At 53.2% G+C, this 253,230-nt stretch overlaps 7 protein-coding genes and 1 pseudogene across 21 annotated transcripts; 4 read left to right on the forward strand and 4 right to left on the reverse strand.

Annotated features, from left to right (window-relative positions):
- Nucleotides 1–1,073: 1,073 nt before the first annotated feature.
- EHMT1 (euchromatic histone lysine methyltransferase 1) lies at nucleotides 1,074–147,674 on the reverse strand (the record flags this gene model as incomplete). 5 transcript variants are annotated; one of them, XM_082842891.1, is made up of 27 exons in its annotated part: nucleotides 1,074–2,534; nucleotides 2,661–2,836; nucleotides 13,501–13,579; nucleotides 14,002–14,088; nucleotides 15,203–15,318; nucleotides 16,259–16,336; nucleotides 16,686–16,830; nucleotides 16,944–17,111; nucleotides 17,891–18,045; nucleotides 23,832–23,936; nucleotides 25,502–25,603; nucleotides 31,256–31,378; nucleotides 36,186–36,292; nucleotides 37,400–37,482; nucleotides 38,603–38,776; nucleotides 40,274–40,500; nucleotides 41,275–41,418; nucleotides 47,295–47,440; nucleotides 49,397–49,528; nucleotides 52,419–52,539; nucleotides 53,704–53,781; nucleotides 61,434–61,622; nucleotides 61,798–61,931; nucleotides 65,250–65,430; nucleotides 72,503–73,059; nucleotides 77,022–77,088; nucleotides 147,612–147,674. In XM_082842891.1, 27 exons carry the CDS (start codon nucleotides 147,672–147,674, stop codon nucleotides 2,360–2,362), a joined length of 3,912 nt encoding a protein of 1,303 aa, XP_082699017.1. In that variant the 3' UTR covers nucleotides 1,074–2,359. The 5 variants fall into 5 exon arrangements, with proteins under 5 accessions (XP_082699017.1, XP_082699015.1, XP_082699016.1 ...); XM_082842889.1 differs by having other exon boundaries at nucleotides 61,798–61,934; XM_082842890.1 differs by having other exon boundaries at nucleotides 61,798–61,934; nucleotides 77,022–77,085; nucleotides 147,612–147,648.
- A 2,926-nt stretch (nucleotides 147,675–150,600) lies between these two features.
- ARRDC1 (arrestin domain containing 1) lies at nucleotides 150,601–164,069 on the reverse strand. Of its 4 annotated transcripts, none has more exons than XM_082842933.1 (8): nucleotides 164,039–164,069; nucleotides 152,837–152,947; nucleotides 152,353–152,403; nucleotides 152,097–152,251; nucleotides 151,743–151,925; nucleotides 151,471–151,647; nucleotides 150,981–151,398; nucleotides 150,601–150,907 (listed from the first exon to the last, which is right to left on the reverse strand). In XM_082842933.1, exons 1-8 carry the CDS (start codon nucleotides 164,043–164,045, stop codon nucleotides 150,843–150,845), a joined length of 1,167 nt encoding a protein of 388 aa, XP_082699059.1. In that variant the 5' UTR covers nucleotides 164,046–164,069; the 3' UTR covers nucleotides 150,601–150,842. The 4 variants fall into 4 exon arrangements, with proteins under 4 accessions (XP_082699059.1, XP_082699058.1, XP_082699057.1 ...); XM_082842932.1 differs by lacking the exon at nucleotides 164,039–164,069 and adding an exon at nucleotides 157,567–157,710 and having other exon boundaries at nucleotides 150,981–151,386; XM_082842931.1 differs by lacking the exon at nucleotides 164,039–164,069 and adding an exon at nucleotides 157,567–157,710.
- Nucleotides 164,070–166,562: 2,493 nt separating this feature from the next.
- ZMYND19 (zinc finger MYND-type containing 19) lies at nucleotides 166,563–174,912 on the forward strand. The gene is made up of 6 exons (XM_082842948.1): nucleotides 166,563–166,692; nucleotides 168,045–168,104; nucleotides 168,802–168,908; nucleotides 169,510–169,650; nucleotides 174,098–174,278; nucleotides 174,459–174,912. Exons 1-6 carry the CDS (start codon nucleotides 166,642–166,644, stop codon nucleotides 174,600–174,602), a joined length of 684 nt encoding a protein of 227 aa, XP_082699074.1. The 5' UTR covers nucleotides 166,563–166,641; the 3' UTR covers nucleotides 174,603–174,912.
- Nucleotides 174,913–179,044: 4,132 nt separating this feature from the next.
- DPH7 (diphthamide biosynthesis 7) lies at nucleotides 179,045–193,141 on the forward strand. 4 transcript variants are annotated; one of them, XM_082842937.1, is made up of 8 exons: nucleotides 179,045–179,150; nucleotides 179,694–179,781; nucleotides 181,441–181,535; nucleotides 181,889–182,088; nucleotides 186,542–186,611; nucleotides 186,716–186,781; nucleotides 187,014–187,186; nucleotides 192,518–193,141. In XM_082842937.1, exons 1-8 carry the CDS (start codon nucleotides 179,143–179,145, stop codon nucleotides 192,967–192,969), a joined length of 1,152 nt encoding a protein of 383 aa, XP_082699063.1. In that variant the 5' UTR covers nucleotides 179,045–179,142; the 3' UTR covers nucleotides 192,970–193,141. The 4 variants fall into 4 exon arrangements, with proteins under 4 accessions (XP_082699063.1, XP_082699065.1, XP_082699064.1 ...); XM_082842939.1 differs by having other exon boundaries at nucleotides 181,916–182,088; XM_082842938.1 differs by having other exon boundaries at nucleotides 181,444–181,535.
- A 1,202-nt stretch (nucleotides 193,142–194,343) lies between these two features.
- MRPL41 (mitochondrial ribosomal protein L41) lies at nucleotides 194,344–194,985 on the reverse strand. The gene has a single exon (XM_082842952.1). The coding sequence runs from the start codon at nucleotides 194,879–194,881 to the stop codon at nucleotides 194,474–194,476; it is 408 nt and encodes a 135-aa protein (XP_082699078.1). The 5' UTR covers nucleotides 194,882–194,985; the 3' UTR covers nucleotides 194,344–194,473.
- Nucleotides 194,880–231,298, forward strand: PNPLA7 (patatin like domain 7, lysophospholipase; the record flags this gene model as incomplete). Its single annotated transcript, XM_082843712.1, is given in 32 exon segments — nucleotides 194,880–195,174; nucleotides 199,458–199,537; nucleotides 200,934–201,025; nucleotides 201,205–201,313; nucleotides 201,315–201,367; nucleotides 202,810–202,870; nucleotides 202,874–203,098; nucleotides 203,739–203,754; nucleotides 206,965–207,045; nucleotides 210,569–210,718; nucleotides 216,315–216,378; nucleotides 216,497–216,644; nucleotides 217,825–217,921; nucleotides 217,924–217,962; nucleotides 217,965–217,990; nucleotides 218,717–218,822; nucleotides 218,825–218,834; nucleotides 225,810–225,876; nucleotides 225,879–225,962; nucleotides 227,877–227,999; nucleotides 228,115–228,184; nucleotides 228,782–228,829; nucleotides 228,832–228,897; nucleotides 229,409–229,557; nucleotides 229,931–230,029; nucleotides 230,032–230,097; nucleotides 230,177–230,257; nucleotides 230,261–230,287; nucleotides 230,696–230,780; nucleotides 230,988–231,079; nucleotides 231,199–231,270; nucleotides 231,272–231,298. Coding segments are annotated over 32 exon segments (2,808 nt in total).
- On the reverse strand, nucleotides 203,157–203,906 carry LOC309964180 (NADH dehydrogenase [ubiquinone] flavoprotein 2, mitochondrial-like; annotated as a pseudogene). Its single transcript has one exon. The product of its transcript is annotated as an NADH dehydrogenase [ubiquinone] flavoprotein 2, mitochondrial-like (transcript).
- Nucleotides 231,299–232,356: 1,058 nt separating the features above from the next.
- NSMF (NMDA receptor synaptonuclear signaling and neuronal migration factor) lies at nucleotides 232,357–241,172 on the forward strand. 4 transcript variants are annotated; one of them, XM_082842917.1, is made up of 15 exons: nucleotides 232,357–232,606; nucleotides 232,997–233,058; nucleotides 233,690–234,190; nucleotides 235,382–235,457; nucleotides 236,604–236,696; nucleotides 237,576–237,628; nucleotides 238,007–238,096; nucleotides 238,630–238,754; nucleotides 238,877–238,960; nucleotides 239,052–239,085; nucleotides 239,172–239,242; nucleotides 239,385–239,464; nucleotides 239,606–239,708; nucleotides 239,909–239,984; nucleotides 240,070–241,172. In XM_082842917.1, the coding sequence occupies exons 1-15, from the start codon at nucleotides 232,536–232,538 to the stop codon at nucleotides 240,165–240,167; spliced, it is 1,617 nt and encodes a 538-aa protein (XP_082699043.1). In that variant the 5' UTR covers nucleotides 232,357–232,535; the 3' UTR covers nucleotides 240,168–241,172. The 4 variants fall into 4 exon arrangements, with proteins under 4 accessions (XP_082699043.1, XP_082699045.1, XP_082699044.1 ...); XM_082842919.1 differs by having other exon boundaries at nucleotides 240,534–241,172; XM_082842918.1 differs by having other exon boundaries at nucleotides 236,628–236,696.
- The last annotated feature ends 12,058 nt before the right edge of the window (nucleotides 241,173–253,230 follow it).

Genomic DNA, 253,230 nt, shown 5'->3' on the forward strand with positions numbered 1-253,230 from the left:
GGTAATTGCACAAGTAGAAAAAGATGACGCTCAGAATTCTTTCCGGCCCCGTGGAAATGGATGCAGCTGTCAGGAAGAGTGGGTGGGAGTGGCCCACTGTCCAAAGTTGGCAGGGCGGGGGACACCCCCAGGCAGGCGGGAGGCGGTGACAGGTTTGCCTTTGAGGAGTAAGTACAGCCGGGTGAGACCCGCACGCTCCAGCCACGTGTGCTCCGCCACCGTGGGAGTCCCCTGGCCTGCCTCCCACCCACCGGCCAGCCCTTCAGAGCCTCATACCTGCAGTCAGCGTCCCATGGAGCAGAGACCCAGGCCCATCCCCCAGGCCTGCCAGCAGGATTGGTGGGGGAGCACCACACAGCCCCCAGGACAGGCTGACAAAGGAAGCAGCCCAGCACCCACTGCTGAGACGGCACCTCGTGGGGGCCCTCACCCCACAGACCTCCCCAGCACCCTAAAGGTTTGCAACTAGACTGTCTTGATTCAACAGACAGTTGTTTGGACACCAGCACTGGCCCAGCACATAACAGGTGGACCGCCAACACACAAGGACCTTCGTCCGCTGCAGTCCCCTGGGCTTGGAGCCCGAGGGCTGGGCTGGGGGAAGGCACACAGGGCTGGCGGGTCTCAGGGCCTGAAAACCAGCTGCAGGTGGGCCCTCCCCGCCAGCACAGCCCCTCCTGTGGTCCTGTTGCCCTCAGAAGAGAAAGGCAGTGAGCCCTGAGGACCCAGCCCAAGTCCTCCGGGCAGAAAGGGCTCTTCGGGCGGACCAGTCACAGCTCAGGCTCCTGGCTCCGTACATCGGGCCTTATCCACGTCCACAGGGAAGGCACCCTGTTTGCGCTGTTTGCAAAATGCAGGTTCTGGATAAATGTCTGAAAATGTCTAACTGAATGACGTCTGTGTATAAAAAATAGAGCATTCAAGCTGCTTCTTGTGTTCGGAGGCTCCCGACGAGTTTTGGGACTGGAGGTTCCGGCAGGAGGAGAGGGCCCAGCCTTACCACGTCCAGACACAGATCTGATTCCAGACCTCCGTCAGCCTCCAGAGAGCTTGGCACACACAGACGTGCCCCCCACGCACACGCACAGGCACACGCACGCACAGGCTGCCTGGGGAGGGGCGGGCCGCGTCCTCTCCGCAGGGATGAGTGGGGGTGTCAGGTCCACCTTCTCAGACTCGGCACAGGGCTGGGCCTGCCCACTGGTCCCCGGGGCCGTGTGGGACCCCACGAGCACCGCACCCCAAGGGAAACACGGGTATTTTGCAGAAACCAGTTGAAACATGATACCATGATGAAACCTCATTTAAAGTACTTCTTTTTTTTTTTTTTTATTGATTTCATTGAAAACAGAACAAGAAATGGTCTGAGCCAAAAGACTGCTCTTAGAACTTGTCAAAAACATTTCAACAGAAAAAATAAACATGACTGCATTATGAATGTTTTAGAAGAGTCGCACAAAAAAACCCACTGTTACTGCACTAATTACAGTATTTAAAAAAGTATATGCCAAAAAAAAGTATATGACCTGGCAGGCCATCACACAAAAGGTGATGGCAAATTTATTCACACTACAAGACTAACATATTAAAAAAAGTTTTCTCCTGCATTTTATTCTAAAATCACTTTGTTCTCTTTATACAGTTGATAGTTTATTTTCACATGGTGAGTAGAAACCACACCAGAATCAGCACCGTTGTCTGTGTTTTCTGTTTTTTATTTTTTGTTTGTCCTAATGTCCAATAATGGTAGAAAATAAATCAGTTTATTCATCATCAGAGCGTGTGGCTTAGAAATCAACAGAAGGTACCGGCCTCACGGCACTCGCAGGACAGGTGTGGGTCCTCCGTGGGCCGTGGCCCTCCTGCACCCCCAGACCGCTTCCTCGAAAAGAAACACGTTAGAGGTCTGGTATATAGGACTAGATATAGGATTTCTTTAAAAAGCAAACGCACGTTTTCTCCAAGGTCAGTGGCAGCTCGGCCCTGACCTCTCAGGAGCGGTGGGGACAGGGTCTGCGCGGCCCCAGGAGCCGGCACCAGCCCCTCGGGCTGCGGGTGGGTGACGGTGGCTTTGGCGGGGCCACACGGAGGGGTCTGGGTCAACAGGACACTGCCCACAAGCCCAGCGGTGGGACAGGAACGACGGAGAGCAGAGGGGAAACGAGAAACGTGGAAACGACAAAATCACCATCAGAAACTCACGGGCGACACCAGTGCAGAGTCCCAGAGCGCCCACCGCGCAGCCCAGCCCCGCCAGCACCAAGCTGGGACCTCAGACGTCGTCGTGTGCGCTTCTCCTTTTCTCCCCGAACCGCAGCGTGAACGGCATCCGCTTGGGCGCCCAGGCCGTGGCTCTCTCTCATAGCGGGTCGGCGGGGGAGGAGCTGGTGTCGGGCAGCCCGTCCTCCTGGGCGGCCTGGGCGCCGGCCTGCCGCTGGGCCAGGGCGGCGCTGGAGTGCCGGCACTTGGGGGAGCCACAGCGGCAGCTGAACAGCTTGCCTTTGATGTCCCAGAAGCGCTCCCCGTAGTCAAACCTGGAGGGAGAACAGAGCTGGGCGGGGGTCCGGGCCCACCAGCACCTCCCGGGAGCCGGGCCCACCGAGCCCCGCCCGAGCCGTCCAGTCTGGGGCAGGTAGCGCGTGCGCCTGGCGGGCACCTACCCCAGCTGCTCCCCGGCCTCGATCAGGCGGGTGCTGAAGAAGGCGATCCTGGGGAAGCGCAGGTCCTGGTGGGACATGAAGACGCGCACGGGCACCAGGTTGGGCTCGCAGTGGTGGTTGATGAAGCGGCTGACGTTGCCATAGAAACGCGCATCGATGCAGTACAGCTCTCCATCCTGGGGGAGACACGCACTGAGCGTCCCAGGAGGGCAGGCGTGGGCACCGCCACTGCCACGCAGCGGACGCCACCCTCTCCTCCCCCTCCCTCCTGGGGCTTCAACTCCGGGGGTGAAAACGAGCACAAACATGGATAATCTATGTGGCTGGCACCGTCCCATCCGACGCTCTGATGCTGTCAGCACCAGGACAGAGGAGGACAGCATTATGGGAACCACGTGGGGTGGCTAAGGGGCCACATGGTCCTGTAAGGACCACTGGGCAGCACAACTCCCCAGGGACCTGGTGGTGGAGAAGCAGGGATACAACTTAGCAGGAGTGGGAGATGCAGGGGGCACTGGGCAGGAGGACAGAAGGGAAAGGGGAACAGAGGGACGGGGGGCAGAGGGGCAGAGGGACGGGGGGCAGAGGGGCAGAGGGACACGGGGACGGGGGGCAGAGGGACGGGGGGCGGAGAGACAGAGGGACGGAGGGCAGAGGGACAGGGGAGCAGAGGAGCAGAGGGACAGGAGACAGAGGGACGGGAGGCAGAGTGACAGAGGGGCAGAGGGGCAGAGGAGTAGAGGGACAGAGGAGTAGAGGGGTAGAGGGACAGAGGAGCAGAGGTGTAGAGGGACAGAGGGGCAGAGGGACAGGGGGGCAGAGAGGCAGGGGGCAAAGGGGCAGAGGGGCAGCGGGGCAGAGTTGCTTGGGAGCTGAGGGGCTGAGGGGCAGTGGGACAGCGGGAGGGAAGCTGCCAGGTCGCTCAGGAGGGGACTCAGAAAACCACAGACCCTTCAGGACAGAGAGGAGCCCCGGGACCGGGGTCCCAACCATGCCTCTGGCATTGCTGCCGCGGTAACAACACAGGGCAGAAGGGGCTGAGCTGACCGTGAGAAAGGGGCCTGGTCTAACCATCCGAGCCGTGGGAAAGAGTTTTCTCTGGAAGGATCCAGAGCACAAGATCGACCCAAAGTCAGAGGGGCCACACGGCGAGGACACCCACCCAGAACCGAACCCCTGAGCGAGCAGCAAGCAGACCCCCCGGAGCACCACCATGCCGTCGGCCACTGCGGTCTGACCCTCACGCCAGCGGCCAGGGGGCCAGGGGCCAGGGAAGAGCCTCAACTATACTGATTTTCTCCCCCTTTCTGTGTCTTTATCCATAAAGACAAGAGTAAGAAATCCTTGGAGGAAGTGAAACATGTTTTCACTTTTTCTCTTTTCTTTTTTCCTAAGCTGAACAAGAGACTAAAGGAGCAGCAGAAAGGGGTGGGTGAGAAGCAGGTGCCCGTGTGACGAAGGAAGGAGGCCCGGGGCTGGACCCCAAGCAGCGAAGGGCCCTGCGGACACCGCCTCTACCACCCAGGGGCGCGAGGCGGCCCAGACACCCCCTCCCCCTGGGTCCCTAAGGGGAGCCCCTGTAAAGGTCCTGCATGGAGACCCCGGCCAGAGCCTGCAGGACCCACAGGTGGCCCCCCAGGGACACCAAGGCTTCCTGGGGGACAAGAGGGGGTTCTGCCCACTGGTCCCTGGCCCTGGGCCCCCGCCATGCTGCCCACACTTCCCAGGAGTTATGTCCTGAGCCCTTGGTCACCGGCCTGCACCAAGCGGGGGCCACCCATCCTGAAGACCTGACCATTCCCCTCTATGAGGACCCTGTGTCCCTCCTGCGACAAGCAGCCTTTCTCGGTCTTTAAGATGTGTCCTTTCAGATGTATGTGCTGCCTTTTTAAAGCTTCTCTGATCCAGAAACCACCCACACCTGGTTCTGAGGCAAAAATACTGTGGGGAGGGAGCCCCACGCCCACACGAGCCACCCACATCGTGACTCTGAGAGGCTGAGGGCGTGAGGGCACCCGGGTTAACCAGGGGACTCGAGAAGAGGCTTGAAGCGGGAGGAGATGGGGACAGAGCAGGTGTTTGGAAGGTTTCAGAACAGCAAGGAGAGGGACAGACTCAGCAGCATGAGGACAGGTGATCAGACCCAGGAAATACCTGGAAGGCAGAACCGGAAAGTTTCCTGACGCCTCAAATGGTGGGTTGGGGAGCGAGGCCCGGGCAGATGGCCCAGTGGGTATGGGCACTCTGACATGCCAACACTCGGGGACACGAAGGCCTGAGCTGGAACGGCCGGGGGATGTGCTGCATCCGTGGCTTTTTACGTGCCCAGAACGAAAGACCCATGGGGCAAGACTGAAGAGGGCTACCTGCTCGGGCCCAGGAGGAGTGGACCAGAGCAAGCAGGAGACCCACACAGCTGGGGGCCGGGGCTGAGGGCCCAGCGTCAGCGGCACTCGGGTTGCCAGGACCCTCCCAGGGGCACAGCCCGGTGTGCGGGGCTGAAGAGACGGAAAGGCCAGGGGTCAAAGGCAGTGGTCGCAGCAATGGGAGGAGAGAGGGTGGCCATTGGAGAGATGTCCCTATGGGGGCCAGGGGCCGGCAGGGGTCCAGGAGCTGCTCAGGGGAGGAGCTGAGAAACAAGCAGAGCAATGAGACAGGGTAACTCCACGTCTTAGAATCTGATAATTAAGAAACGGGCTTGGAATCTGCAGTGTTTTCACAGAAGCACCAGCCAGAGCAGTCTGGAGACAGAAAGCTCCTCCCAGACAGGTAAGCGGGGAACGTGGAGAGGCCTGTGTGGGGCCCCCTTGGGGCCCCCAGGAACGCCCCCTCCGCCCCTCCGCGGACAGCGTCCGCACATGCCCCATCTGTCAAAGGATGTTGGTGAGAATCAGAGCGCCGACCTGTGGTCAGGCAAGCTGCCTGGTCTGCGGAGACTTGAGACAGCCTGACAGAACATTTCAGAAAAAGCAACAAAGAAAACGCCTCGTGAAGGAGCGGACGCTCCGGGAAGGCTCCTCCACGGGGGTCGAGCTCAGCGGCTGGCGTTCCTAGCTGTGCTGCACAGCGGGCATGAGGCCGGGGGGCTAGGGCCCTGCGAACCTTCCTTGCTGCAGGTGGGACCCTGAGGGCTGCACCCCAGGGCGAGGGTCACTGCAGGGGAGGCTGGGCTAGACTCAGAGAGGCTGGCGGCTGCAGCTCAGCCCCGAACCACCCTCGTTCCCACAAATGGACCGAGTGATTCCAGATGAGGGCTCTGAAGCCTCAATGCATTTCTTCAGGCAGGTTTGCAAATACAGAGTTTGGAACCCAAACAAAAACTCATCAGGAACAAGGGGCAATGGGCAAACAGAATGAAAATAAGCAGGAAACCCCCAGACACTAGACACAGACCCACAGGCACAGATGCTAGCGGTGCCAGATGGTCGGGGGCAGGCTCTGGGGACACACGCAGGCCAGCCTATGGGCCAGTGCAGGCCGACCACCGGCAGCACAACGCCCCGTGCTGAAGCAGGCGTGAGATTACGAACCAGTAATGATGGCCCAACAATGGCCCATAAAATCAGATTATCCACCATGTTACTACAGTAAGTACAAGAGAGATTGTAGGGGCATTTCAGCAGATGCAGAGAAACACTGAACACAGCCTAACGTCAATCCAGGTCACTCTTGGTGGACTAGGGACAGAGCTCTGAGCACCAGCGCCCGTGGGAGCCTGGGTTCTGGAAGCTTCTCTCCACCAAGGCAGGCACAGCGGCCCGGCCGGGAGGGGACTGTGTGCTGATGACACGATCGTGTCCACTGAGAAGAGAACTCACAAATAAATGCTACATCTAGTCAGTGAGTTTAACAGGTCACAGAGTTAAAAGTTAGTTGGGGGCTTCTCTGGTGGTGCAGTGGTTGAGAGTCCGCCTGCCGATGCAGGGGACACAGGATCGTGCCCCGGTCCGGGAAGATCCCACATGCTGCGGAGTGGCTGGGCCCGTGAGCCATGGCCGCTGAGCCTGCGTGTCCAGAGCCTGTGCTCCGCAATGGGAGAGGCCACAACAGTGAGAGGCCCGCGTACAGCAAAAAAAAAAAAAAAAAAGTTAGTTGGAAAAAAGTAACTATTTCTATGTATCAAGCAACTAAATCAGGGGAAAAAATGCCATTTACAAGAGCACTGAAATGGTCCAACACCAGGACCCTGCTCCCCACCACAAAGGAGCAGCCAGCACTGGACCTGCCCTCCTGCCAGGACTCTCCAGATGCTTGGGACACGTGTGCCAGGGACATGGCCGAGCCTCCCATGAAGCTGCCAGTCACCACCACGCGGCCCCAGGGGATGAGGACACATCCACCCAAAGCCTGACATGAATGCTCTCAAAAGCTGCGCTAACCGCCAACACCTGGAAACAGCCCAAGTGCGTCTGCGGTGGATGGAGGAGCAGCCTGAGGGGTATCCACACGACGGAGCAGTGATGACCCAACCAACACAAACACGTGACACCGCAGACGAGCCCCCAGAGGTTCCCTCCACCAGGGAGAGGGCCAGACCCAGAGGCCATGTGCCGTGGGAATCCACCCGTACGACATTCTGGAAAAGGCAAACGGCAGGGACAGAGGGGCCGGGTGTCCCCGAGAGCTGGTCTGCAAATCTCGGTGCAGTGGTGCTCACCCCAGCCTCGCTCGCTCACAGAACCCCACCCCCTGGGCAACCTGTGACTCGCTTCTCACGAAAGCCACTCCCGCGATCACATCACACCGTGCATGGTTCTCCTGCTGGCCTTCAAGAAGGGGGCTGTGTGCTTGGGGCCCCTGGGAGCAGACAGAGCCCCGGCTGGACCTCAGTCCTGCAGCCAAGAACTTGCATTCTGACAACCAGCATGTGAGCCCGAGGACTCCGAGGTCCAAGGTCCAGAAAAGACGCAGCCGGACCACGCCTGGACGGCCTGGGTGACCCTGAGCAGAGGACCCTGAGATCACTGATGGGGCAGGAACAAGGAGACGCCTGTCAAAACCAACAGAGCTGGACACATAAATGGGTGAATTTCCTGGATATAAATTAGGCCTCAGTAAACAAATCAGCACCAGAACACTTCTACGAGGGCATCTACAAAAAGCTCACAGCTCACATCACACTTAGTGTTCAAAGAATGAATGCTTTTCCCTTGACAGAGACAGGCAAGGATGTCCCCTCCCACTGCTGAGACCCCAGCCAGGCTGTCAGCACAGACTTAGAAGGGCAAGGAAGAAGTAGAGCTGTCTTTACTCACACATGACACAGTTATGCATACAGAAAATCCTAGAGAATCGTCAAAAAAGCTACTGGAATTAACAAGTGGATTTAGCAAGGTCGATATACAAAAAACCAAGTATTTCCATATCCTAGCAACAATTAGACAACGAAGTAAACAGCAACACTGTTTACGAAAGCATAAGAGCATGGAATACTTGGGAATAAACTTAAGGGAACATGTGTAAGATCTACACCCTGAGAGCCCGCAAGCTCTGCGGACACCTGGACGCAACACCAGGGACCAGGAGACCTAACGCTGTGCAGATGCCGACGCCCTAAACTCAGCAACAAACGGGAGGCAACCCCAGCAGGGCTCCGGCCGCGGCTTCCTGTACTGATGCCCTGATTCCAGAATCTACAGGGAAATGCAAAGGACACAGAAAAGGTGAAACGGCTTTTGGAGGAAACAGGGTCTGAGCACAACGCGGCCTGGTTTCAGGGTTTAGTCTCACAGCCGTACCGGCGCACCTTGGTTTGCTGAACTTTGCAGACACCGCATCCAGTGCGTCTGCGGGCTCCATTCTTCCAACAGTATCTGCTTACTTCCTGTCTCCGTCACATTCTGGTAATTCTCGTAGTATTTTAAACGTTTTCAGTACTACTGTATTTGTTACGGTATCTGTGGTCAGTGACCTTTGATGTTACTACTATGACCCGCTGAAGGCTCAGATGATGGTTAGCATTTTTTAGCAATAAAGCATCTTTTGATTAAGGTATATACATTATTTTTATAAGATAATGCTATTGTACACTTAATAGCCTATAGTATAAACATGACTTTTAGATGCACTGGGACCAAAAAAAAAAAAAAAAGTGTGTACTGTAATACACTCTACTGTAATATTCACTATGTTGCTGGTCTGGAACTGAACCCGCAGCATCTCCGAGGTGTGCCTGTGATCAGGACAGAGTGATGTAGGTTACGGATTGGCAATTAAATCAAAGGAAAAGAACATAGTCCAGACAGACCTACTTTCAATAGTGCAAGTAGAGACTTTACATTCACATGGACAAAAGGGAACCTCAACCCCTATCTTACACCAAAAACAAAAATCAATGCAAAACGTGAGACCTGAAACCGTGAGACTTCTAGAAGAAAACAGAGGTGGGAAGCCCTTTGATATTGGTCTTGAATGATTTTTTGGATTTGACACCAAAAGCAAAGACAACAAAAGCAAAAGTAAACAAGTGGACTACACTGAACTAAAAAGCTTCTGCACAGCAAAGGAAACCATCAACAAAATGAAAAAGCAGGTACCAGGTGTTCCCTGGTGGTCCACGGGTTAGGACTCAGCGCTTTCACTGCCATAGGCCCAGGTTCACTCCCTGGTCGGGGAACTAAGATCCTGTAAGCCGAGACGTGCGGCAAAAAAGAAAGAAAAAGGCAGCTACCGAATGGGAGAAAATATTTGCAAACCATGTGTCTGATAAGGGGTTATTATCCAAAATATATAAAGAACTCACACAACTCAGTAGCAAAAAAAAAAAAAGCCAATTTAAAAAATGGGCAGAGGAACTGAATAATCATCTTTCCAAAGAAGACACACAGATGGCCAACAGGTACATGAAAAGATGCTCCACATCACTAATCATCAGAGAAATGCACATCAAAACCACAATGATTAATCACCTCACACCTGTCAGAATGACGTCATCAAAAAGACAAGAAGCACTGGCGAGGGTGTGGAGAAAAGGGAGCCCTCGGTGCACTGCGGGGGGGGGAGGTAAATCAGTGCGGCCACTGTGGACAACAGTGTGGATGGAGCTTCCTCAAGAAGGTGAAAACAGAACTACCGTGTGATCCAGCGATCCCACTCCAGGACATTTACGAAGGAAACAAAACCACAACCTTGAAGAGATATCTGCTCCCCCATGTCCACTGCAGCATTATTCACAGCAGCCAAGATATGGAAATAACCAAGTGTCCATTAATGGATAAGAAAATGCGGCACACACATACAGTGGAATACTATTCAGCCTTAAAAAAAAAGGAAATCCTGCCATTTGGGACAATATGGATGAACTTCAAGGGCATCATCTGAGATAAGCCAGCAAATGACAAAGACGGCATGGTGTCACTTTATGTGGCCTCTTACTTTTTTTTTTTAAGGCAAACTTTCATGGAAACCGAGTAGAATAGGGGTTGCCAGGGGGTGAGGAGTGGGGGAAACAGGGAGACAGTAAATTTATAAAATGAAAAAGATCTGAGGATCAAATGTATAACATGGTGACTACAGTTGATGACACTGTTTTGTACAGCCGAAATTTGCTAAGAGAATAGAACTTAAGTGATCTCACCAAAAAAAATATGTTAAGCGAAAAAAACAAACCATATACAAAAGTTCTTGAAACAGATCATAGATCTAAATGTAATTTTGCTAAAATACAAAAATTCTAGAGAAAGGAGAAAATCTTCACAACCTTGCAGCAAAGATTTCTTAGGACACATAAAGCACTAAACCATTAAAAACGTTTTCTGTTCTGTGAAGAGGAAGGAAAGGCAGGAGGGAAATACTCACAACACACGTTGGACAAAGGGTACCATTCAGGGCTTGTGAAGAGCTCTTACGACAAGCGGCCCGACGGAACAACCCACAATAAATTTTTAAAACTTCTCCACGAACGAAGATGTAAGGAAGCCACTAAGCTGTGAAAAGACACTGCCATATAATGAAGATGTGGTGCATACAGTGGAATATTACTCAGCCATAAAAAGGAACGAAATAGTGTCATTTGCAGAGATGTGGGTGGACCTAAAGACTCACACAGAGTGAAGTAAGTCAGAAAAACATACCATATAATACTGCTTATATGTGGAATCTAGAAAAATGGTACAGATGAACTTATTTGCAAAGCAGAAATAGAGACACAGATGTAGAGAACAAACATATGGACCCCAAGGGGGGGAAGGGAGGGTGGGATGAATTGGGAGATTGGGATTGACATATATACACTACTGTGTATAAGATAGATAACTAATGAGAACCTACTGTATAGCACAGGGAGCTCTACTCAGTGCTCTGTGGTGACCTAAATGGGAAGGAAATCCAAAAAAAAGGGGATATATGTATATGTATAGCTGATTCACTTTGCTGTACAGCAGAAACACAACATGGTAAAGCAACTATACTCCAATAAAAATTATTTAAAAAAAAAGATGCTGCCATCACGGGGCATCAAAATTAGTGTCTGAGCTGCCCTTTCCTGCTGGCGAGTGTGGGGGGAACAAGCCCTCCGGAAACTGTTTGCCGTTTCTTCTAAAGTCAGTAAGTGAACACTCACCAGACGGCAGTAATTCCACCCCCAAGAATTTACCGAGAGAAACAAAGACTCACATCCACAGAAGTCAAGTCTGAAAATCCACCGCAGGTGCACTCCTGGCCATGAAACCCAGAACCAGCGGGTCTACCCGCAGGCCAGCACACAGCCCCGCACGGCTATCTGGGTCACCACTCCCAAGGGGAAGGAGCAGATGGCCCAGCGAACCATCACAGGTCAACGCTATGACCCTAACCGGATTCACAGGTCAGTGCTCTGAGCCTAACTGGTTCACAGGTCAATGGTGTGACCCTAACTGGATTCACAGGTTCAAAGCTCTGCCCCTATCCTGGTTTACAGGTCAGTGCTCTGACCCTAACTGGTTCACAGGTCAATGCTCTGACCCTAACGGGTTCACAGGTCAATGCTCTGACCCTATCCTGGTTCACAGGTCAGTGCTCTGACCCTAAATGGATTCACAGGTTCAAAGCTCTGACTCTATCCTGGTTTACAGATCAGTGCTCTGACCCTAACAGGTTCACAGGTCAATGCTCTGACCCTAATCTGGTTCACGGGTCAATGCTCTGACCCTAACTGGGTTCACAGGTTCAATGCTCTGACCCTATCCTGGTTCACCTGTCAATGCTCTGACCCTAACCTGGTTCACAGGTCATTGCTATGATCCTAACCTGGTTCACGGGTCAATACTATGATCCCTAATGAGGTTTACAGGTTCAATGCCATGATCTAATCTGGCTCACAGGTTCAATGCTATGCAATCAGATCCCTACAGGAGTTTTGTGGAACTTGTCAAGCTGATTTTAAAACTTATATGGAAACTTTGAGAGACCAAGAAGAGCAGACACTCCCAAGAACCCCAAGGTAAGGGGAGGTAAACTAGGATAACTAATACAGTACAGGCTGCCCAAGGCAGTCGGCAGACAGAGGCCAATCCAAGGTCTCGCAGACACCTGATTTATGACAAAATCTGCACTGCTGAGGGGTGGGGAAAGGACAATCTTTTCAACAAATGGTGCTCAGTCACACAGATGTCAGTACAGGGAAAAAAATAAAGCTTGACCCCCTTCAGCAAAAAAGCAAAATATACCTTCTGGGAAACAATATAAATGTGTATCTTTGTGAGCTGGGTTTTGGAAAAACTTGTCTTGGACATTATAGAAACCCACCTGTATACATAAAAAGACTGCAAAGTTGGAGGATAATAAAAATAAGAACTTCTGTTCATTAAAAGACATCGTCAGGAAGTAAACAAGCCACAGAGGGAAGATATCTGCAAGTCAAACGTCAGGAAAGAGCACTGATCCAGAACATGGAAAGAACTGCTGCAAACCAGTAAGAGGCAAACTGCTCAGCAGACACAGGTGGGCAGGAAACCCGGCCCGGCTGCAGTGCCCCCCTCACACACACACACACGCACACACGCGCGTGCGCGTGCGCGCACGCGCGCACAGGCCGGGCAGATGGCCGCGGTGCCATGGGGAAGGCCTGGCCCCACGGCCCTGGGCTAGAGCCGCGCCCCAGGCTGCAACCTCCAGGAACACAGGCTGCTCTTCCAGACACTTGTCTCACAAATGCTGACCCCTTAGGGTGTGGCTGCAGGGGCAGCGCGGGGTCAGGCGATGAGCAGGGCGCTCTGAAGACACAGCCAAGAGTGGCAGGCACGGGAAGGGGAGCACCTGGCTTCACCCGACCTACAGGTGGCTGTTCAGGGGTCTCGCAGCTGCTGCGGGGAACAGAGTACTTGTTTCCCCGCCTCCACCTGAACTCCCTCCCACTGGCAGCGACGGCGAGTTCTTAGAAGGTCTGAAGTCAGCAATTTTTGAATTAAGGAGCAACCCAGGGAGCCAGGACAAGGCAGGACGGGGCAGCCTGCGATGGCTCAGAAACTGCCCTGGGAGCCGGGCCCAGAGCGGATGAAGCCAGGGTCCAGCTCTTCTACCCGCACCTGGGAGGGCACCGGGGTCACAGAGAGACGCACCCACCCTGTTCACAAGTGTGACCCGCACTCCACTCGAAGGCTCGACCCCCGTGCACATGGCCCCCGAGCCTCTTGGCGGCCCTCACCCTTGCTGAGAAGGAAGGTGGGGCTCAGAGGCTGGAGGGACATGTCCGAGGTCCCACACTCTCACGCGAGGCTCGCTGGGCAAGCTCAGGACCTCTGGGATCAGGGACCCAGCGCCAGTCTGGCGGGCGAGCCTCCTTACCAGCCCGGGCCCCGCCAGCAGGCCCCTCCACGCGGCACAGTCCCATCAGCTCTACGCCCAACCCCTCAGGACGCATTACCTTGTTGTCAAGGTCAAAGAGGTAAGAATCTTCCTCACGCACGTCAGCTTCCGAGTCAGAGATGAGCTCCCCGACATACCTGCGGAGGCGGAGGCAGACGAAAACGTGACAGGCGCATGTCCCCCCAGGACCCAGACGCAGGGCACAGGGGCCCTGACAGAGCCCACATGACTGAGAATTCTGCCTGTGACTGAACAGGGACTTCATCCGGGTCCCAGAAAATGATGACACAGAAACCCTCTATCTGACCAGGGGTCCAAAATGATCATCCCCTACACGTCATGAAGTGCTGATGCATCTTCTGAAATAAGTTACGAGCTGGTGAGAAAGTGCAGGCAGAAACGCAGAGGTGGGCGGGGGCTGCCCGCAGCGTGAGCACACAGCCAGGACCAGGCAGCCCCTCCCCGGTGAGCGTGGGGCCCCCCACTGGCCAGTGTGCACTCCTAGTCGCACCCTCCCCCGTGACAGCAGCAGCCCTGGGCTGACCGGGCCCTCACTTACTCGCAAACAAAGGTGCCCAGTGGGATGTCCTGCAGGGACCGCACACCCCAGCCCATGTTCTGCGTCCGATAGAGCTGCAGCCTCGTCCTGGAAAACAGGATCAGCCACTCACGGCCACGTTCCACCACACTCAGCTCACACTCATGTTACCACACAAGTGACAGGAGTAAAAAACACAGAAAATACAACTTTCATGTCTGGAGATGCGTTAGAACTTCGCATGCAATGCAGCAGTGACACCTAGAGTTACCCCACCCCAACCGCGCCCCTGCACCAAGGCGCCACTCACAGCGTCCTTCACACCCTCAGGAGGCAGGGGAACCTCAGACACCAGCCTGAGGTCAGCGCGTGGAACACGGCCCCCGGCCCTCCCTGAGCCTCAGTGCCCTCATCGCCAACGTGTGACGAGGACCAAAGGGGTTATTAGCAGGCCCGCTGGTCCCAGGCTGCAATGCAGGCGAGCTCGGGCAGCGTGCCAACCACAGGGCTGAGCTGGCCCCTGGGGGCAGCTGCGGGGCCCCTCCCAGGCCCCGAGAGCTAGGGCATCCCGCCAGCCATCTGTGTGTCCAGTGGCGTGTCTGTCCTCACACCCAAGGCCTTTCTGCCACACGCCAGGACACAGAAGTATGGGCTGGTCACAAGTGCTGTAAGGTTACACTGATATTAATAGACCCCAAAATACCGTATAAACTTACATAGGATACAAATCCTCCCTCATAACCTTTGATTTTCCAACTCTCGAGCATGTTCACGGAGGGAAGTTTCATGACCAGAACCCCAGGATCTGGCTCTGGGTGGTCAGTGAACAAAGTGCCCGAGTACCAAGTGGCAACATGTTTTACATGAGACTCAGTACGTGGGTATGAGGGAAGCACATGAGTGTTCACACCAGATCAGGACCTCGTGAGCTTGGACCACACAGCTCTTGGCAAGCCTGCCTCTTGCCTTCGGGCCGTCTGACCTGAACCCAAGTCTGAGCGGGTAGGAAACATGGAAGGCTTCCGCTCTTTACGTCAACCTCTATAACATCAGCAGAGGCCAAGGGCTCCGAGAAAGCCACCTCCACGTGCAAACACACACACGCTAAACACACGCTGCTCCCGTTTGTGGACACACACGTGAAACTAGAGAGCTGCCCAAGGGACTTGACTGCTTTCAAACTTTACCACGGAGACCCTGGCGCCAGCCCGCGGCACCTCACCTGAGGCCGTTTTGCACGACGCGGTTCCGGCAGGTCCTCCAGCAGGAGCAGGCGTGGTTGCACTCGAAGAGCAGGGGCGGCTCCGCCATGTTGAACTCGGGCAGGAGCCGGCCATCCTGCGGACAGACGCGTAGCGAGGGCTAAGTAACTGCCACCAACATGCCTCCTCAAATCAAAACACCGCCCCAGAAAGCATGGTTTCTGGCCAAACTCCACACCTGGGAGGACAGGGTAAGGCCACACGCTCACGCTTTGTCCAAGGCCACGCAAAGTCTCTGGCCAGGAATCTACATGGCTTTTGGAAACCTCTGGGACAGCTCTCCCTGGTCCCTGACTGTGGCCAGCCTCTCTGCCCCAGTCGACCTCCCCCAATCCCCGTCATCCTCTCTCAGCCTCCCTGAGGCCATCAGCTCGTGGGCCCCTGGACTCCTGCTCTGCAGCCTCCAGCCTGGACCCCCTGCCAGCACCACCTGCCACTCTGCAAACCCCCAGCTCCCGAGGGACCTGTCACCGCTTTTCTGTCCGACACCCGAGACGCAGCAGAGACGCTGGGCTGAGCCCAGGCTGTGCAGCCACGTCCGAGGCCCTGCCAGCTCCAGTGGCTGCTCTGAACAGTTAAGAGCTTGCCCCTCTCAGCACGGCCAGGCTTCGCAGGAAACACCAGGAGACCTGAGCCCCGCCAGTCCTGCCCACGACACCTGAGCCTCTTGTTTGGACGACACTCTTGACGCCCCCTTTGCTGTAATGTTGACTCTGTGCCAGTGGCCTCCATGCCGGGCCTGTGTGCCCTCTCCATTCCAGGACACCCTGAACTCCCCAAACCAAAGCCAGGGAGGGCTCTCGTCTCAGAAACCGGCCTCGGGAGCCCTTCTCTCCTCGGCTCCCTCCAGGCCAGGCTCAGGGATGGCCACCTCTGCCGCCCAGTCAGTTCCCTCTGGCCACCCCCAGGGCCCACAGAGAATGCTGGCTCCATCCCCAGTACCCGGCCTCGGTCCCGCCCCTATCCCCTGGTGGCCTCTGTCGCTCCTCCCCAGCCAGGCCCCCACGCAGGCTCACCTTGTCGTACCAGCAGCGCATGCTCAGCTGGCCGCACATGCAGTTGCTGGAGGAGCAGTCGTCGATGCACACGCAGTACTGGAGGGAGGGGCGTGTCAGATGGAGCCCCGCCCCGCCCCCCAGTGCTGTTCACAACTCCAGTGACAATCCTCAAAATTCTGACTCTTGAGGACACGGGGGGCGTGCAGCCCCTCAGGAAGGAGGGTGTGGAGAGAACGCTCAGGCACGAGGCCTCGGGGGCTCGCAGGAGGGGCTGGGGAGGGACCCAAAGGAGGAAAGGAGGCTCAGACACTGGGTGGGCACAGCCCCAGGAGGGGAAAGACCGGGGCAGAGCCACTGCGGCCCTGAGGGCACCCCTCCCCGCTGCCCAGGCTGCTCTGGGGGCCGCAGAGGCAACATCCCACAGCAGGGCCCCCCCACCGCTGACCTGCAGGTGGGTAATGTTCCTGTCGATGTTCATGGGGGACGTCACACAGTTCTGAGACACGTACTTATAGTTGCTGGGGCACGGCTCGCTGTCCACACCGTTGACACACGGTATGGGGATTCGCTCATAGCCCCGAGCGATGTCTCTGCCGCAGGAAGGGGCCGTCAGCTTTCCCGGTGAGCCCTGGCCCAGCCCAGAGAGGCTTCCGCTCCGACCCTCAACCCCGCCCGGAGGCAGGCCCTGCCTCGTGCTCCTCACCTGCTCACCGTCTTCTCCACCAGGGCGGGCCTGTCAGGGGCTGCATCGCGCAGCGCCTGGCTCATCTGCAGGGCGCTCCACACCTGCGAGTTGAGACTGGCGCACTGCAGGGGCGTCTCCCCCTCCTTATTCTTCAGTGTGACGTCGGAGTCCCGGGACAGGAAGAGGCTGGAGGGAAACGCAAGTCCACAGAACATTCAGATCTTAAGTCAAAAGATACAAGGATGAGCTTCGCACGATGACAACGATCAGTAAAAATAAGGAGGAAACGGCATCCGCTTTCAGATGAACCAGCTCACCGGCCGGTGCTTCTGCTCACCACGGACAGACATCATTACTCTTCTCCCCCGTTTACTGTCAAAAGTCCTCCTTTTCCTTGAAGGGAAGAGCATGTAAATAACTAGGGATGGTATTTGATTTTTCTTGGCTTTTCCGTTCAAAGGCACCCTCAGGATGAAAAGGGCAGCAATGCCTAGCCGGCCACGTACTCAGTTAACGCCCAGTAGGCAATCCGAGGCCTGACCCAGTCAGGGCCAGATGGTGCGCCAGAGCCCTGTGTCCCCAAGGTCCCTATCTGAGAGGCCGAGGGCCCCACCACAGGGGCATCCCCTAGTCCCAGGCCCCCATGAGATGAGAAGTGGGGGCCACTCCTCCCTGAGCTACCGCCAGGAGCAGAGCAAAGGCTCTGGACCTGACGGCAACGGGCAAAAGTGATGCAGGAGGGGCTTCCGGTGGTGGTGGTGGGCTCCCAGCTGGCCCTCCAGCCCTCCCGTGGGTGCCGCTCCTCTGGCCCCGAGCAGAGGTGTTAGGACGGGGCTCCGCTCCACGTGTGACCTGCGTATTTGGGGATTTTCACCACGATCCTCCCGAAGCCACGCTGACTGCAGGCGTGAACAGAAGAGCCTCGTCCGCCGCAGAAAGTCCCCAGAGCACCCGGAGCCACTCACACGACACAGGCGTAGCGGTCCTCCCTGGCGGCGATGTGCAGGGGCGAGTCTCCATGGATGTTCACGGCGTGGAGGTCGCACCTGGCGGCCAGCAGGATCTCAGCGATGTCCACACAGCCCGAGAAGGCCGCCCAGTGCAGGCAGATGTTCTCCTCCTGCACGGAAGACACAAGCACGTGAGGCCGAGGGGGCGGCGCGGTCCACCCGACAGAGGCTTCCTTTCCATTTTGTCTTGTTTTCGTTATAAAAGTACATTATCGGGCTTCCCTGGTGGTGCAGTGGTTGAGAGTCCACCTGCCGATGCCGGGGACACGGGTTTGTGCCCCGGTCCGGAAAGATCCCACATGCCGTGGAGCGGCTGGGCCCATGAGCCATGGCCGCTGAGCCTGTGCGTCCGGAGCCTGTGCTCCGCAGCAGGAGAGGCCACAGCAGTGGGAGGCCCGCATACAAAAAAAAAAAAAAAAGTACATTATCACAGTACAGAATATGTTAAAAATAGGAGAAAACATCAACCTCAATTAGACCACCCTAAACACGACACGTTAAGTAATATAACATCTAGGGATAGTTTATTTTTTAAATTATATTGACTCTGGAACACAGTTATGATTGCAGGATAGAGTAATACTTGTACAAGATTTGAAAAAGAGCCTCGGGAACCGTCGGCCTTGCAGGCCGGGCAGCAGCGCCTGCGGGCCTGTCGCCGGGCTCTTTGAGAGTGTTGGGGGGAGTAAAAAAAAAGATTTGAAAAAGACAAATTTGATTAATTAAAAATTTTATTTCATGAAAAACTAAAAACTTTAAATGACGCAAAGAAAACTTCGAAAAATATTTGTGCCATATGTAAAATATATGATTTACCAGGTATAGATTATATACGTGATAACAAAACTTTCACATTAAGTTTATTAGAAGACTACAATTTTTCTTCTTAGTAAGACTACAATTTTGAACAAATAAATGTGGAAAGAGAAGGAAAATAAAAAAAAACTTACATAAGATAACAGTGAAGAATAACCCTAAAAACAAGAAAACGTCTAAACAAGAACCACCGTACATTCGACCTGCCACACTGGGGACACAGTGCGAGGAGAGCCACGCCCGCCCACGCGGCCGGCTGGACAGCCCAGGAGACCAGCCGCCCAAGGAGCAGCACCCAACCCCCCCCACCCCCGCTCCCTTGCTCGCCAGCCCCCCCCCCCCCCGTCTCCCTTCCTCCCTCAGGGACGTAACCAGTGACGCTGTAGCAGTTCTCTTTCTCTGAGTTAGCCTCAGAGATGGGGCCGCTGCTGCCTGTTCTTTCTGCTCTGCGGGCAGGGAGTGTGCTTGGCTCACACAGCCAACCCCTTGGGAACCACCGGGACCAAAGCGCAGCCTGGGCCCCGGGGCGCCGCCCACACCACCAAGGGGCGCAGCACGTCCGGGCGACCGGGGCACCCCCTGCACTGCCCAGCGCCCCATCCCAACACCCGCGTACATCCCACGCCTCCAGCTTAACCAACTTCAGGAAAGACAGAAGCGAAGCAGGAGCTGAGTGGTCTGTGTCTGTCACCCTCGACATCATCAGTCTGTTTCCAACGGAGAAAACTAAGGGCTGGCCCTGCCGTCAGCCCCGGGGTGTCCTGAAAAGCTGGGGCTTGTCTGGCCTCCCCTCCTGGGCATTACTCTCAGAAGCTCTCTACCCTCTGGCTTCCACCTTCTGCACATCTGCAAGCTCCTAGGTGAAACTGCAGTCTCCTGAGGGGCCTCTTTTCTCTTTCCTTCATCAGAACGATTTGTGACTTTATCACCAGAATTAGGTTCTGAGAACTTCCCAGGCCCCTAAGCCCTCCTGCCGGGGGGACTGTGCCATCTCCCAGCCTCTCTGAGGTCCACCAGCTACGTTACGACAGGCCTACACATCTGATGGGGCTTCCAGCAAAGACGGGGCAAGAGGGACCACACTGGGTTTACCCCCCTCCACACCTGAAAGAACCAGAGTAAGACAGAACAGTCAAAACGTGTGCAATAACAGTTTTCAAGAACTGGACACCAGGCAGTGAAAGGCTGCCCCCCCGAGAGGAGCAAGGGAAGAACTGGACACCAGGCAGTGAAAGGCTGAGCCCCCGAGAGAAGCAAAAGGGGGCCTGTGGCCACCTGCTCACTGTTCCTCTCGGGCTCCAGGCCAGGGCAGCCAGGGCTGCAGAGCAGGCTGTGGGGCTGGGAAAGAGGCCTCTGGAGGGCTGTACGCTCCAAACCTGGACCTCCAGGAGGACACACCCCTGAGGCCAGGTGTAGAGGGCTCAGCACTGGCCCCACACAGGAGGGATGAGCAGCCTCGGGCCGAGACCTGCTCAGACCACCTAACAAACCTAGAAAGTGAAACCCAAAATGACCAGACCATTCCTAGGTCACTTTGCTGCACCCAGAGTAAGGCTCACAACAGTTCCAGGAACACAGAAATTCCCAGCAAGGTAAATTCGCAACGTCTCGTGTCCAGCGCAAGGTTACCAGGAGTGCAAAGACGCAGGAAACGTGACCCACAATGGGGAGCAAAACCAACGAATCAAACCCAGAACTGACACAGACCAGCAAACGAGGGCATCAAAGCAGCTGGAATAACTGTGTGTTCAGGAGAGACACATTTCAGAAAATACCAAGAAGACCCAAGCAGAATGTTCAGAACTGAAAACCATGACGACTGACGTGAAAGCACGCTGGATGGAATTAACAGCATAACAGACGCTGTGGAGGAAAAGGCTAGTGAGCTTGAACACAGAGCAATAAAACCAGCTGAGCAGAAATCCAGAGTGTAAAAATAATTTCAGAAAATGAAAAGCGCTTCAGTGAGCCGTGGAACAACTTCAAGCCCCCTGGCACACGCGGACCTGGGGCCTCGAGAAGTGGAGTAGGGGCAGAAGCAGCACTGGAAAAAATGACTAGGAAATTTCCAGCTTGATAAAACCCCACACCCACAGACCCAAGGGGCTCCACGAAGCCTAAGCGCACTTGTGCACACACATAGCACCAGCCCCCTCATAATCAAACTGCTGAACTCCAGCGATAAAGAGACAATCTTAAAAGCACCTGAAAGAAAAAAGACGTGGTACATACAGAGAAATGAAGACAAGGATGCCACCAAGACTTTCTCACTAGAAATGCATCGAGTGAGAACTCAGGAAAGCAGAATGTTTCAGGTACTGAAATTAAAAACTCTCAAGTTACAATTCTATATCCAGCAAAATACCTTTCAAAAGTGAAGGAAAAGGGCTTCCTTGGTGGCGAAGTGGTTGGGAATCCACCTGCCAATGCAGGGGACACAGGTTTGAGCCCTGGTCCAGGAAGAACCCACACGCCATGGAGCAACTAAGCCCGTGCGCCACAACTACTGAGCCTGCGCTCTAGAGTCCGTGAGCCACAACTACTGAGCTCACATGACACAGCTACTGAAGCCCATGCGCCTAGAGCCTGTGCTCCGCAACAAGACAAGCACCATAATGAGAAGCCCGCGCACCACAACAAAGAGTAGCCCCCCCCTTTTCCACAACTAGAGGAAGCCCGCGCGCAGCAACAAAGACCCAATGCAGCCAAAAATAATTAAAAAAAAAAAAGTGAAGGAAAGTAAGGACTTCGCAGGCATTAAAAAGCTGAAAGAATCCATCACAAGCCGCCCAGCACAGCAGGAAATGCTAACGGACATGAGACGCACAGAAGCAAACAGCAGTGGATGGACGGACCTGAGGAAGAGGTGACCACGGGAGCTGACACGCCAGGATTATTATAGCCTTTTCCAAAGGTCACCGTTGTTTAAATAAACAACACTACTGTGGTGTTTATTTAGTAAAATGCACGAGAGGAACAGCATAAAGCTGGGGAGGGAGAAATGGAAGCTAATACTGGAAGGTTCTCCTTACAGGTCCTGAAGCTGCATTCAACAAGAGAGCACGACCCCAGCACTAAGACAGACCCCAGGTCAAGACCCAGAGGACTGAGTCCGGCCACAGGGCAAAGCCAATCTAGGGAGAAAGGCTGCTTCCTAAACACACTGCTGGAGTAGCTAGAGGTCCACACACCAGAAGAAAGAGCCTGGTCCCTACCTCACACCACGTATGGACATTAACACCTAAACCTAAGGGACTGCGATCGAAACACAGACAGTCTCTAGGGTCATGGGTTTGGCAGTGAATTCACATGATTCATACAAAAAGTAACTGATAAACTGGACTTCACCAAAATTAGAAACATGTGCTCCTCCAAAGACAATGGCTAGGATTTATGAGACACATGATCTGGTAGAAGACTTGTATCCAGAATACACAAAAACTCTCCAAACTAGAGAATAAGAAGCCAAACAATCCAGTAATAAACGAGCAAAAGACCTGAACAGACCCTTCACCAAAGAAGATAAGGCCGACTACATTAAGTGCTGGGCACACCGGAAAGGAACCAGACCCTCCTGCCCTGGAAACGGCTGCACCCACAGGAGTGGCAGCGCCTGAGCAGGAAGGCCACAGCCCCACCAGGGAGCCCGGCCATGATCCACAGGCGCAGGACAAGCAAGCGGACGGCCTCTCGCAGCAACAGAAAGGGAGGGGGGCCCACGCTCGGATGGGACTATGAGAAGCGAGGCCGCGACAGGAAGCAGGTGGGCTGGTCACGTCTGGTTAAGGGGGGCTGGTTAGGAGGCACAGGAGGAAACCGAGGGGTAAGTGACATCCACTGTCCTGGTTGTGTGATGGTGGCTGGGGTTAGAATTTATCTAATTGTACACTTTAATAGCACAGTCTGCCAGCCATACTTCAATGAAGCTATTGAAATAAAACAATGACGCTGTTTCATCATATAAATAACAAACACACGACTCAATCAGTTCTTCCAATCCCTCAGAACAACCAGAGCCTACACTGCTGGATGCTGCGAGGCCGTGCGCTGCCCATGTGCCCAGACGGTCCAGTCCCGCCCAAGCACCCAGGGCCGAGGCTGCTCCAAACCACGACCCCATCCCTCGAGGAACAAGGCAGAGCGTGACTGCCGTGTGCTGTAGCTTCCCCGGACCTTGTCGCCTCCCTCCGCACCACCCTCACCTGAAGCCCCCAGGGCTTCCCGGCCCTCAGCTGCTCTCGTCCCAGGGCCCAGCTCTGTGGAGTCGGCAAAGACGTCCCCAACCAGCTGTGCCTGGCCCTCGGCTGGGAGCTGCTGCTCCTGTTTCCTGGGTGTGGGAGGGTCCTCACGCGGAGCAGCCAGGAGGACCGACCAGCCACTGCTCCCATCCTTTCTTCAAACAGTCCACTAAGGGCTCCGAACTGAGGGGTGGGCATGCCTTCCTGCCTTATTCCAGTATCAGTTTAACGAGCGTGTGGCTAGACTTCCTACTTATGGCTTGGGTAACGCTGTAAAGGTGGACACAGCTCCACAGGCCACACCCTGTCTGTGTCCCAGGAGCCCTGTCCCTCCGCCTGGGAAGCAGCACAGGGGCTCGTGCCAGAGCAGCCCCCCAACTCTGCCAGCCCTACCACCGCCCCGGTTCTGTGGGTCCCTGAAGCCCGCCCGAGAAATTCCCCTTTGAGTTCATCAGATGCGCCTGGTGCTGCCTGTGACCAAACAGCTCCACTGATACACAGCAGGGGGCTGTACCCAGAGGGACTGGCGAGTCCCCCGACCTTGGCCCAGGAGTGGGGTGAGCCCTGGGGCCTCGGACGTCACCAAAGACATGGGAGCCAGTGTCTCTAAAGACCTCTAAAAATGCAGCTCTGCCCGAGGGGCAGGTCTCAGGGAACTGTGCCCCTCGGTTCACATCCAGCAGCTGGCTGACACACAAGATAACCACTGGAAACCACACTGGGTCAACACATGGCTGGCGACTCAAGGGGAAGAGGTCAGAGCCACAGGCAGGTGCTAGGACGCTGCCACCCAACACACCCGTCCCCAGTCCTCCAGGGTCCGCCTCCCGGGGGAGACTCACGTTGTCCCGGATGTTGATGTCAGACCCCTTGGACAGCAGCAATTTCACAAGGTCCACGTGCTTATACTCAGTGGCCCAAATCATGGGCGTCCAGCCGCCATCATCCTAATTTCAAAAGAAAGAAACAAACATCCATCACAGCTCCTCGAGACACAAGACGTGAGGCACCTCATCACACGGGACCTGCAAGGAGGCCCCAGGGGGCGGGAGCCAGCCTGAGTCCCCATTTTGTTGGAGGAAACTGAGGCTCAGAGCGCTGCCTGGGGATCCCAGCGAGCAGGCAGGGCCCACCGGGCGACTCGACACACCTGTGCACACATGACAGGGTCACCTAAGAAAAAGGCCTGAAGGCCACGGAGCAGACCCAGCTGCAGAGTCCGTGCCCGGCTGGCGGGAAGCACTGACCGGGACGCACCTGCCCACCCTTCTGGTCCCAGGACAGACTCCATGCACGAAGCAGGAGCAACAGCCAAGAACTACAGACAGGCAGACGGATGGACATCAGGCCCAGAGATGAATGGAGGCCGTGAAAAGTCCCAGCCTCTTCTTTAAGGGCCGGAGCAGAAGCTCACCAGGGCTGAACCCCCTGCAGGCTGGACCATGGCTGCGATGAGCTGGCTGCGTGCCGCTCTACCCCAGAGGCGACTCTTAGGAAACGAGTATTAGGTGCCAGTTCCTACTCTGCAAACACTCTAGCACAACATTCTCCACTTTCCAGTCGCCACATTTTCCTGGTGGATGCACACGGCCTCCATGACTAAAGAGAGATGGTCCCTGCAGGCCTACCATGGGCACTGGGGACACGGCAGGGGCAACACGGCCCAGCCTGGGGGAAGAAACTCACAAAACCCGACCGAGTGGGAGATAAAAAACCAAAACAGGGGAAGGGGGCCCGTGGACCCCACTAGAACAGAGGTTGGAAAAACCACACTGCAGGGAGCTGCATTTCTGGTCCGTCTGGGAGGGTCCCACAGCCAGGGTGGTGGGCACGTGAGCTGGGTTACCAGCAATGGCTGGGCCAGAAGATGGGGGGGGGGGGGGCTGTGATGGGAGATGGTCATCCCAGAGCTTCAAGTCATGGGCGGGCGGGGTCCTAGGGAGCGGAAGGGGGTCTCGGAGGACAGGAGGGGCCCCTGGTGAGTTAGAAGGCCCCACCCTCATTGGCTATCCCCAGCCACTCACTCGCTCAGCAGACACGCACAGGACCTGCTCTGTAACCAGGCACCGCAGGTTACACAAATACCGCGCCGGGGTCCTGACAGCAGGTGGACAAGAAGCAAACACACAGGGAAGGAGGTGGAATGTCCAACAGTGGCCAGTGCTGGGAGGGACGACGAGCTGCCACGGAGGTGGCACGGCACACAGGAGGCCAGAGACTCTGCTCAAGTAGCAGCATCTGAACACAGGCCACATGGAGACCAGGGCAGCCCAGGCGGACACCTCAGGACAAGCCTGCAGCTGGGCAGCGGCACAGAGCTTGGTGAGCGGCCAGTGGGCAGGCCAGGAGGGAGGTGGACGGGGGCGGAGGATGAGGCCAGGCCTTCCAGGACCTGGCAGGGGTTGGGGGGTGGGGTGCCTCGGAGGGTGGAAGGGGCCAGGATCACCACGAAGGAGGACCACACCTCTGGCCAGCCCGTCAGGTGCCGTCACGAGTGGAGGAGGTGGTTTACCTGACAGTTGACGTCCATCTGCCCATTGGACAGCAGGTACTGAACCACATCATAGTGACCTTTCTTGGCAGCCAGGTGCAAACAGGTGGAGCCCTCTGCGTCCTGCAACACAAATGCATTTAGGTCCCGAGAAATCACAGCGTGATGGGGCAAGCTCGCCGTGCAGCCTGACACTTGTCACGGCGGCTGACCACCTCCAGGTTGCGTCCGCTGGCCGCCGGGCACACCTCCTAGATGGTTTTTAGCTCCATCTTCTCAAGGACACTAAGGGTGCCACGTTAACTGAACCATCTCAACAAAAAGGCTCCTTCCAGATCGCCAGCCTGAATGCAACGGCTATTACGCTGACACCGCTCTTGATACTTTTGCTACATGTGTGTGTATCCACAAATGACGGTTTTATGTTTTTAAATTGTCTATAAATAACATATCATATACCTGTCTGCAATTCATATTTAGTTCAACATTATGGTTTGGAGATTTCACTTTGTAGAGAACACATAGCACTAGTTCACTTATGTCAACTGATGTAAAACTAGCCCAGTTTGTGCATTTGGTCGAGGAAGACTCGTTTTTCACCAATATTCACCAAACATTGCAATACATTTCCCGGATTCCTCGTGCAAGAGTTGCCCACGGGGTCCCCCAACACCGAGACCCCCCCCAACAATGACACGCGTGTGCTGCTCCCCCAGGTGGGCTCAGCTGTGGGCTTCACGGGATTCTACGGCCAGGGAATGGGGTGTCTTGGGGGCTTGAAAGGCAGGCGCCTTCCCGGCATATCCCGGTCACACATCTCTCCAGGGAACTGCCTGGTCACCTTCCTCACCCATTGCTTCCGGTTACTTTCTTTCATCTGTAGGAGGCCCTGATGCCCTCTGGCTGCAAAACCCTCTCCCGGTTGTAGCTGCCCGTCATGTACCTTGTGACATCTTTTGTTGACCAGAAATTCTGAATTCTAATGCATTTGACTTTATCAATCATTTTTGTACTTTTGTCTTGTTGAAGAAATCTTTCCCGACGCTGGAATCACAAAGCTAATCTTCCCTCTTAACCTCCAAAAGTTCTGTAATTTTGCCTTTTGTGTTTGATTCTTCTGTTTGCCACGTGCCTGACGTGTGCCCTGACCCTGCTCACTCAAGCCTGGTCCGCGTGTTAGCGTGTGTTCTCCAGGGAAGCAGAGCTGGTTCTCGCCTGCTCACTGGCTCAGACAAACGTCTGCCCTTGGCTGGAGGGCTTCATCCTCTGACACTGGATGTAATTACGACACGGTTTTAGGGTTAGATGACCACCTTCCTATTTGTCCTACCTGTTTCTAGTCCTCTTTTCCTGCTTTTTAGTTACACAAGTATTTTTTAACATTCCGTTTTACTTCTTCTACTAGCTTTTTAAAAAGTTTTCCTGAAAGCTGTACTTCTTTGAAATTATTGCCTTACTGTTCTGTAGGGATCACAAGCTTCAACTTTCCCATCCACTTAGGTCAGTACTTATTCCCTCCCAGGAAAGAACTAAAACCCGAGGACCCTGCTCACATCCACCACTGGCTCCCCCTGTGCTCCCGCTGTCCTGTCTCACTTCCAAGTTTGTGTAAACTCCATCTTACAATATTCTTCTTGCTTTAAGCAGCCTTTGTCTTTTAAGAAACTTAAAGAAAACAAATATTTACCATTTCTAGTATTTTCATTCCCCAAGAACGGGATTTTCCTCCCACAAGCTTTCGTGTAAACCTGCTAGTAAGTCCTATCAGCTTTTGGGTACCTGAAAATGTTTTATTTCACAAGTGCTTTCTGAAGGACGCTTTTACTGGCTGTAGCATTCTGGGCTGACAATTTTTTTGAGGTTTTTTTCTTCCCTTTTAGCACAATAAGGATATCACTCCATTGTCTCCTGGCCTCCGTCGTTTCAAATGCAAAGTTGGCAAATTTTCGCAATGTTCGGTTACACGTATTGTGTGTTTTTTCTGGGGCTGTGTTAAGGTTTTCGACAGTTTAACATGATGTATTTAGGTGTGGCAGCCTTAGTATTTATCCAGCTTGGGGTCTGCTGAGTTTCTTGAATCTGTAGGTTATTTTTCACCAAATTTGGGAAATTTATGACCATTTTTCCTTCAATAAATTTTTTTCCACTGGGTTTTCTCTCCTTTCTGGGACTCCAATTACACATCAGACAGCTCAATCTTGTCCTACAGTCTGCTTTTCAGACAGAATGGTTTCTCTGATTGGTCTTGGATTTCAAGGACCCTTTCTTCTACAGCACCCAGAGTGCTGCTAACAAGCTCATCGGTGAACTGTCTACTCCAGACCTCCTCCAATCACTTGTCCTGCAGGCTCCAGCTGCTTCTGTAAAGCCCTGAACACTGACCTCTTGCCTCTTCAGTGGTGCTTTGCTTGGGCGCTGGCTCCTGTGACGAGGCTGGGAAATCGTCCCCTGGCCGAGAACTGGGCAGAACTCACCCACCCATCCTAACGGAGAGGATTAATAACAGTTATCTATAGATAGTCATAGAAAAACTAAAGGTTTCCAGATCTCAAAAACCACCAAAAGCAAAGGACTAAATACCAGCTTGAAAAAATATTCACAACAAATGTAAATAACTACATACAAAAAAAGTTAACTTTGAGAGAAGCAAATTAAAATAGTAAAAAAAAAAATAATAATCATTTTTGCATATCAAATTGTTAATTTTTTTTTTTAACTGTAATGATCGGCACTTGTAAGAGTACAGGGAAACGAGTGCTCAGACACTCCCGGATGCAATTCAGAGAGAGGGATCAAAAGCCTTAGAAATGATTATATACTTTGATCTAGCAATTCCACACACACACCCAGAAATCTGTCTTAAAGAAATCAAACATGCAAAGATTTAGCTATGAAATGTCTGTTGAAGCATTCTGTACAATAAAAACCGAAAATAACATAAATATTAAACAGTCAGCAAATCTAAAAAAATGACACAAATTGTATCATGAAATACAACACAGCCACTTGAAATAATGTTACAGAATATTTAATGACATAGAAAAACGAGTGAGAAGTTAATTTGATGGGAACAAGGAGTTGATAAATTAGTATGAACAGACGATCATTTTTTTGTTGGAAAAAATGTGTATTAATTTGAAGGGCTGTGGGATTTAGCATTTTTACTGTTATTGCGTGTGTGTGTATATGACATAAAACTTGCCCTTTTAACCATTTTAGAGTGATTCAGTGGCAACATGAATTGCTTTCACAGAGCTGTACCATCACCACACTCTATTCTCACTCTATTCTCCATCAGCCCAGGCAGAAGCTCGGTCACCACTCAGCAACAGTATCCCCCCCTCACCCCGGGTAACCTCCAATCTACTTTCAGTCTCTAAATCTGCCTGTCCCAGGTTCCGCACATAAGTGGAATCATACAATATTCGTCCTTCTGGCTTCTTTCACTCAGCATAACGTTCTCAAGTTCACCTGTGTTGCAGCCTTTGTCAGAATTTCCTTCCTTTTTGAAGTAAGGCTGAATAGCACTCCATCATATGGATGGACCACATCTGGCTTATCCATCGCCCGTCAATGGACACTGGGTTGCTTCCACCTTTTAGTTACTGTAAGCAATGCTGTGAACAAGGTGTGTACATACCTGTCCGTGTCCGCGCTTCCTGTTTCTTTGGGCACATACCCTGGACTGGAATTGCTGGATCATATAGTAATTCTATGTTTAACTGTTTGAGGAGCCACCAAACTGCTTTCCACAGTTAACTGCATCATGTTACATTTCCACCAGCAATATATGAGAATTCCAATTTCTCCACATCTTTGCTAGCACTTATTTTCTGATTTTTAGATAATAGGTGTCCTAAGGGTCTCACCATGGTTTTGACTGCATTTCCCTAATGACTAATGATGTTGAACATCTTTTCACGTGCTAACTGGCCATTCAAATATCTTCTCTGGAGAAATGTCTACTCACACTCTGCCCATTTTTGAGCTGGGCTAGAGTTTGTTATTGAGTGGTAGGACTTGTCAATATATTCTGGATAGTAAAGCCCTATCAGATACAGAATTTATGAATATCTTCCCCTTCTGTGGGTTGCCTCTTCACTCTCTTGAAGAGTGTCCTTTGATGGACAAAAGTTTATAAATTTTGATGAAGTTTAAGTTACCTAGTTTTTCCTTTTATTGTCTGTGCTTTTGGTGTCATACCCAAGAAATGATTGCCAAATCCAATGTCATACAGATTTTCCTGTTTTCTTCCAAGAGTTTTACGATTTTAGCTCTAAGTTTAGGTCTTTGATCCCCTTTGAGATAATTTCTGAATAAACTGTAACCTCATCCTTCTGCATGTAGAAGTCCAGTTTTCCCAGCACTTGTGAAAAGACGCCCTCTCCTGCCATTGGATGCTCTGGGCCCCCTTAACATTAATCACTTGATCGTATCTGCGAGGGTTTATTTCTGGGCACTCTATTCACTGTTCTATACGTCTGTCTCTAGGCTGGTACCACATGGTTTTGATTACTGCAGCTCTGTCATAAGTTTGTTTTGTTTTGTTTTGTGGTACACGGGCCTCTCACTGTTGTGGCCTCTCCCGTTGTGGAGCACAGGCTCCGGACGCGCAGGCTCAGCGGCCATGGCTCCCCGGCCCAGCCGCTCCGCGGCATGTGGGATCTTCCCAGACCAGGGCACGAACCCACGTCCCCTGCATCGGCAGGCGGACTCTCAACCACTGCGCCACCAGGGAAGCCCCTGTCATAAGTTTTGAAGTCAGGAAGTGTGAGGCCTCCAGCTTTGTTCTTTTGCAGGATTGTTTTGGTTGTTCAGGGTCCCTTAAGGTTCCCTATGAATTTTAGGATGGGTTTTTCTATAAGCTGTAAAAAAAGGCATTGGGATTCTGATAGGGATTGCACTGAATCTGAAGATCGTTCTCGGTAGCAATGACATTTTAACAATACACTCGGCACTCAGTATCCACGGATGCAGAACCCACGGATATGGAGGGCTGACTGTACCATTAAGGGACTCGAGCATCGGCGGGTTGCTGTCTGCAGTGGTCCTGGAATCAATCCCCCGCAGATACTGAGGGGAGGAATGTACTGTCTTCTTCCAATCCATGAACACCAGATAATTTCCATTTATCTGTGTCTTCTTTAATTTCTTTCAGCATTTTTTAGTGTACAATTCTTTCGCTTCCTCCGTTAAGTTTATTCCTAAGTATTTTATTCTTCTCAATGCTATTGTAAGTGGAATTGTTTTATTTCCTTTTCAGATAGTTCATCACAAGTGTATAGAAATACAACTGACATTTCTGTACTGATTTGGTATCTTACAACTTTCCTGAATGTATTTATTAGTACTAACAATATTTTGTGTGGATTCTTTATGATTTTTTTACATATAAGATCATGTCATCTGTGAACAGAGATCATTTTTCTCCCCCCTTTCCAATCTGGATGCCTTCTATTTCTTTCTTGCCTAACTGCTCCAAACTGAAGACAGAAGAGAGAAGATGTGCCTATCCAAAGAAGGAAGCTGAACACCTCTGCACACAAACTCCCTATCAGATGCTTGACTACCGTCAGGCATAGTGGATCCAGTGCTCACTAGTATTTTCCACAAATAAACCGGTAACCAAGTAAGGTGAACTACCGACTTCCAGACAACCCGGTGGATGCTTGGTGGCTACCGATTTCTGAAGACGTTCCAGCAAGGAACCGGCCCTGTTCCTCTTCACGAGGAGCTTCTACATGAAACAGGGGTGTGCTTCTGAGCAGTGAGTACCTTCGGATCCACGAGGGCCCCGGCCTTGATGAGGTACTTCACCGCGTCTAAGTGGTTGTTTTCTGCCGCCTCCATCAGCGGGGTCCTCTGGTCCTCTGAGCAGGTGTCGATGTTGGCGCCCGCCTGGTGAAAAGAGGGACAGCTCAGGTGTGAGAGCTGCCACCGCAGCCACACCCAGCGAGGAAACATTTCCCAGGCTCAGCACTTGGAAACAGAGGGACCTCAGGGGCTACATTAAGTCTTTCTATCGACTAAGCCTGAATCTTCCAAAGCAGAATTCAGAGACATGGTTATTCTGTAACTATCAAAACTTTAGTTCAAGAAGAGCATTTCATTTCTAAGCTAATTGGGTAGAAATGCTTACAGTAACGTTAGTGACAGCACTTTTAGAAATAAGAAAGAAGGTTAGACCCCAGAACAGACAAAGAAGGGGTGCTGAAGGGGACTCAGCAAGGCAGGGCCAGGAGGCAGGCGGTGGCCCAGCCTGCAGGGACCGTGGGGCCCCAGCTCAGGGGCCTCAGAGACCTCTGTCTCCGGCTGTTCTAAACACCTGCCAAAACAAACTGAAGAAAAACTCATTCCCAGGATGCATTTTCCAATGGAGTGTGTACTTGGAAACCAACGAGCCAGGAGGTATGCTTGGGTAAATCGTCTGTGTGAAACTGAAACACCCAACCTTAAAGTGGGTTTTCCACTAACAGCAAAGCAAGTGTTTGGCAGCTGAACGTTTTAAAAGAGCTAATACTTATAAGGCTGAAAATAGTATCGTTTTTACTACTAGCAATTAAAAAACAAAAGTAACCCAGTTTAGTAAATTTAAAAATAGACCTAGAATGGTACACATGGAAAGCCAGGGGAACTGAGGTGGTCAGGGATGGTGAAGGAGACTCGGCTGTTCCCACGGAGCAGAGCTAACGTCAGAGAGCAGGGGCATCCAGGTAGGAGACGAGTGGGGGACACAGGTCAGATGGCCCAACCTGAGCGCGAGGCAGAGCCAGGATTCCACAGCAGCTAACTTTAACAACGAAACTTGGAAAACCACACGAGATAAAGGTGCGGGGTGGGGGTCTGCGTAGCGCTGACGAGGCCAGCGTGGGGTCGGCCATGCTCTGCCAGGTTGCACAGGCCAAGATGTGCCCTCTGCCGGTGAAAGGCCAGGCGCCGCCTGTGACTGGGTGCACACACTTGGCAAGACCCCCCCCACCCCCAAACCACCCTGAACACCCAGGGGTGCGAGAGCCCGGGCCGCAAGCCTGCCCGGGGGACGGCCCGGAAGGGAGGGGCCCACAGGCCAGGCAGCCCCCGACAGGGCCCATATCTGAGAGGCCCAGACGGGCAGATGACCAAGAGCAGAGCCATGGGCCGAACGGTGCAGAGGGTCGGGCTCGGAGGGCCAGGCCCTCCCACCCGACACCCAGGTAGAGTGTGAGGACGGCTGCTCGGTGTGCTTGTCTGAAACCTGCGCCGGCCAGTGACGGCCCCACCCACCAGCACGGAGGCCCCGCACAGGGACATGTGGGCAACCCAGGACCACACCTGGGAAGTCAGCCCAAAGGCTAGTGATCGTCACCAGGAAGAGGCAGGGGTGGCCAGGAGACAACGCGGAGAGATCTGAGACACGGAGGGAGGTGGAAGGAGGGCCTCCACCCAGAGGGAACAGAGGGCCCGGGAGGTGCGGGGCGAGCACAGCCCACGGCACATCCTGGGCTCCCAGGGGGGCAGGGCAGCGGTTGTCGCTCTGTCCCTCCCCTCTGGGCCCATGACTGCTAGAAAACGCACCTTTTCCTATTAGTAGATGCCTCCTGGGCTCACGGCCTGCAGAGCAGGCAGAAGTAAAGCAGGCGAGATGGACCCCAGATGCAAGCAAACACTAACACGGAGGGACAGGATGGCGCCAGAGCCGGCGAGCAGATGGAGACCCAGGTAGGAGAAGCCAAAGCAGTGACCACAAGTGGGGACACACCCAGGCCCGGGCCCGGAGAGCCGCGCGGCAGGTCACTCTGACCACGGGCGTGCCTGGTGCCGGCCAAAGGCTGGGGCTGGCCAAGGGTACCGGAGGGTGTCAGTGGCGGCGACCAGCACAGCTGCCCCTGACCTCGTGCCCCCGCACACCGGACGTGCACCCGAGCGCCCCAGAATGCGTCCTGCTGGGGTTTCGTTTAATGTTGTTATTTACATTAAGTGTCCACCTGTGGCAGGGCCACCGTGCCACAGTTGCCTGGATGGAGCTGTTTCCAGCGAGACCTCGGCATGAAAATTAAACAGACCGGGAAATACCCAAACCACTCCTTACAGGTGCTCCTCCACTGACCCCAAGCGTGAGCGAGGGTGCCTGCTGCCTGGGACCAGGGCCAGAGCCCCTCTGGGGGCACGTGAGGTGGGCACCCACCAAAGCTGCGCCTCACCCTCGGATTCGGGGCAAAGCAAAGGAAATCCGTCCCACGTCGGATGGGTTCTGGGGAGAAAAGGACACAAGAGCACAGTCCCCAAGTCGGGGAGTCTGCAGCCTGGGCCACCAAATTAACCACCAGGCTGACAATCTAATCTGAAGTGATGTCAGGCGGTCACGCCTCCAGGCTCCGGGCAGACAGTACAGAGTCATAAAGATTGCTGATGTGTAAAACGTTGGTTTTTTCCAAAATACATGTTTTATTCTGCAATAGCTTACAACTCACAAGAGGCTGCAAAACAGAACACAGAGCTCCTGTGTTCTTTGCCCCGGACAGTCTTCCACTATCACGGCCAGTGGGGAGAAGCAGGAAACGGGGCAGCAGTTCAGTGAATGACTCTTAGGCTTTTGCTCTTTGAATGAAAGAGGCAGACAAAGAATTCACACTGTGTGAGGTTTACAAGTGGACAGAGCTGAGCCATGGGGTTGAGGACCTCTGTGGGGCTGTGAGCGCGCAGAAGCACACACACCTGATCGCCACAACACAGGCTAGGAGAGCTGCCACGGGGGAGGGACACATGGTGCTTCTGGGGGCAAGCAGATCAGGCCACGCCCCTTTAGAACCACTCATTAACCGAGACGCTTACGTTTCAATGATTTTTCTGTATGTGGCTCACACACGTTTTTACGTTAAGAAAAAAAAAGCTGGGGTGTGGGGGGAATAGATTCTTTCAAAGGAGTGTGAAACTACCTTTTCCAAAGGAAGAGTCATGTCAGAAGACCATCAATTGTTCCCCCTCCCCCTCTGCCCCTCCTCTTCTTCCCTCTCCTCCTCCCCCTCCCCCTCCCCCTCTGCCCCCTCCCCCTCCCCCTCCCCCTCTGCCCCCTCCCCCTCCCCCTCCTCCTCTTCTTCCCCCTCCTTCCTCGTCCTTCCTCCCCCTCCTTCCTCGTCCTTCCTCCCCCTCCTCCTCCTCCCTCTGTCTCAAGACTGAGCAAGTAACAGCCACTTGTTAGAATCACAGAGTGGCCTCTGGAGGCAAGAAAGCAAAGACTACAACTTCCAAGCAAATAAAGAGAAAGGAAATGAGACAAAACAAAAGTCAATCCAAAAGAAGGCAGCAAAGGAGAGGGAAAAAAAAAAGAAATATTTGTTTTAAGAGGTTGAGAATCAAATCTACAATATAAGAAATCAGAAATAAATTTTAAATGTCAAAAGTTACAGTAAGCATAAGTAGATTGAAGATTCCTATTAAAATACCAAGGCTGTCAGACAGAGCTTTTTAGAAGCTGGCTACATGCTACTTAAAGAGATCTGTCCAAACGGAGCCTCTGGCGTGAGCCAAACTTGGGAGGGTTCTGACAAATGGGTCTCGGGTGTTAGAAATCTAAACCAACAGGTAACCCCACTGTACAACACCAATGCAAAAGCAGGCTCCACACTTCATACAATCACATCTTAGTCTGTGCACACAGCACAGGTGAGAAGAGGATGAAGCAGACACTCCAGGCCGACAGTGACACAGAGCAGCTGTGACTAGACAAGAGACCTGGGGGAGGGGGGTGTCCGTCCAGGGCCCCAACAGAGATGCCCACAGGACGGTCCTCTCCAGACACAGAGCCATCCCGAAGCCCACCCGACACGAAAACCTCCAGCTGACGGGCCCCAGCCAAGAGCCCACCACCGGCATTTCAGTCCTTTCCTTTACAAACAAACAGGATCCACCGGGCATTTGAGGGAAACCTGAAATAAGAAAGACCAGAATGAACAGACCAGTATAAAGCTTCCAAACACTGTGGGAAGACCCAGAGGCTACAGAAAAACGTGGCAGCACAGACGAGACCCCGAGAGGAGCCGAGGGTCACGCCGAGAGCGCCGCCCAGAAAAGCGGGACGGAGCCTGAGTCCAGAAGCTGCAGCAGGTAAACGTAGGCGCTTGCGGAGGGACCTGGAGCCCAGACAGAAAATCTCCCAGACCTGAACCTGGGCTGTGGGGAAACTCCAGACCCGTGGGTGAAAGGAAATTTCCTGAAGGCTCCAGAGATAAACATGTGGCTTAAGGGTGGCCTCCGGGAAACAGGGGCCCCAACACGGGCCAGGGGAGGGATGTCCCAGAGAGCAGCAGCACCAAGAGTGGACGATGTGCTTCCCAGATGACACAGGGCCAGTCTGCCTGCTCGGGGTGGATTGGGGGGCGGAGGGGGGGGGGTGTCCAGGACACATTTACATGACCACGGAACGCAAGCTCTCAGTGCAGGGCGGGGGGTAGGAGGAGGCATGTGCGCACGCCTGGGCTAAACCCTCCCACGCCAGAAGTCGGTGACACTAAAAACCCAAACGAACTCAAACAAGTCAAACACCGAATGGCAGTGCGTCATCTCCAGAGGCGGCGTAACTGGCAGGAGAGGCAGCGGAGGGGCTGAGGGCACTGGGCAGAGCCAGGGCGGGTGGGCCTGGGAGCCTCTGGCACTACTGGGCGGCCCGGCTCTCGGGACCCAGGCCAGGCTGTCTTGCTTTGGTGGCCCCAAGAAGACCGCATCTGACCTGAATCAGCATGTGACAGATGTCCACATGGCCGGCCTCCGCCGCAGCATGCAGGGGTGAGCGCTTGCTCTGGTGCTCCATCTTGAAGTTGGGGTCGATCCCGTCAACTGCAAACCAACAGGAGGTGCCGGTTACCGCAGGTGCAGCCCCCAGAGCCCGGGATGGCGCAAGGGCTGGCAAGGCTCCAGGTGGAACCGACAGGCAGGCCTGTGGTCAGATACCCCCAGCACCTGCGCTCCTCCCAGACAGCCTCATCTAACTCTGGGCTCCCCCGTCTCTCCCGTCCCCAGGCCTGGGCCCGAGCGTGAGGGTGGCGGGGCCCCAGGATGGATGCTCCACAGGGAGCAGGACCCCCAGGACAGGCCCAAAGGGAAGGCGGTTGCTGAGCACAGCTCCCAGCCTGGAATGGAGACGGGCTACAAGGCCAACCACGGACCGGCAAGGCGAACTCAGCATCGCACAAGGTCCACGAGGAAAATGATTAAAATCGCCATTTCAGTCAACATAAAATAAAACCTTTTTTTTTTTCAGAGCAAATTGTTAAGCTTCTTTCTTGACTTACTGTCAAGTTAAACGATTCTTAATCAGCCTTTTCAAGCCAGAGAAATCAAGCCTACGCTCTGAGCTCAGAATCAAAGCGCTGTCCCTTGCTCCGCAGGAGACGGAGCTGGGAAGGACCCGACCAGTACATTTTCAGGTGTTAAAAACCCATAAAGGCAGATACACACTGAAAACACAAGTGCCAGGTGGGCTGCACCCTGCACACGAGGGCGCCAACTCCATCCACACGGCACAACAGCCCAGCTGGCTAACTCTGCTTTCATGGAGTCGACATCTCTTCTTAACCTAATAATCACATACTTAATTCCTGTTTAAAAATGGGGAATTCCTGGGACTTCCTTGGTGGTTCAGTGGTTAAGACTCTGCACTCCCAGTGCAAGGGCCCCAGGTTCAATGCCTGGTCAGGGAACTAAATCCCGCATGCCGCAACTAAGAGCCCACATGCAACAAAGATCCCACGTGCCACAAGTAAGACCCGTACAAAAAAAAAAAAACGAGGAATTCCTGGAGAATACTTCCACTGCCGTGACTGAGCATGAACACTGTGAACGGGCTGAACACCAGGGGAGCCCGTGTGCACCAACCAGAGAAACTGGACAGAGCGGGACACGGTGGACAGTCACCGAGAGACGTTGACAGATATGGCCACCTACCCAGCATGAGCAGCACCTTCTGCAGCTCCCCTTGCCGGGCCGAGAAGTACAGCTGCTTCGGGTGGAAGCGGAGCTTCTTGGGTCTGCGGAGAAAGCACAAGACAGCAGTGAGCACAGGCTACACGCACGCGCGCGCACACACACACACACACACACACACACACACACACACACACGCATGCAGGCGCGCGCGCGGCACCTGCAGGCTGGGAAGGCCTGGGTTGGGCCCACCTGCCCAGCCTCAAGGTCAAGGATGCCACACCCACCAGGCATCTCACAGTAAAAATAACCAAAATTAGTGAGCATCTCCTTCACCCACAGCACGAGAATGGTTCCTGAGGTTCTGCATTCTGTGCAGGGCACAGAGCGAGCTGCTTCTTCTCTATAGCATGAGGTCAAGGGACCCCCGAGGTGGTGGAGGCAGCATGTCACACCCAGCTACACCCACCCTCTTCACAGTACAGAGTCTGGACCCGGTGAGTAGGGCAGGGGACTGGACAGTCACCATAAGACCAGGGCTAGAGACCAGGCTGGAGGCGGACAGAGAAAAAGCTGTGGGGACTCAGGAACGTGTCCCAACACTACAACTTCCCGAGAAGCAAGACAGGAAGGTGAAGCTCTGAGGGAGGGAGCCGCGCGGCCTGGCCGGAGTCCTGATCGTGGAACCCCATGACCAGTGGACACCTGTGGGGTCATGGGTCGGTGCACCGGGCCCTCCTGCAGAGCCACCGGGGGGCTGCAGTAATGGGAGCCGCAGGGACAACCGACGGGCCACCTGCTCCGAACTCTCCTTTCAGAGACGAGGAGCCACAGAGTGACACTGGCCCTAACATCCTGAGGTCAGAGCCACGGTCAACGTGTCCAGGGAAACATGTGCCAGAGCCTCCCAGGACTGTCCTCACTATGCCTTCAGAGGATCACTTTGCTCTTAGTGGAACGGACGATAACCTGCAATCGTTTCCCAAAGTAACGGAAGAGAAGGTGCACGGTCCTGATGACCAATGCTAACAGGAGACCTAAGGAAGGCCTCAGCGACCTCCTGGGAATGCCGTGGCCCTGGGGGCGCAGACAGCGGGGACGTGTGGCCCTGGCCAGCACCAGACGCCGCAGGGGGACAAGGACGCGCGCGGAAGTGCCGGCGGCTGACTCATGCAGGAGGACACGGAGGGGAGGAGTCTGCAGGAAGGGAGCGCCAGGCCTTACTTCTCCGAGTCCAGGGCGATGAGCGCGCTCTCCAGGGTTTCCTTCCCAGGTCCCTGGGAGAGGCCGGGCGCTGGCTTCCCCAGCCCGGCCGGCCCCATGGGGTCGAAGGCCTCGGGCACCTGGGGGGCTGTGCTCTGCGGCTTGTCATCCTCTGAGAGCGGGGGTCCAGCAGTGCTTCGGGGAGGAAGAAATAAGTGGAATTCTGAGTTTTAGAGACGTGGAACTCTCCCTTCTTGTGGAAACCAATGAAAACACAAAACATGATTCACTCGGACCCTCCAACTGCACTGCTCTTCTGAGAGTGAAAATGGTCTCAGGTTCACTGACCATCTGTCTGCTCAGCCCCTGGAGGGAAGAGCCCAGACTCAGAATCAAATCCCAGAGAAAAATGGCATTCAGAAGTGAGGGCGGCTTTCCCAGGACTTTTTGCCCAATGTTCAAATATGCTTTAGCGAATGAACTTCAGGTTGAATCTAAAGTCCACTGCCCTCCCAACGCAAGGGACACCTTGGAATTTTGACTCAAAAATCATTAAATTTAGGGCTTCCCTGGTGGCACAGTGGTTGAGAGTCCGCCTGCCGATGCAGGGGACACGGGTTTGTGCCCCAGTCCGGGAAGATCCCACATGCCGCGGAGCGGCTGGGCCCGTGAGCCATGGCCACTGAGCCTGCGCGTCCGGAGCCTGTGCTCCGCAACGGGAGAGGCCACAACAGCGAGAGGCCCACGTACCGCAAAAAAAAAAAAAACATTAAATTTATAGATTAATACGATTAATACAGAATAACATGAAGGAGTCGACACCATTCCAATATTCAGTTTTGAATGTCTACAATTCGAGTCTCTTAAATGACCTTCAGTGAAGTTTTATAGTTTCCTTTTTTATCAGTGTAGTATCGCTTGCTTTTTCCTACGTAGGTTACGGGTTTTGTTGCTGTTTTGAAAGGCTCTCTCTCCATCACCCTGGCTTCTAGCTGGACACACTAGTGGGGACGAGGCTTCCGACACCTTTTCTTACCTGATCCTCTGGCTGACTGACTCCATTTAGCTTTATGAGTTCTTCAGCTATTTCTACTGAATACTTCTGAGAAGAAAATTATGTTTCCAATATCAACCCTTCTCTTTTAAAGACTGTTTCTTCTGTGTTCAGCTAGGGCCTCCAAAACATGACGCAGTAAGAGCAGACTACAGCAGCTGACACTAATGTTTCATACCATACACTACACACAGGTACAGATGTTTAGGGACAGGTACACACAGGTACAGATGGGTAGGGACAGGCACGCACAGGTACAGATGTGTAGGGACAGGCACGCACAGGTACACGTGGGTAGGGACAAGTACACACAGGGACCGATGTTTCAGGTGTATACTAACAGCTACCTATGGGAGTGCTGTGCTTCGACCGAAAATACTGTGATACCACATCAATTAGGATGGCGTGATACTGGTTCAAAATCAGGCAAAGAAATGTACAGAACTACACTGAGTGCAGAAGAGACATGTGCACAGTGGCAGCGAGCAAACGAAAGTCAGCATGCCTCACAGCCTCACGTGTCAGAAATCACAGCGAGTGTGAACCAGCTGGGAGACGTCTGGCAAGTCGGAAGACATCAGCAACAATTAAAGACGGGCATCGTCAGGTGAACTCTGAGGGCTCAGGGGACGCCGTACCTGCCTGTGGTGGTGTCGGCCCTGCCCTCCACTGTGGAGCCCTTCTCCTGCCCAGGGGCCAGCGTCACGGTGGAGGTCGTGTCTGCTTTTGCGATGGTCACCTCTCTGGCCTTGGAGGTCTCCTCCCCACAGTGGGGACAGTAACTGGCGTTATCGACTCGAGAGGCGCAGGCTTTGTGGAAACGGTGAGAGATGCTGCTCTCGGGCTGACATTCCATAAAATTACCCTAAAAGCAGGGAGGCCAGAAATCTTCTTTTAATTGGGGCTAATACGCAGAAGAGCAAGCAAAGCCCAGAACTGAGCTCTGTGTGGGGGCAGTCAGCCAGAGCCCGGGGGGCTCCCAGCCCCTCTCCGGGTGGGAAGAAATGATGCCCTGCGCCCACGGGGCCCCTCCCAAGGCACGTCCACACACGTGCTATTTGAAGGAGAGAAAATCCCCATCCCCGCGCCCCGAGGAGGCCGAGGCTCACTCTCCAGCTGCTCTGACCAGGGGACATGCCGCATATAAGTCCAAAGATGGACCCACGGAAGACACACCCAGGAAGACACTCCCAGAAGCAAAAGCCCGAGGAGGGAGGTGCCACCAACAGCCCTTGGCAAAGAGCGCCTGACACCATGCCCTCCGGGCGACCCGGCCTCAGGCCAGGGCTCTGGGCCGAGGAGCAGTGCTCTCCCTGGGAACCCCTTTTCAGCAGAAGCAGAAAAGCATGATGAGGATGGCGAGGGCACACAGGCGTGACGTCTGGAGAAGCCCCTGGGGGAGAGGCTCTGGGCCCAGGAGCACAAAGGGCCACACGGAGACCAAGTGAGGGCCATGTGAGCCACATGAGCATCTGTGGATGAAGTCACTGATGGAGAAGGTCCCGGAGGCACTGGCGAGCAGGACGCAGTGGAGGGCCAGGCGGCCCTGCCTAGGTAGACACGTGAGCGGCAGGAAGGGAGCCGGGGGCCCAGGTGCCCCCAGAGGCCAAGGGCAGGACAGAGGGGGCCGGGCACTCACGGCGGTGCAGAAGTAGCCGCAGCCGGGACAGCACTGGTGCTTCACCATCCGGCCCCGGTGGTCTTCACACAGCACCAGGAGCGGCGCCTTGCTGGACGGGCGCATCAGCTCATGCTTGACCACGCTGTTCGTGCACCTGCCCAGCTGCAATCAGACGAGACCGAGTCAGCTGCTGCCATGTCACAGGGCGGGGGAGGGGGATGTCAGGAAATCAAAGCAGGAAGGCGGCCGGGTCCTCCACAACGTGATGAAGGGCTGTGCCGCCGGTTCACGGACCAGGGGGTCACGGTGGCCACATGAGGAGAACAGCCTGGGCTAGGGGCCGGGGCATCAAAGGGAACAGGACACATGCCAGGAAGCACGACCAGTAGCGGGGAGCACAGAGAATCCACAGGACCCACCAGCACTCGGGCGGCCCACCTGCGCCCGCTGTCGCCCTGGCGCCTTCCAACAAGGACCCTGGCCTCCTGGCAGCTGGTGCGGGTGACGCACCCCCAGCCCCAGCTTCCTCCTCGCCTGTTCCTCAAGGGAGCCCGTTCTCAGAGACTCCATGGAGCCCAGAGATCGGCGGGGGGGGGGGGGGGGGGGGGGCAGATGGGGCCAATGCCCCCAGGAAAGAGGCCCAGGCGGCTCTGAGGCTGGAACAGGAGGCCACGAGGGAGGGCACAAAATCAAGCTCTCAGCACCAGAAATAGGAGGGAGAAGTGAAATTTCCATGGAAGCGCTGGGAGACGGAGGGAATTTTCTAAAGTAAAGCAAAAAGTCAAAAATGTGGAAAATGGAGAAGAGGTGAGAAGGCTGGAGGCTCTGCAGAGAGGACCCAGAGCGGGGGCCAGGGCTCCCGAGACACGGACAGCCCGGAGCAGACGGCGACGTGACCAGGACGTGAGAGGAAACTGCGCCCGTGAAGCTGTGGCGACAGGAGAGGATCGGCCCAGACCTTCCCCCCAGGAACCTCCCTCAAGGAGCTGCTGAGGCAACGTGGCCCCCGCTGAGAGGGACCGATGTGTCCGAAAGCCCTACAGAGTGAGCAAGCCCATCAGCTGGGGTGGGGTCGGTAGCAGGCACAAAGCAAACAGCGAGCAACGAGGCAATTAGTAACTCTGGGAAAAAGGAAAGGTTGCCCAGGAGAGGAAACCCCTGGCCCAGCCGTGGACGCTTCCACGAAAGCAGCAAAAGAGGCTCCCTCGATCGACGGAGGGAGGGACAGACAGATGCAGACCGCGGTGCGGGGGCGGGGGGCACCCTTCCCACAGTAAGAACCCTCAGACAACACCTCAAAGGAGAGGTCAGGAAAAGAGGGTAGAAAGCAGGTGTTTGAGAACATGGAGAAAATCCCAGGACGAAAAGTAAAAGGGGCCAAGGGTTGCCTGGGGGGAGGGACCCTGAGACCCACCCACGTCGTGGACATTCAGGATCTCCAGCAGCGGGTGGGGGGGCAACAAACAGCCACCAGGACGGCCCCTACCACCACCAGGACCCGCGAGGCCATCAGGAGACACAGGTGGAGGCCTCTGACTGGCTCAAGTACACTCAGCGAGGAGGAAGTTCAACAGAAACCGTCGGACCCCAAAATGGGAAGAGAACGCAAGTGCGGAGCCTCCGTCAGCTGTAAGACGACATCCCACGAGCCCGCGTCGAGTGACTGGTTTCGGAAAGAGAAAAAATAAAGACACTGGGCAGGAACTGATTTTCTAGGAAAACAGAGACACCGGGTACAAGTCCAAGAAGCTCAGAGAAACCTAAAAAGGACAAACACCAAGAGAGAGCAGCACAACCCCACACCTCAGCCTCAGAGGTCAGCGCGGAGGACTACAGCAACAAAGGCCGCGGCCGCTCCTCGGGACCTTCGGACGGCAACACCGACCGACGTCCCGAAGTGCCCAGAATTCTGTACCCATCAAAGTGTCTCTCAAAACTGGAAGCAAAACAAGGACTTTTTCAAACAAACAAAAGAGAATTCATTATGAGCAGACTTGTACTATGGGGGGAAGGGTCCTCAGGCACAGGGACTGTGGTATCAGAGAGAAATCAGATCGGAACAGAGGAAGAACGCTCTGGATGCAGTTTAAATAAAGGGAAACAAGAGATGATTACGGTTACTCAGTCTAAAAGATGACTATGTACAAAAATAATAGCATATATGAAACTGAAACATATGACAAAAGATGGGAGACAGGATTTGGGCCCACACATGTAAGAGTCTTACATGTTAAGTGGTACGATATCAATTCAAGCAAGACCGTGATAAACTAAGGATGTATGTTACAAACTCCAAAGCAACTGCTGAAAACGTGAGGAAAATACATAAAAAATAAAGCCAACAGTGGAATAAATTGGAATCATAAAAAATTTCAACCTGGGACTTCCCCGGTGGTCCAGTGCTTAAGAATCTGCATGCCAATGCAGGGAACACGAGTTTGATCCCTGTATCCCTGTCTGGGGAACTAAGATCCCACATGCCTCGGGGCAACTAAGCCCACGCGCTCTGGAGCCTGTGAGCCCCAACTAGAGAGCGCCGGCCCACGCCGCAACAAAAGATCCCACATGCCACAACAAAGACCCAGCGCAGCGGGGGTGGGGGGGTGGGGGACTCAATCCAAGAGGCAGAAAATGAAGAAAAAGGAAGAACAGATGGCATAATTCTTAGCACTATTAAGATGTCAGACTAACCCAACTACCTTGATAAGTGCAATGGGGATGATCCAAGCAAACCACTGGGAAGACAGAGACTATCGGGCCCTGTGCAGGACACGCTGTCTAAAGAGATCTCCAAACATACAGGCAGCACAGGTCTGGCGGCGGCGGGGCGGGGGGGTGTCCTGTGTCAGCACCAGACATCCCGAATCCCCAAGGACACAGTGGACCCCCCAAGACGACAGGAGTCATGTAAAACCGGCCCGAGCTGAAGAGTTGACACCCCTCCCTCGCACAGAAATCAGGGGAGCGTGTTGGTCGCACGATTGTGTGCATCTGTCACATGTGTCACTCGTGTGATCTGAGTCACTCATGTCACTCATGTGACTCAGAGACACACAAGCAGAAAGGTGACCTCAAGTGTGTGAATTATGCCTCAATAAAGCTGATGGGAAGGAGACACAGAACGAAGGAGCTATTAGCTCTGAGGGGCCGCTGCCAGCTAAGGCCAAGGCAACCTGAGCATCGAAAGAGAAAAATATTTTGGGGAACATAGCAGCAGCTTAAGAATTTCCTGGAATCCCACAGAAAAACAGAGCAACTAGACAGCAAAACCAAAACCCAGAGACGATATTTAAACCAAAACCAAAGGCCACAGGATGCAAATGGGTAAGGGTGGTCCTGCTAGACGCTGGTGCCCGGGCAGGAGGAGGGGAGAGGATGGGGGAAGAGGGACACAGCGAGGCAGTGTCTCGTGGACCCAAGGACGGGGGGAACCAAGATACCAAAAGGTCCTCCCTGGGGCTGAGAAGAGCAGGCAACCTGGGAGAAACCCTGCCCAATCCCAGCAAGTCTGGGGCTGCCTAAGACCTGGGGCCATTGCGGGCCAGCCACCAGGAACCCTCAAACCCAACGCGCCTGGACCCCCTTCTAGTTCGGGGCACGAGGACACCAGGACAAAGCTGAGCTGAAAGTAAGCAGGACAGGGACAAGAGAAATGAAGAAAAGAGAACATCGAGAACAATGGCTCTCAAAATCTCCGGGTTCAGTGCTCTTTTATAGTCCTAAAAATCACCAAAGGTCCCAAAGAGCTTGTGTCCAAATGGGGTACGTCTATTAACATTTGCCGTGTTAGAAATTAAGAGAGAAAATTTTTAAATATTAATTTATTTAAAAATAGCAATAAACCTATCACGTAAAGAACGTATTTTAATTAATAAATTACTTTTAAAAAAGTTAATGAGAAATGTCATTGTTTTATATTGTTCACAAAACTCTTTAATATCTGGTTTAATAAGACAGATGAACCTCGTATCTGCTTCTGCATTCAGAGCAGGCAAAGGTGGACGTTCTTCTCTGACACCACAGCAAAACTCTACAAGGGGTAGTTTCTCAAAAGATTTGCTGCAATGTAAAAATCTCAATCCACTGTCCACAAGTTTAGTACCGTTACACTAAAATCCATCCACGTGTCTTGCACTGTGAATGATTTTGTAACACCATGAAAATCACTCATTCCCTGAGTTATACAGGTCTTGCAAACGTACAAAATGCCACTGTACACCCTGTGAAAGAGTAAGTGAAAAGGCACTTAACTTTTCAGTATTGTTATAAAAATACTTTTGACCATGCATATCCCCTAAAAGAGTCCAATATGAAGAGGGTCCTGCAGGCCAAGGGGTGGAGGGGGGTGAAGCTTCAATAATAATAATAATAACAACAACAACAACAATACAAAGATTAGAACCCGTCAAATCTGTTTAAACACATGAGTTCATAATGATATTTTAAAAGTAAGAACTGGCCAACCTCAGAAGATGACAGAGAACAAATTCATTACCTGAACGACTGGGAAATAAAGAGGAAGGCTCAAGCACCAGTGCGGTCCTTCCTCTGAGATGTTCTGCTGGCTAACAAAAGAGCAGACGAGGTGACAAGGCTCTTCATGAAACCATCCAGCTAATAAATGAGCAGTAGACGACACAACATCACCGTTTTGGAACCTCTGATGAATTAATAAACACAGGCGTGAAGACTCAACAGCTGCCCACAGCAGAAAAGGAGAGGCAACCAGATATCACGAGCCTTTATCTTGGACTAAACTCCCCTCAGCTGAGCCAGGTCCACTTCTGTACAAACTGCAGACAGGGGCGCTGGAGGCCCCGTGAGCACGGGAGCCACTGCTCAGACCACGGGGTCAAATGGCCCGGCTGCTCCACACATAAAGGGAAAGGAAGAGAAAGGACAAGTGGGCAACAGCGTCTAGGGACACCTGTATGGCTGGTGAAACCATTTAGAAAACAGAAGCCGGGTGGTAGCTATTTGTGGACAATCCCATTTCCTGACCCTGGGAAATGGTTACCAGAGGGCCCACCCTAGACAGACTCATTAGGCCGAACATTTGTCTTGTATTGTTTTCTGGATTTATATTTCATTTTACAACAAAAAATGTATATGTAACAGACTGAAAAGAGAAAAGACTGTGAGTTCCTAAGATGAACTTTGGGGATCGGGTGGGAGGGGCACCGGAAGGCATCAAGGCACCAACTCATTACTCGGAAGAGCTGCAAGAGACCACGAAGTCACTAGTTGTGCTGCGAACGCAGGATGAAGCATGTTTCAGGGGCACAAACAGCCCCAGAAGGTGAGGAAGTTCTGTTCCAGAGACACCGGAGAGTCACTGCAGGAGGAACAAGAGAACTGTGGAGCCGCCACTCCGCAACCTCTCACCGGACGATGGACCGAGGGCAGGAACTCGACCTCACAGTGCCCCTGCCAAGGCCGGCCGGAATGCAGTGACAATCTCAGCACCTGGACGAGCTCCGACCTCCAGTCCTAAGATTCGGGAACTAAAGGGAATGACCAGCCACGGGCCAGTGGCGGGGCCGCAGGAGGGTGGGCGGAACCCACCCGGATTCAGCCAGAGCGGAGAACACAGACGTCTGACCACCAGCTAGGCGTCACATGATAATGGGAATTACTGTTACTTCTGTTACAGGAGACAAGTGCTAAACGCTGGCTCAAAGCCAAGCGAGCAGAGCGGGACAGACCCAAGTGCTGGCGGCTCGGACGCCGAGCAGCAGGTTCAGAAGGTCAACTGTAACGCTTTCATCACAGACAGTCCTTCTAAAGAAGGTGACGGGGCCTGTGGAGAGGCTGCGAGCAACCTCAGGTGCAGCTCTGCCTCTCACCCATCCACGTCCGAGTTCACAGCAAAGTAGAAAAGCCTTTGGGAAAGCGTGACCTCAGCGGAGCAGCGCCCGCAGCCGTGTTGGCTCCCAGCCACCGCGCCTGCCCGGCCACGCACACAGCACCATCCTCCTGAGCAGAGCCGGTGCTGCCGGGCGGGGGCCCCCCTCGCACAGGAACGCAAACCTGCTCACCTGGTGGTCCACGCTCTCCGTGGCCATGCACTGGTTGTTGGCCAGGGTGGTGATCTCTCGGCTTTTCGGGGTCTCCATCCGGCAGCTGCAGAGGGGCACCTCCTGAAGGCCGTCCGTCTCGCCTACGTCGGGGCCGTTGGCCAGCCCTGCGGTCACACACAATGCGTGTCAACACCACGGCCCAGAGAGCTTTGCTACACTCGGCCCCGCCCACCCCACCTCCGCAGGGCAAGAAAGTGGGGACACAGTCCCTGCAGACACGCCCGCGGGCAGCCGCCCAGGAGCCGAGGTCCAGGAGCCAGACCGCCTGGGACTTCGCTTCCCACATGCTTCCCAGCCAGGAAGCGCTTGTCTTCGTCACTTGATTTTAGAATTGCAGCCACGAAGCGAACGTTCGGTTCAACCTGAAAGGGTTTGGAGGCAGCTTGTCTCCTGATCATCTAGAGCGCTCCTCACCCGCTACAAGAGCGCAAAGCGCCTGCTTATTAGGCGGAAGGAGGAAAGAATTGGGGAACACAAAGAAGAAAACTAGGATCACGAAGAAAGTGTCCGGCACAGCACATCACCGCCTGACCCAACTTACGGGCAGGGCAAGGCGGGCAGCACCGGGAGGAAGGCCGCCCGCGGCTAGGCCGGCTTGCAGTGGGGACAGAGGCCGGTGGCCAGAAAGACCCCTTGACCCAGCCACGGCTTCCAAAGGAAGGCGCGTTTCATGTTCCGAAGTAGAGGTGTAAGGTAAGCGGGAGTCCCCACAGACATGGCAGGCCGGCTCGCCTGGACTCCCACAAACCAGGACCCGTCCCCACCCTCCACACCCAGCCAGGTCACGTGGCCCTTCTCCAAGGAGCCCCAGGCCCCCTGCCCTCCTGTCCAGCCTCAGGCCCCACAGCTGCCCCCCTAGAGGGTCTGGAACCCTAGCACTAAATGCACACAAAACTGGGGGACCTGACTCGTCCTTCCAAAGTGCTGACACCCCAGGCCCTGCATGACTGGACACATCCACGGGTCCCTCCAACGGTGGCTGTCAATCCAGGGAACACCCTCAGGGAAGCACCTTACATGGCACCCCGCAGCCTCTCCTCCTCCTCCAAGGGGCTCCCGCCAGCGTGGCCCTTACTTTTACCAGAAGCTGCACATACACATTAAAGGCAGAGGCCACCTCCCTCACCCTCCGGGGCTCAGCTCATATAGGGGCAGCAGACGCCCCTGCTGTGCTGCCCTCTCACCTCTGACCCCAGGCAATGTGGTAAAACGAGCACTACTTCCTGCTGGCGTCCAAGTCAGCACCTTCCTGAGACAAAGCTAAGAGCAGCTTTAGAGACAGTGAACACAGACGTCACCTCATCTGGAAGGAAGGCATGAGGTAATGACCGGAGAGGGGTTTCTGCTCTGTGTGCATCAAGAAGAGCGGCTAACTTCTCTGACAGACAAGCCTACAATTTTCTTCTTAAGCTAAAGATGTGATTTCCTAAACTAAACAAGTAAACCCAAAGTCCTCTAGTGTTCAAAACGCTAAAAGCTGGTTATTTGTCCTTTAAAGAATGATTGGTTATACCCCGACAGCAGCAAAATCCATGGGGTGTAAGTAACAGGAATTTTACATTTTCCCCACGTTTCATTTCAAAGAAATTTTTCAAAAGAGCCAAACAGCTATTAACTAATTTCCACCGGTAAAGACTTTCAGACAGCGAGAAGTGTGTGGCCCCAGCCCCAGAGCCAAGGACCCCCCCGAGCTGCAGTGCCAGGGACTTCAAGGCCAGGCTCCAGGTATGCCACCATGGGGCACCACCAGCTCAACACCGACGAGAAGACACATTTCCACCAACATTGCTGGAATCAGGGATCATAAAAAGGCCACGTTGTGCAGAACGACGCCACCTGCATGCAGCCAGGGCACAGGGTCACCTCCCACTGGGAGCCCCATATAAACACGCATGGCTCGCAGGACTCCTGACCTTGGTGGGCAACTGCACCCGACCCCTGGGGCCGCCTCACTAGAGCGCCACAGGGACACAGCACACTGGCCCCGCGTCCTGCCCACTCGGCACCAAACGCACCCTCCCCCACCCCCGCCAGCTGGCCCTGGCCACGCACACGCTCACCTTCTGCGTCAGAGGCCAGCGTGCCCTTGACTCGGAGATCCAGGGAGTCCAGCGAAACCTCCATGTACCCCGTGCCGTCGCTGGGTGCCATCTGCTCTGCGCTTCCCGAAGACGATGCATACGCTTCGGAACCTGCGTTCAAAGGCACACACGTCAAACACGGTGCGCCGGGGCCTCGCGACCCACGGGAGGCGCCATGGGATGCTCGCGAGCCACTCAGACAACAAACACACATAGCATCCGGGCCCCCATCCCGCACTTCTGCTGGTTCCCATTTCCGCACGACCTCCCTGGGGAGAGGGCAGCCGTGTCGAGGAAAGCAAAGGTGTGGGCATGTGGAAACACCTTTCTCTACAAACACACCAGCTAGATAAAAGCTGATCAAATAATCAAGGACACATAAAAACGTTGTGCACATACGTTCTGTGAATATTACTTTAAAAATATAAGAGTAAAATCTGAATGGCAGCTTTGAAAGACCAGCTGCTGTACAGCAGCTAAAGAAGCCCCAGACGTGCAGCGTTGCTGTGGAACCAGCCCAGCCTCAGACACCTGGGCTGCAGGATCCACAAGGAAAGGCTGCAGGGCCGCAGGGAGCGTCCTCCTGCGAGAAGGGGTTTACGAAGCACATCACCCACCGAAGGGCAACACAATCTGAACACTCCAAGGAGAGGAATGTGTGTAAGTGAGGAGCCCGTCAAGGGAGGGGGCGCCTGTCCACAAGTCCCAGGAGGCCCACCCAGGTAACTGCCATTCTAAGGGCATTTCAATGAGGAAGCCTGTGAAAACATGCATTTACACAGGATAATAACACCACCAGCAAAGGGCAAACACCCATAGTTCAGAGCCAAGTTTTAAATACTTGTCATCGACATTTCTTCAACGATGGGAAATGAACAAGCCATAACACAGAGAGGTGTGGTGCCCAAAGACTCTGAATTCAGGCCACAGTCTGAACCTAGATCTGACAGGAAGGAGCCAGCCACCAGCGAGAAATCACCAGCAATCTGAGGAACTGAGCAGCCTTTGTGCGATTTTAAACGCTCTACAGGAGGAAATAAAATTCAAACTCCCGTTTAAATAACTATTTAGCCAGGCATTCTACACATTACACACAAGATGGTGAAGATGAAGCCTCTGCCCGAAACAACTTTCAGTCTTGGATCTACAACGGCTTTTGTCAGCCGACAGCAAAAACCACCCGGGGTATTCTGATCTTGGCTGATGCTTCCTGGTTGAGAGACAAGGAAACGTGAGTGAAGGAGAGGAGGTTCACGGGACACGCCCGTGTGCCTGGTGGGTCAACAAACCCCACCAGCCACCTGACTCCAGTCTGAAACTGACTGCCACACACGGGCCTCCAGCAGCCCTCTGCATTTCAGGGGCAGCTCTGTAAACCTGCTTCACTATCAGGGGAATCTAGAAGAACGCTAAAATAACTGTGCAAGACAGAAAGAAGTCCTGCAGCTTTGCGGTGCTGGTATAGAGAAAAATCAATCAATAAAACAGACTAGAAAGTCTAGAAACAGCCACACGGTGACTGTCAACAAAGTTTCAAAAGGTTAAGTGAAGAAAGAAAAGTCAATGCAACCAATGGTGCTGGAACAGCTGGAAATGCACAGGCAAAAAAGTGAGCTGCCCGACAACACACACACAGTCACACACACAAAGTGGATCAGAGACCCACATGTACGGGCTAACTATAAAACTTCAAGAAAACACGGGACAAAATCTTTGCATCGTGGGTTGGTTAAGTCGAAGATTTCTGAGATCATGAAAAGCATGAATTTTAAAAGAAAACAATCCATAAATTAGACTTCAACAAACATTTTTTAAAACTTTTAGTAGGTGCACATACTTGCAAAACATCTATCTCGCAAAAGACTTGTATCCAGAAGACTGAAAGAAGTCACAACTCAGTGAGAAGATATACGCTCGGATTTTAAAGTAAGCAAAAGGTATAAACGCATTACGAGAAGATAAACCCTAAGATGTGCAACCTCGTTCTTTGGTAGGTAACCGCAATGCGACAGCACCACACACCAACCAGCAGCGCTGGAATCAGAGACTGACCGCGCAAGCGCTGCGGGGGCCGATGCGGGGCTGGACCGCTCCCGTGCTGCTGACGGAACGCAGAGCAGGACGAGCGCTTCGGGAAACAGCTGGCAGCACTAAGAAGTGAGACACACAGCATGACCCAGCCACTCTCCACTCCTAGACGTTTACCCCAGATAAACAGAGCATTTGCTCTAGAAACACGTGTACACAAACTCCGCAGCAGTTTATCTGTAAGGGCCAAAAACTGGAAAGAGACCAAATGTCCAAAAGGTGAGGGATAAACAAACCACAGACAGCTGCGCGTGGAACACCTCCCGCCAACAACACCACGGATGACCTCAGTTACTCTCGGAGAAGCCAGAGAGAAGGATCCACCCGTAAACGTTCTCCACAGCGCTAACCCATCTGCGGAGACGACGTGGAGCAGAGGTGCCCGGGCCGGGGGAGGGCTGGCTGCGGAGGGAAGGTCTCTGTCGCGCAGCGAGGGTGGCAGGGGTCTCCTGTCACATGCACGTGGTGAGGCCCACCAACCGAACACCTCAGCAACACACACTTCAGGCTACGCCAAGTCCTCCACGGCAAAGCTGCAAAGACGGGGCCCCTGGGCCACTAACTTTGACGTCATGCCCTTCCCAGCTGTCCCTTTAACAAGGCTACCTCCAGATCAAGGGAATCTGAGCAAAGGGCTGAGAGCCACTGTGTGGACCAGGACCCGGCCCGCACAGGACACTGACGGCGGGACACAGGGAAGGTGGGGGCGGTCAGCGTACGGCCATACCACGGGGGCCTGCTGGAAGGAGACCCCCTGGCATCACCCGAGGGTCTCCAATAAAGCTGTTTCTGATGCTTTTAGTTTTTTAAACAGTGGAGTCTTCTGTTCAAATGAAGTCCTACACAGAACCCCAGCCCCAAGCCCCCCACGGCCTGCTTCCGCCCGGGGTCCTGTGTGTGGCTCTGTGTTTACCTAGCACGGAGCAGGGCTTCTTTTTACTTCTCCGCCTCCTCTTCCTCGCTGGCTTGATCCAGGGGCTGTCAGGCTTCCCTTTCCTCTTGAGAAACTTCTTCTTGATGCTGGATTCAGAACTCTGAGAACCAAGGGAAAGGAACAGAAAGAGCAAAGCATGGGCGCTCTGAAAGCAAAAGTTCTGTTTTCTTGCCATATCGTGATAATGCAACTAGAAAATTAATTTCACTTTTAGACATTTTTCTAGGTCACATTCTCAAAGACACTCATGCTTTTCCCTAAATATCACTGTAAGCTCAGTTACTTGAGTTTGGCACAAAAAAGAATAAGTGAAAAAGTTCTACCAGTAACTAAATAAGTAAGTTCAGTAAGAGAATCCCCTTTTAATTACATGCACCCATTCATCTCGCTCATGAGAAAAGGAACAAACAAAGCCTCAACGTGCATCAAATCTATGTCCAAATTAGCCATTACATGGAGAACAAGGAAAGAAATGATCATTAATTTACAACATTTCGAGATTCCTGTGAGTACATGTGTCTCAAATCTAGACGCAGAAAGGGCATCTAACTGCCACGAGTTACAGCAGATGCAGAGCATGAACCACTAGCCTTTCTAACGACTCCACCACCAGGATCTCACAACCCCTGTTAACTATGGATAGAAAAAGAAATTTTAAAATGTGTGTTCATGAGATAAAAGGATACACTACGGGTGGCTCACTGGCCTTTCCAACAGTTGCCCTGGAGCCCGAGCCCTCGTGCTGGGCCCCCTGAGATGCCCAGGTGCCCTGTGCTCCCTCCAGCACCTTGTTCCTGCGCCCCCTTCACAGCAGAGCTCCGGGAAGAAAGTCTGCCAAGAGCAGCACCACAGCTCCCTGCGCTTCAGTCTACGACCCCAAAGGAACACGTTTATCGCCAGACACAACAGCCCTCCCAGTGCTCGTCTCCGCCACCCACGTGGCCACTGTCTCCTTCTCGAGGCACAGACTCCCTTCCCAGCCCTGCCCGATGGCCTGGGCGGCCCGCAGGCTCCCCAGGCTCCGCCCTCCCACCACAGCCCCGCCCTCTGACCCTGTCCCCGTGAGGTCGCATCATCGCTCGCAGCCCTCAGCTCTGAGCCACATCCAGCCCGCAGAGGGCCTGAGGTTCCACCTCGGAAGCCTCGATCTTCCCTCGCCCGGTCCACCCGGCGGCCCCTCCCTGGCTCTCTGCTCAGCCGCTTTCTCTGCGGCTCCCACATGGCTCCTCTGCCAGGAGCCCCGCGTCACCCGCGCACAGGTTACCAGATCAGACTCGTCTCCGTCCTCCTCCTCCTCCCCGGTGCCGGCCGACTCCTGCTCCTCTTCAGATTCGCCCTCCATCTGAGCAGCCCCGCCAGGAGCCAAAAAGAAAACAAACCAATGAGAGCCGCTGGTGGCAGGCGATCTGACCCGACACACCTTGGAGGTGCCCCCGCTCCCCAAGAGCCCGGCCCGGAAGGGCTGCCCCCATGCCAGGCTCCAGGCTGACCTGGACCACCGATCCGACGTGACTCGAACGTATGCAGATCAGTGCGCATGAGAGACTGCACTCACCGCAAAAAGGTTTTCAGAGGCCACAGACTAATATAAAACGCAAAACCTACCCCCCCCCGACCCACGAGCCCGCCCAGCCCCAGGGCCTCGACCTGCTGCCAGTGCTGGGCACCTGCGGGCGAGCACGGGAGTGTCTGCCTGCAGGGGCAGAGCACCCAGCACGCTTCTGCGTCTTACTCTCTTCTAATGAAAAGTACGCTGTGGGATCTTTCCGTAACAGAACAGCAGAAGCACCTGGGTTCACCTTCTCTACCTACACAGGAGCCGCACGCCCCCTCCACCCCTCCCCGCGCACCCGGCTGTGGCTCCTCGAGGGGCCACGCAGTGACCGCACCCTCACAATCTCACAGGAAGGGTAAGACCCTCCGGACAAACAGCAGACACGTGCTCCCACCCGTGCAGGACGCTCCGGGTGTGGGGCGCCCACAGGGCACCCCCAGGCCCTCTGAGGGGCCGCACCACCCCCCGAGTGTCTCCCACGTGTGCTCCTCCATTTCTCCCATGCGTATTGTGGGACCACAGCCCCAGCCTGTACTTCCACTGGGTCCTTGCTTTCTTAGTAACTGCGGAAGCTACACACACACACCGTCTGTTAAATATGTTATAAACATTCTCCTATCAAGCTCTATAGGCTCTGCTTCTGCTATTTCTTTTTAAAGTAAAACTTCTGGGCTTCCCTGGTGGCGCAGCGGTTGAGAGTCCGCCTGCCGATGCAGGGGACACGGGTTCGTGCCCCGGTCCGGGAAGATCCTACATGCCGCGGGGCGGCTGGGCCCGTGAGCCATGGCCACTGAGCCTGCGCGTCCAGAGCCTGTGCTCCGCAACGGGAGAGGCCACAACAGTGAGAGGCCCGCGTACCGCAAAAAAAAAAAAAAAAAAAAAACTTCTGGGGTTTTAATCTGGACAAGTCGAACCTCTCAGTCTCTCCCTTCGTGGCTTCTAGGTTTGTGTGCTTAAAACAGAAGGCCTTCATTTGAGATTAGAAAAACGGTTTCCAACCTTTTTCCCACACTTAAATATTTTGTGTTGACACTTTAAATCTTCTGGAATTTGCTTTTTTAAATAACAGCTTTACTGATTTATAATTCACCTACCCTTAAATTCACCCTTTTAAAGTACACAATTCAGTGGTCTTGAGTGTATTCAGAGTTGTGCAGCCATCACCCCCACCTATTCCAGAATGGAGTGTACATTTGTTGTGCACCTTGATCTAAGGGTCGGCCTTCACTTGGCCCCCAATTTTCCCAACAACATTTATTGAAAAGTTCATGATCCCTTGCGAACAAACTGAAAACCCAACCCTTACAACAAACTGTATCTCTGCAGACAGACAGGTGCACCGTGGCCACCCTGCTCCGCGCTCTCATGGCTCTGCCGTGCCTGCACGAATCCCCGCTTGAACCCCCTCCGTATCTGTTCTGCTAACCTCTCCCCCACCCCCCAGCCCGTTCTCACTGTGAACGACTCCCATGTCAGCTGGTCCCACAGAAAATCCTGTGGGAATTTTGATGAGAACAGGTCTGAATTCATGGATAACATGGGGAAAGGGAGATGAAAGAATGGATCTTCTCATTCAGACAAATAATGGGTCATTCCATGAACTTATTCTTTTTTTTAACCTCTTTCAGTAAAGTTTTACTATTTTCTCCTTATAGATAACACACATTTCTTGTTAAATGTATTGCTAAGCACTGTGGTGATATTAAAGACTTACAGCTAATTTTTAGGTGTGATATTGTGGTTTTGTTGTTCAAAGAATCCTTACCTTCTAAGGACCCCCACACTGACATACCGGCCTCAAGACCGTCCAGGTGGAGCAGGGACTCTGGCAAGCACCAGTGGCTGTACATATGCACAGCCTGACGTGTTCCGTTCAGGAGGTTAACAAGTATTGTCGGGTGTTTACTGATATTATTGACAAGCTGTCCTTATATTTTCCGACTGGCAGGACCACACAAGCTCAGCTCACTGGCTACAGCAGCCGCTCAACTGGTTTCCTTGGATTTCCTTAGATGGGTGATTATATTCCCAGCAAACTCCCTTGTCCTTTAAAGTATTAATGTTTCCTTCCGGTTTTCACCTTACAGCATCACAGCAAGAATGACCAATGTGGCATGCTCGTGTGAGGGGAGGAAGTGGCAACCCGCACTTTTCTTTTCTTTCTTTTTTTTTTTTTGGCTGCATCGGGTCTTACTTGCAGCACGTGGGACCCTTCGATGTGGCATGCGAGCTTCTCTCTAGTTGTGGCATGCGGGTTTTCGCTCTCTAGTTGTGGTACGTGGGCTCTGTAGTTGTGGCATGTGGGCGCTCTCGTCGAGTCGTGTGGGCTCAGTAGTTCTGGTGCACGGGCTTAGTTGCCCCGTGGTATGTGGGATCTTAGTTCCCTGACCAGGGATCGAACCCGCATCCCGTGCATTAGAAGGTGGATTCTTTACCACTGGACCACCAGGGAAGTCCCAACCTACACTCTTTTTATCACTGGTATTAGCAATGGTTTAAAACTTTCGCCATTAAATATAACCTTTTTTGTAGGATTCTGATATCTTTATAATAAGCTTTATTTAAATGTTATCTTTAAATTTCATTGGGTAGTTTCTTATTTTAAAAATACTGAGCAGTGAAACTACCCATCAAAGTGGGCAGATTAACAACTTCCAAAACTCCTGTGACTGTAAAGGGAGGAATAAGGAATAACTCCTTATAAGGAATAAGTACTTGAAAACTGCACACACAGCAGCTACAGAAACAGACGTGAGGCGCTTGGGGTGAGAAGGGAGGGGAACACCACAGCTGGCACCTGACTGGACAGACGGTGTAGGACTAAGCCAGGCAGAGGCCACACAGGGCGGGGGACCCGAGCCAGCAGGCCCCGTGAGCGCCCGAGACAACCCGCACCCACCTGCCCCATCCACACCAGTGCAGAGACAAGGACACCGGTCATCGGTGAGGAGTCAGCCCCCTACATGGAGAAGGAGGCACCGTACTGGCCGCATACACACAGGGCCTCACTTGCTACAAATCGACTTTTTAGAAGGACAAATAACTACACAGATAAACAGCTGGGTCCCAAACAGGCACTACACAAGAGAAGGCATCCAAACAGCAAATAAACATACAACAAAGTACCCAGGGCTTCCCTGGTGGCGCAGTGGCTGAGGGTCCGCCTGCCGATGCAGGGGACACGGGTTCGTGCCCCGGTCTGGGAAGATCCCACATGCCGCGGAGCGGCTGGGCCCGTGAGCCATGGCCGCTGAGCCTGCGCGTCCAGGGCCTGTGCTCTGCAACAGGAGAGGCCACAACAGTGAGACGCCCGCGTAGCGCAAAAAAAAAAAAAAAAAGTACCCAAGCTTCTCGGAAACCAGGGAAACGCAAATCAGAACTGCAGTGTGAGAGCGCTCAGCCGCGCCAGGAGGGCAGCCCACCAAGTTTACAAGCCCGTGATGCACACACAGGACGTGCAGCTCCCCTCGCGGATGTGCCAGACATGGGCAACAGCCCCGCTGGAGCCCCGCACACACCCGTCCAGAGGGGTGCGGCCCCACTTGGCTCCCAACGCTCTGGCCTCAGAAACTACCGAGAACAGCCAAAGGCTGTGGGGGCCCGTGAGTCCGTGAACACGCGCCGCTGCAGACACTTACACCTGCGGCGTGGCTCCCTCAAAGGAGAGTGAGAAAGGCAGGTAACATCCCAGGACTATTATAACCCTGGAGGGGCTCAGAGACCCTGGGCCACCTTAAAAACCACCATCACACAACAGTGAAAATGAACTAACAGCATAAATAAATCGCACAAACACAACACAGAGTAAAACGAGCCACACTCAGAAAAAGGAGTGCCTCCTGCGTGATTGCACCGAAGCCCAGAACAAGAGCAGAGGCAACCCTGCCACGGGGACCGGAGCGGGGCACCACCCGCGTGCTCCTGCCCTGGGCACCGCTGACCTGTGCCCCGTCCCCAGGTCCACACGGCAGGGAGCTGGACCCTGTGACATGCCTTCCAGTCTCTCTCCTTTGCTCCGCTACCTCAGCAGGTCCTGTGAAGAGCTTTCCTGGAGGCCGCAGCCTCCCCTGCCCTTGTCCCCTGATACACGGTTGTGTCTGGCTGACTTTAAGGCAGGTTTAGCCTCAGAACCGGCTGGCATATCTCTCATCTTTCTCGTCTCCGGAACAGGTCACATAACAAATCCATGACTCTCTGTTACTATCACCGATCTGTTTAGATCTGCTCCTGCCATCTTACTTTGTTTTCCACATTTTCTTCTTGATTCTGCTTTTATTTATTTCCTGATTCTTTTGTTAGCTTGATACCCATTTAATTTTCTTCCTTTGTATCAGTATCTAGACTAACTCAGTGTTATTCAGTGTCTAGATTCTTTCCAGAAGATGAGGACCTCCATCAAAATAGAGAATCCAGAGATAGACTCACATTCAAATGCCGCGTGGTATGTGACAGAGGTGGCATTTTAAATCAGCAAGGAAGCAAATGTCAGTCAATAAACAGTGCTGGCACACACGGCTCACCATGTGAGGGAGGCCACACAACCCTGACCTCACGTTTTGTTCAAAAAGCTTTACTGAGGTATAATTTATATACCATAATATTCACCCACTTTGACTGTCTCTACGTCACATTTCATCAAAAATTCTCTATGAATCAAATGTTTATATATAAAGAATGAAGCCCATGAAGAGTTAGAAGATAGCTTACATCAATATATTCTAAATCGCCACAGGGAAACGTCTGTGTATTGTAATTAGAACCCCGAACCCAGAAATCATACAGAAACAGACTAGTATCCATGAGCTCTGACATCGCAGCCAAGGCTGGACAGCACACACCTTCGAGCAACAGGTCAGCTCTGCGCTCACATAAGGCTGCCAGACCACATGACCCAGCGGAAACGGGGTCGCTAGACAACAAATCCTGACAGCCAGTTGTGTGCGAAGCTGCTCGGCACATTCAGACCTGCAGCAAAACACTGAGATACAGGGACATGCAGATGAAAACCTGTCCCTCCCAACTCACTGCGGCAGAGACCTGGAGATGCCCACATTCTACCTCTCAACAAAGTGCATACTACGAGCCCCGAGTGTCGCCTCTAACAACAGGAAATGGCTTTACGGGGGGGGGGGGGGGGGGGCGCACACCCACTGAGGGGCCCGGCCAAGAGCAGCTCCTGGAGCCACAGGCAAAGCTCCTTAAGGAGACTGGACGTCCAGAGTCAAGTCCCCACTGCAGGCGGCAGGGAGTACAGGTCTGTAAAAATCACCGTTCAAAATACCACCACAAGAATTAGGAGACTGCTTCCTTCCTACACGAAAGGGAAAAAATAATAAAAGATGGAAGAGAAAAAAAAAAATAAATGATATCTTAAATCATTTTAAAATTTCCTTTAAATCTCTAATGTCAGCATTTTCTACCAATTTATTTTTGAAAAATTATACCTTAATAGCTGGGCCAACATTTAAAATTTTGCCCCAAAACCTGCTAAAAAATAAAACTGGCATAAATGGCTAATATGAATCTGAAATTTAAGCAACACTAAGAAAAAACATGGCCAAACTCCAGAAGCTGAAAGAAAATGCTTTACACACGTCAAAGGCTGTACCCACAGGGCTGATGCAAAGTGCAAAAAGCTAATCAACAAAATCATACACTTCAAACAAGTCACTGTTGCAACAAACTCACTGGAACGTCTCTGCCCATCCTTAGTTTCAGAATTACTCGTAAGGTGTAATGGTCCATCTTAAAGATGCTCCAAAGTTTTCTCAGACAAGTCTGAGGTATGGACAGTAAATCCACGGCTCCACACGTCTGCCTGGCTCTCAGCCACAGTTTCGCCTTCGTGTCTAACTCACCCCTCCCCCAATCAGAAGGGCCCCAACAGCAACAGCCACTCTGCTCAAGTCTGCGCCCGGCACCCCTGGGCCCCCTGAATCACTGAAACCGTACAAGCCCCGTGGTCCCTGTCATGTTGCGGCAAAGACAGAAATGAGGGTCTTTTCTTTTCTGACAAACAAGGAAAATAAAGGAGCCATGGGCAGGCTATGGAAACAACATAAACTGGCCTGAAAGAGTTAATCAATCTTAGCTTTTCTTTTTTTTTTTTTTTTTTTCCCTTGGCTGCACTGGGTCTATCATTGCTGCAGGCGGGCTTTCTCTAGATGTGGCGAGCGGGGGCTACTCTTTGTTGCAGTGCACGGGCTTCTCACTGCAGTGGCTCCTCTTGTTGTGGAGCACGGGCTCTAGGGCATGCGGGCTTCAGTAGCTGGGGTTCGTGGGCTTCAGTAGTTGTGGCTCGCGGGCTCTAGAGCGCAGGCTCAGTAGCTGTGGCGCACGGGCTTAGTTGCTCCGCAGCACATGGGATCTTCCCGGACCAGGGCTCGAACCCATGTCCCCTACACTGGCAGGCGGATTCTTAAGCACTGCGCCACCAGGGAAATCCCAACCCTAGTTTTATTTTAACTGTTACTAATCTGTAGTGTCTGTAACTAGACTTATCCTTCACAAAGCTAACCTCTAACACTCTCTGACATTATGTGAATTACATCCTGCACTCCCCTGTAGGAAATCACCCCTTGTAGCGTTCTGCATTTTAGAAAGAAGGTCGCAGCCGATAACCCAGCCGATAACAAACGGACCCAATTACCAGGCTGCCTGTCACCTGTTTTGAAATAATGTAAGAAGAAGAAAAATTCAAGACCTTCATTACTTTGATCCTTATCACCTATCCGCAGACTGCAAGCTCCACCTCTAAGACCTCTCCTGATTCCCGAGGGGGGGGGGGGGCACAGTTCTTGAGGCACTAGCCTGCTGTGTTCCCTTTTTGCCTGGCAAAGAATAAAGCTATTATTTCTTTTCCTCCAAAACTCTGTCTCCACATTTCTGTTCGGCACCGGTGCACAGAGAGCCAAGACAAGGCATCACCACCCCCAGCCGGTGCCACGCCTTCAGGGCCACCAAACCGCCAACTCCGAGCTCGTCCTGGGTGGACACAGATGAAGTGTCCATAACAAGGACACGCCAGCACACGTACCACCCCACAGGCCTGTCAGCAGCCCTGGGCACTCACTCCACTGGGAGGACAGAGGCCTCACCTGCGAAAGGACCACACCTGTGCCGGGTGCCTGGGACACCGTGCCAAGGCCAAGGGCAAGCCGTACTGGCACTCGGTCAGCCACGGTTAGCAGTTTGGGTTATTAATGGTATTATTCCTGTCACTCCCAAGCCTAAAACTGCTCAGGCCGTTTACTTCCATGAACGCTGCACGGGAAGACAAACACTTCTCTGATGAAAATAAACTACCTAAAAATTCAAGAGAAATAAAATACAAGAATCCCAGCCAGAAGTAAACAGGGGGCTTTATTAAGGCCCAGAAGCGCCCAGCCGCCACCCCTACCCCCGCCAGGACCGAGGTCTGCGGTGTGCGTCCCGCCCACCTTCTGGCTGCGGTCAGGCTCCAGCGCACTGTCCTTGGAGGCCCTGCTGCCCTCGGCAGGGAACGCGGTGGCCGGCTGGGCGCCCTGGTCCTCATCCTCCTCCAGCTCCTCCGAGTCGTCCTCCTCAGAGTCCATGTCTAGGCTCTCCCCGTTCACGTGGAGGGAGCCGTCACCCAGGTCCTTCTCGCCCTGGAACACGCCAGAAGCCCACGTCAGGACCCCACCAACTCCTCGGGGCAAGGCCCACGGGGCGGGGCAGGGGAGGGGGTGGCGACTGTGCCGGAAGACGAGAGCTTGGGGCGGGCGGGGGCCACCCTGGAGCAGAGATGGAGGGCAGCCCCCGCAGCCTGGCCCGCACCCTTACCTTGGAGCCCACCGTGGAATGAGTTATGCTCTTAAACATCTCAATCACCGTCCTCTGTTTTAACACTTTGGTCTTTTTCTTAGGAACCAGGCTATAGGTTCCCATTCTTCGTTTTTTCTTCCGAGATACTGCAGCTGCTAAAACAAAAGGCAAGCAAGCTAAAAAAAAAAAAAAAGTCAAAAGGGGACGAGAGAAGAAAAGAAATGCCATTCAAATGTTTTTAGAGGTAGGTGACAGTTCACAAACTCTCATCACCAAAATCATCAGCACTCAACAGTGTCTGAAGTTGCACAGAGAAAGCTGAAAACCCATCACAGATACAGGATTTGTCCACAAGGAGACACCGAGCTGTACGGAGGGCAAACGTGAGCACCCCCTCCCGAGCAGGCAGCACAACACCAGGAGACCCTCAAGCTGGCAGGAACGGGCCCGGGTGCACCTGGGACAGCCTCTGAGCAGGGCTCTCCGAGGGGCTGAGAAGGAAGGGCCTCCTCCAGACGCCCTCCTGCTCGTGTGTCCAGAGGGTCCACCGCTGACGTGCAGCCACTGAAGAGTGGACTTACACCACTGTCACCTGGACCCTCCATCCTCGCTCAGCACTTCACAGACCACGGGGAAGGATACTGGAAACAAGGGCCCAGCGAGCTATCCCTGCACACAAGGGCCAGGGAGGGAGAGGCCTGGGAGCAAGGTCTCCTGACAAGCGCAGCAGTGGAGGGGGTACCGAGCAGGGGCTTGGGGACTCGTGGCCCCTGACGCCATTCTGGGCAAAGCAGCCCCAGGTTTACTGCTTTGACAGAATGAGGGTCTCTGTGACGTTTTATTTTTGTAAAAAGTTCCAGGGTATAAAAAAAAAAATCTGAAAACCACTGCTTTAAACACGGAGGAACTCCACGAAAGGGCTGAAAGAAATACCTTACGTTTTATTTCTACGAAATGCAGAGAAGGGATACGGGGAGAAAGGATGCATGTCGGCCATGGGCGCCGGGGGTCAGAATGACAGCCCCTCGCAGGTGCATGGCGAAGCCAGGACACTGAGGACAATCGCCACGTGGGCCACACGTGTTTACGTGGAAACGCCGACCGTCCACGCGCTGAACGGAGCACAGGTGAGCTGACGGAGGTGCCCCCCCCCCCCAGGACGAGGCCGTGCAAACTTGCCATCTCGTCTCCGCTCGCGCCGCAGCACGACGGCAAGAGCAGGCCCTCCGGGGCGGGGCTGTCACCACAGTGACAAGAAGAGATGGCCCGAAAGCGTGCACTTCCTGTGACAGCGTAATGCACCGGCCAGGGGAAGTGGGGAGGAGGAAGGTTTGAAGAACGAGGCAGGCAGTTCCAGATCTGCAGCGACGCCGTCACACAGGGCCACATCCCCACGGGCCCCTGCTCCCCTCCCCCCCCACCCCGGGGTGAGGACGCTGCAGGCACAGCAAGAGGGGCCTGCCACCTCCCTGGGGAGGGAGCCGGGCAGCTGCTGCAGGAGCGCCAGGCACCAGGCTGTTCACACTGTCCTGAGCCCACAGGCCCCGTCTCCGCCTCCGGCCCTCAGGTAAGGAAACAGAGGCAGAGAAGGACCCATGTGGGAAACTGCTAAACACACTCAGCATTTCTGTTTAGAAAACTTGGATTGAACAGATAAGGAAATAATAAAGCTAAAATAGGAACAATCTTAATTTTTATTAAGATAAAAGATCCTTGTGGCTTGCAGGATCTTAGTTCCCTGACAAGGGACTGAACCCACACCCATGGAGTCCTAACCACTGGACTGCGAGGGAATTCCCCAATCTTAACTTTTTAACAGAAGTACCGACTCCTGACATTCCTCGCCAAGCCCTACACACATGGGTTTAATTCCACAGAGACATGTAACTCTGTCCAGCTTTAACTCTTTGAAACAAATAATACTGAGTTGAAATAGACCAAAAGTTGGAGGTGGTGGGGAGACAGACTGACCCTGTTTTCTAACCAACCACAGCGCTCCAACAAACAGAACAAGGACTCCCTGGAGACACAGCCAGTCCCAGGACTGGGGAAGGACAAGACGGGCTGGGTCCACCTGGTGTAGCCAGGAAGTCCTCACAAAGTGATGAGGTCACATCGGAGGACTCAGGAGCCAGCCTGAAGGGCAAACCTGGGGCAATTTGAACATGACGGTGACGGACTGGAGCCCAGAGACTCACAAAAGGATCCGTGAGTTGAGACAGAGGCAAGGCTGGAAAGGGGAGGCCCTTCATTCCAGCAGAAGCTCCACTAGGAAGTAAGGACAGGGCAATGGAATTGGAAGCCATCCTGGGACGATCAGTCTGGGAGTGGGTCCCTAGATGCTCAAGCTGCCAGGTGGGACCATGCAACCCTCTAAGCCCCGCCTCCAAAGACACAAAGGACAACAACCCAAGGGCCTGTAGACCCAGCCCTGCTGCAGCAGGACCAACACCCACACCCCACTCCCAGGGGACGCAGCAAGGACACACGCCCCTCGGGGACGGCAGTGACCCGAGCCTGACCCGGGAAGACAGCAGCGACCCCAGGGGGACGCTCCAGATGTCCAGACGCACACTAAGGGACTGCAGGAAGCCAGCCAGAAATGCCTCCTGGGACAACTGACTGGCAAAGGCGAGCGGGGCCTGAGGCCTGGACGACGTGTCACACGGGGGGCCCTTTCAGGCTCTGACACTACAGCGACTGCCCGAGAGGGCGCCACGCACAACAGGGACGCGCCCAGGGCCCCACGTCTGCAACTTCCACGCACGTTCAGAAGTAAACGTTACACACTGGGCGGGAGAAGGATGCGCGACTGTGCACGGGGTGGAATGGAGGGAGGGGGACGGGGGAGGCCACAGGCATCCTCTGCAGAACCTCTGGTCTGAAATTACTGATAAGCAACAAGTGTCCTGAAAGTCCTAAGGAAGACAGGCCCCAACCAGCACATGACCACCCCAGGGCAGCCCCTCGGGGGGCCACCTCCCCCTCGTCTGTGAGTCCTCAGCGATGTGAGCCGGGCCTGGCAGAGAGGCCTGTCTGCACTGGAGGGGTCTGCAGAGGAAGCAGGCTCTACGGGCACGCCTGCCACGGCAGCCTCCCTGGGGGCCGCTCACCAGCGCCCCCCTCCTGCGAAAGGCCCCACAAGGCACCCGATGCTCCTCCACGCCCCCAGGTGAGCGTGAGGAGAGGTGGCTCAGGGTGGGAGGGGGCCGCCCCACGGCCACCCGCACCTGAACCACGGCGCCCCTGCAGTACTGAATCCATGAGCTGGGAGACTCCTCAAATCCAGAGCCCTCCACCCAATCAGACCAAGGCCGCAGACTGTCAGAATGAAAACGATCTTCACCTGGAAGCTGAAAACAAGCGGAGGACGCGACACAGCACCGGGTGAGGGTGGAGCGGGGCCCGCGTCCTCTGCGGTGCAGGCTCGGGACACGCCCGAGAGAGAGGCGGCGGCAGGTTCCCTTTACCTGTCTGTGCCTTCGTGGTGGCCACGTAGCACTGGTTTTGAGGTAGCGACTGGTGAAGGGGCGGGAAGGGGGGTAAAAGCTGCTGTCGTCCAAAATCCGAGGCATTTCTGCTCAACTCCTCTTTCGGCTCCTCAGGGTCACGGGCGTCCCGGCCTTCCCTGGGGTCCTTACTGGCCGCGTGCTTCAAAACAAAGACAACGCGACAATGACGCACAGGCAGGCAGCGATGAAACAGCGTGCCTCTCCCACCAAACCCCTCCCCCGAGAGAGGTGCGCTGAGGAGAGAGGGGAGAGCGCAGAAACCCGCTGCCACCAGAGCGCCTGTGACAGGCGCGGGTCGGCATCACAGGCCAAGAACAGAGTCTGCGTTTCTGCAGGGAAGTAGCAGCGGCTGTGACACATGCGGCACCCAGAACCGGGACCGTCTCCCACCTGGGCCTTTACAGAAAGCCAGCCAGCCTGTGATTTAGGTAATAAACTATGACTACGTTTGCAAATACCCAGATGGGGCACATTCCAGGTGATCACGGCTACACAGTGCACATCCCCCAAGTGGTTTTCACGCCACGACAGATCATGTTACACCTTAAAGATGCTTTTGCTCAGTTTTACCCATTTCCTCAGTGTCTCGGCCCTAGCCTTCTGAGACCACAACAGCCTGTGATGTGGACGTCAACCCCCTGGCACCGACCAACAGCCCTGCCTTTGCTCCGGACACCACTCAGCACCCCACCACCACTTGCTTCCCCAGAGTCACTACAGCCTTGAGACAGTCTGATCTCAAACCCGATTCCACTGAACCACATTTCGTTGTGCACAAAGCAGGTGTGATCCTTCAATGTATGGGGCAGGGAAACTGGACAGCCACCTGCAAAAGGATGGAGGTGGACCTTCACTTTATACCACTGACAGAGATTAACTCTGAACAGATCAAAGACCTAAAACTGTAAGACTCCTAGAAGAAAACGGGGGAAGCTTCATGACATTGGATTTGGCAATGAATCCTTGGATATTACAACAAAAGCACAGGCAACAAAAGATAAATTAGACTTTATTAAAATTAAAAATTTCTTATAGGGACTTCCCTGGTGGTGCAGTGGTTAAGAATCCACCTGCCAATGCAGGGGACACAGGTTCAAGCCCTGGTCCGGGAAGATCCCACATGCCGCAGAGCAACTAAGCCCATGCACCACAACTACTGAGCCTGCGTTCCAGAGCCCGCGAGCTACAACTACTGAAGCCCGCGCGCCTAGAGCCTGTGCCCCCCAACAAGAGAAGCCACCGCAGTGAGAAGCCCGCGCACAGCAACAAAGAGTAGCCCCAGCTCACTGCAACTAGAGAAAGCCCGTGCGCAACAACGAAGACTCAACGCAGCCAAAAATAAAAAAATAAAATAAAAAATTTCTTATAAATCAAAACCACAATGAGACATCACCTCACGCCTGTAAGAATGGCTATCATCAAAAAGACCACAAATAACAAATGTTGGAGAGGGTGTGGAGAAAATAGAACCCTAGTGCACTGCTGGTGGGAATGCAAACTAGTGCAGCCACTATGGAGGTTCCTCAAAAAGTTAAAAATAGAACTACTATATGATCCAGCAATTCCACTCCTGGGTATTTACCCAAAGAATACAAAAACAATAGTTCAAAAAGATAAATGCATCCCTATGTTCACTGTAGCACTATTTATGATAGCCAAGATGTGGAAGCAACCTAAATGCCCGTCAACAGACAAATGGATAAAGAAGATGTGGTGTATTTATACACACACAATGGAGTATTACTCAGCCATAAAAAAGAATGAAACCTTGCTGTTTGTGACAATACGGATGGATCCAGAGGTACTACACTAAATGAAATAAGTCAGAGAAAAAGACGAATACCATGATTTCACTTATATGTGGAATCTAAAAAGCAAAACAAATGAACAAACATAACAAAACAGAAACACTCATAAATACAGAGAATAAATAGCGGGTAGAGAGGTGGGGGAGGACAGACAAAACAGGTGAAGGGGATTAAAAAGTACAAACCAACAGTTATATAGTAAGTAAGTCATGGGGATGTAACACACAGCATGGAGAATACAGTCAACAATACTGTAATAACTTTGAATGGTGACAGGTGGTAACTAGACTATTCCTGGTGATTCTTTTCTAATATATAAAGATATGGAATCACTGTGCTGTAAACCTGAAACTAATATATTGTAAGTCAATTACACGTCCATTAAATTTTTTTTTAATTTCTATGCATCAAAGGACAAAATCAACAGAACGAAATGGCAACCTGTAGAATGGGAGACAATATTTGCAAATTATATATCCGATAAAGGAATCATGCATAGAATATATAAAGAACTCTACAGCTCAACAACAACAAAAAATCCCAATTTAAAAATGGGCAAAGCATCCGAATAGATATTTCTCCAAAGAAGACATACAAATGGCCAAAAAGCACATGAAAAGATGCTTAATTTAACATCAGTGATCATCAGGAAAATGCAACTCAAAACCGCAATGAGACCACCTCACACTCCTGGGATGGCTACTATCAAACAAACAGAAAACAAGTGTTGGTGAAGGTACGGAGACACTGGGGCCTCGGTGCGCTGCTGGGGGGAAGGTAAAATGGCGCAGATGCTGTGGACAACAGCGTGGGGCTTCCTCAAGAAGTAGGTGGAATTATCCTATGATCCTGCAATTCCACTTCTGGGTGCACACTCTGAAGAATCAAAAGCAGGGACTCGAAGATCTCTTTGTACAACTGTGTTCACAGCAGCATCGTTCACGATAGACAAGGGGTGGAGGCAACCCAAGTGCCCACTGATGGATGATGGATAAACTAAATGTACATGTGTGTATACGTACACGCATGCAATGGAATATTATCCGGCCTTAAAAAGGAAGGAAGTTTTGACAGAGGCTACATTGTCTCGAGGACATTGTGCTGAGTGAAACAGGCCAGACACAAAAGGACAAATCCTCACATGAGGGACCAAGCGTAGTCAATCCGAGACAGAAAGTAGATGTCAGGGCCCAGGGCTGGGGGTGGGGAAGGGGAGTGAGTGTTTAATGGGGACAGAGCGTCAGTCTGTGGAGACGAGGAAGTCCTGGCGAGAATGGTGGCGAGGCCGCACAACAATGTGAATGTGCTTAATGCCCCTGAGCTGGATACTCAAAAATGGTTAGAATGGTGAATTCTACGTTATGCATATTTTAATACAGTGTCCACATCTCTGGGAGTCGACATCGGGGAGATGCCAACAGGCCTGCCAGGGGCGGCCCTGGACTCGGCTTCTCCCAGCGGGACCCACGCTCAGCCCTCTGGCTCCTCTGCCAGGCTCCCCGCCTGGGCCCGCACGCAGCTCCTCCTCACACAGCACAGGCCGAGGCCTCCTCCGTGGCCTCCACCGCTAGCGTGCCTTGGCACAGACAGCCCTGGTAAAGGTAACCTGTTAGCTGGGTCGATTCTCCAGTCCTTCTCAAATATGTGGGCTTTGTCTCAAGGTCACTGCTTTGACACGATCGCTCCCTCACTCCTCCCACGAACAACCTCAGAGACCACGCAGCTACCACCTCCACCAGTGCTTGCAAGACAGACGTGACACAGGAGCTTAAAGGATAAATGGATGAAGGCAGAAGCTAAATCTGAGAAGGCAACAGCCACGTGAGGCTCGTTCTCACTCGGGCACAAAATCCATTCTTTGATTCAAGGTATTATTTTTGAAAATCTAAAAAACAAAATTAAAAACTGCTGAACTTGAGTGAAGACCCTAAACTCTGTTAGGGCCCCATCATCTGACAAAGCAAACCCACCGAGGCAGAACGGCTGGCGCCTGACCTCCCGGCGGGGCACCGCAGAGCCCCAGCCAGTCCCCCACGTGGAGAGAGGACCCGCGCCAACACCTACCTGCCACGCGCCCAGGTCACAGGGTGTGACCCAGACGCCCGAGGGCAACCGCGCCTGGCCCCCGCTGGCCTCCCCACCTCAGTGCTCACTCTGCTCAGCGGCTCTCCCTTCCTCACCCCAGCCACTGTCGGGCCTGGCCCAACTGGGGCGAGTCCTCACACCCACCTGGTGCCCCCGCTTCCGGGTGCAGCAAACACCCACCTGCACCCCAGCTGCAGGAGGACCCGCCCCACCCAGACCGAGAGTACCCAGCCAGGCCCGCATCTTCTCTCCAGAACCCAGGGACTACTGGGGGGCCGTGTGGAAGGAGCCAGGGAGAGCGCAGGGACACAGCCACCCAAGGAGAAGCCAGAGGTCCCCGTGTGGCACCTCCAGGAATGAGCACAATTCAGTTAGGGAGACGGGTCTACACTGGCGTGCCAATGCGGGATAAAAGGGTCTCCTTCCAGAAGTTCTCACTTCCTTTGCGTGAACGGTGAGTCTAACCCTGTGTCAGCACCTTCTGATGGCACAGGCATTGGGTCCGAGAGGCAAACTGGCTCTGCCCTGCCTGGGGATGCGAGGCCACCAGGCTGTGAAAACCCCTGCATTTTTAAACTCTTAAAGTACAATGGATTTCTTGCCATAAGCATGTAACACTCTTTCTATCATGGGGATGACTGTTTTCAAAACGCAATTTTCAATAAAACATGCTTTCCTAAGAAAAGCAAACAAGACTAAACTGGGTCTGGGGAGAAGAGAAGCCAGAGGGCAGGAGAAGCCAGGTCTGGACCTGGGCTGGGAGCCAGGAGGGTACCCCATCTCCACGTCTCCAATCCCCTCTTCCGGCAGGGGTCCCAGGAGCAGATGAAGTTTCCAGGGTGTGGAGTGGATGGGCTTGGTCTTCAGGAAATCAGGTTCCAAAGCCTCAAAATCCTTCCCTTTTCTTTCACAAGTGACCAGCCCGAGAGTGCTCAGTAATTTCCAACAAAGTATGTGTTGCAATTGACTGCAAGCTGCTACTAATCACAATAACTCCAACCAGAACAAAGCTAACCCTCAGATAAACCTTATGGTCAGAGATATTTCGTGAAATTAAATTTCAGATTGCTTTTTTTTTTAAACCCCTAGAGGGATATAAAAAAATGTTTGAGAATAAAAATACATTAGAATAAAATTCTAAAGTGGGGATGGAATAAGAGTACGATTTCGAGGAGATAAATAAACAATGTTGTCTGACATGCCTTTTAAACTCGATAATGCTGGGCCAAAACATGGGCCAAAACATGGTAGGTGAATAAATAAATGAACTTCACCCTAAGCCTCAAATCTAACACAAAAATTAATTCACAACAGGCCATATATTTAAAGTTCACATAAAACTAAAAAACTATGAAAATTAGAGAAAATCTTCAGGATCTAGGGCTGGGTAAAGAGTTCTTAGGCATGACAGCAAAAGCACAGCCTTAAAAGAAAAAAACTGTGTAAGCTGGACTACATCAAAATGAAGAACTTCTGCTTTAAGAAAAACCATGGGGTCTTCAGTAGCGAAAGGATGAAGACCAGCTACAGACCAAGTGAAAATATCTGCAAACCAACACTTGGCAATGGTCCATATCCCAAACTCTCAAAGCTCCCAAAATATTTAATTGTAAAGTGGGCAAAAGATATGAAAGACATTTCACCAAAAAGGACATACAGATGGCAAATAAGCACATGAAGAGTTGTTCAACGCCATCAGTCATTAGGGAGGTTCAAACTAAAACCATGACGAGGAATCACAGCTACGACAGAGAAGAGGCAACACCAAACACCCCTCTGGAGGACGCAGGGACATAGAATGTAGTAGCCTGTGCAGTGCAGCGTGGCGGTTACTTATAAAACTAAATATCCAATTACCACATAGCCTTGCAACTGAGCTCCTGGATATTTTACCCAGAGAAGCGAAAACTTTCATCCAAACAAAAATGTGTACGTGAATGTCCAGAGCAGCTTTAATGGAGCACCCCAAGGCTGAGAACCCCCAAATGTCCCTCGATGGGCGAGCGGTTACACACGCAATACTTGTCGACACGCAAAGGAGGGCCCTGCAGACATAGCCTGGGTGGGGGGTCAGGGGTGCGGAGTGAGGGAAGAAAGCCCCCGAACTCTGCCATCCCGCGTTTCAGAACACCTGAAACAACATGCCTCCAGAGATGGGGGACGGGGTCAGGGACGGCCGGGGTGACCACAGAGGGAGGCTCGCAGTGCTGGGTGGGCACGTAAACCCACACTGTGGTACCCTGGGAGAAACCGGCTGGAGGGAACATGGGCTCTCTCTGTACTATCTGTGCAGCCTCCTGTGAACAATTATTAAAAAGTTTAACTTTCGGCACGTACATAAAAATACTACGAAAGGCAGAAGTCAGGCCAGGGCTGGTCAGGCTGGGGGCGTCAGGGGCCCCACGCTGCGTGGGCAGTGGGCCGCGGCCCAGCTTCCAGCACCCCCCCGGCTCCACAGTCACAGCAGGCAGGCGACAGCCAGGCAACAGGGAAGCACAGAAACAAAGATGTGCACGCTCCTGGAGGAAAGTCATTTCAGGGGAAAAATCACCCGAACAAGAGGTGCCAAGGCCAGACAGAACCCCCACGTGAGGAGACAGGAGTTGTAACCAAGACCATGCAAGGGTTATAACTGTCTTTTGAGGGATAAGACAAAGATGTAACTAACAATGGAGGTATTCTTAAAAAACTAATCCAAGACACTGGATATGAAAAATATAACTGTCAAACTGAAAACATCAACATGTGGAATGACCAGCAAGACCGAAGTGCCGGGTCTTGAGGGACAAATGATGGAGCTGGAGAAGGGGGGAGGTCCAGGGAGGGAAGCCGTGCAGAACCTTCTAGAGCTGGAGAAACACACGGGTCAGGCCGCGGGGCCCCTGGGGAAGGGTCCGACCCGCACCAGCAGCACCAGCACAAGCAATGCCAGGCGTCTGACTGCACACCCGGACTTCGTGCAGGAAGCAGGGAGCAAACCACGCCCTGTGTCTGTAGCGCGTCACTCCCAGGCCCCAGCCGCCCTCCTGCCTACTCACTCCCCAGAGAGACAGGCGGGTGCTGAGTCTCCCAAGCCAGTAACTCCCCAACGCGGACGAGGAGCTCCCGGTAAGCCCAGGCACCTACGAGGAGAAGCCCAGAAAGCAGGCTGACGGGTCATACTCAGGAACCCTACAAGGCCCGCAGGCAACCGTGGCTGACGACCCCACCACTTCCCGGCCTCTCCCCTCCACGCACAGAAGTCCACTTGCCATCCGCACATGAAACAAAAGAGGAGACAGACAGGAGAGCGGCCCCACCCCAACAGGGACGCGTTACCAGGCCCGGGATGGACTTCGGCATGGTCTTCCGAGCCCTGTGGACCTTGACGTCAGCGCCCGGGGCCGGGGCCTTCTTGTCCTCTGTGTCCTTGCTGCCTTCCCCGGGCTTGGCTGGCATGGCGGCCGGCGGCTGGGGAAAAGCGCCAGGAGTCCTCCCTTTGCCAGCCCCGCCAGGGAGGGTCTTCGCGGCGTGACCGGGCAGGGAGGAGGCCAGGGCGCCAGCCACCCGCAGCGGTGGCTCAGACAGGGGGGCCTTGCCGAGGAAGTAGCCGTTGCTCCCGACGACGGGAGTCTGAGTGAAGCCGTCGGCTCGGATGTGGTTCTGCTTCCCCACCTCAGTGTCTCTGTCCAAAATCCCATTTTCTGCTATCCGGGCCACCGGACCGGCTCCTTCCTGCGGGCTGACTCTCGTGCTTTCCTGAGTGTGCTTCACAGCGGCCGGGTGGCCGTTGGCATCGCTCTTGTCGCAGGACCCGTTGGTTTCCCCGTCTGCAGCCACGTGGGCCTCCCCTCCCTGCTGCTCTGCCGAGCCTTCATCAGCAGCCATAGGTGACCCTACGGAAGGAGGAGAAGAGTCAGTGGCTGCCCCGCCTGCGACCCCAACACGAGAGCCCCCACTGCCCTGCTTACACAAAACTGTCTGAAGAAAAACCACTTTATTTCATAGACAAACATTTGAGTTCAGACGGATTAAATATAAAGTATGTCACAGACACTGTCTCGACAGTGAGTCAGTTAAGGGGGGAATGACCCCATCCCCAGAAGGGCGGTCTGCGCCCCGCCCCTAGCGAGGTGTGGGTGGGGTGTGGTCCTTGAAACAAACACCCCACTCCTCCAGTGAATTCTTAAAAGACTTCCAACACATTATGCAGGATTTACATATCCTCCAGGAACAAATTCACCACTGGAAAACAAAACTGGGTAGGATTCAGAGACAGGAAACAAGGCCTCGGGAGCAGCTTCCCAAAAACAGACCTAAAGAAAACAGGGTGAGTTTTCAGTCTGTCAGCCAGAAGCCTCGTTACAAACCCCTGGTCTCTGAAGCGCGTCTCCTCAACTTGATAAACAAGAAACACACTTCCCACCAGCAGATCGCCACACGCGGAGCCTCACTACAGACCCCAGCAGAAAGCTCACAGTTACAGCGCTGGGTGCAGAGGGGCTGTGGTCACGTCCAAGACCCCACCACCCATCACCCCTGTACCCCTGTTTACAGCACATCACCTGCCATGACTCCATCACGACTGTACTGGCCCCTGCAAGGAGAGGTCCACGTTCACTACTGTACCCTGAGCACAGAAACACGAGTGCAGTAAGTACTGTCTGAATGAATAAACAGCTATTAATTTTTTTTAAAACCCTTGGCAAAACTGAATAGGTGAAAACCTACTCAACTTGGAGAAGGCCGCATGCCAACCTACAGCAAAGATACACTTATTCAGAAATGTTGCATGAATTCCATGTAGGATCAGAAACATCAGGACATCCATTAACACCACAAAGGTTCACACAAGAGTGGGGTCCCAGATGACCCCACGGGAGAGAGAAACGAGGAGCAAGGCCTGGCGACAAGGGTTGGGCTCTCCTGCACACCTGGTCCGTCAGCAAGTCAAACACTAGTGCAGCAAGGCTGCCAAATCTGAAATCAAGTACAAAAACCAAAGGCATTTTTCTACGCTGGCCTTAACTTCAGAGAAAACATAAGGGAAAAAAAAGACAGTATTCACAAAAAAGCAGGAAAAACTATAAAGGATATAAAACTTTAACCAAGATCATGCAAAGTCTCTGCAGAGAAAAAAAATTTTAATGGAAGTATCTCACGACCTTGAACGTGACGGCAAAAATACAAAGATGCATGTCGCCTCAAACTGACTCTCTAAGTTCAATGATACCCTAATCAAAATTCCAATCAGTGTATTGAGGAACTCCATAACCTTATTCTGAAATGTGCAGGGAAAACAAATTTTCACAAACAGCAAAGTAAATCGTGGAAAAGCACAGCAAAGGAAGGGGAAATGGGCCTCTCCCAACACAAAGGAGGACGGGGATGCGGACAGTCACGGGGCGTCGAGCACAGCCACCCAGGGGCCAGACGCTGACAGGTGCTCAGAAAGGCAAGCTCCTAGGACAAATGCATCTCAACTTGCAAAAGAATAAAGTTGGACCCTTACCTCACACCATATACAAAAATTAACTGAAAACGTTTCCAAGATCTGTAACTATAAGAAGAAAACACAGGCATAAATCTTTATGATCTTCTATGAAGCAATGGTTTCTTAGATGCTATAACAAAACCACAAGCAACCAAAGAAAAACAGGTAAGTTGGACTTTATTTTGTGCTTCAAAGGATACCATCAAGAAGGTGAAAAGACAACCCATAGATTGGAAAAGAGTATTTGCAAATCACACATCTGATAAGGAACTTGTACCTAAAATATATTTTTAAAAACCTCTGACAATGCATTAATAAAAATCAATAACCAATTTTAAAAACGGGCAAAGGATCTGAAATGACATTTCTCCAAAGAAGATACACAAATGGCTAATAAGCACATGAAAAAAATGCTCAGCATCGCCAGCCAGCAAGGAAATACACATCAAAACCACGACGAGATACCACTTTGCACCCACTAGGACAGATGGAACCAAAAAGAAGGTGCCGACGAGTGTTGTCGGGAGCCGCCCTCGCTGCTGGGGGGCATGGACGTGGTGCAGCTGCTGCAGGAATCAGTCTGGAGGTTCCTCGAAAGGAGGGCCCAGGCCTGGGCGCAGGGGCCGTGTGCAGAGGAGACTGGCACCTGGCATCACTCATCCACAACTTCTTTTAGAAAAGGGCCCAGGAGGGCAGACAGAGTGGGAGCCCAAGGAAGAGAACATTTCAAGGAACAGGGAGGAAGACAGCGCCAGAAGGAAAACGCTGAGGCAGGTCTTCAGAGGTCCCACCACTGTGAGCAAAGGGACAGGCAGAACAGTGTGCAGGGCAGCTCCGGGAGGGAAGCGCCCCAGGGCCAGCCGGGGTGCAGCAGAGAGGGGCCGGTGGGCCGGATGAGGCACCCTGAGGTGCAGGGCGAGGGCAGAAAGCAGGGAAGGGCCATGGCCTTCCGTCCAAGCTGGGCTGTCTGGAGAAGATGCCCCAGGGAGAGAGGGGGTGAGGCTGGAAACAGCCCTGGGAAGCCAGGCAGGCAGTTGCCCAACCCCCACCCCACTCAGCTCCCTGAGTCCCAACAGCTCTACTAGAACCTGAAGCATTTTGGTCACATGCTAAGCGACACACTCACAGGTAAGACAGTCCTGCCCTGTGGCCTGGGCTGCTGGGTCCCTTCTCTCAAGCAAGGCTGCCCTGCCATCAGCCCCAAGCTGGGGGCCCATACTCTGCCTTCACCCACTGTCACCCTCGGGTGTGCACGGGGTGGTCACAAAAGCAGAGGACCCCGTGGATGTGAAAAGGTGTCAGAGCAGCATGTGGGCCCACCAGGGAGGGGCAGGCCCGCAGCAGTTCCCATCGTGGGGGCCGCACCACAGCTCGGGGAAGACAAAAAGCGGCTGCCGGCCTAGGGCACAAGGTGGTCCCTGCCACCAGGCCACTCGAGGCCTCGTCTTGGGAGGCTCAGGGCCGCCCGCACCGAGCTCACAGGTCTACACGGAACACTGGGAAACAGGCCTCCGTCTCCCTGCAGTGCCTGGAAAGGCAGGGCCCTCGCCTCCCACTGCTGCACACACGGCAACCTCTCCAGACTGGCCTCTGCCACCCACGGGCCACTGTCTGTGTGTCTTCAGAGGATGCAGGGCCGGATGGGCGTCTGACAGCCCGGGTAAGCTCGCCTGACCTTGGCCCCGAGCCAGCCTCTTCCCCACCCAGCTGAGAGGCGGGTAGACATCGTCCAGGGACCAGGCTGGGGCGGTGGCGCGGGTGTGCAGCCGGGACCAGGCGGCAATCTCTGTCACAAGGGACAGGAGCGCGGTGCGGGCGCGTTTCCTCCCACGTCAGTGGGGACAGCGCCACACCACCAGCCAGCAGGACGACACTGAGACACGCTTCTCGTCCGCATGGCCCTGCTGTTCGCACAGGAGGGCCTGTGCCGACATGGCCAGGCGGACACCAGCATCTGAGGCTCCCAGGCGCCGGCCTCATGGTATCCATCCAGGACGCTGCTCTCCAAAGGGGTCTGGCTGGCACCCCCAGGCAGCTTGGGTGGGACAGTGGGGTTTACCTGTCACCGTCTGTCCCAGAGCCAGCACCTCCCAGCCTGACTCCGGGCCTGTCCCTCCAAAAGCTCCCCTATGTACCAGCCCCTCGCCAGCCTCCCTCTACCTCCTGGCACCTCCGCAGCAGCTTCCATGCCCCAAGACCTGGTGCGGCCGCCCCCCTGCTGGCCTCACGGCGCCCTGAGGACCAGGACGCACAGGGCCTCCACCCTCCTAGAGGACCATGAGCCCCGGGACCCCACAGGAGGAGGCCGTACGGCAGGCCTGGCTGAGGAGGGGTGGCCAGGCAAGGGGCCCCGGGCGCCCTTACCTTCACTCGGCAGCTCGGCTCCCAGGCTGCAGTCCTGCTTGGTCTCCCCCTTCGCTGGAACCGCCTGCTAAAGAGAAATAAATGTCAGCCGGGCTCCGCCAGCAGGACTCCTGTCCATGGGCATCGCATCCAAACCAAAACTAAACCACCAAGGACAGGACGGACAGGGAACCTCGAGCCAGTGGAAAATGCTCTTGACACCATCTCTTCGGGAGGAGGACCAGCAGTCAACCACAGCCCCGGGAAACCTCTACTTCAACTGTATTGGGGGGACAGTCTTTTAATAAAAAGAATGCATGGCTTACGTAACTAAAATTGCAAATGTTTTCTCTATCATAGGAATGCTACAATTTATTTCAAAGTGCATTCTGCTGCTGACAACAATTCATCTAAGTATTTCAAATGTCCAACAACCTACAGAAAATTAGAGAAATGGATAAATCAAGAAAATTCAATGAAAACCTGAATCACTAAATATTTGAGTCTACCATACAGAGACGTGAATTACACGATGCCTCTTGCAATGGTTTTAAGACAAACTTCTTGCCTTCAGGAATGTGAGAGTCTGGTTAGAGAACGAACAGAAACACACAACACACCCTTAAGCGGGGTCTCTGCAGGTGTCCGGTCCACAGGGGGAGCAGCTGACGCAGACCCTCTAGGCATCTCTCTTAGCGACATCCAGAGTCTAGGGGAATAGCTCCCATAACGCTTGCGTAACGTTCTGGAATGTTTTCTTCAAGAGACACCACAACATATGCTCGGAACACTCCTCCTGAGCCTGGCTCCCACTGCTAATTTCACTGGGGTCAGGCGGCTCCCTGGAGCAGTGCCCACCCCCACCCGGACCCCCACCCCCACGGCACCCTCCTTCCTTGGCACCTCCAGAAGTCCCCACCCGCTGACTCCACCACCCCAGGCCTGCGGGCCAAGAAGGGGCACAAGCACGGCAAGCTCCCTCCGGCCACTTCCAGGCTCCACTCTCCTACCTTTCCAGGGCTCCACGTCTGGCCTGACCAGTGGTTTGAAACCCAGTGGTTTTCAAAGTGTAAGCTGAGGATCCCTGGGGCCCCTGAGAACTCCTCAGGGGACCTAAGAGGACTTGTTTTTTGAGGCATGTGTGCATGCACACACACACAGGGGTAGGGTCTCACTGGCACTACCCAGTCCTGGCCACCAGACCACAGCCAATGGCGCCTGGGTGGACATCCACTCCTAGCTGGTCACACAGGGTCCCTTGTTCTAGGAGCTGAGGAGCTCAGTCGTGTACGTGGCCACATGGATGAAGGCCAGCCACCGTTCCTGAGCATCTGTTGTGTGCCAGGCACCTGCCAGCCCAAGGGGAGGCCTCAGTGGACAGCAGGGTCCAGGCCGCAGGGCCAGCTGACAGTGGTTTTTACATCACCAGAGACCTATGAACAATAACGACAAGATGTGACAGAAACCTCTGTGGTCAAAGCCATGTGTGGTCCTTTTCAGAAAAGTCCTCAGAGCCCTGTTCCAGTCGGGGGATAAGAAACAAACACATTAACTTCACCTAGAGTGTGGGGTGCTGTGACGTTATAAAACAGGGGTTGCAAGGCTGCAGCGGTGAGGGGTAGCCAGCTGGGGGCTCTTCTCCAGCCCCTCCCAGTGGCCTTGTGCTCATACCATCTACAGGCCTGGATTAAACAGTCCTGGTCTGTTGGCACTGGCCAACTCCCTGCTGCCCCTTCTGCAGTTAGGAAGCTGGAATTTGGTGCCAGGCACTAAGGGAAACTCTTGAGGCCTCACAGCCTTCCTCCCAGAAGAAGGGGAGTACTTTCTTACGGAGTCAGACCTGACACATCCCTCCTCGTCAAGGAGAAACAAGCCTTCATCGTGGATGGCAAAGCCCAGCCTCTGCTCCCCTCGGCACCCCCTCCCACACCCTGATGCCAGCCTCTGGCCCTTGGACCCCGCCACCCCTCAGCAGGCCAAGCTCCACCTTCTCAGACAGCCTCACCTGGACCTCGCCTTGTGGCCCTGCTGGTCCCACCATCACCAGGCACACCACCAGCCTGTCTGCCCTGCCAGCATGAGCACTCAGGGTCCAAAGGGGGGAACCTGTCCTGTCCCCAACCTGTCGGCAGTGCCGGGCGGGAGGAAGAAGCTGCGAAAGCATGTGGCAGAGAAAAACAGGGTCTTCCTAGGGGACTGGGTGTGGCGCAAGCCTGAGGGGCGCTCTGGGACAGCCCAGACGCACAGTCCACACGTGTTGCGGCCACCCTGCTCCTTGTGGGCACTGCCAGTGCCACATCTGGAAGCCCAAAGGCCCAGAGACTGAGGCTGCGGGTGAGCTCGGCCCACGACCAGGGCAAGAAAGACAGAAATCTCCTGAACCCAGATGCTCTGTGAGTTGAACCTATATGTACCTAGCAAGAGGGAACATGGAGGCTTCCCTGGTGGCGCAGTGGTTGAGAGTCCGCCTGCCGATGCAGGGGACACGGGTTCGTGCCCCGGTCCGGGAAGATCCCACATGCCGCGGAGCAGCTGGGCCCATGAGCCATGGACGCTGAGCCTGTGTGTCCGGAGCCTGTGCTCCGCAACGGGAGAGGCCACAGCAGTGAGAGGCCCACGTACCGCAAAAAAAAAAAAAAAAAAAAATAGAGGGAACATGGTTTTCGTTGCCTTTTCCAAAGGGCCAGCAACCTACAAAATCGACATCAACCAGGAAAGGATTACAGGTGGAACACGTAGCCCAAACCACTAACAAAACCAGAACCAAACAGAACTGCTGGCAGACACTTGAAACCCCTGCCAGCTCTCCCACAGGCAGGGGCTGTGACAATCCCGACAGGAAAAGGTGGATGGGTGACCTCAGTCTCTGCTTTGCAAGAAGAGCCTCAACTAACCCCAGAGTGAGCTTGGGATACGGGGACACAACAGGAGGAGGAAAACTCTCCAGAGAAGACGCGAGCCAATGGCAGTGCGCACAGCAGAAGCTCTGAGCAGTGCGAGGGCCCCTGGGCAGCAGCAGCACAGAATCTCGACTCCCACGTGCCACCGCCACGGAGAGACTGAGACTCCTGGCAGAGAGGACCAACTCCAGGCAAGGCGGGGGCACAAGAGGAGCTTAGAACCTCGTGTTGTGCCTGAAAACGAAGCACTCAAAATGGCAGGGGGCGTCCAAGAACCAGGACAGACCCAAGGGATGCCCACTCCGGAGTTTACGACACTTGGAGCATCAAAATGAATAATGACAGGAACAGGAATTGTAAACCAGTGAATAAATACCAGCATTAAATAAATGAATGGATAACAAACAAATCCAACAGGGAAAGCTGCTTATCCTAGATGCCAACAACTGAAGGCAGAGAGAGGGCTGGGAGCTGAAGCCACCATTACAACTCGTGGAGGAAGTTTTGTGAGAAACGAGATCTTACAGAATCTCAAAGTATCTCGCCGCAACATTGTCCTCAAGTAAGAGGGAATTCCCTCAAGTAAAGGGAAGAGCAGTGACCTTCCGTGGAGAAACCTGTAGCCTCACCCATGGGACGGTCACGGACAAAGCGGCAGGTCTCCTGATGGGATGCACCCTAACCCTAACCCTTCCTGCCACCAGGGTTTCCAGAAAGCAACGTGATGTGCCCTTGGAAAAGGAAGACCGAGGAGCTGGAGTCCCCTCAACTTCCCGTCCAGAGCGGGAAAGCGCTGTGAAGGGACTACTGTGACGACTGCATGCACAGCGACCGGGCACCGTGTTCACGTGTGATTACCGTGACACCTGTATGCACTGCAGACCAGACGGTTGTGTCAACATCGGGTATCTTGATGGTTATTCAGAGAAATGTCCTTGTTTGTAGTAAATAAGAGCCTGGACTTACCTTTGTGCGGGACAGAGGAGACAAGATGCATGTGTGTGGTGTGTGTGCACACATGTGCACGTGTGAAGGACATAACAAGTGGAGTCTGGGTGAAGGGTAGATGGGAGCCACTGTACTAATCTTGCAACTTTTCTGTATGTTTGAAATTATTTCAAATTAAAGTGTTTTAAAAAGGAAAAGTTAGGAAAGTCTTCAGACTGGAAGCACGCTGTGTGGCCACAGGGCAGACAGGGTAGAACTGAAATGACGACAGCGCGTCTTGCAGGGAACAGAGAGGCAGCAGCAAGGACTTCCCAGAGGGGAACTGGTCCACGGCAGAGGCGCAGAAGCACAGGCTTGGGACCTGAGGACCCAGGCCCTATCCGGCTCCTCTGTCCCCCTGCACTTTGCCGAGGTCACCTGGCTTCTGCAGCTGCAAGGCAGGGACCGCTTGTTCCAGGAGCTGCTGTGAGGATGACAGACCTGGTGCCTGACGCGGAGCCAGCAGACCCGCAGCCCAGGATGCGTGAGGACACAGAACACGCGTGCACTGGGGGCTCCACAAACTGCTGCGCCTGCACCCCGTGTCACCGGGGGCCCAGGACCACGGGCAAACGCAAGGGTTCCAGCACTGGCTGTGGGACTCAGGTCCGGAGAGAGCAGGAGAACAGAGACATAAAGACAACTAGTGGCGGGGTGGGGGAAACCCCCAAAGGAGTAGCAGGCTCAGGAGCCAGACGGCACAGCTGTTTCCACCTTCAATGAACTATCAACATTTAAAAAGTAGGAGAGTTTACAAGAAATCTGGGTTTCCAGACTCTGAAACAGTGAAGAGCTGTGGCGACCCTGGCGGGGTGCCTGGACAGGCTCCTGGGGGGTTCCCCACAGAGTTGGCCTCTTGACACCCGGGACCAGCACCAAGTCAGATTCCACTTACTCCTGCATGTAGGTACTGACCCTCAGGGTCTAGACCGGAGAAAATGCCCTCCTGCCCAGGCCTGCTTCACGCATCTTAACTCATCCGCCTGCCCCCTGACCTCACTGGCAGCACCTGACTTGAGGCGTCACCTCCCAGGACCTGTCCTGGCCACATCTCAGTAATGATGCCATGACCTGTCCCCACCGGGTTGGGCCGTGGGGCCAGGATGTCTGATCCCAGGCCCCTGATTTCCCACTGTCCATCCAGGGCCAGGCAAGGCTGTACCTCATCTTTACCCTCAGCCCCACGTGGCCGGGCCTCACTGTCTCTCCCAGCCCATCACAGCTGCATCCCAACTGCCAACCGCCTACACCCTTCAACCCCCTCAAACAGGAGTTCTCTGGGGTCCCCAAGACCCTTCCAGAGATCAAAACTGTTTTCATAACACCAGCAGGATCCCACTCACCCGTTTCGCAGTACTGACATCTGCACAGATGGTGCAAGGGCCATGCTGTCGGCACCTTAGCAGGAATCAAGAGGGTGGCACCAAACGACACGCTTAGTGACTGAATTCATCCTCACTCTGGGGCCACTGCCCCACAGCAAGGACACCGGGCCCGCCAACAACACCTCTGGGCCCCGGGCCCTGACTGGTGACAACGGGTGTCTGGAAACAAGCTGGGCGGGCACAGCCCCCAGGACCCCATGAACACAGCAGGTGTCTGGAGACAAGCCGGGGTGGGCACAGCCCCCAGGACCCTATGAACACAGTGGCAAACCAGCTGCCTCCTGTCACAGCACCAGCCAGCCACACGTTCACCCACAAAATTATGGTTCATGACCTTTCCCCCAAAAAAGTCTGTTTTAAGAATATTATGGGGTTTCCCTGGTGGCACAGTGGTTGAGGGTCCACCTGCCGATGCAGGGGACGCGGGTTCGTGCCCCGGTCTGGGGGGATCCCGCGTGCCGCGGAGCGGCTGGGCCCATGAGCCATGGTCGCTGGGCCTGCGCGTCCGGAGCCTGTGCTCCACGGCGGGAGGGGCCGCAGCAGTGACACGCCCGCGTACCGCAAAAAAAAAAAAAAAAAAAAAGAATATTATGTAACACACTCAAATAATGCCAGACTGGGCCGCTATTTTGCTCTGTGTCTACCCGAGTGCATTCAGGAACCCGCTGACGTGCTCACAACACACCAGGCCCTGGGTGAGCATGAGACCTGGAAACAGCACCGCCATCTCTGCCTCACTTCTGTCTCCTACTTAAAACCCAAGCACCTCCTCGCTCGTTTCTCTGAGTGACTGTTGCTGGTGGCACAGGGTGGAAGAGGACCAGGGGGAGGGGCTGGCATGGGGAAGGAGGGAGGGCAGAGGACAGGCAGCGGTGGGCAAGGAGGGGCACACCCAAGCGGCTGACACCTGTAGGCCAAGGGACAGTGTGCTGGAGTCTGGGATGCTATGAAGTCTCCAAACGAAGGACACATTAGCTTATCAGATGAATATGAAAAACAAATATCAAAGAAAAGGAATACTCTCTCGGTCTGAAACTTCTGTACAAGCCTCTACCTGACAAAACCTGCCCTAGGGCTCTGCTCTAACATTTGCTGTGCCTTATTTAAGACACAGGCCCCGCCAGTGGCCAATTTCTCTTGCATAAAAAGGAAGAGAAAAAAAAAGAAAAATAGGGCTCCCCTGGTGGCGCAGTGGTTGAGAGTCCGCCTGCCGATACAGGGGACACGGGTTCGTGCCCCGGTCCGGGAGGATCCCACATGCCGTGCAGCGGCTAGGCCCGTGAGCCATGGCCACTGAGCCTGCGCATCCGGAGCCTGTGCTCCTCAATGGGAGAGGCCACAACAGTGAGAGGCCCGCATAGCACAAAAAAAAAAAAAAAAAAAAAGGAAGAGCAGCACATATTCGTAAAGCTCACAATAAAGAAATGTTACTGCTTACCTCAACCCTGTCTAGCCTAGCAGGTTATTCTTTCTCCCTGATCGAAGCAAAACAAAACAATGGGTTAAAACGAAGTTTTGAGGTAATTATTCGACTTCAAATCAAGACCTTTCCATTTACAACCATCTACCTAGTTGTATGGGAGTGAAACACATTAATGTGCATGAACAACCAGCCAGCAATTCAAGTTCTTAATTAAGTCAACATGGCCGCAGAGGCACAGAACCCAAAGGCCAGTCTCTCACTCATACACAGACAACAGAATCAACACTGGTGAAGGTCCACCAGTGGCTAACTCGTTTCCCAAAAGCCTGGTCTCTTTCCTGGAAGAACTTCCAATAAAATCATCTAAACTCTCCCCCAGGCCACATCACTGATCAAGGTCACTGGTCAGGGCGGAGGCCTCCCCAACCTGGCTTCTCTAAAGGCACAGCCCCTGACCCAGTGCTGGCAGCTCACCCTGGCGGCCCTGCCCATAGCCCAGAGATCCATGGCCCCCGTGGCCTGAGACCCCAACACCCCACCCTCAGGAAGCCAGGAGGTGAAGGAATGGGCCCCCCCCCCCCCAGACGACCTGCCCCACTTTCCATCCCTCCTTCAGTATGGGCCGAACCTGCTCACCCTGCTCAAGTACCACGGCCACCGCCTAAATCACGAGGGCTTCAACCGCAAGGCTGGGCCCCATCTCCACCCCAAGACCCATGTGTCCCAATAAGGAAGGACCTGCACCTCCTTTACCTCCTCCTTGGAAGACAGACAACCCCAGAGTCAGACCCCACCCGCAAAAGCGCCGGGAATCCGGACCGGCAACCTCATCCGTAAGCATCAGGCCTTCCGTTTTTCAGATGCCACAAACTTGGGCATGACTAAGAATCCACAGTTTGCAGTGGGAACCAGCGGGGACCATGTGTGCTCACCAGGTGTACACAAGGCACACACGCCGTACAACTCTCGTCCACTGCACCACCGAGACACGACAATTCTAGAAAAACAGCTCCTTCCAGGGCTTTTTGTCCTCTTTATCCTCAGCACATCTGCCCGAACTCCAGAACATTTCAGGAGCAGACTTCATATCACACTCCCAAACCCAGACTGAAAAAGGGAATCCTCTCAGAGCCTGGGATTTGCAGAGATTCTGGGGCTTCTTTCAGTCAAAGAGCCCTTTGCATACACACTTCTAAATAAAAAGACATTTACAGGGTGAAAGCAGTGAGGAAAGACTGAAGGGAGGTGCGGGGTCCTGAGGGGTGGGGCTATACCCAAGGACACCCCTCTCTTCACAGAATCAGGAATCTTTACAGTCCTAAACTCAACATTGCATGTGGGTTTTAGTTCCCGGACCAGAGAGCTAACCCAAGCCCCCTGCAGTAGAACCAAGGACTCTTAACCACTGGACTGCCAAGGAAGTCAGACTCAACTCTTCTTAAATATGCAAAAACAAAGCGCTCCTGCCTCGAGTGTCCACATTCCTTAAACAGAAGAGAAACCAGAAGAAAACCCTCAGACTCTGCACCATGTGGCTAAGGTCCATCTGTCCACTGGAGAATAGGCCGGTCCCCCTCCAGCCTTGTCCTCCATTCAGCCCTGCCAGCTGGTCCTAACCCTCCTCGCATCCTCACATTCGGTGACCTGCCGTTTTTGACAGTAAAACTGGAGCTGGGACCCCACGATGCCAGAACTGCTCACAGTAAGAGTCCCTCCACCAGCCTATCCAGACCCTCATTCGACTTCTTCACCGCCTCTGATTAAAATCCCAGTTAGATCCAGCTGAAAGGCACCGGGGCGGGGGTACAAAGTCTGCCCAGGAGGTGGCCAGAATGGCCAGTGAGCGGCAGCGGCAGCACGCCCTTTGGGGAGTGCGACAGCCACATGCTCACTGCGAGCTGGGTCTGACCGCCCCTCCCAGAAGAACAAACTCTACCCTTTGGAGCATCAGTTTTCACATCCTAAAGAGCTGATGTGGCTGGAGAAAAAAGAAAGAAAACTTTCCAGTTTGTGAAGTTTTTTCCTTAAATGCAAATTGGCAGATTTCGATATACACAAACCCTAAGGGAAAAAACACATCCCAAGAGGTGAGGTAGAATCTGACCCCGTGCTGGATGTGTAAGGCCAACACAGGGCAGTGGGTGCAACAAGCTGCCCAAGACATGGATGTCCAGTGACATCTTAAGTTCAGATAAATGACAAGCCGTGTTTTAGCATGTTTATCTGAACTTTAAATGTAACTGGGCATCCTGTATTCTTTTTTTTTTTAATTTTCTTCACCACTTTAATATGCATCAGGCTCTGGTTTTCTTTTCTTTTTTAAAAAAATATTTATTTATTTATTTGGCTGCATCGGATCTTAGCTGCAGCGCATGGGCTCTGGAGCAGCGGACTTAGCCGCCCCACGGCATGTAGGATCTTAGTTCCCCAACCAGGGATCGAACCCGTGTCTCCTGCATTGGAAGGCGGATTCTTAACCACTGAGCCACCAGGGAAGTCCCGCATCTGGTATTCTTACTTGCTGAACTTGGCAGCCCTACACTGAGTCTGTGAGGATCAGCAAAGGACAGAAGGACCCTAGGTTTCTGTAATTCTGAAATGGCAATGCTTACATTTCAAAAGGCAATATTCTCTGCCCTGTGAAATCATACACCTAAAAAGAAAAAGAATTATTAATCAAACAATTTCTTCATAAGAGAACAGAACACAGAAGAAAATAAAATGCAGAGGAAAAAAACCAAAGGAATCATGAAGTCCTGCTCTCACACCATCTCTTATGCCTTGGCATGGGAGGCCTTCCCTAACTTGGCTCCCTTTTACCACTTGGGAGACTGTCTGCCCCACTGGGGTGTTTGGCCTGACCCATCTCTGGGGGAAGAGGTCCCACCTGGACCACAGGGAGGTCGCTTGTTACCCATACCATATGCATTTCAATAAAAACATCTCAAGGTGGTGGAAAAAAAAAAAAAGTCTTGCTAGGGTCTTCAGGTATCCTTATGTAAAAGAAAGAACGCGGGCTTCCCTGGTGGCGCAGTGGCTGGGAGTCCGCCTGCTGATGCAGGGGACACGTGTTCGTGCCCCGGTCCGGGAGGATCCCACGTGCTGCGGAGCAGCTGGGCCCATGAGCCATGGCCACTGGGCCTGCGCGTCCAGAGCCTGTGCTCCACGACGGAAGAGGCCACAACAGTGAGAGGCCTGTGTACAGCAAAAAAAAAAAAAAAAAAAAAAAAAAAGGAAAGAACACACCCACCACCCGTTCTACAAGGGTTAAGTCTGAGCCACTGCAGTGCTGACAGAGAGCGCACCCTGAGAGGCTCTCTGTGCTTTGGAAAAATAGGCCCCTTAGAGAGTAGATATCTCAGAAGAATTTTAATGAACCCAAATTCCTGCCTCTTTCCGTACACAGAAAAAAAGGGCTAAAATCATTAATGGAAATACCCCTTCCCCGTGACTAGCAGTTACCTTCTACCGAGATGTGTGCTTGGCTGCACACACACCCTGGCCCAGACCACACAGATCCTGGCCGCTCCCCCACCTCTTCAGAGCAGCCCCTCAGAGCTACTGAGAAGCTGTCTCCCAGGCTACAGTCCTCGGTAAGATCCGGAAGAAAACTCAGCTCACGGCTCCTACATTGCGTATTTTTCCTGTTTCAGTCAACGCTCCTCAAGTTAACTTCCAATCACACAGCCCTCAGTATGGTTGTGGCCGCTCAGACACCAGAGTCCCGCCACCCCGCAGCTGCCCCGCCAAGAACCCACCCTGCCTCGCCTTGCTCTGGACCCTGCCTGCTCCCCACGCGCGGGACAACAGGGCACCCTTCCACACAGGGCAGCGGCCAGGACCTGTGCCAGCGACACAGACCGGTTTCAGATCCCACACAGCACATCTGTGCAGCAAAGACCCCCCAACTCCATGGAAGATGAGAAGCAGCTGAAGTACACTCAGGCAACCAATTCTGGCTGCATGATATTACAAAGAGTATCTCCCAAGAAAAAGTGTACAGTCGTTTGTTTTTAACAAAAAAGTGGGGGAGGGGGGAAATACCCAGATGCAAAGACCAGAGAAGTCATATTCTAAAGTCATCTTTAGGTGACACTGGCGGGTGGCTGTGTTCATTGTAGTGATGTCACAGGACAGGAGATAGCGACCGCGTTTCTATCACGAGGACGAAGACTCCCATCTACTAAGTCTCACTCAGATTTTCTTAGTGAGTAAAACAAATATCTTGTACCAGTTCTCACAGCAGCACCACTTATTTGGTGTCCCTCCCGCTAAGTGTAGACACAGAACAAGCACGTAAGAACCACCTGCCGCTCCAACAGCGCTATCTGTAGGTGACGTCAAGGTAGCCTGCGTTCCCTCCTCAAGGCCCAGGGCCTCCATCCGCCCCCACTGGACATCACTGGACATGAGAAGAATGAGCACCAAGTGCAATCTGTCATGATGCAGTTAGCCTCAGTTTACAACATTTGCTTCTACATGCTTTTTAAAAAGACAGTTTTTGTTACACACACAGTTGGCCCCCTGTGTCGAGGGTTCCACCCCCGCAGACTCAACCAATTGCAGATCAAGTATATTCGGAAAAAAACTCCAGAAAGTGCGAAAGAACAAAACTTGAATTTGCCAGTTTGCGAGGCGCCCGGCAGTTGTTTACACAACATTTACATCGTACTCAGAACTGTTTACACAGCATTTACACTGTATCCGGTATTACAAGTAATAATCAGAAGGTGATTTAAAGGATACAGAAGATGTGCTTAGATTACATGCAAACAATAGCACTGTTATTTCACATAAGAGACTTGAGCATCCACGATTCTGGTATCTGCAGGGGGTCCTGGAAACATTCCCCGACAGATACCAAGGGACAACGGACAGATACCAATGGACAACGGTACAGCACAGATCATTAAGGTTAGGATTCTATGAGGAATCTCCACGAACTCTCCAGGAAAATTACAAGGAATCCTTTGTACTTAACTGTCAGACCCGTGAGCCTCCTCATTGGCACCTGCACCTGCTCACCTGAGAGGCGAGGGGCCTTCCCACCCAGGTGACAGCCTTGGGCAGACCCAGACTCTCACTCCCTGCGCAAGAGGGTCCCACCGCTCTGCCTCCCAGGTGCCCACCCATCAATTTCTACCACACTGCTGACTTTTTTGTTGTTGTTAAATAAACAACGGATGGTGGGAGAATGATCATAGAAATTCTGACATTACCCCTTAGAAGATTCCTAAAATTCAAAGGTAAGTAAGGGCTAGATATATTTTGGATAATGTGTATTAAAAGGACAAGCCTATAGACAAATTATAGATTTCAATAACTTTCTCAATTTGCATGTTGAAGACAGGGACTTCCCTAGTGGTCCAGTGGTTACGACTCCATGCTCCCAGTGCAGGGGGCCCAGGTTCAATCCCTGGTCAGGGAACTAGATCCTGCATGCCGCAACGAAGATCCCCTGTGCCGCAACTAGACCCGGCGCAGCCAAATAAATAAATATATATATAAAAAAAAAAAGAAAGAAAGAAAAAGACGATGTGGTCACGTCCACAAACCAGTAACAACAACCACGACAACGACCATCACCAGGGAGCTCGGTTTCTACCTCCCTTTGTGCCTGCTGCCCTGCCCGGGAGCTGAGAGTAAGACCCCCACCCGCTCAGCGGGGAGGGGTAAGGCCTCTGAGGGGAGGGAGCACAGGGTCCTGACCTCTCCAGGCTCCCACAGCGGGACCGCTCGAAGACCCAACCACGAGCTACCTTAGAAGTGAGCACCTTCCCACACACTCTCCCTGCACAGAAGTGCTAACCTCAACAATAAGATTATAGTCACAAAAGTACCAGAAAGTTAAAACTGCCTCTAAATACTTCATCTTCAAAATGGTGTGCTGGGGACCCTGGACCACCCCCAGGGCCAGGCCAACCCCGAGGATGGGGCAGGAGAGCCAGCTCCAGAAAAACACAAAAGCTGACACAGCGGCTCGCAGACCTTGCACTCGCTGTGGGGCCAGCTCTGCGGCCGGGCCTCAGGCCTGAAAGCTGCAGGACTGGAGCCCCCGCCTCCAGCCAGAGCTGACTGTTTCCTCGGCCTCCGCAGGCCCAGGCCACTTGGCATCCACGCATGTCACATCACTCCTGCATTTGCACAGAACTCCTGTCTCAAACACAAAGGTTGAGAAGGTTCATCTTTAAGTGCTACACGCACATTTTAAGTTTAAAAGCAGCAAAAGCCATTTCGGAAAGAATTTGAGATGAACTCGACTAGAACCATGTAAAACAGCTCCATGTGCTGGGGAGGCGGGAAAGGATGCAGTCAGTGCCCCCAGGGAACTGCTGCCCTCCCAACTGGCCACCAGCATTTCTATCCTGGCTCCAGAGGGCTGTGCGGCACGTGTGCTGGATTGGGAGAGGGGATGTCAGCTTTCAGGGCTTATCTACCTGAGCTATAGAGACCCAACAACAGTACGATATTAAGAGAAAGGAAGAGAAACCCTCTCGACAATCATCTTCGTGGCAGGCGTGGCTCACTCAGCTCACCCGATGACTACTGAAAGGAAAGCCCCTTCTCCACACTGGCCACCAGGCTTGCCTCGGCCTGCGCCCTGGAGACCACTGCACAGCACCCAGCACGGGGCACACAAAAGGGACCTTCTCTCCCATGAGGAGGGAGGTTTTGGTTCTAGCCATAACAGGAGATGCCAAACCCGACCTGCCATCTGCCCCTCTCTGCCCAAGGCCTGGACCAGCGGTGGCATCCCCTCCCTGAGAACCACAGGGATGCCAACGCCGGGCTGTAAGCAACAAACAGGTTCTCAAAGATGGGACGCATCTGCAGTCCAAGAAACTTCTGAGATGTAGAGCGCTACCCGCCCACCCCCTAATTTTAAACTATTTTCCACATACCAATTTCACTAGCTAATTACCAAAAGGGGTGGGGAGAAAAAGAATGAATCCTTTCAATGTCTCACGGATTTCCTTGTCCCTCTTTTGTCTTTTTGTTTTTCCCCTTGGCAGAAAAAGGAGAGTTAGTTCCTAAATTTGGAAAACACAATTAATTCCAAAGTGGCCCCATACATTACGTCTAAGGGATTTTGAAATATCAGAACAGACTCCCTTTCCATCTGTTACTTAACCATTAACTGGCCTCTCTGCAAAGAAGAAAACCAAAGGCGCTACCTCCTCGCTGTTCCCTTGACCTAGAACTCTCTCAGCTACTATATTTTTCCAAAGATGGCCAGACCAACATGTCTCCCATCCTCCACGCCCTGCTACTGGATGGTGCTCACACTTCCCCCCAAAAGGTGGGCTCTGCATGCCCTGGCCACTCACTGGGCCTGGACCCTGAGATGCAGCTGAAGTGATTTCCCCCCTGATATCTAAAGTCAGGTCACGCAGGAGCCCGGACCACAGGAGAAGCTGAGTGCCAATATGCGTGTGAGTGAAGAGCCTTCAGATGCACCCACTCCCAGTGCTGAGTCTTCCAGCTGAGACCCCAGACTCCTGGGCCAGAAAAGAGCCATCCTCTAAGCTCCACCGGAACCGCTGGCCCCCGAGAGGGACAAGGATCGCTGCTGTCTTGGGCACTGAGTTCCGGGGCACTGTGTCCGGCGGCAGCAGGCAACTCAGGTGGCGCGCTCCTCCTTCCGCTCTCCCAGCCACCGGGAGGCCCCCCACCGGGGTCAGGGCAAGCCCAGCCTGGGCCCAAGAGCCGAGGTCTCCCCACAGGACCCCGATCCATGGGGAAGACTTGGCAAACCAAGAGATGCGCCAGGTGCTGTGGAAGCCCCCCCGCCCCCCAGAGAGCACGGGCCTCGCCACTCAGCACCCCACGCCCCAAGCTTCTACGGACTGAACCCCGCTAACTGGACCTGACTGTGGAGGAAAATGAGAACGAGCCACAAGCTCCCGAGGTGGCCGGCAAGCACTGGGCTGGAGCAGGCATCTGTCCCAAAGGCACAAACCAGGGAGTGGGGTACACAGCACTCACCCTCAGTATCACTTCCCTCGCAGCAGACAGTCACACCACAAACACGCTGACGTCCTAGTTCACACGTCTGTCTCTAATGAATCTGGATAGTCCCGTTGCCACAATGTGGTTTGCTGACAAAATCAGGTTTTTGGACCCTTCCACGGGGAGCACCACACTGCCGCTCCCACTGTACATGACATTGCCCCAGGGCCACGTGGCCAGGTGGCGGGCATGGGTGCCCACAGGCACACAACCCAACAGGATGCGGTGGAGATTCAGGACCCTCCCCCAGGGCTTAAGGCTGGGCAACTCCCAGCTCCTGTACTCCACGGAGCCTGGGCTACATCAAGGTGAAAACCCTGGATGCCGTGAGAAGTCAGAACGCCTGGCTGGCAGAGGGCACAGTCAGCTGCGTGCCTCACTCAGGCCCCACTTGCACCACAAGGACTCAGCACACTGAGCGCCACCCTAAAAACCAGGGTCAGTCAGTCCACTCCAAACTCCAGGTTCTTACTGACTCAGTTTCAACCAAAGTTTCGGCAACATAAAACTATCACAGGGGAAATCACTCAGTATCACGTCATCTATCACACTTAGGTTATCAATATAAAAAGCAAAGTGGGCAGCATGGCTCATCAATACACTGGCCCTAAAAAAATCATTAACAGAATTCCAGAAAGCGGGACATTCTGCAAGACCACTGACATAGTTTCCTCACCAAGCCGATGGTAGAAAGCTACAGCCGAGGAACTTAAACAGAACAACCATGCAAAGTGCAGGCTATGCTGGGCCCTGATTTGAACTAATCAACTGTAAAGTGACATTCTGACATAACTGGAGGGAAATCTTAAAATGGCTGGATGGGGCCTCCCCGGTGGCGCAGTGGCTGAGAGTCCTCCTGCTAATGCAGGGGACACGGGTTCGTGCCCTGGTCCGGGAGGATCCCACATGCCGCGGAGCAGCTGGGCCCGTGAGCCATGGCCGCTGAGCCTGCGCGTCCGGAGCCTGTGGTCCGCAACGGGAGAGGCCACAACAGTGAGAGGCCCGCGCACCGCAAAAAAAAAAAAAAAAAAAAAAAGGCTGGATGATACTGAATGACTGTGGATTTTGTTAGAAATCAAAATGATATGTAGTTATGTCAAAAATGTCTATATTTAAAAAAACAATACACAGAGTGTAGAGGTGGAAATTTCATGACACGTATGATGCGCTTTGAGAGACCAGTCGGCGCACAGGCCCAAGCTGTCTACTTTTGTATGTGATGGAAACAAATTCTTCAGAAAATTCCAGTGGAAAACTAGATCTAAGATACAGAAGATACCTGTATCGAAAGAGAGCAGTGCGCGCCCCACCCCTTCGCGGTGCCAGCGCCAGGCACCAGCGAGCCTGAGCCCTGCCGCCTGCCACGTCATCGCGTGGCCCCGTCCCAGCCCCCCCTTCCTCCACCCGTGGGGTCAGGTCACATAAACCTGCGCTGCCTCGCTGCTTTCCCACCTGAGAACAGTGCAGAACGCCTGAAGCCACTGGTGACACATCAGTGCCCAACAGACACCAGCTAGCCTTACTGTTCAGTACACGTAGTAAGTGTATCACAAAGACATCTGTACCGTCTGCCACATGCCGAACTCCTTCTTGACAGTCACCCCCAAATCCAAACGTCCAAAGGCAAGTCCAGCCTGGAGCCTGGCCCGAGCCGCAGCCAGCCCACGCACACCGTCTCCCCACATGAACAGCCACCACCAGACCTCTGCCACTGACCTCTTCCTCCAACCTCCCTTCAACCTCTGCTGGCCCCATTCCCAAAGGCACGGACAGGCTGAAGGAGGGCAGAGCCGCAGCCTGGCCCTACTCCACCCCGCCAAGCCCACCCAACTCTCAAACTTGAGACTGTTCTGGAGTCTACACATCCCACGACCCCTTTTGAAAGCCACCCTGGCCCTGTCCACACACATCTGTTCCCTCTGAGGCCAGCTCCTCCCCAAGTGCCCACAGCCTCACGTATGGGGCCTGAGAGCATCACTAGCTGTTTCTATTTCTTTCTCTCTTTTTTTTTTTTAATAAATGTATTTATTTACTTATGGCTGCATTGGGTCTTCACTGCTGCGTGCGGGCTTCTCTAGTTGTGGCGAGTGGGGGCTAATCTTCGGCGGCTTCTCATTGCAATGGCTTCTCATTGCAATGGCTTCTCTTGTTGCAGACCATGGGCTCTAGGCACACGGGCTTCAGTAATTGTGGCACATGGGCTCAGTAGTTGTGGCTCGTGGGCTGAGTTGCTCCGCGGCATGTGGGATCTTCCTGGACCAGGCCTCGAACCCGTGTCCCCTGCATTGGCAGGCGGATTCTTAACCACTGCGCCACCAGGGAAGTCCACTAGCTGTTTCTAACACACACGGAGTGGGTACAGTCCAGGTGAATGTACAAGGTCATCTAATTCTTTCCTAGACGCAACAGACACATCTAAAAGAATGTTTTCTCATTTTTTATTGTTGTAAGAACACCTTTCTAAAGTAAAAACATTTTTAAGTTGATTAGAAAAAAATATATAGTGATGAAAGGCTATTAGAAATATCCAAAGGTAACACAGGATAAGTACACTTCATAAATGCCAATAGAGGGCCCTCCCCTGACAATATTTTGGCACCTTGAGCAAGATCGGCCTGGTGTTTTTTACAGTTCTCATTTCATGTCATTTCCAAATTCTCCCAGAGTCCAGCCAGTCAAGCTTCTCATTAGTTCTGCCTATTTTGCACTTCAACAGAATCACCAATTTCCTGTGAAATTTTAGTAAACTGTGCTTCATTTATATTTCAGGGAAAGAAACAATTTTAAGAGCTCCCACATTGAAGAAGTCAGGGCACAAACACCTGGAGTCCGGGAGGCAGAGGGACATGGTCCTAACTGGAGAGGGCAGGGCGGCTGGTGGTCCCACAACCGCTATTCCCACGACGGGAGCCATGGGCACCCGCCTGGGGGCTTTCATGAAGAAGAGGGGCCAGAACACATGTTGGTGAGCACGTGGAGAAACTGAAACACGGCTGGCCGGATGCAAAATGATGCAGCTATTGTGGAAAAGAGTTGGTGCCACCCCCAAACTCTAAACACAGAATTCCCAGATGGCCTGACAATTCCACTCCTGGTACACACCCAAGGAATGCCTGAGACTCCTGTCCAAATATGCTCAGCGGCGCTATTCAAAATGGTCAAAAGCTGGAGAAAACCAAGGTGTGCATCAACAGATGAACACAAAATATCATTCAGCCAGAAAAGGGAATGAAGTTCTGACAAATGCTACAACATGGGTGAACCTTGAAAACATGGTGCTAAGTGAAGTAAGCCAGACACAGAATGACAAATATTATATAGTTCTACTGATACGGAACATCTAGTTTAGGTAAATTCATAAAGATAGAAAAGGAAAAAGGGAAATTTTTGCTTAATGGGTACAGTTTCTTCTTGGGGTGATGAAAATATTTTAGAAACAGTGATGACGGTTGCACAACATTGTGAATGTACTTAATGGCAACAAAAAGCACACTTAAAATGGTTAAAATTTATGTTTAAGTATATTTTACCATTAAAAAAGAGAGAAATAAAGAGTGAGGTGTGCAAACCTACCCTTATAGATGCAATCATGAACTTCTTTAAAAAAAACCAATCCAATTACTAGAAAAGACCCCTTTAAAGGAGAGATGTAATGTATTTACAAGAACAAAAATCAGAAAATACTACTTTGTGTAGTAAAAAAAGAAAAAATAGGATGTAGCCTAATAGTGCTAAATGCATACCATCATACAAATATATGTTGAGACATATATTATTACCTTCCTGATGTTGATGGTAGAGGAATATCTGTAGGAAACATACGCCACCACATCTAGGAACCATGGGGCATCTACGAAGCAAGTTGATCTCAAAAGGCTCATGAAAAAAATCTCTTGTATTATACTTGCAGCTTTTCTACTACGTGTGAAAGTATTTTACAAGAAAAAGAAAAACAGCTTTATAGTCCAAAAAAAAAGGAAACATACAGAACAATACTGTATTGTGGGTGGGTTCAAACACCTCTCTGTAAAACACAGGGAAAGATCTGGAAGGACCCACATCTAACTCATCATGACAGAAGATGTGGGCTGGAGTGTGAGGGGCAAACAGGGGAGATCCTGCCTGAACAGGATTTGACTTTCAAAAGAAAAATTCATATATCATTGTATAATTTTATTCTTTAAGTAAAGGAAATTAATTGGCAAAAATTAAACAGTGAAAACTACCCATAAGCCAACAACTTTAACACTGGTTTATAACCTCCCAAACATTTTTCTGTGCAAATATGCTCATAAAGCTGTAACTGACACAGATTATATAAATGGGATTCTACAAATACTGTCAGGGAACCACTTCTCCCTTAACCAATGTGAACAAAAGGATCTACCGGGGCTTCCCTGGTGGTGCAGTGGTTGGGGGTCCGCCTGCCAATGCAGGGAACGCGGGTTCGTGCCCCGGTCCGGGAGGATTCCACGTGCCGGGAGCGGCTGGACCCATGGGCCATGGCCGCTGGGCCTGCGCATCTGGAGCCTGTACTCTGCGGCGGGAGAGGCCGCAGCAGTGAGAGGCCCGCGTACCGCAAAAAAAAAAAAAAAAAGAGAGAATCTACCGCATTGTCACTGGGGGGACGCACAGGGTTGGTGAGAGCCCACCCACGTAGGACCCACTGAGGGACTCGCAGGGGATTTGCAATAGCACCATCTCCACGTAATACACTCCTCTGTATGTAGCTTTTTGTAAACTCCTCTAAGAAAGAGCCATAAAGATAAAGGACAGAGGGACTTCCCTGGTGGCGCAGTGCTTGAGAATCTGCCTGCCAACGCAGGGAACACAGGTTTGAGCCCTGGTCCGGGAAGATCCCACATGCCACGCAGCAACTAAGCCTGTGCGTCACAACTACTGACCTTGCGATCTAGAGCCCGCGAGCCACAACTACTGAGCCCACGTGCCACAACTACCAAAGCCCATGTGCCTAGAGCCCGTGTTCCGCAACGAAGAGTAGCCCCCACTCACTGCAACCCGTGCCCAGCAACGAAAACCGAACGCAACCCCAAAATAAATAAATTTATATTAAAAAAAAAGATAAAGGACAGAGCTGGAGATTAAAGGTCTTCATTTCCTTACACAAATGACGTGCCCTGTGGCTCAGCAAGGGTCCTAAACAGACAGGTTTTCTCCTTCTAAGACTGAAATGCTTTAAAAAGATTTTTGAAGAATAACCCCAGGTCCTTTTCATTTTAATCTGTGTAAGAGAAAGGAAGCTCTCCCTGACCCAGGCCCCCGTTACCTGGGGCAGGACCCCCAGGATAAGCAAGCTCGGGAGGCCAAGCTGCAACGCTCAACAGCCTTTGGGGACCATGTGTCCTACACACCGGGGAACAGGCCCACAGACTGAGGCCACACACCTAGGAGCTGACGCACAACTAACTTCACACAGTCACTGCATGTTACCAGTCCTTAGACTAAATAATTAAATAGCTACTACTGAGTTGATTCTTACTATCGCAAGGTAAATGATTAAAAAAAAACAAAACAAAACATGAAAGCACATGAACCTTCACTGTTGCTCGAGGTGATGGCGCCAGCACAACACAACTCTCCTCCATACAGACAACATCTGATTTCTGAAGTCAGAACTCCGGCCAAGGAGGTCACATTACCAAAAAGACATCCATGTGACACACCATTAGCCACAGCATCGCTCCTCCTCCTGAGGACAGCAGCACCTGCTACAACCGGAGTCCTGGAGCTCCTCGGAGGGGCTGCAAAGAACACGGACAGCAGTTCTTTCTACAGAGATGGCCCCTCATCTAGAAACACCCCATTCAAACTGGTGGAACAGGGTCCGTATCCCAGCTTGTAACCCACAGTAACAGCTTGACTGCTCTGATTTTAATAAAGTCTACTCAGGCTTCCCTGGTGGTCCAGTGGTTAAGAATCTGCCTGCTAATGCAGGGGACACGGGTTCGATCCCTGGTCTGGGAAGATCCCACATGCCATGGGGCAACTAAGCCCATGTGCCACAACTACTGAGCCCGTGAGCCGCAACTACTGAGCCCATGTGCTACAACTACTGAAGCCTGCGTGCCTAGAGCCCTGCCTGGCAACAAGAGAAGCCACCACAATGAGAAGCCCACGCACCACAAGGAAGAGTAGCCCCCACTCGCCCCAACTAGAGAAAGTCCACACGCAGCAACGAAGACCCAGCGCAGCCAAAAATAAAATTAGTTAATTAATTAAAAATAAAAAATAAAGTCTACTCAACGAGAAGCCTGCCAAACGACAAGCTCCCTAATCCACAAAAAGTAAACCTATGTGACATAAACATGATTTGGGCTTGTATGCTTATTCATGTAGCTGTGTGGAGTTTCTATGCAGAACTGGAATGTGAACATAAACGGCCTGAGAAGCACCAAGAATGCACGCAGTCGTGAGGCAGGGGCACGTGCAGCGTGGGGGCCCCCATGCTCCGGGGCCCCGCTGCCCTGAGCTGCCCAGAAACCACCCCTCTCTTGAGCCCAGGGGCCTGAGGGTCTGCATGGGTGCCTCGGCCTCCAGGCATTCCCCCAGGGTGGCTCCAGGCTGAGGGAGGAGGCCAGGCCAGGGGAGGTCCTAACCCCTAAGCTCCTGGCAAGCAGCGGCCGGGCCCAGGACACAGTGGAAGCAGCGATGGGGACCGTGGCCACCAGATGGAACTGCACAGACGCAAGAATACTCAAAGTAGGCTACTCAACAGAGAACAATACCATGACGGCTAGGACATCCTAAACTTTCTACCAAAAACAATAATAAACCATTATTTCCTCACAAAACACAAAAAGGTTAATATTAAGGAAAAAAAGTTCACTTGCAATTTTTAACTGTTTAAAATTTTTATTATTATATATTTAATAAATCCCAAACCCGTGACTCTTTTAAAGAAAAAAGGCTTTTACATCTCGACAGCTTTCTACAGCATAGAAACTAATGTCAACTCAACCCTGGGGTCATTCTTCAGTCCCAGACGTGGAATGTGAACTTTCCGGGGGGCTGAATGGCATTGCGCGTCCCTATCCACTCCCCCTGGGGGCACAGGGAGGTGCCAAGGTCAGACACGGTCGGTCAAAACCGCATAGGGAAGAGCAGGGTGAGGGCCCCCCACATGGAGGTCACCCTCGCCCTGAGGCTGAGACTGAGGACAGGAGGGGCACGGTGGGCACTGAGGCTCCAGGGAATGAGGGCCAAGAAAGGACTGGAACAAACCAACAGCTGGAAGAGGAGGGAAGTGAGGAAACGACAGGGTAGAGGCTGGTCCTGAGTTTCTGGAGAGAAAGCTGACCTTTCCTACTACCACAGATAACGAAGGAATTTAAGTAGGAGCAATTCTGTACCGATTTTATATCCATAATACATTAAATCAAATTACAGTTCCTCAGGAAGACCAATTGATTTGTAGGACAAAAGAATTTGCAGGACGTGCAATGCAGATACTACAAAATTTTAGCAAAATCCTGCAGCTTCAGGCTGAATACAGTTCTCAGGATTCTAATCTGATTCCTGCACAATGAGGTGCTGATTATACATATGCAGCAAAAACAACAAAAACATGGCATGTTTCTGACTGAAAAGACATGGTTTCACGTGTCCCTCACACTGGCAGCACCTGCCTCCCACCACCTGCCTCGGCTGCTCAGAAACCTGTGAAGGATAATCTCACGATGGCAAAACTCCTAGTTACGAACACCGGTGCCTCATGGAGAAGAGGAACAACGCAATCTCTACCTTTCCCACCCAATGGCCTCCTCCTTCAGTCCGTCCACTTGTGCCACTGGTGATCAGCCTGATGTTTTTAATAGTCTAAGCAACAAAACCCCACAAGTTAGACCATTAAACATCCAGGAGGATACATGATAATTACATTGATCAGTCATGACATGATTCTGTGAAAGAAAACCTACTATTGCCTATGAAAAACTCTTATATTTTTCATTAAGAACATTTAAGAGAGACTAGAAAAAGACATGTAAAAATAAGAATATAGTACATAACGAAGAGCCATTTCAAATCAGTAGAAAGAAAATAATTAATAAAATGGTCACTGAGACAACGGCTAACCATGGGTGAAAGGTTATCATAAATATAAATCAATGAATGAAACAAATATAAATTAATAAAACCATAAAAGCACTAGGAGAAAATACCTGATACCCCTGAAATGAGGAACTCCTGATTCTAAACATAACACTAAGACCAGCAGTCAAAAAATAAAAACTACAGAGTTAACTACCAAAATATTTTAAACATTTATGTGGCTAAATAAATAAACTTTAAAAGACAGAAAAACTGGGACTTCCCTGGTGGCACAATGGTTAAGAATCCGCCTGCCAATGCAGGGGACACAGGTTCAAACCCTGGTCCAGGAAGATCCCACATGCCACAGGGCAACAAAGCCTGTGTGCCACAACTACTGAGCCTGTGCTCTAGAGCCCACAAGCCACAACTACTGAGCCCACGTGCCTAGAGCCCGTGCTCTGCAACAAGAGAAGCCACCGCAATGAGAAGCCCGCACACCGCAACGAAGAGTAGCCCCCACTCACAATTAGAGAAAGCCCACGTGCAGCAACGAAGACCCAACGCAGCCAATAAATAAGTAAATAAATAAATATTCCTTAAAAAAAAAACAGAAAAATTATATGCAATGTATGTGGCTAAGTATAACACCCTTGATATTATTCTTAACTCTAGAAGGAAGAAATAAATAATAACTACAAACTAAATTTTTAGAAAAGACAACCACCGAGAAAATGGGCAGAAGAATTAAACAGGCATGCCTAAATGGCCAACAGACATACAGGAGACGTTCAGCCCCTTAGTAACCACGGATCAGTGAGAACTTGTTCCAGAAGAAGAGTCTTACACAGAAGACAAAGTGAGTCAAAGACACTGTACGAAAACTACAGCTCAGTCCTCTCATAGACACAGACTCAAAGATCATTAACTGAATATTAGCAAATGAATCCAGCTACATGTAAAAGGAATCACACATCCATGACCAAGTAGGATTCATCCCAAGAATGCAAGGTTGGTTTAACATCTGACAATCAACTGATGTAACAAATATCAATAGAATCCAGGACAAAACTCATGATGACCATCTCAACAGATGCGGAAAAGACGTGACAAAATTCTTTCATGACAATAACTCTTAATCTGATAAGGACATCGATGAAAGACTCATGGTTGACACCACACTTAACAGTGAATGGCCAATGCTTCCACCAAAGATCGGGGACAAGCCACAAAGGTCCACTCCCACCGTTTCGCCTCAACACTGCAACAGAGCACCGGGGCTCTGGCCAGCGCAGTGCGGGTGGGAGGACAATACAAGTAAGAAAAAAACTGCCCATAATCCTACCAGCAATAGTAAACATCTTAGTATACCCGGTACAGGTATTTTACATTCATGGATAATATAATATATGGGTTTCAATCTATTTTTTTCACTCAACCTGGTATCTGTAACATTATTTTTAAGATGTGCAGTAGTGCTGTGTCATGTGGTTACGACCGACTCCTTTTAGCTGCTGTAAACCCCACTGCAGCCATCTCTTTGCAAACCCTTATTAAGAATGTCAGTCACACTTCACCCTTGGTGCATCATCACCAAGCTCAACGCCTCCTCCACCGTCCAGACTCTGCTGCTACCTTCTTATTTTAAGCCACATCACCCCTGAAGTCACTAGTAGTAGGAACAGTCTATCAACTCATTTTCTCACTCCAGTCTCTCCCCTCTTCAGTCTAACATCTATTCTACAGTTAAAATCACCTCCTAAAACTGTGATCTTCCCATAATCTTCTCAAAACATCCAGTGCTCCCCCTGTCCACAAGCTCACATTCACACCTAACAACACAAAAGGTCACAAACTGGCCAATGGCCAGATCTAGCCCAAGCCCATTTGTGTGCTTCCCACCAGCTAAGAATGGTTTTTGTACATTTAAGTTAAAAAAATAACAAAGAATATGCATCAGAGACCGTGTGCAGCATACACAGCTGTCCCTTTACAGAAAAAGTCTGCTGACTCTTAACCCAGCCCAACAATTTTTGGGTCCAAATTAGCCTGTCAAACACCCTTAGGTGCCAGCCTACAGCATCAAGCTACTCAGAGTTCCTGGGCCGGGACCCTTGGTCTTGGGCCGCCGCATGTGTCTTCCTCCCAGCTTTCACCCCTGAAGGTCCAGCTCTGCACTGAGCCCTGCACGGTCCCACAGCCCTACCAGCTTCTGTGTGCTCTCGGGATGCGGAGTCCCCAGGAAACTGACTTAGACTTACTCATCCAAGCAAACCCCAGCACCCAGCCTAACAATTGCCCCACGACACACATTCCATGACTGTCTGAAGAGCACATTTAAAGGGATGACTGAGGGCTTCCCTGGTGGCGCAGTGGTTGAGAGTCCGCCTGCCGATGCAGGGGACACGGGTTCGTGCCCCGGTCCGGGAAGATCCCACATGCCGCGGAGCGACTGGGCCCATGAGCCATGGCCGCTGAGCCTGCGCGTCCAGAGCCTGTGCTCCGCAGCGGGAGAGGCCACAACAGTGAGAGGCCCACGTACCGCAAAAAAATAATAATAATAAAAAATAAAGGGATGACTGACTATAAAGTGCAGGCCTGTAACATCGAGAGATAAGTCACGGAGTCACAGAAACACTGTACAAAGGAGAGCCCCACAGCGCCACACTGATCTGCACTTGCTCTTTAAGACTAGACAGAAAACCTAGGCAACAAAAGGAAAAGCTCTAGAGCCGGGAGCCAGGGAGCATCCTAGGCTCTCTGCCAGTATGAAAGTGAGTCCGGCTGCACTGAGGGGACTGGGAAGGAGAGGGAGCTTGGAGGGTTACCACCGTCACGTTCTTAGATACACGCCAGTCAAGACTGTAATCCTGCTTAGCTTCTTCTGGCTCCTAGAATTTGCTTCGTAAATACGGCTCCGTGAAGAGACTGGCGCCCAGGAGGCCCTGGGGTTTACACAGGTTACAGATGCAGCGTGGTCGTCCCGGCTTCTGCCACCATCCTGTGGACAAAGCCACGGCCGTCAGGCCCCACATCTCTGCGCTCCAGGACAGGGACCCACATCTTCCGAAGAAAGGACTGGGTGTTTCAGAAACTCTCCCACCAGGCGCCCCACCTCTGTCACCATTTCTCCTAGCTGTATGGCAGAGTGGGAATGGGGTGGCTCTGGCCTGTCACCCCCGCCCCCAGAGCTGGTCAGACTGCGAGCTCGATCCCAGACCAAGGGTGGTCCTGCTACAACCGCACGTACAGCAAACATGGAGTCACCTCCAGGGCCCGTTCGGTACGGGCCGGGGGCTGGGTGAGCAGTACCACCACGTTCACGAGCTGCTCCTTCACGCAGGCAGTGTGACCAGAGTCATGGAATTGTGTCATTTCCTATCCTCTCATTGGTACATACTTTTCACAATGACTAACGTGAGAGGAAGGGCCTTGAAGTGTTTTTTTGTTTTTTGGTGTGTTTTTTTTGCAGTACGCGGGCCTCTCACTGTTGTGGCCTCTCCCGTCGCGGAGCACAGGCTCCAGACGCGCAGGCTCAGCAGCCATGGCTCACGGGCCCAGCCGCTCCACGGCACGCGGGATCCTCCCAGACCGGGGCACGAACCCGCGTCCCCTGCATCGGCAGGTGGACACTCAACCACTGAGCCACCAGGGAAACCCTTGAAGTGTTTTTGATGAGAAGAAAGCTTTCAATCCGCTGAAACACGGTGGATGTGATACAGGCTCCCTGAGGGCAGCACGCGTGTCTCTTCCTGGCTGAAGCGCAGCCGGTTTAACTGTGGGCTGAGCCCCGGGCACAGTCCTGGCCATCGGTCAGGGGGACCCCAGCAACTGACCATGTCCCCAGGCCGGAGTCCCCGTGGCCCTGCGTGGGAGGGAAAGCGAGGCTAGACGGAAATTATACACCAAGAAAAAGGAGAAACCTGTTCCCCTCTTCAGATCAGAAGAGCAGGACCCCTCTCCAAAGCATCACAAATAAGAAACAGCGGCGGGGGGGTGGGGGGATGTCAACCCCCGAGGGCACGTGGCCGTCTGCCAGGCACCGCAGAACCACCAGGCTCCAGCACGAAGATGATAGACGGCTCGAGCATCTGCTGGGCAGGAGAGCCCCGAGGCTTCCTGCGACGTCGTCCTACAGCCACAGTCCTGAGAGGAGAACCAGCCCTTACTGAGCAGGGACTTAACGGGATCGGCTTCACTGGCAAAAAGGCAGCCCCCGGCTCATCGGGACGGGGCGCCATCTGGTGGTGAAAAGCGTAAGTGCAGGCTACGTGCAGAAAACCAGAGAAATTCATTAAAAAGTTTTCCTTCTAATCAGAAAGGTTCTTGGGAGAAGACCATATTCCTAATATTATCGGAGGGTTTTTTTTTAAATATTTCCATAATACTGCTCTCTAATAGGACTGAAATACCACGGGAAAAACAAGCACAGTCATAGCTGAATTTCATTCAAAACCCCCATTTTGACAAAAAGACTAAGCACGGTAACAATAGTAAACCAAAGGAGGTGAATATTCTGAAGCATGTACCACAAAATTTGGGATCTGTTCCCCATCAGAATGAAAGCTCTGTGAGCAACAGGAATTCTGTGGGGTTCTGATTCATCGTTGTCCTACCACGCCCTCCAGCAGCTCTGAAAACAGCTTAGCCCCAGAACCAGGTTACACCCCAAAGAGCACGGAGCAGCCCAGAGGTTTTGCTCCCCTGGGTTACAGCTGTTACCTACCATGTTAGAAATCAAAACTGAGACAGTCCATCACTTTCTTTCAAAATAACAATAAACACATTACATGTTAACATATAATATATTTACGAAAAATAACCATGTTTCAAAACAAAACAGTAGAGACAAGAGTGGCATTGCTTTACTCGTTCACAAGTGTCTTTCTTGGCTTACCAGAGCAACGCTCATACCCTACACGCAGCCCAGGGCCTATCATGTCCCAGGCTGCTCTAGAAACCTGCGCCCTACGCTTAGGACTGGACGAGAGGGGAAAAGGCAGATAGCAGTCTGACCTGACAGCCCTGGAAGGGCCTTGGGGCCCCTCTGCTGTGGTGTCCACTACACAGTAGGTGCTGACGGCGCTCTCCTGAGTGGAGGGACAGAGACTGAGCAGGGGCTGGTGCTGAGGAGCCGGGAAGAGAAGGGCAAGGGTGGGGAAGGATGAGGTGCAGCCCGGTGGGGTTGGGGGGAGTGTGAGGCCTGGGCCCTCGTGCTGCAGGGGGAACTCTCATTTTGTATCTGATTACAAGTACAGGATGCAACTCTTTGGGGCAGCTTTGTTTTGATAGAGCATTTCAATTCAGGGTCATCTTCTCTTCAGGATTTTAATGCTCTTTTTTTTTTTTTTTTTTTTTGCGGTACGCGGGCCTCTCACTGTTGTGGCCTCTCCCGTTGCGGAGCACAGACTCCGGACGCGCAGGCTCAGCGGCCGTGGCTCACGGGCCCAGCCGCTCCGCGGCATGTGGGATCTTCCCAGACCAGGGCACGAACCCGTGTCCCCTGCATCGGCAGGCAGACTCTCAACCACTGCGCCACCAGGGAAGCCCCACTCTTACTTTTTAAAAATACAGTAATCATGAATCAAAGTGCATACAAATGAGGGTTTGTATTAATTTGTTTTTACTGTAAAACTAATACATGCTCATTATTTTTAAAAAACTTATATTCCACAAAATATTTTAAAAATCACTGTCAATCTCTCGGACTTCCCTGATGGTCCAGTAGTAAAGAATCAGCCTTACAACAGAAAGGAGGCAGGTTCAATCCCTGGTCAGGGAACTAAGATCCCACATGCCGCGGGGCAACTAAGCTGCGTGCCACAACTACTGAGCTCTCGCACCTGAACTAGAGCCTGCGTGCTGCAAACTACAGAGCCCACGCACCCTGGCGCCTGCAAGCCACAACTAGAAAGAAGCCTGCGCACCATAACGAGAGATCCCTCATGCTTCAGTGAAGATCCTGCATGCTGGTACTAAAACCCAACGCAATCAAAAAAAAAAAAACCTCACTGTCAATCTCAATCCCATAATTCACAATATCCAAGTTAACTACTGGTATATTTCCCTCTGGTTTTCTTTTCCCAAACTTAGTAAGACACTTAAATTTAAACTCATCTGTAGTATATACAATTACTAACAGAATAATAATAACTACAAAGAGGAAACCCTCACTAACCCATCATTTAAATTCTACAAGGGATCCAGGGCCTGCAGCAAACACGGGGTGGGCCTCCCAGGGGCTGCCCCCACGCACTCGGCCACATGCACCAGTGCCAGGTCTGCAGCCCTCACAAATAGTCGTGAAAGACATAGCTGGAGAGGAGCTGCCAGCCAGCTACAGCCCTGTCGCTGTCCAGCCCTGCCATCGCCAAGAATGTACCCCAAGAAAGATGCCCTTGGAAGGAAGAGAGCAGCAAACACAAGAATGGAAGGACAGCCCTCCCCTCCCTGGGCCCTGAGACCAGGGTAACAGGCAGGGGAAGAGCCGGGCCAGCTGCCCCAGGACAGCACCTGCCCTGCCAGCACACCAGAGATGATCAGGACACCAGTCGAGGGGCAGGAGCATTTGGACGGTGGGAGAGGCTGCAGGGGGTGGGGGTGGGGCAGGCAGAGGTCTGTGGGGCAGCGCAGAGGGCAGCTGGGGAGGCTCCTCTCTGCCCCAAGTTCTCCGTGGAGCCAGAAGATTCCAGTGGACCATGAGCGCGGGGAGGCAGCAAGGACAGTGTGACGGAGAAGACAAGGTGATACCAGCTCCAGTCACCTTCACCCCTGCTCTGATCCTGCTGGTCTCCCTGGGTCAGCTGAGTGAAGCCTGGAGGCCTGATACTCTCCAAGAGCTGACTCCTTCCAGCACCCAAGACTCCTCCACAGCCAGGCAGGCTCCCACCTCAGGGCCTTCCTTTGCATTGCATTCCTCTCTCCAGGACCCACACCCTCACCTCCTTTAAGTCTTTGATCAAATATCACTTTCACAGGGACTTCCCTGGGTTCAAGCCCTGGTCCGGGAAGCTCCCACATGCCATGGAGCAACTAAGCCCGTGCGCCACAACTACTGAGCCTGCGCTCTAGAGCCCATGAGCCACAACTACTGAGTCCACATGCCACAACTACTGAGCCCACAAGCCACAAGTACTGAGCCCGCGAGCCACAGCTACTGAGCCCGCGTGCCTAGAGCCTGAGCTCTGCAACAAGAGAAGCCACCACAATGAGAAGCCCGACACCACAACGAAGAGTAGCCCCCACTCGCTGCAACTAGAGAAAGCCCACGAGCAGCAACAAAGACCCAATGCAGCCAAAAATAAATAAATAATTAATTCATTTAAGAAAAAAAAGGCTGCTGCTATTTAAAAAACAAAAATCACTTTCACATAGGGAACAACAAAAAGACTAGATAAACTGGACTTTTACCAGAAATAAAAACTTTTGTGCTTCAAAGGACATTCACAAGAAAGTGGAAAGTCAACACACAAAATGAGAAAAAATATCTTTTCACATTAATATCATAATGCCAATATTATTTTTTGGCATTATTCATAATAGCCAAAAAATGTGAACAATCCAAATGTCCATCCACTGATGAATGAAAAAAGTGTGGTCTATCCACACCATGAACTATGGTTCGACTATAAAAAAAGAAATGAGATACTGATACACAAGAGGACAGGATGGTCCTTGAAAACAGTAAGATAAGTGAAAGAAGCCAGTCACAAAAGATCACATACTGTATGACTCTGTTTATGTAAAATGTCCAGAATATGCAAATCTACTGAGACACAAGGTAGACTAGTGGTTGCCAGGGGCCGAGGGAGGAGGAAATAGAGAGTGACAGCTGATGGGAAGAGACTTCTTTGAGGGATGATGGAAATGGTCTGTGTTTTTTGTGCTCCACTGATTGACATACCCAAGCTTCTGGACTAGTAATTCTGGTTTATAATAGGTAAAAAGTATGTGACAAATGGAGGGGTGAGGGGAGGGGGGGAGGGAGGGAGGGGAAAAGGGAGAAAAAGAATGGATGGAGGGAGGGAAGGATACCCCTCCTCTGGAAGTCCCTAGAGGTGGACAAGGGGGCACCCAAAGCCACCTCCCCTGCCGGCACCTCTTCCTTCTTTGGGCTTCCTTCTGCGTGGCTGCATCTCAATCGGCCTTACCTCTTCTCCAAGGCAGAAAACAAGAAGTGAGGTCTTTGAAAGTCCATAAAGTAGAAATGAGCTCTCTCCTGTTCTTAGCACTCTATCACTTTTCTTTTTAGAAGCAAGTCTGTGAGGGACTTTCCTTGGAGGTCCAGTGGTTAGGGCTCCATGCTTCCACTGCAGGGGGCACGGGTTCGATCCCTGGTCAAGGAACTAAGATGGCGCATGCCACGTGGCCAAAAAATAAATACAAAAAACTTTTTTTAATTAAAAAAAAAAAGTGGGCTTCCCTGGTGGCGCAGTGGTTGAGAGTCCGCCTGCCGATGCAGGGGACACGGGTTTGTGCCCCGGTCCAGGAAGATCCCACATCCCACATGCCGCGGAGCGGCTGGGCCCATGAGCCATGGCCGCTGAGCCTGCGCGTCCGAAGCCTGTGCTCTGCAACGGGAGAGGCCACAACAGTTAGAGGCCCATGTACCACAAAAAAACAAACAAACAAAAAAAACTTCTTTAAAACAAAGTTTGTGAACTGGAAATGTGTTGTAGGAAACGGGCCTCCAGGAGGTCCCACGTGCCATCTGCCACAATTCTCAAAAGTGGTTTATCTTGGGGCTTCCCTGGTGGCGCAGTGGTTGAGAGTCTGCCTGCCGATGCAGGGGACACAGGTTCGTGCCCCGGTCCGGGAAGATCCCACGTGCCCCGGAGCGGCTGGGCCCGTGAGCCATGGCCGCTGGGCCTGTGCGTCCAGAGCACGGGAGAGGCCACAACGGTGAGAGGCCCGCATACCGCAAAAAAAAAAAAAGTGGTTTATCTTGAAGGTGAGGACAGTTTGGACGGGCTCTTTTCTGGATCCTATGAAACCCACCAAGCATCACTCACTCTACATAAAACAAATTCCTATGAGATGTCAGATGCCAAAAAGGCTGGACCATTGTGATAAGCAGCATAACAGTATACCTTTCAACCCTCAGTTCTCTAAAGAGAAGATAAAATGCTTAAAGGAATGTATTTTTAATTTTAAAAACCCACCAGAACTTTTATTTCACTTAAATAAACTTTTCCGCTTTGGTTATATTGTTCTTACTCCCTTAATGCCATGATCCAAAGACGATTCATACTGCTTTAACCAGAAGATAAAAATCTTATATACCCTTAAAAAAAAAAAAAAGCCCATCTCTAAATTTCTCTTAAAATGAAAAGCAAAAAAAAAATAATAAAAGCAAAAGTCTACCAAAGCAAAGACCTCCCCGCCCCTGCCCAGCCCCCACCTCAGGGCTGCAGTCTGCACCTGCCAATGAATGGTCTCCCCTGGTCCACCCTCCCCACAAAGGGAGCTTTCTTCCCAGGAGGAGGTGGGGATAGAGGGGGAGGGGGAGGAGGGGGAGGGGATGCAGAACCTGCCCTGTGGGTCCTGTGGGCAGGACCTCACAGCTTGGGAACTATCTCCTCTAAAAGCACATTTCTGACTCAGAAAAGACGAAAATACCTCCTTTAAGGGCTGAGCGGCTAACCTTCACCAGCAATGAAATTTACAAAGGCACCCAGGTAGAAGCCTCCTCTCAGAACCGCCCCCCACACACACACACACACACACCACCACCACCACCACCACCACCACCACCACCACCACCACCACCACCACCACCACCACCACCACCACCACCACCACCACCACCCTGGGCAGCTCAGAGGAGCCGCCCCTCTTGTCCCCTCTTCCTCATCTGAGGACTGAGCTGGAGTTTCCTCAGATCCAGGAGAGTGGCCTACCCTCCCCCACTCTTTTGTTCTAAGAACAAGTTCTAGAACAGGCTGCCTATGAACCAATCTGCTCCAATCCTACTATTTCTGGTATATTTACGATAAATAAAACCTTGGCCCCTCACTAGGTCGCCCCCCAAGGTGAATCTAACCTTCTTAACCACTTATACACCGTCTTGCTTTCCTAGGGAATCAATCACCTAGAAAACCCAAGCCGAAGCTCTGCGGCCTCGGGTCTCTGCCTCTCTCCCCGGACTCCTTGCCTCCTGGCTGTCAGGCCAAGGGAAATGGAGTCTCGCAGGCACCGAGGCGGACAGGGCGCCCCTGTCAAGGGTCAGTGCCCGTCTCACGCCCACCTGGCTCCCACAGGCATCTCAGAGCCGCAGGAGCTCGGCCAGCCTCGCCCCAGTCACCCCGGAGGCTCCCAGGCGGCAGGGAAGGAGAACACTAGAAAACATCAGCAAGAAAACTCCAGTAACCTATTTATAAATGTTCGAGCAAGAGAAAAACTACTGAGTTATCGTCGGACTGAGAAGTCACAAGCTCCTCATTGCCTTACCTGGTTTTCAACACCTGCAGCTTTGGGAGGACCTCCAACCCCACTCCCAAGACATCAAAACAGGATTATTTTGCAGGGCTGGGGGCAGGGATGGGGGTGGTTAGGTTAAGGACAGGGGCGGGAGGTGGTCCCACCAGTATAACAGACAACCCAAGCTCCTAGGCCCTGACCAGGTAGCCTACCCGGGCTTCAAGCCCGCACGGCACAACCCTCATTGAACAAACATTTGTAAACAATCAGTTTTCTTGGAAGGAAACTGACTGACTGTACATTTATTGTCTTCACCCTAAAAATGGTGAAGGTCCTTCTACAGAAACCATCAATACAGTTCATTCCCCTCCGCCAAAAAAAAAAAAAAAAAAAAAAAAATCGCTCCTAGGAGGGTCTCTCAGGATCAGCTTCACTTAAAAAACCTAACAAAAACCTAGGAAAGGACTCTAAGGTCCAGTCTAAGAGAACAAGAGCGGCTTGACCAGCCCCACCTTAGAGATTCACCTCTAGAGCCAAGAGCCCATGTGACTAAACCTCAGAGAAGCAAGGCTACAGCTCACCCACCTCACCTCACCACAGGGCTTCAGTCCTCCTCCCAAAAGCCTGCAGAGGGGCAGGGTCTCAGCGCCCCAAACTCACCACGGCCACCTGCACAGCCAGCCTCCACCCTCAAACATCTCCACCCATACCCCACTCACAAACTTCCTCTCACAGAGACCCTTTTACAGCTGTGCCAGCCCTCCAATCAAGTCCAAGTTGTAGCTCTTAACACAAGACAATAAATATTTGAAGTCCTTTTTTTTTAAAGGAGGCAATAACTCAATAATAGTCTATTCAGGTTTCATGCAAACTGCAACATAAAAACACAAATAGGGACTTCCCTGGTAGCACAGTGGTTAAGAATCCACCTGCCAATGCAGGGGACACGGGTTCGATCTCTGGTCTGGGTAGATCCCACATGCCGCAGAGCAACTAAGCCCGTGCGCCACAACTACTGAAACCCGCGAGCCTGGAGCCCGTGCTCCACAACAAGAGAAGCCACCACAACGAGAAGCCCGTGCACCACAATGAAGAGTAGCCCCCGTTCACCGCAACTAGAGAAAGCCCGCGCACAGCAACAAAGACCCAATGCAACCATAAATAAATAAATACACAAAAATAAAAACACAAATATAATTTCCTATTGTTTAGGTCATATGAAAGTAAATACTACCAACCTTTCATATAAATGCTCTCCTTTAAACCCCCCACCCACTTTCAGTCTTTTTGGTTGGATGCTGATGTTGAACCTGGGCCTCCAGGCTGTCACCGGGATCACGTCAAAAAAATGAATAACGAGTCGTTCCCTCTTAAGTGCCCGGATTCCACTCAGCCAAGAGCAAACCAGGTGCCGGACTTGAACTTCAGATGCAAAAAACAGCGTTGACAGACCCAGGTCATTTACAAACTTGTTCAGCTAACGCAGAGCACAGAACCATCCCACCCCATCTCAGATAGAAAAGGCATGCACGTGCTAATAGAAATAAATGTAACTGTTCACTCATTATTAAGAAAATGCATTTAAAGCAACAAAAGTATCATTTTCCACCTATCAGACTGGCAAAATATTCTGAAGTTTGATATCTGAGAGTATGGATAAACAGGCAATTCTCATTACTGCTAGTGCAATAAGATTAATGAAACCTCTGTGGGGCAACTTGGCAATATTTGTAAAATTTAAAAGCACACATAACCCTTGGCAAAGCATTTCTACTCTTTAGTTTACTCTCAGATACACTTGGAAAAGCTCTCCAAATCACAGTAACAAGGAAATTCACTCGGCCTTCTTTCTTCATTAGACAATCTAAATATCCAACTAGTTACACAAATTGCTACATCCCTACAAGGCAATAATACTAAAGGCTCCTGAAAAGTCGAAGAATAAGCCATGTCCTACTGTGGGAAAATCATGGTGACTAGCCAAAGGTCAGGTAAAGAATGGGGCGTCTGCGAGATCCCCGTAAGAGTAGATGCCAGCATGTGAATAAAAATCTTTTTGGAAGGAATTATAAGAAAGTATTAATAGCGTGACCTTTGTAAGTAAGATTAAAGCAGAAAGGGAGATGGAAGGTTACTTTGCAATATGCACCTTTTTTTACTAGTTAACTTTTTTTGTTCTTGTTTCTTCTTTTGGACCTAAATGTACTAGGAATTCTGATCAATCCAACTCCATAGATGACGCACTGTCACCACCAGACCATGCTTTTCTTCACTCGTTCAATTATTTTTAATTATGTAGTAAGGACCCATTAGCCCACCAACCACAACAAAACTAGGACCCTGACAATAATCTGTCCAACCAGCCACATGGTCTCCTCACCCCATTACCCCTGCCTCCTCACACCCAAAGAAACTACCAAAACAGAGCCTGTGGACTGCAGCTTCATGAAAAAAAAAGTCCCCAAATTAATGCGCTAATGACAAATTCACCTAAAGAAGGTACAAAAGAACAATAAAATAAATCCAAGAAATGAGAAGGAAGAAAATCATAAAATGAGTGGAAATTTCTATTATAAATACAGATGAAAGCTTCTATACCAAGTATGATTTTTTTTTCAAGTATGATTTTTAAAACTCAATATATCAGGAATAGAAGAGAATCTTCCTTACCCTGATAAAGAATATTAAAAACTAATAGAGTAGGCCTTCCCTGGTGGCGCAGTGGCCTGCCGATGCAGGGGGGCACGGGTTCGTGCCCCGGTCCGGGAGGATCCCACAAGCCGCTGGGCCTGCGCGTCCGGGACCTGTGCTCCACAACGGAGAGGCCACAGCAGTGAGAGGCCCGTGTACCGCAAAAAACAAACAAACAAACGAACAAAAAACTAATAGAGTAAACATCATCCTAAATGAGGAAATACTGGAAACATTCCCTTCAAAATCAAGAATGATCATAAAGGGGGATTCCCAGGCAGTCCAGTGGTTAGGACCCCACGCTTCCACTGCAGGGGGCATGGCTTTGATCCCTGGTGGGGGAACTAAGACCCTGCAAGCCACGCAGCGCAGCCAAATAAATAAATAATATAAAATAAAATTGTAAAAAAAAAAAGAACGATCATGAAAAGCAAATAAAAACTAGACAGAGGGACAGAATGATAGAACAAACGTGGTAAAATGGCAACACCCGGGGAATCTGAGTGAAGGGCACATGGAAATTCTGCGTATTATTTGTGTAAGATTTTTAAGTTTGAAATCATCTCAAACTGGACAGTTCATTAACTAATAAAAATAAAACCAAGAACAAGGACCTCACGTCCATTCACCATTGTACTGGGAGTCCTAACCAATACAGTTAGACAAGAAATTTGCAGCCTGAGGACCAGAAAGGAAGAACTACAACTGTCATTATTTGTTATTATATGACCTACAAATTACTAGGAACAACAGTAGAGCTTAGCAAGGTGACTAAGATATAAGGTTAAATCATCACTTAGTGAGTTGCCTTGCTATACACCATCAGTGAACAATTACACATGGTAATTAAAGAGGAGACATACATCATTTACAATGGCATCAGAGAGTCATCAGTTATCTAGAAATAACCCTACAAAAGATGGCAAGACCTCTACAGGAAAAATACAGTTTCACTGAGATTTTTTTTTAACTAAATGAAATAGTGAGATATACTATATTCACCAATAGTAAGGCATAATACTAGGAAGATGTCAATTCTCATCACATTGATCTACAGACTCAGTATGCAATTCCAATTAATATCTCAACATAGTTTTTCATCAAATTTGATGATCCTAAAGCTTATACTGAAGAATAAATGGCCAAACACATCCAGGATGCTTCTGAAGGAGAGGAGCACGGGGCAGTGGCGCTCCCCGGGTGTACGGAAGGCCCAAGTCCAGAAGGAGCCTCAGGCTCATGTGAGCTCTGGGAGGTGCTGTGTCAGATTCGCGGAGAAAGGAAGACTTGCTCAATCCCTGAAGCTAAGAAAAAACAACAAAGCACATGGAAAAAGGTGACACTGAACCACTACTCATATGTTTTTTTAAAAATTTTACATACAAGAAAAAAGCCAACTCTAGAAGAAATAAGGAATTAAACATCAAAAACACAACTTAAGCTAAAAGTTCAAAATCTAAGTAAATTTCTTTTAAACTGCGATATAAAGGCAGGTTTCTTAAAATACGAAAACAACTAATTGTAAAACTAGGAGAACATATTCACAATACCCACACCTAACAAAGAATTAGCGCCAACGGGCTTCCCTGGTGGCGCAGTGGTTGAGAGTCCGCCTGCCGATGCAGGGGACACGGCTTCGTGCCCCGGTCCGGGAGGATCCCACGTGCCGTGGAGCGGCTGGGCCCGTGAGCCATGGCTGCTGAGCCTGCGCATCCGGAGCCTATGCTCCGCAATGGGAGAGCGGGAGAGGCCACAACAGTGAGAGGCCCGTGTACCGCAAAAAAAAAAAAAAAAAAAAAGAAAGAAAGAAAGAAAAAAAAAAGAGCGCCAAGAATATACAAAGAACTGCAAACTAATAAGAAAAGTACAAAGCACCAAAAAGCAGACCAGTGGCATCTACAGACATTTCACAATAAAAGGAAATACATTCAGTCAATAAACACGAGATGTCCAACATAATTCGTGATCAAGGAAATACCAATGAAGACAATAAGAAGATGCCATTCACACACATTCAAGTGACTGAAAGCAAAAGGCCTGGTAGGGCCACCGGCCTCCCCACCCTTCCTGTCTGCTCTCCCTCGAGCGGGTGCCCTGCTGAGATACAGGTGTCTGTCCATCCAGTTCACTGCTATGCACCAAGGGCGACAGGGTACAGGCAGGCTCCAGGCAGGCACTTGCTGACTGAGCAGAGGAAGGTGGAGGACGAGCAACCAGAGGTCCAGTGGGACCCCTTCCACAGCCCTGCTTTGGGGTGTGATCCCAGCCCCCACTCTGGGCCAAGCCTGGGGCCAAGGCGGTCAAGGAAAACAAAGCCAGTTTGAGCTCCTTCCTACAGATTAGTACAAGCGATGTTTTTGTTTATTAGGAAGGTAACAGTAAAGGGAAATTTTGAAACAACCATCACCACATTAACTCAAAATTTCTCATTTCCTTCCAGTTTCTCCTCACACGTACACAATTCACATGACTGATCCGTACCAGTGATTTTCCCTTAAACATGCATGACATCTCCAGTCACCACATTAACAGTCGTAGAACACTTCATCAAGCTTCTCTATCGTTGACCATCTGTGATTTTTCAATTCATCATTACTTTAAAAAACACTTTAATGTCTCCGTAAGTGATAATAACCGTGAACTCATCCATTCATTATTCAACGATACTGAGTGAGCACTAATACATGCAAAGCATCGTCCTCTCTTTAGGTAAAGCCCTATCAGTGAGACTCCTGGATCCATGGGTAACAATAATTGTTGGTCTTTTTGACCAGCCTCCACCAGCAAGGCTGCCAGCTGGAAACAACTGACATGTTCCTTCCTACTGACTTCACCTCACACCGAGGGTCCCTGACACCTGCCTCTGCCCCCCACCTCACACTGGCTTGTATGAACCATCATCGGCAGCACCCACCACCCCGCCCGGACTCTGACCACCCTGGAGGCTCAGTCCCACGTGCTTGTTCCCTACACTTAGCAACTACAAAGACACCTCCCAGGGTCTGTCTACCCAATAACACACCTTGGCCTTTACACCAGTCTTCAGGTCTGTGTGCCTCCCTCTCTATATTCCCCAGTCTGGCCCATCCCATTGGGACCCAATCCCCATTATGTCTGTTGGTCTGCGACTCCATTTGGATATCACCAAACATTTGCTTGTGTCTCCTGACATTAGTTATATATACATGACTCCACTCAAGGGTAATTACATTTAAGAGAAAACCCAGCACAATCCCTATCAGGATCTCAGATGGCTTCTTTGTAAAAATTGACAGGTTGACCCTAAAATTCACATGGAAACTTAAGAGACACAGAATACCCGAAACAATCTTGAAAAAGAAAAACAAAGTTGGAGGATTCACATTTCCCCATTTCAAAACTTCCTACAAAGCTACAGTAATCAAGATGGTGTGATACCTGCATAAAGACAGACATTTGATCAACAGAATAGAGAGTCCAGGAATAAACCCATACATCTATGGTCAACTGATTTTCAACAGATACCAAGACCATTCAATGGTGAAGGAACAGTCTTTTCAACAAATGGTGCTGGGATGGCCACATGCAAAAGAATAAAGTTGGACCCCTACCTGATACCATGTACAAAAATTAACTTTAAATGGATCAAAGATCTAAATATAAGAGCTAAAACTGTAAAACTCTAAGAAGAAAACATAGGCACAAATCTTCATGACCTAGGATTTAGCAACTGCTTCTGAGATATGACACCAAAAGCACAAACAACAGAAGAAAAACAGAGAAACTGGACTTCATCAAAATTAAAAATGTCTGTGCTTCAAAGGACACCATCAAGGAAGTGAAAACACAACCCACAGAATGGGAAAAAATATTTGCAAGTCATATATCTGATAAGGAACCTGCATCTGTAATATACATATAAAGAACATATGCAACTCAATAATAAAAAGACAACCCAATTTTATAATGAGAAAAGGATCTGAACAGAAATTTCTCCAACAAATACAAATGACCAATAACCACATGAAAAGATCCTGAACATTATTAGTCATTAGAGAAACGCAAATCAAAACCACAATATACAGTCTCACACCCACTAAGATGATGGTAATGAAAAGATGCACCATAACAACAGTTGGTGATGACATAAAGAAATTGGACCCTCGGACACTGCTGATGCGAATGTAAAATGAGACAGTTGCTGTGGAAACTGTAAACAATCCCTTACTGAGATAACTGTAGATTTACATGAAGTGTAAGAAATAACACATAGACCTCCTTGTGCATTCTGCCCAGTGTATTAGTTTCCCAGGGCTGCCGTAACAAAGTGCCACAAACTGGGCGGCTTAAAACAAATCTGTTTTTATCCTTTCACAGTTCTAGGGTCAGAGGTCCAAAGTCAAGGTGCTGGGGGCTTCCCTCGCGGCACAGTGGTTGAGAGTCCGCCTGCCAATGCAGGGGACACGGGTTCGAGCCCTGGTCCAGGAAGATCCCACATGCCATGGAGCAACTAAGCCCATGCGCCGCAACTACTGAGCCTGCGCTCTAGAGCCCGCGAGCCACAACTACTGAGCCCGCGTGCTGCAACTACTGAAGCCCATGAGCCTAGAGCCCGTGCTCTGCAACAAGAAGCCACTGCAATGAGAAGCCCGCGCACTGCAACGAAGAGTAGCCCCCACTGGCCACAACTAGAGAAAGCCCACGCGCAGCAACAAAGACCCAACATGGCCGAAAATTTAAAACAATACAAAGCCAAGGTGTTGGTCGGGCCACACTCCCTCTGAAGGCTCCAGTAGCTTCTGGTGGCTGTGGCAACCCTCGGCATTGCTCGGTTTACAGAGGCATCGCTCCAATCTCTGCCTGTGTTGTCACATGGCCGTCTTCCCTGTGCCTGTGTCACTGGAGTTAAGAACACCACCCTAAGTCCAGGATGATTTCACCTCCAGATTCTTAATAAATTACATTGGCAAAGATCCTATGTCCAAATAAGGGCACATCCTGGGATTCCAGAGGAACATGAATTTAGGAAGACACCATTCAACCCACTAATGTCCAGTTTCCCTAAAGGTACCATTTTGCAAAACTACAGCATAATATCATAACCAGGCAACCCACCAACCTTATTCAGATTTCCTCACTTTTACTTGTATTCACACGTGAGTGTGTGTGTGTGTGTGTGTGTGTGTGTGTGTGTGTGTGTGTGTGTGAGAGTGAGGTTCTACACAGTTTTCTCACCTGGTTAGCTGGCCGATCTACTACCACAGTGCAGATATTGAGCAGTTCCAACGTAATGTATGAAGGATCTGTCTGACTTTGGGGCAAAGAATGGATGGGATAGATACAGCATGGGAAGCAGAAAAACTCAGAAGACCAGTTAAGGGGTGACCACTACAATCCAAGAAAGGTACCATGGCAAACTGGACCCAAGCAGTGATGCCGTGAGAGACAGTGGTGAGAGCAAAAGTTGTTCTGAGGGCACAGCCAGCAGGATTTTCCGATGAGCTGACGTGAGATGCGAGGAAAGGGTAGAGCCGTCAATGATTCCTTGTCAGTATTTCCACAAGGACAAAGGCACACCTGTGTAGTAATTTCGGAGAATTAACACTTTCATGATGTCCAAGAACAAGAACTGTCTCTCCAGGGCTCAGGTCTCTCGTTGTGGGAGTGCTTTACCCTATTCCTCATATAAATTCGGCACATTATTAAACTCATTTCATTTACTTTATCTTTTGTGTTGTTATAAAAGGGTTACTGTTTTGTACATATGAAGGCTGTTGACTTTGATATGTCAATTTTCTACCCAGTTCCTTTAGAGAATGATTTCACTGTCTGCATTTTAGCACTGACTCTCTTAGGTTGTCCAGGTACAGTTATCTCACTTACAAACAGTTCTACCACTTACTTCCTAATTTTTCATCTCCAATAGCTCTCTTAACTGATTACATGGCTTAATCCCAACAACAAAATGTTAAAGATTCGTGGAGATGATAAGCAGCCTAACTTTGTTACTGACCTCGGTGGGAATGTCTCCAGGGTTTCCCACTAAGAGAGAGAGAGGGAGAGGGAGAGAGAGATAGACAGACAGACAGATAGGGAGGGAAGGATGGATGGGTAGGTTTAAGATAGACAAAGAGCAAGCTTGGAAGCAGATCCCAGCCTAGTTGAACTCAGACAGCTCTTCCTGTTTGCAGCCTGTTTAGGAGACCCTGACTCAGAGGGCCCAGCCTGGGGTCCTGACCACAGAAGTGTGAGATGACAAATGTGTGTTGTTCTAAGCTGCTAAGCCTGAGGAAATTTGTTACACAGCAATGAATAATTGACATGCTATCTTTACTAGAGTAAATTTTGGTAAATTATATTTTCCTAGGACAGTCTCCATTTCATGTAGGTTTTCGTATTTATCTGCCAACAATTGTACAAAATAGTCTCTAATAATTTTGTTATCCCACAAAGTAAGAAGGTGCTCAAAGACTAATTGGAATCATGTTTAAAAGACAAAGAATCTTGGGACTTTCCTGGCGGTCCAGTGGTTAAGACTGTGCTCCCAGGACTTCCCTGGTGGCACAGTGGTTAAGAATCCGCCTGCCGGGCTTCCCTGGTGGCGCAGTGGTTGAGAGTCCGCCTGCCAATGCAGGGGACGCGGGTTCGTGCCCCGGTCCAGGAAGATCCCACGTGCCGCAGAGCGGCTGCGCCCATGAGCCATGGCCGCTGAGCCTTGTGCGTCCGGAGCCTGTTGCTCCGCAAGGGGAGAGGTCACAACAGTGAGAGGCCCACGTACCGCAAAAAAAAAAAGAATCCGCCTGCCAATGCAGGGGACACGAGTTCGAGCCCTGGTCTGGGAGGAACCCACATCCACGGAGCAAACTAAGCCCGTGCACCACAACTACTGAGCCCACACTCTAGAGCCCTTGAGTCACAACTACTGAGCCCGCGTGCCACAACTACTGAAGCCTGCGTGCCTAGAGCCCGTGCTCCACAACAAGCCACCGCAATGAGAAGCCCGCGCACCACAACGGAGAGTAGACCCCACGCGCCACAACAAGAGAAAGCCCACTCTTAGCAATGAAGACCCAATGCAGCCAATAAAATTAATTAAATAACTAAATTAATTTAAAAAAAATACTCTGAGCTCCCAACGCAGAGGGTCCAGGTTCAAACCCTCATCAGGGAACTAGATCCCACATGCTGCAACTAAAGATCCCGCATGCCGCAACAAAGATTCTGCACACAGCAATGGAGATCCCACATGCCACAACTAATACCCGGTGCAGCCAAATAATTTTAAAAAAAAAAGACACAGAGTCTTGCTTGAAGGGCTCAATTGGCCAAATCTGGGATAATTTCAACATGAAAAAGAAAAATGATAATTAGAACATGTTTAATAAATACTCTGTAGCAATACCAAAAAAGTGTGGTACAAAGAGGGAAAGAAAGTTCTTCTTAAAGAAGACGGTCAGCCGATAAATGTGAACGAATGAGAGAACTGGTTTACTGATGAATCATGAAGAAGAAAAGAGGTAGCAACACCCTCTTCACCAACCAAGGAAACTGCGGGATCAACAGGATCAGGACAAACTGACCTGTGACCCCCGATGTAACAAAAAGTCCACAAGGTCACCTGTGTAGCATTCTAGCCAAAACTATTTCACCTGAATCTAACACCTGATGGTTAACAGTACTGACTAACCATCTGTTAAATTTCCTGAATTTAATCATTGTGCTGTGGCTATATGAGAAGTTCCCTGTTCTCAGGAGATACACACTGAAAAACAGGGGTGAAGGGTCATGACATCTGCAACTTAACTCTCTGATGGTTCATTAAAAACAACAACAGGGGGCTTCCCCGGTGGTGCAGTGGTTGAGAATCTGCCTGCCAATGCAGGGGACATGGGTTCGAGCCCTGGTCTGGGAAGATTCCACATGCCGCGGAGCAACTAGGCCCGTGAGCCACAACTACTGAGCCTGCGCGTCTAGAGCCTGCGCTCCGCAATAAGAGAGGCAGCGACAGTGAGAGGCCTGCGCGCCGCGATGAAGAGTGGCCCCCGCTCACCGCAACTAGAGAAAGCCCTCACACAGAAACGAAGACCCAACACAGCCAAAAATAAATAAATAAAATACTGAATACATAACTACTTTAAAAACAAACAAACAAACAACAACAACAGGGCTTCCCTGGTGGCGCAGTGGTTGGGAGTCCTCCTGCCAATGCAGGGTACACGGGTTCATGCGCCGGTCCGGGAGGATCCCACAGGTTGCAGAGCGGCTGGGCCCGTGAGCCATGGCTGCTGAGCCTGTGCTTCGCAACGGGAGAGGCCACAACAGTGAGAGGCCCGCGTACAGCAAAAAAACAAAACAACAACAGCATGTCCCAGAGGGAGAGACTCATGATGGAGTAAATGATGAATCCAGGTGAAGGGCACATGAGTGCTCACTGAACATTCTTTGACATTCCATAAAGGTCTGAAGCTTTTCAGAATAAAAAGTTGAGAAAAAACCTTTAGCGTTACTACTCTGATGTACAATTTAATTTTTAGCTTTTTAATTACCCAAGTTTACATTCAAAACTGTAAGTAACATTCTTGTTAGAAGAGCTTGGGTTAAGAATGAAAGACTTCACTGTGGGAAAAGATTACCTTTGTTTTTAATCAACAGATTCAGCAGGTCAGGTCATAAAGGTTTAAAAGCTGACAACAAACAAAAAAACAGGTCAAGTCCTATTATAAAAACTACCAAAAAAAACCAAAAACACTCCTACAACTAAAGTGTCAGCATGCAAATTTCTCATTAGAGTCACATTTCTGCCAACAACCTTCAGAGACAGCCTCTAACCAACAAGCAGAAACAGTCAAGGATTCTAACTGAAGACTCCCAGGGCCAAGGTAGCGGCTGCAAGGGCCGCCTCAGAGCTTCCCAAGCACCCAGCTGGTCTAGGTTGGCACAACTCGCCAGGCCCGGAGACCCGGTTTCCCAGCACACAGCAACTACGTGGGGTGAGAGCGCAGTCAGGCAAAGGAAGCAGGAGACGCTGGAGCAGGCAGGGCAGGGCCAGGAGGCCGCCGGGCCTGGAGTGCAGACAGTCAGGGTAAGAGGCAGGAGAGATGGCATGCGGCCTAGGGCCAGATGCCACACAAGGCCTTGTCAGCCCTGGTGAAGAGCATGGAAGCCACAGGAAGGCTGCCCACAGAGCACAAACACGATGAGGACGCCCAGGCCTCTGAGCAGAGCCCAGGCCATTGGAAAGCAGGGAGAAGAGGTGGGCTGAGACCCCAGTGGCAGCCCCCATGAGGGCAGAGGATGTGCTAAAGGTGGACCCACTGCGTCCCTGAGGAACAGGTGTCACCGGCCACAGTGGGACAAGCAGAGCTCAGAGGTCAGGGAGTGCTGGCGTTTCACACTGGGCTGCAGGTGCCCACCCGCCCTCCAAGCTCTCAGTCAGCACGTCCCCAACTTGGGGGCAGGCAAAGGTGCAGCTTGGGGTCAGAGACGGCTCGGCGTGAGGACACGGAACCAGGGCACCAGGACAGATCCCCAGGGCCCTTCAGTATCTACAGGTCAGGCTCAGGGCATGGGTCCTGCAAACAAGACCAAAAAGAAAGGTTCAACTGGTAGGAAAAACCAGCAGAGTGAGGTGATCTGGAGGCCAAATGAAGATAACTAATCACTCCTTTCTTCTTGAATTTGAATGTCAAATGCTGTCATGAGGGCCAATAAAAAGGAGAACTAACCAATGGATTTGGCAACACCTAGGTCAATGGTGCCCTGCTCGGAACCGCCTCAAAGGGCAGGCCTGGGAGGTCCTGGAAACAGCAAAGATGGAATGAAGTCTGAGTAACTGGGATTTAATTTACAGAAAGGTCAAGAAGCACGTGCGCACAAATACCCGCATTTGAGAATGCCGATGTCCAAGGATGACCGGATGTTCAAGTTGAAAAGCAGCTGAGACGTCTACTGTTCCAACCCCTCAGTGCTCAAGGCCAGGGGCAATACAGGACCAAAAGCCCCCACTCCCATCACACACACCTGGCAGGGCTGCAGACACAGACAAGAGAGCGGCATGGCACACCGGCCCCACATCGCTCTGTTCCAGCCGCTCTGACCCACACTTGAGCCCTGACCCAGGCTAGGCGGCCGCCACCAGCCCACATCCTAACTGCCGGCTTCTGCCCAAGCCAGGGCTCCCCTCACCCCAACGGGTGTGTTCCTCCCACCTTCCACTCAGAACCCTTACTCTTTAGCCCTCTTCCTGGAGAATTAACCTGTCATTCTCCCCCTAGACTGCAGGATTCTTGTCCTAGATGGGCCAAAGTCAAGATAAACTCGAAAAGTCTTCAGCCCAGGGCAACACTATCCAACGGTAACACAGTATGAGCCACAAGTATAATTCTACATTTTCCAGCAGCCATGTTAAAAAGCAGAAATAGGAGTAATTAATTTTGATATATTTTATTTAACCCAGTACACATCCAAAATGTTACCAGTTCAACATGTAACCAATTAAAAAAAAACACAAGAAACAAAAAAAAAACAGTACCCCCGAAAAGCACAAAACATCTCAAAAGCCTCTGAAATCCAGTGTGCACATCACACTTACAGCACATCTCAGTTTGGTGTGGACAAATGTCAAATGTTCACAAACCACACAGGGCCATGGCCAGCTTGTTGGAGGTAGGTGGCAGCCACCTCTCCACTCCAGTCTGAACACGTGCAGGAGTCAACCCTTCGCCAAGATTCTATCTGGATTCCTGAGCCAGAGAGCCATGGTCTCAGCCTGAGGCAGGAATGAGCACACGGGAGCCCTCCCTAAGCACCCCAACAGGAAGGCATTTCCCCTATGCTGCTCCTACACCTTCTCTCTCTTGAGAGCAATTTTAATAGCAATTGCTCTCTTTTAATAGCAATTATCAAACTGTGTAACTGTGTGTCTTTCTCAAAACTAGAACACAAGGACCTCCATAGAGACAAGGCACCACGTTTATTCTCATCTGACTCCCAATTCAAAAGCCGACACGCAGAAGGCATTAAATGTTTGTTATAGGGCTTCCCTGGTGGCGCAGTGCTTGAGAGTCCGCCTGCCGATGCAGGGGACGCGGGTTCGTGCCCCGGTCCGGGAGGATCCCACATGCCACGGAGCAGCTGGGCCCGTGAGCCATGGCCGCTGAGCCTGCGCGTCAGGAGCCTGTGCTCCGCGACGGGAGAGGCCACAACAGTGAGAGGCCCGCATACAGCAAAAAAAAAAACAACAAAAAACTGACAACTGAAAGGAAAAGAAAATTCAACAACAGTTGGCGATTCCAAAACCCTACTGTCAGTAACTGATGCAGTAACTAAAAAAAAAAAAAAAAAAAAAAAAGGAGGAAGGAAGGATAAGAAGACTCAATACTATGGGCCATCTCACCTGACACACCTGGACTTCAGAGTCCACATTCTGATCAAGTGTTCATCAAACATTCCCCAGGACAGAATATAATATAGCCATTTAAAAAAAATCTAGCAAATCTAAACAAACTGAAATTAAAGTATGTCCTCTGACCATAGTGGAATTATATTAGAAATCAACAAAACAGGGAAATCCAGGAAATACCTAAACATTTAGAAATTAAACAACACAATTCTAAATAACCCATGGGTCAAAGAAATCACATGGGAAAACAGAACATATTTCGAAAAGAAAAAAAAATGAAAACACAACATATCAAAATTTATAGGAAGCATCTTGTTTTGTTTTTTGTTTCTGTTTCTTTTTTTTTTTGGCTGCATTGGGTCTTCACTGCTGTGCGTGGGCTTTCTCCAGTTGCAGCGGGCGGGGGCTACTTTTCATTGCGGTGTGCATGCTTCTCATTGCAGTGGCTTCTCTTGCTGCGGAGCACGGGCTCTAGGCTCACGGGCTTCAGCAGCTGTGGTGTGCGGGCTAAGGAGTTGTGGTTTGTGGGCTCTAGAGTGCAGGCTCAGTAGTTGTGGCACATGGGCTTAGTTGCTCCGTGGCATGTGAAATAGGATCTTCCCAGATCAGGGCTCGAACCTGTGTCCCCTGCACTGGCAGGTGGATTCTTAATCACTACACCACCAGGGAAGTCCAGTATCTTGTTTTGGTTTTCTAGGGCCGCCATAACAGAATACCATAAACTGGGTGGATTAAAACATCAGAAATTCATTGTCTCATAGTTCTGGAGGCCAGAAGTCCAAAGTCAAGGTGCCAGCTGGGCCATGCCCTCTCTGATGGCTCTAGGGGAGTGATCCTCCTTGCCTCTCCAGCCTTTGTGTTCACCAGCAATCCTTGGCATTCCTTGCCTTGTAGACACTCACTCCAATCAGATGGCCACCTTCCTCCTGGGTATCTTCACATCGTCTTCCCTCTGTGCAGGTCTATGCTCACAAGGCATTCTCTCTGATGCTGACACCAATCATACTGAATCAGGGACCCACCCTACAACCTCATCTGAACTCATTGCAATGACCCTATTTCCAAATAAGGTCACGTTCTGAGATACTGGGAAGTTAGGACTTCAATGTACCTTTCTGGGGAACATAATTCAACCTGCTACACAGGAAAGAAACACTTTGAGGGAAACAGTATAGATTTAAACTCCTGTATCAGAAAAGAACTCATGCCAAGATCCTAAGCTTCCACCTTAAGAAACTAGAAAAAAGAAAACAAAACCCGAAGCAGGCAAAAGGAAGGAAAAAAAGATTAGAGTGGAAATAAATAAAATAGAGAACAGAAAAACAATAAGGAATCAACAAAATCAGAAGTTACTTCTTTGCGGGGAATACCCTGGTGGTCCAGTGGCTAAGACTCCACGCTCCCAATGCAGGGGGCCCAGGTTCAGTCCCTGGTCAGGGAACTAGATCCCACATGCCACAACTAAGAGCCTGCATGCTGCCACAAAGATCCCACATGCCACAACTAAGACCTGGTGCAGCCAAATAAATAAAAGTTACTTCTTTGCAACTTCAGCATAACTCAAACCTTTGACTAGACTGACCAAGAAAGAGAGAAGACTCAAATTATTAAAGTCAGGAGGGAATGTTACTACCAACCCTCTAAAAAATAAAAAGGAAATACTAGAGGAACTACTATAAGCAACTGTATGCCAAAAAAATAGATACCGTAGGAGAAATGAACAAATACCTAGAAGGATACAAAACACCAAAAATGACTCAAGAATAATTAGAAAACCTGAACACCTATAAAAAGTGAAGAGATTAAATAATCAAAAAACTTCCAACAGGGAGTTCCCTGGTGGCCTAGTGGTTAGGATTCGGGCTTTCACTGCCATGGCCCAGGTTCAATTCCTGGTCAGGGAACTGAGATCCCACAAGCCGTGAGGCACAGCCAAAAAAGAAAAACATTTCCAACAAAGAAAAGCCCAGAGGACTTCCCTGGTGGAGCAGTGGTTAAGAATCTATCTGCCAAGACTGGGGACATGGGTTCAAGCCCTGGGCCAGGAAGATCCCACATGCTGCGGAGCAACTAAGCCTGTGCACCACAACTACTGAGCTCTAGAGCCCGAGAGCCACAACTACTGAGCCCGCGTGCCACAACTACTGAAGCCCACACGCCTAGAGCCCATGCTCTGCAACGAGAAGCCACAGTAATGAGGAGCCCACACACCACAACAAAGAGTAGCTCCTGCTCACCGCAACTAGAGGAAACCTGTGCGCAGCAATGAAGACCCAACGCAGCCAAAAATAATTAATTTTTTTTAAAAAAAAGGAAGTCTAAAAAAGAAAAGCCCGGAACCAAATGGCTTCACAGGTGAATTATACCAATTATTTAAAGAACAAACCCTTCACAAATGCAAAAAACAGAAGAGAAGAATACACTTCCCAACTCACTCTACGAAGCCAGTATTACTGACACCAAACACACGAAGACATCACACAAAAAAGAAAACTATGGGCCAATATAATACCCCTTATGACTACAGATGCAAAAATTCTCAACAAAATACTAGTAAACCAAATGCCACAAGATGTAAAAAGGATTCACAACCATGACAAAGTGAATTTACTGCAGAAACACAGAGTTGGTGCAACATATGAAATCATGTACTATATACCATATTAAGAAAATAAAAGAAAAAAATCGTATGATCATCTCAAAAGATGCAGAAAAAGCATTTAACAAAATCTAATACCCCTTTCTGATAAAAACACTCAACAACTTAGGAATAGAGGGAACTACCTCAAACTGATAAAGGGCATCTCTGAAAACCCAAGGCTAATATCATACTTTAATAGTGAAAGACTAAATGTTTTCCCCTAAAAATAGGAATAAGACAGGGATGACTACTTTCACCACTTCTACTCAACATTTTACTAGAGGTTCTAGTTACAGTAATTAGGCAAGAAAAAGAAATAACAGGAATCCAGATTTGAAAGGAAGAAGTAAAACTAATTTGATTCCCAGACAACATGATCTAGTATACAGAAAATCCAAAAGTACCCACAAAAAAACTATTAGACCTAATGAACAACCTCAGCAAGGTTGCATGATACAAGATCGATATATAAAAATCAATCAGATTTCTATACACTAGCAATGAACAACCTAAAAATGAAATTAAGAAAACAATTTTGTTACAAAAACATCAAAAAGGGACTTCCCTGGTGGTCCACTGGGTAAGACTCCGCACTCCCAATGCAGGGGGCCTGGATTCGATCTCTGGTCAGGGAACTAGATCAGGCATGCTGCAACTAAGAGTTCGCATGCTGCAACTAAGACCCGGTGCAACCAAAATAATAAATAAATATTTTTTTAAAAAAAGAAAATTAAAGACTTAAGCAAATGGAAACACATCCTGTATTCATGGATTGTAAGACTTAAGATGGAAATACCCCAAACTGATCTACATATTCAACACAATCCCTATCAAAATCCCAGAAGGCTCTTTTACAGATATCAACCTGTTCCTAAAATTCATAAGGAAGTACGAGAGTCCCAGATGAGCCTAAAGAGATCTTGAAAAAGAAGAACTAAGCTGGAGGACTCACACTTGCCCATTTATTTTACTTATTACATAACTACAAAAATCAAGACAAGGTGGTACCGGCAGAAGGACAGACATGTAGCTCAATGGAATAGATCTGAGAATCAAGAAATAAACTCTCACACTTATGGTCAACTGATTTTCAACAAGGATGCCAAAACAATTCAATGGGGAAAGAACAGTCTTCAACAAATGGCGGTGGACCAACTGGAGAGCCACACACAAAAGAATGAAGTTGTGCTCTTACCTCATATCATACACAAAAAGCAACTCAAAACAGAGTAAAGACCTAAATACTATAAAACCCTTACAAGAAAACCAATTTCATGACATACATTAGGCAATTATATGGCACCAAAAGTATGAGCAACCAAAGGAAACATTTTTTTAAATTGGACTTACCAAAACTAAAAACTTGTGCTTACACTCCAATAAAGATGTAAAAACCAAAAAACAAAAAAACTTGTACTTCCAGGGACACCATCAAAGAAAGATTAGAAAGTGAAAGACAACCACAGAATGGAAAAAAAAATATTTTGCAAATCATGTACCTAATAAGAGACTTGTGTCCAGAATACATAAAATCTCTTACAACTCAATAATAAAAAGACAACCAAATTAAAGGTGGACAAAGGATCTGAATAGACATTCCTCCAAAGAAGATACATGAATGACTAATAAGCTCATAAGAAGCTACTCAACATCACTAATCATCATCAATGCAAAATAAAACCACAATGAGATACCACATCACACTCACTAGGATGGCTACTACCAAAAAGACAGACAATAAAAAGTGTGGGCAAGGATGAGGAAAAGCTGGAACTCTCACACACTGCTGGTGGGTGTATAATAGTCACCTGCAGAACAGTCTGACAATTACTCAATCAGTAGTTACCATATGACCCAGCAATCCCAACACTAGGTATACAGCCAAGAGAAGTGAGCAGAGGTCCACCAGACAAAAACCTGCACTCAAATATTCACAGCAGCATTATTCATAATACCCAAAAAGCAGAATCAACCCAGAAGTCCATCTACCGAAAAAGAGAAACAAAATGTGCTATATCCACACAACGGAATGTTATTTGGCCATAAAAAGGAATATGCTGACACATCCTGCAACATGGATGCCCCTTGAAAACATTATGTTACATGAAAGAAGATGATCACAAAAGGCATTTACTGTATGATTCCATTTATATGAAACATCCAAAATAGGCAAATCCATAAAGACAGAAAGTAGATCAGTGATTGCCAAGGGCTGGGAGAGGGAAGAATAGGGAATGACTGCTTACGGGTACGGCGTTTCTTTTCAGGGTGATAGAGATGTTCTGGAATTAGACAGTGGTGATGGCTGCAAAACTCAGGAAAAAATACTAAATAGTACACTTTAAAAATGTGAAGTTTACGATATATGAATTACATCTGAAGTTTAAAAAAAATCATATACTCCTAGACTGATACTGGCATTTGGCAATACTTATCAGTGTGAAGACATTTTCAGAGATACAGAAAACTGTGTCAAAGATCAGCATCGGGGCTTCCCTGGTGGCGCAGTGGTTGAGAGTCCGCCTGCCGATGCAGGGGACACGTGCTCGTGCCCCGGTCCGGGAGGATCCCACATGCCGCGGAGCGGCTGGGCCCGTGAGCCATGGCCACTGGGCCTGCACGTCCGGAGCCTGTGCTCCGCAACGGGAGAGGCCACAACAGTGAGAGGCCCGCGTACCGCAAAAAAAAAAAAAAAAAAAAAGATTAGCATCAACAGATGAACATTTCCAATAGATTTTGATGACAGGGAACCAACTCTAAACCCAAATTTAAGTAAAATATCCTTCCAAAACTTCCATTCTTCTGATTAGTAGATCTGTATTACCAAGAAGGGGGAGAAAAGCAGTCAATTATTATTATATTTTTACTTTTGTCAATAAAAAATTATGAAATTATCCTTAATTTTGCTTCTTGGTGCACAAAGCCTAAAATATTTACTATCTGACCTTTGCCACCTCTGGAACAAACGACACCTGGAGCTGACCTGAGCACGTCTGTGCCTGTTTCAACGAATGGAACCACCATCCACTCTGTTGTTCAAGTGGAACCCAGCATCTGGCCCAGGCCTGGTCGCCAGGAACCATCCTCACCCCTCGTGCCTCATCTGCCACATCAAACTGGCCACCACAGGGAAGGAGCATCACCCATCTCCTCGAGGACTGCTTCCTCCACTGCTGTTGCTCTACAATCCATTCCTTACACAGCAGCCAGAAAGACCTTCCTAACATGCACACCTGACCACGCCACTCCCATCCCTAATGCTCTCCCACTGCCCTTAGGATAAGGACAAGAATCCCAAGCTTGGCTTCTAACCGCTGGACCAGCTACCTCAGCTGGCTCCTTGCCCCACGTTGCACTACACCCTAGGAGGATGATAAAAGAAACATCCACAAAGCACTTAAACAAGTGGTCTCAAAACATTAATACTCATAACTGTTCACACTTCATAAGGCTTATTCACACACACCATCTCGTCTGACTCTCAAAATCACCAAGCAGGGCAGGTTAACCTTCCCTGTCGGGGCTGGGGTTGCAGTCAGCAGGACTCTCCTCCCCACCAGCAGTGGCTCTATGCTCTGCACCCCATCACAGAAACTCAGGCTTCGTCCTGGTGACTCAACTTCTCTGCATTTTCCAGAATTAGGGTGGAGGGTTGATTCTTCGCACTGACATCTATGATGTACCCTCTGTGATTTCTTCGTGACCTTAGAACGCCCCTCCACAGCACTTTCCCATGTGTGCCCGGGCAGAAGTGGCTCTAACACTCGTCAGCCATGAGGTAAAGTCACCAAACATCTAGAGAGTATGACAATGCCTGCCACATACAGGCGATGCTTAAGTTATGTCACATACGGAAGACAGCGGTTTCCTAAGGCCCCCAGTAAGCCACACACCGTCACACGCAAGAATCAGCTGTGAGTGTCCATACACCTGCTCTCAGCAATGGCAGACAGACTGGCCACCTGTGTTCTCGCACCACTTCCTCCACGTTCTCCGCTGTTTCGGTCTCCTTCGCTGGCTTCCCCTGGGGCCCCGTAGCGTGATCTTGGGGGCCTGGGCTCCACAGCCCTCTTCAGCACCAGGTGCAGGCCCGGCCTCTCTTCTGGATTTTGTGGACCCACCTTCTCCCTGTTCGACGATCACCTCTGAAAGTCTACCATCTCAAGAAATGACAACTGCATTCTCGAGGGTGCTCACTTCTTTCACACCCCTCCCCTTTTGCTCTTCCTTCAAACACACACTGACAGTCTGACCTATTCTTAGCACCTCAGCTGTTCCCACCCTCGTCCAAGCTCCACCGCTCACCAGCATACTTCAATGCCTTCTGGCCGTGCCCCTCCGCCCCTCCACCCGAGTCCCTCCAGAGACTGCCCACCCACCTGAAGTACAAGGCCTCACTGGGCCCGCCCTCCTCGCTCCGTCTCTCCGTCCTCCATGTCTCCCCTCGGCCACGGTGCCCAAGCCTCCTCCAAAGAACAGGTGACTCGTCTCCAGCCTGAGCCTCACCTGTAAGGCTGACTGAAGGCCTGCGTGATGGTAAACAAATGAACCAGGCACAGTGCTCACAGTCTACCCGCCACAGGCAAGGGGAGCGCTCTGCAAGTGGAAGGGCCCTGCTGCCCTGAGAGTGCCAAGCTACCCATTCATCGCCTCCGTTGGAACTAACAGACGGCAGTGTTCTTGCAAAGTGGTAATAATCCTGGATATGGTACAAGAGCATAGAAGAAAGAGCAAACACAAAAGCAATATTCCAGGAAAGAATACATGTGACAACCCACAAGGGCAATTTGTTGATTCCCTCAACACGTTCTGAAACAGTTCACACATGTTCCAGAATATCAGGATCTAAAAGTTCTGATCCCCATCTTAAAACCATGCCTAAGGGCTTCCCTGGTGGCACCATGGTTGAGAGTCCGCCTGCTGATGCAGGGGATCAGGTTCGTGCCCCGGTCCGGGAAGATCCCACATGCCGCAGAGCGGCTGGGCCCGTGAGCCGTGGCCGCTGAGCCTGCGCGTCCGGAGCCTGTGCTCCGCAACGGGAGAGGCCACAACAGTGAGAGGCCCGCGTACCGCAAAAAAAAAAAAAAAAAAAATGCCTAAAAGTTCTGGGTCTTCCCTGGTGGTCCAGTGGTTAAGACTCCGTGCTCCCAATGCAGGGGGCCCGGGTTCGATCCCAAGGAACTAGATCCCGCATGCATGCATGCCGCAACTAAGACCCAACACAGCCAAATAAATAAATAAATATTAAAAAAAAAAAGTTATACTTCCATTATAGCACCCAAAAGAGTTTGCACTCATTGACTAATTGCTCGTAAATTAAAACAAATCAAAACAAGGCAACCCTTAAAATCAACTTAAGCAGTCAAGGCCCACCAAGTGAAGTTTCTGTCCCTTTTGAACAGTCTTATCACAATACTGCCACAGAGCATTTTATTTTCACACACCAGACAGGTAATAGTCCATGGCTATCAATTCCATCCTAAGATACAAGGCCAGGTAGATGGACTGGGTCCCAATGCCCAGTCAGCCTACATCCATCCTCACTTCAGCTGACCAGCCCTTGAAGCGTTGGTGGTGAACAGAGTAGGCCCTGCCTTCCTCTGGGCAGTGGGAGAGAGCAGGTAAGCTCTTCCCTCACTCCCGTGTCCCGTTAGGTCCCCAGCACCAGAGCACAGGGACTGCCTGGGTGGGCCCACCAGCATCCACCACACTCCCAGGGAAGGGGAGCCCCTCGCACCACTGACTGGAGGCAGCCTCAGTCCTGGCCCTCAAGGACCTCAGAGACCCTGGTTCTCTGCCCAGCAAACATATGAATTCTTTCAGGTCCTGCCCAAACGGGACCTCCCAGCAAAGTCCTCGTTCACCCCAGCATCCAGCCCCACTGGACAGCAGGATGATGCACAGGATCCCTGCTGCTGACCCTTCTGGAACACCCACCGGGCTGCTCCACCCTGGGGTGCTGGTGCGCACAGGTAGTGCCCCAGAGATCTGAACCAGGAAGGGGAGGCCACCCCAAATCTCAGTTCAACATGCTGAGTGTTGACTGACAAAACCCAAAGCAAGGACCGCACACCTGCAGGAGAGAAGTCTGAACCTGAGACCAGGGAGGAGTCGGTCTATACGGCGGCACAAACAGAACAGGAGGGCAGAGTGGCCACGAGGGTGGCATCATCCTCACAAAGGACTTTCCGACCAGGTCTCTGCACACACCCCGGGGGCACTGCCGTCCTAGGTCCCCACACACGGAGAGTGAAGGCCGAGCACCCGAGGCAGTGCGACGGTGTCTCTACAGTCACAGCGGTGTCCACCGCCAGGCTGGGGTCCTTGAGAGCGAGACCCGGGCCATCTTCCTACAGCAGGCGCTCAGCAGAAGCTTCTCTGTTCCAGAAGGGAGGAGGGAGAGGGGACAGAGGCAGGAAGGAGCCTGGAGCCCACCCATTTCCTTCACACATACAAATTTTATAGAGCAAAATTATATGACCTGAAACAACAGAAACTAGAAACATAAAGGGTAAGGATGAAGGATAAACCTGTATCTTGAACACAAGAAGTACCAGGCACTGCTTTGCACAATGATCAAATAGTTCACAGCAGACAGGCCAAAACACGGAGACAGAAACTCGACGAGAGAAGAGACAAAGAAGAAGTAGGGGTTACACGCTTCCCGCAGAGCTGCCTCAAATGTCCCAGGACCACGCTATGCAAGGGAAACCCAGCGAAGCCCAGCACCTGCGGGCGACCTGCCTGTCCCACACGCTGGGTGGCACGCATGCACACACAGGATGGACTGTGCCTCCCCGTTTCGTCCCGGTTTGCAGCTAAGATAGTTTATGGGTAGGAAACCTGAATTTACATGCTTCTCTGACCTTCAGAGGTTTTACTGTTTTGCTATCCTTTGGTCTGAACTTCACACTGCCTGGCTAAAAGCACAGGCAGAACACCACATCGCCTCCTTTTCCTCCTCTGTGAAATGGAGAAAGTGGGACGGTAACCCTATCTGATAGGGTGGTTGTTGGGATTAAGTGAAAAACCCCACATAAGTCACTTAGTACTTACCTCGTAATACACACTAGAAAAAAATCACTAGACATTATCATGATTATTGACCTGCTGGGTCCCAGCAAGAGCCTTTTTAAAAAGGTAAAAGTGCATCCACGTGAATAAATGGACCCTTGCAGGGGCCAATGGCAGGGTCCACCCGACCAGACAGGACTCATTTCCAGAAAACAGCAACTCCATTCACTGACGGCACTTGAGACGGGCTCCCAAGCTGCCCCCCATTCAGTGTGTCCCCCAAGCAAAAGTCCACTACTGAAAATTCCCACACCCCAGCCCCACACTTTAAACTGTCTCACAACAAAGCACCCCGGCTGCAAGAGCAGGGGTTCCGCCAGTGCTGCGCACTCTGCCTCCTCACCCCAGCCCTACCTGCCCCGCCAGCCCCCCTCCTGGAGGCACCCCAATGCCCGGTGTGCTTCTCCCATGGCTCTCTCTCTGCCAGTGCATCCTTCAACCCGAACACTGTGCCATGCACATCGCAAGATACCAAACAACGTGTGTGAAAGAAAAGACTGGAGGAGAAGTAGGAGGGCACGATCATCTAAATACCTGCTCTGAGCCAGGCACCTGGCGTGTGTTGTCACCACAAGCCCACGCGACAGCGAGAGGACTACAGGGAGCTGCAAGATGTGCCAAAGGTCAAGGTGAGGCTGGCAGGTGAATGCTGACTGTCTGGCAAACAGTCTACAGTCTCAACACGACACCTGGTCTCACATCTACAGCAAACAACCATGACGACGTCCAGGTGTGGGCTGTGAGACACACCATCCACCTTCCCCTTCCCCACTGTATCCCATTACATGTGCAGGGAAAACAGCCTGCACAGGGGGACTGAACACACAGTTTCAACCCTAAAGAAAACGCCACCTGACTTCAACTATTTAGTGACCTTCTACCTGTTATCAAGGCTGACAGCAGGGACTTCCCTGGTGGTCCAGTGGGTAAGACTCCGCCTACTAATGCAGGGAGCACAGGTTCGATCCCTGCTTCGGGAACTAGATCCTGCATGCCACAACTATGAGTCCGCATGCCGCAACTAGGGAGTCCATATGCTGCAACTAAGGTGCAACGCAGCCTAAATAGATAAATAAGAACATTCCTTGTTTAAAGAAAAATGCTGACAACAGAAGATAGTAAGGATTTACTACAGAAAAAGTCTATTCTAGAGCCTCACATCTGTGGCTTTTTCTCATTTACGGCAAAAGCAACACTGAAGTACAGTGGATAAAGGATGGTCTTTTTAACAGATGATGCTGGTTCAAGCGCACATCCATATGAAAGAAGATGAATCCTGACCCCTACACCTCATGTTTTACACACAAAAACCGATCCCAGAAATGGCAAACTATACCCAAAGGAAACAGAAGAAATAATAAAGATTAGAGTGGAAATTTAAAACTAGAGAATAGAAAAACAGAGACTGGGAATTCCCTGGCGGTCCAGTGGTTAGGACTCTGCGCTTCCACTACATGGGGCACAGGTTCAGTCCCTGGTCGGGGAACTAAGATCCCGTATGCTGTGCAGCACGGCAGCTCCCCACCACAACCTAAAAAAAGAAAGAATAAAGACAAACAGAAACTGTCAACAAAACCAAAAGTTGATTCTTTGAAGAGATAACAAAATTGACAAAACTCTAGCTAAACTGACTACCGAAAAAAAAAAAAAAAGACATTGAAAGAAGGTAAAGCAGACCTAAACAGATGAAACCACACCCTCTGTTCAAGGACTGTTGGACTAAGTATAATTATGAGGATATTGCTCCCCAAAGCGAATCACAAAATCAAGGCAATCCCTATCAAAACCCTCAAAGGCTTTCTGCAGCTATGGACAAGCTAATCCTAAAATTCACATGGAACTGCAAGGGACCCAGAAGAGCAAGAACAAAGCTGGTAAACCCACTTCCCAAGCTACAGTATTCAAGATCGCATGCGACGGACACAAGGACAGACACATAAACCAATGTACTAGAACTGAGAGTCCAGAAACGAGTCCTGACATTTATGGTCAATTGATTTACAACACAGGTGTCCAGACAAGCCAGTGGGGGGAAAGAACAGCCTTTCAACCAGTGGTTCTAGGACAACTAGATCTCCACTTGCAAAGAATAAAGTTGGACCCCCTACCTCAGACCATACACAAATTTAAGTCAAAATGGATCACAGCCCAAAATATAAGAGTTAAAACTATAAAACTCAGGGCTTCCCTGGTGGTGCAGTGGTTGAAAGTCCGCCTGCCGATGCAGGGGACGCGGGTTCTGTGCCCCAGTCCGGGAAGATCCCACATGCCGCGGAGCGGCTGGGCCCGTGAGCCATGGCCGCTGAGCCTGAGCGTCCAGAGCCTGTGCTCCGCAATGGGAGAGGCCACAACAGTGAGAGGTCCGCGTACCGCAAAAAAAAAAAAAAAAAAAACTATAAAACTCAGAGGAAAACACAGCGGTAACTTCATAACAATGGATTTGGCAAGGGAGTGTTAGATATGACACCAAAAACACAAAGAAGAAAACAGATAAACTGTACTTCATCAAAATTAAAAACATTTGGCGCTTCAAAGAACAATATCAAGAAAGTGAAAGGACAACCTACAGAATGGGAAAAAATATTTCCTAATCATATATCGATAAAGGATTTGTATCTACAATCTTCAATATACAAAAAATGTTTACAACTTACCACGGAAACAATCCAACTGAAATGGGCAAAGGATTTCTATAGACATTTCTGTAAAGAAGATACACAAATGGCCAATAAGCACATAAAAAATGCTCAACATCATTAGTCATTAGGGGAAATCCATATCAAAAGCACAATGAGATATCACACCACATCCAACAGAATGGCTATAATCTAAAAGACAGTTAATAACAAGTGTTGGCAAGAATGTGGAGAAACTGGAATCCTCATACACTGCTGACAGGAATGTAAAATGCTAAAGCTGCTAAGGAAAACAGCTTGGCAGTTCTTTACCACAGAGTTAACACATGCCCAGCAAAGCTACTCCTAGGTACACACCCAAGAGAAATGAAAACGTATGTCTATACAAACACTGTTCATGAATGTTCATAGCAGTATTAGTCATCATAGCCAAAAAAAGGAAGCAACTGATAAATGTATAAATAAAACACAGTACATTCATACAAGGGAATATCACTCACCCACATAAAGGAATAAAATACCCCCCCCAGCAGGGAAAGAAAAAAAACAAGTTTACGTAGGCACACCCCAAAAGTGTCTAAACAAAATAATCAAAAAGCATACTGGTGGGCTTCCCTGGTGGCGCGGTGGTTGAGAGTCCGCCTGCCGATGCAGGGGACACGGGTTCGTGCCCTGGTCCGGGAGGATCCCACGTGCCGCGGAGCGGCTGGGCCCGTGAGCCATGACCGCTGAGCCTGCGCGTCCGGAGCCTGTGCTCCGCAACGGGAGAGGCCACAACAGTGAGAAGCCTGCGTACCGCAAAAAAAAAAAAAAAAAAAAGCATACTGGTGCTTAACATCAACAGTCATCAGGAAAATGCAAATTAAACCACAATAAGACACACCTACCAGAATGGCTAAAAAGAAAAAGACACTTGTACTTTAGTACAACCACCTTGGATACGTATGCACATTCCATGACTCAACACCCCCACTCCTAGGCACATACCCACAGAAACATGCACCTATGTTCACCAAAAGACACATATAAGAATGTTCACATCACCTTATCTGAATACCCCAAAACTTGAAACAACTCAAACATCCATGCATAGTACAATGAATAATGAAACTGTGCTATATCCAGACAATGGAATATTATACAGTAATGAGAATGAACAAACTACCACAGTACACAGCAACGCAGATGAATCCTAGAGACAAAATGTGGATCAAAAGGCAAACGTAGTACACACTGCATGATGTCCTTTATACAAAGTTCAGAATCAGGCAAAATGAATCAAGGTAACAGAAGTCAGGATAGCAGTGACCTTTGGGCAAGTACACAGCAGACTGCAAGGGGCCCAGGGGGGGCTTCTGTGGTTCTGGTAATGTTCCCTGTTTGATCTAGGGTCTAGAGACATATATGAAACTAGACACATAATGTGTGCATGTTTCTGTATGTATGTCATATATTAATACAATTTCCAAAAAAAGTCTTCATGCTTTGGTTACATGTCTTATTGCTATTGAATCTGGTAAAGATATGGTGACAGATACTACAGAACCATAATGACAGATTCGAGCAGACCATTTCTACAAGAGAAGGAAACAGAAGGGCAGACTGAGCCAGAGGTGGGGGAACTCCTGACCATTCACTGGCCCATATGACAACTGGCATTTTGTTTCACCCTAGTGTTCAAGGAGTTCACAGAACACAGGCAAACAGCAAGGACGAGGAAGTAACCAAGACTCTCTAAGCCTAAATGCCAGCCTTGGAATCTGATGGAGAGGAAAGGACCTAGACTCCAAGGAGAGAAATCATCTTAACAACCAGCTTAGCAAACAATTTTCAAACTACACAGGACAGAGAGCTCTCTGGCCTTTCTTAGGCTAGCATTTATTAGGAGGCTACTGGGTGTCAGTCCCTCTATCAATAGTATCAAGAATCTATACCTCCTGCCCATATGAGTTGTACTTCATGTCACTAAACAGTTTTTCTTTGTATAAGTATTCCAGCTAACGAATAAAGACTTCCATTTTGCAACCCCTAATGAGTTAACGATTCTGAGCAATGAATATCGATGACTGTTAATATCACAAAGCAAGATTTACTGTGCCTGATAAAAAACTTAATACCAGTTACGACATATTCTTGCTAAAATGTTTTCAAACACAAATCTATTATACATCTGATGGAGCGCCCAGCCCAGAGCTGTCTAACGGAGAGATAATGTGAGCCACGTATGTAATTTTTAATTTTCTAGTAACCACATTTAAAACAGGAATTAGACAGACTTTCCTGGTGGTCCAGTGGTTAAGACTCCACCTTCTAATGCAGGGGGCACGCGTGTGATCCCTACTTGGGAAATTATCCCACATGCCATGCCGTGTTGCCAAAAAAAAAGAAAAATTAGAAACACAAATTACTTTTAATAAATGTTATTTAACCTAATACATCCAAAATATATATTTCAACATGCAAACAATATTTTTTAAAGTATTAACATGATATTCCATTCTCTCTTTCACACTAAGTCTTGCAAATTCTGCATGTATTCTGCACTTACAGCACATCTCAATTCACACTAACCACATCTGGACTGCTGAAGAGCCACATGTAGCGAGTGGACATCACACTGGAAAGCAGCAGCTCTAGATCTTAAATATCAATGGCAGGAAGTAGAGGACAAAGGAACATATTAAACAACATGGTAAGAATGTCATCAGCGAAATGAAGGTTATGGGAAACTTTGGGACACATAAACCATTATCTTCAAAACTTAATTATGGGCTGGGCTTCCCTGGTGGCGCAGTGGTTGAGAGTCCGCCTGCCGATGCAGGGGACACGGGTTTATGCCCCGGTCCGGGAAGATCCCACATGCCGCGGAGCGGCTGGGCCCGTGAGCCATGGCCGCTGAGCCTGCTTGTCCGGAGCCTGTGCTCCGCAACGTGAGAGGCCACAACAGTGAGAGACCCGCGTACCGCAAAAAAAAAACTTAATTACAGGGACTTCCCTAGTGGCACAGTGGTTAAAAATCCACCTGCCAATGCAGGGGACACAGGTTCGAGCCCTGGCCCGAGAAAATCCCACATGCCGCGGAGCAACCAAGCCCTCGCACAACTACTGAGCCTGCGCTCTAGAGCCTGCGAGCCACAACTACTGAAGCCGGCGCACCTAGAGCCCGTGCTCTGCAACAAGAGAAGCCACAGCAATGAGAAGCCCGTGCACTGCAACGAAGAGTAGCGCCCGCTCGCCGCAACTACAGAAAGCCTGCGGGCAGCAACGAAGATCAAACACAGCCAAAAAAATTAATTAATTAATTTAAAAAACTTAATTGCAGGACTTCCCTGGTGGTCCAGTGCATAAGACTCACCACTCCCAATGCAGGGGGCCCAGGTTCGATCCCTGGTCAGGGAACTAGATCCTGCATGCCTCAACTAAAAAGTCCACATGCCACAACGAAGATCCCTCATGCCACAATTAAGACCTGGTGCAGCCGAATAAATAAATATTTTTTTTAAAAAAACTTAATTGCAAGAGAAAAATAAAGACGTGGAAATCAATATACTGAGAATTAAGAGATACCTATGAAGGGCAATGAATAGACCATATTTTGAAATGAAATGAAAAATCTGAACAGTGACTGAATATTTATTGACTGAAATATCCATATTAACTGAAATACAGATGAAATATATCTAAGAACTGCTTCAAAATATTTGAGGATGGATTGGGGAGTGGCCATGAGGAGACAAACCGTTGACATCGGGGGACAGGAACATGGGGCTCATTCTACCACCACATGTACTTCTGAGTAGTTATGAAAAAGTTCCGCAGTAAAAATTCTGAAATATCTACATATGCATTTGTCTGTATACGCTCAATAATTATAATACCGGTAGCCTGCCAAAAGAAGAATTGAGTGGTTAGAGGACAAAGAGGCAGATGTTTCCCTTTATAATTTTATACTTTTTGAATTCTGAACCATGTAACTAACTCATCTACTCAAGATAAATTTAAACACATATGCCTTGACTCAATCCACCACAGGGCCCAAGCCTACTCAGTGGTCTCCCTGCTTCCATCATCTTTTTAAAATGTGAATCCCTAAAATAATCCCTTGCTGACTGTCTATACTGCTCGGGAGACCATCAACTTGTTACCACAGCGACAACGCCCTCAATGACCCAACCCCACCTGTCCAGCTTCAGCTCGTGTCCCTTCTGACCCATAATTCCACCGTGTACCAAAGGCTTCAGTGTCACAACCCATAACCGAGGAAGCTGGGGCATCTATAAAACAAACACCACGTGGCTACCGAAAATGTTAAAAGACACAGAAGCACGTGAGATGATCCGTGAAAGAAGAGTGCAGACAGCACGCACTCACTGATTACAGCCGATTTTAAGTACGAACGTGCACACTCAGATCAGACACAAACAGATGACAAATATTTGGCATTCTTAGCTTTCTAGGTTTCAATTTTCTAAATTTTCTAAAATGCCTGATTTCTTTTTGAAAGGTACAACTGTACCCTGCACTTCCATTTCACGTCTTATCTCCTTTAGGACCTGGACTAACTTATTTTCCTCAAGCGGCCTTTCCCAACACAAGTCTGCCTGCAGCAATTAGCGCAACAGCACGGGCCTTTTCTTGTTTACTTTGAACTGATTCCATCTCAGTTCCCGCTTGGTAATATTTGCTCTATCACACTCTTTAAATTTTGTGAAATCAGAGACCAATCTCATAAACTTGCATATCCTCTTACACAGTATCTAGAATAGCACCTCATAAAGAGAAGGGGCTCAACAGCGCTCATAGACCGCTTGGAAAGAGCATTTTAAATATACTCTGATCAGAACTTACAAACCTATTAAAAGTGGGATGCAGAAAGCAGTCCAAAAACTTTTCCAAAGTAAAATATCAACTGACAGTGACGTTACGGGGAAAGTGACTTCTGACTTCTTATCTGGGAAGACACCACTTCAAAGGAAATGCCACCTTTGAAGAGTTAAAGGAACCACTTCAGGGACTTCCCTGGTGGTCCACTGGTTAAGACTCTACGCTCCTGATGCAGGGGGCCCGGGTTCAATCCCTAGTCGGGGAACTAGATCCCGCATGCCGCAACTAAAAGAGCCCACATGCTGCAACGAAGATCCCACGTGCTACAACTGAGACCCGGCGCGGCCAAATAAATAAATAAATACTTTTTTTAAAAAAAAGAACCACTTCATCTTTTGTGTTTTAAAATCCAAAACCACTGAAGACGTTTTTGTTTTGTTTTAATAAATGAAAATACTAGAAGTTAAATAAAAGTGGGACAGTAAGTGGGAGAACTTCTCAACTCTGGAACTCATGCCCTTTGTACCACCCTGCGGTAGGCCAAAATAACTGGTCTCCAATCACCATTCCCTGTGTGATTTGCTGAGCAAGCAATGTAAACTGAAACCAAGCTGCCCACCTACCGTAAGATAACGGCATCCATCAAACATGCTAAGTCCCATGAAATAGCAAATAACATAAAGTTCCTAAAGGGAAGAGCCCAAAATATGGTTCCCATAAGCTAAATTATCTTCAAAGACAAACTCAGTAAAATGTGGTCAAACATACAAAACCGTTTTGTGATATGGCAGTACGCGGGGGCTCTAGTCCCCATTGCGGCACGGACCACGTGTGGGATCTCCAACAACTAAGCTACCCACAGATGTCCTTTTGGGCATCAGAGCTGAGGTACGTTTACTGCCCTTGCTAACCTCTGTTATGACTCCAGAACCTTCCCTGGTTATGATCCAGAACCACATACTACATAGTAAGATCTGAGATGGGCAGCCCTTTCCACAGGATAGCTGTGCTTTTAGTGTGGGTGAAAATCTGCTTCTCAAGATTTATAGCAAATGCTTCTGATTTCTGGATGCAGAAAAGACTTTCCACTCCCCTCTCTTATCAAAAGATCAACAAAAGACAAGAACAGGAAAGAGAAACAGGCACTCCACCTAGGAAACATTTCAAACCCCTACACAAAACATGAATAGGAAGACGGAGGCTGGAGGAAACCTCGATCACTCCACAGAGCAGAGAAAGGGGAAACCTAACAAGGTAGTCACTGCTGAGGACCAGGCTGACCGGCCCCCACAGAACCATGGAAAGTCTCTAAAGCCAGAGGTGATGCCTGAAGCTGAAAAGGGATGTGGTGTAAAACTCCAAGTAAGGAATGTTGGACCTTCAGGTCCCCCTCCTGCACACTCAGACAAGCACTATTCTATAGCCACAAGCCACCAGAATATACCACACTTGGGGAGAGCAGCACAAAGAAAGACAGGAGTAGGCACCTCACTGAAAGCAAGGGAATTAGGCAAAGGCTACCCAGTGAACCCTGGGAAGACCCTCTCCTTCCCCCTGCCCTTTAACCTAGCTCCAACATCCATCCCACAAGGCAGAGACTGAAGGCTCCCTTTCCAAGGAAACCGAACCAGAGGACAGTAACATTTGGAGGGGAGCCACTAAAAAAAAAAAAAAAAACATTAGTCATGACCCTCCAGTGAAAGCAACAACAAGTCCCCCAATACACTCAGCTTCCCATTTTTAGCACTTTATTCATAAAGATGAATAAACAGCCAAGGATCACCAGACATTGGAAGAAGGGTTTCCAGCACGAATGAAAGAGACCAAAAGATACAACAGCAAAGAGGAATGCATAGGGAACAGAAAAAGTGAGGGAAACAAAATTTAATTTTTTTTAATTTTTTTAAAATTTAACTGTAATTTTAAAATTTTAACTGAAATTAAGAGATAAGCAAAGATACTGTATACATAAAACAAGAAAAGGAGGCATTAAAAAAGGAACAACAACAAAAAAAAAGGAACAAAGAGGGCTTCCCTGGTGGCGCAGTGGTTGAGAGTCCGCCTGCCGTTGCAGGAGACACGGGTTCATGCCCCGGTCCGGGAAGATCCCACATGCCGCGGAGCGGCTGGGCCCGTGAGCCATGGCCGCTGAGCCTGCGCGTCCGGAGCCTGTGCTCCGCGAGAGGAGAGGCCACAACAGTGAGAGGCCCGCGTACCGCAGGAAAAAAAAAAAAAAAAAGGAACAAAGAACAGTAAAGAACATGAAAATATGAAAGAAGTTAAAAATTCAGTAACAAATTGGAAAATTGTCAAACACACTCCCAAAAAGTAGAACAAAAAGATCAAGCCATGACGAGGAGGAAAGATTTTTAAAAATTAGAATATTCAGTACAGGAAGTCCAACATTCAGATAAAGGAATTGGGGGGCTTCCCTGGTGGCTCAGTGGTTAAGAATCCGCCTGCCAATGCAGGGGACACGGGTTCAAGTCCTGGTCCAGGAAGATCCCACATGCCACAGAGCAACTAAGTCCGTGCACCACAGCTACTGAGCCTGCACTCTACAGCCCGCGAGCCACAACTACTGAAGCCCGTGCGCCTAGAGCCTGTGCTCTGCAACAAGAGAAGCCACCCCAATGAGAAGCCCACGCACCGCAATGAAGAGTAGCCCCCGCTCACCTCAATTAGAGAAAGCCCGCGCACAGCAATGAAGACCCAACACAGCCAAAAAATAAATAAATAAAATAAGTTTATTCAAAACAAAAAACAAATGAAGGAATTGGAAAAAGAGAACACAGAGAAAATAACAAAGAATAAACTATCTCAAATACATAATACAAAACCTCCCTATAAATAAAATGACATCAATCCCCAGATTTCAGGGCTACTTAGTACCCTGTATGATAAATGAAAAAAGGCTACAGCTAAGGCCTATCATGAAAATTAGGAAAATCAAGGATGCAAAGATCCTAAAAGTTTGATGTGGGAATAATGCTTACGAAGGATTAAGAATCCAACTGGGGAATTCCCTGGCGGTCCAGTGGTTAGGACTCCGCACTCTCACTGCCGAGGGCCCGGGTTCAATTCCTGATTGGGGAACTAAAATCCCACAAGCCACGCGGTGTGGCCCAAAAAAAAAAAAAAATCAAACTGGACTTCAACAGCAACAACAAATACTAGAAGATACTGGATCAATAACTTCCAAATTACTTGCAACCTGGAATGCCAAGCCCAGCCAAACTTATGCTTTAAGTGCGGTGGTAAAATAAAAACATTTTCAGACATGCACGTTCTAAAAGTCTGCCTCCCAACAAACTACTGGGAAGCTACTGGAGACCGAGTTCCACCACCATGAGTGAATGAACACACAGAGGGGAGCATTAGAGGCAGAGAAGGGGCCAGAATCTCCAGGATGGGAACGTGCACAGGCCCAGAAAACAAGCATCCCGCCTGGGCTGGGATGCCTGAGGAGCACTGTGGAACCGGCGGGTGAGCTGACAGGGCTGAGTGGTAAAAACTTAAATTGAGAAACATTTTACAGAATGAAAGGTGCGGGAACATTATTCCGAGGTTCAAGGGGAATCAGGCCAATGAAAAATAAAGCAATTACTAACTCAAGGGAAGTAAAAAAGTCTGCCCAAGAAAAGAAATCCAGTTGTGGTTTACCATCCAGCTCAGCATGGCACAAAAATGACCTGAACAGACTGACAAAGATTCTGATATAGATTTAACCACAACTGTGAGTTACCTAAATGAGAGACAGAGTATGAGAGAACTGAAATCGTCATCTACCATTAGTGGAAGCCAACAGATAACGCCTCAAATTGGTGAATGAAGGCATGACAACACAAGCGTGTTATTTAAAACGTGAGGCAAAGGCTAAGAGTGGATGCTCCCTCTCTTGAAAAGCAGGAGAGGATGGCAGCCTCTTTACTGCCTTTTAGCACTATTTGACTTTCTAAACTCTGTGCATGTGCATGCATTATTTTAAGAAACACAAAACAAGGTTAAAGAAAGAGACACGTAGTAGCCACCCTGCTAGAAAAGCACAGAATTTGCCTGGGAAGGCCCTCCTGCTGAAAGGTAACGTCTTGCTGGGTCAAAAGCCTTAGGTGACCCTGAACATACTTTAAACCCCAGGAGCCCCCACTTACTAATCCACAAAACAGGGGATGCATTTCATCACCTCAGCAGTTCTTTTCAGTGTGAAAAAGTGGTGACCTCTTTCTAGGTCAAGGAAAAGAAGAAAAAGTAAATATACAGTCAGATAAATTTCAAGTGTCCACTTTCTGGTTTAATCATCTGGCAACTGGGAAACCCTGACCCAGGAACCATTTCGCCGATTTAGTGGCAACAGATGACCTCATGCCTACCCACTGTCCAGGAGGCCCCTCACCTAACGTGCACCTCCATAATAAACACTTAGGATCACGAATCTAAGCCCAGAGTTTTCATTAGCTTAAAGTGACAGCCACAGACACAGCTCAACAGTCTCTGGAGGCAGACCACCTGCATCCATCTTCTCCACCACAAGCTCCGTAACCTGGGGCCACACTGTGCCTGTTTTCCTCCAGTGCAAATGGGGATATAACAGTACCCACCTCAAAAGATCGCTGTCAGGCTTTAATGAGTGAATTCACGCAGCTAAGGCAGGGCTGGACACAGGTAAGGGCTTAGTAAACAGAAGCTGTCATTGCTGTTGTCTCAGTCAAGCCCTCTATTCAAGGCTGCCTGTGGAATCAGAGACATCTGGGACGATTTGTTCATCAATTATTAATTAAAAGCCTACTATGTGCCAGACACCAAACAACTGCTAATCCTGTAACTGGCTAGGCCAAGTCATTCAATCGCTTCCAAGCCTTGTTTCCCGCATCTGCTAAATAGAAAATAACAGTACCTGCTGCACAGAACAGAGAAAGCTAAAGGAGAGGACTTACCTAAAGGGCTTGCAGTGCCCGGGACCCGGAAGTTGCTCAATAAACGATATCATAATCACTACACATCTTCTCTCCTACAAGTGACTTGGGGTTATCTAATTCACCTTTTCTGTTTTTCTAAACCTAATACACTCCTTGAGTGTTGAAGGTGTTAATAAACAGTCCTTGCGTTGAATTCAGGAACTTCCCTGCACCTCCCCAGTTTACTTACATCCACACCCCCCAAAACTGCAAGAGAAAATTAAAGAAATGTTAAAAGATTGTGCATTACCTGGATAAAAATATACTACGTCTACACACCAGGTTATTGCAAAAGGGCCTTATCACACACCTTAGCTTTCTGATCTTCAGAAGTCCCCGCAGTTACTACACATGGAGCAATTTCACAGAGAAACTGCTAGAGCATCACTTTTTTCCAAACTGGTCCCTCGTGTCAGCCCGGAGAGCGCACTGTTTCTGCACTTCCCCGGGCACACCGCCTCCCGCCTGCTTTTCCCTTCTGCGGGAAGCTAGTGGCCCATCTCGCAAGAGTTTGCTTTCTCTGCTGCTACAAGCAAGGGAAAAACTATCCTTGAGGACGAGCAAAGGGGAGGCCAGGAACATTAACAAAAGCATGGGAACTTTTTACATGCAAAGCCCGCGTGAGCGGTTTGCCTGGAAATCAACCGAAGTCGTGCATTCCTGCTCCTGACAGCCACCGGGGCCGGCAGCATTGTCCGGGGAGAAGCGCGCCGGCCCGGCCAACTTTTCCTTCAAGACCGAGCCATCCTCTTCGGAACAAAGTGAAAGGTCAGCGGGCGCAAGAGCGGCGCCGGGAGCGCACAGCCTCGCCTCGCTCGCGCCGCCAACTTGGCCGGCTCGCCCCACTTTCCCTTTTGTCCTCCGCCCCTTCCGCGGGGCTCCCGGCCGCGGCCTGGGGGCGGGGGGCGGGGGGCGCCGGCGGGGCGGGCGTGCGGGCGGGGCGGGCGGCGGCTCTCCTCGCCCGCGCCCCCGCCTCGCCCGCGCCTCGCCGGCGCCCTCACCTCGCCCGCCAGCCCGCACAAAGCGCGCCCCGCGCAGCGCGGCCCGGACGCCCGGCCACCTCGGCCCGGCCTCGGCCTGAAGCGCGGCGGCGGCGGCGAGGAGGCGCCGGCCAGCCCGCACCCCGCCCGCTCGCGCCCCCGCCCGCGCGCCCGCCCCGCCCGGCCCGCCGGCCCGCGCCCGCCCCCGCCCCCACGCCCGCGCCCGTGCCCGCGCCCGCCGCCGGCCCGCTCCTCACCTCAGCATCGGCGGCGGCCATGGCCCGGGCCCGCAGCGTGGCCCCGCCCCTCCCGCGCGCCATCGCCCCGCCCGCGCCTCGCGGCCCAGGGCGGGGCGGGGCCGGTCGCGCGCGTCTGCGCCTGCGCCCGCCCCCGCGCCTGCGCGCTGCAGCCCGAGAGCGGCGTCCGCGGCGCGGGCCTGCCCCGGCCGGAACCGGAGCGCGACGGCCGGCCGCGGGGGTGGAGCCCGGCGCAGCGGGCTTCCGGGGTCGGCGCGGCGCCGGACGTCGTCCTCCCGTAGTCCTCCAGTTTGCACTATGTTCTCTCATTCTGCGTAGGCACTGTAGCGGGCCGGCCGGGGTGGGGAAGGACCCCTGACCTCTAACCCCGGACACACATCGATTCCGTCTGCCTTCACAGAAGGCGGACTTGGACTTGCGTCCTAGGGCGGTGCCCGGGTGGGGCTTGTGCCCGGTTGGGAGGGGTGCCCCGGTTGGGGCTGCATCCGGTTAGAGAGAATGGCCCAGCTCGGGGGTGGGGGTGCTTCGGTTATGAGGTGTGCCTGGCGGGGGGCGATGTCTTGACTGAGAAAGCTGCCCTGAGGCGGGAGGGGGGATGTCCCTTTGGGGAGGATTGCCTGCGTTGGCGGTGCTCCAGTTGGGGGAGGTGCCCCAGTTAGAGGGACTGCCCCAACGCTGGGGTGCTCGGCTGGGAGCATGTCCGGACTGTCGGGGAGGATGCCCTGATTAGGGAAGGTGCCCCGCTAGGAGGCTGTGCCCTGGCTGGGGACAGTGTCCTGGTTGGGAAGTGTGGGTAGGGTGGGGAATGTCCAAGACGGAGGATTGTCCCTGTTGGGGGCGGGGGGAGGGGCGCTCTGGTTAGGGAAGATGCCAGGCTTGCCGGGGGTGGTGTGCTCCAGTTAGGAGGTGGCCCCAGTTGGGCAGCCTCTCGGGTCACCCCAGCCTTCTGCAAGCCCCCCAGTTATGCACAGGGCGAGACCTTTCCTGCATATCAAGCAGCCTTCACTGAACAGCCCACGTAGACTGGTTTAGGCCACCCACTCCCCATAGCCAGATGTGTTTCTGCCATCCCCTGGGAGTTGAGAAAAGCAGCATAGACTGAAATTGGGGTTCTCTGGCCAGTCTTCACAACAGGAACTGGGGAGGCCCTGAGTCAAAGGGTAATCTGGGCCTCACTCCTGTGAGGGTTCAATCTCGTGGAACATGAGACTCCAGGAAAATTCCACTAAGTGCACTGACGGTGCACTCAGCTGCAGAGGAGGCAGTGGACGATCCTAAGTACCAAGGAAGACTTCCCAGGTTTGGGGGGACAGCCTGAGTCAGCTCCTGACAGGCCAGGAACCCCAAGCTCTGTCTGGAGCCTCAGGACGGGAGGCTCAGGAGCGGTCTTGCTTAACAGCCTGCACAGCTCCACCAGCTTTCACCCGCACCTACTTCTCTGGCACCAGCCTTTCTCTCTCCACTCTTGCCTTGGGCCCTAGTTTGCCCCTACTCTGAAACACTTATATCTCAGGTATCTGTGTGGCTCACTTCTTGACAATCCTTGGGTCTTAAATACCACCTTTTCAGGGAAATGTCTGCTTGCCCCTATTTAAAAACAATACTGCACCCCAAAACTTCCTTGCTTTCTTTTACTCCATAGCATTCCGTTGCCATATTGCCTGTCAGCCCCACTAAGTCCAAAAGGTAAGGGATTTTTGTTTTGTGTGCCCTAGTACCTGGAACAACGTTTGGCATGCAGGAGACAAAATATTTGTTGAAGGAATAGATGAGTTAAGATGTGAAAAAAAGTCCTTCATTAGGCAAAGACCGACTGTAAATGAATGTGTCAGAAGTAGGTGATGTTCCCATTCTGCACCATCAGCCCGACCCACCCTATGCTGGTATTGTCGCCGACCAATGATGTTAGGTGCTCTTCTCGGCACATGATGTGTTACGTGTTGACTCAGTGACCGTCAGGTCAGTCCTGGGAGGTGGACGTCGTTTTCATCCACATTCTGTAAGTAAGCAAACCAAAGCAGGGGTGTGCCTTCAAGGCCACACACTGTCGGGAGGCAGAGATGGGATTTGAAACAGGCAGAGTCTCAACTATGAGGCTACAGCTTCTAGTAGATGTTTCACAGGTTATCCTTCTTGTGGCATGCTTTGTGTTTTTGTCCAATATTCATCCTCTCCTTGTCCCACAAATAGTAAAGTTTTAGGGTACATGGCTGCCTGTACAGTTCCAACTGTAAAGGGTGGCCAGTGGGATGTGTGCAAAAGTGATACTATTTACTTCTCAGCGTGAGAAGCAGCATCCCTCAGAGCCAGACGTGGCAGTGGTGACGGCAGGGGCAGGAGACTTGAGGCCAAGGGTAAAGGAACTGGGGAAGCCTGCTCCCTCCCCCCGACCGGATTTCGTCTGGCACACGAAGTCTAAACTGCGTAGCCTGGAGTGGTGGGTGCCAGACGGCTAGCCCAAGATGTATGCTAACAAAATGGAACAGCGGTGGTCTTCTTCCCCTGTCACAAGGCCACTTAAGTTGATGCTGAGGCTCCAAACACGCAAGCCCGCCTCCGAGGGCAAATCCTGAAGCCGAACCGGGAGGCCAAGCGCCTGGCCCGGGCCTGGTTAACCGCCACGGACGATTCCCAAAGCTGGTTCTGCTCCCTGCCCGGATCGCTCCCCCGCCCCCCCCACCTTCCGGTCCAAGACGCCCGGAAGGAGGAGGGACCCAGAGCGGAAGGGGGTGGGGTGGGTGGGGGGAAAACGACGGCAAGGGGCGGGGCCGAGGAGAGGGGCGTGCCCCGCAGGGAAAGGCGGGGCTGAAAGGGGCGTGCCCCGAAGAGGGCGTGTCGTGCATGGATGGGCTAGGCTGAGGGGCGTGCCCTATAGGGAGGGGAGGGGCTGAGAAGCCCGGGGGCTTGGGCACACCCACAACAGCCACTACCCGAACACGCACACACACCCGGCAGAGGAGGGCGTCCCACAGGCCACTGTGCCCAGCTCTACAAATGAAGCTTTTTATTTACACCAAGTCTCTCTAGGCCCCAACCCCCGGGGAGAGGCCGACTACAGGGGGGCTGCGGAGGCTGGTCGGGGCAGAAGCTGGTCCGGAGGCAGAGGCCGCAGGGAACGGCGGGCAGCGGCGGGTCCTGAGTGGGCCGGGCCAGGCCGGGAGCGAAGGCACGAGGCCCTGGGAGCCTAGTCCCAGGGCGTAGGTCCGCCCGTCCGGAGAAGGCGACATGGGGTCAGCTCCCTGGGGTTAGGCCAGGGTCCACACCGCCACAGCTCTGCTCATAGGATGGCGGGGCCTCTGCAGGGAGAGAGCCAGGTCTGCATGGGGCCCGTGGCTCCCCCTCCCTGCCAGGCCCCAGGCCCCCACTCACCATAGGGGTAGCCCCACGAGCTATACTCAGGCGGGAGGATCAAGGTACTGGTCGTGGGCACCGGCCCTCCAGAACCCTCTGCAAAGTAGGGCACGGTGGCACCTGTGGAGATGCACAAGGGAGGGGGCAACGGGTGGGGGGCAGGGCTACCATCCTGAGGATGGGGTTCAGGGGCGCCAGGCACAGAGCCGAGGGCTGCAGGCGGCTGCTGCTGCTGTGAGTGGCTCTTGGTGGAGAGGGAGACAGGGTCCGAGAAGAAGTGGGGGCCACCAGCCACAGCCTCCGCCTCCTCCTGGGGTGGCGCTGAGGGCACCACCAGGCCTTGGCCTGGCCGGGGGCTCAGTGGGACGTGGTTCACAGCGATGTTGCCGATGAAGACCGGGAGGGTCACGATGGCTTCCGGCGTCTTCAGGGAGACCTGGGGAGGTTATGCGAGTGAGGAGCCAGGCCACCGGCCCCTCCTCCCACCCCACCCCTGTATCCCTACCACCTGCAGGTAGTAGTCCACATGGATGAGGCTGCAGCCCGGCAGGGCAGACTGGGGCAGGGCAGGCACCAGGATCTGCTCTTGCCACTGAGCCCGCCTCCAGGCCTTGACGCCGGCGCCCTCCACCTCGGCGATGGTCCGCACGTCATAAATCCAGCGCTTGGCCTTGTAGGACACTTTCTGGGGAAGGGCCAGCCTGTGAGCCTGGGCAGGCCAGCCACCTACCCCTCCTCTGCCCCATGGGGACAGAGCTCAGCAGGCGAGGGGACTCTGACCTGCAGCAGACTGGCCACCACAGGGCTGGTGTCCTTGCCTGACTGGTTCTCAATGTCAGCCTGCAGCCGCAGCACCTGCCCCACCACGTAGCCTCGGAGGTCGGTGCTAGCAGTGAGGACTACGCTGCCTGTCTTCACCAGCTTGTAGGAGAACTTCTTGGTGGTGGAGGCCACATTGGGTTGCTTGGGAGGAGAACAGAGAGGGGGTTTGGCAAGTGTGGGTAGGCGGGATCCTCGGGGTCAGCTCAGGACAGAGAGGCCGCTGCTCTTCCAGACCCTGGCCGCCTCACCTGTGCTGGGGACAGGGTGTCAGGCAAGGCTGGGCCCACCCAGGAGGCCACTGCCCAGGCTCACCTCGATGTCTGGGATGCTATTCAGATTCAGGGGGCTCAAGATGTAGAACACGCGGCTGCACTGGTGATCCTTGGAAAAACGTGGTGTGTCGATGGTGGCCCGTACCTGGTGCACAATCTTCCCAAAAGGGCCCTCAAAGGACGTGGGAGCTGTGGCTGGAGAGAGAGCAGGGACTGGTACCCGACTGCCCCCCACCCCACCTCCCACCCACCCTCGCCAACTGCCACCACCTGGCCTGGCCAGGCTGGGCTCTCACCAGGAAGCAGGAACTGGAAGGGGAAGCTGTGCTCTCCAGCAGGCAGGCTCCCTGCAGAGACAGAAGGGAGGTAGGGGAGAGGGGACAAGGTGACCTCACAGGGTCCAGGACAGAAGCAGGCCCTGCAGCCAACCAGCTCACACTGCATCTGGCTGCTGGGCTCCTAGCCTCTGTCTCCAGCACATCAGCAGCACAGGGCTGTGGCCTGGGCAAAGGATGGGGGTGAGAGCTTGGCTTGAACAGGAGAGGGGGCAGGGCTGTTCCGGGGGCCGGAGCCCATCCAAATCCAGGAGAAGGTGGCCCTCTTCAGCCACCCAGCCCCCATCAGGCAATGCCCTGTGCCTGCCAGGGAGGGAAATCCAGCAAGGTGCACAGTCCTGGGAGAGGGTGGGCTAGCACGGGGATGCCAGAGGCGGATGGGGAAGTCAGGTGGACAGACCCCACTCTCAGTGGGATGAGGTGAGGGAAGGGTTCCTAGACTCACCCTTGTCGGCCAGGGACAGAGCGCTGTTGAAGTAGCCCTCCTCCACCACCCACGCTGTGTCATTGGCCTTGCTGGAGACCTTGCAGGACCCCGTGCAGGTCACCCGGATAGCTGCAAGGGGGGGACAGCATGAGCCCCAACCAGACTGGCCTGGGCCCCTCCCTAGCCCCAGCACAGGGATTCAGGCAGGACGGGCAGCACCCAGGACCACCCAGCTAGGCCCTGGGAAGGCCAGCACATGGCCTGCTACCCTCCAGAGGACACTTCCTGTCCGTGCCACATCTTCAGGTGCTCTCAGCGAGCCAGGGTGGCGAGGCACAGAGTTCTACCTGTCGTGCCATCCAGAACATGAAGGCCCTGACGGTCACCCAGATGACCCCTGGGCAAAGCCCCACCCCCAGCCCCCGCCCAACCAGACCTGTGAAAACCCAGCTCCCTACAGGGGTGCTTGGGAAACCCTAGGTGAACAGAGGCAGCTGTTTGGGGCAGCTGACGTCCGACCCCACCTTCCTGCTGCCTCTCAGGCAAGTCAGTTAGGCTGGGAGGCACCCCTTCAGGCTCCAGGAAGCTACCTATTAGCCCTCATGCTGCAGGAATGTGGTCAGACCCGCCTGAGCAGATAAGGAACCCAACAGTCTGGCACACCAGAGGGTGGGGACACCTTGGCTTCCTGGGCCAGTACTGCCCAGGAGCGCTGATTTCTGCATCGAGATGGCTTGGTCCTCCCCCACACTCCCCAGGGGAAGCACACACACCAGGAACCAGGCAGCAGGGTTGCTGCCGCCTTCCGCCCTGTGATCAGGAACACAAATTCCTCCGTCCAGAGCCCACTACAGTCAGAAGGCCATGGCTGGACCAGGCCCAGCCGAGGCCGGTCACCAGAGGGGACATCACGGCTGGAGACCCAAACAGGGCAGGGGGTGGGAGCTCAGTGACAGGTAGCCCTGTGGCTCCCTCCATTTCTTCCTCTCCCTGCGGGGCTGAGTCAAGGCCAAAGACTTTAGCCTGCCTGCCCAGCTGCCAGTCCTCCCCTGACCTGATGGACTGGTGAAGGGAAGGTAACTCGGAATCTGACACCCTCCTGACAAAGCCATCAGGCAGGAAGAATGCAGTGTCTCAAGTGCCCAGGGCCAGGGGCAGCCACACCAGGTCTGTCTGTGGTCTCCCCAGGCAGGCCCCACCTTGCTGATGCAGGCCTCCTGTTGGTCCCACAGTGCACTGGGCTGCCCTCCACGAACCCGTGACTCGGCCTCCGCCCCATCAGCACTGCCAGTGACCAGCCCTCAGCCTCCGTGCCAGCCCAGGCTCACCACCCGGACCTCGGCCCTAATTTCTAATCCACGCTCCACCCGTCATCCCCTCCTAGGGCCAGACCTGGAACTGTTCCCACCCTGGAGGTCTGGGACATCAGCAGTGCTCCTACAGACTAACACATCCCAAGAGAGGCACGGCGTGGAACGAGCAGAGAAGCGGAAGCCTGACTGTAAAGTAACTAGAAGACGTCCTGGTGGATTGCAGGCGTCACACTGCTGGAAACATTCCTCCTGGAGAGGGTGCGTCCCCCCTTGAATCCGGCTGCCCTGGGAATGCTGGGAACAATGGAGTGTGCTGGAAGGGGTGCGATGGTCCCCAGACTGGCCCAGTGACAGCTGAGCACTGTGAAGTGACCCCAGTGGCTGGGACACGGAGCTGAAGAATCACCCTGCCGGGCTCTGCCCAAAATCCTAACCCACAACAGCACAAGTTATAATAAAATGGTTGCTTTAAACAACTTAGTTTAGGCGTGATTTGTTTGCTTAGAGGTGACTTTCACACAGCAGCAGATAAAGGAATAGCTGTCTAACCTCACTAGAATTCACGGAAACTCATGTGACTTACCATTTAACACATCAGATTGGCAAATATTAAACATTCTGATACGTGTCGTAGAGAAGGTAGAAAAACAGACACTTGCTTATAGCAATCAACCTGTCGGCTGATACGACGGAGGCCCTGGAGAAGAAGCAGGCAGATCTGCTGTAATTTTACACACGCGTTCCAGGGATCCAGCAGATCCCCTTAGAATCTCACCCTGTTCACCCTGTTCAACACTGCTCCTAATAGCAAACAACCTAGGCATAGCCTACGCGTCCAAAAGCAGGGTGGCTGAAACAGGCACACACTCAGCCAGGACCTGGCCACACAATTAAGGTGAACAAGTCAGGGTGGCACCTGGCCCCAGAAAAACAAACCGGCCCTCGAACTCTGTGAACTTCCCAACGACTGTGCCAGGGCCCCCTCTGCACATATGCTGTGAGGCCCCTTCGGGGACCCTGCCTGGATGAACAGCCTCCAATCACCGACTGGAAACAAACTCCCATCCCTGTCCAATCTCTCCTCCGCAGGGGAATAATGGAGGCGAGGGGGAACTGGAGGTTTGGGGCTGCTCCAGTTCTCTAAGGAGAATCATCATGTGGATCCTGTGCCAGAGTGGCTTCTGGAACTTTCCTCTTGAGCCAGCACTCTCACCTGTCCAGCAGCCCCCCTCCTGTGTACCACCTGCAGTCTGAACACGAAGACTTCTGCTTGCTCCCCCTCTGGTCCCCAAGGTCTGTCCCAGCCTCCATCAGCTCCCTCAAACCTGGGGCAGCCCAGCCTCTGCCACATCCTTTCACTACAGCTCTAGCCTGCAAGCCACTTCCCTCTGTCCTGTTTCCAAATCTGTAACACGAGAGGAATGACAACACCCACCTCCCAGGGTTGCTATGAAGACTGATGGATTGGTCCTTGGGAAGTGGGAATGGCATCTGGCCCACGGTGAGAGCCCAGGGAGCCGGCAGAGCTGGCAGCTGGCTGCTACTGTTGTCCGGGCATCACCCTCCCTCGTCGCCCACCTCGAGAGCAGAGCACAGGGCAGCCCCGCCTGACCCCCAGCCTCCAGCTGGGCTGGACCCAGTCTCCAGCTCCGTCTCCAGCCTTCTTCCACATCAGCTCCCAAGGCAGCCGGCGTCCCCAAGGCTGAGTGCAGACCATCACTGACACTCCTCAGTCAAGTGTTCAGAGGCCTGCTGCCCCCCACCCTCCATGTCCTCCTGGGGGCCCCCCTATTGCATCAATGCCTGGTAACAAGTGTCTTTTGAGGGAAAGGAAAAATAAGAACAATGGTCTTTCCTCTCTCACACCCCGGCAGGGCCGGAGGCCTACAGAGGCCCCAGCACCAGCATCCCCCCTACCCCTGGGGGGCAAACTGAAAATAATACCCTCTCTGGCGCGAGGCCAGTCGTTGCTGGACTCTCCAGGCTGTGACCTGACCTGCTTCTCCCTGCCTCAGGGCTCTTACAGTCAGGGACTCCCTCAGCCTCCTGGGGCCCAGCTGTCCATTTACCCACATCCTACCCACCACATGGAGGCTGCGGGGCTCTACCCAGCCCAGGTTAGTCACGCACAGCTCAGGCCACCCCTTCACTGTGGTCAACAACAGCCTGTTCGCCCTGGGCCCCAGCTACAGGGGGTGACAGGGCAGCAGGCCAGGAGGAGAGCTCTGCGTGGGGTCTCTGTGGTGTCCGTCTGTCCTCCAGCCACGGCCCACCCCTCCTTCCTGTGCCCTGCCAGCCGCACTCACCTCTCACTGGTGCCCCAGAGCAGAGCTGCACTGTCCCCCCGGTGCCCCTGCCACAAGCACACCTACCCCCACCCAACCCCAAACTCCAACTGGGGAGACAGGAAAGAGGCGACACGTTACGGAGGTGGGCGGTGTCACCGGTCCGGGACGGAGGAGGCAGCTGCCCAGAGAGGACGGTGGCTCTGCATCCTCAGCGGGCACCCCAAGCGCTGAACGGTCAACCACACGGGGGCCTGGAAGGTCAAGGCCCAGAGGGAAGCCCGGCAGCTGTGGTTCTGGCCAAGCACCCCAAGGTAGAGAAGCGCCCCAGGACGGACACACCACGCAACCTCACACTCAGAGCCGGGGTCAGGAGAGAGACCCCGCCCGGGCTGCGGTTCGCCCACGGCCCAGAGGGACCAGGTGTGATGTCCCCCGCAGGGCCCGGTTCACACCTCAGGCAGCAGACAGACGAGGCCAGCGCCGGCAGGGAGCCCTAGCTAGGGGCGCCGCAGCAACCGGATCCCCGGTCTCAAAGTCCCAGATATCTGCGCCAGCAGAGGGACCGGCCAGGAGGGCTCAGGTTCGGCTCCCAGATGCCCGCTACGGCGGCCTACGGCACGCAGGGATTATCAAGATCCTCCCAGCCCTTAGGGACTAGCCTCGGGCTGGGTGTAAGCAGTGCCCTGCAGCCCGCCCCCGGGGACCCGCACACTCGGCGGGGCTGCCTGGGTGTATGGGAGAGAAAGCCCAGCGCGGGCCGGGCTCCAGGTGAGGGCCCAGCAGCTGCAGGGCGCGGCGGACAGGAGACCCGACAGGGAAAGTCAGAAGCGTCGCGGGTCCAGGTCAGAGTGGCCTTCGGCGAAGTAGACAGGCTCGAAGCCCGCGCCCCGAGTCTGGACGGCCCTTGGCGGAGAGGACAGGAAAGGCAGATGCGGAAGGACTGGGCCACCCGGGCCTCCCTGCTCCGCCCCGACCGCCGCCGGCCTCCCACCCCCGCGGTCCGCCGCCCGGCCGGCCGCCCCGCGGCGCCCCCCGCAGCCGGACGCGCGCCCCCGGCCTCGCGTGTCCCGGGCCCAGCGGCCGCGCGCCGCTTCGGAGCCATGCCCGGCCCGCCGCAGGTGCGGCCCTTCCCGGACCCCGCGCCCACCTCGGAAGGGCAGCGGCGCCGCCAGACGCACGCGCACGGCCCCCGCCAGCGGCTCCCCCGGGCTGTAGACGACGCGGCCGTGGCTCAGGCGGACCTCGAAGAGCTGCACCCGTCCCATGCCGCGGCCCTGCGGGGCGGCCGCGCGCTGCCGCCCCCGCCGCTGCCGCTGCCGCTGTCGCCGCGCGCCCAGCCCCGCCCCCGCTGCCCCGCCCCGGCCTCCCGCCCGCCCCCGCCCCGCCCCCGCTCCCGCCTTGCCCGGCCCCCTGCTCCCCCCGCCCCCATCCCTCTCCCCTCTTGTTCCCACCCCTCCCCGCCCCCCTCGGCCCCCCAGCTCCCCACGCTGGCTCCTGCCCGCCCCCCAGCCCCGCCTCGGTCCGTCCCCCCAACCCGCCCTTCCCCGCCCCGCCCCGGCCAGCAGGGTGGAGCTCGGGCGCAGCCCGCGGGAACCCGGCGCACCTGCGCCCCCTGCTGCCTCACCTGTGGAGAGGGCGGGCCGGGCCGACGCCCCCTCTCAGGCTCCGCCCCGGGGTCTCCACCGTGCAGCGTCTCTACACTGAGGGAAGTCTCCAGGCTGGGCTTGTGTCGGGGCGGGGAGCGCTTGGCCTGCAGCAGCGGGAGGGAGAGGTGAGGGGTGAGGCTCGATACCCAGGGGCGGATTCGAGGGCAAATCCGGGACTCTAGGCGAGAGAAGGCCGTGCTTGGCTTAGAGAAGGTGCTGGACGCCTACTGGCAGGTTAAATATGGGGTTGCTTGAAGGAGGGCGTCAAGGTGAGGCCAAGTTTTTGTCCAGAACAGCTGGGCGAATGGGGTGGCATTTTTTTGATGGAGACAACCGGCCTAGATACAAGTTATTTGGGGGGTGGGGAAGGGGAGAAATCGTGACCGGCAGAGTCAGAGGTGCCTGTTAGGCACCCAAGTGAACTGGCACTCCTAGGCATGAGTCTGCGGGAGATAGAGGACGAACGGATTTGTTAGACCCTTGTTTGTAGATGGTAACTCTATTCAGGACACTGATGACATCAGAAGTGGGGGTGAAGCCAGAGAAAGCTAATCTAGCCCTCCAGCAAAAGGAGAGGGGCCTCACAGGCTGAAGGGTCCACTGGGCCAGGCTAAGGAAAGGCAGCAGCCAGGGAGGCCCTGAGGGCCAGGGGTCTGCAGCAGGCGCCAGGTCCACCTGGTTTACCCGGGATTCTGATGCTTCAGGAGGGAGGGTCTGACTGGCCAGCTTGACACTCTCCTGTCAGGACTGTGCAAACTCCCTGAACAAGGAGTTTGGGGTGCCCATGGGATAGGGAGGATGGCGGGCAGCCCCAAAAAACAAGTGTCCATGGCAGAAATCAAAAAGGAAGTGTTTGAGGAGGCAGAGAGAGACGCTGTGTTGGCTGCTGCTGAGATGGAGGAGATGGGGGCAGAAAATGGGTGACCTTACCCCAGGTCACACCTGTTTCCTACAATCGCACCCTATAGGGCTCTGCACGTCCTTTCCTCTGACCCCCTCTCCCCTCTAGAAGCTCTGCTGGTGTGCCCTCATGTCCACCATCATCACCACCCTAACTTTTGCTTTTCTCTAAACGTTCCTTTCCTCATGCTCTCATGGAGCCCGGGCTTCCCCTGGAGGCTCTAAAGTGTAAATGTTTATTTTCGTACAACCCCTGTACCTCTGGGGCTGCAGGTAGGGTGGATGCTCTCCTGACTCCTTATGACCACTTCCAGACCATTTTCCCCTTTGCCCTAATAGCTGCCAGCCTTAACTCTCATTTTCTCAGAAGAATAATTCATTCCCCCCTCCACTCTTGCTGTTACCTCCAAAGCCAAGGCCTGCCCCCCTTATTCTTTGGGGATTTCAGCTCCTGACTCACTCACTGTCATTCTCTCCAGCACCACTTGTGCAGGAATTCTGATTTCCGAATCCACATAGGTTTCCTTCCAACCTCAACCTCCTGGCCTCTGTCTTAACATGAACCCAGGATTTGTTTTAATCAGCTATGGTAAGGTGACAGACACAAAGCCAACTGCCTTGAAAGAAGAGTTTAGAACTTACAGCTCCCAAGTGGGGCACGCCACACTGTGCAGGGCCATCAGGAACAGCAGGGAGAGGAGAGCTCGGCCAGAGCCTTTACCGTGTTTTCAGTGGGAAGGAGGCAGGGTACGCAAGTTTGAGCAAGTTTCGGATTGGATAGTTTGAATGTCAGCGGTCTCTAGTGGTCCAGTACCTGGCCCTGGGTGATTTAGGCAGGGAAATACTGGCTGGTGTACTGGTGACAGGAGGTGGTTGGGGTGTGGGCTCTGGATCGGTTGGTTTGCAAGTGAAAGGTGTGTTGGTGGGTGAGTTGTTTGCTGTCTCTAGGAATTAGCCAGCCTGGGAAGGGCAGTCTCTCCCCAGCCAGCAAGGCCCTCAAGATGTCAAAGCATCAAAAATCTAGAAAATAAAAAACATGATCAAGGCAGTGCTCATTCCCTTGACTCCTGTCCTCTGAGAACCTTCCCCAGCTGGCTTCAGCAGACCCTCTTGTGGCTTTACGTTTGTCTGAACGTCACCCAACAACTTCTCTCACCCCTTTCCACTCACGCCGTTACTCCCATCAGCAGGTGGGTTCCACCCCTCCCACTGAATGGGGCTGGCCCCTTGACTTGCTTGAACTGCCAGAGAGAGAGATGCCATGCCAGTTTCAGGCTCTATGAAGGGCTGGCAGCTTTTGTTCTCATTCCCTGACAGTCCTGAGCTGCCATGTGACAATACCTGGCTACTCCTCTGGAGAGATCACCTAGAGAGAAAGGGAAAGCCTGGACGTAAGAGTCTCAGACTTCTCGCCTCACTCACACATCCTGACTGTGGCTCCGTGAGGGACGCTGGCTGTTTCGGCTGTCTATTGTTGCATGAAAAACCACCCAAATTTATTACTCTGAAAACTAGGTTGCATTCAGCTGGGAGGCTCTTCTACTCTGTGTGGTATCTGCCTGGGTTAGAATGGCCAAGATGTCTGGCACCTTGACTCGGGTGGCTGGGACAGCTGGGGGCTGCTCAAGTATCCCTTCCCTGAGGCCTCTGCACATGGTTTGCCTGGGGTTCTGCACAGCATGAGGGTCTCCAGATAGTAAGACTGATTACCTGTGAGCAGGCCCCCAAGAGGGAGGAAGGTAAAGCTGCCAGTCCTCTGGCCTGGGCTTGGAAGTCCCAGAACTTTCTACCAGATTAAGTGCATCAAAACAGTCACCGGGGGCTTTTCTGGTGGCACAGTGGTTAAGAATTCGCCTGCCAATGTAGGGGACACGGGCTCGAGCCCTGGTCCGGGAAGATCCCACATGCTGCGGAGCAACTAAGCCCATGCGCCACAACTACTGAGCCTGCACTCTAGAGCCTGTGAGCTACAACTGTTGAGACTGCGTGCCACAACTACTGAAGCCCACACGTCTAGAGCCCGTGCTCCACAACAAGAAGCCACTGCAATGAGAAGCCCGCACACTGCAATGAAGAGTAGCCCCCACTCGCCGCAAGTAGAGAAAGCCTGCGCACAGCAACGAAGACCCAACGCAGCCAAAAATAAATTAAATAAATAAAATTAAAAAAAAAAACAGTCACAGGAGGGAGATTCCTGGCAGTCCAGTGGTTAGGACTCAGTGCTTTCACTGCTGTGGGCCAGGTTCAACCACTGGTCAGGGAATAAGATCCCACAAGCTGCGAAGTGTGGCCAAAACACACCCCCAGAACAGTCACAGGACCAGTGAGGACGGAGCATCACACCTAACAGGGAGGGAAGGAATTGATGGTGAGAATTTGAGACAAATTACCCACCAGCCAATAGCAGAAAAGTCAACCAGCTGAGCCCAATCTCATCACAGAATAATTAGAAAATCAACAGTTGTTTTAAGCAATTATTATGCAGCCGCACATACCTGGAACAGACACTGACACTTAAAAGTGAGATGCTGCCTCAGAAAATCTACAAACAACAAATGCTGGAGAGGGTGTGGAGAAAAGGGAACCCTCTTGCACTGTTGGTGGGAATGTAAATTGATACAGCCACTATAGAGAACAGTATGGAAGTTCCTTTAAAAACTAAAAATAGAATTACCATATGACCCAGCAATCCCACTACTGGGCATATACCCAGCGAAAACCATAATTCAAAAAGACACATGCACCCCAGTGTTCATTGCAGCACTATTTACAATAGCCAGGTCATGGAAGCAACCTAAATGTCCGACGACAGACGAATGGATAAAGAAGATGTGGTACATATATATGATGGAATATTACCTCAGCCATAAAAAGGAACAAAATTGGGTTATTTGTAGAGGCGTGGATGGATCTAGAGACTGTCATACAGAGTGAAGTAAGTTAGAAAAACAAATATCGTATATTAACGCATAGATGTGGAACCTAGAAAAATGGTACAGATGAACTGGTTTGCAGGGCAGAAATAGAGACACAGAAGTAGAGAACAAACGTATGAACACCAAGGGGGCAAAGTGGCGGGGGGTGGTGGTGGTGATGGGATGAATTGGGAGATTGGAATTGACATATATACGGAATTGACATATATACATATACATATATGTATAAAATAGATAACTAATAAGAACTTGCTGTATAAAAAATAAAATTCAAAAACAAAAAGAAAGGGAGACGTTGCCATCACAGAATTCTGAAATGTGGCCCTGACTTTGGAACCAGGCAGCAGGAGGACCTGGCAGGCAGTAAGGACATTGCTGGTGGAGGCCCGAGAAGGGCGGAGCCCAGTCAGGTATTGGCGGAAAAGTGGGACACCATTGCCTGTGGTAACGGGGAAGGCAGAAAATATACCTAAGGATCTGATTTTCCTGGCAGAAAGCTTAAAGGGCCAACTGGCTTCTTTCAGTCATTTATGCCAAAGTGAAATAAAGAAAAGAGAAATGGACTAAAGAAGTAATGTTCCATGCTCCAGCAGAAGTCGGAGGACGTGTTTCAAGCAGGTCCTGCAGCTGGAAAAGAAGAACTATTTCTCAGCCTCAGCCTTTCCAGGCAGCAAAGGCTCTCAAGGTAAGAAATGGCATCGTGGGGAAGATCAAATCCAGGACACCGCAGCAAAACACGACGTCAGGGTTAAGAGAAATCCAAGGGCATGGCATATGACCCCTTGTTAAGACCTCTGAAGATTCCCAGGGGACGGGACCCTCACAGGTGCTGTCAGCCATACAGAAGCGCCTCCAGGCGTCTTGAGGTCTTTGTGCCACAGCACATGGCTCGATGTCCACAGCAGAAAGGAGCCGCTCAAAGATATTTCCAGTGTAGCTTCTGTCTAATAAAATGTGTTATAATTTGATACCTAGAAAATCCACAAAGTTTTTTTTAGGGGTTGTATTTGCTTGAACTACAATGGACAAAGTTCAAAATAAAAGAGGCCTCTGGGCTCTCAAGTGTCTCCAGGCAAGAAGCAGGCTGAGGAAGTTACTCAGCAGCAAACAGGGCCCATTTCCCATGGAAAAGGGAGGATGACCGAGCATGCAGGGCCAAGAGGCAGAGGCAGAAGCCACTGGGAGCCATAAAAAAGGGTGGGTGCGTTAGGGAAGCACTTGCCGGGAGCAGACAAGCCCTTAAAGGAGCACTGTGACAGCTGTCTGCTGGATTTCAACATTGCTGTGCATCCGTGGCTGCAGGGGGCACACCCCCTTTTCCTTTTTGAACCGGGTGTCTATTCACTTATCCTGTGCTTCCCCTTGGAACGTTGGGTCTTGGGGGGCAGACAGCTTGCCTCTGGCCTTGTTGCACGTCATAAGCCAAGAGCCACGGTGAGGTGGGGTTCTAGGGTCTTCACGTGGGAGGAGCAGGAATCATTAGGGGTCAGAGGGTGGACGGGTGGGGGGCAGCCTGTTCCACTGGTAGCCCCCACAACGCGCCACACTTTCAGGACTCATGCTCTTGTGCACACCCCTCCCACACGGCCTCCAAGCTCGCCTGCGTGACTTGCTTTGGCCAGCGGGATACTAGCAGGTGTGATTCAAGCAGAGGCCCACTGGGACCTATCACTTAGAGCAGAGCCTCCACACGGTAAGCAGTCCAGCTCTCCTGCATGGATAGGGTCACATGGAAGAAAATGAGGTGCTCCGGGCAAATTCCCAGCTGAGTCCAACCGAAGGAGGTATCCGGCTGACACAGTGTGGAACAGAAGATGCCCAGTCAGTCACAGAATTGTGCAAAATAATAAGTTGATGTGGTTTTAAGCCATGAAGTTTGGGGGGGGGGTTGTCACAGATCAGCAGGTAACAGAGACACCATCACCCCTAGCACCTGCAGCCCCTTGCAAAAGTCTCTGAAGCACTTCCCGTCCTCGCTCACTTCCTCTATCAGCGATCCTTTGAACCCACTGGGACCTCCGACCCTCGGATCTGCCCCCTCTGGTGTCCTCTCTTCTTTACTTGCCGAGCTCAGATGCCCCGGGCAAGCATCCCTCTCAGACAGCTCGCTGTCTCCCCCTCACCTCACCGCACTCACCCAGCATAACCGCAGTCCTGGCTGAATCCAGCTCTCCCTCCCCTCTCAGGCGATTGCCTCACCTCTTTCTCCCCCATGGGCTCATTCCTGCTGGTGGACAACGTGCTGCTTCCTTTCCCGCTATAAAACCAACACTCTCTCTGGACTTGCCTTTTCTTTCTCGCACACCCCAGAAGAGTTGTCAGTCTCAAGGTTTCCAAGCCTCTCCTTCCACTCCCCCTTAGCCCGTTCAGTTGGGCTTATTCCTCCATCACTTACTTGTCAAGGTGACCAGTGCCCTCGTGCTGCGTGCTCTATTGACTAATTCCCAGTGCCCACTGACCAGGACCTCTCAGCAGCATCAGAGAAGGCTGATCCCTCCCGCTCACCCTAGCACTGTCTTCACTTGGCCCCTGGCCTACTGCCCTCTCCTGGTTTCCCTCATACCTGACATCCTCATGCTCTTTACCAGCTCCTTCTCTTCTCAAATACTCTCTTAGTATGAGAGTACCCAGGGCTCAATCTTCTCCCTCTCTTTTTCTCTATTTGCATTTCCTCCCATGGTGAGCTCATCAGCTGTATGGCTTTAAATACGACAAGTATGCTAATGAATGCCAAATCTGTACCCCAGGCTGGACACCTCTCTGAACGCCATATTCACATATTCAACTGCCTTATAACCTTAACGTGCAGCCTGAGGGAGAAATACATTTTTATTTTGCTAAGCTGCTGAGAATTGAGGGATGTTTGTTACTGCAGCATAACCAGGGCTATCCTGACTGCTACAGAACACTGCCACCACAGGTGTCCCAACATCATCGTTTCTTGGGTGGGTGCTTGCATTAGCTTCCTAAACAGCCTGCCTACTTCCACTCTTTCTGGCACTGTCTCCATCAGACAGCGTGATGCACTGAATAGCTATTCCTCTGCTCCAATCCTCCAGTGGCTCACTTTTCTGAGTGTGAAAGTCAAAGTCCTCACGAGAGCCTACATGACCCCCTTCCCATCCTCCACCTCTCTGGCCTTGTCCCCTGTTGCTCTCATGCACTCCTTTGCTCACGGTGGCCACCTCCACTTTTCAGACACACCGAATGTGTTCCCAATTTATGGCCTTGGCACTGGCTCTTCTCTCTGCTGGAGATGCTCTTCCCCTAGAGCCCACATGGCTCACTCCTCCTCCTCCTCCCAGTTTGTTCAAATTACTTGGCAATGAGGCCTACCCCGCCCACCACCTTTCCTGGATCCCCAACTCCCTAATGCTGATCTACTTCTTTCCCCACAGCACTGATCACTTTTTAACATGGCATATAACTCACACGTCACGGGCCTTTTCTGCCTCCCTCGCTAGAACAGGGGTTTTCAATTTGTTGGGTGCACCGGTGTAGAGTGGTTTCATCGGGCGCTGGGGCTGAGAGCCCGCTGGAGTGGTTGTCAGGAGACAGGTAAAGCCCCGCCAAAGTCCTCAGCCCTTGGAGCTCCTGTTCAGGAAGGACCTGGCCCAGGCTGTTCAGCGCCCCGGCTCGAAGCCCAGGGAAGGCTGGTGTAGCCCGGGGATGTGCTATAGCGGCGGTCTCCAACCGTTTTGGCACCAGGGACCAGTTTCGTGGAAGACAGTTTTTCCACAGACCGAGGGCGGGGGCCGGGGCGGACGGGGGGGGGGGGCGTGTTTAGGCGGTAATCCGAGCGATAGGGAGCAGCAGATGAAGCTTCGCTCTCTCGCCCACTGCTCACCTCCTGCTGTGCACCCAGGCCGCGGACTGGTACCGGTCCACAGACTGGGGTTTGGGGACCCCTGGGCTACAGGGTCCTGATCCGCGCCCCTGTGTGGAGGCGGCCAGGGAGGAGGAGGGTGGGCCTGTCGGCACTGGACCCAGCCCCTACGCCACGGTGGCCCCTGGGCTCCGGGTCCCTGTCCCCACTCCGGCCTCCTGCCCGCTGTCCGAGGACGGGAGACGGTTTACCGGCAGCCGCAGCCAGTCCCGCAGGGACCCCGACCTGCAGAGCCCGGAAGGCCCGGGGCGCGGAGCCAGGCCGCCCTCCTCGAGGGGGCGGGGGCCGGGTCGGGGTCGCGGGGGCGAGGGCGGAGGCCGGGTCGGTGTCGGGGTAGAGGGTCGGGGCCGAGAGCCTGTAGGTTGGCCTCCCGCACAAAGCTTCCCGCGAAACTGACGTCGCGCCGGGCGGCCGCGCAGGCACCGCCCCCGACCGCGCCCCTCCCCCGCGCTGGCCCAGCTCCTCAGCGCGCCGGCGCACTCGCCCTCCTGCCATTGGCTGCGTCGTGGCGGCGCGCGCCGGCCGGCGCACTGCGCGCCCCACCATTGGCCGGGCGGCGGCGCGCGGGGGTGTGTCCGCGTCGAACTCCGCCTCTGGCCCCGCTCGCTGAGGAGCGCGCGGCGGCGGCGGCGGCGGCGGCGGCGGCGGCGGCGGCGGCGGCGGCGCGTGGCAGGTCCGGCGGGCGCCAGGAGGCGGCGGCCCGACCCCGGCCCAGCCTCGTCCCGCCCGCCCGCCCGCCCGGCCCCGATCCTGACCCCGACTCATCCGACTGGCCCGCCTGGCTCGCCGTGGCCCCGCCCCGGCCCCGGCACCTCCTGAGGGAGAGGCGCCGCCGGCCGAGCGCAGGCCCGGCCATGACCGACTTCAAATTGGGCATCGTGCGGCTCGGCCGGGTGGCCGGGAAGGTGAGCGGCGCGGGGCTGGGGCAAAGGTCGTGCCGGGGGACTGGGGCGCTGGGCCGGGGGCCGGGCCGGCTCTGGGAGTAGGGGGCCGGGGTGCGAGGCAGGGGGCCGGACCGGAGCTGGGGGTGGCGGGCGGGGTCTGGGAGTCGGAGTCGGGGGTGCGAGGCTGGGGGACGGGGGCTGGATCGGCGGCCCGACCCGGGCCGGGGCACGGGCAGAGGCCGGGCGGTTTGCGGGCGGCGGGCCGACGGCCTGGTTCCCGGGGCAGCCCTCCTCCGGTTGCGGCCCGGGGCTCCGGCCGTGCGCCGTGGCCGGGGGAGCAGGGGGCTGTGGCTGCGCCTGCGGCCGCGGGGAGCGCAGGCCCTTCCGAGGCGGCGCGCTCGCTCCTCGCCGAGACCTGCGTGTGCGCGCCGCCTGTGCCTGCCGGTCCGTAGTGAGCTTCGGGCAGGGTTCGTGCTGCCAGCGGCGGCCCCGTCTGGCTGAGCCTCAGTGGGCCTCGCCAGAGCAGGGCCTCCCTCTGCTTCTCTCCCTTACCTGGCCCCGCCCTCCGCGTGTTCGAGGCTGGGGCTTCCTGGCACCTGTGGGCATTGAGGCTTGGCTGTTTCCAGGAGCCGGCCGGCCGTGCAGCTGCACCAGCCACGGACCTTACCCTGGATGGGAACCCTGTTCCCATCACCAGCGGCGGAAGCTTCTGGTGGGAGAGAGGAGCAGAGGCAGTCAGATGAAGGTAAAACCGATTCAGATGCTAGAAAAAAGCTTTCCAAGCGAGAATGACACTGGTCCGTTTTGGGGACCGTTTCCTGCCCTTCCTGCAAGGGGACGTGACTTTCTAACTAGGGAAGGGTGGGCTCCCCATCAGCTCTGAGGTCCCTTCTAACTCAGTGACTGATTGCACTAATGTCATCCCTTAAAACTTTTATTTGGAACATTTTAGACAGACAAAGAGGTAGGAAGGACGATTCAGTGAGCACCTGTGTGAGGACCACCTGGCTTAATAAATAAATGTTAACTGAAACCTTCTGCATATTCTGCCTCAATCCCGGCCCCCTCCCTCTACTCCAGTGACGTCATACTCTTGGACTAGGTTTATCAGCACATTAAAATGCACAGCTTAGTACCTGTCCAGTCCTGTGGCACTTCTTTTGGTTCTTCGCGAGCAGATGGGAAGTGAAGCCTGATGCCGCGACTCTGCGCAGTCAGGAGTGGGGAAGGACCAGGCTTTGGCACCTCTACCTGCTTTCAGAGTAGACGGCCCCTCGCCTGCTGAGCTCGCTTAGTCTCAAGGGGCGGCTCCTGCTCATTGTCGGTACCTCGTACTGATTCCAAATGTAATGTCTTGAAACGTTAATTTCCAGACCAAGTACACATTGATAGATGAGCAGGACATCCCGCTGGTGGAGGGCTACTCCTTTGAGGTAAGGACGCCGTTCCTTTGCCAGCATGCCCTTAGTCATGCCCAGGAGGGTCACAAGGGGTGGGTTTTCTTCCCTGTGATGTGAGGGCAAGACCTGGTACGCGAGCATCTCAAGCTGTCTATCTGTCACTGCCCCGTGGAGCCCCCTACCGCCTCTGCGATGCTGGTCTTCCCCCACTTCTGCCTGGTTGCAGGCTCTTCCTGAAAAAGAGACAAATTGTGTCATGTTTGTGATTGAGTTCAGCTGGACAAGCTTCTGTGCCCTGGGAGACTCTCCAGGGCTGCCCCCCCTTCTCTCGCCCTCTGCTGTTCCTACCTGATGAAGCTGTTCGGCCTCTAGTCCTCACCCGCGCACTCCTCCTTCCACGAGTCTGTGGACCCACTCTTACCTCAGATGTCACCCTTTTACACTTACTTGGTCTAGGGCTTATCTTTTTTTTACTGGGTGGGGGCTTTTTTTTTTTAAGGATAGGAAGATTTATTTCTCTGTGTCCACAATGTTTTGCAAAGAGTGGTTCGTGACTGCGTCTTGCCTCCACGAGAGGAGAGTGCTTCTTGGTGCCGCGTGTCTGGGAGACTGCGGAGACCCCCAGGGTCCCAGGAATAGGCCTGGGACTGTCCCTCTGGCTTGTTTTTAATTTGGAATGTTGCTGATAGTCAGAGGCTTTTTAACAGAGCTTTTTCTTGTTTTCTCTCAGGCCCGGATGGAAGTAGACGCAGATGGAAATGGTGCTAAGATATTTGCGTACGCCTTTGACAAGAGCCGAGGAAGGGGGTCGGGAAGGCTCCTTCATGAGCTGCTGTGGTGGGTGTTCCAAGCTGCTTGTTTGCCCTGTCGGGTTTGCGCAAGCCCTGAGGTGCACGGGGCTCGTGGAGCCAGCAGACCCCTTGTTGACACATGGTGCCTTCCCCAGGTCTCCCAGTTAATTCTGTGTCATTGTCACTATCCCGGAGGGGTGGCTGCTTTGCGACCTGTGGCACTGGCAGGGCAGCCAGAGAGTCTGCAGGCTGAGCGCCCTTTCTGCTCGGTGTGTTTGGGACACAGCCTCCTCTGGGGGTTGGTGGGGTCTGGCCCCTCCTCCGGGTTGGGGAAGGGCCTTCCTCTCTTCTGTGTGAACAGCGAGGTTCCGAAGTGCTTGGGACCACGCAAGTGGGGTGTCCTCCAGGCTGTGTGTGAGATGGTTTCAGGTTCCCTCCTTGGCTCCCTGCAGCCTAGCTCTTAAATCCAGGGGCTGGGCTGTCCACGTGGCCTGTCCTGTTTGGGCCACAGACTGACATACTTGGGTTCCTCTCTGCAGCCTTGCTCCTGATGGGTCCCGTCGGTGTGACCAGGGACCAGTTCAGGGCACACGGCTGAGGCGTTCAGGAGGGTTGGGAGCCCATCTGGAGCATTGTCTGTTTCCTAGGGAGCGGCACAGGGGGGGCATCGCCCCTGGGTTTCAGGTGGTGCATCTCAACGCTGTCACTGTGGACAATCGCCTGGACAACCTGCAGCTGGTGCCATGGGGCTGGCGGCCCGGAGCTGAGGAGACCTCCAGCAAGCAGAGGTGGGTCTTCTTGGGGCCTGGTGATGTGGCCGAGATGCCGCTGAGGGCGGCCCCTCCAAGCTCACTGCTAAGAGGGGCCCGCGACTACTCTGTGCTCTGAGGCTTCTGTGGGTTTGGTGACCCTGGCCGTTTTCTCTCAGGGTGCGGGGGTCCCCTTTTTCTTCACAGGGGGAGGAGACCGTTTGGAGGCTTATCTTTCTGGGCTGGTCTTCTGAATTGGCTCTTGCGGGGAGAGGGGTTGTGTGGGCCGGTCCCCTGTAGGTGGGCAGGACGCCCTTGAGATGTAGGAGCCATCTCCATCTCAGGGATGCCCCTGTGCACACAGATGGGTCTTGGTGTCATGCTCTTTTGTAAGCAGTTTGTCTGGTCAGTGGTTTAAAGGAAGCAGGACAGTGTGGCTCGGGGGTTGGCGACTCGGCCTCCACCTTTCCTTGGTCCTGAGGACTTGGGCGGAGGGGATGCTCCAAGGGCAGTTCCCGTGGCCCCAGGAACAAGCCCCTCTGTGACTTCATGGAGCCCTTAGGAAGAGCTGGGGGACCAGCAGGATGGGAGCCAAAATGAGCCAGGGTGTCCCTGGCCACCTGTGCATCATTTAGGGGCTCCCTAGGGCTTCTGTGCATCTCCTCGGGCCCCTGGGCAGCTTTTCCTGACTTTGGCGGTGCTGGTACTGACTTCCCCTACAGGCAGAAGTCGGTGAGGTCGGTGCGGGGGTGTCAGTGTTTCTTAGGATGGAGACTGGGTGGCATCTTTGCAGTGGTCACCACTGGGGTCTTGGTAGAGCCCCATGCACTGGAGGTAGGAAATGGCGGGATTGCACGGCCAGCTGGGCTTGCTGGTGGGGGATGGTCCCCAGGTGTAAGAAGGCCGCGTCCAATCTGATGCTGCTATAGCTCTGGAGGGGTATCCATAACTCTGTACGAGGGGAGGGGGTGGGTCTCCAGGCGTTGGGGGTCTCTGCTCTGTTGTTAGAGGCTGATCCTAAGACCCCTCCTGAGGGAGGCTGATCCTCTTGTGGTAGCTGGGTTAGGATTTTCATCTTCCTGGAGGTTACGTGAGTCTAGACTTCTGGTTGCAAGTGACAGAAACTAAGCCCAATTTCGCTGAAGCAAAGATAGAACCCTTAATGGCTCCCCTGCTGAGATGTGGAAAGCCACAAAGCCACCTCCAGGTCTCAGGAGCGGCTGCCAGGGCTGCACACCCGCTTTCCTCAGCAGTGTCTGGTGGCGTGGGGAAGTCAGCTTGTTTTGAGTCACTTCTGTCTCCGTGCTGGGGGCAGGAGGGTTCTTTCATCAACAGAAGGAAGCTTGTGTCATCAGGACAAGTGTAAGGGCGGCTGAGCGGAACACCAGCCTCTGTGGATTTCCCCCAAGTTGTCCAGCACTCACATGGGTTCAGGGCAGGCCTGGGGTTCACCCTCCCTGGCTCCATGCAGGTCTGCTGCTGCCCATTGCAGACACTGGAGGGACACTGCCCACTGTGTCACCCAGCGATGGGTCTGTCTTTCTGGGATCTCAGCATTTGTCCATCTGAGCACCACGTATTGTTGTGAGATGAGGTGACCACGGTTAAGAAGACCTGTTTGGAAAAGGGTCTGTTACACCCAGGGCTGCCCCACCGGTGGTCTCCCCCAGGCCATGGCCCAGCTGCCCCATTCTCCTTCAGACCACTCCCAGGAGGCCCAGGACCACCCCAGGGGCCTCTCCCTGCTGGTCGGCCCAGGGGCAGAGGGGTTGGGGTTGGCCTTAGTTTGCCGGCCTGGGGTCAGCCCATCAGCAGTCCTCCACCTGTCGGGGCAGAGCCAGCCCAAGGGTGGCCTGAACTCCCCGCTGGCCCGGCGTCACGTATCCTTCCATCTCACTCAGTGGCCTCCGCATGGCAGCTCTTTGTAGGAATCACCCCATATGTGAGGCGGGCGGTTTGGCAGCACAGCTCCTGCCAGGCACCTACCTTCTGCTCTGCTTTCCTGGCGTCACTTCAGTGGGGCCACGAGGGCGGCCCAGCCGGGTGGAAGGTGCTCTTTGCAAAGGTGCATTTCCCTCCCTTTCTGCCCTCAGAAGCCGGCTGGGACTGAAACTCACCTCTGTCTTCCAGGACTTCATTGAAGGACTCAGAAAGTAGCCAGTTTTCTCCCACATCCTGACTTTCACCCTTTTCTTCTTTAAAAAAAAATCTTTTTATTGTGGCAAAATACAGATAACATTTACTGTCTTAACCACTTTTAAGTGCATGGTTCCGTAGCATTAAGCAAATTCAAATTGTCGTGTGTCATCACTACCATTGTCTCTAGAACTGTCTCGTCTTCCCAAACCAAAGCTGTGTCCCCATTAAACACTAATTCCCCACCCATCTCCTCTGCCAGCCCCTGGTACCTACTGTTCTGTGAATTGCCAAGTCCTTGGACCTTATCTGCGTGGATTGATGTGGCATTTGTCTTTTTGTGTCTGCCTTATTTCACTTCACCTCAGTTATGTCTTTGAGGCTCATCCATGTCATAGCATGTGTCAGAATTTCCTTCGTTTTTAAGGTTCAGTAATACTCCATTGAGTGTGTGTGTGTGTGTGTGTGTGTGTGTGTGGCACATTTGGTTTATCCATCATCCATCAGTGGGCACTTGGGTTGCCTCCACCCCTTGTCTGTCGTGAACGATGCTGCTGTGAACACAGTTGTACAAAGAGATCTTCGAGTCCCTGCTTTTGATTCTTCAGAGTGTGCACCCAGAAGTGGAATTGCAGGATCATAGGATAATTCCATCTACTTCTTGAGGAAGCCCCACGCTGTTGTCCACAGCATCTGCGCCATTTTACCTTCCCCCCAGCAGCGCACCGAGGCCCCAGTGTCTCCGTACCTTCACCAACACTTGTTTTCTGTTTGTTTGATAGTAGCCATCCCAGGAAGGTGAGGTGGTCTCATTGCGGTTTTGAGTTGCATTTTCCTGATGATCACTGATGTTAAATTAAGCATCTTTTCATGTGCTTTTTGGCCATTTGTATGTCTTCTTTGGAGAAATATCTATTCAGATGCTTTACCCTTTTTTAAATTGGGTCGTTTGTTTTTTTGGTTGACTTGTAGAGTTCTTTATATATTCTGGGTACAAATCCCTTATCAGATATATGGTTTGCAAATATTTTCTCCCATTCTACAGGTTGCCTTTTCATTCTGTTGATTGTCTATTGATTGTCTCTCTTTTTTTAAGTTTTTATTTATTTATTTATTTATTTACTTAGGCTGCATTGGGTCTTCATTGCTGTGCGCAGGCTTTCTCTAGTTGCAGTGAGCAGGGGCTACTCTTTATTGCTGTGTGCGGGCTTCTCACTGGGGTGGCTTCTCTCGTTGCAGAGCATGGGCTCTAGGTGTGTGAGCTTCAGTAGTTGCAGTATGTGGGCTCCGTAGTTGTGGCTCTCAGGCTCTAGAGCGCAAGCTCAGTAGTTGTGGTGCACAGGCTTAGTTGCTCCGTGGCACGTGGAATCTTCCCGGACCAGGGCTCGAACCTGTGTCCCCTGCACTGGCAGGCGGATTCTTAACCACTGCACCATCAGGAAAGTCCCTGATTGTCTCTTTTGATGCACAAAATAATTGACTTTTCATGGAGTCCAGTTTGCCTATTTTTTCTCTTGTTACTGTGCCTTTGGTGTCATATCCAGGATTATTGCCAACTCCGATGTTGTGAAGCTTTTGTCCTGTTTTCTCTGAGAGTTTTATTGTTTGGGGTCTTACATTTAGGTCCTTGATCCATTTTGAATTAATTTTTGTCTGTCACATTAGAAGAGGGTGACCCTTCCTTTTTTCTTTTTTTTTTTTTGGAAGTATAGTTGATTTACAGTGCTGTGCCAGACCCTTCCCTTTTTTATCCAAGTCCCTCCCGGCCCGGTCTCCAGAGAGGGCGGGTGGGTTGAAGGGGATGGTCCACCCATCCGTCTGCTATCGAAGTGCGGGAGGTGCCTCCTTCGGAGGCCAGCCCCAGGGCGGGCCGCTCACTGCCTTGTGCTCACCCCACCGCCCGTGCCTCTTGTGGGGCAGTTGCGGGCACTTACAAGCTTCTGGCCCTGTCCAGCAAGAGAAGTGTTCGGGGGGTGTAGAGCAGCTCACAGCAATCGGGCAGGCAGGCCAACCAGGGGCAGATGTGGGCGCCCCCGGGGCCGCGAGCACGTGATCTCCGTGCCTGTCTTGTGTGCAGCCGTCCCAGGCGTTGGGGAGATTGACGAGCAAGGCAGACAAAGCCCTGCCCTGTGCCTTTTAGTGGGAAGATGAAACAGGCTACATACTGGATGTTCCAGAGAGGTGAGCCCAGGCAGTGGGGTGGGCCAAAGGAGAGTCAAGCTGCAAAGCTGGGGGCGGGGCAGCCTGAGAAGAGGAAGCAGCTGGTCCACCCTGGGGTCACTCATTGTCACCTCCATACCTTGACCCTTCCTGGCCAAGGCATCCTGAAGTGCCTGCTTCTCTCTTTAAGGGAGCAAAGCTTATACTGGCTGGCGATTCAGCAGCTGCCCACGGACCCCATAGAGGAGCAGTTCCCCGTCCTGAACGTGACCCGGTACTACAACGCCAATGGGGACGTGGTGGAGGAGGAGGAGACGTCCTGCACCTACTACGAGTGCCATTACCCGCCCTGCACCATGATGGAGAAGCAGGTGCGCAGTGGGGGAGCCGGGCCTCCCCTAGGACTGCCCTCTCACGGCTTCTCCCCTGCGGTGGCCGTTCCTTTGTCACTGCCTGACCGGGGCCCAGACCCTCCGGCCTGGGCGCACGGGCGGCCAGGTCCTCGCAGGTCTGCCGTGTGACCGGAGCGCTGCTCTTCTGTGTCCTTTCAGCTCCGGGAGTTCAACATCTGCGGGCGCTGCCAGGTGGCGCGCTACTGCGGCTCCCAGTGCCAGCAGAAGGACTGGCCGGCCCACAAGAAGCACTGTCGGGAGAAGAGGCGCCCCTTCCAGCACGAGCTTGAGCCGGAGCGATGACCGGGCAGTCAAGTGGCTTCTGATCTCCCCAGGCTGCGGGCTCTGCGGGCAGCTGGACCGGGGCCACCAGAGGGGCTGTTCCTGCACTGGCTCCGCCACCGGAGGCCCCCCCACCCCGCACCCCGCGGAGCAGAGACAGCTGGGAGGCCCCCCGGGACGCTTCTCATTATTTATATGTTAATATGTTTGTAAACTCATGTACAGTTTTTTTGGGGGGGAGGCAGTGGGAGGGTTAGAAAGTACAAATAGGGTCATTTGCTGTAACACTCACTTTCCGGGTGGCTGAGCCGAGGAGGGCGGCCCGCCCGGGTTGGGGCAAAGTAAAGGGTGGGACCGCCCTGAGTCCTGGCTGCTGTCTGCGCTCCGCCTCGGCCGGCATCCGTGGTGTGGGTGCGGGTGCAAGGGCTGCCGTCCCCACCCCCAGGCTGCCTGGCAGCGTGAGGGAGACCCAGACGTGTCCCTGTCCTGTGGCAGGAGCTGCTGAGGGTGGTTAGTTGCTTGGCCCCTGTTCTCAGCCCCTTTGAACTCATACAGTGGGCACCTGGGAGCGCGGGGCGGGGCGGGGGGGGGGCTTCTCCCAGCAGGACTGCTGAGGTCCGCCTGCGACTTGGAGCAGCCCGAGGGGTGAGAACTGCTTTCCTGTGCTCCTTCTGGGAGCCGCAGATCTCAGGGCTGGGCAGCGTCTGGTACACCTGGCCAAGCCGCCTGGGGGCCATAAGCTGGGTGGTGTGGCTGGGAACTTGCTGGTCTCCAGGGAGAGTGAAGGCTGACACCCGTCTTGGGTCATCCCTGGCCCCACGTTGGTCCTGCAGGCTCCTGCCACGCCCTCCTTTCTGCAACGTTTCTGCAGTCTCCTGGGACGCCCTGTGTGTGCTCTGCTTCCCTGGCTGGGGCTAGCCCCTTTGTGGCCTTTGGTCTGTGAACTGAGCTGAGCTTTCCGTAGCTTCTTTTGCAGAACTTGGAGGCCTCCTGGGCAGTGCGTCCTGGAGAACAGGACTGGGGAAATGGGTGATAGCAATATGCGGGGAGCAGGAGGGAAGGCTCAGTTCCAACCCCGAGGGAGGGGTTTTCTGCAGGTGAAGGGACTCCACGTGCCCACACGGGTTTTTGCTGAGAAGACCTTGCTACCGTGCAGGTCAGCTGTGGTGCCTCTTCCAGGTTGGGGTTTTTTGTTCCGGGTTCCCCCAGACCCCAGGTTGAGCACCAGTGGGGGCTCAGAAAGCTGTCAGAGAAGAGGCTATGTGATCCTGAGAGACTGTCCTACTGACCACAGCTGGCCCGAGCCCTCGGGACGTTCCCAGGGCCAGGACAACTCCCAATTCAGAGGCCAGCTCTGGCCAGGCCCATGGGGGTGGGGAATCCGGTGTAGACCAGCGTGTTGAGGTTTGGGTAGTCTTCCAGGCATGGGGCCCTGAGTGTGCTCAGTCTGCTTTTAAAAACAGGCTCCTGGGATGAGGAGGCCCTGGGCTACAGGCTGTGTGTCTTGCCTGTGTCCTTTGGGGAGTGGCCAGGTCGGCCCTCCGGGCTTTTTACGTTTCCTGACCAGGACTGTCTTGTGATCAGCTATTCCTTGGAAAATTACATTGAAAGGGAAGTGCCAGAGTGTCGGCCGACCCATAGGATGCCACGCTGGGTCCTGATCCCGGGTGCTTGCCGCCGTGGCTCATGGATCATCTGGAATAGCCTTGACCTGGGGATCGCTGTCCAACGTGGCTGCAGGAGCTGGTGCTGTAGTTTAGTTGGTGGCTGTCCCCTCCTGATGGTGCTGTGTCTTGTCCTACTTGTTAGAGACTCTTTGAGTCTGGGCTGGAGCTAAGAGGGTGGTGGCCATGGGGGCCTAGGGTTTGCTCATATCAAGTCTCCTGGAGTGGATGCCCTCGTGAAGCTGCCCCAGGGTCCACACAGTGTTTTTATTCCCCTTTGCTTCCCTTGTTCTTTATTTGATACCCAGCCCCTGGTTTCTTTTCTCTTCTAAAGGCCCCGAACCTCTTAATTTTTGTAGCCACACATCGGAGAGCGTCTGAAAGTTCAGCATTCATTCATGGTTAAAACGTGGGCCATGTTTCTTACCTGTTTGGAGCGAGGTGTAGGGGGCTGCTTGGCCTGACTGCCTTTTGTACCAGATCAAATCAAGATGTGTGGCTCAGCCATTTCAGGCTGTCCTGTGGCTTCCTGACCAACCTTTTCTGCTTCTCTGCTTCAGCTGCCATCTGTATTTCTAGTGATAGAATCCACTTTAAAAACCACAGGCTAACTACCCAGGTAGCCATGTGGATTTGTCTTGTCCCATTTGCTGGAGCTGCCATAACAAATTATCTCAAGCTGGTGGCTGAAAACAATGTATGGTCTAGGTCCTAGAAGCCAGAATTCTCAAATCAAGGTGTGGGCAGGGCCATGCTCCCGCTGAAGGCTCTAGGGAAGGTTTGTTCCAGGCTCTCCCAGCTTCCGGCAGCCTCAGGCGGTCCTTGCCTCATAGAGACCTACCAGTCTTTACATTGTCTTGTCTTCCGTTGGTGTCTAACAGACCACACCTCCCCTTCCTAAGGATGCCAGCCATATTGGATTAGGGCCATCCTAATGACCTCATTTTAACTGGATTACTTCTGTTACTAAAGACCCTGTTTCCAAAGGTCACATTCTGTGGTACCGGAGATAAGACTTCAACGTATCTTTTTTGCGGACACAATTCAATCCATAACAATATCAGACACTTGCCTTCCCCAAACGTGTTCTGTAGAGTTCACTGACTTTATTGAATGCTGTCGGCACATACCTGGTTTACCAAATCAGATCGTGGCTGTGCTGGGTGTCCTCCCCTTCATCCTAAATCTAACTGGCGCACAGACCCCTGCCGCTGGGGCTTAGACGCTGGCTCTTCTCCATGCCTTCTGTCCACCTTCCTGTCCACCACCCGTGCTCGGGGCCCTGTGGCCGACCCTGTCTCCTTTCTCTGCTGTCCAGTCAGGCACATGTGCGCCCACCGGTGCGCCGCACTTACTGCCCTATGGGCAGCTCCTTGGGGGTGGACATGACCAGGGAGAGGGAGGGCAGCCCAGGCCCAGCCCTTTTGGGTCAGACCCTGGACTCTGCTCCCTGGACGCCCAAGCCCCTTGCACACCCCACCTCCATGCCGCGCTCTCCTCTGCTCCCCCTTCAGAGCCCAGCTCGCCCGTGACTCTGTGCTGGACGCTCGGCTGTCCCCTCCCAGGCCCGCGTCTCGCCGCCACGGCAGGGGACGCGCCGTGGCACGTGGGGCCAGTCGAGGCCCGCCGGCCGGCAGGGGGCGTGAGATCTCTGCCTCACGCTGGCGTCCACGGGGGCCGGAAGTCCCTCCCCGGAAGGAGTCATGGGGACGACGGCGGAAGTGGGAGAAGTACCGCCCCTTGGGCTGTGCGCCTTCTTGGCGCCGCGGGCTAGGGGACCCTGCTGTCAGCCTGGCTTCCTCACTTCTCCGCCGCCCGCTGTCCGCCACCCCGGTCGCCGCCGCGTCCTTATCCGAATGCTGGGCGGCCGGCAGTCGCGTCCGGCTGTTGCAGGCGGTGGACACGGAGCACACCGTGGACTCGGTGGAGTGGTGCCCGCTGGAGGGCTGCAGGCACTTGCTGGCGTGCGGCACCTACCAGCTGCGAAAGCCGGAGGACCAGCCCGCCGACCCGGAGAGCAAGGTGCGCGGGGCCATCGTGGCCTAGGGAGGTCTTCACCGTGGGTTTGCAGGTCTGCGATCTCAGGTGGCATTTCCCGAGCACCTAAAGCCCCAGACTCGAACTCCTCTCTCAAGAAGGGCGAGAAAAGGGTCTTGAGAGGCAGAGCCGACCACAGGCTTTGAGATCTCTGTGATCTGCTGCGGGGGAGGCTGAAAGGGAAAAGTCTTGTGTGGAGTCGTTCAGGAGGTGTGGATGCGACCTTGGCCTTGTGGCCAGAATGTAGGTTAGAGACAGGGCATCCTGAAAGCGGGATGTCGTCTCTCTGCAGGCGTCGTCAAGGTTATGGATGAAGTCTAGAGCAAAGAGAAAATGGGATTTCATAGGAGCTGTACGTAATCTATTGAAGGCATCTAGCTATGCAGATCCAAACCAGGATACTTTTAAGAGTGAACAATGGCACTGGAGCAACAGGCCTAAGCCAGGACTCTCCCAGGCAAACTGTGTCCTGTGGGGACCCTAACTGTAGCTCCTGCCTATTGGCCCATTTAGAAGGAGCATCCCGTCCTGGGTCCAGAAGGGTTTATCCACCTACTCACTAATCATGTACAAGAGAAGAGACGTTTCTCCAGCTCAGAAAATCATCGGTGCTGCTTCCAGGCAGAGGTCCGGAGTCTTGGCAAACCTCTTCTTTCCCTCAGTCCCTTTTCCCATCCCTTGGGTTCCTCAGTATTTATTAAGGTAATCAGAGAACACATTTGCATTTTTTGTAGAGTGGACTGGATGTTGATGAGCCTCAAATTCGTTTGGGTCGTCTCTACCTGTATAGTTTCAATGAGGACAGCTCTCCTTGCCCCCTGGTTGAGGTGCAAAGAAGAGATACTTCGGCGATCCTGGACATGAAATGGTACAACTTTGATAACCGTTCCCCTTGCTTGGAATTTGTCATGAGTACCTAATTGTTTGGTCAGAGGAGCCTGATGCCTGACAGCATGCAACAGGACGGGGAAGTGTCTGAAGTTTGGGTTCATTTCTTTACTGTGCTGCCTGCCTGCCTGTTGGCACTTGGAGGATGCTGTAGACTTGGGGCTCGTTTCCTTTTTCAGTTTCCAAGCCCTACAGGTACTGTCAGTCTGGGAAGTGAGGCTAGTTTTCTGCTTCCTAAGCTGAGTGATCTTGTTGGAACAGAACTGTAGGCTCCAACCTGGTTTTGGAGCTGAAATAAATACACTTATTTATTTATTGCCATGCTGCGCGGCTTGTGGGATCTTAGTTCCCCGAACAGGGATCAAACCTGGGCCCTCGGCAGTGAAAGCGCAGAGTTCTAACCACTGGACCGCCAGGGAATTCCCTGAGCTGCAATGTAAACAATGAGTTACTGGGGCGCATAGTGTTCCCCTGTACTCCAGCACATCCTGTGTTGTGACCGGCACGTGCGTTATCTCCTCAGGTGCCACATCGCGGTGGCCGGCCATGCGCTCTTGGGAGTGGCAGATGCTTCTGGGTCCATAGAGCTACTCCGCCTGGTGCGATCCGAGGTCAGTGACTGGGGCCAGGCTTAGTGGAGGGTGGAAGGAACCTGGATGGAGGGAGTTTGGGAGGGAGGCTGTGCTGATGCAAACATTTTTCTAGGGTAGTTTCTGTTCAACGGTGAACTTTACCATAAAACATTCCAAGGTAGCACACGGTCTATTTTGAGTTACTGGGTTCTGTATCTAACTCCAAGGGGAGGACACCTTGTGTGTCATCAGCAGAGGGGCTGTCAGTGGACCTGAAAGTCCTGTAAGGAAAGCCTGGGCCAGCATCCTGGGTTGATGATGCTGGGGCTAAGAAGAGCAGCACATTTACTGGGTAAAAGTGGTGTTTCTCATTGATAATTAGGGGAGCACGTGATTCCTACATGTATTTTCCCAAGCATCTGACAGTGATCCTGTACCGTGCATTTGTAAAATGACCACGTGTTGGGGGAGGGAGGGGACAGGGAAGGCATATAGTGGGTTGAAGGAAACAGCCCACAGACCGTGCCCTGTCTGTGGGGGGACCCACTCTAATGTAGGTGCTGCAAGTGGGACTGGAGCAGAGGTCCAGCTGGCCTTGGATTCACAGCACCTAAGGGCTTGTACAGCAAGGTCCTTGCTTCAGGCCAGCTGAGAGCAGCAGCCCTGTTTTAGGAAAGAGGGAAGAAATATCTGAGGAGGATATCTAGAACCAGAGCTGGAGGCAGGAACAGGTAAACCCAAGAGAGGATACAGCTGCTGGAACCCTGTTGATGGAGTTGAGTGCTGTCTAGGTTGCTTAGATAGTAAAACTTAGACCTCAGAAAAGAGAAACAGCATTTTAATGGCAAGCTGTGGCTTCTGAAAGAGAATCAGAGGAAAGTTCTCCTTAGCTCTGTCCCTGGAGGCCTGGGCAGTGGGGAACCCGCACCAGCAGTGCTCCCTGGAGCCTGCAGTAGTCTCCAGGAGGGCTTGGACAGCGACGGGTCTGAGAAGCAGAGACCTGCTTCCCCTGGGGTCACATGTGTGGGGAAGTCCTCCTCCAGGTGTGAGCGCTTCTGGAGGGCCTGGGCCGTCTGCAGTGTCGTCAGGTTCTTTTTTTTTTTTTTTAATTTATTTTTTGGCTGCGTTGGGTCTTTGTTGCTGCGAGCACGCTTCTCGTTGTGGTGGCTTGTCTTTATTGCAGAGCGAGGGCTTTAGGTGCGCAGGCTCGGTAGTTGTGGCGCACGGCATGTGGGATCTTCCCGGACCAGGGCTCGAACCTGTGTCCCTTGCATTGGCAGGTGGATTCTTTTTTTTTTTTTTTTTTTTTATTTTTATTTTTTTCTGCGGTACGTGGGCCTCTCACCGTTGTGGCCTCTCCCATTGCGGAGCACAGGCTCCGGACGCACAGGCTCAGCAGCCATGGCTCACGGGCCCAGCCGCTCCGCGGCATGCGGGATCCTCCCGGACCGGGGCACGAACCCGTGTCCCCTGCATTGGCAGGCAGACTCTCAACCACTGCGCACCAGGGAAGCCCTGGCAGATGGATTCTTAACCACTCTGCCACCAGGGAAGTCCCTGTCCTCAGGTTCTGCTGCGAGTGACTGACACACTTTGTTCACCGAGTAGATGAGGGAAGCATGGCATACCCAAGCCAGGAGAATAGTCTCCTCAGGGTTCCGGGGCTGTTCCTCTCTGATGGCGTTCTTTTCTCTCCAGCAGAACTCTCACACACTACAGCCGTTCTCCCACTTTGCCCTGGAAAAGCAGTGTCTGGCCTTGTCCTTGGACTGGTCCACTGGGAAAGCCGGAAGGTGAGGGCCAGCGGTGACGGGCCTGAGTCTTTCCTCTGAGGGTCCCTTCGTATTTTCATGCAAGAGAGAAGGAAAGCCACCTTGTGCTAGCCTTGACTGCGGCTCCCCAAGCCTGGGAGAATCACTGCCAGTCCTCACCGAAAAAGAGTGTTTTCATCAGGGGAAGCTGACCCTGGTTTATTTTGACAAGCTACTGGCAGCTTCGGTCTCTGCCCAGGCAAGCCTCTTAAGAAGCGTGTCCCCGTACCAGGTCCTGGAGAGCCTCTCTGTGACAGGTCTTGGGGCCATAAAGCGTCACTGGTTGGGAGCCAGAAGAGGCGATGAGTTTGGGTCAGTGGATGTATTTCAGCCAGATTTCCCCACTGCTTCCCTGTGTCCAGGGCCAGTGACCAGCCCTTGAAGATCATTGGCAGCGACTCCAGCGGGCAGCTCCATCTCCTGCAGGTGCACCAGGCAGGGCCAGGAATGCAGGCTGTGGGCACGTGGCAGGCCCATCACTTGGAGGCCTGGGTTGCTGCTTTCGATTACTGGCAGACGGAAGTCGTGTATTCAGGTCGGTACTCCTCCGCTGGGCGCCCCTCTCTGGAGATTTGCTGAGGAGGCACAGGCCAAGGGCGTGATTCTGGCCACGTTGGGATCTCAAGGAACTTTTGGAGAGTCTGTTTTCTGGGGCAAAAGCTGTAGTTGGTGCTCACTTAGCTGCTCCTCAGAGAGTGACGTGCAGTTTGCTGCAGGCACCGCAGGGTCTTGGTGGCCCCCGTGTTGGAGCCGCCCCCTGGGAGCCGCCGCCCCCGCCCTCGCTCTGAGTGTTGGATGCTTCTTCTCACACTCGGAAATCCCGTCGGAACTCCTTGCTCTCCACCTGGTACTTTGGGTCCGGTAGTGACTCGTCATGCATTTCAGGCTTGTCTGTTCCCTTTTGGAGTAGTTTATCTTCCTAGGGAAAGGGAAGCGTGAGAGAGAGAGGGTTGACTTCCTGGTACTGAGAGTGGTGTGTATGCAGCGGGATGCTGACGTGGGAACGAGGTCGTTCAGGTCAGCTCCTTTCACGCTCACGGCAGGGGAGGGCATGGGTCTCTGAGAGAAGACAGAAGAGGAGCTGCTGAATTTGCAGAGGCAAGAAACCCTCTGCACCCGTATCCCTTTCTGCGTCCAGTTGCTGGTAGTGTTCTGAGCTCCAGGGCGAGACGGGGAGGCCAGGGCCGCAGGGCTGTTCTGCTGGCCTGTCAGGATGCTGCACAATCTCACTGGGCCCCCAGAAGCTCCTGCTGAGGCCCTGAGGGACAGCTGTGGTGCCCAGTCCAGGGAGCACGTCAGCCTCGTCTCGGCCTCTCAGCGGCGTTCACATGCCCGACCCCTCGCTCCCCGCACATTCTTTTCCCTGGGTCATCAACGCCATGCCATCTGGCCTCTCCCCTTCTTTCTCTGGCTTCTCTTCCTTCTGCTTTGTGGGCTCCTTTCCCTCCACACAAAGGGTTCACGTCCTCTGGCCTCTGTGTGGGTCTTCCTCTCGCTCCGCATTGCTGCTCTCCTGACTTCAGTTACTGTGTCTCTTCCACAAACACTGTGTTTAACCAGACCTTGTTTCCTGAGCTTTTCTGCATTGTCTTGCCAGCACTGCAGCGCTCGTGCAGGGATGCTCCCAGCGCCTCACTCCGCGGGTCTCCAGCTGAGCCCCATACTCCCTGTGTTGCCCTGTCACATACCTGTGCCTGCCTAATGTCCCGGCCCAGGACAAGGTCTGCTCACCCAAATCACACATCTCTGTCCGCTCACTGCTCCTCTGAGTCTGTGTCTTGTTGGTTTTCTCTTCTTCTTTTCAAAAATTAATCAATCAATTGATTAATTTTTTAGGCCACGCTGTGCAGCCTACGGGATCTTAATTCCCTGACCAGGGATCGAACCTGAGCCCACTGCATTGGAAGCGTAGATTCTTAACCACTGGGCTGCCAGGGAAGTCCCGCTCATCCTGATTATGATTTTGTGTTTAATGCTTCTTTTCGCCTGAGAGAGGATCCTTTCTGGAGTTTTTGCTGTCACACCCTTGAACAGACTCAGGGAGAACGATAAAGATTTAATTTTTGAGCTCTCATTTGTAGATTAGTTCTTCTATCTTGAGGCTTAGCTAATTCAGAGCAAGGGTGTAGTAGGACAGTGATTTAATAATTCAACACCAATTCATTCATCCAACAAGCATCTACTGAGCACCTACTACGTGCCAAGCACTGTCCTAGGGGTTCAGGAGGCATCCGTGAGCAAGAGACAACAGTCCCTGCTTTCATCGCACTTTCGTCGCTTGTGGGGAGATGGACTGTGAACGCTAGGCGTACTATGCGCTGCAGGTGACAAGGGCTTTGGGAAGAAGAAAGCTAGGACAGACTGAGGGCATCAGGTGCTGCAAGCAGGTGCAGATTGTCACATTATAGAGACTGGTGTGTTCAGAGTAGCGAGTGGCCAGTACGGCCAGAATGACATGAGTGAGCAGTAGGATAGAGAAGGCAAGGTCAGGAGTCACAGAGACAGGGCACGGGGCCTTGCAGGCCACAGGGGGGCCTTGGGCTTTTGCTCGGAGTAGAATGAAGCCATTGTAGGATATTGAACAGAGGAATGACATTTTCTGACTTTCATTTTAAAATTTAAGAGGATCTGGGACTTCCCTGGTTAAGAATCTGCCTGCCGATGCAGGGGACACGGGTTCGAGCCCTGGTCCGGGAAGATTCCACATGCCGCGGAACAGCTAAGCCCGTGTGCCATAACTACTGAGCCCGTGCACCTAGAGCCCCTGCTCCGCAACAAGAGAGGCCACCACAATGAGAAGCCCGCGCACCGCAATGAAGAGTAGCCCCCGCTCGCCGCAACTAGAGAAAGCCTGCACACAGCAACGAAGACCCAACGCAGCCAAAAAATAATAATAATGATAAATAAATTTTAAAAATAAATTTAAAAAAATTTAAGGGGATCCCTTCAGCTAATATGTTGAGTATAGATTGCAAGGGGGTGAGGTTCTAGGCTGGAGACCTGCCATGCAGGTGAGGTATGAGAATGACTCAGGCTAAGGTGGGAGCAGTGGAGAGGAGGAGAAGTGGGAAGACTGCTTGGTGTGAAGGTCGATCAATAGGATTTCCTGGTGGAGCAAATGTGGAGTGTGAGAGAAAGAGGAGAGGCCGCTGTGTAAAGAAGCCACACCGGTTCTCCTCACAGGTTTGCCACACAATGGTAGCTCGTATTTGAGGCTCACACGCAGGCTCAGTGCCTGGGTGGACTGACTCTGCTGACCCACCTTGTCATAGATCATGTTCATCCCACATCCGTTTTGTCTGATATAGGGATTTGTAGTGTGCTCAGTAAGTACCTGTGGGTGGGTAGATGGATGGTGGATGAATGGGTGCATGGATGGGTGGTGGATGGTGGATGGGTGGTGGGTGGATGGTGGATGGGTGGTGGATGGGTGGGTGGGTGGTGGATGGATGGTGGATGGGTGGGTGGTGGATAGGTGGGTGGGTGGGTGGTGGGTGGGTGGGTGGGTGGTGGATAGGTGGGTGGGTGGGTGGTGGATAGGTGGGTGGGTGGGTGGTGGATGGATGGTGGATGGGTGGGTGGGTGGTGGATGGATGGTGGATGGGTGGGTGGTGGATAGGTAGGTGGGTGGGTGGTGGGTGGGTGGTGGATGGGTGGGTGGGTGGTGGATGGATGGTGGATGGGTGGGTGGTGGATGGGTGGGTGGGTGGGTGGTGGGTGGGTGGTGGATGGGTGGGTGGGTGGTGGATGGATGGTGGATGGGTGGTGGATGGGTGGGTGGGTGGTGGATGGATGGTGGATGGGTGGGTGGTGGATAGGTGGGTGGGTGGGTGGTGGGTGGGTGGTGGATGGGTGGGTGGGTGGTGGATAGGTGGGTGGGTGGGTGGTGGATGGATGGTGGATGGGTGGGTGGTGGATGGATGGTGGATGGGTGGGTGGTGGATGGGTGGGTGGGTGGGTGGTGGATAGTTGGGTGGGTGGGTGGTGGATGGATGGTGGATGGGTGGGTGGTGGATGGATGGTGGATGGGTGGGTGGTGGATAGGTGGGTGGGTGGGTGGTGGATGGATGGTGGATGGATGGGTGGGTGGGTGGATGGGTGGGTGGGTGGTGGATGGGTGGGTGGTGGGTGGGTAGTGGATGGATGGATGGGTGGATGGATGGTGGATGGATGGGTGGGTGGTGGATAGGTGGGTGGGTAGTGGATGGGTGGGTGGGTGGTGGATGGATGGTGGATGGTGGGTGGGTGGGTGGGTGGTGGATGGATGGTGGATGGTGGGTGGGTGGTGGATGGATGGTGGATGGATGGTGGATGGGTGGGTGGATGGGTGGGTGGTAGATGATGGACGGATGGAGTTTCAGGCAGACGTGGTTGTTCTTTTGCTCCTTTTTGTCCTCTCTGTAGGTCTTCCTCTTCAGTGTTTCTTCCCTTTTCCCTCGAGATACCATGACATTCTATTGTTGATGTTGCTTTTCTTCAAAGACTGGTTGTGGGTCAGGGCACCAGCTCCCTTGTTCTTTCTATCCTTTCAGTTTCCCCCAAACAAGCACAGGGCTCTTTTACTGTAAGGTTACAAAGGGCATTTCTCTTTAAAACACATGGCGGTGTGTCAAAGGTTCCAGAACCTTACAGAGCCTCCCTGTCTGATGCCTCCTGCACGCAGGTCTGTTCGGAGCACTTCGACGGGGCCACTCTGGTTCCTGGCATCAGGAGCCCGAAGGGTTGAGTCTTGTGTGACCTGGTCATTCTGCCCCCATAGGTCTGCCCTTTTCCTACGGGTGTAGCCTCTGTCTTTCCCTTCTTCCCTGCAGGTGTCTGAAGACACGGTTACAGCACAGGGGTGACTGTTTCTGGGGCTCCCCTGCCTGTGGCAGCCTGAAACCCGAGAAAAGCCACCCGTGGGAATTTCCTCACAGACATAAACCCAGTCCCTGAGCAACGGCCATCAGTGCCCGTCCTCATCAGTGGCTCTTTCTGTTTCCATGCAGGTGGGGACGATGGCCTTCTGAAAGGCTGGGACACCAGGACCCCTGGCACATCCGTGTTCACAAGCAGGAGGTACGTCACCGGGGGGCCGGTGCTCGGCGTGGGGGGCAGCCCTCCCTGCCCGCGGGCGGAGCAGCGCTGCCGGGCTTCTGCTCAGGCTCACCCTTCGCTCTCAGACACTCCACGGGCGTGTGCAGCATCCAGAGCAGCCCCCATCGCGAGAACATCTTGGCCACGGGAAGGTGAGCCCCCTAGGGTCCGTGCGCATGGGTTCCTCCTGCACCGTCGCTTCCTTCCCTGCTGTTGGCCACTGTGATGCTCGACTGGGCCAACTCTCCACCCAGAGCGCGGGCGTCGGGGTTTGGGAAGGGAACCGAGTCCTGGAGGGGAAGTGGGCCGGGTCTTCCGGGAGGTGACCCCTGCTGCCCCGGGGCCTTGCTTTCCTGCACGCTCTCTGCGGTCGATGGGTTTTAGCTACGACGAGCACGTTCTTCTCTGGGACACTCGGAGCATGAAGGAGCCGTTGGCGGACATGCCCGTGCAGGGCGGGGTGTGGAGGCTCAAGTGGCACCCTTTCCACTCGCACCTGCTCCTGGCAGCGTGTATGCACGGTGGCTTTACGATCTTCAGCTGCCAAAAGGCCATAGGTGAGTGGGGGGCCTGGGCCGGGGCTCCCAGTTTCCTGCCTCCTTTTGCTGCACCAAGCTCTTCTGCAGCCTCCACGCGTTCCCAGGGTCTCCCCGTAGGCCTTGCCGTGATTTGTAAGTCTGCCGACTTCAGAATCTCGGTTTCAAGCGTGCTGCTCTCTAACCGTGGTTCTTCCCTGACCATCTCAATTGTTTTGGTACCTTCTGCATTCAGCAGTCTGCTGGCCCTATTGGGACCTCTCCACCAGAGGTGTTAACCACTGGTCGCTTTCCTAACCATCCTTGTCCCACCTTCTGCCAAGTCTTCCTGCTTGCGGACAGCGTGGGCTCCACGGCCTTGTGTTCCAAACATCGTTAAACTCTTCCCCTTGCTGCTTCCTCGTACTCTCTGGGCCGAATCTAGCACTGGTAACCCCAGTCTGCTTATGCCTGAGCCACAGAACGTGGCTGGAGGGAAACAGCCACGCAGCGTGATCTCACCTCAAGTTTATGCCACTGTGGGTCCCTTGTCAGGCAAACCTTGACCTTTCTGTAGCCAGTGATTCTTCACTGTCAGGGCTGTTCCACGTTTTCTTTTCTTAAACCCCCACCCCCTGCGCTCCCCGCCTCACGCATCCCTCGTGATCTCCCATCCCCCTCCTCTGTACAAACAAGGGATTATAGGCGCCTCCCATCATGGTTCCAAGGTCAGTGTCCCCTGTACTGGCTGTTCTCAAGGGCTTCGTCTTCTGAATCTTCAGTCCTCCGTCTACTGCGTCATTTCTGTTTATCACATGAATGTGCTCTGACAGTTCTCGCTGTAAAACAAGTTGCAAACTTGCTTCTTTCTAAGCATAGGATTTACAGTGATCAGTTGCCCTCTAGGCTCTGCTTTCACTGCATCCCATCAGTTGCTTTTTTTGCTTGCTTGTTTTTGTTTTTTTTCAATTTTTTTTTTTTTTGGCTGCATTTGTTGCTGCGTGCGGCCTTTCTCTAGTTGCGGCGAGCGGGGGCTACCCTTCGTTGCAGTGCACGGGCTTCTCATTGCAGTGGCTTCTCTTGTTGCGGAGCACAGGCTCTAGGCATGCAGGCTTCAGTAGTTGCAGCACGCGGGCTCAGTATTTGTGGCACATGGGCCCTAGGGTGCATGGGCTCAGTAGTTGTGGTGCATGGGCTCAAGAGCGCAGGCTCAGTAGTTGTGGCACATGGGCTTAGCTGCTCCACGGCATGTGGGATCTTCCCAGACCAGGGCTCGAACCCGGGTCCCCTGCACTGGCAGATGGATTCCCAACCACTGCACCACCAGGGAAGCCCTATTCCTGACCTTGATAGGGTCCCTGCTGGTTCCCATTTGGTTTGATGATATATAAGGACTAATGTGTGTGCTTAGTATTCATCAATCATGTTTTCATGAGTATTTTTTTAAATCAGGAATTGTTGATTTTTTTGTTAAATGCTTTTATAATATCTATTGAACTGTATTATTTTTCTCCTTAGACATATTAATATGGTAAATTTTGTTTATGGATTTCCTAATATGGAATATATTCCTGGAGTAAATCCCACTTGCTTATGGTTTTGTTTTATTTTAGTTGTCAAAAACTTGTTTTGAGGTATAGTTGATTTACAGTATTTTGTTTTATGTATACAATATACTGGTTAACAGTTTTTAAAGGTTATATTCTGTTTATAGTTATTATAAAATATTGATTATATTTCCTGTGCTGTACAATATATCCTTTTCTTGTTTTTGTTTTGTTTTTTTGGCCACAGCATGTGGGATCTTAGTTCCTCAACCAGGGATCGAACCCATGCCCCCTGCAGTGGAAGCACAGAGTCCTTACCCACTGGACTGCCAGGGAAGTCCCTGTACAATATATCCTTGTAGTGTATTTATTTTATACATAATAGTTTGTACCTTTAAATCCCCTACCTCTATCTTGCCCCTCCCCCCTCCCTCCCCTTACTGGTAACCACTAGTTTGTTCTCTACATCTGTTTCTTTTTTGTTATATTCACTAGTTGTTTTATAGTTTAGATTCTACATATAAGTGATATCATATAGTATTTGTCTTTCTTTGACCTATTTCACTAAGCATAATACCCTTCAGGTCCATCCATGTTGCAGATGGCAAAATTTCAATCTTTTTTATGGCTGAGTAATATTCCACTGTATATATACATCACATCTTATTTATCCATTCATTTGTTGATGGACTCTTAGGTTGCTTCCATATCTTGGCAGTTGTAAATAATGCTGCTGTGAGCATTGGGGTGCATATATCTTTTTGAATTTTTTCATTTTCTTCAGATAGGTACCCAGCAGTGGCATTGCCAGATCATACAGTAGTTAGTTTTATTTTGTTTCTTGAGGAACCTCCATACTGTTTTCCACAGTGGCTGCACCAGTTTACACTCCCACCAACAGTGTAGGAGGGTTCCCTTTTCTCCACATCCTCACTGACATTTGTTATTTGTGGTCTTTTGATGATGGCCATTCCGACAGGTGTGAGGTTATATCTCATTGGGGTTTTTATTGGCGTTTCTCTGATGATTGGTTATGTTGAGTGTCCTTCCACGTGCCTTTCGGCCATCTGTGTGTCTTTGGAAGGTGTGTTGTTTTTCCAGCGCGGTACTGGGCTCTGGCGGCACCTTACTGGGGACTTGCATTAACGTTCAAAGGAGACACAGACTTTCTTCTGTGCTAGTTAGCAGCATTATGTTTGGTTCATGTGAGAATCAAAACCAAAAGTGTGAAAATTTTTCTTCATTTTCTCTTGAACAATTTATATGCCATTTGGATTATCTTTTCATTCAAGATTTGGTAAAAAAAAAAAAATCTCCTGTGAGACTGTCTGGGCCTGATATATTTTTGAATGATGGTTCTGTGTTAACTTTCTCTATATTTTTCTATGGAAGTTGGTTGTTTATGCTATATGTCTCTACTGGGGTCAATTTTGTTTTCTTTTTTCTTTCTTCTTTTTTTTTTGGCCATGCCAGGCGGCATGCGGGATCTTCCCCGCCCCCTGCAGTGGAAGTGTGAAGTCTTAAGCACTGGCCCACCAGGGAAGGCCTGGGGTCAGTTTTGAACTGTATTTTCCCAGGCAGCTATTCATTTCATCTACATTTTGAAATTTATTTGCCCAAAGATGTGTAAAGTTACTTGGATTTAAAAAAAAAAAATTCTTCTCTAATAGTTATTTCCCCTTTACCATGTGTTACTTTGTATACTTATGCAAGTATACAATATTTTTCATGTCTTTTTAATTAGGTTAGTTACTAGCATGTATATTTTTTCATGTCTTTTTAATTAGGTTAGTTACTAGCATGTATATTCTGCTTCTTTTAAAGAAGCAGGGTTTTACTTTCTTATTATAGTCCGGTGGCTTCTGTTCTCCACCTCATCAGCCTCTCCTTTTATCTTCGTTGTTTCTCTCCTTGTGCCTCCTGTATTCTTTTTCTAGCATTTTGAGTTGGGAATACAATTCACTTATCTTTATTACTTTGTATTGAGTGTTTTTATGTCTGAATTTTTCTCTGATTTAAGCACATTGTTAGGTTCTGATATGTAGTAATTTCACTTTCATTTTTATGAAGAAATTCTATGACTTGAGTTTGTATTTCCCCTTTTACCCAAGTGTGGTTTAGTAGAAGTTTCTAAAATTTGTAGGTGGAAGCAATTTTTCGTATTTTGACCACATTATTAAGTTTGTTTTATTGCGCTGTGATCAGAGTGTTGCTTGTACTGTTTCTACTTTATAGTACTTTTCGACTTCTTGTTGCCCAGCATGGTTGTTCAGTTCATGCTACACATGCACCTGAGTAGTGGATGTGCTGTTGCTGTGTGGTATTACTGTGTGGTAGGAAGGCTGCTGTGTCCACCTGGGCCACGAGCGGGTGCTGCCACTGGTTGGATGTACAGCTACAGTGCGCCTTTATTGTCCCAGTGACCCTCGCCTCCCGGTACCCCAGCGTGCACACCATGGAGCGGGAGGTCTCCTGGGAGCTTCCCTCGGTGGTGGTGCCAGGGCGCCTCTCTGCTCTCAGGGTAAGCTTGGTGTCCAGCTCCTCTGCTCTAGGGTAAGCTTGGTGTCCAGCTCCTCTCTGGAGCCGCCTCTGCTCAGGCAAAGCCCTGGATTACGGAGGAGGATCTCCAGGGCCCTGGTTGTATCATTGGTGTGTTTCTTGATGCCAGCTGCAGGCTTTCCGCATCACTGCTTATTCTAGTCGTGATTCAGATTCCGATCACAATTCAGAGTGCAGTGGCACTGATCCCTGCACTTGGGAGGTGGCAGTGGCATCCAGGCTAAGTGAAGACTGAATGGCCGGCCACTGGGCCTTCCGGCTGGTGACAGTTTTCTAAGCCCGCATCCCCAGCTCACTGGCCACTAGTTTTCTGAGGCTGCTCTTGCCAGCCTCGGCCTTGCCCTGGACCCTTGACCATCTCAGGTTTGGTGACACCTCATCATTTCTTTTTCTGGTCGCATATTACTTTCACACTTTCTCAGCCATGTTCTGTCCAGAATAAGGCCGGGCCTTTGCCCGTCCTGCCCTCTGTCTTCAGAGTTGCCATAGCAACTCACCATAAGGAAAGCTGCTCACGCTTCAGCTCTTCAGTGAGTTACTCCCTTTCCAAGCTCAAGTCCAAACTCTCTAATGCAGCACGCTGAGCTCTGCATCACGGGACCCTTCTGACGTGTCGCCAGTTCCTGATGACACCTCAGCCACGTCCACTCATGTGTGGTTCCTCACACACGCCAGGGTCTTTCCACCTCTGTGCTTTACACTTACTGTTCCCTTTATTTCTTCTCATACACCCCTTTCCCTCCGTTTGGCTCACTCGCTTGTCCTTTGCTTTTAAGTCTTAACGAGAAGCTTCTGCCGAGTCCTAAGGGTTCAGGTTCGGGTTCGGGTTAGCTCTGTAGGGTTAGGGTTAGGGTTAGGGTATGGGTTAGGGTTAGGGTTAGCTTTGTAGGGTTAGGGTATGTGTTAGGGTTAGGGTATGGGTTAGGGTTAGGGTACAGGTTAGGTTATGGGTTAGGGTTAGGGCATGAGTTAGGGTTAGGGTATGGGTTAGGGTTAGGGTACATGTTAGGGTTAGCTCTGTAGGGTTAGGGTACGGGTTAGCTCTGTAGTGCAGGCTGACTCCTCTCTCAGGAACACAGAGTGCATTCCCTGCAGGATGATGGTCTGTGCTTCTCCGCTTGTCTGTCCGCGTCTTGATAGTCCTCTGCGTGACACACAGTGGTTGCTCTTGGCACATCGTCTCGCTTCGAGGGTGGGTAGGGCCATCGGGTGGGGATGATGAGATCAACCCTGGGTAAGTTTCCCATGTCCTCCTGTCTCACTCCAGAGGAGAATCAGGAAGTGTTCCCAGTCACTCTGTCCTACACCTTGCCCAACTCGCTGGTGTATGGAGTCGACTGGTCCTGGCTCTACTTCCGCCGCTTGCCGCAGACCCATCCGTCATTCTGCTTGGGGTCCTCTCCTGGCAGCGACCCAGGAGCCAAAACAGCAGACCCAGTCTATACCCTCAAAGTTGCGGCCCAGTCGCCAGCACCCTGTTTTGAGCGTCTAGCTGATGCTGATGGAGAGGGTGGTACCAAACGCCAGAGTGGAGGCAAGCTGAAGAGTCCTCTCCAGCCCTTTGCAGAGGAGAAGAGCGGCGGCCGGCTGCATGCCTCGGGGGTCGAGATCTGTGACTGTGACCAGTACCTGGAGGCAGCCACCTCTGACGCCAGCCTTCTAGCCACTTGCTCCTTTTATGATCATGTTCTTCACCTCTGGAAGTGGGAGAACAGCTGAGCTAGGGAAGTTACTTGGTTTGACATCGTGAAGACCATTTCCACCAATAAAACCAAGAGTGTGTCTCAACCTTTTCTGAGAATGAAGTAGCCTCAGACCATCTCACTGAGATTCTGGCTGCATGCAGGTTTTCTGTATAGGGCTCAGTGCATCTCATGGACTATCCAGGTAGGCAGTCAGAAAAGCTGTTGGCCTCCTAAATAAGCCTTATCTGCTGGGGCCCTTCAAAATGGTGATTCTGTGGCAGCAGGGGGCAGGGTGTGGGTGGGGCATGGTTCCCAGCTCTGTCTTGTCAGTTTCCTGTGTTTCTGACTTTCAGTTCTTCATACTTATTTAAGCAACTGTTTGTATTAACTAAAAGGAGTGGCTTTGTTTTCTTAAGCTACTTTAAAACACCAGAAGTAGTTTTATATGAACATTAAAAAAGCTCATGTCATGGCACCAGAAGTGCTTGTATGGCCTCCTGTGCAGAGAAGCAACAGGAAGTGTATACACGTTCTGAGTTGCTTTAGCATGTCATAAACTTGAAATACGTTGTCATATGCTGAATTAGTCATACTTCCTCACTGCGGCTTCAGTAAACCAAGTAGCTTCCAAACCTGGACACGGTTTAACTCCAGAAACATAACTGGGTTTGTGACTGATCTGACTCCCATAGATCAGTTCCTCCTTGTCTCTCTGGAAGGAACAGATGTTGAAATATAGGCCACTGTGGAATTTGTCAGCTCCTCAGCATCCACTAATAAATACAACAGATAGGTGTTCCGAGTTAGAAAACACAAACCTCTACCCTTTGCTTTCTTATTTTCTTTTTTTGCTTTCTTATTTTCTGATGGTACAACACTGTGTGCCAGTACAGGTCAGAATGTGTTAATGTTGAACCCTCCTCCAGAGTTTATTTTAGGATATTTCACTTAAGGGTCAGTTAAATATGAAACAGAATTAGAATCTGAGGGATTATGCACTGAAACAAGAAAACACAAGGAGGAAGGAGACTATAGATTACTAGGGAAATACGAGTTTGGCATCAACTTCCTGTGTGGCCTTACCTTTAGGTTTACCCCAAGGGGGGCTGTCTCACCCGACTCCCCAAAATAAGCTGCTTTGGAACCCATAAGTATTCTCATTGGTGGTTCCTTGGGGTGAATTTTGGGGGATGAATTAACCAGTGCTGTCATGTGGCTGGATCTGCCTTGTGAATTCTCTTTCTCCTGCAAGCTAAGCCACGTGTTCTTGCCTACTTCGCAGAACCTGTTGGTTGGGGTTCTGGTTTGGCGGGAACCTCAGAACGTCGCCTCGGTCACTACGCCCTAGCCTGTTACGTGTCACACTTTCCTTTTCAAAATGACCAGCTGCCCCGAACAACACTGTAGGGTAGCCAAGGTCTTTAATAGAAGCGAAACGAGGGCAACGCCTCCCCACCCGCCACCCGGGAGCTAGGCTCAGCGAGGAGGATAGGTCGAAGTCCTCAGTCGCAGGCACACCCGACCGCCGCCGACTGCTCCTAGCGCGGGAAGTTCTTGGGGTACAGCTGGAAGAGCTTGCCTTCCTGCGTGGGCTCAAAGCCGTACTTGTCCAGGCGCTCAGGGTCGAAAGTCCCGGCCTTGAAGTCCTTCTCGATAGCAGGTGCCGCTGTCTCCAGAAAGAGCTGCTTGGCCGTCAGGGGAACGTCTGTGCCCTCCGGGGCGCGGTAGTTCACGTACGGCTTGAGCTTGAAGCCGGCCAGATCGGGGACCACCAGCTCCGGGACCATTTCCTTGACCTGCACGAACTTGCCGTCGCGGCCCCGGAAGCCGATGCCCTTGGCGCCGCGGCTCTTGTAGAAGGTGCGCGGGCCCCGCTTGCTGGTCCACTTGCTCATTCGGTCGGCGCCCCGCACCAGGGCGCGAGCCGCCCCGCTCAGGAGGCCCATGCCGGGGCCCGAACGACGCGAACGCCCTCCGACTCCCGCGCACAGCCACGCGAACCCCGGCAACCCAGCGCTCTGCTTCCGGCGACCACTGCAGCTTCCGACACCCCCTGGCCCCCCGCGCCAGAGCAAGAGCAGCTCCGATTGGCTGCGACGCGTCCAATGTGCAGCCTTGGCCCTGCGGGGGGGCGGGACCTGTGGGGGCATGGCCAATGCTCGGGGAGATCCCGCGTCCGGGCGGGCCGTCAGGAGCGCGGCCGTGGGGGGCGGAGCTTCGAGGCGCAGGGCCGGACGCCGTGAGTGCGGACGTTAGGGGCGTGGCTTCGGGAGGAGCGACGGGAGAGCCGGGTGTCGGGGGCGGGGCGTCAGGATGGAGTGACGGGGAGCGCGGGCGTCGGGAGCGCGCGATCCTGGTGAGTCGCCGCCGAGCGCCCCGAAGTGGCAGACTTGGGGGTCCGGTTCTGTGAGCAGAGGTAGCCATCCCCTCCGCCATGCATCGTCGGGACGTACACTGCCCCACAGGGCTGTCGCCGGCGACGCACCTCAACCCAACTGCCCCCAACCGGACGCCTCCCAACCTTACTGCCCCCAGCCCCGACTGACCTCAACCCAACGCCCCTCAGCTCGACGCCCCCCAACCCGACTGCCCTCAACCCCGACTGCCCCCAACCCCGATGCCCCTGCAGCTGAACGCCCCCCAACCTGACTGCCCTCAACCCGACGGCCCCATAATCACTGCTCTCCAGCCCTGCGCCCTAACTTCCACGCCCCCCTAACCACCATCTTCCTAACCTCGATGACCCCAACCGCGCCGCCCCCGGCCCCCCAGTTCTGCGCTCTGTCTCCTTCTCTCCCGTCCCCTGCGCTGTGGAGCACGTGCAGCAGCTGAAGGCGGTTTGGTTGTGTGGCAGGTGCTGGGGCCTTGAGCTCTGTTGCCTGTAAGCCTGGGAGGCGTGGGGAGACCGCCCTGGTCAGGGCTGGGCCGCAGAGCTGGGGTCAAGGCGTTGCTGGTCCTTGAGGAGACATCTGAGAAGAAAGGGTTTCCCACGGGGCCGGCAGGGACCTTTGACCAGTGAGCAGATGCAGGTGACCCTGCACCTACCTTCTGCTCCCTGACTTCTCCCGGTGGGATTTCGGAAGAGACAACCCTCTCTTACTGTTGCCCTTCCAAGGGACCTGGGAGCCACAGGGTGAAGGCCCTAGACGGGGCTCCTCCCTGCGGCACAGAGGCCAGGTGAGCAGAGCTGGTCCTCAAGTTCACCACACCCCAGCCCAACACACCCACCTCCAGGGCTCAGCCGCACTGCGGGGGAAATCCTGTGCACAGGCCACTAGGGAGGATCTGGCTCACAGCCTGTAGTGGCCACGCACCCCTCCCCAGGTGCTGGAAATCCCTGCTGCGCTAGGCCTTTGCCCGGCTGCCCACACTGGCCCTTGACTGGCTGGGAGAGGAGCCCGGGACCTGGCTGCAGTTCTAGGTTCCTGGGTAGCCACGCGAGGGCTATTTACAGAGAGGGAAGGGGCTCCGATTGCTTGTGAAAAGAGCTGCTCTCCACGGAGAACACGGTTTTTCATCAGGGTTTTCCTGTCAACAGAAACATAATTTAACGTGGACAGGAACCTGGGGAAGGGCTGGGAGACACTGCTTTGCACGTGAGCATGAGGTGGTGGAACGTGTGCCCTCCTTGGAACCAGTCTCTCTTCTTTTGTTTCACTTTTAGCCATGGAGCAAGAGGGGGATGCCAGCCCAGAGGTGCAGAACCTGAGGATTCCAGTGAGGAATCAGCCTTAAAATTCCCAGTTATGGCCACTTCTGGACAAGGAGAAAGGGTCCTTTTAACATCTGCCCCGCAGCAACTCCTTGAAGCCTGCTGCATGTGGGGGTGGTGTGTGGGGCCTGTTTTCCCCTTGTCAGGGCTGAGGCCCTCCCTCCTCTTCCCCAAGGTCACTCTTGTGAGTTCCTGCTTCCCCTTAGGAAGTCTGCTTGCTTTGTCTTAGGGCCTTTTACCCGTGGAACATATATAGCCACATTACAAGGGCCTTTATCCCTAAACCAGAAATGTAGATGCATTAAAACAACCGTGAAAAGCTGGAAAGTCTGAGATGCCTAACCACAAGAGACTGTATAAATAGGCCTGGGGCGTCCCCGTGACCCTTCCTGTGGACAGCCCTGGCTACCCCCCAGGGGGTGGCTGAGCTCGGAGAGACACACTTAGGAGGAGGGTGCTCATCTGCTGCCTGGTGGATGTCGTCTTTAGCCAAGCACGCAGTCTGGGCCGGGGGGCCTGGACGCCTCACTGTGAAGCAGAAGCTCCCACTGCTTCCATCTGCCTCCTGAGCTGAGTTCAAAGGGTTGAGCTTTCTGAATCACTTCCTTATTCTGTCTCGATGTGACATTCTGCTTTTGAAATGCTTTTCTGAGCGCATTGATTTCCTTGGGTTTTCTGGCATCGATGCTGTGTGTGATCCTGGCTCTGAAGGATCAGGCAAGCTGCTTTAGTCCTTGGCACTTGTGTAGAAACTTGAAAGGATTAACAAGTCCCCCCACCACTCCCCCAAACCCATCCTGTTCCTGGCTGCTTGGAAGGAGGTATGTGGGTACCGGGAGGAATGGAGTGTAGCTACTTGTTTGGCTGGTTTCTTCAGCTTTGGGGGGAATCTGCCAGCATCCTGTGTATGGGCGGCCCCAGCCGTCTGCCCACTCACCATTCCACACTCACTGTTCTCTCTTTTTTAAAATTAATTAATTTTTGGCTGCGTTGGGTCTTCATTGCTGTGCCCGGGCTTTCTCTAGTTGCGGCGAGCAGGGGCTACTCTTCGTTGCGGTGCACGGGATTCTCATTGTGGTGGTTTCTCTTGTTGCGGAGCACGGGCTCTAGGCGTGCGGGCTTCAGTAGTTGTGGCACGTGGGCTAAGTAGTTGTGACTCGCAGGCTTCAGTAGTTGTGGCACACGGGCTTAGTAGTTGTGGCTCACGGGCTCTAGAGCGCAGGCTCAGTAGCTGTGGTGCACGGGCTTAGTCGCTCTGCAGCATGTAGGATCTTCCCGGACCAGGGCTCAAACCCGTGTCCCCTGCACTGGCAGGCAGGTTCTTAACCACTGCACCACCAGGGAAGTCCCTCACTGTTCTCTCTTACCTTCCTTTCTCTCTCCCTGGGGCCTGGGCTTCTGAAGCCCCTTGTTAACTCCCTCCCTGGGAGCCCTTCTCTGCTGTGAGCTGGTATTTAATGCTCTCAAAATCCAGTTGGCTCCTTAGGGTTTCCCAGCACTGCTGCTGTGTGGGCTTCTGTCTGCCCCGAGGCCAGCAGCACGTGGTTCTGTTGGTGACGAGAGGGCACCGAGAGGTGGCCTTTGTACCCACTGTGGCCAGCTGGGCTTGCTCCTCTGGATTTGCATCCTGAGGAGCAGGAAAGCTGAGGATTTAGGATTCAGATGCGTTAATGATGTCTGGAGCATTTGTTGTCAACACAGCGCAGCTGCTGGCCCTGCCCAGCCATGCTGTGGGTGGCGCTGCTCCAGAGCAAGTGGGCTCAGGGGACCTCAGCGTCCTGGAAGGTCGCTTCTTTCTGGAGGTCTCCAGGGCTGCTGACTTGTCCCTGACCCACAGCTCTGTTGTCACTCCCTGGGGAGCCAGGGCCGTGCCCATCCTGGCCCTTCCCGACTGCAGCCTTCCCCCCAGGCGTGCTTCTACCTGGCCACCCTTCGGTCCTGGGGTCTGCAGCTGACGGAGCAGCGTTCCCAGTCCACCAGGTGACCACCTCACTGCCCCCGGCTAATGGGCGGGCCCCAGAATCAGTGGCCTATTGCACCCTTGGCTGCCCTGGGTCCTTTATGTCCAGCCTGTGTCTGGGCTTGGGAGGGGCCTCATGGCACCTTGCTGATGGGTGCTCTATCTGTGACCTCACCCAGCTGGTGGTTGTTGCAACTGAAATCCTCCTGGCCCTGGCCCTGGACCTTATCGGCATGACCATCTTTTTTTTTTTTTTTTTTTTTTTTTTTGCTGTACGCGGGCCTCTCACTGTTGTGGCCTCTCCCGTTGCGGAGCACAGGCTCCCGACGCGCAGGCTCAGCGGCCATGGCTCACGGGCCCAGCCGCTCCGCGGCATGTGGGATCTTCCCGGACCAGGGCACGAACCCGTGTCCCCTGCATCGGCAGGCGGACTCTCAACCACTGTGCCACCGGGGAAGCCCGATGACCATTTTTTGTGTATAGAAGTGTTAACTGATTCCGTGAGTATCTTGCTTCAGACTGTAGCCCTAGGGGGACGGGGAGGAGGGCTTGAAGGGGGGGGGAGGCTTGGGTGGTGGCTTTTGTTGGAAACTGCTGGCCTGTCCACAAGGCTGAGCTCGTCGGATCCATGCAATTCGAGTCTGTTCTGAACTTCCTTGGCTCATGTTTCCAAGAAGAGTGAAGTCCCGCTTCCTCTGCAAGGGTCTGTCGCAGCCCTGGGACGAGGTGCTGTGTGACTGGGGGCGGGGCGGGGGGCGGGGCCAGGCAGGGGCAGGACAGCTTAGTGTGTACATGTGGCCGCCTCGCGGGTCCCAGCCGTGCTCAGGCAGCCCCTTGGCTCCCCTTGCAGGACAAGGGCAGCCCACTCCTCAGTACAGGTTCCGGAAGAGAGACAAAGCGATGCTATACGGCAGGAATATCATGAGGAAGGTAGCTCGCGCTGCAGGCCCAGGCCTCCTCCCCCTCAGAGATGTCGGCACCGCAGGCCTATGCCTGGGGGCTGTGCAGCGGCTCTGGGGCTCGGGGAGGGTCTGGGGAGGGCATGGCTGGGCGGAAGCATTTGGGGAGGAGGCCCCATCACCCCGTGAGGTGGACGTGGACTGGAAGGGAGGACAGAAGCCCCCCGCCCGGAGCATCCCTGACGTGTGGCGGGTGGAGGGTCCTGGCTCTGGTGCTGAGATTGCTGGTCCAACCAGGATTTGGGGCCAGGCTCCGCGAGGGGGAAACTGCAAGGCATCACTTGCCAGTGTCAAGACCCACCTTGGGAGGAGCAGCCGCGTCCAGCCCGTCCAGCAGCCGGGCCCCCTGCGCCCTTCTCCGCCTGAGGGCAGGAGGTCTCAGCAGACTGCCTGAGGCTGCCTGTGCTTCAAATGCACGCTTGAAGCATTTGCTGGTATTTAAAAATATCTTCTCTTTGTTACTTTCCTCGAGTTACACAATCGATTCGTGTTCTTCGTGGGTAAGCTTGAGCTGTCGATGGGGAGTCACGTGGGTGTCCTCACGTGGCTCTTCCTCCTCAGTGTCAGGCGCTGTGGGAGGCCGGTCGGTTGGGGCTGCTCTGTCTGGCGGGCGGGCGCGCAGGGACAGTGGGCGGGCCCCCCGCAGGCTCGTGCAGGGCCACATGGAGTGACTCCCTGCAGGTCTCAAAGGCACTCAGGCGTGTGTGGTTGGGTGGGGGGCTGTCCCCTGGTGACCCTGCCGAGGACTGGGCAGCGGCAAGCTGGACCTGGGCTAAGGACCGGAACGTGGTCCAATGAGGCCAGGACGCCTGGGAGGGAAGGAGGGGTTGTGGTGACCGCCCACCGACAACCACAGCTGGCACCGTGGGGCAGATGCAGCTCGGGAGCTAGGGGACAGCAGGGGGCAGTGGCTGCCCGAAGAGGCTGGCTGGTGCCCGGCTAGGAGCCAGGCCCTCCGCGCTCCCCGGTGCCGCTGTTTGGGGCAGTCCGGTGGGCCTGGACTGTGGGGGAGGGTGAAGAGCCTTCCAGACTGGGAGGACTGTGCAGGCACTCGGGTTGTCGTGTGTGCCAGCGTGACAGGTGTGGGGTGGAGAGCGTCAGCCTTCTAGGCAGAGAGGACGCAGGGCTGAGGACTCAGAGCTCTCAGAGCATGGGCTGTCTTGGGACATGGCCACGCGGTATCGCTATCATCAGCGCCAAGGATGGTTCCCTGTGTCCTGGGCAGGTGAGCAGGGTGGGGCCGGGCCGGGATGCTGGTGTCGGGCTGCGGGCAGGCCAGGTCCTGAGGGCTGGGACCGACCCTGAGGCTGAGAGCTGGATCCACCGGCTGCAGGGTCCAGACGCGGCCTCCCCCTTTCTCTCTGCAGGTGACCACACTCCCCCACGCGCTTGTGGGGAACACAGCTGCCCCCTGGCAGCAGGTGAGGAAGAGGACCAAGGTGCTGTCTTTGGCCAAGAGGTACTGGGGGTGCCCTTCAGACTAGGCACGTCTCAGCTGCCTTCCCCAGTGGGCGCTGGGGAGGCCGCGGACGTTGCGCCGCCCGTGGCTTCCCTGCCATGGAGTTCACAGCGCAAACACCGTCTGCGTTTGAACCCCTTTGGGCTTCTGCTCCAGGTGCACGTCTCTCTGCTTTGTAGCATCCTGCGTTTCAAGCAGGAATACCCCACCCTGCAGCCAAAGGAGCCCCCGCCCTCCCTGCTGGAGGCCGACCTCACGGAGTTCGATGTGAAGAATTCTCACCTGCTGTGTGAAGAATTCTCACCTGCCGTCAGAAGTCTTGTACATGCTGAAAAATGTTCGGTAAGAGAGAAGTGGACACGGGAGGCCTGCCATGTGCCTGCGGCTGTGCTCCGGGGACTGGCTGTCACCTGGCCTCCGAGGTGTCCTTTCCCTGTGGCCACCGTTGGTTGTGTCGACAAAAATAATGAATAAACAACCTATAATAGGAATAAGAAGAGTTTTATTTGAGCCAAACTGAGGACTATAGCCTGGAAGACAACCTCTCAGATAACTCTGAGGAACTTCCCCAGAGAAGCATAGTTTTTGGCAGTTTTATGTCTTGTCAGAACAAAGAACATTAAGCTAGTCAGGGATACATTCCTTCAAGGTTTCAAAAAAAACAGATCAACAGGTACATGGTGAGTCAGTATGGCCTCGGCACCTGGGAAGGGAGCCTTATCATTGAAGGAGAACGAGCGTTGGCACCCTAGAGAGGGAGGCATTTAATCTTTATTTTTTACGTGGACGTTTTGTTGTTCTTGTTGTTTAATATTTATCTATTTAATTTATTTGTTTTTGGCTGCGTTGGGTCTTTGTTGCTGCGCGCGGGCTTTCTCTAGTTGCGGTGAGCGGGGGCTGCTCTTCACTGCAGTGCGCGGGCTTCTCATTGCGGTGGCTTCTCTTGTTGCAGAACACAGGCTCTAGGCACACGGGCTTCAGTAGTTGTGGCACACAGGCTCAGTAGTTGTGGCTCGCTGGCTCTAGAGCGCAGGCTCAGTAGTTGTGGCGCACGGGCTTAGTTGCTCCGAGGCATGTGGGATCTTCCCGGACCAGGGCTCGAACCCGAGTCCGTGTCGCCTGCATCGGCAGGCGGACTCTCAACCACTGTGCCACCAGGGAAGCCCCGGACGTTCTTTACTTCTGGCCGATGTGCCCTTTAATAATTAAGCAGACGTACAATATGTGTTTGATCAGCCACAACAGGCTATTCTATCTAGTGAGCGTGAAGTGGGAGTTAACTCACGTGTAAGCCAGAATGCCCGCCCCCGACCCCAACATGTGAACACTGCTTTCATCAGTTGGGAAGTCTTCTTGCCATCGCTGCCCTCCCAGTGGTGAGTGGAGCCTCCTCGCCGGTTCTTTCGTGTGTCTGTCTGCTTATCAGAGTGTTCACCTTCGGGGCGACATGGAGCGAGTATGGGAAGCGTGTGGCTGGATGGAAAATTGCAAGTCTGGTTCCCCGTTTCTCCCTGGAAGCCCCGACTCCTCTTTCCAGCGCTTCACTACCTGCCCTCGTTTATGCATCTGGTTCAAATTCATGCTCATGGCCTGAGAGTTCTCTGAGCTCATGGAACAGTAGCTGATGGAAATTCCTGAAGCTTAAGCTTCTGTCCTGCTGGTGCCTGTGCTGTGGGCTCTGCAGCTCTTGAAAGCTCGCTCTGTGGTCTGGCCGGCAGGGACTGTGGCCTGTGTCCCTTCTCCCCTCCTTCCTGTAGGTGTCCCATGTGCACTGTTTCTTATAGGGTCCTGGGTCACTTTGAGAAGCCACTTTTCCTGGAACTTTGCAAACACATGGTGTTTGTGTAGCTTCTGGAAGGGGAGTACGTCTTCCGGCCAGGGGAGCCAGATACCAGAATCTATGTGGTGCAGGACGGGCGGCTGGAGGTCTGCATCCAGGATTCGGTGAGAGCCCTTGGGTGGGGCAGGCCTGGGGTCTGTGTGTTTTCACTTAGAGGTCTGCTCTCTTTAACGTTTGTTAAGTTTTCCATTGAAAAGTTAGTACCAATTTTTATTTTATTATATTTTATTTTATGTAGATAGGAGATTCATATTTTATTTCTCCAGTGGCATTTTTACAGTTGAATATAAATTAAAGGCCTGCTTGCCCACCAAAGCCAGGTGCTTCAGGTGGTTCAGTCCAAGAGGCAAGACCCCTGGCTATGGCTCCCGTGAGAAGCGTCCACCCCTTGGCCCAGGCTTTGGGACTTTGCCAGCCTTGAGTTCATCAATAATTTCTTCAGTAGCCTTAGGTGTCAGATCCTCATAGTAGTTGTCATTTCTTTGAACCATTGGTGCATTTACACAGGCCCCTAAATATTCCATTTCTATAAGAGTGAAAAGTTTGTCAAGTGTAGTCTCCCTGACCTTTATTCCAAGCTTTTTCTGAGTGGCCTCCAGCATGCTGTCAGAGTTTCAAAGCATGCAAGGATAGTAGTGCAAACTTGAATATGATTCTTTCCAACCGCTTTTTGATTATACATTGTATAAAAAGCTGCTTCTTCATATATTCTCATTGGAGGTACTTGTAACTTTCTGCAGCCTTGTTCATAGCAGAGATGGGCAGCCATCCATTCTGCCTTTGGGCTAAATCCAGGACTGGAAGTACAGCTGCTGCTTTGTGCCCTTATGGGGAGTTTTTTACAGCTGCCTCTATCCTCTTGTACTCTTCCAGTGTGAAATCAAGTGGAGTATCTGGGTTATTCTCAGGAGTGTCTCTGTGCACAGATAAGCCTCCTCCAGCTCCATTTTGCACCACCGTCTTATGCAAATTTCCTTGTATGTCTTCCCCCCTGAGCAGCGGGGCCACCTGTGTAGGCTAGCACGCCGCGGAGAGAAACATGGTGAGCCAAACTATGGGCCTTCGGAGTGCAAAATTTAAATTTTTTGTTCTTTGGAGGAAAAGGCACATTGGACCACAGCTGCCCTTGACGCAGGTGTGTCAGCTTCTGCTGTACAGGGGCTGTGCATGGTGGCTCACCTCTGCATTTCCCCAGACACATTGCAAGCACTTTTTAAAAATTAATTAATTCATTTATTTATTTATTTTTGGCTGTGTTGAATCTTCGTTGCTGTGCATGGGCTTTCTCTAGTTGCAGCGAGCAGGGGCTACTCTTTGTTGCGGTGTGCGGGCTTCTCATTGCTGTGGCTTCTCTTGTTGCAGAGCACAGGCTCTAGGTGCGCAGGGTTCAGTAGTTGTGGCTCGCGGACTCTAGAGCGGAGGCTAAGTAGTTGTGGCGCACGGGCTTCGTTGCTCCGTGGCATGTGGGATCTTCCCGGACCAGGGCTCAAACCCGTGTCCCCTGCGTTGGCAGGCGGACTCTCAACCACTGCGCCACCAGGGAAGCCCACATCACAAGCATCTTGCCGTGTCTCTCCCACTGCCTTGGAACCCCTCAGTGGTTGGGTATTGATCTATGATGATCATTAGCACCCTTGCCTTATTTTTGGGTTTCAGGCTGTGAATAGTTTTAACTCTAAGAAAATAATTCAGCTGGAAGCTACCTCTTTGTTTCCTGCCACTGTTGACTTATATGCTTGAGTCACAGTTGCCAGGGGCACCTATAGACCCGGACTCCTGAGGGCTTGTGGGTTTATTTGCCTGCTGGTGGGTGACGCAGCCTCCCGCCGCAGACACAGTGAACCCTGGACTGCACGAGGTCGCCCCCACCCCGGCCACGTGAAGTTCCCGCCTGCCGGGCCCTGGGTGGGCCCTGACCTCGCACAGCTCCTGCATGGTCTTCGGGCTGCTAGACCACAGTGTCGTCAGGGTACAGGTCTCATGTGTGTTGCTTTGTCTGCGGGTGACCTGGTGGGACAATTAGAAAAGGCATGGCTTTCGTCCAGTCTCCTCGGGGCGGGGCCTCCATGTCATCCACCTGGCAGGCCTTCACCAAGAGGGCCGGAGCCTTTGGGCCAGATGGAAGGGCTCCTGGACAGTGAGACCAGTGCCAGGTTTGAAGAAGTTCACAGCGGTTCCCTGGGTCACACTGAGGTGAAGTTCCTATACTAAATCACCAGCATCACATGGTTTTCTTTTTCTTTTAATCCAGTGGAAAAATATGTCAAAATGCTATTATTTATACTGGTGGCTAGGGTTTGCATTTCCCTAATGACTAAAGATGTTGAGCACCTTTTCATGTTTTCATTGGCCTGTTGTGAACCTTTTTCATTTGATGTAGAAATGATCACTTTCAAAAGCTTTGATTTAGAGCTATTGTTAATTTGTAATTGTGATAATTGTATCATTGTTGTGATATTTTAGAGATACGAGTTCAACTATTATGGATAAAATGCTATGTTTGGGATTGTCTTCAAAATTTTGGGGGTATGTATGTGAAATAAGATGGGTGGAGCTGGGTGATGGGAAGGGGGGTCCACTGTACTCTTCTCTCTACTTTCGTGTATCTTTGAAATTTTCCATAATAAAATGTGGTTTGTAAAATTAGCTCCAGTTGGGCTTCCCTGGTGGCACAGTGGTTGAGAGTCCACCTGCTGATACAGGGGACACGGGTTCGTGGCCCAGTCCGGGAGGATCCCACAGGCCGTGGAACGGCTGGGCCCGTGAGCCATGGCCGCTGGGCCTACGCGCCCGGAGCCTGTTGCTCCGCAACGGGAGAGGCCACAACAGTGAGAGGTCCGCGTACCGCAAAAAACAAACAAACAAAATTAGCTCCAGTTAATAGTTTGATGCTAGATTAGTTGTATATAAACCAGACTTCTTTTCAGCTTCTGTTTTGGACCACTCTGCTCAAACTACGTCTTGTCTCACGTCCTAAAATTTGGACAGTTTCACTTGCATCTTCCATGGGTCTTTGACACCAGAGTCCTGGGGGTAAGAGAGGGTCTCCAAGTTAGCTTGCAGGTGGAGGGCTGGCTGGCAGGGGCTGGGGACACCGGTTGCTGTAGCACGAGGTCTCAGGGGCTGCTCTTTGCGTAGTCAGCCCAGAGCTGTCGGCTGTAGATGGCCAGGAAGTAGCCGGCGGCTGAGGCTTGCAGAGGCGGCGCCTGGTGTCGGAATCACCTCATCACTGCTTTCACCTTGCTCTCCGAGATACTTAGGGTTACTGAAGCTGACAGCGGCTTCTCTTTTCGAAAGTGATCCGTACTGCATGCAAGAGCCACAGAAGCAGGCTTCCTGTACAGTACATCCTCTCCCATCTTGCGAACTTTAGCAAATTAAAAAACTTTTAACTCACTTTACTCATGCAAAAGCCCTTAAAAGTAAATTACAGGTATTTTGACATTCCAACCTTAGATACTTGAGTCTGCAACTCTAAAAATTTAGAATATAACCAAAATAGCATTATTATATTTAAAAGGTAATTCTTCCTGGATATCGTGTAAAGCAGCCCATGTCCAGCGGGCCAGGCACTCAGCATCACGTGATGACCCTCGGCTCTGGGGAAGGCCCTCGTGGCCTGCCTGCGGGCAGTCGTGGCTTCCCGGTGCTGCCCTGTGTTTTCCGCCTGGGGATGAGAGGAGATGCCGTCCCGGGCAAGGTCCCAGGCCACGTGCCCCGCACCTGCCTGCGACCAGACAGCAGCCACATCACCTTCCACTGCTTAGAGTGGTTTACAGCCGCGGCAGTCTTGACACCGTGGGTCTGAGGCAGCGGCCCCCAACCTTTCTGGTACCAGGGACTGGTTTCGTGGAAGGCAATTTTTGCATGGACTGGGGAGTTTTGGGGGGATGGTTCAGGCGGTAGTGCGAGCACGGAGAGCGGCAGATGAAGCTTCACTTGCGCTAGCCCGCCGCTCATCTGCTGCTGTGTGGCCTGGCTCCTAACAGGCTGCGGACCGCTACTGGTCCGGGGGCTGGGGACCCCTGGTCTAAGGTGCTTGCTTGGCGTCATGGTTTAAAGTGTGTGGTTGAGGTCTCTGTTCTTTCTCTGCCCCCAGGTTGTGACTCGCTGATTCACCTCTTGGGCGAGAAGATCCTGGTCAGCCTCCAGCAGGGAACTGCGACGGCTGGGTGCCTGGGCCTGCAACCTGGGAGCCCCGCCCACCCCGCTCAGAGCCCCGCCCAGAGCCTCTACTTAGGTTGAAACCCCCCTCACAGTGTTAGAACTTTTGCTTTCAGCCGTCAAACACGTTTAAAACTGTTCCCTCATCCCGGTGTTCCAAGCTTCCTCCTGGTGTCATTTTCCTTCTGTCTGAAGACGTTCCTTTAATAATAGTCCTTTGTCTGCTGGCTACAGATTCTCTTAATTTTCCTTCATCTAAGACTGTCTTTACTTCACCTTCGTCCTGAAGGATACTTTTTGCTGGATGTGCAATTCTGGCTTGACAGTCCTTTTATTTCAGCACTTGAAACATTTTGTACCACTTCCTTCTGGTCTTCCTTGCTTCTAATGAGAAATCCAGACATCCACATTGTTCCCAGTAGGTGTGCATCATTTCTGTCTGGCTGTATTCGGGATTCTCCTTTGCCTTCACTGTTTGGAAATTTGATTTTGGAGTGCTTGGCATGAATTTCTTTGGGTTTATCTTGTTTGGGGTTCGCTCATCTTGAATCTGTAGGTATATATATATATTTTTAACTAAATTTGGAAAGGTTTCATCCTTTATTTCTTCAGATAGTCTCTCAGCCCTGTATTCTTTCTCCTCTTCTGGAAATTCACAGAAGCAAATGTTAGACCTTTTGTTATTGTCCCAGTGTCTCTGGGACACTGTTCGTTTTTTAATCTTTTTTCTCCATCTGATGTTCAGATTGAGTACTTTCTTTTTTTTTTTTTGCGGTACGCGGGCCTCTCAGTGTTGTGGCCTCTCCCGTTGCGGAGCACAGCCTCCGGACGCGCAGGCTCAGCGGCCATGGCTCACGGGCCCAGCCGCTCCACGGCATGTGGGATCTTCCTTGACCGGGGCAGGAACCCGTGTCCCCTGCATCGGCAGGCAGACTCAACCACTGCGCCACCAGGGAAGCCCGAGTACTCTCTTTTGATATGTCTTCAAGCTCACTGGCTCTTTCCTCTGTCTTCTTGATTCTGCTCCTAAGGCCACCCAGAGAATTTTTAATTTCAGTTATTATATTTCTGCATTTGCTTCAAGACAGTCCATGACAGCTGTCTCTGTCTGGTTATGATCACTGCTTTATTGCCTCGTCAAGGACTTCCAAATTCTGTGACATGTTGTCTTTTTTTTTTAATTTATTTTTGGCTGTGTTGGGTCTTTGTTGCTGTGCGTGGGCTTTCTCTAGTTGAGGCAAGCGGGGGCTACTCTTCGTAGTGGTGTGCGGGCTTCTCATTGCGGTGGCTTCTCTTGTTGAGGAGCACGGGCTCTAAGTGCGCAGCTTCAGTAGTTGTGGCTCGCGGGCTCAGTAGTTGTGGCACACAGGCTCTAGAGCACAGGGTCAGTAGTTGTGGTGCACAGGCTTAGTTGCTCCACAGCACGTGGGATCTTCCTGGACCAGGGCTCGAACCCATGTCCCCTGAATTGGCACACGGATTCTTAACCACTGCGCCACCAGGGAAGCCCACATGTTGTCGTTTTTGTCTGTTAACTGTCTTCTCCTGTTCAAGTTGAGATTTTCCTGGCTCTTGGTATGCCTGGTAATTTTGGATTGCATCCTGTATTTCGAGTATTATGTTATGAGAGCCTGGTTCCCATTTAAATCTTCTATTTTTGCAGACTGTCAATGTGCTTATATTCACAGAGCATGTCCTGGCCCTCTTCCTTGGGCTGTGTTTGAATGTTAATTTAATTCTCAAGGCCTTTGCAGTACTGCTCTGGTCTGCTGTGCTTGTGTGCTACCCAGAGCCAGTGTGAAGCCTGGCTGGTATGCCACACTGGATTCTGTTCTCAGAGCCTCTGCTGTGCGATCCTGGCCAGTTTCATGTATGGGCTGCTTGGGGGTGAAGCCAGGACTTCATACTAGATCTAGAGGACTCCCTTGTCCATCTCCCCTCTCTAGTGCAGGGAATGGAAAGCTGGGGGCTCCACCCCACTGTGTCTATCGCCCCATGCAGGAACTTGGGGCCCTGGAAAGCCTCCCTGGAGGCAGCACCCAGTGCGGAGGGGGAGGCATGGACCCCACTTGGCTGTAGCTGGGACGGGGCAGTGGCACTGCTACCCTTGTGGCATTAGTAGCGTGGTCTTCCCACGAGTCCTGGCTCGTCTGCACTCCTCTTCACGCCCCTCTGGGTCTCCTGAGAACTGTGTCCAGAGCCTCCGTGTAACTGGTGGCAGCGGTTAGGTGCGATATGCCGGCTCCATCTCCTTCTTGGTCAGAACCAGAACCTCCCACATGCCTTTCTTAAAGACTAAAAGAAAACTGTCAGAAGCTGGCAATAGAATCCCCTTCTGGTTCTACGTCAGACGGAGGGTTCTAACGTCAGGGGTCACTGGGAAAGAGCGAGAGGAAAGGGATTCCCCACAGAGAAGCTGCCAGAAAACCGGTGAAAAGGGGCCCCCTGCTGCCTCGCATGCAGCTGCCAACTGGCTCACAGCCCTCACTTTCTTGCCCTGCCCCCAGGTTAGCTCTTAGGGGCCCCTCTCTCTGCCTTCTGCAGCCCCTGCTCTGGCTTCTGGGTCAGGCCTTGCAGGAACCCACGCTCTATGCCTCAGGACCCACCGCTCCTCCCCAGGGACGAGACCAGCAGAGTCAGAAATGGATGCCCTTTTGGCGGAGCTGGACCCTCCTGCATGGCCGGCGCCTGCACCTGGCACCTGGCCGTGCCCTTCCTGGTCGGGAGGGTCTGTGCAGGAGCTGGGCTGGCACAGCGGCCAGCCAGGGGGGCCAGGAAGAGAGCCCTCAATGTGTTGGGGCCCCAGAAGACTGGGGTCTGGCTGGGACGTGGGCGGCAGGAGGGGTGAGGCTGCCCGTTCAGCCACGTCCATGAAAACAGGAGGTGCTACTTGCCAAGCAGTAACTTTGTGTTGGGAATGAACTTCAGCCGGGGACGCTCAGACCGAGGCTGATGCGCTCGTGGGTCCACGTGCCCGCTGCCTCCGTCCCTGCTGCTGTGGGGCTTCCTGGCCGCACGTCTAGAGAAGGGGAAGTCTGTGGCCTCAGGGACAGGCACCCCAGGACCCAGCCCTGACCAACCCTGGGTGGTTTGGTGCCTCACCCCGGGGTCTGGCAGCCCCACGCAGGCGAGGTGCTAGAAGGGTGTCGATCTCCTAAACCTCAGACTGTTTGCTGTCTCTGGAGCGGCCAGTGCAAGAGCTCCAGGAGGGGCAGGCCAGAGGATGGGCCCTCCCCTGGCCAGTCCTTTCGACTCTGCGTTTTCTCTGGGCCTCACGGCCTTCTCTGCATCCGTGCATCCGTCTCCCCTTCAGCGGCCCGGTCCTGGTGTGTATGAAACGCAAGGGCGCCACAGTGTGGTTGGTAATTTCAGCGGGAAAGGCGGGGCTCTGGCTGTGGGGACTCGGGCCGACCCCGGTGCCTGTTCCATCTGCCGAGGCCTCTCGTGCCGTGGTGTCACCTAGAAACATCCAGGGACACCGAGACTGTGCGAGTGGCAGCCCGATCCCTCAGGCCAACGCACGCCCCTGTGCTCTGCAGGTCACCAGTTTGGGCTACATGCTGTAGGGAGCAAGTGGGACTCGGGGAACCCTGCCAGCAAGCTCTCCACGGTGGCCGTCATGCCCGTGTCAGAGGATGTGCCCCTCACCGCCTTCACCCTGGAGCTCAAGCACGCCCTTAGCGCCATCGGTAAGCCCTGCCCAAAGGCACCTGAGGTCCGGTTGGACCCCCTCCTGCTGCCTCTCATCCTTCCAGGTTCTCCTGAAAGAGCACTTAGTGTTGCTCGCAAGGCTAAACCCTGGGCAGGGGGTGGAGAGGGGTGCAGTGCTGGGGAGGGGACCGTCACAGTGAGACGGGCGCCTCTGGACAGTCTTGATGGGCAAACCCTATCTCACAGGGGCTGGTGTGAGTCACACCGCACTGCTCCTCCCAGCTGAACTCTGGGGCCTCCAGGGGCACAGAGACCCCTGAACCGCCCCCCGCCAGCGGGAGCCCATCTTGGGGTGTGAGCCTGGGGTGGGTGCGTGCAGCTGCTCCACTACTCGGAGGGGACACCGCAATGGCTGGGGCAGCTGACTGACCACGTGGAGAACACCCGCAGCTGGGGTCAGGCAGCATAGGTCATGTTCCCAAGTTCCACGGCTGTTAAGTTTGGGGGCTCAAGAACAAGAAACTGAAATTCCTGAGAACCCTTAGAAATTCCCCAAATCATAAAGTATTCCATATTCTTAACACTTTATGTATATGTTTTTATAACTGTGAGCGACCATAGTAAGAGACAATAAGTCAATTTTCTGAGATAGGGCTATCCTAGAGGTTTCAGGGGTGTCTTCAAAAATGATATAACAATAGGTGCAATGAATGTTACATTACTATTATGGAACAATACGTTGTGACAAGAGTATGTATCTTAATATGGCGAAAACGTCCGCTATCTGAAACAGACACTTGATAGTAGAAGGCATTAAATAAATGCCAAATGAAAATGATTTATGAAATTGAAGATACTACTATAAATATTTAATATGTAAAAGTTACTCTCCAAGGGAAAATTTAAATCACAGAAAGCGTTAATTTGGATTCGTCTTGGTCTTTGTTTTATAACAAATATTCTGGAGGTAGAAAACATCATACATTTTTCAGTGACGTTGGTCAGACTGTCCAGGGCACACCCAAAAGATCTGCAGTTGCACAGTGGAGATGTGTTGATTCATAAAAGCTTATTCCCTTTTTTTAAAAAACAAACCAACCTTTTATTTTGAAATAATTACAGATTCACAGGAAGTTGTAAAAATAGTAAAGCGAGAGCCACACACCACCCCCTGCCCCAGGTTGCAGCACAGCATCCAGACCAGGAGGTTAGCGTCCGTGTGGTGCGCTGATGTGACATTCATGTGTGTCCACGCAAATTTCTGTTTCTTCGAGGAACTGGGGATCTTGACAGGGATTGCACTGAACTGTTGGTGGCTTTGGGTGGCACTGACATCCTAGCAGTGTTAAGTGAAAGCAGGCATCCTGCCTCGGTCCTGATCTTAGGGGGAAGCGTTCAGTCCTTCGCCTTCAAGTAGGATGTTAGTGGTCAGTTCTTCATGTATGGTCTTCAATATGTTGAGGAGGTTTCTTTCTATTCATAATTTGTTGAGTGTTTATATCATAAAAAGATGTTGAATTTTGTCAGTGCTTTTTCTGCATCAGTTGAGATGATCGTACTTCCCCCCCTTTGTTCTGTTAATGTGATTAATTATGCTGATTGATATTCATAGGCTGAGTCATTCTTGCATTCCAGGAATAAATCCCACTTGGTGTGGCATGTGATCCTCTTAATACCCTGCTGAGTTTGGTCAGCTCCTGTTTCCTGAGGACTTTGCATTGTCAAAGGTGCTCGTCTGTAGTTTCTCCTGGCGTCTTGGTCCCACGCAGACTTTGGTACTGGTGGGGCGGGGCGGTGCTGGCCCCATGGAATGAGTTAGGAAGTGTTCCCTCCGAGTCAATATTTTTGGAAGAGTTTGAGGAGGATTGGTGTTAATTTTTCTTTAAATATTTGGTAAAATTCCCTAGTGAAGCCACCTCATGCAGGGCTTTTTTTTTTTTTTTTTTTTAACTGGTTCAGTTTTCTTACTGGTTATAGGTCTATTCAGATTTCCTGTTTCTTCATGGTTCAGTCATGGTAGGTTGTGCGTTTCTAGGAATTTGTCCATTTCATCCAGATGATCCAGTTCGTTAGTTTGCAATTGCTCACTGTACTCTCTTGTATTACTTTTTATTTCTGTAAAATAGCTAATGTCCTGTTATTTCTGCATTTAGTAATTTGAGTCTTTTCTCTTTTTTTCTTTATTCCTCTAGCTAAAGGTTTGCCAATTTTATTGATTCTTTCAAAGAACCAACTATTGGTTTCATTGATTTTCTGTTTTCCTATTCTCTATTTTATTTATCTCTGTTCTGATCTTTATTATTTCCTTATTTCTGCTAGCTCTGGGTTTAGTTTGAGATTCTTTTTCCGGTTACTTAAGGTACAAAGCCAGGTGTTGATCAGAGATCTTTCTTCTTCCTCAAAGGAGGCAGGTGTAGCTGTAAACTTCCCTCCTAGCTATGCTTTCGCTGTGTCCAGTACATCCGGGAATGTTGTTATGTTTGTTTTTATTTCTCTCAAGATATTTTCTCATTTCTCTTGTGATTTCTTTGACCCATTGGTTGTTTATGCATGTGTTGTTTAATTTTCATATATTTTTGAATTTTCCAGTTTCATACCATTGTGATCAGAAAAGATACTTTGTGTAAATCCAATTTTTAAAAAATTTTTTATCGGAGCATAGTGCTTTACAATGTTGTGTTAGTTTCCACTGTACAGCAAAGTGAATCAGCTTTACAGATACATATATCCACTCTTTTTTGGATTTCCTTCCCATTTAGGTCACCACAGAGCATTGAATGGAGTTCCCTTGCTATACAGTAGGTTCTCATTAGTTATCTATTTTATTTTTTCAAAGAAAGATTCCATTTTCTCTCATTTCTTTTTTTTTTAAATTAATTATATTTTAATTTGGTTGCGCCAGATCTTAGTTGTGGCAGGCGGGCTCCTTAGTTGTGGCCCGAGGGCTCCTTAGTTGTGGCGTGCATGTGGGATCTAGTTTCCTGACCAGGGATTGAACCCAGGCCCCCTGCATTGGGAGCATGGAGTCTTACCCACGGAGTCTAACCACTGCGCCATCAAGGAAGTCCCAGTTATCTATTTTATACACAGTATCAATAGTGTATATATATCAGTCCCAATCTCCCAGTTCATCCCACCCCCCCACCCCCGCCTTGGTATCCATATGTTTGTTCTCTACATCTGTAAATCCAATCTTTTTGGTTTTTTTTAAGTCTTTATTGAATTTATTACAATATTGCTTCTGTTTTATGGTTTTGGCTTTTTGGCCCCAAGACATGTGGGATCTCATCTCCCTGACCAGGGATCGAACCCGCATCCCCTGCATTGCAAGGAGAAGTCTTAACCACTGGATCACCAGGGAAGTCCCTGTAAATCCAGTCTTTAAAGTTCTTTAGGACTTACCTTGTGGCCTAACATATAGTCTGTCCTGGAGAAAGGGAAGAGTGTGTGTTCTGCAGCTGGGCGGGTGGCCTTTCCTCTTTGTGCATTTTGATGAGTATGCAGTGGTATCTTGTTTGGGCCTGAATTTGCATTTCCCAACAACTAAGAAGTTTGTTTGTTTACTGGCCATTGGGATACCTTCTTTCGCAAGTGCCTGTCAAGTTGCCCACCCTTTTTATTGGTTTGTTATCTTTTCCTTGTTGACGGGCAATCTGGATACAGTCGCTTTATTGGATGAAAGTGTTGCAGATATCTTTCCCTCTGTGGCTTGTTTTTTTTATTCTTTTAATAATATCTTTTGACAAACATAAGTTGTTAATTCTAATATAGACCAATTTATTTATCAATTTTTTCCTATATTATTACTGCTTTTTGTGTTTTATTGAAGAAATTTCATGCTGCCCCCAAATCATGAAGAGGTTCTTCTAAAAACCTTAGGGTTTTACCTTGCAAGTTTACAGTTCATTGGAGATTGATTTTGGTGATGATGCGAGGTAGAGTCAGGATTCCTTTTTCTATAGGATCTTCAGCTGCCCCAGAGCCCTCGCTTAGAAGGACTGGACTCTGCCCTGCAGTGATCTTTTGCTGACAGTCAGGTGACCACATTTGTGAAGCGTGTTTTTAGAGTGAGGATCTAGGCCAGTGGTCCTTTTCTTCCACTTGTGAAGGTGTCAGTCCACTTCCTCTGGCTTCCAGAGCTTGGGAGAGAGGCTGTGTGACAGCCAGGCTGGCAGTGACTATCCAGGCCAGATCCGTCCTGGAGCAGCAGCCGTGCCCCACGGAGCCGACACATAAGTGCCTAGGCGTCAGCCTGTGTCCACGCACTGCCCTGGACCTGCCCATGGCCTGGGCCCTAAGCAGACCCTCCCCCGGACGGAATGGTCACCACAGTCCTGACTGCCTGGGCTGCAGCCTGCACCTCGAGAGCCCGGAGCGCCACCTCCGGGGGGCTCCACACTTTCCCAAGGGCCTCCTCCGAGCCTTCCGAGTCCAGGCAGGCGGGCCCAGAGCAGGAGACGTGCCCTGAGGGCAGATAGAGCCCAGCCTGCGGTCCGCTGAGGACCTCAGGGCTGCGCTCCGCTGTGTTCCTGCAGCCAGACACGGCCTGCCTGTCCCGTCTCGTCCTAGACGCCCAAGAGGTGGACGGGGTGAGCCACTGCAGTGCCCAGGAGTGCCGGCCCTCACAGGCACGTGAGGCATCAGCCCCGAGAGGACACCCTCTCTCTGTCAGACCCACGGAGGGTGACCAACTCGAGCTTGAAGCTCTTCCCGACCTGGCCTGTCCCCCAGAGCAGGACTGCAGCCCCCAGGGGGACCAGCGCCCTTTGCCCCGAGCCCCCAGAGGAGTTGCTTCCCCGCATCAACGGGCTTCTGCCATTTGAGTCAGAGCTGCACAGACGCACAGGTCAGTCCAGCAGCCACATCACAGGGCACTACCCTGTGAAATGCACCCTTATGCTTGTGCCTCCAAGAAAGCAGATGCTGCCAGTTAAACACAAGGCGGTGATTTCTTGTCTCTCACCTTCTGATTACAAGCTCTCAGAGAAGCTCAGGTGTAAGCGAGGGTGTAAGAAGGAAGCCATGGGGAAGAGCCCGGCCTCTCCTGCAGCAGCGGGACTTCTGCATCCTCAGGGCGGTCCAGCAGCCTTCCTGACACTGAGGGCCGCTGGCCTCTCAGCTTTTGTCTCTGCCCCTGGCGGCCCTCTCACATATTCTGACGCTGGCCCTCCTGGCTGAGAGCAACTGTGTCTGTGTGGACAGCAACTCTAAGACCCTGTAGATGCAGGAAGCACGCTGATCCCTGGTGATAGACACTGGTGAACCGCACCTGACTGGAGCCCAGCCAGCCGGGCTGCCTTGGATTTGGGAGACTGTCTAATCTCGCACTTTACAAGCTTGTGCTTCCCTGCCCCCACGCATACACAGTCTCAGTGCCGCAGAGATTCAACCCCTTCATGTGTAGAGGAGGAGACTGAGGTTCAGAGAGGCCGCCCCTCCCTGTACTTGCTGCAGCCCTTCCACCGCCACACCTGCAGCCTCACCTGCCCAGAGGGTCTGCTTCAGGGCCCTCATGAGTGGTGAAAGGCTTATTGCTTTCCAGAAGAGCAAACTTCCAGGAGAAGGAAGGGCCTCGCTTGTCCTCCAGTGTGAGCTGCCGGCACAGTTTTCTGTATTTGGTGGTTGTGTTTTCAGGCCCTGCCCTGCTGCTGACCAGCGGCAACGTAAAACAGCGCCTTGTCTCTGCTGCTCTGGACAGGTACGCCGGCCTCCGTGTCGGAACAGCCTAGCCGAGCTTGGCTTGCTGCTCTCAGTGGGTCCCAGCCCGGCCTTGAAATGTGCCCTGGCGTCTGCGCCCCTCTGTCTGTGCCTTCCAGTATCCACGAGCACCGGCTGTCCAGCTGGCTGGGGCAGCAGGAGGACATCCACCGGATCGTGCTCTACCAGGTGGACAGCACGCTCACACCCTGGACCCAGCGCTGTATCCGGCAGCCCGACTTCATCCTTATCGTGGGCCTGGGCGAGGTGAGCCGGCCTGCGTGAGTGGGGCAGTGGGCGGGGCCTCAGCAGGTGGGGTCCGTGGCCAGGGCTTGAGGGGAGGGGCCGGCCGGCTGCTGGGTTGGGCCAGGCAGTGGGCGTGGTCAAAGGGCTGCAGACTGGGCAGGTCTTGGCGGGAGGGGGGCCCCACTCTCTCCTCCAACCCCTTGTTTCTCTCTTGTCCTCTGAGTGAAGTAGTTCAACAACTTGGAAAGGGATGGATAATAAGAGCAGACACCCAGGTATTTGCTCTTGTAAAGTCAGAGCCTCTGTCCGTGTCTCACGTTTTTACTGTGTGTGTGTGTGGCACTGGTTTTTTTATATAAATAGTACTCGAGTTTATGCCATCTTGAAATTTCCTTTTTACTCAACACTTACACTTTTGAATTGTATCCATATTGTTTCACTCGTCTCATGGCTGTTTAGTTTCTATTTGTGAATGCCCCACCATCTGTCTCTTCTCAGCCAACGGACTGCGAAGTTACTTCACTACACACGTGTGCAGGGGTGTCTTCAGGGCACCACCTGGAATTGCTGCTGAGCGGCAGAGGCTGTGTGTCTTCAGGTTCAGAGAGCTGCCAGACTGCACTCCTGTTGTGCACGTGACGTGGGCGAGGTCTGGGGCTCCAGGCTCCCTGCTCTGCACTGTCAGTCCCCTGTGTTCCCAACTTCCTGGGTGTGAAGTGGAGTCTCGTTGTCCCTTCGCTTTGTGTTCCCCACCTCCTTCCTCTGCCCCGTCGTCTGTTCTCGTTTCACGCTTCCACCCCGGTCCTGGGACAGCTACAAACTCGTCATCTCCAGTGTGGGCTCCTGTTCTTGCCAGGAGTGATGCTCCCTTGTGGGGGAGTGTTTGCAAAAGAAGGTTGCAGTGTGTGCGCCGCCTCCCTTCCTGCAGGCCCCCGGAGCTCCCTCATGCCCCCGCACCCAGCCCCGCACCCCCTGGGTCACAGCTTCACAGAGGAAGGGCCAAGCACGCCACAGCCGGGTCGGTCTTCAGAACCATGGTGCCACCCGCCAAGGCCAAGACCTGTGTTGGGCTGGGGCGTGAGGCGTGGTCCCATCCAGCCTGGGACGTCTGTGGACAGCCCCGCGCTGGCCTTTGGCTCTGTCCTGCTCAAGCCTGCGGCCTCTGCTGGGCTGCCTGACGCGGGGCTCCGCTGTCCCTTAGCTGGAGCGGGTGCTGGAGAGCGCGGCTGTGCGTGCCCAGAAGCGCCGGGAGGATGGGCCTGCGCCGGCCCGCACTGTGCAGCGGCTCAACCTGGGGGCTGCTGCTCCGGCCACCTGCACCCCTGCTGCCCTCGCCGCGTCTAACCAGGAGGAGCCTGCCCGAGCTGGTGAGGCCCGGGGCGGCTGGGGGCCCCGCCGACCTGCTTCGGGCCCTTTGCCTCTGACTCTGCTCTGAGCCCGCTGGCTCTGATGAGGGCGCTGGCTCTCCACGAGCTCTCCCGCTCCTGTGCACTCACATCTGCTTGAGCTTGGTCTTCGGATTCCCAGGGCCACAGGGTGACATGCCCCCCGGATGGGGGAGCCCCTACGGGGGGCCAGAACCCCAGAGCGATGGGCCTGAGGTTCCCACGTCCAGCTGAGGCCTCAGAGAGCCCGGTGGCCTCAGGTTGGCACTGCTTCCTCCTTTGGACAGCAAAGCGCACAAATCCTGAGGCGCCTCCTCCTTAGGGGTCCCCAGCCCTGGCGGCTGCGCGCGGGCCGTGGTGGGAGTGCAGGGGCCGCCGGCTGGCCACAGCCCACCCAGCCCCACAGCTTGGTGGAGCCGCCCTGCCAGCGGCGTCTGCGCCCAGGTGGCCAAGCCCCGAGCGCCCTCCACCTCGGGGCTGTGGGCTTCGGCTGGGCCCGTCGGTATGTGGTCCAGCTGCCCGCACTGCCCGCCCCACCCCAAGAGCCCTCCCAGGTGAGCCCGGGCGCCGAGGTGACGACTGGGTCGGGATCAGACCCACCGGCCGTGTCCAGGAGGAGCTTTGGGTCAGGAGTGGGGTAGAACAGCCAGGCCACGTCGGGTGTGCGAACTCGGCCCGGCCCCCGGCATCTGCCGGCCTCTCTCGCAGGTGGAGCCGTCGGAGCGGGTCTGCCAGAGGCCCCCGGACCGGCGCTCGGACTTCTCCGGCCTGGCGCGGGTGCTGACCAGAAACGCTGTCGCCTTAGTACCCGGGGGAGGGGAGCCAGGTGAGTCCCGCCCCTTCCCGCGGGCCACGAGTCGGTACGTGTGCGCCTGCGCTGAGTCCCCTCCCTCCACAAAGACAGTGGAAGAGAATGTATTTCTCGTTCCGATTGTCTCCTCTTCTGAAAACTCCATTCTGACCCTTTGCCAGTCTTTCCGCTGGGCTGCGGGAGAGTTTCTTTCCATTTTAATGCACACTTCATGGAACAGTGATCTGCTCTGCTCACGACCGTCGTGAAGCAGCCTTTAGTTTCTTGGGCTGGTGGGTTCCTTTAAGGGCTTTTAACCCAAAGCACTTGGACCCCAAGTTGCTGCCGTTCTCCTGACCTTGGTTAAAGAGAAAAATACACGTGGGGGCAGAAACGGAGGGGCAGGTGTGTGGGGAGGGTGTGACAGGCCAAGGGCCCCGGGTGAACCGTCGGCGCGAGGAGGGGCAAGGCAGCACCTCCTGCAGCATCTGTGCTGGACCCCCGCCCCTCTGAGGGCCAGGTCCCAGGGCCAGGGGTGCCCTGTGGGGTGGATACCCTCACACCCCTGGCCTCGGAGGACGTCAGGCCAGTCGCTGGGCTGGCGGGCTTGTGCCGCTTCCCCGGCACTGCAGCGAGGCTCCCTGAGTGCCAGGCCTGGGTGCCAGCCCTGCTTACCGTGCTGGCCACGTGTCCCCAGGGCCTGACGGAGGAGCCTGGCTCGCCACCTGCCTTGGCCCGAGGATGTCCCTTCCAGAGGACGCTGGAGTCACTGTGTGTGCACCCTGCAGAGTTGGGGCTGTGCTCGCGCCCGGCCCCTCCACTCCTCGGCTAATTGTAGCTGGAGAGGGTCAGAGAAATGATGCAGGTGAGCCTCAGAACTGCTTGTCTGGCCGGATTCACGCTCCTTACTTCCCCACTGTTGGAGACTCGGAGGCTCCAAGTTCTGGCCTGAGACCCTTACAGCCAGGAAAGTGGGGTGGGCACGGGAGGGGCTGCCCTTCTGGAGACCCCGCCTCCTCACCCCCAGCCTCCTCACTGGCCGCCTGTGCCTTCAGCGCACGTTGTGGCCTCTCTCCGAGGGCTGCGCTGCAGGGGAGGGATCCCGCGGTCCGCAGGCAGCGGCCGGGGTGGAACGCCTGCACGTGTTGGCCCTGGCCCCCTGAGTGCAGCCTGGCCTGGGTGGTGAAGTAATGAGTACCCTGCTCGTTTATTTGGGGTGATTTGGGGGCATCGTGTAGTGCCGTGTTTTTACCTGAAAGCTGAGCCAGTGGGTCTAGAAACTCGGGTGATTTACCCAAAGTTGCCGGGATGGGGGTAGCACTCAGGCTGCTTTCTGTGGGGCTGGGACAGTGAGGTGCCCTGGAGCAGCTGGCTTGCAGCAGCGTTTTTAATGAAAATTTAGTTAAAGTAATACTTAGTTTAAAAGCCATGTGGCCATTCTGTAAGGCCGTATGGTATTTGTATAACACACAGCAGTCCTCTGCCCCACCAACAAATCCAGAGATATCCCACAGACAGTATCCCACAGACAATATCCCACAGACAGTCACTTCCAACTTTTCTTCAGCTGTTTCCTCATTTACGTTTTTTTTTTTAATTGAAGCATAGTTGATTTACAATGTTGTATTGGTTTTAGGTGCACGGGAAAGTGATTCAGTTTTATGTGTGTGCGTGTGTGTGCGCGTGCATGCGTGTGTGTGCGTGTGCATGTGTGTATGTATCTGTGTGTGTATATAGTGTACATATGTTGTTTTTCATATTCTTTTCCATTATGGATTATTACAGGGTATTGAATATAGTGCCCTGTGCTATGCAGTAGGACCCTGTTGTTTATCTGTTTTTTCATTTTTTTCAGTTTTAGATGATTAAGTTCCTAACCGCCCCCATATATGCACAGGGTCAAAGTCTGTTTGTCTGTCTCTGTTTCGTATCCTCCGTCTATCCTCCTCCTCAGCACAGGATCCCGGTGTGGTCCCCTCCCTAGTCAGCCATTGCTCACTGTCTGCCTTGCAGCAAGATGGGTCTTTGGAGCAAAGCCTTGTTCTACTGTATATACGGCAGTGTCTCCCCCCTCAGAGTAATAATTGCTCAGTAGCCCACCGCAGTTGCTGCTGGAGACGCAGCCCCCCGCAGTGTGCTCAGACCACCAAGTCATCGCTGCTGAACTCACTCTGGAGCGGCCTCCTCTCAGCTCTGCTGGTTGCTCCCCAGTCATGCCGCTGGGATGTTGCCTTGGAGTTTCCCTTCGCCATGATCCTGGGAACTGCCTTTGTCTCTCTCCTGTGTCCAGCTCCACTTCTGGATACCATGTCTTCCTCTTTCTTGATACATTCCTGATTTTGGTAGAGTTCATACTCTAGAAGTTTCCTTAAGAGAAGCTGCATGGGAGGGAAGAGTTTCAACGCCACGCTTAGCAGAAAGTTCCCTCACTCTGCTCTCACACTCGCATGACAGTTTGGTTACGAACTCTAGATGGAAATACTTTTCCCTGAGAACTTTACGGTGTGGTCCCATCATCTTTTTAGCTTCCAGTATTGCTGCTCTGAAGTTCAGTGTCGTGTTCTTCACGAAGCCTGTTCCTTCTGGATCCTGTAGGAGACTCTCTTCACTCTTGTGTTTCTGGAAGTACTTGAGGATGCGCCTGGGTGTCTTTTCCCCCGTTAGGCTGGGCAGACTCCCAGTGGGCCCTTTCAAATTCGGAAATTCATCACCTCCAGCCCTCGGAGCGTTGGATGAGGCCCGCACCCCTGCTCCCTGCTCCCTCTTCTGGAGCACGGTGCAGACGACCCCTCATCCTCTCGTGCTCCCGTCTTTTCTTTTCCCTCCCAAGTTTCCATCTTCGTCTTTCTGTTCTACTTTCTGGGTGATTTTCCTCAGGTGTGTCTTCTAATCGGCCTCTTTTTGCTAAGACGTCTCTAATGTCTGAGTGCTTTCCTCAGTTTTCTCTGCTTGCCCTAGTGCAGTTTGAGCTTCTCTGAGAATAATAGTGCTTTGCTCGGTTTTCCGCTCCGTTCCGTGCCGGCCTGTGTCGGCTTGGTCCCGCGAACTCCGTGTCTCTGGGGCTGTCTGTGTGCGCTGACCGCACCCGTGGCGTCGCCGCATGGGCCCCTGTGGGCCCCTGTAGTCCTCCTCCTGTCAACAGACACTTGGGTTGTTTCCTGGGTTTGGCTACTGTGCACAAAACGGCTACAAGCACTCTTGCACAGACCCTTCCTGCACACATATGTGCTCTTCTCTTGGGCTAATACCCAGGAGTGGGATTATCTGTCCACGGGGTAGTTGAGCAGGTTTACACCCCCACTGGCAGTTTTGAGAGTTCGGGCTGCCCACATCTCTGTCGCCCTTGGTATCGTATCGTCCGGGATGGAAGTCGTGGCCACACCCCTTGGTATCGTCGGGGATGGAAGTTGTGGCCACACCCCTTGGTATCGTCCGGGATGGAAGTTGTGGCCACACCCCTTGGTATCGTCCGGGATGGAAGTTGTGGCCACACCCCTTGGTATCGTCCGGGATGGAAGTCGTGGCCACACCCCTTGGTATCGTCGGGGATGTAAGTCGTGGCCACACCCCTTGGTATCCTCCGGGATGGAAGTTGTGGCCACGCCCCCTGGTATCCTCCGGGATGGAAGTCGTGGCCACACCCCTGGTGGGGGCCGTGCCTCACCGTGAGTCTGATCTGCATCCCTGGACTCAGGTTCCAGGTGCCTCTTGGTCATCAAGTTCCACGCGCCTCTCTCACAGGTGGCTTGCCCTCTACTATTTAGTTAGAGGAGTTATTTATATACTCTGAATACGAGTCTTTTTTTAACTTTCTTTTTTTTAATTAATTAATTAATTTTATTTTTGGCCGCGTTGGGTCTTCGTTGCTGCGCGCGGGCTTTCTCTAGTTGTGGTGGGCGGGGGCTACTCTTCGTTGCGGTGCGCGGGCTTCTTATTGAGGTGGCTTCTCTTGTTGCAGAGCACGGGCTCTAGGCGCGCGGGTTTCAGTAGTTGTGGCACATGGGCTCAGTAGTTGTGGTGCACGGGCTTAGTTGCTCCACGGCATGTGGGATCTTCCCGGACCAGGACTCGAACTCGTGTCCCCTGCATTGGCAGGCGGATTCTTAACCACTGTGCCACCAGGGAAGTCCCTGAATACAAGTCTTTTACCAGATGTATTTATTACTAATATTGTCTTCAGTCTTTGACTTTTGTTTTTGTTGTAATGGCATGTAATGGCGTTTTTTGATGAGCACGTTTTAACTCTGATGAAGTGTGATTTCCCAGTTTTTTACAGTTTTTTAATTTCTGGTGCTCTGGGGGCTCTTGCCTAGGCTACATCTTCTCAAAGCTTGTACATCTGGGCCTGCAGTCCACCCACAATTGTTTCCTGTGAGTGGCGGGGTGTGAGGTGAGGGTATTCTACGTGGTTGCCTAGTTGAAGACTTTCCCTCCCTGCTGAGCTGCTGAGGCGTCTGAGTGAAGCACCAAACACCTGCCCAGGTGTGCGCTGCACGGAGGCATGTGTTCTGTCCCAGCCACACCACTACACTGTCTTTGTTACTCTAGCTTTATGGGAAAGCATCAGGCAGTGTAATTCCTTCAAATTCTTTTTCTTGAAGTTGTTTGGATTGTCCTAGGTCCTCTGCATTTTTGTGTAAATTTTAGAGTCAGCTAAGTATTTTATGGGTTTTTTTGCTATTGTAAATGGTATGTGTTTTTTTTTTAAATAAATTTATTTATTTTGGCTGCGTTGGGTCTTCATTGCTGGGCACGGGCTTTCTCTAGTTGCGGCGAGCGGGGGCCACTCTTCATTGCGGTGTGCGGGCTTCTCATTGTGGTGGCCTCTCTTGTTGCAGAGCACGGGCTCTAGGCACGCGGGCTTCAGTAGTTGTGGCACGTGGGCTCAGTAGTTGTGGATCGTGGGCTCAGTAGTTGTGGCTCGCGGGCTGTAGAGTGCAGGCTCAGTAGTTGTGGCGCACGGGCTTAGTTGCTCCGCGGCATGTGGGATCTTCCCGGACCGGGGCTCAAACCGGTATCCCCTGCATTGGCAGGTGGATTCTTAACCACTGTGCCACCAGGGAAGCCCTAAATGGTATGTTTTAAATTTCATTTTAAATTGTTTGTTGCCAGTATGTAGAAATACAAATGATATTGTAAATTGATGTCATGACTTACAACCTTGCTAAATTCACTTCTTCCAGTACCTTTTTTTGTAGTTTTTTTACATTTTGTTCTTCTGAGAATAAAGACAGTATTTCCTCTTTCTTTCCAAAATACCTAAATGCCTTTGTTTCTTTTTCTTGCCTGTTGCACTGGTTAGAGCTTCCAGCACAGAGCTGAGCAGAGGTGGTGAGTGTTGGGGAAAGCATTCCCTTTAAGCGCTAAGTGCCATCGCTGCCAGCTCGGCTCTTGGGTTTTGTAGATGCCCTTTATCAGACTGAGGAAGTTTCCTTCTATTCTTAGTTTGCCGAGTTTTTATCACGGGTGTTTTTTTTTAATGGGTCTGTCAGATTGTGTGATTCTGCTCCTTTATCCTGTTAATATGGTGAATCACACTGAGTGATTTTAAAGTAACATCAAACATCACCTTCTTGGGATGGACTCATCTGCCTGTGGCATGTGGCCCTGTTTCTGTGTCACCTGACCCCTTGGGTCTGAGCAAGGTGGGCCATGCTTGTCCTTTCTTGAAATGTAGGCAGGTTTGTTTGCCTACCTTCCAAAATGCAAAACTGAATTGGAAGGTGCTGCTGCTTTCCCTGTTCTCTGGAAGGTTCCAGGTGGCTTGTGTTGGTTTTCCTTAGATGTTTAGTACAGTTCACTAGTAAAACCATCCGGACATGAAATTTTGTGAGAATTTGAAAATTAAAGATTCAGTTGTTTTGATGGTTATTGAACTCTTCAGGTTTTCTACTTCTAGCGTCGGGTCTGGTAGGTTATGTTGGTCTAGGGATGTGTCCATTTTATCTGACTTTTCCTACTTACGGCATGAAGCTCACACTAGCTTCTTACCTTTTTAATTGGAGCATCTGTCCAGATGTTCCCTTTCTCAGTCCTGATATTGGTTATTAAGACCTTCTGTCTCCCTCCTCCTCCCTCTTTCTCTCCCTCTCCGTCTCTGTCCCTTTCTCCTTCCCCCTCCACTCCCCGACCCTGGCCGCCTCCCTCTGTCCCCCGCCTTTTACTTTTATGGACCAGTCTTACCTGAACTCGTCCTTTCGAGGATCCTCTCTATAGTGTGTTTGTCTTCTGGTTCATTAACTTCTGCTCTTTATTATTTCCTTAATTTTACTCTTTTGGTTTAAACTGTTCTTTCTTTCCTAACTTACGGGCCAGCAGGCATTGTCTGTGAAGGGCCAGATGGTAAGCCCGTGGCCTCGGCAGCCAGCGCGGGGCGGGGAGGTCAGCTCTGTGCTGACCCTTCGGAGGCAACGTGCCTCTTTGTTCTCAGCCTGGTCTGAAGTTTTCTTCATCTTGGGTTTTCAACAATGTAGGATTTTTTTTCTTTAATTTACGCTCAGCATTTAGAACGCTCCTTGAACCCGACGCTTAATGTCAGTCATCAGTTCTAGAACTTGGGTGTTGCTTCTGTCCACTTCCACTGTCTGTCCCTCCTCCTGGCTACAGTCACACGCTCTTTTCTGCTCACACATGCTATTTCTGGTTGTGTGGCGGACATCCCACACGAACAGTGGCCAGAGTGGTCTCAGCCCGCGCTGCTTTCCGGTGGTGGCTCGTCCGGCCCTGGGGGCTGCGCTGGGGGCCTCCACCTGCCTCCCCACCCGCCCAAGTCTGTTCAAAGCCTGTTGTTTCGGCTTCACAGCCTCCCAGACGCCAGCGGGTGGAGGAGGCTGAGTGCTGGCTGCCTCTCGAGAGCGTCCCACTCCCTCTCTGAATTGGCATCTTTGCCCCTCTCCCCGTGGCGTGTGCAGGACTCGGGCACTGAGGGGTGGGGTGGAACGGGACGGCCGTCCCCGGGGTCCTGGCGGCGCGGCGGCGCTGACTGCCTGCTCCATCCTCCTGTTGGCGTAGAGGCTGTGCCCAGGTGGGCATCATCCGGGCCCTGACAGAGGGGGGCATCCCTGCGCACGTGCTCGGACGTCCACCAGGGCCTTCACAGGCGCCCTGTGCTCTGAGGAGTGGAACTACAGCCAGATATGGATCCGGGCCAAGCAGTGGGCTGAGATGAGGGGCCCTGCAGGGCCGGGGACGCAGGAGGGCATCGAGACGGACGTGGCTCTGCAGGGCTCTGGCCTCAGAGCGTGGCTTGTTGGGGCAGGGAGGGCACAGAGAAGCAAGGGCATCAGTGTTGTGGGATGGGCTCTGGTTCATGCCTGGTCTTGAGTTGTAAAGGTGACTGAGGAGAGGTTAGTGCACCCACAGTTCCCCGCATTTCCACACCCACCCCACAGGGCCATGGGGGCACCAGTGCCGGTAGGCAGGCAGGGGGCAAGGCCTAGGTCGGGGCCCTTATTGGGGTTTCTGTGGGAAGGGCAAGGCGGGGCAGGGCACACAGCTTAAGATCTGCCCGTTCGAATAATTCCGGCGGGTTTCTGGGCATAGCTGCCTGGCACCTGGCCCTGGGTGATTCAGGCTTGGGGTGTGCGTTAGACACAGGTAGTCGGGTGTGGGCTCTGGAAGGGCTGGGTGAGCCCAGGTCTGTCTCTCTCCCCCCCTCCCCAGTGTGCGGGACCCCAAATGCCAGAGCATCAGGGACACAGAAAGTAAGAAATATACGTCGTTGGTACAGTTGGCCCTGCGGTGAACGGACGCCAGGGGACAGTCCAGGATCTGGGGACCCACCCGGGGCAGGCGGGCTGCAGCCTGCCCTTCTCAGGGCTCTGCTCGTTTTTTGTGGAGCAGAATGGAGCCCTGGCTGAAACCAAGAGTGGGCTCAGAAGTGTTGGCATTCTCATTTTTAAAAGAAAAGATGGGCCTCCTCTGAGCAGAAGCTCTCAGAGCAGGCCATCTGCCCGATCCACAGATCCCCAAGGCGCCCAGTCTCCCTGGGGGCTGCGGGCTGCTCGGCTCCGGTCACTGAGGACAGCCTCCGAGGGCAGTGGCCGCGGGGGACGGTGCTCTAGCCTCAGCAAGGGTCTGCGTGCAGGTCGGGCAGAGCTCTCCCACGGGTGTGGGAACAGCCAGGGGGCTTCGGGCATCATGTCCTGCCACCCTGAGTTTGCGCTGGGCCAAGGGAGCCCACTGGGCAGCCACCCTGTGGGCCATGGGGGATGGACCCCCCAGGCTGCTCTGTGGTCCCACCTGTTGGCACGTGGAGGGGGCACGGTGGGGTGGCTGCGGTGCTGGGCAAGGGCCTCCTTGGGAGTGAGGGCCTTGCTGCCCGCAGAGGACACCAGGGGTGTCCCAGGCTGTCCTGGTTCCCTGTCCTCCAGGGGCACGTGTGTGCCTTCTGCTCGTCCACGAGTCTCAGTGAGAGCGGCTGGGGGCGCGTGACTCACCCCCAGCTGGGGGCCCGCGCCCACTTACAGCCCGTCCCAGCGTCTGTCCACACAGAGGCAAGGAGGACCCTTCCTCTCCATCCCTGACCCCTGAGGAGTCAGGCCTTCTTGGGCCTGTGCCCTGTGCTCACAGGTCCTCACTGAGGAAGGGTGGGCCTCGGTCCTACCAGAGATCACGGGGCTTTGGCAGTGACAGCCCGTGGGAGGGCTGCTGCTTCCCAGGATCAGAGGGGTGGAGCGTCTGCCGCGGTGGAGTGTGAAGGCCAAGCCCAGGCCAGCCCGCAGGGGCAGTGGTGGACGCTCAGCTGGCCCTGGTCCTGGATGGGCCTTGTCCCAGTGAGCCTTGAGCCGTCCCCGCTGAGCGGGCGGTGAGGGCCCAGCTGGCCAGGCCTGCCCGGGGTCAGCAGGCGTTCCTCTGGGACCTCCAGGCCCTGCCATTCAGGCCACAGTGTTTGCTCCCCACAGGCTTCTATTCGCAGAAAGCGCACGTGAGTGCCCAGGTCCCTGCTCCCTTCTCCTGACGCAGGCTCTTGGTGTTCCCTCGGGGTCGCCTGCTGCCGGTGCCCGGAGAGGGAGGCAGGGGGTGAGCCCCTTCTCCTCTGCGGAGGCCTCACACGTGCCCCCGTGTGCCACGCCCCAGGATGTGATGTCGATGGTAAAGACCATGCTGGACCTGACCTACCCCATCCCCTCTGTGTCCGTGTTCTCGGGGGCTGGCTTCAGCAGAAGCATCTGCAGTGTCTTCAAGGACAGGCAGATCGAGGCGCACCCCCAGCAGAGCCCACGGCCTCAGCCTGCCTGGGCCTGGACACCCTGGGCCCACAGGGTCGAGGGCTGGCAGCCGGGGGTGGTCCCTCTGAGTCCCGTTCCCCTCGCAGGACCTGTGGGTCCCCTACTTCACCATCACCACGGACATCACAGCCTCTGCCATGAGGGTCCACACAGATGGTGAGCACCTCCTCCCGGGGTGCAGGCTCCCCAGCGGGGAGGGGCGTTAAGGGGCCAGTTCCAGGCCAGGCCCAGGGAAGCCCCAGGATCTCCCAGAGGAGGCAAGAGGCTCGGGGAGATGTGAACAGAGAAGACTGCTCGGGGCCCAAAGGCTGAAGGGTGCACAGGGAGAGGTAGAGATGGGACGGGGGCAGAGGGGCAGACTGAGGGCCCACGTGGGTCACAGCTGCGTGTGGGTCGGAGCAGAATGCTGAGGAGAGAGCCCATCTGTGGGTGGGCGGCTGAGGCCCTTCTCCAGGCCAGAGTGTTTTGGGAGCCCCTTGAAATGTGCCGGCTTAGAAGTGAGTGGGGTGGCAGGGCTGGCAGAAGCTCACGGCAAGGGGAGATGTGGGCAGGCCCAGAGCAAGCCCGGCCCCCCGGGCTCCGTCTGAGGGGGAGGATGTCCAGGAAGGGTGTCATCTGCCCGGGCCTGGTGCTCTCCGCCGGAGGCCAGACGTGCAGGGCTCAGGACCCATGTCGGCGAGGCTCCGAGCCGAACTCGCCCTGGGCAGCGAAAGGCTCCTCTCCTCTCCCCCGATCCCTCTGGGCCCCTCCCAGGCTCACTGTGGAGGCGCGTGCGCGCCAGCGTGTCCCTGTCGGGCCGCATGCCCCGCTCTGCGAGCCCAAAGATGGGCACCTGCTGACGGACGGGGGCTCCGTCAGCAACCTGCCAGGTACTGCGGCGGACGGGGGGCGGCCGCCCGGCCCCGCCTCAGCCCCACCGCTCCTGCGCGCTGGGGGTTACGGGGCGTGCGCACGCTCGGCGCTGCGTGCTCCCAGCAGATGGCTCTATTTGTCGGCTCAGCAGTGCTCAGAACCAGGCCAGGTAGAGGGGCCGGCCGCAATTAGGGCCCGTCTGTGCCCACAATCAGAACTAACAGCCTGCAGGTGTCGGGTCTGCTGTGGGCAAGGCCCCTCCTGGGGCACACCTGCCACCTGTTGGACAGCTCTGTGCGCTTGGCCGACCCCCTCCGCAGGCCCAGGTGTGAGGGTGGAGAGGAGGCCCTCCCCACCCTCCAAACCCTCACCCCCGTCCCCCCACTCTCAGCGCCTCTCAGGCAGGCTCTGCCCCCAGCCCTGGCTCCACCCCAACTTCCCCCAGCTCTGACCCGTCACCCCAGCCAGGCTCCCGCCTGGGGCTCTGCATACCTGTCCCCATTGGTGACCAGGCCACTTCCTCCCCAGCAGATGTGGCCAGGTCGATGGGGGCAAAGGTGGTGATTGCCATCGACATGGGCAGCCGGGATGAGACAGACCTCACCAACTACGGGGATGCGCTCTCCAGGTGGTGGCTGCTGTGGAAGCGCTGGAATCCCTTGGCCACGAAGGTCAAGGTGGGGGCCCAGCCCTGCCTACCCCAGCTGCTCCTCCCCACATCCTGGCGCCTGTGTCCCTGAGACCCTGAGATGGGCAGGGAGGGGGTGCACCTTCCAGGCTCTGGGTCCAGGAGGGTGGTGGTCGGTCACTCACCATCCCTGCCCGCCTGGGACCAGCTCTGGGAAAGGAGCCAGGCCTAAAGGCTCCACACACCCCAGGACCCCTGGCTGGGTGCCCAGCCTCCCCCCAGGCCTAGTAGAAATTGCCTCCCCTTGGGAGGAGGGAAGGGGAAGGAAGGGCCAGGGCAGGAGACTCAGTGGCTGTGCCCAGATGGAGGCCAGGGGCCACGCGGGGACAGGAGAGCCACACTCAAGGGCTGTGACACGGCAGGTGTTGAACATGGTGGAGATCCAGACGCGCCTGGCCTACGTGTGCTGCGTCCGGCAGCTGGAGATGGTGAAGAGCAGCGACTACTGCGAGGACCTGCGGCCCCCCCCCCCCCCCCCCCCGCCAACAGCTACGGCACCCTGGACTTCAGCAAGTTCGACGAGATCTGTGTGAGTGTCCAGGCCGGCTGCCCCTCCCAGGCCTCCCTGCTCTCGCGTCCCGATCATGGGGTTCCCGGTGTGTGTGCAGGAGGTGGGGTACCAGCACGGCCGAACAGTGTTTGACATCTGGGGTCGCAGTGGCATGCTGGAGAAGATGCTGCAGGATCGGTAGGGGACGAGCAAGGTGAAGGCGTGCGATGTGAGTGCCTGAGTTGGCACCACTCCTTCCTCTCCCACTCCTGTGACCCGTCCTCTGCTGCCCAGTCCAAAAGAGAGGCAGGGCTCCCTGCAGCCAGCAGCACGTTGGCGCACCCTCTCAACTGCTCAGGCCTGCAGGTTCCCCTGCCCCGCCCCAGGGGCCAGAAGACAAGGGCAAGGGCAGTGGCCCTGGGGGCTGTCTCTTGGCCTCTGCCCCCCTTTGACTCTCCACCCTTGAAGTGCTCACGTGGGAGAGGATGTCACTGTGGGTGGGGGGCTGCTCAGGACTCTGCCTGTCATCCGTGCCCCACCCGCATTCCAGGGCTAGGACCACAGAGGGTCATAGAGAGGGTGGGGCCGGCTGCAGTCAGGGGCTTCGCCAGATGTCTCCTTCGCCTCTGCCCCCAACGTGCTCACCTGCCCCAACGCCTCCTTCATGGACCTCACTGAGATCGTATCACGTATCGAGCCTGCCAAGGTGGCTGCAGCAGATGGTGAGTTGGACCCCGGGCCATATGCCCACACAGCTGAGGATGGTAGTGGCAATGTCCCCTCCTGACCCTTGACACTCTCAATAAGCCACCCTGGCCACCAGGCTCCCTCTAGCAGCCCCTGGCCCTGGTAGGCTGCATATGGGGACCCATGCCGGCCCCTGCCCCTGCTCTCAAGAGGATACCTGCATGGCCCTGCTCTCTGCCCAGATGAGTCTGACCACCAGACCGAATACAAGGAGGTGCTGCTGGGCAGCCCCAGCCGACCTGGGCTCCGACTCAGTGAGCTGCCCGGACACCCTGTGCTCCCCAGCTGAGCTGCCAGCTCCAAGGGCTCCAAAGCAGGCCAGCTGCTCCCTCCCTGCTGCCCTCCTGGCTTGCCCCCACCTTGACCTTGACCGTGTGTGCGGTTTGCTTCCAGGAGGACAAGCCCTCGCTTTGGCATCGGCACTCCCGTCTGGCTTCCCCTGAACCATCCCAAGACTCCTCGTCCCCCCTGGCCCTCTGACCAAGATGGGTAGAGGTCTCTGCTCTGATGCACCCTGCAGCCAGCAGCTCCTGTGGGTGGGTTTCAGAGAACCAGCTGGTGCAGCTCCTGCAGCTCTTCCCCAGCCTGCCAGGGAGACCCTGCTGGGGCCCAGGGCCCTGCCGGCCGGTGTTGGAGTGTCTGGGGCCTCTCTGCGCCGGCCGCTCCTGGTGGGGCACTGGGTCCTGGCATCCCCTGCACACACAGCAGTCCTGGGGGGCTGTGTCGGCCCCTGCGGGCCCCCTGAGGCCTCTGAGATGTCAGAGCCCCTGATGCTTCTGCTTAGCCTGTCAATAAAGGTAGATCTGATTGTGTGGGATATGTGGTCCCTGTGCCGAGGTCCCCCGGGCAGGGGGCAGCACCAAGATGGGCAAGCCCCACAGTCCTGAGGCTGCAGGGCGGAGTGGTCACCATGCGGGGACCCCAGGACCCCAAGCCAGGCAGGCAGGACACCCAAGGTCTGGGGTGCAGCTGGGATCCCCCCAAACCAAGGATGAGGCCCTCCCGAGCTCTCAGGCATTGTTTCCATTCTGTACACACAAGAGTCTTCCCTATGATGATGCCCACACCTTACTTTTCAGATCATTAAATAGCGTCAGGGGGGTCCTTTTGTACAAAAAAGGAGACCTGTCAGCTCTGTGACTTTGGAGTCCACGATCCCTGCAGGTCTCGGAGCAGGGCACATGGGTCTGCGAGAGCAGGGAGACCCTTGACCGGAGGGCCCAGGACCCTGAGGTCGGGGGACCGCAGGCCTCAGTTTCCCAGCTCCAGAGGCAGCTTTGAGAGGGCGGAGAGATGGTTGGTCCCGCCCCCTGCCGCCCAACCCGGCCCCCTGGCCCCCGCCCCCCCACCTACTGCCGGCGTGGTGGGCGAGGCTTCAGCGTAGTCCCTTCTGGGCCCCGCCCGGCTCTGACGTTACGGTGGGCGGAGCCTTCCTCGCCCTGCCTTGGCTGTGGACGGCCAGGCCCCAGCCCTGACGTAACGGGGGCGGCCCCGCCGAGCCCCGCCCCTTCCCTGACGTCGCGGTGGGCGGAGCGCCACCCCCGGGCCTGGCAGTGCTGTTCGGTGCGGCGGAGCGCGCGGAGTGATCGGCGCGGCCATGCGGAAACCGAACCCGAGCCCAAGCCTGAGCCCGAACCCGAGCCCGATCTCCGGCGCGGCGCGGCTCCTCCGACGGAGGCGACGGGCGCGGGGCGCGCTCTGAGGCCTGGGGATGCGCCGCCGCCTCGACCATGGGCGCCGTCGCCTCCCGGAGGAGGGCGCTGCGGAGCGAGGCCATGTCCTCGGTGGCGGCCAAAGTGCGGTGAGTGCGGCGGGCCGACCGTGGGGGCCAGCGCCGCCCCCGCCCCCGCCCCCGCAGCGTGATCGCAGCCGGCGCCCCGCCCCCACCTCCGTGCGGTTCCCTTCCCTGAGGCTGCGGTGGGCGAGCTGCACGACCTCACGACCCTCACACACACTGGGTGGCAGGGGCTGGATGGAAAGCAGACCTGGGCCCAGGTCTGGCCAAGGTGCACCGACACCGAAGGGTCCCCGAACTGCGACCTGCCAGCCCTGGGCATTCTGAGGTGGGATGGGAGTGCTTGCTGGAGGTGACCCCTGAGCCCTCCCTTGCTGGCGCCGAGGACCTGGGTGGGGTGGGGACGCCAGGGTGGGTGGTGTGCACTGACGGCGCACCCCGCTGTCCACCCCTCAGAGCAGCCCGAGCGTTTGGCGAGTACCTGTCCCAGAGTCACCCCGAGAATCGAAACGGTGCAGGTAAGGGCACGTGAGGCAGTGCCGGGACGGGGTCCACCCACAGCCCCCCATCCTAGGCGAGAGGATGCTGTCTCCTGTCCAGGTCAGGCCCAGCCCCTGCGCACTGTGGGGCGTGAGCAGGCAGCTAGTGCCCTGCTGGGCTGGCTTCCTCACGCCCCCTGCCCCGCCTGGCCCAGAGCCCCAGGAGGAGCTCCGAGTCACTCATCACCAAGGCACCTACCCAGCTTGGGCTGTTGGCATGGCAACAGGCCTCCTGGCACCCCCAGGACTGGCACCACTGTCTCTGGGGGCCAGCTGGTAGGGAGGAGGGGAGAAGTTGGCACTGGGCACATGGGCGTGGTGGCAGGCTGGGAGGTGGCCTGCTTGTTTCTGGCCCCACCCCATCACCCACAGGTAGCACAGCCTGTCGCCCACACGCACGTAAGAGGGGCTTGGGGCCCCGATAGGCGTGAGACGTGAACCTCTAGGGGGAGTGCGCAGCTCAGAAATACCTCTTCTGAAGTCATCAGGGCCCACGGTTCGTTCAGCGGGCCAGGCACCCGCTGGGTATTCATTCCCTGCCTTCAGAACACCCGGAGACTGGGAGGGCAGGGCCAGCAGGCCGCAAGCTCACCTGGTGCCTCTCCCCCAGACCACCTGCTGGCTGACGCCTACTCTGGCCACGACGGGTCCCCCGAGATGCAGCCTGCCCCCCAGAACAAGCGCCGCCTCTCCCTCATTTCCAACGGCCGCTATGAGGACAGCCTCCCGGAGGAGGCCGTCAGTGGGAAGCCGGCCGGCGAGGGCCCCCAGCCCCGTGTGTATACCATCTCCGGGGAGCCGGCCCTGCTTCCCGGCCCGGAGGCCGAGGCCATCGAGCTGGCTGTGGTGAAGGGGCGGCAGCAGCGGGAGCGGCACCCCCGCCACCATAGCCAGCCCCTGCGCACCAGCCCGGGCGGCAGTCGTGAGGACGTCAGCAGACCCTGCCAGAGCTGGGCGGGCAGCCGCCAGGGCTCCAGGGAATGTCCTGGATGTGCCCAGCTCGCCCCCAGTCCTTCCCCTCAGGCCTTTGGGCTGGACCAACCGCCTCTGCCTGAGGCCGCCAGCCGCCGCAAGAAGCTGGAGAGGATGCACAGCGTTGACCGTGTGTCTGGTGAGGGGGCTCGCTGGGGGCCTGGGCAGCTTCAGGCAGGGTGCTGGTGCTGGGGTCGGCCAGCCAGCAGCGAGCGCTGTGAGGCTTGGGCAGAGCAGGGTGCCCAGGTCACGGCCTGCAGGTGGCGACCTGCCGCCACATCCCGTGCCCCACCTCAGGCCTCACGGTTGGCTTTAGCCTTGCCAGCACCAAGTCACCGGAGGAGTGCTTCCCCGAGGAGGGGGCCTGGGAGGGTCTTAAGGGTTGAGCAGGTAGAAAACCTGGCTGAACGGGAAGATCGGGCTGCCTCCAGGGAGTCCTGGGGAACAGTCCCTGCCCTGGGGCCCACTCACCAAGGGAGGCACATGATTGCCTGGGGCCCAGCCAGCTAGTGGGGCTCGCCCCAGGATGGTCGAGCTGTGCCGGTGGCTGCGGAGCCCCGGAGGCCTGCTGTCGGCAAGAGGCCTCCCTGGGACATTCACGTGGCCCCACGCTTCCTGGCTCTGAGGTTGTCATCTCCTGAGAGCAGAATTCTACCTAGCAGACCTGGCACGTCCTCTCAGGGCACCTCTTGGGCCTCCAGATCAGCAACCCAGCTGGGCCTCAGGGCACAGGCCTGGGGTGTGGGCAGTTCACCTCCACGACCTCATGTTCCTCTGATACACCCAGGCCAGGGGCTGGGACGGGGGTCAGGGAAGAGAGTAGAGCGACCCACTCTGTCTAGTGGCTGTAGGGGCCCTGGGAAGGGGCGGTCTCCACCTCGCCCTCCGAGAAGGGTCTGGGAGAGGGGAGGTCCAACCAAGTGGACGCCAGAGTGGGCCGCAGAGAAGGCCCTGGAGACCCCAAGGGGAGGCTGCAGCCATTTGTCCCTGCCCTCCCCTCCTGCTTAAATGGAGACAAAGTCAATCCTTTCCCTGGGCGCCCTGGAGGCGGGCTGTGCTCTCAAAAGAACACTCGCCAGCTGTGGGCAGCAGAGGGAGAGCCAAGCAAAGACAAGCGCCACCAAGCCGCTGAGCTGTTGTGCCTTGAAGAGCTGAGCGGACACCCAAGCCTGCTGGCTCTGCGCCGGCCTCCCGACCTGGGAGGCGGCTGGGGAGCCCTGGCGCTTCTCCTCCACCCGTCTGTGGCAGAAGCATCCCCTTCCCCGACAGGGGGTAAAGGCTTCAGGAACCCCTGAGCCAGCCTGGTCACTGCTCCTTTGGTCTTTTCCAGATGACATCCCCATCCGTACCTGGTTCCCCAAGGAAAACCTCTTCAGTTTCCAGACAGCAACCACAACTATGCAAGCGTGAGTCCCGTCTGACGTGTGCCGGGCCCAGGCCGGGCGCCGTCTTCCTGGTGCTCAGGAATTACTGCCGGCCCCTCTCCCGTCCTGAGCCCACCTGCGTGGCTGCTTCTGAGCAGCCCCGTGTGCCGTGTACCGCCAGCTCTGCCTGAATGTGTCAGCCTGAAGGAAGGCAGGCCTGGCTGCTCTGAACTCCCGCTGCCCCTCCCCCGCCCCACCCCTTCCCCACTGCCCTGTCCCTCAGTCCCTCCAGTCCGTCCATCCTGTCCTGCGGGGACCTGGCTGGGGGCTGCAGCTGATGCAGCCACCAGCAGAGGTGGTTCGCTGCCCTGTGTCACCCAGCTCCGCCTTCACGCACGCCCCAAACAGCGGCCCACTTGTGTTTCGTGTGTTGCAAGCGATCACAACTTAGTCCCCTGGGGGCGTGCTCTTGACCTTCGCACAGCTGGGTGTTCTGTCAGGGCTTCCTTTCAGGGAGGGACTCTGCTGCAGTGTCCCCGATACCAGAAGCTTCCTCCTGCGTGTGCTACCCTGGGGAGCGCACCACCGCCCTTGGGCCGGATGGGGGCCGCTACCTTCGCTGCTGGACCCAGGGTCGGCAGGGCACAGTCAGGCCTCTGTGCAGCCTGACAAGGTCACAGCATCTGGTGGCCTGGGCCACGGTGACTTCCGCGTCTGCTGCCCTTGCAAGGGCTGGCCTGCGGCATAGCCGGCACCCTGCTGGTGCCTGTGTGCCTGTGAGGGATCCTCCAGGTCAATGACAAGAAAGGAACTAACTGAAGGGCGGTTGGGGGTCTGAAGGTCTCTGCTCACTGTGTCTTCTCTCTCACGCTGCCCCTTCCCGCCTCGACTCTAGCATCTCGTAAGTACCGTGTGGACCTCGAGCCTGAGGGCATGGCGGTTGTCCCTGGGGGACTCTCCCACCCCCAAGTAGGTTGGGGCAGGCCAGGGACCTGGGCCTTGACCATGAGGGCGTGCTGGGTCCCAGCGAGCGCCAAGGCTACAGCAGGGCCTGCGGAACTGGGCCGAGGACAGGGCGAGGCAGGCCAGGACCTTCTGCCTGGCCCAGCGCCCTGGATGCCCCGCTGGGCCCTGTGCTCGAGCGTCTGTCCCCACGTCTCTGTCCCTCTTGCCTGCGGCCAAGGGCAGTGCTGACTCGTGGTGGTTTCCCAGGGTGTTCAGGGGCTACGCGGAGAGGAAGCGCCGGAAACGGGAGAATGATTCCGCGTCTGTAATCCAGAGGTAGGGCCTGCCAGCCACTCGCCACCAGGGTCCGTCTCTTGTCTGTCCTGGTCTAGCCTGGGCCCACCCAGCTCAGCAGACCTGATGGGGGAAGGGCGGTGGCGAACACTGGCCTGGCCCTGCTCTGGGGACGCGGCAGGCAGGAAAGGTCAAGTGGCCTGAGCCCCTAGGCCTGTGTTTTGGGGGTACAGTGACAGCTGAACTGCAGCCAGCTGGCCCCCCTGTGCCTTTTTCTGGCCCTTGAAGCCCGGAGCAGTGGGGTCAGCAGCCAGGCTTACCCTCCCTAAACCCCACCCACCTCAGAGATGTGTCCAGGAAGCTTGTCTGTCCATCTTGGAAGTTGGGCTTTGGCAGGGCACAAAGTTTGGAGTGAAGGAGACCTGCTTCTGAGGTGGCCCAGGGACACAGCAGCAGGGGAGGGGGCAGCTGCCAGCCCCTAACCCACCTCCCGCTTGGGGACAGTTGTGCTGCCCTGGCCACCGTGCGCAGGAAGCAGGAGCCCTTGACCACGGGGGGCGGGAGGCTCTCGGGGTTCAGAGTACCTGGGCGCAAGGAGAGAAGGGAAGCGTGGGCAGCGAAGGTGGGAGACCCGAGTGCACAGGGTCGCCGACGGAGCTGTCCTGTGAGGGGGTGGGGCTGCAGGAGGAGGCTGGCTTATCGTGCCTTTGTACTGGCAGCAAAGGGGGAGCCCGGGAGGAGTCTCAGGAGGAGAGGGACTGGGTGGGATTTGCCTGTGGGAGAGCTGGGGGCGCCGGGAGGGCATCCCTCACGGCAAGGGGCAATGTTGGGACGGTGGCCAGCAAGCAGTGGGGAGGGGAGCGCGTGGGACGGGGCGCCGCCCTCGCGGCCCTCACCAGCCCCCGGTGCTTCCGCCCCCAGGAACTTCCGCAAACACCTGCGCATGGTCGGCAGCCGGCGGGTGAAGGCCCAGAGTAAGGCCCGGGAGCGGCGCGGGCGGGCGGGGGCGCGCTGTTCTTGGCCGGCTGGGGCTTTGCGTGCTGCTCTCTGCGCCCCAAAGGCCCGCGTCCCCAGGCCCCGCTGCAGCCCCGCGGGCGGGCACCTTCCCACTCCCAGGCTCCGCCCCAGGACAGGGCCCCGCCCCTGCACTCAGACTCCGCCCATGTCCACCTAGCACTGTGCTTGTCCGCCGTCGACCGTCCGCACTGCCCACTCCCGCCCCTCCGCCGCTGTGGCGTCCTCCACTCTCCGGACCCCCTCACCGTCCCCACGTCCTCCCCAGCCAGCCCCTGTCCCTGTCCCCCTCGTGTGGCTGCAGGCCCCGCCCCTAACGGGTTCTGCTTTCGCTGCAGCGTTCGCCGAGCGGCGCGAGCGAAGCTTCAGCCGGTCCTGGAGCGACCCCACCCCCATGAAAGCCGACACCTCCCACGATTCCCGAGACAGTAGGTGCCCGGCGGCGCAGGCCAGCGCATCTCTCCCAGAGGCTCCCCTAGGCCCCCAGTCCTGCGCTCCCACCCCGGGGGAGCAGCTAGGCTTCTGCGCCTTTGCTGAGCCTCAGTTCACCAGACTGGGGGGGGGGGGCCGCTCTGGCACCTCCGATTTTCTGGGCAGGGGTAACTAAGGGCTGCGGCTCGCTGGCTGCCCTGGCCTGGTGCCGCCCTCATGCCCGAAGCCTGAGGAGCAGTGCCAGACTCCTCCTTGGCCCAGGCGACAGGCACGCCTGGCTGGAGCTGACCCTTGCCCTCCGGCTCCCATTGGCCTTGCACCAGGGTCCACCGCCTTCCAGCCGCCAGCCTTGCCAGGCTGCTGGGGTCCTCAGCTTGGCGCTCTCACCCACCCTGGGTTTCCCCCTGACCTGGAGGACCCTCTGGGACAGGGCTTGCTGGCTCTGGCCTCCACGCATCTCTGGGGGTTGCAGCCGGGACAGGAGGCGCTGCAGCTGACCCTCAGGCCCGTGGCACATCCTGCCCTACAGGTAGTGACCTGCAGAGCTCGCATTGCACCTTGGGTGAGGCCTTTGAGGACCTGGACTGGGAGACGGAGAGGGGCCTGGAGGCTGTAGCCTGTGACACTGAGGGCTTCGTGCCACCCAAGGTCATGGTGAGGCCCCACACAGCTGTTGCAGGCTGCTCAGCAGTGGGGAGGGGGGTCTCAGGGGGGCTCCTGCTGCCCACTGGCTCCCAGGCGGCCAGGGCACTGAGTGGCCCCCTTGTTGTTCCCAGCTCATCTCCTCTAAAGTGCCCAAAGCTGAGTACATCCCCACCATCCTCCGTAGGGACGACCCCTCCATCATTCCCATCCTCTATGTGAGTGCCTGCCCAGCCCCCATCGCGGTGTTGGGTGGGGGGTGCTGCCTGAGAAGGGCTCTGATGTGGGGCTGGCTTCCATCTGTCCCAGGACCACGAGCACGCCACCTTCGAGGACATTCTGGGTAAGTACTCCGCCCCCCCCCCCCCCCCCCCCGCCCTCTGGTCTTGGGGCTGCTGGGGGCGGCACTCACACCTCTGCCTCCTGCAGAGGAGATAGAGAAGAAGCTGAACGTCTACCACAAGGGGGCCAAAATCTGGAAGATGCTGATTTTCTGCCAGGTAGGGCCCGGCCCTCCTGCCCAGGGGCGGGGGGGGGAGAGTGCCACCTCCCTGGGCATGCACGTTCGCATCTGCACGTGTTGGGGGCAGCGGTGGTTGGACACCGGTGCGCGGCCCCGTCGCTGACTGCAGTGTCTCACAGGGCGGCCCAGGGCACCTGTACTTACTCAAGAACAAGGTGGCCACCTTTGCCAAAGTGGAGAAGGAAGAGGACATGATCCAGTGAGCTGGGGGGAGCTGGGAGGCTGGGGGGCTGGATGCAGCACCTGCTGGGGCGCCGTGTCCCCGCAGTGCCTCCTGTGATGCCCCCTCACACCTGGGGGTCGGGCTGGAGGCCACCTGTGACCACCCCTCCCCCGCCAGCTTCTGGAAACGGTTGAGCCACTTGATGAGCAAAGTGAACCCGGAGCCGAACGTCATCCACGTCATGGGCTGCTACGTCCTGGGGAACCCCAACGGGGAGAAGGTATGGGGCCCAGACCCCAGACCTGTGAAGGGTTGATAGAACCCCCATTTCTCTCCAGATTCCCTTTCCCTTCTCATCCTCCCAGAGAAACCCCCATGCCTGGGCCTAACCAGCTGGGGGCGTCCTGTCCCCCACACCCCATTCTCCTCATCCCTCTCTCTTCCCCTGCCCTGAGCTCATGGCCCACCCCCTCTTTTCAGCTGTTCCAGAACCTCAGGACTCTCATGACCCCTTACAGGGTCACCTTCGAGTCCCCCCTGGAGCTGTCAGCCCAAGGTGAGTTTGCCGGGCTGGTCCCCAGTTGTGGGGTGGGTTCCCGGGGGCGGTGGCCTGAGCCCCGGCCTCGCCCCTCCTGCCTCAGGGAAGCAGATGATCGAGACCTACTTTGACTTCCGGCTGTACCGCCTGTGGAAAAGCCGCCAGCACTCGAAGCTGCTGGACTTTGAGGACGTTCTGTGAGGGGCGGGTCCACCACCCGGCCGCTTCCTCGGACCAGCGACGGGGGCTGGGCCGCTGTGTGCTGCCCAGTACCGTGTGGGTCCTGGTCTTCACGGCCACTTCAGGGCACCCTCAGACGTCGCTCAGGTTCCCTCCCAGGGGTCTGCTCCTCAAGGCATCACGGGTCAAAGAGGTCCCAGCCCCCGCGCCTGGGAGGAGCCACCGCGGCCGGTGGATGTTGACCGGGTCTAGGCCTCGGCTGGAGGCTGCAGCTCTGGGGCGGTTCCTGTGCAGGGTCATAGAAATAAGTGCAATTTTCTACAACCCCTGAGACGATTCAGAGGGAAGCAGCATTACTGGTTAACTAGTTAAGTGCTACGTTACTAGTAACGGCGTAGACCGCCCGGCTCGGCGTGTGTTCAGGACCTCGTCTGCCCCAGCGCCCCAGCCCTGCCGTATCTGATCACCAGCACCAGGGCGGCCCGCCTGCCCGGCCTGGCTCCGTCCCGGCCGAGCCCCCGATCGTCTGTGCTCGCGCTGCTCTCGCCAACCCGCTTACCGGCTCGGCAGGGGTGCCTGGGCAGCAGCTGGGGGGCACACCTTCTTTCTTTCAGAGCGGGCCCTGCCTGCTCCCCGGCCTCCCAGGCCCGCCCAGCTCCCTGCTGCTGTCCAGCTCAGCTTTTGGCGGCCGAGTTCTGAAGGCCTCTCCTAGTGCGGAGCCCTGGGGTCTCGGCGGGGCCTGCTGGGGCTGGGTCCTGGTGGGTGAGAACCCTGCTGCACTCCACGTAGGGGCCTGGACCCTGCAGCCGGGGCCTGAGAGCTGGGTGGCCGGTGTGCTGTGGGCTCGAAGCCTGGCCCGTGGCCCAGTGGGTGGGCTCTCTTGTACATAGCTGGGGCTCGGGGGCTGGCCCCCCTTTGCAGAGCCTGGTCTGAGACACCTGGCTGTGCCCCCAGCCAAGGGGGGGCGGGGGCTGAAAAATGTACGACTTTCCTTAGAGTGACCATTAAATCTGATTCTCTGCTGCGGCTGCCGCGTGGGTCTCCTCTCTCAGCACCCACCGTCCACTGCCTCCCTGGGCCCAGAAGATTCTGGGCCCGCTGGTCTGAGGTTGTTGCTGTGGTGGCCGCCTGCACATCCTGGCCTGGAGCAAGGGGGCTGGAGCGGCTAGGCCTGCCCTGCCAAGGGCACACTCTGCGAGAGGTCTGGGGATCGGGCCCCCAGGGCTCCGGGGAAGCGTCTGGGGAAAGAGCAGGTCCTTGACACGGCTGCAGGATGTGGTACTGCAGAGGAGCCAGGTGAGGTCGGGAGATGAGGGCAGAGACACCCTCCTCCTGCAGCCTCTGCCCCACTCCCGGGCACAGAGCAGAGGGCCATTCCTTCCCTCAGGCCATTCTCTGCATGTGGTCAGCAGTGTGGCCGGGCTAGGAGGTGGCTAGGAGGTGACCACAGGACCAGCTGGCCATCAGTAGCCTTAGTCATCCCCAGATGTGCCCATTGCCACCACTCTCCCCTCCAGTGGCCAAGGTGCTTTGGGGTCCAGCCAGGCTTGGCTACCCTGGTGGCTCCTGGTCCAGTTGCCTGTGGGCAGATCAGCAGGTGCCAGATGGGTGCATCCAGGGCCACCAAGGGCTGGGGAGGGCGGGGGCTGCCAGGGGATGGCGTGGGTGAGGGCGGGGGGCCTGGAGGCTGGCAGCCTGGCATCAGGGGGTGCTGCCAGGAGAATTCATGTCCGGAAGAAAGCCCACGCAGGCCACGAGGATAGCTCCCGGCGTGACCCAGCTGCTCTCACCGTGTGCTTCGAAGGCACGATTACCGTGTGACCTGCAGGCCTGACCCCGGGGCTGCCAGAAGCTTTGTCGCGTGCCCCTGCCCCTCCCCCAGACTCTGACGGGGGACCCTGTAGTCGAGGGACTGGGGCTGGGGAAGCAAGTGGGCTTGCCCCACAGTCTTCTGGGTCAGCTGCTGTGGGTAAGGGCTGGTGAGGTCCGCCCGTGGGAGGCTTGAGGTCTTGCATCTGGTTCACAAGGTTCCTTCCCTCACACCCCATAAGCACCAACCAGCGTGTTGGAGAAAAGACATGAAGCCCAGAACAAATGAGGAAGGCGTTTTGGGAAAAGAACAAAACCGAGGGGAGGGGTGGCTGACCCGGAGGCAGGCTGGGTGGGGGCGGGGCACGCTCAGGTCTCTGTGGCCTTCCCCGCACACCCAGCCAGCTGGGAAGCCACGGCAGCAGCCAGCGAGGGCTGGGGGAGGAGTATTGGCGACTAGTGCACGAGGAAAAGGCTTAAGGTCCTTAGCATGCGAGGAGTTTTGATGTGTTGACAAGAAAGAGACAAAGGCAGCAGAGAAAAGTGGGTAAAGGCCTGAACTGACAACTCGCAGAGGAGAAAGTCAAGCGGCCGACGAAAAGCCAGTGAAGGGGAAGAGGTGCTTGCTGCCTGTTTGTTGGGCAAAAATTTAAAGGGTATGAGTCACCCTGTGCTGGTGACTGTGTGGGGAGGAGGTCATGTGAATTGCCATAGCCTTATTAGAAAACAGTCTGGGAATAGCTCTTAAAATATAGCTGGGAAACACTGAACCAGCACCTCCCACTGGGGCCTTCTGCATGGATGTCCATGTCCCACAGTTCACGCCATTAACTGGGGCAAGGCCAGATCATGTGGACGGCTATCCTGGAAGAGGCAGATTGTTTAAAAGGCTTGTTGAGGGAGAAGTATGGTTGGGCCTGCAAGAGGCCCGAATACTCTCTGTTTAAACTGATGAGGTCAAGCTCACAGTGATGAGGTGTGTTCCGCTCACCCACCGTGACACACACGCCTTTATAATGTCTGATGTCCAGTCCTCGCCTCCTGGTGACAACGTGGACAGAGGTGGCCCCGGCCTGCCCTGTCTACCTGTGCTGCTCTCTCCAAGCCTTGCAGTGTGCATGCCCCAGCCTACGTGGCCAGGCTCACCCCCTCAACCCCAAACAGCCACCCCCCGTTACCCCCTGCCCTGGATGTGTGCCCTAGAGGGACAGACCCCACCCTGGGGAGGACAGACTCAGGGCACATCTGCCTTGTCTAGAACCTTCCATCACCATTAGGATGAAACTCAGATCCACTGTTTGCCCTACTATCCGGAAGGGACACGTTGTGCCTACAGCTCCTTTAGGAGGTCTGTGTGGGGGGAAGAGAGTCGCACTTGAATTCCCAGGGAGGGATCTCCAGAGACCAGGATTAGGAGGGAGATCATCAAAGCCACTGTGGAGGCACCCTCCTGCCGGTCCCACCCCACGCAGCTGTCACCCAGACAGGGCCAGGGTCTTTCTGGGGACCCCAGGAAGGCAGTCGTGGACTAGACATGCTGTATTCATTGGACATGGCTCAAGGGCCAGGAAGGGAGACCCTGGAGGGGGCTGGGAACTAGGGACCTGGAAAGGTCAGGAAAACCACCTGCAAAGGTGTTTATGAGCCCCTGGACCTGCTCCCAGGCCTGTGTGGACCTGACCCAACCAGCGCCCTCAACAGTGGGCCAGCCCGTTCCCAGACCCACCACTGGGGGCGCAGCTAAAACCCCAGCATTCTCCATAGCATGGAGGCAAGACCCCAGTCTCGGAGTGGAATTCAAAGTACTAGAAACCAGAAGAACTGTGGCACTTGCAGAACCATGAAGAGCTTGACCAGCAGGTACCGAGGATGAGAAGACACAGGTGTTGAAATTATCTGACAAAGACTTGGTAGAGCTGTTGTAAAGATGCTCACATGAGCTGTTGATCTAAAATAATAAAACAGCCAGTTACTTTACCAGCAATATGGGTTTATTCGGGAACAGTAAAGAACTGGAATTCAGGACAAGCAGTCTAAGGTGAACCACAAGCAAGTGCAGAGAACAAGGGAGCAGAAACTCTTTTATAGAGGAGAAGGCGGGGTTGGGAGGGGCTGTTCTAAACAAAGTGTCAGTTGGAGGAAACGGAGTTCGCAGTGTGGTGGCTTTTCATTGGCTGAACTGTGATGGTCTCTCATTGGCTGGGCTGTTGCTGGGCGGGGAGAAAATCTTCCTTTCTCCTGCTGGGTAGTAAGTAGTAATCTTCCTGTTGGGCCTGCGATTGAGGCTGCACGGTAGGCCGTGGGCGCTCCCCCTTCTGGCCTCCTGTTAAATAAGGTTTCTGTTTATTAATTTCCACGTTTCTCCTTTTTGATCAAGATTTTTCTCTGAAAGCATTGCTTATCAAAAATCAGTTTTTTGGGCTTCCCTGGTGGCGCAGTGGTTGGGGGTCCGCCTGCTGATGCAGGGGACACGGGTTCGTGCCCCGGTCCGGGAGGATCCCACGGGCCACGGAGCGGCTGGGCCCGTGAGCCATGGCCGCTGAGCCTGCGCGTCCGGAGCCTGTGCTCCGCAACGGGAGAGGCCACAGCCGTGAGAGGCCCGCGTACCGCAACAACAACAGCAACAAAAAGATCAGTTTTTTATGGATTCAGTGACTTTTTGTCCATAATTGCCAGGGAGGACCTTTCCTGGGTACCGTGTCCCTCGTGGAAGGGAGAGTGCACAGATTGGAAACCTCTTGAGGTCACATTCAAGTAACAAGGAGGGGTAGGAGGGAGATCTCTCAGGAATTTCCCATCTAAAGTCCGTGTCTTAGAATAGTGAATACAGCAAGGGAACAGTCAACACAGAAAGAAGTAAGCACTTTGAGAAGGCACAGTGCAGGAATAAACATGAAGCCGTAGCTGATAAATTTTCCCCCAAATAGCAAAACTTCTAGGACTTTTTATTTATTTATTAAAATTGAAGTATAGTTGATTGACAGTGTTGGGTTATCAAAGACTTATTCATTTGAAACTAAATGTTTGTCAATAATACAGCCTGGAGGTTACAAATTTAGACCATGAATTTGGATAAGGATCCGGAGTCAGTTAATAGTCCAGATGAAAGAGAGAGACTAGTGTGAATTTGAAACCTAACAGGCCCGGTTCTGATATCTGGTCAGATGTCGTCTTCTTCAATTCGGGGAAATCTTTACTTTCAGGTCCCCAGTCGGTGCGCAGCTTCATTCAGGCATGAGTCACCTGAATCCAGGGGTCTATTCCTCGGAGTTTGACAGCACAAGGGTGGGTTAGCAGTGCCTGGTTCGGGCCTTCCCAGTGAGGGTGAAGGGGGTCCTTACGGGTCTTTTCCAACAGAGTCTCCGAGCTGCAGGTGCGATGCTAAGCTCTTCGTCTCCCGGGAGTGTGCTGTGAACAGATCGCTCTTCCAGGGCATGACTACTTTCAACAGACGCAATCAGGCCTCTATAATATTGAAGTGTACCTCCGTTTACCAGCAGTGGGTGAAAAGAGGCAGGTCTCAGGTGCATCCGAGGTCTGGTGACTGTCTCAGGGGTGAGAGTTTATGAGTTCCAAAGGGAGTGGTCTGAGATTGAGAAGGATAAACGGCAATGCTTTTGGCCACGGTAGTTGGAGAGTCTCTGTAAGTTTTGCCAGTCGGGTTTTAATAGTGCGATTAGTGCATTCGAGTAACCCTGTGGATTGGGGATGGTAAGACAGTGAGAGTGTAAAGCCGGCCAAACAGTACGGACTAGTCGAAGTACCAGACCAGTAAAGTGGGTTCCCGGGTCACTGTGAAGGACTACCCAGGGAAGGGGATTAGGGATTACCCAGGGAAGGATAATCTTTTCTAACAAAATGTTAGCCTTGGAAGAAGCAGTGGCCTGTCTACAGGGGAAAACTCTGGTCCAGTGAGAAAACATACAGCTCATGACTAAACATGTTTGTATCTGTGAGGTGGGGAAGCTGTATGAAATCCATCTGCCAAACCTCCAGTGGTCCGTGAGGCAGTTCAGTGTCCGGGAGCAGTGCGAACGGGTTTCCCTGGATCGTGTTTTGTTTCTCGTGGAGGTGTTTTTGGCCCCACCGTGCGGCACGTGGGATCTTAGCTCCCCAACCAGGAATCGAACCCTCACCCCCTGCATTGGAAACGCGGAGTCCTAACCACCAGACTGCCAGGGAAGTCCCTGCCTGGATTGTATTTGGACAGGTGAGACAGGTGGGACAAGCCAGGTGGACACTTTCTGCAGCCTTATGAATGTTTCCCCACCGATGTTGGTTCGTGAAGGCTCTCATTTTGTCAGTGGACCTATGGTTTAATGCATGTCCAATGGTGAGAAGTGAGAACCTTAGAATTTCTGGTGGAGGCTGGATTGTTATTTGGCCCAAGCTAGAGTTCTTTTTATCGAACCAACAGTCACTAGATTTCCAATATTGTTTTTCCTTTTCTGGGGCCAATTGTTATGCATTTCTAGTCAATTTTTCCAGATTGTCGTCTTGGGGAGCATGTCTTTGGACCGTGACAGAAGTTTGGCCATTGATTCCTTTGAGAGCAGTGGTTTTGGAGGAAATATCAGTGACGTGGCTTCCTTTAGCCTCTGGGGAGTCGAGTCTGGAATGCCCAGGGATCTTAATAACCGTCAGGGCGGCCGCGAGGGTATGGTATCTGTTGGATTTGGACATAGGAGCCATTTTTAATCTTTTCCCCATTAGCGGTAAGGAACCTCGTTGTTTCCATCAGCATCCCAAGGTCTTGGGCGGCCCCGAAGACATGCTGACGGTGTAAATATGGTGCTTTTGCCCTTGGCTGAAGCGCAAGCCGAGCGAGAGCATATGGTTCAGCCTGTTGGGCCAAAGTAGCCCAAAAGTAAAGGCGTTGCCTTGGTGACTTCGGGGGGGATGTAACAGCACACCCAGCACAGTGTTTACCGCTGTCATCTTCAACAGGAACCGTCAGTAAACCACGGGGAATCCGCCCTGGTTAGAGGAGCCCCCTGTAAAGCGGCATGGGGCATCAGCAGGTGATCTGTCAGTGTGAGGCAGTCATGAGGTTGACAGAGAGGGAGAGAGCAGAACAGCAGTGGCAAGGTTGCTACAACGGGGAGAGCTGTGCGAGGAGCTGTTAGCAGGGTTTCATGGGAGGTGGGGTGACTAACTGGAAAGCGTTGAGTGTGTGCGAATTTGGGAGGGCTTCTACCGCGTGGGGTGCAAAGGTGGTGAAAACTCTTTCTCTGGTGATGATTCTTTCTCTGGTGGCCTTGACTGGAAGGGCAGTGGCAGGAGTGGCTCTGAGACCGGGGGTATCCCTGTGCCACAAGTCCAGCTGTCGGCTGTAATACTCAGTGGGTCAATGGCAGTCCCCGTGTTTTGGGGCAAGTACTCCAAGGGCGTTCCCATCCTTCTCACACACAAAGAGGCAAAAGAGAAGCTGATAATTAGGACGTCAAGGGCAGATGGTCTTGTTAAGCTTTGCTTCAAGGTCTCAAAGGCTGTGGCATCTTGATCTTCCCAAATAATAGTGTCAGTTTTGATCTTTTTTAATAGAGCATATAGGGCCTTTCCTGATGGTGCAGTGGATAAGACTCCGTGCTCCCAATGCAGGGGGGCCCGGGTTCGGTCCCTGGTCAGGGAACTAGATCCCACATGCATGCTGCAAGTAAGAGGTCACATGCCACAACTAAGGAGCCCGCCTGCCACAACTAAGACCCGGTGCAACTAAAATAAATAAATAAATAAATAAAGCATATAGGGGCTGGGCCATAAGGGAGAAATTTGGAATCCAATTTCGACTGTAGCCAGCTAACCCAAGAAAAACCTCATAATTGGGGCTTAGTTTTAGATTTGGGGATGTTCAGGCTGCCATAAAGAGTACACAAATCCAAGTGTCACCCTTGTTCCGAGATCATGTGCCCTAAATATCGATCCTGAGTTTGAGCAACTCAATTTTTCCTTGGAGACTTTATGTCCCTTTAAGGCCAAATGTTTTAACAGGTGGATGCTGTCTTCCTGTGAAGAGGTTTGAGGAAGCGAGCAGAGCAGCTTATCGTCTGTGTAATTGGCCCTTGAAGAATGCGGGTGTTTGGGGCATCCACCCCCGTACAGCTGAAAATCCACGTGTAACTTTACAGTCAGCCCTCTGCATCTACGTTTCTGTATCCATGGATTCAACCAACTGCAAGTTGCACAGTACAGTAGTACTGTAGTATTTATTGGGGAAAAAATGCATATAAATGGACCTGCTCAGTTCTAACCCATGTTGTTCAAAGGCCAACTGTATATTGTAGCAAAGTCAAGCCTGCAAAAACCTTTGTCATCCAAGTCAGCTTTCAAGATTTGTGAAAGTAAGAGGGATTTTTGTAAAACCTGGGGCATTGCTGTCCAGGTATATTGTTATCCTTCCCAGGTGAAGGCAAAAAGGTACTGACTGGCTTTATCAACTGGAATGCTGAAGTACACGCTGCATGGATCACCTATAGTGAGATTTTTGCTTTCAGTAGGAACGGATGCTAGTGGAGTATGGAGGTTAAGAACAACAGGGTGTCGAGGGGCAGCACGTTGATTATTGCCTGCAGGTCCTGGACAGGCCTCCATCCTCAGCCATGGGGCTTTCTCACAGGTTATACTGAATAGTATTACAGAGACTAGCACAAGGGGTAGTGAGGCTCTGAGCCTTGGAATCCTCTTACGGGCTTTACACCTTGAAGGGCTTCTTTCCTCATAGGGTATTGATTAGTTCTGGGGAGAGGTTTCGAGGGACCTATTTGAGTCTTAATGGGAAGAGCACTGTGGGTTTTGCCAATATCAGTTGGAGACGTTTTGCCCATAAGGAGGATGGTAGCTGACTCAGCAGGGCCGAATGATCAGCGTCTCCCGAATCAGCTCCAGGACCGTCAGAGACAAAGCAAAGCCAAGCCAGTGAAGGGTCACTGAACTCACCTGGTCGGCTATTTTGACTGTTACTGTGAAATTCTAGAATTATTTCCCCTTTTGGGAGAAAGAAATTCCAGCATATTTGCTGAGCTGTCTTGGCCCAATAAACGAATAGGGGCGGAGAGACTAAGGAGGGAAGTGTGGGTATCTCTCAGGGGCCTAAGCAAAAAGGAGCAGGTTCAGAGACAGGACCCTGTTGAGGTTCATCAGAGACCCCCACTATTTGGATCACTTTCGTGCTCCGAGGCCGGGGCTGCTTTACCGCAGTTGAACTGAGAGTGAGGCTCTGGTGCCAGAAGAGATTGATTCCCAATCTGGAGAGTTGTTTTTCTGAGCTGATGAAGAGGGAGGGTTGGGAAGAACCCCTGTGGTTCCTCAGAGGCCCGTTGGTGGTGGTCAGGAGGGCGTTGGAAAGGCTGGTTAGAGGGCTGAAGGCACTTGAAGCACTTACACTTGTGACAATCTTTTCCCCAAAGTCCTGGCTTTTTGCGATAATAGCAGGAACTAGGAGGGTTGGGGTTTTGTTTAGGGACCTTTATTTGCTGGAGTTGAAATTAATCTTTTTTTTTTAAATTAATCTTTTAAGTGACTCATCTAGGGTGTGAGTGAGCTGATTTGCCAAATTAGCTAAATCTGGAGTGGACATAGCTTCCCATTCCATCCTGGTCCTTCTAACTAAAAGGAAAGATCTTCATTCAGCCCATTAATAAACAGAGTTAAAGGCTACCCTGATGGACTCAACATCTGAAGGAAGACCAGATTTTTTTTTTTAAACTATCTGAAGTTGATTGTAATAGTCATGAGCAGGTTCATCCGATTTTTGTGTGCAAGCCTGAATTTTGTTCACAACAACAGGCTAAGGACAGGCTACTATAATTGCTTGGGGGAGTCCTCCAGCAGGTGTTCTCACCTCTTGCCAAAAGTTGGGGGTTGTTTCTCTAAATCCCTTTCAGGATGTTCCCATCAGGCAAGTTTCATCCAATGTTTGGCTTGACCCCCATCCGCAAGCATATAGATCTGGGGAAACCAGGCTGGTATGTTTGGATAATGATGTTAAATTCTTCAGCAAACCTGTGGGGTTCCTCACTGACTTTAGGACACTCTTTTAGGGCTCTCAATTTGGCCTTAGTCTGGGGAACATAAACTTGGGTTTTGTTGGAATCTTCAGAAGACTTAAGTTTAAAGGGGCAGGTCCTGAACTAATGGTTACCGGGGGGAAGGATGGGGGAGAAGGATAGATTGGGAGTTTGGGATTGACATGTACACACCGCTATATTTAAAATAGATAAACAACGAGGACCTACTGTATAGCACAGGGAACTCTGCTCAATGTTCTGAAATAACTTAAATGGGAAAAGAAATAGAAAATGAATAGATACATATATATGTATAACTGAATCACTTTGCTGTACACCTGAAACTAACACAACATTGTTAATCAACTATGCTCCAATATAAAATAAAATTTTAAAGAATAAATAAAGAGGCAGATTCTAACAGGTTCAGAGGAGGAAGCTGGGAGAGGTTTAGGGAAGCACAGTGAGAGAATTGGAATGAGACAGCGGAAGGCAGAAGAAAAGAGGAAGATAGCGTGGAGGGGGGGCGGGTGCTGAGCACAGGGGCTGCTTTGTCCAGAGACAGGGGATGGGGGCGGGGGGAGAGTCCTCAGAAGCCATTTTTTCTTCAATTGTTTGTTTGCCTCAGTTAATTTAAAAATTGTATTTTGCTAAGTGGCAATTTCAGAATCTTGATAATGTTTGGAAGCCTCAAAATACCAATCAAAATAGGAATCCCGGGCTTCCCTGGTGGCGCAGTGGTTGGGAGTCCGCCTGCCGATGCAGGGGACGCGGGTTCATGCCCCGGTCCGAGAGGATCCCACGTGCCACGGAGCGGCTGGGCCCGTGAGCCATGGCTGCTGAGCCTGTGCTTCGCAACGGGAGAGGCCACAACAGTGAGAGGCCTGCGTACCACAAAAAAAAAAAAAAAAAGGAATCCCATTTAGTTTTGAAATTTTTTAGAGCCACGGCTGTCCAATTCATCTTTAAGAAAAGTAAGCTTGGAAAATTTAAAAGTTCCCCATAATGACCATCAGTGTTATAAATTACTCTGGGTTAAGTTGGTCCATTTAATTAGAAATGTGCATGAGAGGGAATTCTCTGGTAGTCCAGTGGTTAGGACTCTGTGCTCTCACTGCCAAGGGCCTGGGTTCAATCACTGGTCAGGGAACTAAAATCCCACAAGCCACACATGGTACGGCCAAAAAAAACCCCAAAACCACAAACAGACAAAAAAAGAAATGTGCCTAAGGAAGGACCACAGTTTTTAAACATAAAACTGGTTGAAGGGGGTGGAGGGGGCACTGTCAAAACATTTAGATTGCTGGGATCCCTTTTCTTAGAGTTTTTTCTCTAGAGCAAAGGAAATAAATTTTTAAACAGCACAGTTCCTATAGGAATAACCCAGTTCCAAAGGAATTGGACCAAAGGCTTAGCAGTGCAGTTTCAGTAGGAACAGCCTTATTTCAAGAGACAGGCCAAACAAGTACTCTCAGAAAGGACAAAGCCTGTAAAGAAAGGATGAAGTCTTCCAAAAAAAGCAGATCTCAAATAAAGCCTGGAGAGCCTCAAAACACAAAAAGAGTAGGGTTTGAACCCTGGAGAAAATTTAACCCTCAGACTCCAGAGTCAGCAAGAAAGTAGTGAGCTCGAGAGGCTCTGCAAGTCCACACCTGTTTGCTCACTGCCTTGGAGTTCTTAGGGGTCTTCTCTGGGTCCCTCTTCTGACACCAAGTAATGTTGACCTAAATCAATGAAACCATCAGTTATATTACCAGCAAAAATGGTTTATTTGAGAACAGCAAAGAATTGCAATTCAAGGTACACAATCTGTGGTGTACCACAGGTAAGTTCAGAGAACAAAGGAGAGGAACTTTCTTTTATAGAGGAGAAGGAGGAGTTGGGAGGGGCTGTTCTAAACAAAGAGTCCTTTGGAGGAAACTGGGAGTTGGAAGTACAGTGACTTTTCATTGGCTGAGCTGTGCTGGTGAAGGAAAACTAAGAGAATTTGTAGGCAGCAGACCTGCTCTAAAGGGACAGTTAAGGGAGATTCTTCAGACAGAAATCAAATGATACCAGAAGGAAACTTGGAACACCAGGATTAAGGAAGAGCAACAGAAGTGATACATATCATAGACTATTCTCCTCTCAAGTTCTTTAAAATATGTTGGACAATGAAAGCAAAAGTTACAGCATTGTCTGGGGGAATTTCAATGTCAGTGTGATGTATAAGACAACTATAACGTGAAAGGTGGGGAGAAAAGAGACCAACGTGGTCTCCAACTGAAGTGGTAAATACTGATTACAAACAGACTGTAGAAAGTGATGTATGTATTTTGAATTCCCTAGAAAAACCAGTAAAATTTTATACAAAACAGATATAGTCAAAATCATAAGAAAAAAATTTTAATGGCATATGAAAAAAAATGTTCAAATAACACAAAAGAAGGCAGGAAAGGGGAAAGGAGGAATGAAGGAAAAAAAAACACCAAAATAATAAAATGCTAGACCTAAATTCAAAGTACCGTTTTGAATTGAATTGCCAAATACCAATTGAATTACCAAATTCAAATTATCCATATTACACTAGGTGTAAATGGATTTCTCTCATAGCCTAGGAAAGTGCAAGGGTTTTAGGAACTGAGAACCAGAGACAAATGAAGACCAAATATATATTTCTCATTATAAATCACAATATCTAAATCTGTTTACAAGAAACTTACTTCAAATATAATGATAAAGTAGATTAGAGTAAAAGGATGAAAGATGATATACCATGCAAATACTAATCAAAAGAAGACAGGAGTGAGTGGTTTTGTTAATATCACACAACATAAACTTTAGAGCAAAGCAAATTACCGGGGATAAAGAGGGACATTGCATATTGAAAAAAGGGACGAGTCTTCAAGAAGCCATAGCAATTCTAAAGGTAGGCACCTGAAAACAGAGCTTTAATAGAAAAAATTTTTGAAGCAAAAATTGACAACTGAAAGTAGAAATAGACAAATCCACAATTACAGTTGGAGTCAGCAGTACTTCTCTCTCAGTAACAGATAAAACTAGTAGACAGAAGATCAGCAAGGATATAAAATAAGTGAACAATACTATCAACCAACTGGACATAATGATATTTACAGCACACTCCACACAACAGCAACAGAATGTATATTCTTCTCAAGTGCACATGGAACATTCACCAAAATAAAGCATAGCTTGATCTGAAAAAACAAACCTTAGCAAATTTAAGATAATCAAAAACATACGAAGCATGTTGTCTGACTATAATAGAA

This window comes from Leucopleurus acutus, assembly GCF_964270905.1.
Source record: "Leucopleurus acutus genome assembly, chromosome: 7".
Taxonomy (NCBI): Eukaryota; Metazoa; Chordata; class Mammalia; order Artiodactyla; family Delphinidae; genus Leucopleurus; species Leucopleurus acutus.

What these genes read in the sequence shown, in the direction of transcription:
- DPH7 (XM_082842937.1), top strand. An exon ending in TCCACTGGGAAAGCCGGAAG is followed by an intron (nt 181,536 to 181,888) that starts GTGAGGGCCAGC and finishes TATTTCAGCCAG; the next exon opens with ATTTCCCCACTGCTTCCCTG. An exon ending in GACGGAAGTCGTGTATTCAG is followed by an intron (nt 182,089 to 186,541) that starts GTCGGTACTCCT and finishes GTTTCCATGCAG; the next exon opens with GTGGGGACGATGGCCTTCTG.
- MRPL41 (XM_082842952.1), bottom strand. Translation starts at nt 194,881, where the DNA reads ATGGGCCTCCTGAGCGGGGCGGCTCGCGCCCTGGTGCGGGGCGCCGAC.
- ZMYND19 (XM_082842948.1), top strand. Translation starts at nt 166,642, where the DNA reads ATGACCGACTTCAAATTGGGCATCGTGCGGCTCGGCCGGGTGGCCGGG. An exon ending in TCGGCCGGGTGGCCGGGAAG is followed by an intron (nt 166,693 to 168,044) that starts GTGAGCGGCGCG and finishes GTTAATTTCCAG; the next exon opens with ACCAAGTACACATTGATAGA. An exon ending in CTCCTTCATGAGCTGCTGTG is followed by an intron (nt 168,909 to 169,509) that starts GTGGGTGTTCCA and finishes TCTGTTTCCTAG; the next exon opens with GGAGCGGCACAGGGGGGGCA.
- NSMF (XM_082842917.1), top strand. Translation starts at nt 232,536, where the DNA reads ATGGGCGCCGTCGCCTCCCGGAGGAGGGCGCTGCGGAGCGAGGCCATG. An exon ending in CGAGAATCGAAACGGTGCAG is followed by an intron (nt 233,059 to 233,689) that starts GTAAGGGCACGT and finishes CCTCTCCCCCAG; the next exon opens with ACCACCTGCTGGCTGACGCC. An exon ending in GGAACCCCAACGGGGAGAAG is followed by an intron (nt 239,709 to 239,908) that starts GTATGGGGCCCA and finishes CCCTCTTTTCAG; the next exon opens with CTGTTCCAGAACCTCAGGAC.
- ARRDC1 (XM_082842930.1), bottom strand. Translation starts at nt 157,684, where the DNA reads ATGGGACGGGTGCAGCTCTTCGAGGTCCGCCTGAGCCACGGCCGCGTC. An exon ending in CTTCCAGTTCCTGCTTCCTG is followed by an intron (nt 152,252 to 152,352) that starts GTGAGAGCCCAG and finishes CTCTCTCTCCAG; the next exon opens with CCACAGCTCCCACGTCCTTT. An exon ending in TGGTGGCCAGTCTGCTGCAG is followed by an intron (nt 151,648 to 151,742) that starts GTCAGAGTCCCC and finishes GCCCTTCCCCAG; the next exon opens with AAAGTGTCCTACAAGGCCAA.